We start from the raw sequence: 211,936 nt of genomic DNA, 5'->3' as shown, positions 1-211,936 counted from the left end.
TGTGAAAATATGCATGCATCTTGTTCCAATGTCCCATCTCATTCCTTTGGAACCCAGGAAGGGTGAAGATGGGAATTTAAGGTCTAGCCTAAGTCTTATTTCTCAATCCCTTACCTCTGTGACCTTAGGTATTCTAATTATTATTCCAGCATAGCAAATTACTGTAAATAAAACCTAGTGGCTTAAAGCAATCATTTTACTTTCCTCAAATTTTGTGGGACAGGAATAGGAGAAAATCTTGTGCTGGACAGATCTCACTTGTACTCCCTTCTACCAATGAACTCCCATGTTGACTAGGGGTAGAATCATCTGATGGCTCAGCTGAGCTGGACAACCAAGATACCTCACTTGGCAGTTAATGCTGGTTGTTGGCTGGGAGCTCAGTTGGGACAATCATCTAAAACACCTAGAACACCTACACATGGCCCCGCCAGCTGGCACTGTCAGGGCAATAGAGTTCTTAATGGCAGCTGGCTTCCTCTAGGGTGAATGCGCCAAGAGAACCAGGCAGAAACTGCATGGACATGACATTTTGTTGGAAGTCTTATAACATCACTTCTCCCACACTCCTAAACCAAGTAGTTGCAAGTCAATGAAATTCAAAGCAAGGAGACATGGCCTCAGACCTCTCAATGGGAGAAGTGATGAAGAATTTTAGGCAATGCTTAAAAGTTACCATGGGTACTTTACAGTAGGTGGGGCTCAGCCTCTCATTTGTAAAATGGAACTACATTGTAAGACTCCTCTAATACTTAGAGCCAACGAAGTACTTTCTTTTCATTATCTCAATTACTCACATTAATATTTATATGTCCTTTCCTTTTTTCTATTACAAAATAACCATTTTACAGGAAATGAAGGAAAAAAAGAAAGAAAACTTTCCATTTCTATAGACTCCCTAGACTTTTATGTATCTTAGAATTGTTTTCTATGTGTATATTTTTGTGTTTGTGTGTGAGTGTGATAAACTCACCAGTTCCCCATTCTGGAAACTTTTTCTCAGAATTAAGCCAGAAGGACATTCTAGAATCTTATTTTTAAGAGGCACGAGTTACCATTATAGCTAAACATGGTATGTAGCAGTAAAATTTGATATCCTAATTCATTTGTAGTGGTTATTAACCTCCGATTACAAACTCAGATGTGTAAGAAATGTCACATATCTTATTTTTCTATAAATCTACTTAATTTTGATTCTGAATCCCTATCCTGCTGGACTAGTGGGAAATTCAGCCCTTATTTTGGGGGCTTCTTTCCCCACTAACTCTTGAGGTTTTACCATTGTTTCAGGTTTCCTGCAGTAAGAACAAGGAAGAAGGTGTTGGGTAGTTCTGGTTTCCAGTTATCAGTGGAGCCTGATTTTTCTCCTGGGCTGGGGAAAATAACACATAGCACATAGGAATATTAAAAATATATATTATATTAAAATATATTACTTAATAAATATTATTAATAATATTAATAAGAAAATTATTTCTGGGTTTGTTCAGCTCTGTCTCTCTTCTGGTCTCTTGCCTTGCTAGGGAGCTGGTATTTTTCTTGGGAAAACTTGAGCATCACAGATCCAGATTTGCTTCCCTTAAAACTCACCGTATCCTCAAGTCCCTGCCTAAGAGCAATACTTGTAGTCACAGTCTATGAAATGTGACATTTAATTATATATGAATTAACTATCCCTGGAATATTTATTAAGATCGGAGCAGCTATCTATCTGAGGAATGTATATTAAAGTTACTTTATATAACATATGCATCTCAAATGTATGTGCTGAAGTATTTGAAAGTAAAATGCAGACTACAATTCACTATCTGAGGTTCTTTGTGGATAATCCCCTTTCAATTTCCCAGGGCACTGAGAAGCCCTTCGAGTTAGAGCGTGGAGCACTGGGTACGCAGAAAGATAAAGGTGGTGGTATTTAGCTGAAACCCTCCTAGCTTCTCAACCTCCACACTTGAACTTGTTTGGGACTGAATGGAATCAGCTGAAAATCTTCTGAAACCAGGAAGTATTATATTTTCTTCAGCTTTTCCTGGTTGGGGTAGTAGACCCTACCTCTGGAACAGAGCCAGTTTTGTTGGAACGCCTCCTCACTATAGCTCCCTATGGACTGTGCTGAGTCATGATTACTAGAAGGGATGTCTCTGCTATTGGCACAAACAGGGCAGGAGAAAGCTGTTAATATAGGCAATACCTTGTGGTTTTGTTTTATGAGACAAGAATTTTGTTAACAATAAAGATACTTGTTAGGAAATTCAATCATTCATACAGTAGCACTGTGTAAAGACATTAAATCATCCACAAGTTATAAATCATCAGTAATTGATACTAAATGTGATTTCTTAAAATGCTAATACTAAGTTTAAATTCACTGAACATTCAAAAACTTAACAGTCAATATTATAGAAGTGATTGAGTAAATTACAGTCAGAGGATAATCATGTAGACGAGTTATGTAGACTGCTATGCATAACCTAATACGGAGTTGAGAAGAATCATGGAAAACAAACAATCTTGTATCCTGTTCTAATTTTTTTTTTTGTCTTTCACATGTATCTATGCTTATTAATTTATCATTCTTGCATTGGTATCTGTTACATTGTTTCCCGCTTTCCATTTTCCAGCATTATGAATATTGGCAGGATGAGCATCTTTACATATGTTAACATTTATATATTTTTCATTTCCTTAAGATAGATTACAAGAAGTGATGAATATTTTCATGGTTCTTGTCATCTATGACCAAATTATTTGCCAGAATAATTGTGTCTATTTTTATTGCCACCAACAATGCATGAGAACACCAGCACGTTCACCAGCTCTACATCTCTACATAGTATCCCTTTTTCGTTAATTTAATATTCCATGATTATACATCATTGTTGATACTATTTGCATTTCTTCCATAGAAGGTTGAACTTTTTCCATATGTGTTTAGAGATTGTAGTTTTATCACTGAGAATTATCTGTCATGTCTTTTACATATTTATCTTTTATACTTAAATAATTTTATAAATTATAATAGTTGACACACTTTCCCAGGTTTATCTCCCTTTTCATTTTGCTAATGTGCATTTAATCTATCCAAATTTTAAAATATGTATGGAGCTAAATCACTTACTCTATTTCCTTATGAATTCTCCTGCATTCAGATTTAGAAAATAACTGTCTTCCAAAAATCTAATAAATAACCAATGCTATTTTCTTAAAGATTTTCTGTGACACTCTCTTTTAATAATTATTTATTTTCTCTAGAATGTATTTAGGTGTATGGTGTGGGCTTGAGGGAAGATCATTTATATTTTTATAATTGCCAATCAGATACCCCAACATCATGTAACATAGGGATGATGGTAAGAAACTAATTTATGATTGATTTGTGTGATTTCCTTCAGGACACAGTAGATTTGTCCTTATAATAAAAACTACTTCTGGACCATTTTGCTCCATTTTCCAAATTTCAGTGCAAGGCTGCTATAGATTATGTAATTTCTAATTAATGTTTATACTTTTCAATTCCCAGAATTTTCTTCAATACTATGGCTTGTTATTTGTTGTGGTTGTTTGCCGTGGTTGTTCATGCTTTTTTTGTTCTCATTCATTTTTTTATTAGAAAAAATGAAAAATTCAGCACATACCCAGGCCTATACCATATATCCAGACTTCATAAATGTGCTTTTTCATATTTGATTCGGCATTTACTCTTCCATTTAAAAAGAAACAAAATATTATAAATATACCACCACCATCTCGGTAGCTATTCTTAGTTCCTAATTCCTGTTCCTGTTGAGCTTCCCAGAGCCCACCCCTATTATATATTAAATGTGGATCCTTCCCATCAATGCATGTACCTACAGTCTGGAATGTTATCTTCCATGTAGGATTTTTCTAAATTTCTGAGTGTAACTCTATATGTATTGTTCTACCACCTTTTTTCTTAAGGTCATGTTTTTGAAATCCATCTATGTTGATACATATCTTATTCATTTTAACTGCCATGTTGTGTTTAATCACATGTTAATGTAATCAAACAAGAATGCCATTAGATTGAAGTGGCTCAAATGCCTTGGTAGCCTAGTAAGCAAACTAAAACTTAACCCAGAGTTAAATCCTATAAATGCCTCAAGGTTAAGAACAACCAATCACAAAGAGCAAACTAGTCTATTCCAAATAATGCAATCACTTAAGCTATAGCAAATCAAATAACTTCCTTACTCTGCTTCTGTGTCTTCTCTATCTCTAGTCCCTGTCAGTGGAATACTCTTAACAACTTTTCATTTGGTGCTGCCCAGTCAAAATGATAGTTGTTCAAATAAACTTCAAAATTTTAATATCCTTCAGTTTATCTTTTCATACACATAGATACACTACAATCTTTTCATTTACTCTGCTCGAAGATACTGGGGTTGTTCCCATTTTTCTTTTTTTATAATTAGAAAGTGCTAAGTAGACAGTATGGATCTATTTTATTAGAAAATAAAATGATATCGAATTTAGTTAAAAGAAGTAAAATAATTTAGATTATAAAATTCATCAGTAAATATACAGACTGAGCATAACTAGTAAAGAGATAGAATAAGGAGAAATTACAAAATTATGACTTTCCCAAAGTGAGGAAAGTTCTGCTAGTTTAAATGCTAACAAAATACATGCAAAATATGTATGCTAAAAACTGTAATAAACTGATTACAAGGGATATAAAGGACTATTGAGGAGGAAAACATTTTACTCTGTCCTTCAAGTTTCTTTTAGCTGGTCTAAGAATCAAATGGACATGAGACAGATTAACAGGTGAAAAGCAAACAAAAGTTTAATAGTATATATATCTCCTATATGTATATGGGAAAGACCCAGGAAAACTGAGTAACACCCCAAAATGGCTGATACGATCACCTTAAATACCATCTCCAGCTAAAGTCAAAAGCTGATATTGTGGATGGGAAGTCAGTTATGGGAAGTCACCAAGAAAAGCAGGATAAACACAGGTAAATTTGTTCTGCAGTCATTACCTTCTCCATAGATGAAGATTTTTAGATTTAGAGTCATCCCTCTCTTCCTGGTACAAAGGGAGACATGTTTACAAATGGAGATTTCCTTATACCTATAAATGTCTATTACAAAAGTACAACTTCTACTTGGTTTTCAGAGCTTTGCTTGTGTCTACAGTTTCTTAAAAATAACTAGCTTAGGGGCCCTTGGGTGGCTCAGTCAGTTCAGCATTGCCTTCAGCTCAGGCCATGATGTCAGGGCCTGGAATCGGCTCCCCACTCAGCAAGGAGTCTGCTTCTCCCTCTCCCTTTGCTCCTTCCCCACCCCATAGTCTCACTTGTGCTCTCTCTCTCTCAAATAAATAAATGAAATTTCAAAAAACAAATAGCCAACTTAAAATAATCAATGTCAAAGAGGCATACCTTGAACTGGCAAAATTTGCTCCCCACAAGAACAAAATAATTGGAGCACTACACTGGACCATTAATTGGAAGACTCGAAATTGTTAAGACATCATTATTCCCCAATTGGAACTGTAGAGTCAACACAATCCAACAAAAATCCTAGCCCCCACTTTTTTTGTAAACATCAGCAAGAAGATTCCAAAATTTATATAGAAATACAAAGGAGCTAGGACAACTCAAACAACTCTGAGAACAAAGTAACTTGAAGGGCAGACTATCCAGTTTGAAAACATAATATAAAGCTATAATCATCAGAATAAACAGCCCAGAAATAAACTATATAAATATAGGTAACCAATTATTGATAATTGAAGAGAAATCTTGTTATATAAATAAAATCTCTTGCCAACCCATAAAAAATTATCCACAAAAGTAGAAAAGAAAAAAAATAGCTTTATTATTGAATAAACATTAAATCAGAATGTGAGATACATCTAAGGAGATTATAAAGACAGAAAGAAATAACGTTATTTTATATAGCAAAGCAGATACAATCCATTACATACATGTTAATTGTCTTTATCAAAAAGGAAAAATAAAACTTCTCATATCTCTATAACAAACAGAAAGAGAGTCAAACACCGAAGTTAAAACTCCCCCAGAGGCAGAGAGACAAGGTCATGCTTCTTGATCTTTGCATTTCAAAGAGATAGTCCATTATTCCCAAAAAAGAAAACTTTGGAAGGCAAAACTGGCAAGAGGCTCATTTAGCTTTTAAAAGGACTAAACTGCATTAAAAAAAAAAAACAAAGAGAGCATTTACATTTTCATATTTTCCAAAGGAAATGCTAAAGAGAAAGGAGAGCAGTAAGTTCTCTTCCTCTTTTGGTATGAGGGAGAATTGATTTATTTATATTTGTATTTGCCCTAGCACAGGGTACAAAGGCAATTCAAAGGAGACAGGATAGTTCTTTCAACATATGGTATTAGAGAAACCAGGAGTAATTATGCAACATAGATGAACCTCAATATATAACACACATTTTTATATAAAAGCGAATGCAACATGGATCATAGATATATATGTAAAGTTATAAAACTTCTAGAAGAAAACAGGAGAAAAATCTGGCTGACTTTGAGTTTGACAACGAGTTTCTTTGAATGTGACACCAAAAGCATGACCCATAAAAGAAAAATTGACAAGCTGCAGTTGGTCAGAATTTAAACTTCTGTTTTGTGAAAAAAATTGGTAAGAGAATGAAAAGATAAATCAAGGGTTGGAATAAAATATGTTTTTTAAAGATTTTGTTTATTTATTTATTTATGAGAGAGAGAGAGAGAGAGAGAGAGCATGAGCACAAGGATGAGAGAGAGAGAAGGAGAGGGAGGGGGAAAGAATCTCAGGCCAACTCTTCCTTCAGTGTGGAACCTGATATTGGGCTCAATCTCAGGACCCTGAGATTATGATCTGAGCTGAAACCAAGTCAGATGCTTAACCAACTGGGCCACCCAAGCACCCTGGAAGAAAATATTTTTAAATTATATTTATGAGAGAGTACTTGTATTCAGAATCTAAAAAATGGGCAAAATACTGAACATGAAATTCACCAAATAAAATATATGGATGACAATAGATATATACAAAAGCTCAACATTATCAGTCGTTAGGGAAATGCAAATTAAAACCACAAAGACACATCACTGTACAGGCACTGGAAATGCTCATTGAAGGGATCAGAATATGCCACCTTAAAATATGCCACTTTGGCATAAGAGTAATTTTGAGCTGAAGGTAAGTGAGAAATAGCAAACACAGGAGGAACTCTCTTCCTTTTTCCTTTCTGCCAGAAGCAAGGCAAATTTTCTCTTTTACAAAGGAAGTATATCACCTGAAATGATTTGAGTCTGTATAACAAACCTTACTGAACAATCCTTATTTACTATTTATTTCTTAGTCCCCTTCTCACCACTTACTTTCCTCCCCTAAAAGCTGAAATACTCTTTTCCTTTGTCTAATATCTTCCCCACATTTTATGACCCTTTGATAAAATGGTGTATAGGTCTCTGGGTCTAACATGCATGCAAAATAAATCTTTGTCCTATTAATTTGTCTTTTTTCAATTAATTCACAGGTTCCAGTACTGAACACAAGAGGGTAGGGGGAAACATTTTTACCCCTCTTTTATATCCACAAAAACACTGATATCACTAAGTGCTTGTAAGAATATTGAGCAACAAAAAGTTGCATAGACTGCTAGTGGGATATGAACTGGTATAGTCATTTTAGACAATCATTTCGGAGTTTCTTGTAAAGTTGATGATATATTTTCCATATTACTTAAAAATTCCCTCCTAAGCATTTAGTCAAACGTTGAAAATTTATGTTCACACAAAATCCTGTATACAAACATTTATAGAAACTTTATTTATAATTGCCCCAGGCTGGAATATCCAAGAAATCTTTCTTTCTTTTCTTTTTAAAGATTTTATTTATTTATTCATGAGAGACACAGAGAGAGAGAGGCAGAGACACAGGCAGAGGGAGAAGCAGGCTCCATGCAGGGAGCCCAATGCGGGACTCCATCCTGGTACTCCAGGTTCACACCCTGAGCAGAAGGCAGACACTCAACCACTGAGCCACCCAGACGTCCCTCCAAGAAATCTTTCAACAGATAAATAGATCAAGAAACTATGGTATATGCATTTGAAGGATTACTACTCAGCCAAGAAAAATGCATGAACTATTTGTTAACATTACAACATGGGTGAATCTGAAGGGCATTTTACCAAATAAAAGTTGCTAGACTCTACATGCAACATTTATATGATTCCATATACACGACACTATAGAAAAAGGAATAATATGAGATTATTGGTTGCCAAGACTTAAAGGTAGAGTAACTGATAACAAAGGGACCACACAAGGAAATTTTTAGGTTGATGTAACTCTTCTATTCTGCAGTTTCAGATATCTGACTATATCCCTTTTTCAAAAACCCCCATAAAAATAAACCACAAAGGGCTAATTTTACTATATGCAAATTTTAAAAACTCAAGTAGGATGGCAGGGCAATATTAAAGAAAAAATTATTTTGACACTGGTTAAAACGTCAAGAAAGACGTTATTCAAAACTATGACTATAAAAATACCTCAAAAAGGGAGAGATTAGGTTCAACTTTGAATTCAAAGACGGCTATGGATTGGTAGCCAATGAACAGAGTGAGGGGGGTCAGTGAATAGAAAATTATTAAGAAGAGCCATGAAGTTTTGGCAGGGCTCTTGCCTAGCTGACCTGACAAAATTCTTGCTAGTGGCATGTCAAGACAGACATCAAAGGTGGGGGATGAAGAACTTGGTCAGAAACCAAATCAGGGATTTTTTGTAAACCTACTTAGTGGGCTTCTTACTGAAACTAGATTCTCAGTAAAGATAAACGTAGAAGTCCAAAGTCAAAGCCTAGTTGAGAAGAGAGCTCAGAAGGGCCCATCAAAGTTTGGGTGAAGATAAACTCTTTGCCAACAACCAGAAGAGGATATAGTCTAAGACAAATAAATCTAATTGAGTAGCAATATGTGATACAATGTCACTGAAGGGGATGGGGGAAAATGTACTAAGCTGAGAGACTTTGGGGAATAAATTTTTGGCTCAATACTGTAAACCTAAGGAAAAAAAGAAATATTCATAAATACCATACCTTAGTTGGTAAATTTGTTTATCTCAGGGGCACAATAATGCAGGTTAGCAATTCCAAAATTAATTTATGTGTATAGTACAATTGAACAAATAAGTAAATATATTATAACTAAGAAAAGTCAGATTTTGTATTGTCAGAGAATGAACTTATAAAAAAGCAGTGCAGAGAATGCTAGAAAGAACCCTGTAGTGTTGGATTAGTATTGATGACATCTGTGTGAATTAATGTTCATATACATACTTACACACACATATGATGCATTCACATTAAATATGTGTGTGTGTAATATATATAAATCGTATGTGTGTGTGTGTGAGTGTAAGTGTATTAGGCTATGATACATGGATATGTTTCCTATTCTGAGATGCTCTAGATGCAGTAATACCCCAGTTATAACCAGCACCCTTAAGGGTCTACATATTGGCTTCTACAATTCTGTAATGATAAGAGCCAAGGCTTCATGGAGAAAGGCTAACTCTAGAGCTGAGTAATGAAAGATGAGCCTAGAGTGTCTGGTTGTACGAAAGGGTAGGGAGTACTTTAAAAAAAAAGAGATAGGAACATGTCAAAACAGCACAGAAACCAACCTGTACAAGCTCCCAGTGGTCAAAGCTGGGACAATTTGAGCAGCAAGATAAATAACAATGGTACAAGGTTACGACTCAGAGAACAAAATGAGTATCTATGAGTCCATACAGACATACATAAATGACAAGTTAAATAAATAGGAGGAAAAGAGACAAGCCTTCTTACAAAATAATTCCATTTAATGAATATGAAGGCAAGAGGGGGATAGAAAATCACTATTAGAACATCCAAGTAATAATTCTGTAAGGCAGCATACACTGATAAATGATAAAATCAGTGGGTAAAACTTTAAGGAGAAATAGGATATGTGCATAGCCTTAACATAGCTCCCCCAAAATATTTAGTAATCACTGCTGGTGCTTTTAACATATGTCTGCAAATTCTTTGACAATCTCTTCTCCAGAAGACAGTATTTAATTCTCTTCCATTTGAGTGTGGCCTGGACTAGGTAACTTAATTTTAAGGACTAGTATACGAAAAGGAAGAAAAGAGTCACTTCGCAGTGGAGAAGCCTGGTAGCCACCACTATAACCAAATAATTGAGGTTAATATCACTAGGAAGAAATCAGTAAACAACTCACATGTCTGAGGCTAAGACTCATTTTTATCCCATTGTTGAGATAAGGCCCTTTTGAGTATTCTACTCAGTGTCCTGTGAATCATAAGGTTTTCCACTCATGATGGGAGGAAGCAGACCAGGTAGTGGCACTGGGTACTGTTTCCTCTAACCAATTCTTCAAGACAGTTCTTTCTCCAGCCACAGGCAGTTTCTTTACATGCACATGCCAATCAGGACTGTCAAAATACTCAGGGGAGAAGATCTGTTTTTGGATCTCCAGAATTTTCTGGAGCTTCCTCCTATCCAATGTATTTGACCCTTGAATGACACAGGAGTTAAGGCTGCTGAACCCTGCACAGTTGAAAATCCCCCTATTACTTCTGATTTCCCAAAAATCTTACTAATAGCCTACTGTTGACCAGAAGCTTTACCCATAACCCAGTCACTTAACATACTTTGTATATGTATTATAGACTGGATTCTTACAATAAAGTAAGCTGGAGAAAAGAAAATGTTAAGAAAATCATAAGGAAGAGAAAATACGTTTACAGTACTGTACCATAAAAAAATCTGTATATGGGCAGTGTGCCCAGTAGCCTCATGGATCTGCCTGTTGCTTCAATGGTGTTTGGAGAATCAACTGATGAATGGATAAAGAAGATGTAATACATATATAAAAACACACACACAATGGAATATTAATAAGCCATCAAAAAAATGAAATCTTGCCATTTGCAACGATATGGATGGAGCTTGAGTGTATTATGCTAAGTGAAATAAGTCAGAGAAAGACAAATACCATATGCTTTCATTCATAAGTGGGACTTAAGAAAGAAAACAGATAAACTCACAGGAAGGGGGAAAAAAGAGAAAGAAGGAAACAAACCTTAAGAGACTCTTAATAATAGAGAACAAACTGAGAGTTGATGCAAGGAAGTGGACGGGGGATGGGCTGATAGTTGGTGGGGATTAAGGAGGGTACTTGTGATGAACGCAGGGTGTTGTATGTAACTGATGAATCACTGAATTGTACTCCAGAAACCAATATTGCACTGTATGTTAGCGAAAATTTAAATTGAAAAAAGAAAAAATCCCTTCTGTATCCTGAAAACAAATATCCTAATATTTTCTTCTAAAAAACTCAATTTGGACAGAAGAGACCCCCTTCTTTTAGCGTCCCCCCACTCTCCAACCTCTTTTCCTGCTACCACGTCTGGAGACCATCTTCTGAGCCATTCTCTACCTTCCAAACCAGCCAACACAATTTTTTAGCTTCGCTCCTTATTGCCAAATGAGTTCCCAGATTGCTCAGAATTAATGCATTGAAGTGGAGGCTGTCCCTATCTGCTTCTTGGTCAACCTCCATCTGCAGGCCTCCTACACCTACTTCTCTCTGGGCTTTTATCTCACCTGCCATGATGTGGCTCAGGACAGTGTGGGCTATTTTTCCTTGAGTTTGGTGAAAAGAAGATGAAGATATGGGGTTTTAAAGATGCAAACCCAGCACAGCTGCTGTGCCCTCTCTTCCAGGACATGCAGAAGCTGCCTCAGAGTAAGTGGGGTAAAACCTTGGTTGCCATGGGAGTCGCCATGGTCCTGGAAGAGAATCTGAACCCTTTTGGATCTGCATGCCCTGGATTCTGCCCACAAAGACCCCCATCTCCTGGACTTCTTGGAGAATAACTTCCTAGATAAGAAGGTGAAACTCAAAAAAAAAAAAAAAAAAAGTGAAACTCATCAAGAAAATGGCGACCACAGGATGAACTTCTGTAGGCTGGCTGGCCCCCAGGCCGAGCTGGACAAGTATCTCTTCAAAAAGCTCACTCTCATGCAAGACTAGGAGCTTCTGAAGCCCAGTGGCCCTGGAGGGGTCCCTCTGGCATCCCCCTAGTATCAGAGCTTTTGTTGAGCCTCTCCCTGAAGCCACTAGGCAACTATCTAACCACCCAGGAGACTTCTGCCAAACCATGGGCCAAACAGAAGCAATTTAGCTCTTTCAGAAAATACCCTTATAAGTGGACCCATATAATTCAAACCCACATCGACCAAGAGTCAACCGTAGTCTGTCCCATACCTTCTAGCTCCCCATCCTTCTATTCTCCCAAACTGGCCTCCTTAAATAAGGAGTTAGCTTGGCTAACTGAGCTCCACCTGGGATTCCCTTACCTGGGCCACACTAAAAACGTTTCAGTAATATGAAGCAGTCTGTGGGTTCACCTCACTGGCTCCCTATTTCACAGAAATCACTATCCTTCATTGCCTGATATCCAATGTCTTCAAAACTGCTATTTCATATATTTTGTTCAGTTGTTTGGTTTTTCCATACAGAAGGGTAAATCTGGTTCCTTGAACCAGGTGAGACTGTTTCTCCTCCATTTCACCACTGAAACTCACTGGGATCAACTTTCTACCAAGCAGGGAACTGATACGTAATCTAACTAGATCTAGAATATGTTTGACTCCTGTCATCCAGAGTAACAGTTGCTGAGTATTTGTTTTATTTCCAGGATTTAATGGTTATTTTAGATGGAAAAGACAAGAAGGGATTTCAGAGAAAATTACTCTTCAAATTAAGAAAAGTCATCAGCGCTCAATCCAGCTCACAATGGGGTCCAAAGTCATCCAAACATACAGCTCCTGTTCTGAATTCAGCAAAAGCTTTGATGAATATTCATTGGATCTTTTCTTATTTTGAAAATAAGAACCAAAGGCAATCCATTTAGATAGGATGAGGCCCAAGACTGGAAGCCATTCAATTATCATTACAGCTGGGAGCATCACACAACACTCAGCATGGAATTTGAGATTGGCCACAGCAGCAAAAATGCCAGTCCTTGGTTTCTAATTGCCAGGCAGTTTTTTGGGACATAAGTTGGCATCTTCCTGAAGTTATCTTTCAGTTTTCATAAATAATGGCAATTTATGATTGTTAGCTTCTTTCAGTTTCTTCATTGTATCACATCCCTCTTATTGCAGGCTACTTGCTTATACAAATCAGATTCAACCACTTGTCTGTCAAACTAGCTCCCCTTCAAATTTCTCTGGGAATAGCAACTAATTTTTCATTTTTTAAAAAAATATTTTATTTATTTATTCATGAGAGACACAGAGAGCGAGGCAAAGCCATATGCAGAGGGAGAAGCAGGCTCTCCACAAGAAGCATGATGTGGGACTCGATCCCAGAACCTGAGGATCATGACCTGAACCAAAGGCAGATGCTCAACCACTGAGCCACCTAGGTACCCCAACAACCATTTTTTCATTTACTCAGAATTGAAGACTTGCATCAGTCTCCCACAAATGCCTTCATTAATAATAGTGCAGCTGACTTTGGCCCTTTAGGAGAGTGTGATCCACATTCACATCACACACATTAAACTGCTGACTTGAAAAGGTGAAATTCAAACATCAGCTAGTATTCAGTTAGGAACGTTGGTACCAATTTGATCTCATTTAGAAGTCAAGCTTTCACAGCTCTGTCAGACCCTGTTAACTCTACCTTATTCCTCATCATTGGTATCTGGATTTTGTTATTGAAGCTTGACCTCTCCAGCATTCAATCCATGCTTTTCCCAAGGTGAAGAGTGTGTTGATGCTACTAAATCACTGCATTCCAGTTAAAATCTTGCATTCCCTTCCTGGTTTCATAGGAAGCCAGCCCCAGTCCTATAACCTTATGCCTTCAACCTATACCTGAGCCCCAGTCTATAACCACACACACACACACACACACACACACACACACACACACGGGGTGGGGGGGAGGGAGAGAGAGAGAAAGAGGAGAGAAACTAGGAGTAGAGCCTTTGCCTTACACTATTGAGATCTCATTTCCATGTTTTTATAACACCAACCAAAGCAGGTAGAGGACACTATTGCTACAGCATAAATATGCAGAATTAGGCGAATGATTTTTTTTCCAGTGGTTTAGCTAGCCACAGAAAGGATGGAACAGATCCACATACTACATAATCTTCTTATGTGTAATTCCCAGGATCTGCTCTTCACCCGTGATTTTTCCCATGAGGTGTGATGCAGAAATTCCCACCTAGACTTTAGTATGTGGCTGCAACTATAACGGGTGCCCAGAGCTTGCAGATGGTGGAGAATGCAGAACATATTTTTACAATTTGCAGACTAGATTAAGAGAAACGTTTGTGCTTTTGCCTGGCAGGCCAGCAAGTCTCTATAATATGAATGTGAAACCTCCCTGGAAGACATGCAAGTTGGGTTGTGTAGTTCTTCCCTAAGGATGTGAGAAATACCAGAATTGATCCACATACTCCAGGGGAATAGCCAGTAAACACTAAGTTGAGGCTGTTGGTCTCAGGATAAGAAAATTCCTCTCTAGTAGACCCAAGTCTGGGAGGCCTTAGGGAAACATGTGTTTGGGTTTTTGAACACTTGACCTAATCAATCAACTAAAAGTCCAACTCATATGTTGATTTTCATATAATATGAAAGACATTTTTTTTATATGCTTAGCATTCTGCAATGGGCATTAAGGTCCTGTTCTAAGAGCAGGGATAGGCAGAGGTCATGAAGTGCCCCCAAAACATGCATTGTTCATCTCCTTCCTCACCCAGCCCACTAGGAGTAGGGGACTCCACCTATGCATTTCCATAATGGTGTAAGAACCTTCTCACCCCTTGGTCTCCAGCAGAATACGAGCTAGCCCAAGAAAACCTAAAGCTTCCAAATACCAGAATAAAAATTGTTTAGGACTCACCATTCACTTGAGGGACAATCTGTGACCTTTTGTGTTCTACGTCGTTATCAGCCACCAGGAAGAATTGCAGAATTTTGCCAGCGTGAGCTGGTATTAGGCAGTGCTAGTGAAATGTTAACCAGACCATAACTTGTGATGCCATAAGGTAGGTGTGGCTTTAGTCCCACACTCTTGTGAGAAAATATTTAGAAATCAAAATTATAAATTATACTTATTCCACTAAGAACATTTTTCTGAGATAAGTCAAGTCTAAATTCATTAATTCATTTTTAAGAGGAAACTGTTCTTTCTCTGCAGGAGCACATATACTAACACTTGGCATTTCAGTTTGTAGCATGCTTTTTAAGATTAACAGTGACTTAAGAGTTTTCTCTCAGGCAGAAGTTAGTTACTTTATGTTTATGTATCCAAATGTTCCCTAAATAAAAATGCTCTCTCTCAAGGCACATTAAAGCCCTTACCTGCCAACCTTCCTTACTGCAACAATTACTTATTGAGCAATTACTATGTCCTAAGCCCTCGATATATATCATAGTCTTATTTTCAAAGCATATAGAGATATATAATTACAAATACATACAGTCAAAGAAAATTATAGGGAGTTTATTTATATTGATGCAGATCCGCTTTGGGCAAGCAGAGAAGGTATCCCTAAGAAACTGAGACTCAAGCTGAGATTTGAATTACATGCAGAAATTTAGTTAGGAGAAGGGGGGAAATAGCATTCTAGGAAGAGAAAGTACCACATCCAAAAGTTTTGACATGTGGAGTAGCATTCTAGGAAAAGAAACTACTACATCCAAGAGTTCTGACATGCAGCATTTGGAAAAATACTGGCTTTTCTGGCTCGCAGCAGGAGGGAAGTAACGCAACATGAAGTTGAAACTGTATGGGAGTTGAAAGTAGGCAGAGCCTTGGCAGCCACTGGCAGAATTTGATCTTTATCCTGAGAATTGAAGTCTCTTACCTCCCTGTAGCTTAACTACGAGGGCCCAGAACCAAGATGGCTATCGTCACCATGATTTAAATGTTCATTTCAGGAGATTCTCGCTCAGAAAGTTAAGGTTGTAAATCAGCAAAACTTTGCTGTTTGCTTTAGGAAATTCCTGCCAACTAATTTATCCAAACATTTGACTCATCTCTCCCATCAGGACAAAGGAATGCTCACCTGCAAAAGCAGCTTGCTTATCACACAACAGTTTATTTATCAAGCCTTCCATCAAGACTCTCACCTTCCTGCACCCACAAATCCTAAACTATCCCATGATGAACTGTGTCCCAATCAGTTGGAAGAACCACCTTCAGCCACCAGCACAGAAGGAAAGCTTGTAAATATCCTCCTCTATTTCCCCTCTTCTGAGACATCATTAAAACTCTTTCAAGGCAGGGTTCCCTGTGCTCGGTAGAGCCAAGAAACTTAGCTTTGCTTGACCAACAGGTATTCTGAAGGGTTTTTTGCAAAGTTGGCAGTTGTCAATCCTGTGGGCAAACGAAGTGAGAGATCAGTTTCGTGGTCTAATCTGGTTGCAATTTGGTTAAGTAGATTAGACAAAGCTCAGAGCCAATATGTGGATGCAGCAAGAGGTTATTGCTATAGTCCAGAGGAAAGGTGAAAGAAGTTTGGAATTTGGACAAAACAATGGACGTGGGATAAATGATTGGATCAGAGACATGTCTTGGAGGCAAATCCAACAAGGCTTGCTCATAGAACAAACAGTGGAGGGAGAAAGGGAGACAAGGTATCAGGCATGAATTACACATTTTGGTTTGCTACACTAAATAGAACATGATGTCATTCACTGAGATGAAAACAGAGACAAAGAAATGGGTTTGAAGAGGGATGTAGGATTAGAGTAGGAAATCATGAGTCAGTTGTGGGCGTACTGAATTTGAGTGAGACACCCGAGGGGAGATGTCAAGTAAGCATTAGCACAGTGGTCCTGGAACCCAAAAAAGTCTGAAAACAAAGGAAGGACCAAATGCTCAGAAAATACTTATTTTCACCTCCATTGTGGTCTCTGTAAAAATTTCTTACACTATTTCAAGTCCAAAGGCTTTCTCTACAGCCCTCCAACTTCAAAAAAAAAAAAAATTCATGTCAGAAAATTCCTATATTCTGATTTGAGAAAGGCGCCAAGTCAGTATGATATAATTATTGCCCTCTGAGACCAAGCTGGTTCTTGATGCTTTTGCTTGCCAAGTAAACTGTGGGATGCCGGGCACAGTCAGATGGTTAGTATCAGCCCATGATGACTCTTTTCTCTCCATGTAGCTAGAGCAGCGTGAAGAAGTTTATAGCCTGGGCTCTGGAGTGAGGTGAATTTATATTTGACTGTTGGATCTGCTACTCACTAGTTCAGTAATCTTGGAGAATTTTCTTACACTATTTGAGTCCCAGGTTCTTCAAGTAAAAATGAGACTAACAATCATTTCCACTATGATGGCATTTCATGAGGATGGTGAAGGTAATGGCAGGCATAGCACTTGGCTGTAGTATGGGTTCAGCAAACGTTAGATATTGGTGCAATCATCCTTGGTTCTCCACATTACAAGTTTCTCAAACATGTAAAATCTAGCCATGAGAAACACCACACCTGTAGGACTAAGAGGTTAAAGAAACAGGATGCCTACATTATTTTTCTAATTTTTGGCTACTGCCTTCCACATACATCCCTCCCTCCAGAGACCTCTATTTTCAGTGTCTGAATATTCAATGCTTCATTTAACTAGTCTCATCTCGGTAAAGAAGGGAGTGCAAAACAGAATGCAGGTGGAGAGTGCTCATTTTTCCTCATATGTGACCCCAATTGAACCTGGGGTTGTCTTTTGTGCTGTGAGGTGATTATTCTCTGGAGAACTGGGCAAGTGTTCCTTTACTGTAATCCTGCTATTTGAACAGGCTCCCTAAAGCCAGGAGCTTTCTGAAAGGGGGCTTTTTTATGCATCCAGTTGGATTAGGCAAGTGTAACCTGACTTTTCTTGAACTAAACCACATAAAATATTTCTTGAACAAATTTGAAAAAAAAATCAAACAATTTCTAATTTTTTGGAATGAATTCCCACAAGATCAAGCTAGCTCAAATGGAATGTGATTGAGGTAGGGAGACATAAAATTGGTTCAAACTGGAATCGGGCCAGTTCTAATTATTTTAGGTGAGTCCAGATCAATTTAGATTAAGAGAAATAAAGCTGGTCCAGAGAAGGTTAAATGGAATCTGAAAACGTTTTTTTTTTTTTTCCCCCAGCTCAAAATTGGCTCTAATTGAGTAAAGGGGATTAAGACATTTCAAGTTGTATCAATCCATTTGAAGTTGGATTAGATAAATGTGAATGGGGCAAAGCTAACTTGCTCAGCTTGAACCAACCAGACCAGATTCCAGTTCGAATGGAATCAAACTTTATTAACTGAGGTTAATTTCTGAGCTGTCTAAAAATAATGCTTTCAGAACTGGTGCCACTCAATGCACATGTCATGGTAGCAAAAACTACAGGTTGTCTCTCAGCATCCATTTCTGCTATTTTTCTTTACCACCAAGAAAACTACTTATATGGTTGCGGACAGTAGCACATCTTAGCTTTAAACACACACACACACACACACACACGCACACACACACAAACCAACAAAAAATATTAAATTTCCCATTCTTCCCTGAATAGAAGTTGTGGTAAATTAAGGGGTGGTGGGTAGCTTCTGGGAAAGTTCCTTTCTATCACTTGCTGCCTGAAATGTGGAGATGGCTAGAGACACGGTGCTCAGATTACACCCAGGAGTAACACTTGATTGAATACATCTCTAAGGATTGCAGAGTGAAAATAGGGAAGGATCTGGGGTTCCTGACAATAGGATTGAGATACCATCTAGCTGTTACAAAAGCCATCAGCACCCCTCCTAAATCTCCCCGATATTCACCAATCCTGGTCAAGGCTTTGGTTGTAAACACCTGTATTCTCTGCTTGAAGACCAGAAAAGGCCATGGAAGCATGATTAGGATGGTCAAGGAGCTAACGCTCCTGGGATCAGCTCCCATCCAATTAATTCACCAATATGCTAAATACCCCATTTTTCTTATCCCTCAGATGGGACATCTCTGAAGTACATTTTACTCTCTTCCCCAGAGGTCATGGGCAGCATTAGTCCTCAGTTGTCACAGTATTAATTTTCTCACTCATGTTCACTATCCAGGTGTCCTTTCCTTCTATCTAACACTGTTCTCACTATCTCCTGAACAGTGTTTCCTGGAATTGCCAAGTGAACAGGCTGCTTGCTCTCAAATCCTTGTCCATGTCTGCTCACAGGGTAACCAAATGTAGGATACTATCTCCTGATTATCTATGTTGGGACCTCTTTTGAACTGAGAAAAATAAACCCTTCCAAAGAAACTAGAATTAATTGGGTTTTCTATTATAGGCTTCTACATCTCATCTTCTTTGATCCAGTTAGCAATGAAATACTTCTTTCAGTTCAAACCCCTTTATGTTACTAGATATTTTTCTAATAAAGAACCATTGTTAAAAATCAAAAGCCCAAAGTGGAATTTGAAAGCCTTTTGATTGAATAGAATCTGAATTGAATATTAAATCTTATTGAATATTGAATATTTTAAATGCTTATATTTAGCAAATAAAATTTCAGCAAATAAATGGCCTCTACATGGACAACTCTAAAGGAAATCTCAGTTTTCGCTTGACCTGTCCCCAACATTTGATATGGCTGGTCACTCTGTCCTTCCCCAAAAATGTTTCTTTACTTGGCCTGTGAGTGACCACTCTCTTGGTTCTTTCTCTGCCTCATTGACTGATCTTTTTAAGTCTTCCTTGCTGGTCCTCTCCATCTTGACTGAAGTCCCAAGGGCTCAGTCCTTGCTCTAATTCTCCTTTATATCCATGGGCACTGTCCAGATGAACTCAATTCCATAATGGGAAATAACATCCCTATGCTGATGGATCTTAAATTAGTAACTTTAGCCCCAACTTCCCCCTGAAATTGAGACTCCAAAGTAATTCCTCACATCAGATCTGATTGGCTGGCATAGGAAACTCAAATTTTACATGACTAAACCAGGTAAAACTACTTTTTGCAGTCCTTATCTCAGTGATGGAATTCCTTTCTTATAGTGCCCAAGATGAAAGTATATGAAACTCTTCAGAATTCCTCATTTCTCCTGGAGCACTCTGCTCCATCAGCCAACGCTATTAGCTCTGCATTTATTTATTTTAATTAATTTATTTTTGTCTTTGAGAGAGGGAGAGATAGAACAAGTCCTGGGTGGGTGGGGAGAGGGAGATAGAGAGAATCTCAAGCAGGCTCCATGCTCAGGACAGAGTCCAACATAGGACTCAGTCCCACAACTCTGGGATCATGACTTGAGCTGAAATCAAGAGTTGGACACCTAACTTACTGAGCCACACAGGGACCCCTCAACTCTACATCTAAATGCCTCGAGAATTGGACCCCTTTACATCACTTCCCTCACTGCAACTCTAGTATAAACTATTATCATTTCTTGTTTGAACTGTTGTAATTATTTCCCATTTTGGTCTCCCTGAATTCACACTGCCCATGGGCACCTTATTCTCCAAACAGTAATCAAAGTGATCCTTCTGAAATCTAAATTGAATCACATTAATACCCTGTTTAGATTCTCTAGTGTGTTTCTGTCTTAACCTAAGTCCCCACCCACAGGGCCCAGGGTACTGACTTTCAGATACTTCTGTGACTTCGTCATCTGCCACTCACCCCATGATTCCATCTGCTCCAGGCTTGCATATCTCCACATTGGTCCTTGAACATACCACAAACGCAGCTACTCAGGCCTTTCACTTACCATACCCTCCACTGGGAATGCCCTTCCCCAGATACCCAGATGGTTACCCACTTTGTTTCCTTAGTTTCCCCTCAAATGTCATCTTATTAGAGAGATGGTACCCCAACAAACTTCTCTCCAGTGGCATACCTCTCTCTCCTTTCCATTTTTTCCCTCTTATTCTCCTTAATTTTTCTTCAAAATCCTTATTATCACATGACTTGTTACATATTTACTTGTGGATTGTCTGCCTCAACTAGACTGAAAGCCTCTAAAGAGCAGGGACTTTGTCTCATTCACTGCATATCTCTGGCACCTGGATCACTGCCTAGGACACCATAGGGACACTATCAATGTGTTCAATATGTGAATGGATTATTAACTTTTATTGAAAAATTATTCTTGACCATTCATTCAAATACCTGATTGGGTGTGGCATATTTGAACACCTGAAGGAAAAAGGAATGGAATCTTCAAAGTGTCTATTAATATTGTTCATACTTTCATTCATCAAGGAACTATCATCTCTCAAGAAGAGGCCCAACAGGATCTGAGCTGTGGCTATTTGGTTCCCGAGGCTTGCCATGTAGAGGGTGGAAGACTAAACAAAAGGCAAATCCCTACTTTGCTAGAACTGCTTTTTCCATTTCATTCAAGGTGTTAACTCAGAAACAGACAGCTTCCAACCTGCTCCCTCAATTCTTTAGCTAAAGTGCCAAAGGAAATCAATTTCCTTCTAAAATGTATTGAGACAACCCAGTAAGGAGGAGATGACAGGAAAAAAAAAAGTCACTAACACTAAATGTGTGCTAATGTTGCTTTTTATTTCATTAAACCAGAATTATTGCAAACATCAATTTCAGGAACATTTTATGTAGACATCACAACAAAAAGAGCAACAAGGTAGGTAAAACACACTCGCTCACAAATAGTTATCGCCAGAGAATAAAGTAATTCAGAGAAAGATTAAAATATTCTTTGACCAATGGAGCTATTGAGAAACCACATATCCTAAAGTGAAAATATGGAATAAAAACAAATAGTACACATTTGCTTTTTACTCTTCAAATTTAATCAACAAAAGCTAATAATATTGTAATATTGTATGAGGTTATTGAATACACTAAGTCTAATTCTTAAATGCTCTTCCATCTTTTGCCTTCCAAACCAGAGTTCTAATTAGATTCACAATCTTACCTGGTTTAACTCTGCACCCACACCTCTGAATTCTGTTTATTTCTTAGCCAAGTAGAATTCTCCTAGAAATCCAGGACCAGGATCAGAGATAGAATTATAATCATCCACTCCCAGGAGAAATGGAGGAGGTGTTTTTACTGTAAGGCCTCTAATTCCCAGATTCTCTGCCTAATATAAACCACTTAATAGTCTACACTGACGATTCAAAGCTTGAGAAAGGGAATGTTGTATAACCCTGGACTTCATTCTGGTTATTTTTTCTAAGCAGAGAACAAGATAAGAAATGGGCCCCTCACACTGAAACAGGTACACAGTTAGAGATATCTGTGCCTAATGTCTACTCCAAGCTAATGACACAAGTGCTTTGGGAAGTGAATTGAAATTATTGCTTTGATTGAAAGGGCCATGCTACAACACGTTTGTCTTTACCCTTACCTCTAAGTTAAGTAATTTAGAATAGATAATGGTTAATTTTAGCTTTTGATAATAAGCATTCAGCTGCATAAAAGATATATCTTCATAAAGCAAACATCTTAAATAGTTTCTCCTTTTAAAAATAGTTTTGATATACTTCTGATGTCCCTAATGATTAGTGCTACAGATGCTCAGCCATATTTTCAGACACTGGTTCAGGGGCCACTGAAATGTTAGGTAATTCTTTGCTGGAAAAATATCAGTTATTATTCAGTCTTTATAAGGTTTCACTAAACTACTGGTTCTCAAATTTTACCTTGCCTCAGAATCACCTGGAAGGCTACTTAAAATATGCCAAGTTGCATACCCAGAGTGTCTGATTCAGTAGGTCTGGGGCGGGGCTGATAATCTGCATTTTTAATGAGTTCCCAGGCAGTGTTGATGGTGCTAGTCTAGGGACCACCATTTTGAGAACCACTGCTTTCAACTATGAATTTATATGTTCTTGAAAGAACAATGGAAGCTTAGAATCCAGGCCCTATGCAGTACTTACTAAACTGTCTTCAAGGTGGTATCCTAAAGACAGTCCTTGAGACTATCAATTTTTTACTTTCTCCTTTATAGTAACAGTAGTGCCCAGGCAGCTAAAGAGTCCTTAACACTATTTCCTTAGCATTTTTGTTTTACCAGGCCATGCCAGGGAGTTTTTCCTACTTCTCACCAGAAGGGCTGCCATCTCTTCTGTGTCCCCAGATGCCCTGGTTCTCTAAGTCTCCCCAGAACAGGACCCGTGTCTCTGGGGAACCAAAAGCCATAGCTACATGTCTCTCCCCAGGAGGTCTATCTCATCCAGGAGGAAGTCCATGTCCTCCCTGCTCACTTGAGGGCTGATCACCACTTGGCGGAAGAAATTGACCTTCCCCCGGTGGGGCTGGTAGCCCAGCATCAGGCTTCCCTTCTTCATCATCCGCTCCTTAATGGCTGGGGCCACCTGCATGGGGTGAGAAGAGGGAGGAGGTGAAAGACCTGAGCACATTCCAGCTGCATTCCAACCAGTCACGTGATACCCACTGGCATCCACTGTGGATCCCACTCCCTCACACACATCAAGGCCAATATTAATAACAATCTACTGAGAACTTACAGCATATGAACACTGATCCAAGGCCCTTAGATAAATTAATTCATCTAATCTTCACAGTAAATTCACAAGGGAGATACAAATATCCCCTTTATGGATGAAGAAATTGAGGTTCAAGGAGATTAGACAATCTGAGGTCCCATGCTCGGTAAAAGTAAGTGAAAGAACAGGCAGCCTCACGCAAGCACAGACTCTGAAACCTAAATCATCATGCAATGTTGTCTCCTTCAAAACAAATCGGGTGTCCTCAGGAAGCACAGGTTTAAAAGTGTCCAATGGTACATTCCCAACTTCGTCTGAACTAAAAAAATGCTTCAGTTCAGGCATCTTAAATAAAGAAAATTAGTCTTGGATGGGAAAGAAACACATACACAAAATAACAGCCTTGCATTGATAGTCTACCAAGGAAAACACGAATACGGATATTATTCACAGTCCTCTTTTGAAGATTAATAGTTTATTAGTTTATTAATAGGATATGTGAAACACAAACACTCTTTTATTAAGAGGTGTAAAGGTAGGAATAAAATAGGAAAACCACACTTTCAAGATTTACAGAAAACACGGTGAGAATGAGACCTGATAATCCAAATGCACAAATTTTTCTAAAAGTTTAATGTTTGAAAAAATTGATCTAATTTAAGAACCATCTGGAAAAATCAGTCTGTTTTCATATCGGTAGTGTGACCACCCAAAAACTAGGTTATAAACTTTTAAAGTAGTGAAGTTGATCTTTGAAACACTAAGTTAACAAAATTAAGCGTGCACTCTTCCTGGCTTGGAAAGGCAAGCAAAAATTTTCCATTTTCCTTTTATTTTAATTCTTTCAAAATTTCTGGGCATTCCTACTTGAATGTATAATGAGAATATAATGAGTTTCTGTCCTTATCTTCTCAGAAAGATGAGACTTAGTTAATCTGGAAGGGAAGAACGCATACGTAAATAACACCAAGCATGATGTGCTTTGAAATTCCTTAGTTGAGGGGGCATAAATCTCAGTTCCCAGGGCCTGTCTCAGAGTGTGAAGATCCCACACCTCTCTAGTTTTTAAACACACTGATGTTTTGCCAGATATACTCCTGAAAACAGGCCTTCACCTGATATTCAACATAATCTTGATCTATTGCAAAGTTTATGGAAAACATGGGTGTTTTAGACCTCTAGAGGTATGATATGTTGGACTCAGCCACAGAGTCTTCTCAAGGGATGTGAGGATAATTTCAACTAAGTACTTTTTTTCTCTTCTCTTATGCGCTAATTTTAGAGCCTAAATCTTGCATAACATGGACTACACTATGCCTCAACAGCAAAAACAAACATCCATTAAGCACAACCACATTGCCATTCTAGCAAAGTATTGGAGTTCTCTCACTGTATAATGAGACATAGAAAAGAAAATCTATGAGCATAAAAGGGAAAAAATGTAGACAAAGAAGATGAATTCAAAGGTCAAATTAATGAAAAAATATAGACCATCAAGTTCTGTAGGTTTCTGGAAATGTGTCACCGATTTTATTCTGAGCTCTTTAGAGATTAGAAAAATAGGGTTAAATAAAAATCATCTCCAATCTCTGCAAAATTTAGTGACAAATGTTCAGTGGATGCAGAAAGGAAGCAAGGAGGTAAGTCTCTACCTACTCAAGCTCCATGCATATCTGTCTGAAACCCTGACATTTGAACATTTCAAGCAGCCGCTAAGTTTTCTTCCAAAGCTCTTTATTCAGGTATCATTTGTTATTGGAATTTAAAAAGTTTGGTGAAATGAGACCTGAGCAAATGAAAGGTGAGTGCAAAAAGAAAGTGTTCTCCATAAAAACTAAGTTGAATTCTTTGAAAAGGCTGGGTAAGGAGGGACTGCAAAGCATCGCTGCAAGCTAGATGTGGGAAGAGAACTAGAAAAGCCTGCAAGCAGAATCTAAGAGTCCAGACTAATTCTGCACACACATGGCCATACGGGTGCCAACCCCTCACTCTGTTTACAGAAACCCGGGCTGGACGGGACAGATGATTTCTGAAGAGTATAGTTAATGTAAGAACAGTAGAGTCCCTTTGATCATCAGACCTGTACTCAAGAAAAGCCTCGCTTTAGAAAAGCCTTGCTTACTTTTGGAAAGCTTTTAGAAGTCTTCACTTGCTGGGGAAAGAAAATAATCAAACAAACAACAACTTGCCACTGAAAGGTGGGGACATAAACACACATAGATACATTGTAAGTTAAAATATTTTAAGTCATGTGTGCATCACTTTTTTTTTCTTTATTTGCTTTAACGGACCTCCTCACCTTGGGTAGGAGGGCTTCTGGTGCAAATGTGGCTGTGAAGGGCACATGCACACATGTGTATGTGTGTGTGCACAAGTGTACACACAATCACATGTAACTTAAGCTTTTAACCCACCATCCATCATTAACTGCTCTTAAAGTCTTCCTAGTTTGCCACAGGGCAACATGAAACCATGGTTTGACTTAAGCTCATGACAAAAAGTATTTAATTTTAATTCAAAGAACAAGTAGGCTCTTGAAAGTGAACTGAACTATGAGAGAAAAACCAAGAGTGACCTGGTTCACATAAGACAAATGGCTGGCCAAGGGAGTCACAAACTGTCAATTTTAGACCTTACAAGTTGTGGTTTGGCAAAAATTTTTTTAAGATAAAAAGTCCTTTCTTATTCATCACCATCTTCCTCTAGATGCCCAGGGTATAGCCAGCGCTGGATTATAGTCAAATTTAAATTTAAAACAAGCATGTGGTTGGCTCAAGCCTAATTTGCATTGTCTATTTCTGTTTATTTTTCAATGGCCCTATTTTCCCCTCCCCGAATGATATTTTATGCCTTACCTTTGGAGACCATGAGATGTTGATTCCAGCTCATAGTGTCAGAGGCTTGCATGAGGCAATTATCAAAATGAATTTGTCAGGTTTGCATTTCCCATAAGCCAACCAAAAATATTTTCTAATGTGAGCAGGGAAGATAAAAGAGGACCCCTCAGATATTTTAACACGGAGATATTTCTGATTCTTTAAAATTCTTGCTCTTGTAGAATATGCTTCCATGGTGAAACTCATGGCAGGGGATCCAAAATTCTAAGCCAAATTTTGCCACTGACTTTCAAAAATCATAAATAAATGACTGTATATCTATGTGACCCAGAGAACAAACTAAGCAAGAGTTTAGTAGGACAACCTATATTTTATTTATGTATCCATGAATATATGATTCATTCCTAGAGGTAATTACTCCTAGGCAAGAGGGGAAGACCTCTTTTATCTATGAATACTTCATGGGAAAAGCAAGTCAAAAGCAACACCAAGGCTGATACTCATTAAACCTCCAACACAAATTACAATTGTAGTGGTAGCACTGGTTAGTGTTGTTGTTAAATATTTTAGCAACTCTTTACAATTTGTAATACACTTTCACATATCCCGATTCCCGTGAACTCAGATTAAAGCTTATTTGAAAGCAACCCATGTTTGCAATTTAGAGACCAAGAACGTTCCCATTAACAGCCAGCTTATAACATTTGCACCTAAAAAATCAACCATGTTCGATTTCTAAAACTCCAGGCACAATCCAGTGCTGGGTACTGGATATTCTCTTTTGCTGATCCAAGCAGAGAAACAGTCCTAATCCGACAGGATGGAATATTCACAGGGGAAAGAAAATATGCACAAACTAAATGTAAGTATCTGAATATCACTCCTAAATGGAGCATGCATGGAGGAAAGCAATTTGGCAGGAGTGAGATTGCTTTCCAGCTCTCAATTATTTTACTGCTGGTTTTTCTTCAAATTGTAAATCAAATTCTTTTCGCATGCCTCAATGCTCTGGTCCCTGCATTTTAAGCGAAGGAAGATCCTGACATTTCTATTTGGTTGCACACAAACTTAATCGACACGTTTCTGTAGGATTGTTGTCCTCCCCCCCCCCACCTTAAATTATGTTTCAGCAATGATTTAGTCATTTAAACAGAATTTTGTTGTCATCCTCCTGCAGCATAAAATAGCATTTGATACTTAAAAGTTGCTTAAGCCCAAGGAAAACAAAACAAAACAAAATTCTCTCATTCTTGCCAAGTACAATAATTTGATAAACAGTAACTGACCAGACACCAGCACAGCCTTTTATGAAAATAAAATTTTAATGTCCATAAAATGGTATTTCTTCTTAAATATGTGTAACATATTTAAGGTTGACAACAACACATTTGTTTTCAATATACAAAGTGTTTCTCAAACTCTCTGTGAGGAAGTTTATTTTTTCCAACGCATTACAGAAATAATTTTGTGAACTATAAAAGTTAACTATTGATTGAAAATGAATTACTAAATAAAAATGAAATTAAAAAGAATAATTATAAGCCCATTTTTAAGATATTTTAAATTCAACAATAAAGTTAATCTGTTAAATTGTCATAAGTTTCTAAACAGCAGCTCTTGGCTTCCATATTTTTCTCATTGCAGACTGGTAATATTCAGTTTATGGATCTGCATAGGGCTGGAGACTACATTTTTTTTAAAGATTTCATTTATTTATTTGAGAGAGAGAGAGAAAGAGCACAAACTGGGGGGCAGCGGGAGAGGGAGAAGCAGTCTCCCTGTTTAGTAGGGGCTAAGATCCCAGGACCCCGAGATCATGACCTGAGCCAAAGGCAAACACTTAACTGACTGAGCCACCCAGGCGCCCCTGGAGACCACATTTTGAGGACTGCTCCTCTGTTTTAACTCCCTTGACTACTTGTGGGTGTATATTATTTTAATTATGAATCTTGATGTTATTTTGCATATTTATTTATAGGTATTGCCATGGTCTCCATAACACTCTGAATGGTGTCTTGTATTCCATCCTACCATGATGCCTTAGTTTACCTAAATCATTTCCCCATTGTTAAATCTTGGACCTGCTTCAGCTACAATGGTGTTTCAGTGAAACCATGGACCCAATCATAAAACCTCTTAATCAGCCCTTCAAAAGAGATGATAATAGTAAATGGTTCAAAATGGTTTAGATACAACTTCTAGGATCTATATACAACTTTCCCCATTACTTTCTGTGCAGGTGAAATCAAGTCACATTTTTTTCACTTGTTGAATATGGAGCACCACAACACCTAGAATAGCTGTAAAGACAAACCCATAATTAAAAGAGGGTATCTGTTTGAAGCAAATATGAGGGACAAACATCATATAAGCTTCTACTCTTGACTCTAGCCAGCAATACCATTCAGAACTTCTAATTAGTCCAGAAAGACTTGAATTTTGCTGAATTCTCCCATAAACCATGAACCAATCAATGTTCCTCAAACTCCAGGTTTTAGAGTTAACTTCTCAATTTCAATTTAATTAATCTACATTTCATTTTCTTCAAGGAAGTAAAGATTCTGTGGGGGTAGGAGGCTATACTCATAATAATATGCAGATATTGTGGATAGAGCATAGAGTGGGTAGGCAGGCTACTAAGCTGAAGAGTAAATTATGAAAGTTGTATTGTAATTAACATCTTGTTGCAAGATTGTCTTGCCTAAAAGGAACTTATACCAAATGCAGAAAATTACCTATGATATTTTCTCTCTACAAAAAGTCACTTGAAAGAGTTTTCAATTTCCCTGTGTCTACACTGTATACCACTTTGGCCTCCTCTGTATTCCCCAGAACAGTTTATGGCCATACCAAGGTTACACATTTCTATGCATGGTTAAGCAAATAAACACCAAGAAAGGAATAAAATGGGGGCTCAATTCAGCTGCGACACTTTAATGTTATTTTAGATCTGAGGGGCAAACTTTTCTTCTTTAAAGGTCAGATAGTGACTATTTCAGCTTTTGTAAGCCATACAATCTCTGTTGCAAATACTCAACTCTGCCATTGGAGCATGAAAGAAGCCCTAGACAATAGGTAAACAAATGAGCCAGCAAGGCTGTGTTCTAATAAAACTTCATTTAAGGACAATGAAATCTAATATATGATTTTCACATATCAAGAAATATTAAGCTGCTCTTGATTATTTTCCAACCACTTAAAAATGTTAAAGCCATTTGTAGCTTCTATGCTAAAAGCTAGATTTGGTCTGGGGCATACATATCAACTCTCTGGTCAAAGCAAAAGGATACATTACAATATGTAAAATCTATTTCCTTCAGAGAAAAAAGCACATAGAAAGTTAGGTACATTGGGTTTTTTTAGAAATTCTACATTGAGTCAGGAAATGCTAACGGACCTTCCTTCTCCAGCAGAGCATGAAACCAGTACACAGATGGGCAGATAGTCACTCTGACTTTCTTCCAGCAGTTATTTTTGAGCAATCACAAAAAAGTAATTTGCTTTATGCTTTCTTCCTAAATATAAAGCCTTGCCGGGATCCCTGGGTGGCGCAGTGGTTTGGCACTTGCCTTTGGTCCAGGGCGCGATCCTGGAGACCCGGGATCGAATCCCACGTCGGGCTCCCGGTGCATGGAGCCTGCTTCTCCCTCTGCCTGTGTCTCTGCCTCTCTCTCTGTCTCTCTGTGACTATCATAAATAAATAAAAATTTAAAAAAAAAAAAAAAAAAAAAAAAAAGCCTTGCCAGTACTAATGACAGGCACTGATCAAAACTCACAAAACTATACACCTTAAGAGGTGAATTTTACCTGTGTGTGAATTTAAAAATGAATAAGTAAATCGTTTAAAAAATAAAAGAGGGCCTAAGAGGATATGTAAGCTACATGTATGACTACATGAAATCATATTTATACTTTAGTTTCTAGAACCCCAGTCTCCTCATCTCGAGGTAGGAGATGACAGTGGTATGGTACCCCTTCACACATTTGATAAAACACGGAATGTGGTATTACAGATGCAGCCTGTAATGCTGGGAACAGATAGTACATGATGGAGATTAATATTATTATTCAAGAAAAGTCTAGAGTACAAACTCCAGAAAGGAAATGGAGCTCTAAATTGGGATGTTTCCTTCCAATTCTACCACTCACTTCATGTTCTTAAGCAAATCACTTAATTTCTCTATAGGCTTGAAATGAGAAAGGTCATGGTAACCACATTTAGGTGTAAAAAAAAGATAAAGCTATTTTGGACATAGTGGCACTTGAAGCTTTTCTTCACAGTGAGGCTTTTTTTTTGGAGGCTCTACAGCACATTAGATCAAACATTTAAATGTACCCACCATGCTGGGGGCACCTGGATGGTGCAGTCAGTGATGCATCTGACTCTTGGCTTCAGCTCAGGTCATGATCTCAGGGTCCCGAGATCCAGCCCCTAGTCAGCTCCTCCAGGTTCTACCAGGAGCCTGCTTGTGGATTCTCTCTGCCTCTGCCCCTCCCCCTGCTGGTGCTCTCTCTCCCAAATAAATAAATGAATCTTTAAAAAAATGTATCCCCCATGCTTATTGAATGTAATTCACATATGATTATCGATGATTTCACGTGAGTTGTAGATGACTAAACTAACATAAGGTCTTGACTTTGTACTTTTGTATTTTGAGGTCATTTATATATGGCTACGGATTCAATTCCTCTGCCCTCAAGCTAACTTTGCCTGATGGCTAAATAAACTAACTCTGTTTAGTAGAGTAACCAATTACCCAGTTTCCTCACAACAGATCAATTTATACCTGTAATTTTCAATAGCATCCCTTTCATTGTTACAAGTGAGTCTAGATAGATGCTGAATTACAGATTTAGAATAACCATACAGAGACTAACAGACTAGTTTAGGCTGACCTGGGCCCAATTCCTGAAATTCTATGTGACTTTGGGCAGATATTTAACTTCTCTGGGACTCACATTTTTCTATCAAGACCTGATAATCCCTTGTAGAATTGTTATGTGGACTAAATGAAATAATATATATGAACACACCAAGCATAGAACTTGGCATCTACTAGGCCCTCGACAATATGAACTAGGCTTATTAATATCTTAAAACGAATTTGTTTTTAACCAACTTATATTCATACCTGGTCTTTTATTACACTATTTCATTACTATCTCTTGAGAGATGAGCATTTGAAAGTTCTGTGAAAACATGATTTGTAATTTATTCTTTCTCTCCAAAGCCTGCAAACTGTATTTAAATAATTCTGAGAGGTTGTGAGTTAGCAGTTTTAGAAATTAAATCTTATACCACATGTATGCCACTTCTATATTAATTTTCTATTTAAGTTCCAAGTTTTTTCCTACGTGGGCAAAGTAAATTTTTTTTTCCTTTAAGAAATAAGACAGTAGTTGATCATCTTGGTGGGATGGTGGGAGGCAGGGAAAGAAGCTTTCCATTGAAATGTATGGTGGAAAATGGTGAGTTTCTATTGTATACTAGAAATTTCTATGTGTGGTGTAAGTATTTTGCAAAAACAGAGATATTTTCTAAGTAAAAATTCACTCCTCCTTTGGACACATGGGAAGGTCATATACTGAAAAGGCCATTTGTCCCCATATTCATGAGCTTTTGTCCAAAATTGTACGGTCTCCTTTGCTGTCCCTCCACTTACATTTTTATCAAAGGAAGACTGAAGAGTAGTATTAGGAGCCCCGCAAATATGCCTAAAGATACAAATGACCTGGATTGGGCAGGGGGAGGCAGGAATGCCAATCCAGAGCAACTGAATTTGAAGCTCAATGGGTTAGATTTCATGGTCTTTATATTTACCAGGAACTTCAAATGCTTGTTATTGCTATGCAAGTTTGGGAATAGGGCAAATGACAGACAGTCCTTTAAGCGGGACCTCAGGGAGGTAGAGGTAGAGGTGAGAGATGCTTTGGGCCTGAAAGACAATTTTGAGTAAGGAGGGGAGAAGAGATTGGGAATCTCCTCTTTTTGAATTTCTAATGTCAATTTTGTAGTAACGTAAGACTTAGTTGGCAGGAGATATCCTGCTCATGATAAATAAAAAGTAAAACAAAACAGAACAAAACAAAACTAGTGACCTTCAAAGAAATTGCTAGCCAACTTTTCTATTAATCATAAAACCTAATAAAGTGTTGAAAACACTTAACCATGGCCCAGGAAACAATAAAGCTTTTTGTTCTGATTGCTTGGAGAATCAATTTGCCTCTTTCCATATATTTTCTGCCATTCCTTACCTGTCCAATTCTCTTCTTACTTCTGTGCACAACAGTCACTCATTCCCCTGGCATCTGCCCCCCTATCATTTAGAGCTGAGCTTCATTGGTATAAGTCTCATGAGCTTATTGGTGGTCTATAGCCCATGAAATCAGATGCATCTAAAAGATCATTTCAGCTTGGCAGAACATGAAGAAATAGGCCACACTTAGGCTGGACATACCTCTTTTCAAATATGGATTTTTACCCTTATTTTCCTCCAGAGTATCTCTCAAAATCAGACATGCACAAAATAAAAAAACGTCTCAACTTAAAAGAACTGTCCGGTTTATGCCCTTTCTGATACAGAGGAGCCAAGCCACTAAAACAGGTTAGCATCCCAGAAAGACTGAAAAACACAGTCAGCTTCACATTTGGTGTTTACAACGTGGAAATGACAATGACAGCAATTCCAGTAAACCTAATGTCAGTCATATATTCAAGGCAGCTGAAATGAACAGTCATAAAAATAAACCAAACTGAACTGAAAGCATTAGCTGAAGAATGGACACAATAAACGTTTTACACACTCTATAAAGCAAAAACTTAATCCTCGATGTGTCACAGCGGCCATCTGAGCTAATAGCTGCCCAGTAACTGCTGTGGGCCAACTCCAAAGTTCTCGCCCATTTGGGGACATCCCCATATTGTTCCTTAATTTGACAAGATATTCGCTAATTCTTTCCTTAAAGTGACAACCGCTCTGGGGTGGTACCACCTTGCTAGGGGCATCCGTGTCTCACGTTTTGGATTGCTGCAAAGGCTACCTGCATTGACGTCTGGAGGTCGAGGGCGCTGAACTAAACCCACCTAAGGAAGAGTCACGGTGGCCGAAATGCCAATGATGCCTCTGCTGAGAAACACAGATCCCGAGCCCCCTGTCTCCGGGGAAACCGTCCACCCTCTGTCTTGACACCTCTGGATCCTTTCAGTTTCCCTCAAGAGCTATGAACTTTGCTTCCATCCAGAACAGAAGACTTCAGTAGACGGATCAGCAAAGTGAGTGGGATCTTCAGAAGCCAACAGTCTCTTCTGTTGTCGCCCTTAGATTCTTTTCTTTCTGTTTTATTTTTTTCTGGCTTGATTGAGGTATGATTGACAACTAAAAAATGTGTATAATTACAGTGTACTGTGTGGTGCGCTGGTACACATATACATTGTGAAGTGCAGGCTCACAGATTCTTAACGTATTCTGAGTATCCCTCCACGTGAGAGGAGAGGGGGAGTACAGGCCAGGTTTCTCCCTAGGTCCTCTGGGCAGTGGTCCCTATTTCTAAATGCTGCATCTGGCTGTTTGAGCAGGGACACAGCTTGGGGATCTCCAGTTAGTTCTACTACTACTGCCTTCTGCGGTAGGTGGCTCAGACTCCCCAGGTTGTAGGCACACGGAAGGGCATTCACATCTCTTCCACACACTTAAGTGAGTAAGAAGCACCAGGTAAACATCTAAAGCCAATGAGAGACTGATTCTTTTTCCCATGGGTTTTCTCTGAGAATCCTTTTCCCTATAGATATTTGGCAACAGGCAATTAGCAGCTGAAATCTTGTCTTTTGATTCAGCCATGCCAACAAGCTTCGAACGGCCAATGGAGCTTTCTGGGGCCTAACGCCAAACCCCTACCTGGCAGTACAGGCACAGGTCTTGTGTTGGTACAGCAGTAATTTTAAGGTTGCAGAACCTGCATTTAGGCAAGGGAGGCTTAGCTTCCTGAGTAGCAGAATTATTGATTTTTTTTTTTTAATAGATTCTGGGCCTGACAGACAAGGAGTAAAACGGAAAGTGAGCCCATGAGATTACGCTGCTCTGAACCTAGAGACATCTTACTCTGCCCAGCCTGCCAGCACATCTGGAGTATGCCTCAGTGAGGTGCACACTGGCCTGAATCACCTACCTGCAGCCACTCATCTGCATCCTTATCTTATTTATAGATTTTGGGTTTTGTTTTTGTTTTGTTTTTGCACTGGTATTTGTGTCCTGAGTAAACTGAAGTCCAGCTTGTCTTTTTTATCATTTTTTTTTTTTGGCCTGGTGGATTACAGATGCGCATTGTCCACCTCGAAGCTGCACACACAAGATACTCCCACCTCTTCTTATGGCTTTTCTTTGCATGCCTATTTACAAGCGATTTTCACATCATTTCACTGAACTTTATTAATTGAGCTCTAGTGCATCCTAAAATGCCTGCTGTTTCAAACTCAGAGACAACCTGAACTTTTAAAGACAGATGTTTTATGTACCTTACTTTTCTTTCTCTCTTTTCTTCTTTCTTTCTTTTCTTCTTTTTCTTTCTTCTTGTTTTTTTTTTAATTAAATCAAAGAGAGATACCATGAGAATTTTTTTTTTTTTAAAGATTCCGTTTATCCATTCATGAGAGACAGAGAGAGAGGCAGAGACATAGGCAGATAGAGAAGCAGGCTTCCTGTGGGGAGCCCAATGCGGGACTCCATCCCAGGACCCCGGGATCACAACCTAAGCCAAAGGCAGATGCCCATGAGGATATTTAAAAATAATTATTATTCCTGTATCACTCATAAAAATATTGAGAAAATAGGTGTTAGGTGTTCTTCACTAAAATCTTTATCAACGCCCGTAAAGGATTTTTTTTTTTTTTTTTTTTTTTTACAATTAGTGCTATAAATATTAAGCAACAGCTTTTAAGGGCAACCCATACAGTTTACTTAAGTAACAAAATGCTCTAGGTTTGCACATTTTGTGCAGATTAACAAAAGTGATTATACATTCTTCCATATGGAGCTCGCTCAACACTCTTTAACTAGTGCTGAAAATTGGAAGTTGCCTTTTCCTCAAAAATCATGGTGGCCCAGTGGTTCCAGGGGGCTACAGGCTACAGTGCTGCAGAGGGGGAGCAGGGCTGCCTCGGGGGCAAGGAGACAGAGCAGACAGGACCCTTCTTGGCCTAAACCAACTTTCACTTTACATGTCTTATATATTGGAGTTTTATGCAAGAATTTGACTAAAAAGGCTCTGCCATTTAAAAAGACCAAGTCCGAATTTGATTTGCAATGTATTTATTATTATTATTCAAGATTGATCATTTTGAGATACCGGAAAATACCCCTAGGGATTTTGGCGAAGGGGATGCTTCCTACATGCTGAATCTTAAGGGGAGAGGGAAGTTCTTGACCAGATATTCTTGACCAAGTTGGGGAATCTGAGAGAAGTCACAGAGAAACATGTTGCTTTGCTAAAACCAAGCTTCCTTTGCTTGAGGGTTAAGGATAAGTCAGACATTGCCAAACTGTGTTCCAATAGAGCAACAATGATAATGATGGCCATTTCACATAACTGAACCTCAAGTATGTCCTAGTACAGCTGCATAGCAAAGCTGTATCACCTTCCCATCCAACAGCCATTTTGTGTCTCACAAGTGATCCTTATTTCATTCCTGTGCTTTTATTCTCCCATAATCACCCCAGAGTTTCAACTTACCCACTTGCCATTTGAGTGGCCTTATTTTGTAAACTGCTTATTCATGTTCCTTGACCATTTTAGGTGACCATCTTTATCTTACTGATTTAAAAGGATACTTTATTGCTAAGAACATTAAATATCTGATTGCTTTACAGGTTGCAAGTTATTTATCTGCTTTTAATTTTGTTTTTAGTTATTTCATGTACGGTATTATTATTTATATAATCAGATCTATCAACTATACACATGTTTTTTTTTTCCAACATTGGTTTTATACTTAGAAAGCCTTTTACACCAGTTAAGTGAATATTTTTTTTTCTGATTTGATTTTGATGCCTAAAACCTTTAATCCATTCGAACATTCCATTTGTACCTTGTATAAATTAGAGATATACTCCCTGTGTTTAACCAAGAGTCTCCACACCATTGATGGAATAAGTTTGCCTTTCTCCAGCACGTATTGGGAATGCATATGATGAATATTCCTATGAATACTTGGGTCTGAGTTTTCTATTCTGTAGGATTTATATGTCTATTCTTAGAATAATCAAGCTGTTTTATTTATTGCAGTCTATAAAATATTGAGTTCCCCTTTCAGTATTCATCCTTCCCAAGATGTTCTTAGCTATTACTACCCATTTGGTCTCTTAGATGACATTGACAAACACTGTGACAAGTTAAAAAAAAATCTTTCCATTAATATGATTAGAATTATATTTATCCTGCATATTAATTAGGGAAAAATAATCTCATTTAGAATTTCAGTGTTTTTCAGTTTCTAAATGAAGTGGTTTTTAAAAATATGGCTGCATATTCATTGGCATTCTTCTCAAAGAGATTTCCTGAATTAGAAAGTATTTGTGGCAGTCTAGTTACCATAGGATGCAGTAGATGTTGCATGGCCTCCAACGTGAGTTTAGGGGAGGTAGAGCAGTGTCCAGCTGGTTCTCAGGGACATTCACTTCTTGAAGTCCAACTATCCTGAGCTTACCACCCTATGATGAATCCCAAGCCATCTGGGGAGGCCTCAGGTAGGGCTCTGGTTCATAGGCCCAAATGAGTCCCAGCCAAGGGCCAGCATTAACCATCAAATATGTGAGTAAAGATGCTTCCAGAATATTCCTTCTCCAGCCATTGAATCACCCTCAGGTATTTTAGTCTTCCCAAATGAGGCTCCAGACATCCCACTCCTGTGCTCTGTCTGAATTCTTAACCCACAAAAGCCATGAGCATAATAAAATGGCTGTTTAAAGCTGCTACATTTGGAATAATTTGTAAAACAGAGATTGTTACTGGAACATGGAGGATTTTAGGAGGGGGTCCTTAAAGTTTTATAGTTTTGCAATTTTCTTCTATAGGTACTATAATTTATTTAACTCTTATTTAATGTATATTTTTTTTTCGCTATCATGGTTGATAAAATTATTCTGACTAAAATGCTGCCTTTTGGGGCACCTGAGTAGCTCAATCGGTTAAGCGTCTGCCTTGGGCTCAGGTCATGATCCCGGGGTCCTGGAATTGAGCCCCACATTGGACTTTCTGCTCAGAGGGAAGCCTGTCTCTCCCTCTCCTCTGCGCCCCTCCGTCCCCACTCCTGCTCTCTCTTGCGCTCTGTCTCAAATTAATAAAGATTTCTAAAAAAAATAATAATAAAATAAAATGCTGCCTTTGATACAAATTTCAAATTTCCAGCTCCTAGATTCTTACTCTTTGCATAAGAAAAAGCTTTTGTTAGATATTCAACTTTGTATATCTACTATAGGCAATTTTTAAAAGTTTTTTAGTTGGTGCCCTTGGGTTTTTTAGATACATAATCATGCAATCAAAAATGAACACATTTGAGTCTTGTCTTCTTTTCTGGTCATCGCAACTGGTTAGCACTCTCAGAATGACATAAACACGCAACAGTGAGGGCACATGCTCCTAATTCGTTACCGAGTTTAATGAGAAGGCTTTTCACATTGAATATATATTAATCTAATACGTCACATAAGCAAACAAAGGATATAACCACGAGATAACCTGTAAGTGTCCATATTAATTTTGGTCATTCAACCTATACGTATTTCTCCCCTCCACCCCCAAATTTCTAAGGGATTTTTTTTTATTGCTTCATTTTAAAGTGGGAGAAATAATTTTGGAATACTTTCTTGATTTACTAGTTCAGACATAGGTAGAAGATGATGAAATTCCATTTTTTAAAGGCTGCTTTTGCTTAGCTTTTGAAATAATGGAGTTCTGCTGCATGGAGCAGGGAAGATGGGAGGCGTGCAGCAACACCATGTGCTCCGCTGGCTGGCTAATCCATCTCCTCGGACAGTTCTTGGGAATCCAAAAAACACGACATAAATTACAGTTTTTCAACTGTGTGAGTGGATTATTGTGTCGCTCCCTGAAATAATCCTCTCGTCTTTTAACACTGTTCTGACCCAGTTTGGGGGAAGTATCTTTAATATCTTGTTCTACTTCACTGACCTCTGGGCAGAAGAGCCAGAGATATCTGCATTTAACAGGAACTTTCATCTTCGGGCTCACAAAAAGGGTCAGCTTTCCTTAAAAAGGAAATTGAAACTCATACCACAAGGCCGCTTTTTAGGTGATTTTACTTTCTATTTTATAACCCTGACAAATAGAAGGCAAGGCTGCGGAATAACTGAAGTGCCTCAGTATAGTGCGTACCTATTGATGGAAGTAAATCAAAATCTGTTGACTGCACCTGTTTTTACCTCACCATTGATTATTTGTCAAGTCACAGGCACTCGCTCCAGAAAGCAAAGCAGAAACACATGTGGAGAAGATGAGATAAGGCTGGATTGCTAGAACAAAGGACAGAATAACCCACCCAGACGAGAGTGGGGTAGAGAAGTGCTCACAGGAAGCAATAACTCTGAGATTTCGCAGCAACTCAGGTTACCTAAGTGATGGCTAAGAGGATGGATGTGTTCTAGTTGGCAAATGGGGGACTGATTGCCGGGGCCTGCAGATTTTATTATCGTTGTTGATTATTCACACGTCCTTCCTGCCCTGAGAGTAGGCATCTTTGCCTCTGCCTGGAAACCTGTAGTGTCTCCCTAGAGCTGGGGTATACGTAGCCATTCCATTATGATGTGGTCAGGTCTGAGCTGAAACTTTAAGAGCCTGTTGTGTGTTTTTACCAGCCCTTGCCTCCTTTCCCTTTGCTGTGAGGATGATATGTCCCAGAAGGGAGGTCCTCTTTCAGCGTGGGTGCTGGGATCAAGACCATGGGGGCAGAATGGAACTGCCACTGACCCACAGTAGACATGAAATGTGATCAAGAAATGAATCTTAGTTACTATGAACCACTGCATTTGGGGGAGGTGGGGCTCATTTGTTGCTGTAGCGTAACTAAGGAAACCTAATTAATACAGATCAAACTAAGGTGTTTGGATCGAACTAGATCCGGGATGAATCTCACTTCAGAGGAACCTAGCTAACTTTTGTTTAGCTCTAATTTTCCCTGCATCAGACATAGCTGACTTAAAGCCCTCAAACCCTGAGGATACCACACACTTCGATTTCCATAGGTGAATTCAAGGCAAAAACTGGATGATTGTAAGCTACTATTCAATGAGTGACTGCCACCATAAAAGTGGCTTAGACATATATAGAGACAGTATCAATCTATAGCACAGAGTTGGCAAATTTTTTCTGTAAAAAGCCAGATAGTAAATATTGTAGGTTTTGCAGGTCATACAGTTTCTGTTGCCAACTATTCAGGTTGTAGGTGAAAGCAACCACAGATAATAGAAAACACATGAGCGTGGTTGTGTTCCAGTGAAACTTAATTTACAAAAACAGGTAATGGTCTGGATCTGGTCTGTAGGCTGACCCCTGCTATAGCATAAGAAAACTTAAAAAGCAATGCAAACAAACAAAAACATCTTAATACAAGCCTAATGTTTTATGATCATGTTCGTATTGTTTTAACATTAAAGCTACCTGGTGGTCACTGAAGGACATAGATAAATTCTTGCCTTTCCCATATTTAAAATAAAGATAAGAGAATCCACTTCACAAGGTTTTTGTAGGAATTATTTAAGATGACATATAAAGTGCCAGTGACTAGGTATTCAATGAATTTGTTTCTTTCATCTTTCATTTCTTTTTTTCATCTTTGTCCACTCAGAGTGGATTCTCACTGAAGGCCAATTAAATGCCTGCCAAGTTAATGAATGAGGTCAAATAGTAATGAGGTGAAGCAGAGAATCTTTAAGTCAACATCTGCCAAGGATTTGGCTTGCTAAGATAAACTTATGATAACTAAGAATAACTATTAATATATGTCATGATTTACATGTCCATTAATTAGGCTCCTAATTATATTAACCTGACATGGAAATGCTTTCTTCTCGGGACGCCTAGGTGGCTCAGTGGTTGAACATCTGCCTTTGGCTCAGGGCGTGATCCTGGAGTCCCAGGTTCGAGTCCCACATCAGCCTTCCTGGATGGAGCCTGCTTCTTTCTCTGCCTGTGTCTTTGCATCTCTCTCTGTGTCTCTCATGAATAAATAAATAAAATCTTAAAAAAAAATGCTTTCTTCTCAATGCAGGGATATAACAAATCTGTATTTTATACAAAAGTCATACAATTCCTAAAGTCTTGCATTAGAACTCTACCTGAGTTGACTCTACCATGCATTGACCTGCATGGACAAGGGTAGAAAACGAAATCTCAGTGCTATCTGCTCAATTAAACACATGTGAATTTTGTGATTTCTTGAACTCAGATGAAGAGGCCAAGTTTTGTTTTAAAAAGCAATGAATCAGGACGCCTAGGTGGCTCAATGAGCATCTGCCTTTAGTTCAGGTCTTGATCCTGGGGTCCTGGGATTGAGTCCTGCATCAGGTTCCCCGCAGGGAGCCTGCTTCTTCCTCTACCTATGTCTCTGACTTTCGGTGTCTCTCATGAATAAATAAGAAAATCTTAAAGAAAAAAAAACCCTGAGGTCTAATTTGGGGATGCAAGACAGAAAAACTGTCATCCAAATAATTGTCAATAAAAACCACCATTAGAGTATTTGAAAAAAATGAGCCGGCTCTATCAAGGGTACAAAAATCATTGTCTACACATTCAGTGTTGTGTTTCAGTGTGTCTGTGGGAGTTAAACTACTGTGAGTTTGAGCATTTGAAGGCAGAAATGTCCTGAAAATTTCCTTCAGTGAAAGAAGGCAATTTAGGTCAGGAATCCTCTCCATCCATCATCCTCACCTTGTAACATTTTAGCAGCTACATAGGGATGTCTCTACAACATGGCAACTTTCAGGTTCTGGCCCTGTTCACTTTGCCCCTCAGGTGATTCCCATGACCATCGGCCCGAGCCAAGACTTCCACATGAAGCATATCATCAGACTAGACAGTTAGCATCCGGCTCCGCTCTGTTTATGTTGACAGCCAAATGAGCACAAGTGGAGCTCAGTCATCGTTCTTTCCTAGGGATTTCAGCATCCAATCCACTGGCTTGTCTAAAAGTTCTTCTTTTCCACTGATCCAGCTCCAGACCTCAAAACGTAGCATGAAAAAATTCAGTCTCCTTGACGACTGACAATAATGAATCAACTGCCTATCTAGCTGTCAAAATGATGGTGTGTTTAGCTATCTAAATAATCGAGCAGGAAGAGGAGGGGGAGGGAGAGAAGTGTGTCTGAACTGAGTCTGAAACTAAACCCACTTGATAATTCTGGAAAAGGATGGATTCATATCTTGAATACAGCTCATTGGACAGTTTTTACTCAAATCCAGTTTATTTTTGAAAGACAGTCCCACTCTTTTTTTGTGAGTCAAATGAATGTTTCAGTATTTTAAAAAACAAATTACTGTTTTAAAAAAAACAGTAATTTGTCATTTCCTTTGAAGTGGAGATCCTAGATATGGCACATCCGAGGGGACATAGACTGAAGATTTACATATGAGGGCGCAGGGATTATACATTTCCACTGGCCTATCACAGTATTCTCTCTTCATTGCCCATCTGTCCGCCTACTCACCAAACTTGGATTTCAGCTCCTGTCAGGGCTGTGGCCTGTGGTTTGAACTGTCTTCACCACGGAGTTAAAATTAGTCTCTTCCTGATTCATAACACCAGCTAGATCCCTGGGACCACTAGTAATGGAGAAGCAAAGCTTCCTGCCAATCACACAGAAAATGCTTCCTGTCGGAACCACCCCCCAAATATTGACAGGTATGGCCAGCAAAAGGACTGAGACCCAGGGGTGGGGAAAGGGCCAGTCATTCTTGAAGCCAGAGGAAGGCAGTTAGGTCAGTTGCAGAAGGCTCTGTGTTCCTCCCCTTCTTCCCAGACCAACGCAATGGTGTGGAGACTATGGATTGATTTGGGACTCCATCTAGTGAAGGATTTGAGGAAGTGCATGAACACAGAAAGAAACGCCATGCCAAATTATGTTTCAACTGATAATTTCTTTCAGACTCTTTTGAATGGTTCCAAACTAAACAGTGGTGTGATTTTTTTTTCAAGTTAGGGCAAAAGCACAACAGAATGACCAGAGACTGGCATTAGACCAGTATCGGCTGATTATCCCATCTGCCTCTTGAGAAAAAGTGGATGGTATCCTCTCTTAGCACTTTCCCATTGTCCACAGAAGGAACATAAGAAATCCCCCACAGAGTCAGTTCAAGAAATAGTCTACTTCTGCCAGAAAGTCAGCATCTGGGAGTGGCACCAAAGGGTTTGGGAAGAATGATGCCCGGGTACCAGATTTTCAAACATGCATTTGTCAGCTGCAGTGCTTTTCAGTTAAACAATATATGTGTCAGAGGCCTTAGCTATCAAGAAATTAATTTTTTTCTAGAACTCAATAGTTTTTATCACCAGAAAATCAGTACCAACAGTACCTATTTCACAGTGCACTGCACACAAAAAGCACTCGATAAATATAGCATTGTTCAATAACTAACATTGGCAGCTAGAATTTTTAACTGGGGAAGAAAGCTGACTATAATTCAACTATTACATTCTGAATTCTTCTATATAAAACTGTGCTCTTGGAATTGGATAAATGTTATGTGATTGCCTTTAAACTTCCCATAGGGATGGGAGGGGAGAAATAAAGCCAAACAATAACAAACCTCCCGAGCTCAATGTTGTGGTACTTCTACTATCACTAACAATAGTGTCTAATGAATTTTCATTCATCTTTCCATGCTTTTCAGAAAACCTCACTTTACCATTTTTTTTAAAGATTTTTGTATCTATTGGGACACCTGGGTGGCTCAACAGTTGGGTGGCTGCCTTCGGCTCAGGTCGTGGTCCCGGGATATCGGGCTCCTTCGAGGAGCCTTCTCTGCCTCTCTGTCTGTGTCTCTCGTGAATAAATGGATTTATCTAGAATCAGTTACTCATAGAAATGGTGATGTCCCAGTGGCAATCTGAGCATGTAAGTTCAGAGCAACAGCTTAAAAAAATGACAGAGCAAGCTTCCAATGAAGAATGGTAATGTGAGGGGCAGCTGGTTGCGCTTCTGCCTTTGGCTCAGGTCATGGACCCAGGGTCCTGGGATCAAGCCCCACATCAGGCTCCCTATGGGGTGCCTGCTTCCCCCTCTGCCTATGTCTCTGCCTCTCCCTGTGTGCCTCTCATGAATAAATAAATAAAATCTTTAAAAAAAAAAAAGAATAAGGCTTTGGGTAGGAGATTCCATCCTTTTAACAAGGGTGCAGAGGTATTGCTGGCACTCAATCAGCTGGGTGGTGTGTGGGCAATTTAATATTAATCAGAATAAAGCACAGGAATCCTCCTCCTCCTTCAAAGTAAGTTAAGAGGGGATCCCTGGGTGGCGCAGCGGTTTGGCGCCTGCCTTTGGCCCAGGGCGCGATCCTGGAGACCCGGGATCGAATCCCACGTGGGGCTCCCGGTGCATGGAGCCTGCTTCTCCCTCTGCCTGTGTCTCTGCCTCTCTCTCTCTCTCTCTGTGACTATCATAAATAAAAATAAAAAAATAAAAAACATTAAAAAAAAGTAAGTTAAGAGCATTTCAGATTATCCCCATACAACATCCCTCTCAGTCCTGCTCTGATATGCTTTCATGAATGAGAAAGAAGCGAAAATTACAATCAAAAGGGCATATAACTAGGGATGCTGGTTTGCTCAGAGGAGTCTTGATTTATGTATGGTTTTTTTTCCTGGTATAATTATTAATAGTATCCACTTCAGTTTCAAAAGTGTCCTGAGTTGGGCAGTGCATTCTCTGGTCACCAGACACATACCAACCGTCTATCTCATAAATGCTGCATAAGTGGATGGTGGGGCCCACGCAGGCAAGATGCGTTATCAGCATGCCCTGGCTCCAGGAGCACTGCCAGTCTCCCTCTGCTTAGCCTTCCAAAATGCCATGTCTCCTGAGACACCCGAATGCCATTCCAAAGGTGAGGCTGCAAGAAATGTCATAGTGCCAATGGAAGGTTCCCAATTTGTTTCAAATGACAGAAAAGCTTACTGGATAAAAATTTCCATCTCCCCCCCCCTTTTGCCCCTGGTGCCAATTGTTGGTCACAATTGCTACAACCAGCAGCCAATATTAGTGACACACACATGCACACACACGCACACACACACGCACAATATACACAAGCATGTCTGTAACTCATTCTGTGCTTTCCTATTGCTTAAATTAGTATCTTCTTCAAACTCATTCATTTTCAGCTGACTCAAAATAAGTGCTAATTCATTCGCCTGACTTAGAAGCTCATTTTTTTTTTAAATTTACAATGAGCATCAGAACCTGGTAGAGCCTATGATAAACAGGACATTATACATTTTACATATTTTTGGAAGACACAGGATATTATCCCCAGTACAAGGTGCAGACGTAAAGGGACATGTATCTGGTAGAGAAAGAAGTAAAAAGAAGCTGTTAGGCAAACTGAATGTACCAAGCAGAACAGGAAAAACAAATCCTTCCAGAATTTGAACAGATGCATCTATGAAAAATAGGCTAATAGGAAAATGTAAAAGGAAATGACATGAAGGATTACCTTCCGCCCCTCCCCAGTCCATTTTACTCCAGTTGTGTCCCAAAGATACTGAGAGACGGACTGAGAGACTCAATTAGGTTTCTGTTGCACTGGCGGCCCGTGGTGGTCTTAGCATTTCACAGGTCAGGGTTTTGGAGGACACCCCGGGGAGACTTTACACAGGTCTTTTTTGGTCAGAGGCTGGAGTAGGATTAAGTGGCAGGGCTAAATCCAGCTTTCCTCTTTATCCCCATTTTTGTTCCCCTCTTTCCACCAAGTGAATGGCAAAGGGTAATGAGGCCAAGGATTAAAAGGGGGGGAAAAGGAGGCCGTCGGAATAAGAGAGGCCGAGATTCTGAAATTAAACCCAGCAGGCCGAACGCTTTGCAAAGGCCGCCCGGCCCTGCTGCTGACACCCGGTTCATTAAAGCGCTGTTGTGGTTTCTCACTCAACCCACAGAGGCCTGACCGAGGGCTTCACTGAGAAGCTTGAGCAGAGCTGCAGCGCTCAGGTGGCGCTGCTCACCAGGCTTCCTCGGGCAATTTCCAGGTTATTCCCGATGGCTTTTTTCCTCTCTTCCATTGAATGCAGGCAGATCCACACACCGAGTACTAGCCCAGGCTGCCATGAGACAAAGCTTCACTTTCTTTCATTTCAGACACTGTGGGGCCCAGCTCTCTGCCTTGCTGACAGGCGTGAGCTGCAGCTGAAGCACAAAATCCATACAGGTGGAGCACTCTGCATGGAGGTGGAGAAATTTATGGTAAAAGATGAGGGGAATAACAGTGGGATCTGTGTCACAGCCAACCTCAGCTTTTAGATAACGCCCTGCATCTAGTAGCTACAAGAGCTGCCATAAATTTACCATCGCCCTGGAGATGAAGATGACACTGGACACTATATGCTTCCTTAAATCACCAGAACCACTCAGAAACCCAGTCTCAAGGAGTCATAAGTGATTCTTTCCCTGCCCTTTTTCTCTCAACCTCTTCCCCTGGAACATCTGACACCTGCAGGGAAGTGATCCCTGGAGCATACCCCACAGCAGGACGACAGAAGTGAAAGGGCAGCATGGATTGTTCTAGAAGAAACTTCTCCCATCTCGGTTCATTTGTGGGCATCTAGAGAGTACTATAGTTCAAATAAGGGTTTGTTAATGCTTAAAAGATGTTAATGATGAAGGGGAGCAGAGTTTATTACCCCAAAACAAGCCTCTTTGGTATAGGAAATAGTTTAGGCTGATTATTAAACAGAACAAAACAAAACAAAACAAAAAAAACAGCAGACCTAGGAAAAGCTCTGGGAACAGTTGGCAATTAGAAGTTACATTTTACAAAAGATGTTTATGCTTAAAGGTAAATCTCCATTTGTTAAGATGTCTCCCTCTCTGTAGCAGGAAAATAAAGGTGACTCTAAATTTCTAGAACTCTTATCAATAGAGAAGCAAGGACTTAAATCTGTGTAACAACTTTACCCTTGTTTACTGTGCTTTTTCCTGGTAATCTCCCATAACTGGCCTCCCCGCCCACCCCCGCCCCAAACTACTTTAGTCTTTAGCCAAAGATGGTATTTAAGATGATGGTTTGGGCCATTTCAGGGAGTTACTTGGTTTTCCTGGGCCTCTCTCATATATACGGGAGGCATACATGTTATTACAGTTCTGCTTGCTTCTGTCCTATTAATGTCGTGATGCCAAGAGCGTCTCAGCCAAGAATCTAGAAAGGTGGAGGGAAAATTCTTTTTCCTCCTCCAAAATGATATGTTACAACGATCCAACTATTTGGAGATTAGTCTTTGTTCTATTTAACTTTTAATAGGATAATTATTTATTGAAGTATCAAAACAAATAGCTGCTAAAATAAGGTAGATGGAAGTCAAACCAGTGTAAGTGGATAATGAAGAACTGGGAGGAACTTCTAGTTTGAACTGAACTTGAACTCCGTTGAGAACTAGGAATCTTTATTCTCACCAACTTCAGTCAGTTAAGAATGCTCCATTGTTGGTACATATTAATTAAGTATTAAATTTTAGGTAAATTCAGATTTCAAAAGGATAGCATAACAGGCATCTTCCAAAACCAACCTCCCTTTAAAAACAACTATCACTGCCAACAGACAAATGCAGTGTTTTCTCTTATTGGTGAGACGGCGATTTACTGTCTCTGTGATATCAATCTGCTAAGTTGCCTTGTGAAATATTAATCACATCCCAAAGACCCCACCCATGACTGCATGCAAGCCGAAGAAAATTGCCTTTAGGCTGTGTGAGTGGACACGGTCCAATTTACATTACATGCTCTATACACAGCAGCATTTCTTTCTCTGACTTTTCTTCCTTTGATTCAAAAGTCCTTCCTCAAATACAGCCTTCCTAGTTCCAAATCCATCTTTAAAAACACCAGTAACAGGTTTGCATATAGTATTTGCATATTTATCTCAGTTACTTGGGGAGGTTTGCTTATTGTTTATTTTCCAATGTTCTTAATTTTAATTTTTAGGGAAAAAAGAATATAATACTCTCTCAGGTAGTCATTTTTGCAAAGAAACCAAACAACCTCTATTAAGGAAAGATGGTTTCTTACAGAAGGGTGATTAATGGGAGACTCTTTTGCCCACCTACCACCACTGACCTTGTCCAACCAAATAATCAAAGACCAACAGACCTTAAAGGACAACATGTTAGCCCTTTTCCTTGGCAATGCTTAAATGCATCCTGTCAACCCTATATGTACCTGTGGGATGAGGCTTACAAAAGGTCCCAGTTGACATGTGGGTAATAGTATGAGAAAACCAATGTGAATCTAGTAGCGCAAATACTCATTTGCTTCTTAACAATCAAACTTGTAAGGGCTTCAGCTAATTCATCAATTGGAAGAAAACAGGTTTGTTTCCTTAGACATTTTAATCCACTTATGAGGTTCCTCAATCGGCACCTAATTTTAGTGGGTCCCATGCAAAATGTAGCTAGAATCTTGACTAATTAGAGAAGAGGGAGCAATTGTTTAAAATGATATTATTATTCTATTAAGAACACACTGAAAATCATGGCCACCCATAGACATGGCCTTTCAGGGGAACTGAGGGACACTTGGATCACCAAATTTATTCCATACTTTCTTCTTTCATGTAATATACCCAATTATTGAAACAGAGGTTCCTACGAACAGCTATCAGGTTGATATATGGACTTCAGAAGAGTAAAGATCCTTTTAATAATTGGGATGCCTGAGTGGCTCAGTGGTTGAGCATCTGACTTTGGCTCAGGGCATGGTCCCAGAGTTCCAGGATCAAGTCCCAGGATCAAGTCCCAGGATCAAGTCCCACATCGGGCTCCCTGTATGGAGCCTGCTTCTCCCTCTGCCTATGTCTCTGCTTCTCTCTCTGTGTGTCTCTCATGAATAAATAAATAAAATCTTTTAAAAAAGGATCTTTTAATAAAAAGAAAAAATAAGGTAAAATGGTGTATATACCTGCTAAATGATGGTAATGTCATGGTTACTTATATGTTTATCTGTATACTTTTATGTATTTATAGGTACATATTGTATATATAAATGAGGAAATGAAATGACTCCATCTTTTTTTGCTTTCTCCATAGGTGGCAATTTCAGTATAGGGTAATGGGCAGGAAGTCCACCATTTGTCTTCATCAAGAGAGTTAAAGAGGGGCCTACATGCAAGCCTCTTGGGGAACCAATGATAAGTTTCTCCAGCTGATGAAATAGAAGAAATCAAGTAATATTATCTGACAAATTCCTTAAGGAAAGAAAAATGGAGTAAGTTGTGACTATATTTTGAGAGCAGATTCAGCCATAAGGAGAAGCATAGTAAAGCCTGAATCCTAGAGGGATATGGAAAAGAATAGCTCCATAGGAATGCCAATGACAAACTTTTGATTCTACAGGAGCCTGTGAGCATCAAGAATATGAAGTCCAGACCCTACAGTTAAGCTGATACATGATAAAGGGTGTATTACCTCAATGACTAAATATTTAAGCTTCATGGAGTGGAAGATATTTGACTGTAAATGAGCCAAGAATACAAAATTGGGGGGGGGGGGGCCTGCCTGTGATATTATACTGCAGACATAAAATCTCAACTGCCTGAGAGCTCCAGTTTTTTAAAAGCCGTGGTTGACAGAGCACATTAAGCAGCGAGATGTTTACTATGTTTAACAGAGATAAACTGGCAAATGTAGAAGATGTAATTACCAGCATGTTTTTCTAAAAATGAATCTTAACTCTGTGCTGTGTGGGGGCAATAGTGCAGGGCACTGGGATCTTTTTTTTCTATTCTTTTCTTTTCTTCCTAAAGGGAAGTCTCTCCCACACTTGGGAAGAATTTTAAAAATGTTTTCAGTAGCTAATAAGATGGTCAAATATCAAAAAGCCCAGAGACAGCAGACAAAAGGGGAACCACTTCAACATTCCAGCATCCCTGAAGAGGATTTTCTGCAGGAAGAATACTGTTTGATCTAGCAAGATAGCTCAATGGTTCACATTGATACCATGAATGAATCCTCATCTTACTATAATTGTGTTCCGACTAGATTTGTCTTATATAGATTAGGTGATAATAATTATTTATTGACTTGAAAGCAGTAGACAGAGATGTTCCCATGCTGAAGCCACCAGCCTGATTTATTAAAGAATCTGGATTTTTCTTCTTGTTATTAAATAGTAACAATAACAGAGGGATAGTCCCAACCAGCTCTTGGAAGAAGATAACCACTATAAATAATTGTACAGAGTAAAACTTTTCATAAGTCAAAAAATTTATCTAAGCCATCACTGGAATAAACACAAAGATCAATATTAACACATTAAAAGCTAAACAGGTTAAGCCAAATAGGTTAAAATTCTTCTCCTCAGGGCAACTCCTAGGTCTGTCCTAGGAGGACTATCTCCTTAGCAATACTGTTTGGCTGGACATTCTCAGGGATTTTGTTTTGGTTAGGGTGTGGCAGTCACAGAGAATATATACCTGCTGAATGAGGGTAATGTTATGGTTACTTATATGTTTGTTTTTTTTTTACTTATATGTTTTATCTGTATACTTATATGTGTTTATAGGTACATATTGTATATATAAATGAGGAAATGAAATAAAAGCTGAATACCCAGATATAGATGTTGTGATAGAAAATTCTTTAAAGGTGGGCCAAAATACTCTCTCTTTTCCCACTAAAGGACAGAGGTATTCATCTGAAAACCCAACATTCATACACATAATCCCAGGTCAACCTTAAATAGTTGTTGCTTTGTATGAGTAAGTGCTATGTCGCTGATAGACTTCCACAAGCATTCTACTATCTGTATTGAAGACTTCAGCTTCAGAATCAACCAGAGTCACCTTACCCAGGCCTGCCAGAAGAGACTTAGAACTGTTTAGGAGGCCCTCATGCCTACCGCTCCCCCCACCCCAACTCATTGAGTGAGGGAGCTCTACCAAATGCCTTGGCAGCAGGGAACCAGCAGCAGCAGTGACTCACCACTTTTCTTTTTTAAGATTTTATTTATTTATTCATGAGAAACACAGAGAAAGAGGCAGAGACCTAGGCAGAGCCACAGGGAGCCTACTGAGGGACTCGATCCCAGGACTCTGGGATCACGACCTGAGCCAAACACAGACACTCAGCCACTTAGCCACTTAGGTGTCCACCTACCAGTCTTTGTAATGTGACTTTGAAGTTCCTTCCCTCCAGAGTCTATTCCTCCAGCATGCCGCCTCTCCAATCTGGCTGGTCTTGCACTTTGCTCTTGTCTATAAAAAAAACAGCAGAAGGGGGATGCCTACGTGGCTCAGCGGTTGAGTGTCTGCCTTTGGCAGGACATGATTCTAGTTTGGGGATTGAGATTGCATCAAATTCCCTGCAATGAGCCTGCTTCTCTTTCTGCCTATGTCTCTGCCTCTCTCTGTGTCTCTCATGAATGAATAAATAAAATCTTTAGGGAAAAAAAAGAAAGAAACAACAGAAGGAAGGGTGTGCTAGTTCTGAGCCTAGGCCTCAAGCAGTCTTGCAAACTTCCTACTTCTGCCAGGAGAATGAGGCCAGAAGAGCCTGAGGTAGGATTAAAGACCATGTAGAACCTTGCTCAGTTGTCCCACCCGGGCTATCCCAGTCTAGCCTATGGCAGCAAACACAACCATGACCAGCAAAGTTGCCTACCTGACTTCAAGCTGACTGTAGGTGTAAGACTAAGCTCAGCAGGGTCAGCAGAGCAACCCAGATAATCTGTAGATTCATGAAGAGTGATGAAAAATTAATATTTTAAACCATTGGTTTTGGGGAGTAGTTTAGGGGGGTGGTTTGTTATGTAGCAATAGCTAACTGACACAGCATTATAGCCTCCAATTGGAGCCATTGGAGAAATGTCCAGAAAGAAGAGCTAACATAGCCAGACAATATGAGATCTTACAAATCAATGACAATTTTATCTTTCAGCTTTCCCCTTCAGCTTCCTTCAGCATTTCCAGGGTAGTTTTGACCACAATTCCTAACTGACCTCAGGGCTAAGGCTGAAAGCTTCTGCTCTCAGAAAGAAAAAAAAAAAAACTGCCCTTAATTCACAGAACACTATGTGAACAGCTGTGCTTCTGCTTCCAAGATGAGATCTTAAAAGAAAGTAAGAAATGGCTTCTTGACTCCTATCAAATCCCTCTTTGAGTATGCTGTTCCAATAAAGAGCCAAATACTCAGGCAGGTCTCTTTTTAAATATAGCTTCTGAAATCAACCTACTCAACCTGACATTTAAAAATCAGCTGATACAGGAAAGCAGGAAGGGATTAGTTAGCAAAAGTGGAAAAGGGAGTAGATCAGAGGCTAAATCACCAAAAGTCTATAAACATCATAAATGCTCAGGAAAAACTGTGTGGAAAGTAGAAGGATAATTTACAAAGAAATGAAAAGGTAACACATCAAAGTCTTCTTTGTGGCCAAGGGGTCCTTGCTCACAGAGCTCTAGCCACATACAGCTAAGACTATGTTACATCACTACTGAATATTCTGAGGATAATTAAACAGCCCATGCATTAATGTTTCCCTTTATTTCTGCTTTCTTGTTTGCATTTTGTATATTTCTCAGGGCATAACCCCCTCCCCCTTCTCCCCCGCAACAGAGTATGCATAAGCACAGGATGATGCCCTAGAACTCCAATCATCCAAATATTTCTCATGATTAGTAGATCATATTCACAACATTATGAGAACTTGGAGGAATCCTCCACTCCTACAAATATATTCCCACCTTTGCTTAAAGAGTTCTCGTTTATAGCATTCCTTCTCAATGCCCAGCCTTTCTTCTTCCTTCCTATTAACAGAATACACCAGCAGCAAAGCTGCCCAAACTATCAGCAGATGAGCAGAAACCAAGAAGAAACATCTGAGCTTAAGATGGGAAGACCAAAGACCCATCTACAATGACTGAAATAACATTTATAGACCATACTGTGCACCCTGGTGTTCATTCATTATCTCAAATTTGTCATCTCCATAAGCCAGGTATTATTGAACCCACTCTACACTCGAGGTTGGGCAGCATTCAATAATTTTTCCCAAAAGCTAGTCATAGCTAGCTCTTGGCAGAGCCAAGAGCAAAACCAAGTCAGGATAATACCAAAGAACTTCCATCTCCACAATCTAAGCTTTGGCTCTACCTCCACATTTTTTACTTTTGAAGCAAATGCTTGTACAACATGTCACCATCTGCCAAGTGTTGTCACATGTACAGTTGCATGAATAAAATGTCTTACCATCTAAGTCCCTTTCCTTGGCAGGGCTTGGTCTGCCTCTCTGTGGCGCCTCTCGTAGGCTGATGGTGTTTCTCTTAGCCACTCTCTGCATCCTCTCCCAGCTCTGCCTCGTGTCAGCTCTCCATGACCTACACTCTTCCTTTCATCCTTTCTCCTTCCTTCCCCTTGTGGAGAATCACCATGCCTGGGCTTAAGAACTTTAGGATCAGACTGGCTCTGCTACTAGCTGACTAGCTAATTAACATGAGGTGTTGGGCAACTCACTTACCCTCTCTGAGATAATAGAATCTGCTTCATAGAACGAAATAAGATTATGTACATATTGGGCTTAAGGTAATATAGTAAGTGTTCAAGACATTTTACAAAAAAAATAAATACAGACCCTTCCCTGAACATACAGATTTGGTGAAGGAAGAAAATTGAAACTATTCAGACTCTCATTACTGAGGAAAAGGTCTCCACGATGACCCCAGTCAGGAGGACTGTACCGAGCATCCATAAAGCAAGTCAACTTTATATTTGTTTTCTGCTTTACAATATATAGAGTACTTTCATAAACAAAATCCTATGCCAACCTTGCCCTAAGGCAGCACTTTCTTTCTTTCTTTCTTTTTTTTTTTTTTACAAGATTGATTTATTTATTTTGAGAGAGAGAGAGAGAGAGAGAGAGAGAGAGAGAATGCAGGGAAAGGGGCATAAGGAAAGAATCTCAAGCAGACTCCCCACTGAGGGTGGAGCCTAAAGCAGGGGTCCATCTCATTACCCTGAGTTCATGACCTGAGGCGAAATCAGGAGTCAGATGCTCAACCGACTGAGCCACCCAGGTGCCCCTAAGGCAGCACTTTCTAAGCCCTGGTGTAAATGCCTGCCTCTTGTTGGAAGTCTTCCCTGAGCTTCCTGTAGAAGACAGTAGGGATCGATCCAGTGTCTATCCAACCCTTCTAAATAAAGTCCCTTCCTCTCCCTCAGAGGCTGATGCATTTCCAAGGCTCCCTTGCAGCTAAGGTGTACAGGGTTAGCCAATAAGATGCACCTGCATGAGTTATGATTTCAGAGCTGAGTTCAATGGGAGAAGAGGTATAGTGACAGGAATCCTTTTTTTTTTTTTTTTTTTTTTTTTTTTTTTGCCAGGTAGATTGTGGTAGAGATAGCCAGTTCTAGTGAGAGCATCTCTTATAGCAGATTCACAATAAAACAGGCTACTTCAGATGGGGACAGGAGCAGCAGCACCTTGGGTAGGCCAGTTCTAGGGCATGGCTTTGAAACATCTGTCTTTTTAGTCCTCTAGTGACCATGTAATTTTCTATAAATTCCTTTCTTCTTAAATTAGCCACAGTATTATTCTATGTCCTCCACTTGACCCCTAAACGATCACTTAGAAGATTTCTTCCTGCTTTTCTTTCTGTACCCAACATACTTTACCCTGCCCATAATTCTTGTTACACTTGACTTTTCATTAGAGTAACTTTTAGATGTTTCTCTTCTTCAAATTGAAAGCTGCTTGATAGAAGATGTGATGTCATTTTCATCTTTGATTTTTCCCACAGTGCTTTGCAAAATATGTGCTGAATTGAACGGATGCAGGTTCCCATAGTAACACTGTGGTAGGTGACAACTGATTTTGAATTATCACTGTACTTTATTATTCCATATTCTCTCTCTTGTTACATTATATCTCAGTTGCTAGATTCAAAGTAACCATCAGGGGTTGTGATAGATTATGTAACTCTTCAGAATTATTTCTTCTTACATCCTCACTTCCATAGGAGTAATATATTTCCCTGCTTCACTGATACTGATTTTGGCCATATGGCTTGATTTGGATTTACAATGGGAAAGAGGATAATCTCCACCACTTTTGACACTGGGTTCAGTTATGTGATTTGCTTTGGCCAATCTTATGTTAGCGAACATGGTGTGACAGAGATTCCTGAAATGTTCTTATGCACTTTTGTGCTCTTGAGTCTCTGTCATTGCCATAAAAACATGCCCCAGATAATCTACCAGTTCAAGGAAGAGAATAAGAGACTCCTGGAGGAGAGCCAACCCTCACTGAGCACAGCCTAAATTAGCCCCCCAACATCTTCCCTCCCCTGCTGATTTGCAGATGCATGAGCAGTAAATGCCTACTGTTTTATATTACTAAGGTTTGGGATTATTTGTTACATGGTATTCTTGTAGCAATAAATCACGTCCCTGGAAAGGCAAAAAGGAAATTCTCCCTTTCAAAGAAGATTGGATACATGTGAAAAAGAAGGTGTATCTTGCATGAAGTTTTAATATCTCCTTGGAACACATCTCCTTCCCCTTCCCCTTCCCTTTCTCCTTCCCCTCACACCTCTCCTTGGGGCTCCTCTTCTTCGTTTATATACCAATATACATCGCCAGGGCTGTAACTACTTTCTGACTGTACCTTGCCACCCCCACTCTCCTTGTGTCTTATCAATAGATGTTACTCAAAATGGTGCTTCTCTTCATGAGGTCCTCTTCTTTCCTTTAATTGTCATTTTCAGGGACTTGTATCACTCTCCGTGGAAGACTCCCACACTCTATCCCCAGCCCTAAAGTTTTCCTTGGATCATAGCCACTGAGTTCTAGCTGCCCACAGACTGTGTCCACTGGGCATTCCCCAAGTACCTCTCACACAGGACTCCCAAAAGCATAGCCAGCAATGTCTTTAAATGTACTATGCTATTTCTTCTTTATTTTCTTGACCATTTTCTGGGCCATCTGTACTCAAAAATCTCAGGCTTAAGTAATTATTTTTTCTCTCATCAAAGCATGCTCCAAATTTAATAATGCCAAATCCTTGCAGGTGAAATAGACATGGCTTGGAGAAGCACTCAGAGTTACTTAGGTTCATGGAGCTTCTAAGTTAAAAAGATACTATTCAAAATAATTTTGTAAAATAATAATAATAATAATAATAATAATAATAATAATAATAATTTTGTAAAGCAAAGAGTGACTCTGGTAATGTGACTTTCCCTGAATGTGTTTCCTACTTTCAGAATTTTTGAAATGACTTTATTTATTTATTTATTTATTTATTTATTTATTGGAGAGAGAGTGACTGCAAGTGGGGGTGGGGCAGAGAGGGAAAGGGAGAGTATCTCAAGCAGATTCCCCACTAAGTATGGAGTCCCATGTGGGACCTGATCTCACAACCCTGAGATCATGGCCTGAGCCAAAATCAAGAGTCAGATGCTTGAGTGACCGAGCCACCCAGGCGTCCCTCTAATTTCAGAATTTTTATTAAGCATATTTATCCTGAATTGGAAGCAGGGTGGTGATGGACAGAAGGTGGAGCTCATCTATTCAAAGGTTGAGGGAATCAGTGAGGGTTTTGGTGAGGGAGAAAGCATACAAAAAAACTGTAGCCATTCTTACTTTGATTATCAAAATTAAAGTCTGTCTGCTATCCTGTGCCACCATTCAAAAATCAATGACTAATAAAAAATGTAAGCAGTGTCAACTCAGACTGGCAAAAGAAGGATTAAAATTTACCATGCAGAACACATCCCATAAAATCTTTGCAACTAGATTTTTCTATTTAAAAGGGCATCACACTACCAGTTTTCATACAGGCATTTAACAAAGGACCTCCGAAGAGACCCTGGGTGTCAGTCTTGTGCACTTTATTTGCTCATTTAATAAAATTCCAGGTTTCCTTCAAATCTGGATGAATTTCTATCACATTCTACATTATTGAGAAATGTTCTATCATGGATAGCAATGAGAATTCTGAGCATAACCTCCAGGGAGAAGGCAGCTAGAGCCTATCAGAGCCCCTTACCAAGTTTCTGAGTTAAAGTTGACTCAGAGAATATTTATTTGGTAAATTCTAGGAATGAGTGATGGCTATGTTTACAGACTATATGTGGGGTTTATTGACAAAACAAGTGGCTCAGGCTTCTTCCAGGCATTCTGTGTCAGCAGCACACACACATTTCCACATTTCATTAACTGTAGAATCTGGGGTTTTATATGTTTATTTTTACTGCATGGTATATTTTAGCTCCTATGCTAGCCAAGTCTTTTGTGCAAATGGAAATTGGTTAAGCTTTCTTCCTGATGTTCTTCCCAACTAGTTGCTCCTAGTTCTTCACCCAAAAACATCTTTGGGTCTAGACCAAACTTTATTTGAACATAACAATATTTAGCTGACTACAATGATAGAAATTGGGAGGAGATTTTCAGAAATCTGTGGGGTGAGGGGGAATGTTCAGAGAGAAAATTAACTTGATTGGACTAGCATTAAGTTGAAAAATCATATTGGAACAGTTACTCTTATACTATAGTCGCAATAGAGCACCCTCCCTCAGATACCAATTGGGGTCAGATCTAAGGTTAATATTTGTAAGACAGTATTAATACTGGACAGCACACCAATATTTTGTATTTTACATTATATATAATATGTAATTGATATATGTGGATATACACACACATATATAAACGTAAACCTATGTAATATTGGGGAAGGCAGAGCCATGGGAAGAGTGAGAGCCTAAGAAAAGAGAGCATCTGGAACAAAGGTACAAAAGAAAGAGATGAGACTGAGAAAAGCGTTCCTGGGGACCTGAAGCTCCTGTGCCTGGACACTTGATGGGTGTGGGTGCAAAAGGAGGCACAGCCCATGTGGGTGCAAAAGGAGGCACAGCCCATGTAGCCGTGGAATGTCCTGCTTAGGAACCTGTATTTTGTAGAGAATGTAGTGGGAAACTCTTTACACAGTGGAACAAAATGATTCAAGGGCTGTATATATGTGGCCCTCAAACATGTGAAGAGAAAGGCTCGATGTATAGGAATGATGGAAGCAAGTGCATCAGTCTGAGATGTCTGTGGCAGTTTTCTTGGTAAGAAAAGAGCAGTGAGGACATACACTTAAAGTAGATTCCTTTTATAAGAAATAAATAAGCACTGGCAAGGATGTAGTAAAAAAGAAACTCTCATGCACTGTTGGTGGGAGGGCAAACTGGTGTAGCCACCAAAGAAGACAGTATGGAGGTTCCTCAAAAGTTAAAAATGGAATTACCGTACAATCTAGGAATTCCACTATGGTTGTTTACCCAAAGACTATGAAAATACTCATTGGAAAAGATATATGCACCCCTTTGTTTACTGCATATTTATAATAGTCAAGTTATGGAAGCAGCCTAAGTTGCCCATCAACAGATAAATGGATAAAGAAGATGTGGTATATGCATACAATGGACTAATACTCAGCAATGAAAAGAATGAGATCTTGCCATTTGTGACAACGTGGATGGGAATTATGTAATGTAAGTGAAATAAGTCAGAAAAAGACAAATACCATATGACTTGACTTGTATGTGAAATCTAAAAATAAAACAAACAAACAAAAATCAGAAAGGGACCAATAAATACCAATAAATACAAAGAACAAACTAATAGTTGCCAGAGAGTAGGGGGTAGAGGTGGTCAAAATGGGTGATGGGGAGAGGAACATACAGGGAGGAAAGAAAGGTAAGGAATGGGGAATTTAGTCAATGGTATTGTAATAGTGTTGTATGGTGACAGATGGGTGGCTACATTTGTGGTGAGCATAACATATAGAGTTGTGGAATCACTAAATGTATACCTAATATTAAAGTAATGTCGTATGCCAGCTATAGTTCAGTTTAAAAAAATGGATCTGTTGATTGTTTAGATAGAGGAGAAAAAAATACAGTGTATCAATTCCAGTTGAGTTTTTTTACTGTGATTTAAATATATTTAAGATAAAAAAAATAGTTTCTTTTTCTATCCAGTACTTCAATACAAGTTTCCTTTGGAAAGCTGTATTCAAAGTTTTCATGTGATTTTTGTGAATTGCCATTACATGAAAAAACAATACATGAAGCATACCTAAGTCCTCTCCGTCCTCTGACTTACATTAAAAATCTCCCTCTATGTGTATGTATATATACATGTGTGTACATACATTCAAATTATATATGTATGTGTGCATATATGTCTATGTGTGTTTAAACATGTATATACATATAAAATATTTCATCAGTTTTGACCCCAAATTTTTAATTTATGTGATAAAAGTTAATACACCTATGAAATGAAGAAAAGTACAGGTATCAGAAAATATCTTTTTCAAAATGATGTGAAATGTGGCTATATATATTTGGAAAATATTATTTTATAAATAAATTCAATAATATGAAAGAAAGTGTCTTTCCATTGGTATTTATTTTGGTTGTAAAAAGAACCAAAATTTTATAGGGTATTCGTATTAAATTAACTTTAAGCTCCTGAATGAGGATCTTAGGCAATAAAATATTTTATTCAATATTCTTTTTATGATAGTAGCATAGACAATTTTAATATAAGAAATATTTTACAAAGATGGAAATTTCTATTTAACATATGAATTTACATTTTATATTACTATTTAATATATTCATCTTTATCTTTAATAAAATAATTGGTAAAGCCATCTTATCTTTAAACTTCCTACCAAAAAATAAATAAAAAATAAGCTGCTTAAAGAAAGTCTTAAAATTTAGTTCTCTTACATAATAACTGAGGCTATGAAGGGGAAGAAATCTCTTAATAGAGTTATAGATGAGATTTGAGATCTAAAGCATTTTCTCTGTTCAAACCGGAAGAAGATACACAGCAGAAACTAGTTTCCAAGACATGGTCTGATAGATTCTGGTGTTTAAAGTACAGCAGAAATCATAACTCAGTTTTGCCGCATTTCTGTTAGATTACACTTACAATATGAGTGTAAGAAAAATAATACAGCAGGACCACAGCATTGCAAACGAAGGACCAAACAGAGCTTTCTTCTGCGCCAATGGAGGAGCATTTGTTTTAATCACTGTTTAATCTTTCCTGTTCTCTTTCATAAAAACTGCAGTCTCTAATTGTAATTTTCCTAAGGCCTTTGATCAACATGGTAATTAGGGAAATGGCTCAACAAAAGGGACACACTCTAAGCACTCAGATGAGTGTTGGGCACATAGCAGGTGCTCCATTTCCTTTTTTTTTCCATATACATTTTTGAATGAATGAGCAGACTCAAATGAGAATTCTGACTCCCTGATTGTTGCTTTACACTCCAGTCTTGTTAACCTGTGTGGAAGAAATGACTAGGACCCAATTCTCTAACTACGAGAATCTGGTCTACCTTAGTACCACTTGGCAATCGGCTCCCCTTGGGTTGCAGACTGAAAGACAGTCTCTATTATGAGTTAGGCAGGTAATATTACAATTCACCGAAGCAAGCTCTGCTATTGTACTTCCAGCATTTGAATTATCCCTGCCCCCCCCACAAACAGTGGGGTGCTATAATTTCTGTGACAGCCTAGATAGGGAGACACTGTCATAAGAAGCAGAGCATGAGTTAAAGATAAAGAGTAGGAAAAGTCGAAATGAAAACCAAGAGAAGTTTAGCCATCTGAAGTGAGACCTGCAAATGTTGACTTTAAAATGATTTTTCTGCATTCTGAACTGATGGTGATCTGGCCAACAGAACACAGCTATAAGAAAGCAACTTACAACACCAGCTCTGCTAGACTTACAGAGACAGAGGAGCTGGCCTCCAAGACAAAATTAAAAGAGCAATTAAAATGTTCATCTTTACTAAAATGTCTTCCTTATTAAGCTGCCCTCTCCTGAGAAAACCCTACACAGATCACCACTCGGGCTGTGATGGCTCTCTGTCCCTCCTGCACATTGGAAGTCAGATCAGAAAGATGATCCCAGGATATCACTCCAGACAAGCTCAATCACATTCTTAGAAAAAAAAACAGTATTTAAAAAAGTCTTCCATGGGCACACTGATGGGCAAAGAAGGTTAGAACAACTATGTGTCTAGGAAACCACCCTAGGCATAGAAGTAAGTCACCCCAAAGGGTGACACTTGGTTCATGCCTGTATTCATTGATCCATTCATTCAATAAATATTTGTTGTGCATCTACCATGTGGTAGCATGCAATGTGAGAGGATGCAAAGAAGTAAGAATATTAACAATCACTCCTTCCTCCCTTATCAACACTCAGTAAAGTACCAGGGCTGGCTTAATGGGTGTGCAACCTGTGCAGCTGCACGGGGCCCCGTGCTTGGCTTTATATTTTGCCATCATCACCTTGGAATTCTTGATAATTTTTGAACAAGGGGCTTATCATTTTTATTTTGTGCTGGGCTCTCTACCAGCCAGGCCTGGGATATTGAAGCTCAAATATAGCTGATCCCAGTGGGGCATGTTGCCCCAGTTTATTCTTCTCCCTGACCATCAACAGTATCAGTGACAAAGTGAGGGAATCCTAGTTGATAACGGGGGGTTTCAATGCATCATCCCTGTGCTAAAATTCATCAGTTATCTTTCCTCCTAGGGGAAACATCTCATCGCCTTCTCCTCTCCTCTCAAGCTTGCCACCATGTTTTCCACCCTCAAAAAAAGTTGCTATCTTATAGTAACAGCCAAGACAGGGTAGCAAAGGTGTCATAGGAGTATCTGGGAAGAAAACTGATACTCAAATGTCAGGAAATGCTTCCAGAGCAAGGGGCTGACAGCCTAATTCTAAAATGGGATCATACACAAAAATTCTTTATATCCTAGGCCAAAAGCTATAAGTGGCCTATAGAAGACCAAATCATAGCCATACTCTTTCAAAGTAGGAAACAAGTGCATACCTCTGGGGCTTCCAGGAGGAGACTGCACATGAGATAAGCCATAGAGGGGAGAAGGACATAGGAGCAAGACACCAGAGACAGAGGAAGCAGTGTGAGAAAATACAAGGAGATCAGAATACTAACATTCATCTCCATTATCAAACACCGAGTACCAGGGCTGGCCTCAAGGCTGTGTGACTATGTAATCACACAGGGCCCCCAAGTTGAGAAGGGCCTCATACTTAGTTTAATGCTCTACTGTCATGGTCTTGAAATTCTTAATAATTTCTAAAAATGGGGTGCCATATTTCCATTTTGCCCTGGGCTCTGCAAATGATGTAGCCAGCCCTACTCAGCACTGTGCAAAGTGGCTAGCACTCACTCTCGCACTTAACCCATGCAAATCCATGAGGTATCATTTTAGTGTAATTTTATAGACGAAGAAAAACTGAGGCATGGAGTAGTAATGTCCTTTGCCAAAAGATACATACAAAGAAGTGATGAAGCCAAGCACATGTGTTTAAAGACAGTGATAGGCAAGTTTTCCAAGTAAACACAGGAATACAGTTCAATTGGCTAGAAAGCAGGGTACATGGGGAAGATAAGCAGGAGACAGAGCAAGAAGGTTGAAATAAATTGGACCACCACAGTCCCTGGAGGATTATGGACTTTTTCCCTTTGGGACAAAAAAAACATGAAGGAGTGACAGGATGACCAGGGTTGTATTTTAGAAAGTTTATGATTGTAACAGCGTATAAGGTAATTTGGAGAGAAGCAAACAGAAATGCACCAAGAAGACATTTGAGACCAATACTTCAAACATGGGGTAACAGGATTAATAATGAAAATTAATGTTTAATGGGCATTTAGTCTGTGCCAGACATTATACCTGGATTATACCATCCAGTCCCTATCAAAACACTTTAAGGATTTTTATTATCCCCATGCGATTGACAAAAAAGAAGAGGCCAGGGGACGAGGGTAACTTGTCCATGGTCACACAGCCAGTGAGCAGCAAAGGCGTTATTTATTTAGCTTCATATCTAGTGATTTAAGAGCCAATAAGAATCCTAATGAGCTGTCTTTTTAACCAAAAAAAAAAAAAAAAGTTCCGGAAAATATGAGAAAAAGTTAAAATATAGTATTACCAAATGCTGTTTTAAACAAGAATCAAAAGGGTAAAATTTGGGGTGCCTGGGTGGCTCAGCTGGTTAAGTGTCTGCCTTTGGCTTGGGTCATGATTTCTGGGTCCTGGGATTGAGCCCATGTCGGGCTCCCTGCTCAGTGAGGAGTCTGAATCTCCCTTTCCTTCTGCTCCTCTCCCCCAACTCGTGTTCTGCTCCAGTGCTTGCTCTGCTCTCTCTCTCTCAAATAAATAAGTAAATAAGTAAATAAATAAATAAATAAATAAATAAATAAATATCAATCTTATTTAAAAAAAGAAAACACCAAAAGGGTGGAATTTTAGCAACTTTGGGAGCCCGTTATGAAGCGATGCCCCTTAAAACCTTTGTTCCTGGCTCGAGACCAGAAACACAGATCAGTACAACAGATTAGAAAATTCAGAAGTAGAAGAAAGTTTTTTTAAAAATGTAACATATGACAATAAGCCTTCCAACATCAAAACGATAAGAAGAATCACTTAGTAAATCCAACTGGAGTAACTGGGTAATAATTTGGGGAACTGTCCAGGTTACAGCGATAGTTTACATTGTATACAAAAATAACCTCCACCCGGATTAAGGAGTTAAATACAAAAAAAAAAAAAAAAAAAAAAGAATGACAGAAAACCAGCAGGAGTTGGAATAGAATATTTATCAGATTTGTGAAAGACAGCAACTTCAGCTTTGAAGCAATAGAATATATCATGAAGGAAAAGACTGACAGATTTGAATACATAAAAAATTTAAAACTTCTGTACAATGAAAAAACAGCAAGACTAAAATAAAAAGGACATTATACCGAAGACAATATTTGCATTCTATCTGACAAAAAGGGCCTGAAAACTCAAACTATACATACCTTCATTCAAATGTGTAAGGAAAACATCAGACCTCAAAATATTAATATGGAAAATATGGGGGGGGGGAAACAATGAATACCCAGAGAAGCATAATCGGCAAGGGAAAAACCAGAACATTGTTTAGCCCACCAGCAATTAACATAATAAAAGGCAAAGTAAACGTAGATACAATTTTTCACTTTCTCTTCTCTTCTCTTTTGCCCCCACACTGGCAACACTAGGTTGGATTGAAGCTTGTGAACCCATTCCTTGCTGGTGGCACTGTAAATGGATGGTTACAACCTTCTTAAAAGTCAGTATCACAATACGCAGCTAGAGTCAGGCTCAAAACTACATTGATTTTCATAATCAGCAATTATATACTGAGCACTTTGTCTTCTGGACATAATAAAAGCAGGAGTGAGTGTGAGCATGGACACATTCATCCATCATCATTCACAATGGCGAAGCACTGTAACCAACCTCAATGCCCAAAATTGTGGAAATGGTTTTAAAAACTATGACACAGGTCATTACACAGGTTGTTAAGCTTAAGAAAAGCTTAAGACCCTTTAAGCTTTTCTTCTCAGGTTAGTCCAGAGGGAAGGAGAAAGAGACTGGAAGTTGTCTGAAGGGACACAATGCTAAAAGAAAATCATAAAATTATTTCCTTCAAGATTGTCAGAACCTGGATGTGTTTATTGATTGAGGGCAGCAATATATCTGAGGAAAAAGAAAGAATGCAAACGTGAGAAGGAGGGAGAGCAAGAAGGGATGGGGAGGTGGTGGGGTAGAGAGGTCGCCCAAGGGATGAAGTCCTGGATGCGAGATCCAAAGGTAAATATAGAGTTGACTGTGGAAATAGGAACTCGTTATTTAAAGTGAAGACAAGGATCAATTTGATCCTTTGAGAATTTCGTACTCAGGTGAGCCTTTCTAGTTTTGGCAGAATCCAGTAGCTGGGAAAACACCCAGGCTGAAATTCTATCCCATGTTGCAAGAGCATTTCTCTGGTCAACGTTCTCTGTGGCATTTCCCAGCTAGGAATGGAAAAATGAGCAAAAGTGCCACCAGGGGGCAGGTTTGGTTCTGGCAAAAGGACTTCAAAAGATATCTTGCAAAAAAAAAAAAAAAAAAAATTTCTTTCAGCTCCAGGTCCACTCTTTGTTTTGCAACAATAAATACTACATTAAGTCCAGGGCAATTTCCTTAATGCTTGTGTTGTGGGTATGAATTTTGCTCCCTAAACTCAGGTGTGCACAAAATGTCACAGTACTTTATATCCTTTGAATAAAATTAAATCCAACCTTAAGCCATGGTCCTACTAGGCCAGATTGAAAGCCAACTGCTGTCATTAATACAGCTCCCACAGCTCCCAGGGGTCCTGCAGAGGTTCAGTGCTAGTATTTAGGTGACTGGTCCAATACTCGAAATGCTTACAATCTGAACCAATGTGATCCCTTGATACGTGGTAGCGGGGCCATGTCCTTACCTATTAGGAATGAGCAGACATTCCAACGTCTGGAACACACACACAGAGACACACACTCACACACACACACACACACACACACCTCCTTAGGGTGCTCACAGAGAGGAGCAGGGAGTCATCCCTCGTTGTAGAACTCTTGCCCTCAGCACCCTTCTTTCAGCCTCTCACTCCCCTGGGCCTGCCTCTCCTCTTCCAAACTCCGTGCCTTCCTCTGGGTCTCTTCCCTGGCCAGCCATGGCTTTCAGGAAACCTAAGACGACAGATGCCCTCGGGGCTACACAAGTCTCAAGAGAAGCATGGAACCCAGAGGCCTCATCTAGTTCTCAGGATGGGGAAAGGTGAAAACCCAAGGGCAGAAATCACCTGAATATCCTAAGTGTGCTGCCACATTTGCCTCAACATCACTGTACATAAAAAAAAAAAAACCCCAAGTTTGCAAATCTGACAGCATGTGACCATGAGATTTCTTTTTATGGTGGATGCCACAGATCCTGGACATCCCTCATAGTTCATGGTGGGCTGAAGACCAGCCATCGCACCAGCTGCCATTGAGGAACAAAGGCAAGGAAGGGACATGCCCTCATCCCAAGGAGCTTCCAGTGATACCTGCACAGAAACAGGTAGTTAAGGCCTGACAAATTTAGGTTAGAGTTGCAAATTAAGAGCCAGAAGGCCTGATCCCACTGATGGATATAAGTTGCAAATTTTTAAATCATTTGCCAACATGTAAAACTTCAAAAGCAAAGGATAGTTCATGTAAGTACCTGTATATCGACATCTCTTGAACGGTAAGGTGTGTGACCCAGCTCTGCATTCCTGTAGGGGAGTCATCAGTAGGTGCTGAGTAGAGGCTGCTCTCTTTGGCCGAGGCCACTGATCTCTGCTTTATCACACCAGTCCCTATTGTATTATGGCCAGTCTACCTCCCTTACTTACGCTACTTGCCTAGCTTCTATGGGTGCTTGAGCTTGCAATCACTCACCAAGTAAACTAAATAAAATTATATTCAGGACACAGTAATGTGTTCTAGACAGATTAAGACTAAGCTTCTGTCTTGCGTCAATGCTCCTCCTGATGTATTTGGAAACCCACCATTATTTCAGATGGCCTTAAGATTTTTGCAGAGACTAAAGAAATTGGCATATTCCGGTTACTGACTTGGTTCATATGCAGGCAAGGCCCGTGCTCCTCCCAGTATACAGATTATATCCACGCTTGTGTGCCGAACAGTAAACCCAAGGTACAAAAAAGATGTTTGTGAAATGCAGCTTGAACTCCTTTGTTTGGCTTCGATTTCCATCGTGTTATCAGGAGTGCCCAGGGGAGGACGCCTGGGTGGCTCAGTTGGTTAAGTGTCCGCCTTCAGCTCAGGTCATGATTCCAGAGTCTTGGGATGGAGCCCTGAGTCAGGTGTCCTGCTCAGCGGGAAGTCTGCTTCCCCTCTGGCTCTCCCTCTGTTTGTGCTCTCTCTCTGTCAAATAAATAAATTAAACCTTAAAAAAAAAAAGTGCCCAGTGGATCAGCCAGTCCCAAGGAGCAAGTGTATGCCACAAGGGGCCACACACAGGCATATTCTTCTTTCAGAACCCATCTTGTCCTGACCCCAGGCCCATGAGCTCAGCCTCAGCCTGCAGAGACACTTTGTTTTGCTCAATTTTAATTTTCAATAGATAGGCGAAGCTGAGACCTTCTTCCATGGTAAATGAGAAGAGTCCACAAGAAGAATAATCAATGAGAAAAAACAAGAGAGGAGAGCCTTGTAGACAGGAGAAAAAAATAAAAGGAAAGAAAAAAATCATTTTTTAATGAGGACATCTGTACCTGTGTGGCTTTCCTGAGGAATTCAGGTTACTAGCCTTAAAAATTCCTCTGTATGCATCTGAAAATAATGTCTAAAGCCGCAAAGACCAAAAAGTATTATAAGTAAATTAGTAACAACAACAATCTAAAAACTGTTCTATGTGTTGAAAGGTGTTGAATACAAAGAAGAGCTCATTGGGCACTCCTCGATCGCACACACATATCCAACAGGAATGCTGTTAGAATCTTTTGCTGGTAGAAATTTTCTAAATACAATGGATACAATGGAGTATAGCTATCTAGAAAGATGATGACTTAAACTAGGGAAGAGAAATGCTCCTAAACCCATGAAACATTCAGAGTATCCCATACCTTTTAGAAGAAAGGACACCCCAACTTCCCCAGATGATTTCTAAAGGAGGCCATGTTTACAGGGCATGCACCTTAGTGGCTCCTTGACCCTGAATTACAGAATGATACAAGGGAGAAAAAACTGACTACCAACTAGTAAGATATCTAACAAATTGTAGATAAAACTCTACCTGAGAGAATATTTAAAAGAACAGCATTTTATCTCGGGTCTTAATTGTTAGGGAAAAGAAAATACAGTATCTACAAGACAGAGGAAATTCGTTAGTTAAGCATTTTCAAAATCTACATCCCAGCCACTATCAGAATGAGAGTCTCTCAAGTCACATTCAGAAATACTTCATTTAAAGGGCACGTCTATATTAGATTCTCCTTAAATATAAATTCTAAGGAAAGCACACAGCTTTAAGATGAGTTCTAGCCACTAGGAAACAGGAGCTTTGACGAATATGTTATAAATTCTGTGTCACATTGTTAAAAAAGAAACTCACCCTTTAAAATTAAAGACAAAACAAAACACTGTTGCATCTTTAAAGAAATGGGTGTTTTTAGTTCGTAATCCAAAAATGAGTGATTGGATATACCAATGTCACAGATGGTGACGAAAAGAAAATTAGAATCAGAATCCTCAAAAATATACAGAAGCTCTCAAAATGTGTATGAACTCTTATGCACAGACATGAACACACGCACAAGAAATAAATGGAACGCAGCAAAGGGCAGTGAAGTCCTGCCTGAACACCCAGGAAGTAAGTGGCCTTATGGATGTCTTCCTGATGATGCTTCCAAAGAAGCCCGTCACCCCACCCAGATTATAGAGTCTCATCTTCAAGTGCCGTTAATCAGAAACCTGCCAGGGAGAATAGTAAATTCTCTGTAAAGATATCTGGAATATCATATCAAGCTATATCACTGAATAAGCAATAAAACAATGCACCCATCAAATAGGTTCTAAAAGATTTATTTTTCTTCTACTGTTGAGGAGCAAGAAGCCTGTAATAAATGACTAACATTAGTCACAAATCTGCAGGTCAGCAAACAACAACAACAAAAGGTTGTAATGGCCACACATGAGTACAAAATGACAACTTGTTAATTACTTTTAAGAATGTAAATTTGGTTGGCACAATGCAGAATTATTTATGAAATGTTGACTGAAGAGGAAATCTGCATCAGAACACTGAGTAATGATGAGACAAAGCAAACTGATGGCATTTTCAAGTGCATTCTCTGGATCTTACCCTTCCAGGTTTATCCTTGCATAATCTCCCTAACTCCCTCCCCCCTCCATATCTAATCACTGGCCTGAGCCTTCTGAAGAAACACATGGACAGAAACTTTTTTGGGGCCGTGACTTTGAAGAGCAAAGCATAGCTCCATCACGATGCTGGAAGCTCCCAGGGAGCCCTGAAAATTCTGTTGAAGATCTCAACATAGACCACTAGTGGCAATGCCTCTGAACCTGAAATCAGTGCAGATAGTGTGGGTGTTTTCATAAGCATAGAGAGATTGGAAGGGAAGAAAAATTATACACTACATGTGGGAACAAGTCATGCGAGAAGATAGTTTGTGAACTAATTGATTGAAATATGGTATAATTATGATCTCCAAACAAGACAATCCCCTGTGGTGTAAGAAGAAAAGATTAGAACATCTCTAAATAATTAAAATTTGAAAATTCATCCTTAAAAGTGATTATGTGTACTTTTAAGTGCTCATCTTATATTTAAAAGTAATACATGCAGATAATTTCAAAACAATAAACATACTGGGGTGAGTGCCCAGTTCAATTTATCTTTTTCTTTTTTTTAACTGTTAGCAGATTGTGCTTAATACCTGGATAGTCTTTGTGTAAGCAGCTCAAGGAACCCAAAGGCTTGCTTCATAGGTCAATTACTCTATATATAGGTTTATTATTATTGTCATTGTTGTTATTGCTATTTTCATGAAAGCAATATATGTTAATGTAGAAAATGAAGACATTGTGGAAGAATACTAAAGAAAGGAAAAATCACTTATAATTATCTCTAAAATATTTTGGTGCCTGTTGTCTGCCCCTTATCTAGTCATATAAGCACTAGTTTATGTGTATTTAAGAATCCATGCATCAGCAAAAGAAACAGTCAACAAAGCTAAAAGACAACCTACAGAATGGGAGAAGATATTTGCAAATGAGCTATCAGATAAAGGGCTAATATCCAAGATCTATAAATAACTTATTAAACTCAACAGCAAAGAAACAAACAATCCAATCATGAAATGGGCAAAAGTCATGAACAGAAATCTCACAGAGGAAGACATAGACATGGCCAACACGCACATGAGACATTGCTCCACATCATTTGCCATCAGGGAAATACAAATCAAAACCACAATGAGATACCACCTCACACCAGTGGGAATGGGGAAAATTAACAAGGCAGGAAACCACAAATGTTGGAGAGGATGTGGGGAAAGGGGAACCCTCTTGCACTGTTGGTGGGAATGCGAACTGGTGCAGTCACTCTGGAAAACTGTGTGGAGGTTCCTCAAAGAGTTATAAATAGATCTGCCCTACGACCCAGCAATTGCACTGTTGGGGATTTACCCCAAAGATTCAGATGCAATGAAACACTGGGACACCTGCACCCCGATGTTTCTAGCAGCAATGTCCACAATAGCCACACTGTGGAAGGAGCCTCGGTGTCCATCGAAAGATGAATGGATAAAGAAGATGTGGTCTATGTATGCAATGGAATATTCCTCAGCCATTAGAAACGACAAATACCCACCATTTGCTTCCACGTGGATGGAACTGGAGGGTATTATGCTGAGTGAAGTAAGTCAATCAAAAAGGACAAACATTATATGGTCTCATTCATTTGGGGAATATAAGAAATAGTGAAAGGGAATAAAGGGGAAAGAAGAAAAAATGAGTGGGAAATATCAGAAAAGGAGACAGAACATGAGAGACTCCTAACTCTGGGAAACGAATAAGGGGTGGTGGAAAGGGAGGTGGGCGGGGGGTGGGGGTGACTGGGTGACTGGCACTGAGGGTGGCACTTGATGGGATGAGCACTGGGTGTTATGCTATATGTTGGCAAATTGAATTCCAATAAAAAAAAAAGAATCCATGCATATATAAACACAGGATTTTTCAAAATTGGTATTATACTATAGTGGCTGTTTGTATAACTCATTTTTTTCAATTAATAATAAATTATGAATATGTTATTTGGAACAGAATTTTAATTGTCTATGCGCCAGAAATTTGCATATAAATTATGTACTAAAATTTAACCAATTCCCTATAGTTGAATACTTAGATTCTTTTCAGTTTCTTGCTATTTTAATACTTGATGATCGGACATGAAGGCCCTTGGATGCCAAGCAGAATGAACTAGATTTTATCCTGTGGATGAGCCATTCTCCAGGGAATAGTACTACACCCCTAGGGAATATTTTGGAACTCTGGGCAGATGTTTTAGTTTTCAAGATGTGTGGGGATTGCTGTAGATGTTTAGCGGGGACAAGATATATCATCTGCCTCGCAATGTGTAGAACAGTCCTGAGCAATTAGGCCTTGTCCTGTGTCTTGCCCAACTTTCTTTTTTTTTTCTTTTTTAATATTTAATTTATTTATTCATGATAGACACACAGAGAGAGGCAGAGACATAGGCAGAGGGAGAATCAGGCTCTCGCATCATGCAGGGAGCCTGATGCGGATTCGATCCCAGGACTCTGGGATCATGCCCTGAGCCAAAGGCAGAGGTTCAACCACTGAGCCAGCCAGGCATCCCCTTGCCCAATTTTCACATGTCCTACTGGAAATATATGAGGTGAGGAGGCTGATTACCATTATCCAAACAAGCTCATACTCTAACTCTGTTTTACATACACATGCATAATATTCTGTACCCATTTTTAACAAACACCAAGTTTTCTACTACTGTGTAAATCAAGAGAAAAAAATGTATTCTTTTCACAAACTTTACAAGAGTTGTGCACCATTTTTAAAAATTATATTGCTAATATCAATCCATGCCTGTCATTTGCATCATCAACATCACTTACTTACAAAAGTCTGCGTTTGTATGTGGCTTACATTCACTGTGATTCTAAGAGTATGTGTAAGAATCTTACCGCTCACTTCCTCACATATTCCAATACTGTCATGCCCACTCATGCTGTGGAGAAATACATATCTGTATTTCAAAGATCAGTTCTCCTTTGTGTTATATGCAAGGTCTTGTATTGCCCTTTATGAAATTAGGTGGAGGTAGGTCACATTTATTACTGCTCTCATTTTAGGAGAGTAAAGGAACATCAACAATATGTAGTATAAAAATTGGTCATTGGCGATACCGGGTTGAAAACTGCTACTATAAAGAACCGGGAACCATCAGAGGCTTCCAGCAGGAGAGCAACGTGATGAAGCAGAGCTGGAGGCATGGATATGCAGAGAGCAAAGAAAATAAATGGGAAAAAAGAGATGACATGAGGCAAAGAGACCAGAGAGGAAGTAAACGCAATCTGGGCAGGGAAGGAACACAAACCTAGAATATTGCGTTGCCTGCAAGCATCAGAAAGAAGAGCATTCTACAGAGGACGTCTTTAAAAAGAGATGACTGGAATTCAGTGATTGAATGTAGTGTCATGGAGTGACTACACGGTGTTTGCGTTCTCAAACGTAGTCTCATGCATGTGCACACACATTTGCCAGCACACACAGTCCCTCTGCCCTCCTGCTGCCAAAAGGAAGACTTGTCACGTCACTGATTCTCCATCCGACCCCCCAACCCGATGCTACCCCAAGTTAGAGGGGGATAGCCTTATTGGTTTATTTATTTGTTTGTGATTCTCCATCCAAGATAAACCCCGAAATAAATTTTAAGCGTGTTTCAAGTACATTCCAGGTTATAAATCATATACTTGCACTGCCATACTACAGTAAGCAGAAAACCACAAGGATTACACCTTCCTTCCTTTCATGCACACACACCCACACAAAGAGAGACAATAAAAGGAAACTAACACTCTATGAACCAATGATTATATGTCAGCCGCATACATGTTTATTGTTAGGAGTGGCCCTAACAATTAAAATAGTATGACATTGGATGGGTCAAGAAAACCATGGTTCTAAATGGCAGCAAAACATTCCAAAATGAAGTAATAGAGAATCATGGATATAAACTATCAGAGACTCAATGCTGGAAAATATTAGAGATAGAAGAGAATGTCCTGATTAATATTCAATTTCCAATTAAGATTAAAAGTGCATTATTTGCTTAATTATCTGATTTTAGCACAAATATCTGTCCTCAATTTCAAATTTTTTGAGAATAGATAATATAACTATTTCTTTAAATAAAGGAAGAGTGAGTCAAAAAGATCCCCAAATATAATGGGACTCTTTGGACTTCCTGATCCATGTCCACGCAACAGTACTGAGTCAGTAAAACACAAATAACACATTCTTGGTTGCTTTTCTTAACAATGGAAAAGTGAGAAGAATGGCAACCAGATCTTTCTCAATCCTGAGCAATTATTCCCCCACACCACCCAAAAAAAAAGTCAGTTGTATTCCATCAAAGTACATAATGTCCCTAGAAACCTCACCAGTAAATTCTCACATTGTCTGTCTTTTTTTTTTTTTTATGGGTTACTTACATGTGAAATGCATTCCTTAGCCCTGTTCTATTTGCTCTGAGTGGGTAAAATGCAAGACAGAGCCCCAGGACTGAGTTTATTGCCTGAAATGGGTAATGAAGGGAATTAACTTTTCTAGGCAAAGGAACAGATACCAGCATCCCTCTCTCTCCAACTCTGCTTCCAGACCTCTCTTTCGACAAGGGGTAGAATATGTATATATTGTGTATATGTTATGCTACAGTGTAGGAGGTTTAATGAACCATGAAGAAAAAGAAAATGACTTGAAGCTAAGAGAAGATGCTGTAGGTGAGGTTATAGGTGGTTATGGCTTAAAGGCCATAGTCTTTCCTCTTTCTCTTAATTAGCCACAAATTCCAAGCTCCTTGTCATGAAAGACAAGGACCCCATGACTTTCTCTTTGCAATCCTGTGATCTTTGAATCACACGCTCTTCTCTTACGTCTCTAGGTCATCATGCTGTGATTCTTCCTAGAATATACTTCTCTATGATTGTCCTCTGTCTCCTGATTGTTCAAGACTTAGCTCTACTGTGTCACACAGCAATGTAGATAATCTTTCCCTCTGCAATCTGTGCAAACAGGGCCCATCTCCATCTGGGCTCTTACTAGCTGCCTTGTATCATCCCTTTACTCATTTGTCTCCTCACTCACGAGTTCTCAAGGCTGGGGGCCAAGTCTTTTTGATGTCTGTACCTCCAGTGCACAGTAGAGTGAGCACTCAGTGAAGGTTTGTCATTTACCTGACTGGGAATTAGAAGTGCTATTGCCTATAATAGCTATTAACTGTATCACTGATTTTCCCACAGAGGATAGAGAGAGATTTGCAAGTCGGTTTTTACTAACCAGGGCGATAGAGGTCGCTGAGCTTGAGAGGGAAGACACAAGGGGTAGAGCATTACCCAACTTTGATGGTTCTAACCCATTGTGTATTCTCACTCTACGTGTCATGGCCACAGAATCCTCAGGGCAAACTCCCACTGGTTCACTTCAAAATACACAATGTCCATGCAGCAGGGGACGGGGAACAAGTAGTGTCGGTCGTGAGACTTCACGGTTCTTGGAAATCTGGTTTAGAGGCAGAAATCTAGCTGGCAGGACCATGCTAGGAGAGGTGCAGGTGATACACAAGGAGTCCCTAGAGCCTGGGCCTGCTCCTTGTGTGGGATTGTCAGCCCTCACCAGCTGTGTGTGGAGAGACTTTCAAGCACATTTTGTTCTATCATCGTCGAAACCCACTGCTGGAATCACTTTTCTTTTTTATCACATAAGCCCTTTGGGCATAAGATGCTTTTGTTGGTGGAAAGAACAGAAGGTCTCACACTCACAAAGGGTACCAGATGTAGACTTTTGACATTATCTCCATGCAAGGTATACAAGCAGTCATAGACACGCAGAGGCAGAGTTGAAAAAGGAGCCATTCATCATGGAACTTCAGCTTTGTGTCCTGTTACCAGATCATACTTTCTGAAGTACACCGTGAATTAGAACTTCTAATACATCCTATAACTATCTTGCAAACAGCGCTATTATTTTGAAATCATGTGTGGATCAAGTAAGTCACATTGTTTAAGCACAGTGTTGACAACTGTTTGGCATGTCATAAATTACCTTTCAGTATCCTAGGAGCCACTTCTCTAGATCTTCAGGCAGTCTTTCAAGTACAGAATTATTCATAGGATCAATAGACAATGGGAACCGAATCATTTCATCAAAAGGAAAAATGCAATTTACTTGTTACTTACCAAATTAAGTTTTGCCCAGAATTCAGGTCCTTCTTTCATCTCTCTGAGGCTTGGTGGAATGTACCAAAAGCAAATATTGGCATATTCAGGCTGAGGATTAAAAAAAAAAATGGAAGTTGTTTTGTTAGCCTAAGATTAATCTTAGAATGTTATTAAGCTCTTAGCTACTTTCTTTAAGAATTGTCATGTGTGTATTACACTGATAACACATCAGAATCTTATAGAGCTAGATGTTCATTTTGCTTTACTTCGGGTAACAGCCTACTGGGAAATTTTCTTCTCGGTTGGATGAACCCAGAAGGAGCTGTTTCCTCCAGGTAAGGGATGAGCACAAAATTGGGAATAAACATAATCAAGTTTGAAGCTGCCTCAACCAAGCTCTGACGATTAGTTAGCACCAATACACACATGCCCAGAGATGCCTTGGATCCCCCCTCTTCAACCTTGAGCCTTAACTTATTTCTTTCACTTCCATCTCCTTCCAATAACCCCTTCTCTATCTAAGGTAGCCAAAGCTGTCAGGTGTAGCAGGTAATGGAAGACACATGGAAAATTCCCGGTTATCTATGAGTTGATAACATACAACATGCTTGGACTTTACTTACGAGCCCTGTTGTGACCCTAGTCTATACTGCTTTGGGAAAAAGAACATCACCTTGACTCTTGGCTCTCAAGTCTCAGTGTCAGCCTCAAGTATCAGTAAGGTGTGAATCGGCTAGGGAGCTTGTTCAAAACAGATTCTCACACCCTGTGCTTAGAATGCCCAGAAACTGATGTAGTTCATCATTGAAAAGGCTGGAGAATTGGCATTTTATGAAGCGTCTCAGGTGATTCTGAAATAAGTAGTGCATGGTATATGCTTGAGAAACTCAGATCTAAAGTGGCCATAGCCCAATCATCATTTCTGGTAATCTGTTTTGGGTTAAACATGGGATAATCTTCCAGAACAAGCTTTAGTCTAACTATTGTCACATTGACAAAATTTTCTCCACTCTATCTCCTTTTGTCCATCCTCACTGGACAAAAACATAGGAATGTCACAGGCAATCACAAGACTTGTTTTCAGTGACCAGCTGACTTGGGAAATTATGGTGAGAGCTTACAAATTAGACACATAGGAAGAGATTAGATATTTAGGAAACATTCTAGGTCATCCCTACCCACTCAACAGCTTCCTCATTTGATTCTTAGCAGCGAGAGTATTTGAAATAACTTCCATTTTCCTACACAAACACAGTTTGCAGGTAATAACCAATGTTATAATAGTTCTCAGTAACCATCAGAGTTATGCTCCAGTATCACTATAAAGTTTCCAAGTATTTCAGAAAGAGGAAACAGCTATCATCTTATATCTTAAAATCAAGACCAGTACTATGTAGAGTCCTGATTCTAGTGGATTTTAAATCACAAGTGAATGCTCAGAAATATTCCCAGCTCAAAAGATAAGTCCTTTAACCTTTGAAAACTGTAACATTCTTACTGGATTTTATAAAAAAAAAAAGAAAAAAGAAAAAGAGCCAAAAATCTTCAAAATATGAAGTAGTTCAAGATGGAGTACTATTTAATTCAACTCAATTTCTGCAAACATTTATCATGAGACTACAAGAGTCTGTACAAATCCACACAATTTATACTTGGATTTCTGATATAATTGATTTGGTTTCTCTATGAAAGAAATGTACTGGACTTCAAAATTCTTTACTCATTTAATGTGAATAAATCTTTTCAAATAAAGTAACTATGGTTGATTAGAAAGTAGAAGAAAAATATAGTTATTATCTGCCATCAGGTCCTAGGAATTCATGTCTTTATATCAATAATGATTTTTTCCAGATATCATTTATGTTAGTTATCAATTTACTGCTGCTCAGCTCAAATCCATACTTTGTATCTTATGAAAATGGAAGTGGACGCTATAAATATTTCTCCTTGACATCTGCTCCAATCTTAGACTTTATCAGCAGAGGGTGCTGGAGGGACACTGAGAAGGAAGAGGTGTCTCTTCTGGGTTCTGGTGTGCTAACCTCATGGATCTCTTCCAATATGTGTGGGGTTTTCAGCAGTACTGGTGCCCAGCCACAAGCGGACCCCTGATAGATTCCTCCAGCACCACCCCCCTCAGATGGCTTCACAACAGATTGGTCAGTGCCCTAAATTGTTTTTTCTGGCACACTCCCTGCAAGTGGTTTTACAGGGGAGTGCTGCCAGCAAGGTGCCTTGCTTCAGATGTCTTCTCTGGCACCTGTGTGTAGACGAGTGAGTTTCAAGGCACAGCTCTGAAAATGGCTTCCTCTAGCACTTCAGAAGGTGGATCCCTAGCAAATTCTAGTAGTGGGATATCTCAGTGAATTTCTTTGCGATCCAGTGTACTACACTGTGCCCTCTTCAACTACGACTGGATCTCAGCCCTGGAAGGGAGTGGCCTCTTGATGGGGTGCTCTATCCCAATTTTAGGAGTGGTGGTTATTTTCTACATCTTCTATTTCTGTGGGTTTTTTAGGGTTCTCTTTTTCCCTTATGAGGAAATCCCCTATTAATAATTCTTCTTCTTTTCTTAATATGAAATGCCTCACAAATTTGTGTGTTATCCATGCACAGGGGCCATGCTAATTGTCTCCGTATCATTCCAACTTCAGTATATATGCTGCTGAAGCAAGCACAATAATTTTTCATTCTGCACTTTCCCCACTTCAAATTGCTGTGCAGTTTTTGTGTTCTTATTGGACCCTGACTAATACATCATTAACTCATTACTTTTCGTTTGCATGGCAACATCATAAATCATTTTGTAGTAGTTTTTACCTGCTACCATAGCTGCTCTATATTTTAGAAGTTGGGACCTAGGCCTTTTAAATCACCTTTTACATTTGTTTTACTTAGTTTCTGTTTTGATATATTTGAATTGACATATCTGTGATCCCTTTTTCCCAGTATCTTTTAGAATGGTGTGGCTTCAGTGCCGTGGCCTTTGAAAATTGATGAAGTCCTTTTGACACTTCATTTGATTGGAGAAAATTTGATTCCATTTAGTGGAATATTTCTACTTCATCATTTCCAAAATTATTAAGATTTGGGAAAAATATCCCTTTGAATATTCACAAGGAACATATTTGAGTTTTCCTTGTCTCTTTGCCTGTGTAGCTTGAATTTGATACAGTGACTCTGTTCAAGAGGCTTCAAACCACTAATGAATATTTTCAGAGTAGAGCCATTCACATGCCATTTTATTCCCTGTGTATAGGAAAGCCTGACCTCTCAAGTGTCTTAGGAATGCTTTAGTCTATGTACTCTAACACCATAAAATTGAAAAGGCATAAAAAAGAATCCAAGTGTCGACAGAAGACAAATGATAGTGAAGGGTACAAAAACACCTGTAGTGGGGAAAACATTGTCATAATCTTTAAAAATTCATGGAGAAACACAGAAGTACCACTAAAGAAAGGATGGCTGCATTCTAGCCTGAATTTCAGAGAGAAAAGAAATAGATATAGTCTAAGAAATAAAGCAGGTAACTTTGATGTCAATTTCAGCAAGGATTATTGAGCGAACGATATGAGACCCCTTTGGGGAAATATGTCAAGGGTCACCAAGATGTCATAGCTGGCATTCTCTAAAACCAAGTCACATCAAAAGAAATTCATCTCCTTTGCTTATGACATCATTATATCACAATAATAAAAAAGACAAAGCTAGCACTGGGCATTTTAATAAGTAGAAATGCAGAATCTAGCAGACAGAGTGAAATAATCATGCAAGTATAAAATGGAGAAAGGGGGCATGATGGATCTTAACTGACTTCAAGGTATTCGATCTGAAATATCTGATTAGACTACTGAAACATTTCAAAGGCAGCACTGAGTAGCACAAAAAAACCTGGGTTTTAGAGTCACATGGATGTGGCTCGAATCCCAACTTTACCAGGTCTTTGCTTGGACAAGTGTTGAACACTTTAATCTTCAGCTTCCTAATCTATGAAATGGAGATCATACTGTCTATCCCACAGAGTTGGTTTGATGAGCACAGAGATTATTTACAAAATTTATTTCTGTATCTGGCATACAGCAGGCACTCTATTAGCCTAGTGACTATTGCTTGGAGCTATATTGGTAGAAAGAGATGTCTTTTTCAAGTGGATGAATAACCCCCATTAAAATCTGTAGTAGGTGAGACGCATCACTATTTTTGCATACACTATTTGAAGGAGAATGGTAAAGAATTATAGCCTGCCCAAAGATGAGTAACTGAAATATTCAATTCAATAAGCAGAATTTTCTGTGTTCTAGATACTGGACCAGACATTAAGATGAGAAAAATGACTTACACTGGATGCTTATCTCTTGGAACTCAGCGACTAGTAATGGAGCTAGGTAGAGGCAATTAAACTTTAATGGAATGAGAATTGCAAAAGAAGAAACTTCTCATAATACAAGAAGCATCTCTGGCAATAGACATAGCGCACATGTGGAAGCCCATGTACTCGGGTGGATGGCAAGAACTTGGAATGAATAGAGGACAAGGCGTACTGAAGAGAGGTGAAGATGGGGATCCCTGGGTGGCTCAGCAGTTTAGCGCCTGCCTTTGGCCCAGGGCGTGATCCTGGAGTCCTGGGATCGAGTCCTGCATCGGGCTCCATGTGTAGAGCCTGCTTCTCTGCCTGCTTCTCCCTCTACCTCTGTCTCTGCTCTCTCTCTCTCTCTCTCTCTCTCTGACTCTCATGAAAAAATAAATAAAATCTTTTTTAAAAAAAAAAGAGAGATGAAGATGGACATGGAAATGAAAGTCATTTCACGAAGGGCTTCTTCATCTGCCATGCTTGGAAGTTTGGGCTTGATCCTAAAGGCAATGTGGAATCCTGGAGAGTTTCAATCTTGGAAGCAGACTGCACTTTAGAAAGGCCACAGTATGGGTACCATGTGGAGATGGGCTGGAGGGGCATCCAAGATGAGCAGAGGATGAGTTATGAGGCAGGCCAATCTGAAGAGTGATGGAAGCCTGAACTGAAGCAGTGGCTTCAGGAGTGGAGAAAACTGCCCAAGATACCTTTAAGAGAAGGGCAAGGGAGATAGGGAAGACAACATCAAGATTTTTGTTTGGATGGATCATACTTGTAATAACTGAAAGAAGAATGTAGAATTTGGGAAAAGAGAATGGCTACACTTCAGTTTCAAAATGTTGAATTTGAGGGGTTTCTGTAGAGCACAGTCGGATGAGCGTCTGACTCTTGGTTTCAGCTCAGGTCACAATGTCAGGGTCATTAGATCAAGCCTCATGTCAGGCTGTGCTCAGCGTGGAGGTTGCTTGAGATTCTCTCCCTCCCTCTGATTCCCCTCCCTGAAATAAATGAGTACATCTTAAAAATTTTTTTAAAATAAGAAAAAAAGAGATACTGAATTTGAAGTGCCTGTGGTAGTCTAACTGAAAATTTCAGGACATGCCTATGTATAAAGGACTAGAATTTAGGAGACAAATCACGGATAGAGGCATTAGTGAAGCCAATGATAACAACGTTCTAGAAATGGATTAAACATTTCAGGAGGAGTATGTAGAAACAAAAAGAACTAAAGACAGAAGAGTAGGGGCGGCTGGGTGGCACAATGGTTGTGTGTTTGCCTTTGGCTTAGTTCCCGATCCTGGGCATCCTGGGATCAAGTCTTGCATCGGGCTCCCAGTGGGGAACCTGCTTTTCCCTCTGCCTATGTCTCTGCCTCTATATCATGACTAAATAAATTTTAAAAAAGACAGAGGAGTGGAAAATAATATTTAATGGGGTACCCAGATGAAGAGACCACCTTCTCATTGAAACTGAGAAGAAAAAGCCACATGGAAAGGAGAAAAACTGGGAGAGAAATTCAAAGAAACCATAACAGAAGAGCATTTCAAAAGGGAGGCAATGACTGGATAAGGTGTAAAATGCTAAAGAAATTCAACAGAATGAAGATCTAAGACTGTACATTGGATTTTGCAGGTAGAAGGGTGCTGTGATCTAATAAAACTAGATTAAAAGATAACTACAAATTGCAGTGTGCTTGATACATATTAATAGTACAGGTCAATAAGTAATAGAATATAAATAATTCGAGTTTGAGGAAGAGAACTGAGCTGTGAATTATCTGACACAGGAAGTGTTCAGGAAAAGGTTAACTTCCTGTTACCATTACTGTCAAGAAAGGTGTTTCCCACCTTGAACAGGAAATTGACTCAATGTCCTTGAAGATCCTTGATAACCTGGCAAGTCTATGAAATCTAAATAACTCTTCCTAATGTGGAACTCAGGAAGAGAAAAACAAAAAGTTGAATAATTAGGACTCTCCCAAGAGAGCAAAAGGAAATATGTGAATGATAGTATACGAATGAATGAACCTCTAGGAAAACATCTATTAGATCTTAGATCCCACACAGAAAAACAGAAATGATTTTCAGGGGGCCATGAATAATGCAGAATCCATTTGAAATGATAACTTTCAATCATCTTCAAAAAGAGATGCCTTATTTTTGCTGTTTTCAGGAAAAGATATTCAAGTACTGGATACTCTGTTTTGTTGTATTCATTTCCTATTTTCAATGTTCCACTTAACATTCTATCTGCTAAAAAGTGCATGAATATATACATTCATTATATAATATAAATCAAAATATAGACAAGAAAATATAAAAAATATATGTATGTGTGTGTGTGTGTGTATATATATTTAGAGACTTTCATTTTTCCTAAATTGAAAGACTCCATTTCACACACTATACTCTAATCAAATCTCTCTTAAGTATGCATTAGAGTTATATTTCATCAATCCAAAGTAAGCATTTGTTAACAAAAAGGATAATTGCCTTGACACTTAGATGTGAGATTCAAGGTCTAAATGTACATTATTCCTCCAAACAGAACACAGAGAAGAGACGCAAATGCAGATCACATATAAAAACCCTTAGAAGTAGGAATTCTGGAGTGCTATTGAGAAAGCCACCTTCCCTGCTTTGGGGCCATCTGGCTCCCATAGATAAAATATCCAGGACAGAAGGCTGCCTAAGGATGAAAACCCACCTTAACTTGCATTAGAAGGATGTGAATGTTTGCAATTCCATAAAGATGATGGTGTGCGTTTCCTCCCATCACTTTTAAGCCTCTAGGAAGAATATATAAATAACTTCTAAAACAGTTCACCTTCTTTTCATCACTTTTTCTTTCAGCTCTATCAAAAGATTGCAGTTCCAAAGGTGTAAAGCACTTTCCATAAGCACCATGGCTCCCACAGCCAGAGAAATAAAGAAGGTGATTCAAACTTGTAGAATTCCCTCTTTATTTCAACCTCAGGGAAATAAAGAAGGCAACTTAAACTCAAGAAAACTTAAAAAGTCACTCAGATTTGAACTCCAGGCAATCCTAGAGCTGTTGATTTACCCTCACGTGCTTACGTGTGTATCTCTTACAAATATACACACTTTCTTACGTAGTGATAATGCCATTATCATACCTGATAACCGAATTATCAGTAATTCCTCGGTATTATCCAATAGCCAGTTTCACACATTTGAAACTTCCCAACTGTTTCAAAATCGACTTTTTTTACGACTGTTCAAACTAGGATCCCAACAACTCTGTGTGTTGCATATGGTGAGGGGGCCTCTTCTGTCTCTTTGAACCCAGAGTGATCATCACTCCCTCCTCCTTAATTTTTCTTCATGCCACCAACCTGTTGAAGGAACCAGGTCAGGTGTCCTGTAGACTGTCCCATACTCTAAATTCACCTTTTTGCTTCTTTGAGGTGTTACCAGAAAGTTATTTAAATATGGATTCTCTTGCTGTCTATTCAAGTTCCCTCATGTCCCTATTTTTTCAGGAACTTTGGATTCTTTTGTGGATAGTGGTGGAAGGCATGGTCAGGAGTCTCTGGAGCAGTGTTTCCCAAACTTGTGATTTTCCCCAAACTCTGATGGTTTTCCCAAACCATCATCACCATATCTCCCCTGGGCCACTGCAACAGCATCTCAGTTTGTCTGATTTACCCTTTCCTTGGCCTCCCTTCATCTCCTCCCACCTCATTCCTCTCTTCCTAGGACATCCAGCATGATATTTTAAAGTGGAATTTGGGGGGTAAGTGGGTGACTCAGTCAGTTGAACATCCAACTCTTGACTTTGGCTCAGGTCATAATCTCAGGTCCTGAGACCAAGCCCTGTATCTGGCTCCACACTGGGCTTGGAGCCTGCTTAAGAGTCTCTCTTGTACCACACCCCACTCTTCGTGCACTCTCTACCTCTCAAGAAAATAAAATAAAGTTTAAAAAAAAGTTTAAAAAATAAATAAATAAAATAAAATGGAATTCAGACTCCTGTCTGCATAAAACTTCTCCAATGATTACACTTGGAATAAAAGCCAATACTAGAACCTACCTGACTCCACCTGATCTGGTCTCTGCCCCTCCCTCCACTTGCATCACCTCCTGCACACTCCCCACTTGCTTAATATAACTCCTGATTACTCAAATACATAGAATTCTTTTCAGCTGGAAGCCTTTGTAGTTGTTTACTGATTCTATCTAGAACATCTTTCCCTCGGATATCTGCATGGCACACTACTTACCATCAATCAGGTCTCACCTCAAAGATGACCTCAGAAGGCCCTACCTGCATGACCCAAGTGAAACAGGCCACCACACTGCCATCCACATCATCATTCCAGCATTCCACCCTTATTTCTACTATAGAACACACATCTGTAACTCTCCATTTATTTGTAACTCTCTCATGAAACTCCTTTATTATTTTCTTGAGACATCTGCCTCCCTGATGTTTGCTAGGTATTAATTTGCTTGCCTGTTACTTGCCATTTGAATATAAGCACCACCAGGGCAGGGAATTTCCCTGTCTTATACCTATAGTACCTAGAACTGTGCCTGGTGCATAGTAATTGCTCAGTAAATCTTGCTGAATAAATGAATGCTAAAGGTTAGCCAGATTGCTTACATATGAAAAGGTTCCCAGATTATAATCTCCAGGTGATTTTTGCCTCAGGTTAAAGATTGCTATATAATATATGCTATCAGAAGATCTAAGAGAACCTCCTACACTTCATATTTCTTTTTTAATAAAGATTTTATCTATTCATTCATGAGAGACACACAGAGAGAGGCAGAAACATAGGCAGAGGGAGAAGCATGCTCCCCCCAGGAGCCCGATGCAGGACTTGATCCTCGAGCTCTGGGATCACACCTTGAGCCAAAGGCAGACGCTCAACCACTGAGCCACCCAAGCATCCCACACTTCATATTTCTTAAAAATCAGAATTAAATAAGATCCTTCATATTTTCTAACCATATATTTTAGGGGGAAAAATCCAATATTCTCTATCCTTGCAACTATTCTATTTCTTGTATATAGCAAACAGTCCAACCACAAAATGACTTATTTTCCCACTGCTTCAAAGCTAATATGTTCCTATTATTTTATAAAAAGAGAAAACTATATGCATTATTGTACATTCACTTAATTGATTTTTCATGTGCAGGCACCACTACACCACAGTGGAATATTCGCAGTACAATCATCATGCAATTTATATATTTATTCAGTATTATCCTTGGTAATTATTACTGAGCACTTTAATTTTCAATACTTAAGGCACATGTGTTCTTTGCGAATCCAACAAAGGCAAAATACTCACTAATAGAGTAAATTAACATAATGGACTCCATGAATTAAGCTAATGACTTGTTTCTAAGTCTGCAACACAAAAACCAATGAAATATAACAGATTAGAAAATTGCCACCTTCATCACTGTTGACTGACAAAATCAAGAGCACAATTCCATAATCACTTACTTCCAGCAATAACTTGAATCCTTCTCTTTTCTTGATTTCTTCTACAAGGTACCTGAAAATGAGAGTCACAGTAATATTTATAATCTGGCCTCTAACAATTCCATGAACATGACTGGCACACAAAAACACTGTTATTTCGGAATGCAGAGACAAGGCTTAGAAATACAGGCTTAGAAATAAGGAAGGGCAGAGGGATGGGGATAAGCAAGGATTTTGACACATATCCCTGAACGTACTACAGACTCCTGGGGCCCAAGTAAAAAGATGTATCTTTTGGATGAGGTGATATCTATCTCACATGTTAGCATCAGACTTTAACCCCAGTATGAAAACCACCTAAAATAGATTAGAGATAGACCTCTGACCATGTGGGTTTTACATCCATGTTCTAGATGGGGATTTAGCATAGGTACTTAAATGACCTAGCTGGCTTTCGGTGTGTACCTCTACCTGTAAGCTCATTTAAGATCAAGGAAGTTTGACATTGTGTTTTCTAAGGCCAAAACAGAGAGAAAAAGGACTGATCATTAGTATCATGTTAAAAGTAAGTGGGCTGTAGCCACTACTAAAATATCTATGAAGTCATCTCCAGTATCAGAGAAAAGAGAACTATCTTGCCATAAGCAAAGGGCACAGATACACAAGATGTGAAATATGATCAAGAAAAGACCAAAATGACTGAGAACATAGAGTAAATCAACATGGACACCTCTCCCTTGGGCTTGGTTATTATTTATATAAAAAGAGGAGCCATTTGAAATAATTGGCCTTAAAAACTAGTGATTTGATCATGAGCCTTCAGAAGTTCATACCCCTTGACCCAGTATTTCAAATTTGGGGGTAAAATGTAAGGAAATGATCAGGGGCATTGACAAAAATGTACTTGCCAGAATACTTATTGTGATTTTATATATAAAGAAAGAAAAATAAAGAAAGAAAGAAAGAAAGAAAGAGAGAGAGAGAGAGAGAGAGAAAGAAAGAAAGAAAGAAAGAAAGAAAGAAAGAAAGAAAGAAAGAAAGAAAGAAAGAAAGAAAGAAAGAAAGAAAACATGACACTCATTCATGAGGACTGGCTTTGAAAATTCTGGTCCATTCATCATATGAAATTATGGTACAATTATCTGGAAGGGGCACCTGGGTGACTCATTTGGTTGAGCATCTGACTCTTGATTATAGCTCAGGTCATGATCTCAGGATTGTAAGATAGAGCCCTGAGTCAGGCTCAGTGCTCAGCAAAAACTGGAGATCCTCTCTCTCTCTCTCTCTCTCTCTCTCTCTCTCTGAGAGCCTCAGAGAGAGGCTTCTTCTGCCCCTCCCTCCTTCTAAAAAAATAAATATAAATCTCTTAAAAAATAATTATATGGAGTATGATTATGTCACTAACTACATATATTCAATTCATACTTAAGGACAATAAAAATGTTTCTCTTGAGCCTCAATTCCAAGAAAACTGAAATAACACAATCTGCTTTTATAATCTCAAAGATTGTTTCAAAAGAATTAAATAAAGTCATTCATATATGTAATTTTACCTAAATCTATGTGTACATAGATGTGCATGTATTTCATGCAAAATAACTAGAAACAAGATTAAAGTCCAGAAATTGGCAAATGGTAAAATAAAATGTATTATAGCAATGCAGTGTAATATGACACAGCTATTAAAAAGAATGAATTATATATACTTCAATTAAATCACAGGGATGCTCATGATGTATTAGCACGAGATAAAAACAAGGTATTGAGAAATGTTGATAATATGACTCTGCTCTTTAAGAAATTATCAAAAAGAATGCAAAAGTAATACCTATCCCTATATCTATATCTATCTAAAGTTTTTTTCACAGAGTAAAGAATAGAAGGTACACAATAAGTTGTTTGCGTTTACCTGGGGGAGGAACAAACAGGATGCAATGAGGTAGACAGAGTTTACTAACTCTCTTTTTAAATTTTTTTGCGAAGTTTCAGAGATGTGGTTATTCATGTAATTTTTGAAAGAGAACTTAATAAAAGAAAAAAGGAAAGCAAAAAACATAATAGATAGGCATATATAATCTCTGTCGTTACAAGGAAAGATTGTGAACCATACTTTTTTAGCTTCTCAGACACAAACATATATAGGCTATCCGTGAACTCCAAAGCAATACCACACCTCATGCTGAGGAAGCCTACACTAATCCTGGACACCCTGAGGCCATGGAAAAACTTCGCATTGCCAGAAATCCTGGAACTGTCTCTAGAAGATTCTAATTGTACAGCTCATCAACTTTGTGACTCTAGGATAATTCCTAGCCTCCTGAGCCTGCCTCAGTTTCCTTCTGTATGTAACGGAGATGTGGGACTAGGTGGGTAAAATCCTTCCCTAACAGATGATGACTGTAGGAAACTTGCTCAGAAGTCTCAATTTAAGCTATTTCTGTCAAACTGGCTAAAGCTACTCCCTAGAGAAAGGCATCCTAAAACAGAGCTGGATCATTTCAGTTAAAACTCTGCTATTTGGTAATGATGGGGACCTGGGCTTTGTGTCTGGGCCACTGTCCCCATTGTAGCCACTCTCAGAGCCCAAAGTGTAACACTCAACTGAGTTGAGAGCAGAGGTGATTTGGGTGAAGAGTTGCTATTATATACATAATAAAAGGCTTATGCTGGAGTCACCTGACTATGCCCCATGCCAACCCATGTTAATAGGTTTCCCACATAAAAAAGTTCAGTTGCCAAATAAATGTGAGCAATGCTGGGCATGCCAGTTAGATTACTTTTGTCTACAATTAGAAGGGTACTTGGCTTAATTCATAAAGACATTTATTGAGCTGGTTGGATGGTTCAATACTGTCATCAAGAGCCAGGCATTTTCTATCATTTCAGCCTGCCTTGCTCAGAGTGCTAATGATTGTCTCACGTTCTCAAATGTGTGCTACACTCCACACTTCACATCCTTATATGAGTGTCCAAGAAGGAAAAGAGGGGGCCAGAGCAAAATCATTCCCTCTCTCTTTCTCTCTATTTAGGTAAGAATATTTTCCCCAGAAGCCTTGGAAGAATTCTCCCTCTTCGGAGTGAGCCCTTGACTGAGGCCGAGTCATATATTTACCCCTAAACTCATTACAGTCAGCAGAGATTGGCTTAGACCAATGTTCCCAGCTACACCATTGCTACCTAAATAAAATCAAGGTTCTTTAGCAAGAAAAAGAGGGAAGAATGGTTGTTAGGTGAACGATAAACAATGTCTGCATATTAAAAATGTTAAAAGCAAAGTTAAAAGTGTTTCTATATTACAGGCCCCCTCAGGAGCACTGAATCTCTGAGAGAGAAGTAATATAATATAGTTAGCACTTCCCAAACATATTTGACCATGGAAACATTTTTTGGAAGAACATTCATTAAGATCTTCTGGAAGTCTATTATCCCACAGAGAGCAGTTTTGGAGATGCTAGTTGAAAAGTGCATCTTCAGTAGGGTACCTTCCCCAATTAAAGCTTAAATGAAAAGAGTTTGGGGAGGGAATCCAAGTAAGGTTTGAGTCATTTCTGCCTACATTCATAGGAATGATTTGTTCCTCACAATTTTTCTTTTCAATACATGGAAATAGACCAAAGATAAAATAGAAAAAATAAAATAATTAGAAAGAAAGAAAATAAGTTTGCATCTTATCTGATGCAAACTAGAAAAAGATGTACTTTTAGTTTGGGGACATAATGTAGGAACCAGAAACTACTTCAACCAAAAGGCATCCAGGTAAATGGGTTCAAAAAACAACAATACGGGCACCTGGGTGGCTCAGTGGTTGAGCTTGAGCATCTGCCCTTTGGCTCAGGGTGTAATACTGGGGTCTTGGGATCAAGTCCTGCATCAGGCTCCCCACAGGGAGTCTGCTTCTCCCTCTGCCTATGTCTCTGCCTCTCTCTGTGTCTCTCATGAATAAATAAAATCTTTAAAAAAGAAGAAGAAGAAGAAACAATAGCTTATAAAACTCATCACTGTGCTTCTCACTAAGCTTAGCAAAAAGAGAGAAGGGAGGAAAAAAATACACATTAACAAGAATTTTCACCAGTCCTACTAGCTAAAAAAACTCCTTGTTGTAAGATTCCAGCTTGATTTTGAAGCAGACACGAATGATAATTTTGCTTCCAAACACATCCTCTTCCTTTGCTTACAAATATGCTTCCAACACTGAAGACCCTCAATTCCCCAATTAGTTAAACGATGATGTCTGATGTTTTTGCATTTAACTTGTCCTTTGGCAGGACATTGTTTCCCTTTTGGAAGCAGCCTTCCCAGTCCTTTTCTCAGCTACTCACAGTCTCCCTGGAACACTCTGACCAACTTTCTCTCCCAGTCTCACCTCCTCATTTGAAATTTTTTTTCTGATGTGCAGAGCCTCCCAGAACTCCTGAGAGGCTTCTCCATCTGCTTTCTGTATGCTCTGCATATATTAGAACATATTGCATGACTTGTGTGATTCATCACAGACACCTACATGATACGTTCTACTGCAATTGTGATTTTTGAAAAATTACCAATATAAAGAAGAAATGAAAACACTGGCCCTCTCGTACCCCCACAGACTCCCCTCCTCTTCCCACCTACAGAAATACACTAGCACAGAGGGGCCATTGTGTAACTGCTCACCTTTGCCACACTGAAAACAATAAATCCCTCAGTATTCATGTAAGTCTGTGAAATGAATGCCATCTGAGAGATTACAGAGATTGTGTGTCAAGGGACTAGATAGATGATACACTGGAGATCTAACAAAGTAGCCGAATGGGAATTCTTAAGCTGTTTGTTGTTGTTGAAAAGATTTACACACATGACTTTTCTCGGCTGGCTTTAAAAATTACCTCTTACTGAATATCCATTTAACCTGAGGGCCATGGCAGAGGCCTAGAAGGAGCCGCTGGCAACAGGTAGCCCTGGGTATTGGGAAACATTTTCAACTTTCCTAGGCAGATATCAGGGATACTCAATCACCTGCCTGGTATAGGAGGTGGTGGTTTTAAATCCCTCCTCTGGGTTTGGATCATGCTTAATAATTGCATATTGTTGTAAATTCCCAATGTCACTGGTTTTCAAACAACCCAAGGGGCAATCAAGCTTTTAGTCATCAATATTTCTCCAGATAAGAGTTATCTTGCAGATTGTAATGACAAGGGTCAGATGGAAATTAGTAAAGGCCTTAGAGATCTTCCAGGCACTAATTTCCCCTTTTTCCTAGATTCTGACAACTCATTAAATAGGAATCTTTGTCCTCTAATGTCTGCTTTTGCTTTCCCAAGGGAAGAGAGAGTAAGCTATCTGATGAAGGTGGTGGCAATCCATTTCATCATTCCATCACACTCTGATCCTTAAATCTTAAGTAAATATACAAATTTCAAAACTAAGCTCCATTTCGATTCAGGAACATGGAATATTGTTTTTAGGGAGTCAGGGCAATCTTTCTTGCAATATTTCAGGGGGAAAGAGTTGCCCGGCCCTTCTAGTATTTGAGAGACCTGACCGAGGGTCTAGGGAAATGGGTGTCTTTTCTACATCAGGCTATTTGGTGGGTATCCCAAATAGTAATGCAATCCTCATTTGCAGCTTTACTTTGCTAATTCTTATCTCCTGAAGGAAATAATATGTCTTGGAAATAAAACAACATTAATTATGAAATTATAGATATTATGCCAGGCAGAGCCTTCTGAGCACAAATGAGAATTGTTTTTATTAGGTAAACTCTAAAGCCAGTAGCCTAGGGTCAGCGAGCTTGATGAGAAATGGTGTTTTAACTCTCAAGAGTCAGTGGTTTGAACTGATTACACTGGCTCACTTAATCAATGGTGTTCTACAGTTAGTATGGACTAGCTAGAGAGTGCCAAGTGTTAAATATTCAGGAATTTTGCAAATCTCAACTGTTGGCAACTTGAAATTTTACACAATGGGAATATTTACACCGTGGAGGTTGGCAGACGTTACAAACTGGAGTTTTTGTTTCTCCCTCCAGAGAGCCAGTTAACCAGGACACCACTGTACCTGGGCTCAAACACAATAGATCCTAGAACAGAAAAAAAGCTTTTCCTTTCCTGAAGAGCAGAACCAAAAACCAATTAGCCAATTTGAAAATAAATAAAACCATAAGAATAAATACTTATGTTTCAAACTTGATATAATTCTTAATTCTAGAGAAATTTTCTCTGAGTTTAGAATCTTGTATTCATTACAAGTGATATGTCTTAAAGGGCTTAGCCAAAAATAAAATAAAAATAGAGGTACCTGGGTGGCTTAGTCAGTTAATTGTCTGACTCAAGATTTTGGCTCAGGTCAAGATCTTGGGGTGGTGAGATTGAGCCCCGTGTCAGGTTGCACACTGGACATGGAGTCTGCTTAAGATTCTCTCTCTCCCTTTCCCTCTGCCCCTCCCTTCCAGTTCTCTGTCTCTCTGTTTCTTTTTCTCAAACAAAAAAAAAAAAAGGAAAGAAAGAAAGAAAGAAAGAAAGAAAGAGAAAGAAAGAAAGAAAGAAAGAAAGAAAGAAAGAAAGAAAGAAAGAAAGAAAAAGAAAGAAAAAGAAGAGAAGAGAAAAGAAAAAGAAAATGACTCAATATTTGCTTGGCCTTGGGGGTAGGAGAAGAGGATGACTTCTGCTCATCCCAGGAATAGAGGGTTGGATGTATGAAAACTGGAAAGTTAAGGCAAAAAAAAAAAAAAAAAAGAAGAGGGATTATTTTTCAAATATTTAGATATAGGTCACAGAGTCTGCAGTGATGCTCGCTGAAATGTTAATTCAATTCAATTCAACTTGACAAACATTTACAAACAATAAGTGTTTGTTGAATTGAATTGAAGTGTTAACATTTATCCTCCTGTGATATCTCGCTGCAAAAATTAGAGAGTATCCTTAGACTATAAATTAAATCCTACCCTGAGATGAATTTTAACTTTATAACAAATATGATCATCAAATATTTATATCTAGCCTTCTTTCAAGACACCTGTCAATGAATTACTTAGCAGCTTAAATCAAATAATGTGGAGAGTCTACCTCACTTAAGTAGTATGAGAAAATGCCAGAAAAAAGGAAATAGAGCTTTTTGAACTTTTATTCTAATTGAACAGAAACTATGAATATTTATGGTAGACAGTTTCATTATTTTCAACATTGAGTAGTTATCTACCTTAATTCTGCTGGAAGTACACTAACCCTGCTCCTAATAAAGGCATATTTTCACCTGTTCAGCATATATTCTATAAGAGGAATTGATGTTGTCCTAGTGCCAAGGGAGGGTATGTGACTCAGTATGACTAGTGAGAAGATCACATTTCCCTGGCAACAGTGACTGATGACAGTTAGACCTTTGCCTCATTCAAATATGAAAACTTCCTTTGGGATTGCTGAGAGAGGAGCACATTCTCATTTTGACCTTGAACTTGAATCTGGGACAAGAGAGGATAGAGAGCGGACACTTCTGGCAGCCTTTTTCCTACATAGGAATAAAGCCACATAAAAGATGACAAACCTGAAAGATGGAGGAAAATCGAGGCCTGTGATGTTGTTTAAGCCCTTAGATAAAGTCATTCCAGATGTCATCATTACACTAGCTTAGAAGGAACATGGAATAATAAGTTACCTTTCTTTGTTTATAGTATCTTGAATTATGGTTTCTTTTGCTTGCCACCTAACCCATCTTAAACAGTACAGTGTTTATAGATTTTTAAAACTACTTCTTAAATCATAATCACTAGAATTGTTGACTTCTAACAATCTTCTAAAAGTGCCAAAGCCATCTCTTTACCTGTCCTTTTATCCAAACCATTATGAAAAAGAATAAAGGAAACCTCATTTGAAATGGAGTCAGGAAGCCATGAAGATGGAGCTTTCCTGCTCTACAAACTCGCCATCAACTGCAGACCTCAACAGGAGGAGGCATGCCTTGTATTTTCCAACAGAAAGAAGCCTGTTTTACTACCACAGCAAATAGGAAGATTTTCTCTTTGTCTAGCAAAAGCTCTAGGCAATGAGAAGCCATACTACCAGCCAGTGAGAAACCATCATTCTCTGTCTCTTCCAATGGAATCATGTTGAAAACATCCCCTCTCAACTTCCCCTTTTCCTCTATACAAGTGAACTCTTCTTTGTTCTCCAGACTCGCCTATGGCTTGCCATAGTTTGCGTGTCGTGAATTTCAATTCCTCTGCCATTCCCAAATATGTCCATTTTGCTGGTAAAAATCTGGCTGTTTCATTTTCAAGGTCAATACTATGTAAATATGCAGTTCTTCCTGCTAAAAGGCAGGTTGTATTCCCTCCCTCTTGACATTGAGCTTGGCCATGTGATTTGCTTTGGCCATTGGAATGCCAGTAGATATGACATAATCAGGACTTCAAAATCAGCTTGCAGGGACGCCTGGGTGGCTCAGCAGTTGAGTGTCTGTCTTCGGCTCAGGGCATGATCCTGGGATCCAGGATCGAGTCCTGCGTTGGGCTCCCTGCATGGAGCCTGCTTCTCCCTCTGCCTATGTCTCTGCCTCTCTCTCTGTGTCTGTCTCTCATGAATAAATGAATAAATCTTAAAAAATAAAACACAAAGTTGGCTTGCATAATGGGGCTTGCCTTCTTGGCCTTCTGTCATCTTCAACACAAGAACATACTCTGGCTCACTTGTTAATCCAAGGAAGATGCAAAGCATGTGGGGAATAGACAGAGACCCTCCACCAATCCTCACAGCCACCACAGAATGAGATAAAGCCACTCCAGCCCACAAGCAGATGTCCGAGAATAAATAATTGCTGTTTTAAGACACTGAATTTTCAGACTGCTGTTAGACAAAGCACCCATACGGCTTCCAGTATAGAAAGAGAAAAATTGTTTTAAATCTCTAAGAAGAGACCTCAGGATTTTGCAAGTGAAATGTGAATAGGAGAGAGAATCCAAAACAGAGTTCACAAACGCTGATGCCTATAGTGGTTAAGCAAGTAAGAATCACCAAAAAATCATATAGCATGTAGCATACATCAGGCACCGTTCTAAGTGTTTGACATATGTCAATTCATTTAATCCTCATAATGATTACTTGAACGACGTACTATTGTTATCTCCGTTTTGTTATCTCCGTTTTATTGGGACAAAACTGTAGTACAGAAAAGTTAAGAAACTTGCTCAAGTCACCTAGGTTGTAAATAATGGAGCTAAGTTTTGAGTCCAGGTTGTCTTCAAAAAACAGGAGGAAGCAGGGGGAGTGTGGTTCTCTAGACAGGCATCAACATGTTCAGTGGTTTGTCACCATGTGGGATCGAGAGCATTCTGATCCTTTGAGAGGAGCCAAAAATCCAGATTTTTGACAATCTCCCTATTTTTAAATATTTTACATCTTCAAATGTTTGATTTTTTTTAACACCAAGAAGATTAAGCCTATGTAGTTCAGGCTCAACAAATCAGATTTAAAACTAAATTCGGCTATGATCTGCCCATTTGCACCCACTGATCCACGCTTAGCAGAAGAGTCTTCTTTGGGTGGCAAATGTCCACCACCTATATCTCAAGAGTTTTTCTAATGTCTTGGAAAATGGCTTCAAAAGTTTTGTCTCCACTGCTATGATGAAGCAAGCAACTATAGCACTTTCACATTACCCTTACCTTTGTGTCTTTATTCCAGCCCCACATTCTCCCAGACATTTCAGGTCTTTAAAATCACCATGATTTGGGCTCTGCCTACACCCATTTTCTTCCATTTCTAGGGCTTCTATCAGTATCCCTCAAGGATATTAAAGAAGCCTCCTGAGTGCTCCTGGAGCAACATATACCCACCCTTACCAAAAAGTAAGTTCACTTGCATTTTATCAGCTTTGTCACCTAGATGTATCTCTTACTGGGCTGGGATCCCAGAGGGTAGGGTAGGACTGCTTTGTCCACAATTCCTAACACATAGTAGGTACTGAGAAAATGGTCATTCGATGAAAGAAGAAATGCACAAACAAAAGAACAGATATACAGACATTGCAAATGTTGTTTCCATTGATTCTGTTACAGACATACACACACACATAGGCAAGTACCTAGATAAAGCGAGTGCACGATTAACTCTTTCTTCAAGGCCTAATGTGCCCAGGGCCTTCCAAGTCATCCAGAACTTGAATGCATCTGGTCTCCTGCTGCATTGGATAGACTTGTCTCCAGTGTCGTAGCTGACATCATAGAATTTATCCTGCTGGAAGAGGTAAGATGCCTTGGCAGAATAGCATTTCTTAAGAAGGTCCTTTTAAAAAGAAAGAAAAAAGAAAGGAAGGAAGGAAGGAAAAAAGGAAGAAAGAAAGAAAGAAAGAAAGAAAGAAAGAAAGAAAGAAAGAAAGAAAGACTGTAAGACTGTCCATTTTTAGAATGATTTCAAAAACACACCCACAAACAAAACCTGTAGGATGTTCTACTACCTTGTGCCAAAGCACCTGTTCTCACTCTATGACTGCCCTGCATAGGAAGCAATATGTGTTAACTTTCAGACACAGGTTACCATTTTTGTTTGAAAAGGAAACAACAACAACAAAAAAAAACCTCCGAGTTGAGAATGCCAAGTGTATCTTCACAATCTTATTGATGAGTATTTGGAAGCTTGGAGGTGACCTTGGCAACACCTGTACAATACCAAGGTGGATCAGTTTCTCAAGATGAAAGAAATCTATCTATAACTCACTCAAACCTCTATATTGGAAAAAAAATACCTAATGTATTGAACACACTTAATATAATTTCATAGGCAAGAAACTATGCATTTATATCTCCTTCCTTTTAAGTTATATCCATGTTGACAAGCCCAGAAGTGAAAACAACCCAGGGATTAAAAAAAAAAAAAAAACTGAAGAAAGAACTGTGGAAGAGTTCAGCAAGAGCCAGCAAGTTATGATCCCCACAAATATCAGCTGCAATTCCAAAGCAGTTTGGGGGTTGGTTTTGCAACCAAATTCAATTCTCATTTACTGACTGGTTACCTCTCTCTAAGCAGTGGGTAACAATTTACTCTGTTTACTACCATTCTAGATTCTTCACCTTGACCTCTAAATTTTTAGAATTTAAACCCTGTTGCCTTCAAAGTTACCTGGTATCTACAGAATCCCAGATTTCCTAACCCATCCTTCATAGTCCTCCAATTGTCTGAGCATCTTCATTGCTACAGAATACCTAGTAAAACCCTCTGCTTCCCCAACATAACCAGACTACTCAATGTCCCTTAACCACTAGCTCATGCCCCATCTGCATCTTTGCTCACACCATTTGCTTGACCTCACTTTTATTTTAATATAATATTTAACACATTCAAAAAATACACATGGAGTACTTACAAGTTCTGAAGTTTACTAAAAGTTTAATAAAGTCTTTCCTCTTTATCTAGGTCTTCCCTTCCTTTGGGAATCTCAAGTTATGCTTTCCCTTCAGCATCTTCCCTGCCCATCTCATTGGACTCACTTCTCCCTTTTATATTTGGATGCCTCTGCTGGCTTTGCTCCTGTGCTGCTGGTACTCAACATGCAGTCTGTGTAGATTCTTTCTTTATGTGGCCAAGCAAGTTCTTGAGGGCAGGAATCATTTCCTATTCATGTCCATACCAATAGAGCTTAACACTGTATTGGGCATAGAGGACCCTCCCTAAGCAATTAGGGTGATGATACCACTCCCCGTATTCCACACTTCCCTAACATTCTCCTGACATGTAGTATGAACAGAATAAACACAGATATATGAGCTTCTCATTTGGCACATCTCCTAAGTCTTAATGATATGAAAGGATCAGTGCCGTACAGGAAGCTATCAGAGAAACTCCCCAGTGGTCACAGAGGTCCTAGAAAATGATCTCCTCTAAACAGAGAGGGTATTCAGTTGACTAATCAATGTGGTACATTCCAAATGAAAGCAGGCACTTGCTGTCTTGATAGTAACATTATCTTGTGTGGACACTAATATGTATATAATGTGTTCCACTAGCAGAATGCATGATTTTATGCTATGTAAAAAATTATAGACCAATTATAATCAAGAACTCCAAAATTCCACTCAACCAGTATCCAAAATAAATAGTATAAAATAATAGCTAAAGGAATACTTGTAAGTCCTTAGTTTTGCTCTGATATATATTGTTGGTAGACACAGGGGAAGAAGAGATGGCTCTGATTTCCACATTAAGGTATAAAGAGCCCCTTACTCTTTAACCTTTTTTTAAATTTTATTTTATTCATGAAAGACACAGAGAGAGGCGCAGAGACACAGGCAGAGGGAGAAGCAGGCTCCACACAGAGAGCCCGATATGGGACTCGATCCCAGGTCTCCAGGATCACACCCTGCGCCGAAGGCAGCGCTAAACCGCTGGGCCACACAGGGATTCCCTACTCTTTAATCTTAACTCTATCAGCAATCCTCAGCTGTGATCACAGCTGCCACCATTCCATCTCCCTACCCTCAAAGGTCAGAAAATTTGGTTATTATTTCCATAGCAACTGCAGCCTGACCATATATTATAACATTAAAAGGCCACTGCAGGAATCCTTGGGTGGCTCAGTGGTTTGCCACCTGCCTTTGGCCCAGGGGGTGATCCTGGAGTCCTAGGATCGAGTCCCACACTCCCTACATGGAGCCTGCTTCTCCCTCTGCTTGTGTCTTTGCCTCTTCTCTCTCTCCCTTTCTCTCTGTGTGTCTCTCATGAATAAATAAATAAAATCTTTTAAAAAAAGGCCACTGCATACATTTTAGGGACAAAGCATGCACATACACTCTTATACTTGCATCATGACTATAAATTTACTTCCATCAACCATGAAAGACTCAAAAAAAAAAAAAAATCTCCCAAACAGATGAACTTTGGACACATCTTGGGAAAGTTTCAGTGCCTCAGGCTAGTGATTGAAAAGGAGAGGAAGCCTATCCATTATCAGGAGATGAATTGCATCATCATAGGCAAATGGAGAAGAGAAGAGCCAAAAAAGCATAGAGCAGAATGAGTGATTGTCCTGTAGTCGCGACACCATTAATTTCGTTACACTGAAAAAAATTCTCCTGCCTTGGGAAGCTTTCATAAAGAACAACTGGAGGCTTGGGATTCACTTTATTGAAAATAAATGAAAACTTTCACCACAAAGTTCCTGTTTTGCATTTTAGTTTACATCCTTGTGTTAAAATGGATGAGATGTCTTTAGTTTTAAGATACACATCTAGTATGAGAAGATGCTCAGATCTCCAGAGAAAAGAGCATTTTGGAATACGTAGAATAAAAGTTAATGTTTTTGAAAACAATTAGTCATTATTGTATCATCAAAGAGAAACACCCTGTTTATCTTGCCCATCTTTACAATCTTAATGCTAGCAGGACTATAAATACTAGTTATGTGATTTCCAGGGACATGGATGCAATGAGAATACCAATTGGTTTATATTGTGATGCCATCTCAAACAGTTCTCAGGAATTAGTAGCTATTGTATTATCGCACTCACACAGTGGCAAGTGAAAGAAATGCAATCAAAGTAGCTTAAGTGAAAAGGGGAATTTTTTGGTAGGCTTATATATTTAAAAGTCTAGTCATAGACAATATTCAGGCATTGGTGAATCTAGTATCATATCTGGAATTTGTCTTTTTCCTCTTGTTCTCTTTTGTATTGGCCTCTTCCCCAAGGCAGAAAGCTGATAAGAAGCATCCAAAGAAGCTCTGTTTGGAGAGAGAAGGGGAATGGAGAAGAGACAGCCTCTGCCCGTGATGCCACTGAAGCAGAGAGGGCCTGTTGGCCTCCCAATCTCACTCTCTTGTCTAAACGTCCTGTTGCCAAACTGAACAGGGAGCCAATTGGCAAGGGAGTCTGGGAAATGTGGTTTGTAGGAGTTGGGCCCCTTTCAGAGCCAAGCAGAGGAAGGCTGAAGAATGAATTACACAGCAAAGAGAAACAAGCAAATGGCAAGCATGCTGCATGAGTACAGAAACCACAACTTCCCTTTTCACTGTTCGGCTCACAGCACTTAATGTAGCACATGAGAGTAATCACCAGAGCTAGAATTAATGGAGTTTTTGCTGTGTGTCAGGTACTGGATATGCATGAACTCATTAAATCTCCAAACAGCCCAATGAGGTAAGTTCTGTTATTTTTGTCAATGCTGTTGTCCATGTGACAAAACTCCAACATGGTGAGGTTCAGTTAATTACCCAAGATCACGTAGCCACTAGGTGGTGGAGCTGGATTTCAAACCAGGGCGTTGGGATCAAGAACCTGAACTCTATCCATGACACTCCAGTCTTTCTACAGTGGGCCCTTAAGTACATGTGGAAGAGTGCTCCAGCAATGCTCATTAAGAGACTTCAGAGAGTCAGGTAAAATGGGAGATGGCCTATCAAGAACACATTGAAATAGAGATCGAAGTAACTATAGTCCTGTTGCAGATCCTTACTCTGTTCCCGTAAGTATGACCTCTGTTTTACTAGCAGTGGCATCTTGTTTATAAAACATTTTTATAGGTTTCTAAATACTTGCAATTGTTGTGATATTTAAGGTCATCACTACTACAAGTACATAATGAACCCGGTAGGTTGCATGTTTTCCTTGTTGATGAGTCAAGCCATTTTTTTAAATTTTCATAGGCTAGATCAAATGCTACCTCCTTTTGCCCAGGAGTCAGTGACTACCTGGGCCTACTTAAGTCCTCACTCCTTGCAATCACGTTTTTCAGCTTAGCAAAAGAAAGCTACCCCAAATGCTTCCCATATGGCTCTTTCCATATTCTGTCCCATATAATTATTTATATGTAAGACATTGTCTAAATGCCTTAGGAAAGTGGTATACTCATCATCTCTGTACTAATTAATTCATTACAAAATTATGTACTGAGGACCTGTTATATAACAAGCACTATAAGAAGCCTGGGCATACAACCCGTAGAGGTACTAAGCATCTCAGCTAACATTTGTTGATTGCATGCGCAAAACTAAATTTAGCCTATAAATAGCAGAAAGGCTTGGTTGTCATCAAAATGCAAAAGTGAATTTTAAAAATGATCATATCTTCTGATCTTGGCTTTATTGATGAATTGCACAAACACTGAGAGGCTTAGTATATGCCAAAAGCTGTGCTTGGCACTGGACATGTAACAGTAAAAAAGAAAATCGCTATCCCTAAGAGTTTAAGATGGAGAGAGTGATAGGAAAACAGACAGTTACAGGATAGGGGTAGGAACATGGGAATGTGAAGGCAGGTCAACTTTCATTAACTTGGAGACATTAGAATAGGGCTGCTCGGGAGATGAAATGTGTTACTAAGAGCTGAAAGATGGGGAGCAGCTGGGTAGAAGAGAAGGTAGAATTAATTCAGTATGACTTGGGCTAATTAACCAGGAAGGGCAGAGCTGGGAAGGCTGGAAAGGTAAAGAGTAGCCAGGTCACCATGCTCTTAAGTGCCACAATAAGAATGACTGGCCATGGAATTTTCCCAGGCTTGTACAGATATTTCAACTTAAACTTCATTACTGAACTGGTGGAATAAAGTGAGAATCAGCAGATGAGGGAGTCTGCTTTTGATTTAGTCACCTGGTGTCAGAGCTCAAAGCAAGTTCACTCAACATCTTGGCCTTCATTTTTCTCATCAACGTAAAGGAGACAGTGATACTTGTTCTACCTGCCATTACAGGAGTACTGTGAAAATCTAATGAAGAAATGTCAACCAGGAACACCTCTCAGTCTTTGGCCAAAATCCTGCTCCTCACTTCCTTTCTCTGACATATTCCCATACCGGTGATTACTTGTCTCCCCAAGCAAGCTGAAGAACAAGATGCCAGCTCCCGACGTCTTCATTGTGTATGAAATGAGCATATTATACCTCTCACCCTCCTCCCCTTTTAATGGTATGTGTCTGTAGCTATGGAAAACCAAGTTGATAGATTATGTTAAGGCTATTAAGAGAAATCTTAGAGCGATAGGAAGAACTGTCCATGGTCTTCATCCTCCAAGTGGAGATAAGCCTTAACCTTGCTTAAGCTCTTACACTTGATGGCTTTCGGAGATACTGTGGATCTTTACAAGTGAAAAACAGACAGTAAGGGATGGGGTAGGGGAGAAGGAAGGAAAGGAAAAAAGATGACATAAAGATATCTCTTCAAGGAGAGATTTCAAGTCTTAAAGTACAGGTCAATCCCAGTTATGCCCCAGTTATCTGTTTTTATGGGTGTGTTTGAAACCTGTGGAAAAAAAAATAATAATAAAAATAAAAAATAAAAAAATAAAAAATAAAAAAGAAACCTGTGGAAACCAGACTGCTCAGTTTCTCCTCCAACACACCAAGGTTCTCGTCCTAGCACACACCCTCAGGAATCATTGACATTTTTTTGTCTAAATAGCTTTCGATCTACAAAGTAGGAAGGTGAGAATATATCCTCATTTCCTTCAGTGGAATGTCCATCCACTACTTTTGACTCTCTCTGTTTTCCCTTCAGTCGCACAAATGTTTCCTTTCTGACTTTCGAGGGTATAGAGCATTTTATTAATCCTTGTGGCAGGACTTAGATCTGGTCATCAAAATCACTGGCAACAGGAAAATTTTTGCATTTGCCTTCATCAGAGTCCTGACTCCATCCCTCTGTGCTATGCACCTTCCACTGGACTCCCCTAGTCTCGGACAGTCACTGAATGACAGCAGGGTGTGTTTGTTTCATACACTCAACTCTGCTGTAAGCTCTGCTCATTGTTGGGAATTGAACTGTAATCAGTTAGATCTCAGCTTTCTGGGCTTCTACACACAGTGTTTCTGCATTTTGCCCTAATCACATTCATCTATAATCCAAAGCAGGTACCCTTTCATTTGCAGATTCTTTGGATAGACATCTTTCATTTTTCTCACGGTATGCCTTTGATCCTTTCTTTTTGGATTGATTTATTTAATTTATTTTCTTTCTGTTGCATGAAGCTTTTTCACTGGCTGTCAGAGCAGAAAATTGTTAAAAATCATCTGGTGTTGCATCCTGCTTGAGAGAAAGCTTATTATTTTTAATGAATGGCCACAGATTTTTTTCCCCAAACTCCCCAGTAGATCGGGGTTCTTATTTGCCTTTTCCTTTGTCATCTGAAGGCTAGTTTCAGACACGTTGTGCCTCACAGGCCACCTCAGTATGTGCAGAAGGTTCACACCCAGACCTAGAGGCTTCTGTTTGCAGCTCTGAATCATTTTTTGATCAATTGATTCAGCCCTTTCTTATTCCATTCAAGCATTTTCCAGACGTTAGTTATCACCCCTAGATCAACCTCTGCCTAGGTCTTCAATTAATTCTCCAATTCTCACTCCCCTCTGTCATGTGTATTTTCTGGAAGGTGTTAGGTATGGAAGTTTGCTTGTATTTAAGATGCTTGTGCTTGAATTCCTGAAGAATTGGGTGAACAATCTGCCCTCCTGTCTTCTACCACGTGGTGAATCATTTGAGCCTGTTGGCCTACCCACAAGGAGGTGGGAGGGGTGGTCCCCTTTCCCAGGGGTGGGGCCAGTGAGGCCAGAAACTCCCTAGTTTTCTTGATAAGGTTTCTACATTACTATCACTGTGAACCATTAAAAGATCAGCAGGGCCAAATCACCTGGACATCATCTGTCAAAACCACTAATTATCCTGGAATAGCTGGGCACTTAGTGTTAATAACAAAGCTCCACTTCTCCTTCCACAAAGCCTCCTGGAAGATTCCAGAAAGTTTTGTTAAGTGCTAGGCTTGCAGGCCTGATGGGGATTTTCAGAGAACTGAAAGAGTACTTTAGCGCCAGACTGGAGATCTGTGTTTGCTAACGAAGTGTGGCAAGTGTAAGTCTTCCATAAATATCTGTAAATATCTGTAAATATCTGTCAGAATGAGCTGATTTTAAAATGCGGAGCCTGAGCTAAAAAAAAAAATTTTAAAGAAATGCAACTTAATAATTTTTAAGCAGCAAGGGTGACTACAGAGAGCAGAAAGTTGGGCTCAGTATCTTAGAGAATGTGTAAGTGCTTCTATAAATAGGCAAGAAACATTTGATAGTGCAGAGATCACTTGGCGATACCTCTGCATGCCCTACAAGCATTTAAAAATAGTGCAATTGGGCTTCTCTCTTAGGACAGATGAAGATTTTCTGATTTTCCCTAGGTAGCTATCAACATAGTTTCTCTACTAAAGGTAATCTAAAGCAGTGTTTTTCAAACTTTGATTATAACCCACAGTAAGAAATTATTTGAAAATAGTAACAGTATTTACCCTAATATACATGAAACTGAAACAGGAGTTTCATGCCATTGTGCGTGTCATTACCACATGGACAGCATGCTGATATTTACTATCTATTCTGACTCTTCATTAAAAAGGAAAATAAAAAGCTGAGGTGACTTATAATCAACTATATAACTCAAAACCAATTAGTATGGCAGTTCTTCACCCTAGCTGATATTAGAATTATCTGAAGAGGGTTTTGTTGTTGTTGTTGTTTTTAAATACCAATGCAGAGTCCTGACTCCAGACCATAAAGTCAGAATCTGTGGTGTAGGATAAGAGCAATGGTATTTTATTTTTCAGCTTCTCAGATGATCCTAATGTGCAGCCAGGATTGAAAACCATTGTTCCAATGGGTCTTAATCTTATGTTGAAAATTCTCGATCCAGAAGTTTCAGTGAGCATTACATTTACACTGAGTCCAGAGAATTCTGAAGTGATTTTACAAGGGCATATACACACAGTTGATTATCTAACTACTTTGTGGGCTATTATTTCCTGTTATCAAAGTTTTATTTCTGTGTGAAGAATGACTTTATCCTATGCACCTAAATAAAGAAAATATAGGTTAATATTAATAATGCTGGACTCTTAAAGCTGGGGAGGAGGAAAGCTTCAAGCTATGAAATATAAGGCCAAGGACTGTGGCCTGACTGTGATGTGTAAAACCATTTCCCCACAACCCTAATCTATTCAACTTGTTGATTTGCTCTGCTTTTGTGACATAGAACAAAAAAATATTGGTTTGGAGAAGCTTAATCATATCAATACATAAATTTTATTCACTCAGCTCTGGCAGGAGGAATTATCATCCTTGGTCTTCTTTCCATGACTTCCAACTATGAGTTTCTGTGATTCTCTCTGCTATCTATTTATGTATGCCCTATTTTGTTGCAAAAGAGATTTAAGGCAGCTTGCAAAAACACAATATGGTAGGGTAAGGAGAGAAAAGGAAGAAGGTGAGAAAAGAGAGATAAGGGAGGTAAGGAAGGGAAAGGAGGAGGAGAGATGAGATCAAGGCTAAAGGAAACGCCATGGGGAAATGCAATGCAACTGGAGTCATATTTAGGCACAGAAGTCATCCTGGAAGGAGGGTGAAGAGCATAGACTATTTGCCAGTTTCTTGGAACACCTGATAATCTACACATGGCAAAAGTATCTAGTAGTCTTTTGCTCTTCTGAGCTCTAAGTATTTACTCTGTCAAGTACTCCACTTTGCCCCATTGTGTCACATTTTCATTCAAATGTAAATTGAGGATAACTATACTGCATGGCAGCCCACCTCCTGGGGATAAGCATTTGTGCCATAATATTTAAGAGCAATGTCTGGAAAAAATATTCATTAATACAAGACCTATTTCTTCAGTCTAGATGAGGTCTATTTGCATCTCTCCAAAATCAGTGGGCAGATGCCTCTAGAAATGGTGTCTTTTATCTCAAACAAAATGGACACAGAGCAAGTGTGCTTCCCTGGACTGAGGCTAGAAAAGTGATTTCACACTCGGAGCACAATATTTAACAAAATCAATCGAAGTCTCCAGCTGATTGTGATGCTGTTAACAAGGGCCTGGTTCCTTCTCAAATGGAATTTTACACATTCAGTAGCAAGGCCTACATTTCTTGGAGTTGGAGCATCCTCGAGAGGTCTGGCCTCTGAGGCCTGGAGTATAGGTAAGAGATTGATTTTATACAGGGGGAAAATGCTGTGCAGCAAGGCAATTTCTGAAACACAAGTTTCCTGCTCTTCATTGCATAAATCCCATTAAAGAGTTGCTGGAAATCATTGATAATTACATGACCATGGGCAAGCCTACTTAAAACTGGCTTTAAATAATAGTTTACAGGGATCCCTGGGTGGCGCAACGGTTTGGCGCCTGCCTTTGGCCCAGGGCGCGATCCTGGAGATCCGGGATCGAATCCCACATCAGGCTCCCGGTGCATGGAGCCTGCTTCTCCCTCTGCCTGTGTCTCTGCCTCTCTCTCTCTCACTGTGTTTCTATCATAAATAAATAAAAATTAAAAAAAAATAATAGTTTACAATAAATCAGGAGGTACTCGGTTAAATCTTTGAATAGGACTGGAGATGTAGTGGACAAAGATATTTTTTTCCCAAAGACTCATAATTAAATATAGAAATGTTCTAAAATGACAAAGATTTTTTCCATTACACAAATGGACATTTGTCCAGACTGAAGAATCTGTGCATTCACATGTAGCAACTCCTCAATTTGGACATAACAAGGAAAAAAATGTATTTACTAAGTGTCCACTATGTGGCTGGCAGCATAGTGCACACTTTGAACATTATCCCATTGATTGCATAGTAGTTCTTCACAACAAAAAGTGTCTCCATTTTACAGATAAAGTAATTGAGTTTTGGAAGAATCCAGCAACTTGTCAAGTTACATGCAAAGTAGTCCCAAACAAAGATGGAATTTGAACACAGGTCTTACTGAGCTTTGAGGTCCAAAAGTGAATTTTTCCCACTGAGAAATCATATTTAATCCCAGAATTTCCTAGTTCAAACTGTGGTCTCGGACACTAAGGAAGGCAAAGCCCTCTTCTTTGGATGTTCTAAAGCAGAGATGAGCAAACAGTTTCTTTAAAGAACCAGAGAGTAGGGCAGCCCCAGTGGCCCAGCGGTTTAGCACCGTCTTCGGCCTCGGGTATGATCCTGGAGACCGAGGATCAAGTCCTAGGTCAGGCTCCCTGAAGAGAGCCTGCTTCCCCCTCTGCCTGTGTCTCTGCCTCTTTCTCTCTTTCTGTGCATCTCTCATGAATAAATAAGTAAAATCTTAAGAAAAAAAAAAAGAACCAGAGAGTAAATATTCTCAGCTTCATAAGCCATACAGTCTCTGTCACAATTACTCAACTCTGCTCTGTATGAAAGCGCCATATGGGATACTAAGACAAATAGGTATGGTTGTGTTCCAATAAGACCTTATTTATAAAAACGAATATCTAGCAGGATTTAGCCCAGGGGCCGTAATTTGCAGACCCTTGTTTTAAGATACATCCAATGAGGAGATACACTCAATAAGACAACCATTTCCAAATTTGTAGAGGTAAGAAGAGTTAAACATTTATATGAAGGCTCCAATCCATTGTCTTTCATTTTCACTGAGGCAAGTTCTTAATCCCTTTTATAATAATCAGTAAATACATTGCTTCTAAAAAAGAATATTTAATTTAAAACAAATCAGAATAAAATTGTCACAGTTTATTTTTCTTTTTGGTTTGGAAATTTTGTTTTTATGCAACTTCCATAGGAAATGGCATTTGACTATCCAGACACATAGATTTGGACAATGGTTTATAATTTCTAATTTCCTTTGTTTCTGTAACACCCCAAGAAGAGAAAAAAGTACTCTGTTATAAAACTGGTTAAGTCTGGGTTTGTTTTCTGTTTTAAGATTGTATTTTGACATTTATGGTAGGTCTTTGCTGAAATAATGCAGCAGGACGAGCTATGAATATCAGACTGGAAGCTCATATGCAAACACCAAGTAGAAGCTACAATTGATCATAGAGCAAGAAAGGAGGGCAGGATGGAGGGCAGAGAGAAGGTCTCTCTGGTAGGTCAAAGCAGAGATGAGATGACTTCTAGGATCAGTTGGTCTCTAGGTATGAGAATTGTATTTTCTAAACCAAACCCTTGTTTGATGAACTGCAAGTGTCTCAAAGGGGACTATTGGACCAAAGTATTTAGAATAGCCCTGACTACAAATCCTGGGAGAGAGTGACTATATTTAAAACAAATGAGAAAAACGTACATGCCAGGTCTGGGCACCAAAGAATTCAAAAGAAATTTACAGGTGAGCTTAACCAGCCTGGCTGGGTGTGTGAAAAGTGTTAGAATAAGCAAAATCATTAGCAACAGTATTTCATTTTGTCTTGGTTCTAAGAGGATTAAACACTCAAATCTTATCTTCCCAAATCAATATTTTCTATTTCTGTACACCCTCATGGCTTTAGAATTCACAGTTTCAGGTAGGAAATGAGGTTGATCTATTACCTGTCACCTCGATTTAGGAACACAAAAGCTGTGTGATTAAAACCATGGATTGTGGAGTGAAGCCTCACCGGTCCTGAGTTCCAGGGCCATCCCTTACCAGCTTGGGAGCCTTGGGGCATGTTATTTATGCTTTCTGTACTGTTTCTTCATCTGACCAGTGGTCAGAGTGATAGTCCCTATCACGTTGGATTGATATGGGGATCAAATGGGTTAGTAAATTCCTCCACTCAGCTCTGGGTCCAACACACTTGTCCAAGACTGTATTGACCATGAAAACAGCAATGGAAAAGCCTGAAATGCAGTATTGGTAACAGGCTAACATAATGGTTAGATCACAGAGGACTTTGTAATACATGTTGCAATAGATCTTAGATAGAGAAGAGACCTGTAAAGCAGCCAGGAGAGCAAGAAGCCTCTGTGGTAAGTCAATGCTTGAGCAGAATACCATGAGAGAAAAAAAAAAAAAAAACAGGATTCGGGGTTGCAAAGAAGAGACTGTCTGGTATCCACACAGAGGGAACTACTTATCTGCGAGAAAAATGAATGTATTCTTAATGTGAAGTCTAAAGCTCTCAACACCCAAGATCCTTCCCTAGCCCCATCTCTCAACACGGCTCTCCCTAGTCCCAGACACCTGGCACATGTCACTGCCTGGACATTGCCTTACTCTACCCCACACCACACATTCTCAATTTCTGACTGTTCAGGGAATAACTGTGCTATACAGCATTTGGGATGAAGGCTTCACCTCTACCCCTGCCCCATATCCTATCATGCCCCTCAAACCTAACACTGCTTAGTATACCCTCTAGAAAGGCATTGTGGGCTGGCAGGGACAGTACCCCAGATCCACAATGACCTAAAATGAACCACAGCTACGTTCCTTCTCCCCTGCTTCTCGAAATCCATAAAATTGGCACAATGATGAGAGACAAAATGTCTTCCCTGTGATCTCATCTAGCTTGGCACTGATGAATGTCATTTTTGATTCTCAACAATTATGATAAATGTCTTGAATATAAGTGATGACCTTTCTGAAGAATGCCTAACACAATAGAAGCATTGGGAGGCGATCCCATATAGGGAAAGACAAACCCCATGGGTTCACATTAATTCAATGTGAAACTGTAAAACTAATATCAGGCTCCGGAGTACACTTACAACTCATGGTTCCATGAAATTAACCTCCCCACCAGTCATGAGTGAGTCATTTCCCCAATCACAGTCTTGTGAAATTAAAGAGACAGATAACGAACTCCACTCCCTTGGAGATATTCCTCTTGGATTTCAACCGAACCCTTTAAGTGCAGGGGCCCCTATAACTTTCATAATTGGGAAATAAAACATCTTAGAGAGACTATGCTTCTAATGCTTGCTGTGGCTACCTCAGAGGCAGAAAACAATCTTTTCCTTATTATATATAAATTCCCGGTTCTCACTAGTTCTGAAAAAAAGCTATGTATTTCATTGCATTTCACTACATCTCTGGCAAGTTGGATATTGAAAGGGCACAGAGCTTCTGACAGTACTCTAAATGAATGCATCGGTATTTCTGTAACTGGATGTCGAGGGTTTAATCTGCACTATGGTGCTGTCTAAAACTGGTAATAAAACAGAGGAATAATATGTCAAGATAAGATCCAAAGGACATATAATAGTGACATGTGCTACTCCATGACAAGGGCATAATGAAATGTACTGGAAAGAGAGTAGCCTTATAAAAAAGAAGCCATGAACTTTTTTCTGACAACTGGTATAGAGCCAGAAATGGGGAAGATAACAATCCATCTTCCTCGTTTCTTTTCAGTTTCTGGACCAAGTTTAAAGCTCAACAATCCATTAGGAAGTTGTCACAGCAGGAGATGGAAGATGTTTATAGTACACACAATTTAGGCTCTTTGCTTCGTCCATAATGACCACTAACTTCCTTTCTCACCCATTGAGATGGTCGCATTACACTACTCCCAGCCTGGTCATGGCTGATTGGACCAGAGATGGAGGAGACTAGGAATATGGAATTAACACTGAGAGATTCTAACTTAGCTCGACAGAGATATAAACATCATACTGTGTAATACCATATTTTACCTGCCACGTGAACTTACGAACAAATAACATTGTTATGCATTTCAAAATTGCATCACTGTGGATGTGCAAAAATGACAATTTGTTTTTCCTTATCTGAAAATGTTTCTGATTCAGAGCTACATTTATTTCTAATGCCAAATATTTAATCTGGTCCCTTCCAGAAAACCTCAAAACTCTGAGTGATATGTTAGACTATTCAGACATAAAACATGGACAATCAAGATTTTTCCTCTGAGAGTTTTCTTCTTCTTGCTCTTTTTTAAAAACATTGTTGGGATATTCACAAATGTCATGCTGACCACCGACCACTTGTCCCATCATTAGATCATCCCTAGATGATCTTTCTATCATCCTGCTTACACCTAAGGACCTGCCATAGCCTCTGGTTGTCAGGTCACAGCCATGCTCTTTGCTTCTTCCCTTACTTCCAGACTCTCTTGTGTCTTCTTATTCATTTTTAGTCACTTTTAGATGAGCTGGTTCTCTGTCAGCCACTCTGAAATTTACAGGGATATCTCAGTATCTCAGGCACTTTATACCTTAATATATCCCCCAGTATGTCTACTTAATTTTTACTTTCCACATTGACATGAGGGGTAAGAGAAAGAAGAGGCTTCCCAGCTCTCTGACCCTCACCTAGAACTTGACCCAAGGCAGGAAAGGACATATATACCGTTTATAAGAAAGTTCTATTCTTCCTGGGTCCTTTTAGGCTGGCATATTCATATTTAATATTTGGTTCCTCTTCAAACACTCTTCTCCCCACCCCCAAACCTTTAGGACTGTATATCTATTTGGAAAAGAAAGTACAAACTAAAAATGGATTCTGAATGATGAGGTATCCTTTCAAGAGTAACTTCTGAGGGCAGTTCTGGTGGCGCAGCGGTTTGGCACTGCCTGCAGCCCAGGGCGTGATCCTAGAGACCCTGGATCGAGTCCCACATCAGGCTCTTTGTATGATGCCTGCTTCTCCCTCTGCCTGTGTCTCTGCCTCTCTCTATATCTCTCTGTGTCTCTCATGAATGAATAAATAAAATCTTTAAAAAAAGAGAGTAACTTTTGAGTTGAAAAGATAAAAATTTGTCACTCTTGATTTCTGCTTTCATTTAGGTCATTATCTGACTATAATAAAACATATCAGAATTTCATAACATATCTGAAGCACTTGGGAGGTTAATATTTCTTTTATAAACCATTCTTGGTTAGAAGAGTAAATCAACACTATTATTATGGATTAATTGGAAAATAATTTAAATGAGAACACTCCAAAACAAAATTTACAGAACTGAGCCCAGACTGCACTCAAATATAAAACAACATTCTTACAGAACAAAAATGTAAAGAAGCAGGAGAAAATGAATAACATATAAATAAACCTAATAAATATGTGAAATGAAAAATAAATACAATTAGTCATTCCTTATGGAGGGAAGATAAACTAAATCAGGAAAAAATATCTTAAAAATTAAGATTTTAGGCAAGCATATAAGGCAAAGCTTAAATGAAAATGATAAAGGGATAGCATATATTCTACTAACATATTTGAAAGTCTTAGTAACATGTATTAAATATTTAAGAAAATGTAAGTTCTTGAAATTGATCAGTAGAGAATGAAATTCGTAATAGTTCCATAAAAATGGGGAAAATAAACACTAGAGCAAAGGATTATCTCCCTCAAAATTTCTGGGCACTTTTATGATTGGCTTTCCCAAACATTCCTAAAAACTGATGATCTCTGTGTTACTGTAATTATCCTAAAATTAAGACAGTTTAAAAATGTACTCAAAAATACAATTCAACCAAGATCACACACACACACACACACACACACACACACACACAGCAGATCAATCATGTGAGGACAGAAGCAAAAATCTAAACATACAAATCTATCAATACATTAAGGCAAATTACTGCAATAAAGTGAGGTAAATCAGAGATGTAAAAATCTATTAAGTCACATTTAACTCTGTTCAAGGAATAATATGATAGAACGACCTTATTAGATAACAAAAAGGAATATGGTAAAATTCAATATTAATTTCTAGATTATTTCTCAAGATAATTTATAAAGAATGTGTACTTTGGGGATCCCTGGGTGGCTCAGCAGTTTAGCGCCTGCCTTCAGCCCAGGGTGTGATCCTGGAGTCCCGGGATCAAGTCCCACATCAGGATCCCTGCATGGAGCCTGCTTCTCCCTCTGCCTGTCTCTCTCTCTCTCTCTCTCTCTCTCTCTCTCTCTCTCTGTATCTCTCATGAATAAATAAATAAAATCTTAAAAACAAATAAAGAATGTGTATTTTAAGGCACCTTTAATGAAATCACAAAGAAGACAAGAATGCTTTCTATTTACTGTTATTACTGAATACATTTTTGGAAATTCTATCAGTACATTATAGTTGCTGATAACTGACAAAATTTGCATATTAGAAAGAAAGCAAAATTACAGTGGTATATTGATCGAATTATCTATTTAGAAAATATAAGAGAATAACCTTAAATCTCTCAGAAGTAATAAGAAATTGGTAAAGTAGTTAAATATAAATAAACACTTAAAATTTTTCCTTTATAGAAGCATTTACAATTAGAAGATTTTTAAAAGAGTTTATAAGAATAACCAATACAAATATTTATAAATAATAGTAGAGCATATTCCAGTCCTCTGTGAGAAAAACCATCAAAACTCTGTGACCTAAAATCTGATTTTTTTTTCTAATCATACAGGAGAGTATGAAGGGGTGGGTATGAAACTAGATTAGCCATGAATTCATCCTTATTAAAATCATGCAATCAGCATATAGGCATTCGTCTCTGCTCTTGTATATGTTTGAAATTTACTGTAATAAAAATTTTTAAAAGAATCATTGTGTGAAACGGAGAGATATACCATGTTCCTAGATAGAAAGGCTAAAATTTTGCAAAGATGTTGAATCTCAAATTAACCCATAAGTTTAATATAATCCTAAATAAACTCTCAGGACAAAGTATGTATATATATATATATATATATATATATATATATATATATATATACATACATATATACATATGTATACTCAGTGGCTCAGTGGTTCAGCATATGCCTTTGTCTAAGGGTGTGATCCCGGGGTGCTGGGATTGAATCCCACACCGGGCTCCCTGTGGGGATCCTGCTTCGCCCTCTGCCTATATCTCTGCTTCTCTCTCTGTGTATCTCTCATTAATAATAAATAAAATCTTAAAAAACATATATAGAACTTCATAAATGCACATTTCTGAGCTGGATGCAAAATGCTGAGTTAGCAGCTTCCATGATGACGGTAACCAACATTAAAGAAGTAAGTATTCTTAAGACTCTACAAGCCTGGGGATCCCGGGGTGGCTCAGCAGTTTAGCACTTGCCTTTGGCCTAGAGTGTGATCCTGGAAACCCGGGATCAAGTCCCACATCGGGCTTCCAGCATGAAGCCTGCTTCTCCTTCTGCCTGTGTCTCTGCCTGCCTCTCTCTCTCTCTCTCTCTCTCTCTCTCGAATGAATGAATGAATAAATAAATAAATATTTTTTAAAAATACTCTACAAGACTAACTACCTGTTTCTTATATAAAGAAGGGGTAGGAATAGACAAAGAAAGGAAGATGCTGATTATGGAAGCAAAATATATTAATCTACATCAGCATAGATATAGTAATACATAATATTCACCTATCAGAAGATTTTAAAGGATTTAACATTGGCTAATGAGTTAAAGTAGTTTTTATGCTTGACTGTGCTATCATGTTCATATATTTCTTTAAAAACAGACAGAAAATATGAATAACTGTTATTTTAAGTCACCTCTGCAGCACCTAATTGTTCTGGACCAACCTTTCCAGCAGAGTTGTTCTCTTACCTGTTCTGCAGTCCCTAAACACCTGCTTTTTACTCCATCACATAACTCTATTACAAACATTACATATCATATTTTAGTTATTTGCTTGAAATCTGTTTCCCCTACTAGCCGTTGAGTTCACTGAGGGCAGGGATCATGTCTTACTCATTTAACACACAGGAAGCTATACATATTTGCAGGTTAAATGAAAGGAGGAGTAAACTAACAAATGCTTAACCCTGCTGGCAGTACTGAATAGCAGCTGATTATTAAAAAGCTAAAGACTAGGGGCACCTGCATGGCTCAGTTGGATGCTAATCATCCAACTCTTGATTTTGGCTCAGGTCATGGTATTGGGGTTGTAGGATAGAATCTCATATGGGGCCCCATGCTCAGCACAGAGTCGATTTGTCCCTCTCCCTCAGCTCCTCCCCACCCCCACTTGCACACACTCTCTCTCTAAAAAACAAATAAATAAAAATTTTAATAAAAATAAAAAGCTAAAGCCTAGTACATATCGATTCTAGTAATAAAGGACTAGATAAATTGGAAATGCTCCTGCTGTAGAAAACAAAATATGCTTGAAACAGAACATAGAAACTGCATCTAATGAAAAGCATCACAGACCTACACAAGACAGGCATAAACTCCTGGGAGGTCCAAGGAGAGGAATTCAGCTCCAGAAGGTCAGCCAGAAATACCTCTACTCCAGGGACATTTTCAGCCTGAGAGAGGACAGCTAAGGCAAGAGCCAGAAGGGTGAGAAGTGAGGGAACAGAGACTGTGATAGCCACGTGTGGAGACCTGTTATATCACCATCCCGTATCACCAGCAGGTTCTCCAAGTACTTCAGGAAACAGTTCAAAGGTGTTCAGTGTCACTAAGGGCAGTGAAGGAATCCTTTCTCTTGTTCAGGATGCAAAAGTCTCCACCCTGAAATAAATGGTGGTACAGGGTATAATCTGGAGATCAGAAAAATGTCAAGCCTTCATCCTAGACTGCTAATTGTCCCAGATACCCAGGAAAATGAAAATAAAGTCCTCTCAAGGACGATAACTCTACTCTGTGTTTTAAATCATTCCTAAAGATAATTTCTCAAACAGAATATTCAGTAAACCATCAAAAATTTTAAGATGACTCTCTAGACAATATGAGAGCCAGGAAGAATCAATAGGAATAACACTCAAGGGAATTTAGATATTAGAGTTAACAGAGGTAGATTGTAAATTTATGTTTACAATGTTCATGGAGATAAAGGATGATCTTACAAACATCAACAAGAACCTAGAGGCACTATATACATGAAAAAAAGGTTCAATTAAAATAATAGAACTAGAAAGACAATAACAAAGTAAAAACTCAAGGGATGGCTTCAATAGCAGATTAGATATAGCTAAAGGCAGAATTCATGAATTTCAAGATAGGTCATCAAAATTATTCATAACAAAACATGAAAAGACAAAATTAGGGAATATACAAAATGCAATAAGAAACAGAAGAAACAGGAGCTTCTGGCTGGCTCAGTTGGTAGAGCCTGTAACTCTTAATCTCAGAGTTGTTGTTTGAACCCCCACATTGTGTGTGAGGTTACTTAAAATAAAATCTTTAAAAATTAAATGAAACAAAAGAAACAATGAGAAGATCTAACATACATTTAATTGGAGTGTCAGAAAAAAAAGAGAGAAATGACTTAATAATAAATGGATACTTTTTAAAGCTTAGGAAATAATCTACAGATTCAACAAGCCCAATAAAGTCAAAGCAAGATAAACCCAACAAAATACATATTTGCAACACCATAGATAAGCAGCAGAAACTTAAAGAAAGCTTGAAATTCTTAAAGGAAGCCAAAATAAAAAGTAATTTTGTCATTAAAAAAATAATAGGGGCACCTGGCTGGCTCAGTCGGAAGAGATTGTGACTCTTGATCCCAGGGGCCATGAGTTCAAGCTCCATGTGGGGTATAGCGATTACTTAATAAATATCCTGGGAAAAAATGACAGTTAGCTTTCTAACACACAAAAAGAAAAAGGAAAAAGTCATTGCAGTGTAAAAGAAAATTACTGACAGAGTTCTATTTCCAGAAAAAAGGAATAAAGACATTTTCAAAGAAGCAAAGTCTGACAAAATATGCCACCTTTTGATCCACTAAGAAATTCCTAAATATAGTCTTCAAGAAAGAGGAAAATTAGACCAGATGGAAACTCAGAGACATAGCAAGCAATGAAAATATGTGCAGAAAAAGGTTTATAGCCAGTTTTTGTAAAAGCCCTACATGGGAATAACCCAAATGTCCATCACCCATAAAAGGAATAAACAAATTGTGCCATAATCAGATGGAATAGTATAAAACAGAGAAAAATAATCATATTGTGCCAAAACATAGATAAATCTTACAGATGTAAGGTAAATCTGAGCAACAACAGCAATAATATCAAACCAAAAAAATAGATATATGCTGCAAAATTCCTTCAGAAGGGTAAAAGTAAACTATATTATTTGAGGATCCACACTGCAGAGCAAAACTAAAAAGAAAAGCAAGAAAGTCAATAAAAGGAAAGAGACCATAGAGGATTTCTGGGTTTCTGGTTAGGTTCTTTGTTTTAATCTGTTTGAGAACTACCTGATTATTCTCTTTATAACAATCAACCAGGCTGTTTATTTACATTTTATACATATTTTTATATTTGTCTTATATTTCACAACAATTCATTGGAAAAAAGACCAACATCTTCCAGACTCCCAAAAGCCCTCAGAATGAACTACCAGAGAAGATACTGACTTCTTTTTGCAATTAACAAAACTCCCTAAGTTGTGATTTTCTATCAGTATCATAATGGCTTAAGGGCAGGTATATTTGCTGTGTGAATGTTCATGCACAAGTGCTTGCACACATGAGTTGTGCATACCTTGAATTTAAAGATATGGTGACTCTTTTACAGAGTTTCCATTTTTCTATAGAGCCTACAATTTATTTCTTTATTATATGCCATTAACAATTTTCCTATAACTTAGGGTTTAGGTACAATTATTGAGAGCCTATGTAAAATAAATCTATATTTACCACCTCTGAGTTTCTTCAAAATCAGAATAATTCTTTTCATGTGTACTCATATTGATACTTTGAATTATCATGGAAGAAAAACCCAGAAAAAAATTAACTCCCTGAAAGCTTTTGTCCTTGAAACAACAAAGCTGGAAAGCCTAATTAGGAATGTCAGGTATGTTTTTAGATATCTTCCTTGGAAAACAATATATATGACAACTAGAATTGTACAAAGGAAAACAAACAGCACGATTTATTCCAAGAAGTCAAAAGGGCCTCCAGCATCATACCAGAGAGTAGAAATAGAAATCTTGTTGCAATGAGTTCATGGTAAAATAAAGGGCAAAAAATGGCAGATGCTTGGAATCCTTTAAAAACTCGAAAACCAACTTTTATCCACCTGAGGCAGGTGTAGCATGTTAATTATGGCAAGAATTTTTCCATTAGCTTCATTCCAGGTTTCCTTTTATGCCCTTACCCTACGTTTCTCGTTTTTCTTAGATTTAAGCTTATATAATTCTCCCATATTATGAGACCCTAATCAGTTTTGTTTTAAGGTAAGACAGGAAAGAAAGTTACAATCTGTAAATAGAACCCTCCTTCTGGGGTATTTTCAACTGCTAGGACACAAAAGTAGAATTTCATTCCCCCCCCCCCTTTAAATCATCTATTAGCAAATCTGTCATCTTTTGTGATGATTGGCAGAGAAGCAAAGGTTGGGGTCCCCTACTGACATGGGATGGCTGCCATGAAGAATGAATTCTTTACCTGGAAGGATATCAGAGAGATTCCCACACTCTTCGGGTTCTCCAAAAATAGACAAGCAGAAGATATTAAATCCCATAGTGGGCAACACCCCAACTCATCTAAGTCAAACTGACAAAATTAATGTAGCTTAATCAGTAGGACCAGGTGGCGGTCACGTAAAGGTTTGAAGGAACTCAAGGATGAAATTGGGAAGCTGTTGGCCAAGATACTGGATCCAACATTACAAACAGCCACGACCAGCAAACTGGCAGATTGTGAATGTCATTCTGTCCATTAGAAAGGGTCAAGAGAGGACCCAGGGAACCTTAGAAAAGCAAGTATCTCTTCCGCTTGTCCAGTTGCCAATAAAGAACAGCATCATTAGACACTAAAACGAAAATAAGTCCTAGGGGAAAGACAATATGGTTTCTGAAAAAGGAAAGCATGAGTCACTGATTTATTATTGGTCTCTGAGGCATGTAGATAAAAGGCCAAATGCTGGCACAGTTTAGAGAAGACTTTTTTTTAGAGCCAACATGAAATGGGATGTGAGGAGGTAATGGGTATGTCAAACCATATGGATAAGACAAACAATTTCTGCACTCTGTCAAAATTCCAACAAACTGGCAGGAAGGGACAGTTTTTTAGACCTGAAAGGGATAAGGTTGTCATGATAAAGGACATACTACTTCATAATGCAGGTAACAGATTTAGAATATATTACCATTTGATGGTATTGGAAAAAGACACAAATAAGTTCACTTTGGGAAACATTTCACTGAGCGTTGAATGTCAGGTTTTGTACTAAGTAGCAGGACTACAGCAATGAATAAGACCCTTATGCCCTCCAGTAGCTCAGTCTGTTAGATACATGATCCCAAGGACCATGGAATGGGTTCTGCATTGGGACTAGTGCCCATTTATGGCAAGTTGGTAACTATTGATTGAAATACGGTAGTATAATCAATTATGCAATAACCCATCCCTTGGATCCACAGTTCACAAAGGAATTAACATATTAGGCTACATAGAGCATAGACCTAAAACAAAATGCAAATCCTTTTTTAAAATTAATGTCAATTTCAGTACCAATACAGAAACCCTAAAACCCAATATTACTGGTCTGTTTGGTGGAGAAAGACATAATGGATTTTGAATATGTGCAACTCTAACATTAATTATTATATCCCTTTACCTTATGGAGAAGGAAAGCATACATGATAATGGTGTTTGTCATGACCATTAACACCATGTGAGGTTTTTGTTTGGTTTTGATGTCATGCACACATATATACGTGCATGTGCACAAATTTCCAAAAGACTCCTGCAAAGAAAATCAACTTTTGTTTTTTACAATTTAAAAAACCCTAATAATTTAAAAAGGAAAGGGCTATTTACTAACCATGAATTTGATGAATTCTAACAGTTTCATGCAATCTCAAACTTGCTAAAAAGTCCAAAACTTTTCTCTGTTCACTCAAGAACATCCAGGACACAGAGAATAATTTTGGCAGCATCAAGCACAGGAGATTGATGTCTCTCTTACAAGTGAAATGCTTCTTTTTTTCCTAATCAGTTTTAAACACCTACCTTCCTTTTTTTTTCTGCCACATTACCTAGAAGGCTGTCATTCCACAGAAACTTATAATATGTGTGCATAGAGGAAGTGTGAGTGTTCTCTGGCATGAAAAAAAGAATTTCTTTGATGATAAGATTGTTCAGTATTTTCAAACCACCTGATGGCACTTCCATAGGAACTCCATGAAGAAAAACAAGAGCTAAAAAAGAAATTCTCACAAAAGCAGGCACAGTGTGTTCTACTTTCTCTGATAAATCTACTTTCCCTTCTTTCTTTTTCTTGCATATTTTTTTTAAAAAAATGGCATAACATAATTGTTATTTGCAGTATCAGTTACCACTCAGAATAAAAATATAAACGGGGCTGAAAGGTAATGTATTTCTCAGGTATAGAATCCCAGTGAAAACTCTCTGCCTTCTCCTGGGGGACCACATTGAGAGGATGATATTAAGCTCCTTTTTCTAGTTTTCTCTTTGCATCACAGGACCTGGTCCATCATATATACCTTCTGTGAGTGCATTAAATGAATTTCCTACCCTCTTCTTCCTGCCACTCCTTCTCCTAAAGAATACCTGGGACTATATTCTGATCCTCCTCTAGAATGAAGAAAAGAACTGCAAGTTTATTGACCTCACCCTTGAAACCTAGTCCAGAGTTGCATGTCAATACCTTTGTTAAAGAAGATCCCTCAGGGGGCACCTGGGTAGCTCAGTGGGCTAAGAGTCTGCCTTCAGCTCAGGTCATGATCTCAGGATCCTGTGATCGAGCCCTACATAGGGCTCCCTGCTTGGCAGGGTATCTACTTCTCCCTCTTCCTCTGTTCTGCCCCACTTGTACTCTCTCATTCTCTCAAATAAATATATTTTAATTAAAAAAGTAAAAAGAGCTGTTAGAAGGGGCTATGTCAATAGATAGAAGGAAATGTTTATGTCTATGTCTGTAAGTGTGGGTATACAAATGTCTTGCCTACAAATTGACAAAGCAAAAAACTACTGTGATGTCAAATGTTAACACACACACATACACATACTCATACTCATACTCTGCTAGTGAGAAGGTAGATGGTATTTTAAGATTGATTGATTTATTTAAGAGAGAGGGAGAAGGTGAGCAGGGAGAGGGGCAGAGGGAGAGGGAGAGAAGAATCCCAAGTCGACTTCCCACTGAACACGGAGCCCGACATGGGGCTCAATCTCATGACCCTGAGATCCTGACCTGAGCAGAAATCAAGAGTCAGATGCTTAGCCAACTGAGCAACCCATGCACCCCTATGTAAGAGGTATTTTAGAAGGAAAATTAGGAAACAAGTATAAAAAAGCATCATGAATGATGATAATGGTTCTTCAATGCATAGGAATTTATTATAAGGAAAGAATATAGGATATCCATGAAGATTTAGCCTCAAAGATGATAGCCAAATCTCTAACGGCCAAATATTAAAACGACCTAATTGAGTGCTTGCTTCAGCAGTACATATCCTGAAACAACCTAATTGGTCAGTGATAACAAGATGGTCAAGTTAATCATAATATGTCAAAATGATAGACTACTATGCAACTCTTACAATGTATAGAATGCATATTGGTTAAACAAAAGGTATTTGACTAAATGAAGATAGCGGGGCACCAGGGTGGCTCAGTGGTTGAGCGTCTGCCTTTGGCTCAGGTCATGATCCCGGGGTCCTGGGATTGAGTTCCACATCGGGCTCCCTGCAGGGAACCTGCTTCTCCTTCTGCCTATGTCTCTGCCTCTCTCTCTCGGTGTCTCTTATGAATAAGTAAATAAAATCTTAAAAAAAAACTAAAAAAATAAAAATAAATGAAGTTAGCATGAAAGCAAAATATGGTATAATATGGTATAATTTTTTTAGATTAGCTATGTGCAAATATGTATACATTTAATGTGTATATACAAAAGAAAGTATATAAAGGGCCTCTTCAAGTGTCTGTATTCTGTTGCTTTTTTCTTCATTTTTCTCCCTATCTGAATTTTCTGATTCATCTATGATACATTTGAATTACTTCTGAAATGAACATATAAAAATGGACATAATAAACAAAATCCACAGGATCAACATAGTCTTTCTAAAAAAAAACAACCAAAATTGTTCAAATTGTTCAGTGAAATTGTCTAGTGAAACTGGATGTCCCTGTGAGTTAATATCAGGTGATAATGGTCAGTAGAAATGGAAAGGAAAAATCTCTACTCAGAAAGTCATCTGATTAGCATGTTTCTCATTCTCATGTATCTGTTAGTTTTCTTTTTTCTTTTTTTTTTTTTGTTAGTTTTCTTTTAACTAAAAAGTCCTTCTAATAAACACTAAAAGTCAAAAAGCCAATATTGAGATTTTTTTCCCTCTCTATGCAACTGATTCTTAGAATATATTGCCTTTTCTTTTAGATCAAAGCATCAAAATTGTCTTTGATCTGTAACAGCCATGTAGTGCCAGCATTTACATCTAAAGTCAACCTATTTTTAATCACAGTTTATTTTTTATAATCTGAGTTTCCTTTTCCCTATGAAGCATAGACGGTTGGTGATAGTACAACTCTGAGAGCAGCAGCTCTGCTTTGTTTGGGAAGTAGTCTTCTTTGCTAATACAGGACATTAAAAATGCAAACACCACTGCTAGTCAATCAGGAAAACAGCATTGTGAATGTCAGGGTTGTGAGGGTACAAATTAGGGAATTAGTTTTTCCCTTAACAGAAGTATATCAACTAAGTAATTTGCTTTCTTTTAACTAGAGTTATCCCCTTCCATTAACTGGAGAAGTAAGTCCAAATTAAAAACCACTATTCATCAATTATTGCTTGGAGGCATGCTCAAGCCTTGTGTTAGGACCCAGGCAATAAAACTCATCAATTGCAGTTTTCATCATTGTTATCGCAGAGCTCTCAAAAGGAATAAATTGGGGTAGGGGGAAAATTGGGAACTCCTAGTTATTGCTGACATGATGGCAAATATTTCTGAGGTTTTTTCGTTCGCTTAAAGCATTAAATTTTTCAGTGAATTTTAATTTTGTCCCTGTTCACTGAATACTTGCTAAGCACTGCAAATACAGTGGCAAATATCATGCCATTATACCTATTCTTATACAGCTTATGTTCTAGAGGGAAGGAGATTTAATACACGAGAAATCATAATTACAGATGATGATGAGCACTTACTGGGATCTCTTCCTTAAGGAGATGACATTTAAGCTTCAACATAAAGGGTGACAGTCATGCATACTCCTCATAATACTCATCCCTCAAGGAGTATTTCATTAGCGACACTGTTTCCTAATCCTCCTCCTCCCTCCCTGGCCATTCTGACCTCAACTTTCACAGATTCACAAGCTCCTCAAAACTAAGTTTACGCACTTTTCTCATCTCACTCCCAAGTTCCTCTTCTAGGACAATCCGTTCCACTTCTAGGACCTCGGAAGACATCTACATTTCACCACCTCCCAACATACTTTTCCAGCCCAGACCCCTTTTCCTAGCTCTGGGTCTACATGTCAACTGCCTATATGAAACTTCACTTGAAGACTTCCTAGGAATCCCAAATTTAACGTAGCGGATGCTAAAATAAAGATATTTCACTCCCAAATATTCTCCTCCTCCAGCAGTCTTCATCTATCTACACACAAACATACATGCAGTAGCTGTATCACTAAGCAAGGAGTCAACTCTGACACTTGCTTCTTCCTCATCTCCCACATATAACTGGTAATTCAGCCCTGTCTAGTGAATAGTTAAGGTAGATCTTGAATTTCATCACATTTTCCCACCTCCCTTGCCATCAACTCTTGCTTGGAGACTATAAGCTTCTTACTCTTGCATCCATTCCTGCCCTCCTCCAATTCTTTGTCTTAAATGAAAAGCTTTTCAGATTACTCCCTGGTTTTAAAATTTAAATTCTTTCTTTGTTCTGAAGATCAAGTCTAAAATGGTTGAAATGGTTGAAGACTCTGCATGTTCCATACACTGCCTCATCTCATGTCTGTCTTAGCACTATTCTCTATGCTTCCGTTACAGTGGACTTTTTTCAGTTTTTAAAATGAAAAGGACCTTCCTTAGGTGCCTGGGTAGCTCAGTCATTTAAGCATCTGACTTTGGCTCAGGTTGTGATCTCAGGGATTGGGATTGAGGCCTGAGTCGAGCCGTGTTGGGCTCTGTACTCAGTGGAGAGTCTGCTTGTCCCTCTGCCCCTCCTCCCCACTTGTGAACACGTGCTCTCTCTCAAATAAATACGGTCTTTTAAAAAAATAAAGAATAAAAAATGAAATGAAATGAAAAGAACCTTCCTTTCTTAAAAATTGCACCTGTGCTGTTTCTTCCATGAAACATCTCAGGACTCGCTGCTATGTATTCTCTGAGTATTATACTCTTCTCTGTATCTGATAGGAGTGCATTTGGCTCCAAGAGACAGATTACCCAATGGAAGCAGTTTCAGCAAGAAGGACATTTAATGACCTCATATCACAAAATGTTTGTAAGTAACCACTTCTAGGATTTGTGCAACGTTTCAAAATCATTACTCAAGACCAAGACTTTTCCCCGTTCTGCTCTGCAATTCTGTGCATGTTCACTTTTTGATTTAGGTCATTGTCGTATGGTGACTAGGTGGCTATCAGAGTTCCACGCATCATGCTCTGACACAACTGCATTCAAGGTAGAAATAAGGGAAAAGATGCTCTCCTTTCATATGTATTATCCCTAATTGCAAGTAAAACCTTGCTCAAGACCCTCATCATACTTCCTTTATACTATACTGACCATGTCATGTGGTGGCTCTTAGTGCAAGGGAGCCTAGTTAGATGGGTATCAGGAGAGAGAAGGGAAGGAGGTTGTAATGGCTGGAGAATATATGATCAACAGCAACTGACACATTCTTCGGACCACTTATCAAATTAATAATTAAAGAATTAAATAGGAACATTTTGTTCATCGTCTCCTCTGTAAGATGATGAGCTCTTTGACTACAGGGAATGCGTCTGCTTCATGAGTCCAGAATTAGCACAGCACCTGGCCTACACAGGAAGTCAGTTAGTGTTGGTTAGTGATGAATGAATGAGTATGAAAGAGAACAGGGGCAGAAAATAGGTACAAAAGAGAGAGAAAATTACCAACGCAAAACTGCTTAAGCTTATTGTCACATCTCATCTCTCATGGCTCAGCTCTCCATTCCGTTTAATTTTAAAACAATCTTTTATTTTAAAAAAATGGCAACTTTTAAAAGTGTTCAATCCTTTGCACAATGCATGCCATTTTCCTAACTTCTTAATTCCTGCCATATGAATCGACATGGGTATTATTTTTATTAAGATCCGGAGCTGAATTCTTTTAAAAAAATAAAATAAAATTGTCACCCCTGTAATAGAGTTAGATGATCCAGAAAATTTTGAATTGCCTCAAGTACATAAATGCAAATCAATTCTTGGCTGAATCACTCAAATATCATTCAACAAGAGAAACATATAAAAGCTAGAAAGTTATTTAAAAGAGTAGTCATAAAATTTTGGTCTGAATTTTCCACTCCTAAGAGCATCACACCAATAGATAAGGATGTCATTCAGATTGGCTTACTGGGAAGAAGGCAGATGTAGAATGCCTGGCACATAAAGGATGCTTGACATATTTTTGTTCTTATATCTAGAGCAAGGGAAAACCTGGGTTTATTCCTAACTCTGTCTTGTCCTAAATATGTAACTACGGGTAAGCTGAGGATGTTCCTTGGTTCACAAATGATATAGTAATCTTAAACTACCTTTCCATTATAAAATGAAGTCACAACCTAAAAAGTTAAATGCAAAAAAAAAAAAAAAAAGTGGGGTTGAATATAAGCCAACCTGATAAAATATTAAGGAATATATTTGTATTTCCGAAAGTGTCTCTACTTCTAAATGCAGAATCTGTTCATAGTTTCTGATGGATACCAAAGGGGAGGAAGAAATTTCTCTTTGTCCTAGGTTCTTCTAGCTGGACAAAGAATTAAATTTACATGAAGACAGATTAACAGGAAAAAAGACACCAAAGTTTTATGATATGCACATAGAGGCCAAATAATGAAATTGAGACCTAAACAAATGACCAAAGCTGTTTTTACACATTTTAGACAATGAGACAATACATTTGTGAGGAATGGATAGGATAAAGAAAACAGATGCGTGAGTTTTAATTAGTAAGGAATTCTAAGTGTAGTTTGGGCTGAGGTAGTGGATTAATGAAAAAGTAACAGGTTTGTTTCTAGAGCTTTCCTGGCTTTAACGTTTCTGTCTCTGGTGGTAGGATGCCTTCTTACTTCTTAGTACAGGGAGGGTATTTTTCATGCAGGAGATTTGTGTCCTGCTTTCAGGAGGACAGAGCGGGCTTGAGTGTCCTTGCACTGGCTGATTCCCAAGTACCTTCAATTCAAAATAATCAGTATGCCATTGGGGTACATTTTGGGCGGTCTGCCCTTAGTCCTTATAGTATTCCATTTGGACATCTCAAAACACAAAGGGCTCTGACATACAAATGTCACAATTCATTTTTAAAGAGAGTTGTAACTATCTGCACATGCAAGACTAGGTTTTAATTTTAAATATGGTTTTCATTTGAAATAAAATTCCTTAAAAAGAGAAAATGACTTTAGCATTGGCAAAGGGAGTCCCCTAAGAAAAAAATGTAAACAGATGGCTGAGAAAGATCACCCACATGCTGCACACATATCTTGAGGAGGCATTTCTAAGAATGAAGTGGCACTTCCCAGCCTGGGCCACTTCCCACAAGAATCCTTATTTTACCCAGAAAAAAACACAAGGTTTATACCTGTGGCCAGGAGGAAACTCAGCAACTCTTTACAATTGCCCCACCATGATCCAGACTAGTTTCCAACTCCCCGCAATGCTCCAAAAGAAGCTAATAAATCAGTGTTCAGTGATCAGTCTTGAACTAACATCTTCCTGTATAAATGTGCTGTTAAACCCGAGCTAAGCATATTAGGCATTCAATTTAATGTATGACACACATCTGTTCCACTTTCTCAGCAAGCAGAAGTTTCATGCTAACTTAAATCCCAGACTTAATCAAGGAGAACAAAATCTTGGCAATGTTTAAAACTGAGGTTTAAAATATAATCCAAATGAGGGCAAGAGAGACCATTTTTCTGTAACTAATGAGATTATTGAATACCTAAATCTAATCTGAAAAATGACCTAAGCAGAAACACTAGAATGTTTTCTAGTGTTTAGAAACACTAGATAATGTTTTTTTATCTGAGCCTATTTATTTTTCCTTTCTAGGCCACCAACATTCACCGAAGACCTTCATCTATATCTGTACCGAAGCACCAAAATGTAAGCAAAAAATGAACCCTCTGCAAACACAGTGGTTTAACCCCCATCCAAGCCCAAAGGCCAGAAGAGAACTCACAGATTTGTCTTTTACAAGGAGAGCACAGCACTGAATCCCAGCCATCAGCATCTTGTGGGGGTTCCAGGCCACAGAGTCAGCTCTGTTATGTAAAACAAAAAGGGCATGGGAAGGAGGGAATTTAATTAGCTTCTACTGGCCAGAGGAATACTTTCCTTTAGGAGCATAAGCATTCAACACTCATAGCCAAGTCCTCAACAGGATTACTTGTTTGAGTTGTTTGGGAAGCTTGGAGTTTTAAAGTAAAACAATTACTTCGTCTCTTTGTCCGTTTCACATGTCACTTAAGTGTGCAAAATCCAGAGAGACTCCCTTGCCTAAACAAGAGGTGCTGGGCCCCAGAAAATGAATTTACCTGTGGATGCCATGCAGAAGCTTGCGGTGTTTTCTGGACATCAAAGCTGAGCCACCCCAAGAGGCCTGTTGAGATATTTATATAATCACAACAATGTTATTTCAATATTATTTGTTGGCCAGTCCGTTGTCATAGAAAACTCTGAGCGACAACCTTGAGGTGCCTTACTTGATACTTTGCTTTAAATCGAGATTAAGCAATGTATATTCCAAAAGCTTTTGCTTACTGGCTCTCACTCCAGCAGGAGAGCAGAGCCTCATCACAATAGATGGCCTCCCGCAGGATTTAAATTCACACATCATAAGGAAATTAGTATATTAACCTGTTGAGTTGTGTGTGGATAAAAAGTGATTCAGAAGACACAGTCCAACCCTTCTCTAATCTAGAATCTAAAATAGACAATATCTTTTGTTTTTTTTTTTTTAGGCTCATTATTGAAGTATAGCTGTCATGCAATGTTAAATTAGTTTCAAGTGTACAACACAGTAATTTGACACTTCTATACAGTACTCCACACTCACCATGATAAGTGGAGTCCCCATCTGTCACCATACATTGTTATTACAATATTATTGAGTATATTCCTTATGCTGTACTTTTGATCTGTGTGGTTAATTTATTTTATAACTGGAATTTTGTGCCTCTTGATCCCTGTCACCTATTTCAACCACCCTCTCCCCACCCACCGATATGGCAACCACCAGTTTGTTTTTTATATTTAAGAGTAAAATAGACCATATCCTTTGCAATGCTGGCATTGTCTCAGACACAACGGGCAAATGCTGGTAATGAAGCATGAGCTGAGGGCTGGCATTCCGAATAATAAATGTGGCTTATGCTTGACAGGGTGGTTAGAGAGGTACACAGGAACTCATGGCCAACTAGGAAGGGCTAGGTGGATCCTATTAATTAGATCTTTTTGGCCAAATAGCTTTCAGAAATAAGTGCAAATAAAAAATGCAAGAGTGGGAGAAAGGAAGCCTGGGACTTAGGAAAGATGTCCCCTGGAGACTTATGCATTATGAACAAAGGACAAGATGGCTGAGAATAGGAAATGGAAGGAAACCTCACAGTCAGGAAGTCTGGAGGGAAGGGAGGGAGAATTACCATGAGTAATAAGGAAGTCCATCTGGTCCCTGCAACTGAGCAGACTTCTAAGTGTTAATCTGTAGGACGAGAAAGGGTCATGGCTGTGAGGGAATATGAGGGGACCAGCTTGGGCCGTGTTGAAAGCCTCCATGGTTATCAAATTTTATTTTATTTTATTTTATTTATTTATGATAGTCACAGAGAGAGAGAGAGAGAGAGGCAGAGACACAGGCAGAGGGAGAAGCAGGCTCCATGCACCGGGAGCCCGATGTGGGATTCGATCCGGGGTCTCCAGGATCGTGCCCTGGGCCAAAGGCAGGCGCCAAACCACTGCGCCACCCAGGGATCCCCCTCCATGGTTATCAAAACCACACAACATTGCATTGGGAATGAAGACATTATTACCTCAAACTTTTAATGGAAAATCTAAGGCTCAGAGGTGGGAAGTGAATTGTACAAGGTCTCACAGGCTCTAAGTATTAGATCTGGGAACCAAAGCCCATTCTTGCTTCAGGATAGCATCAAAGCTTAGGGTCAAATGGTAGAATACAGTGTGGGGAGCGGAGGGTGATGGAAGGAGGTGAGTCCAGGAGCTCACACACCATACTCCCGCACCTTCCCATCTGCTGTAGCACCTTGGTCTCCTTTTCCTTCCTCAAAAGTAAACAAATGCTCCCTATCCTAATGAGCAGCATGGAAGTTTTAAAATCATGTGAACTCTTTTGAGGCATTAGCTTCCCAGTTTAGAGGAACTTGTCAGAAACAGCTCCTCCACAGACTTAGTCCTCAAAAGAGCTGACAGGAGAAGAACCTCACAGCCCTGAGGGCAGTGCCCTACTTCTATTTGCCTCACTTTCTGAATTCCTAACCCTCAACTTGCAAAAACAGCAAAACAATTACCTAAATGTTGAAGAAGTGTGGTTTTTCACCTCAGTGAGGGCCGTCATTTATCAAGCTAAGACTACCTGTTAGGTACCACACTTACCATCTTACTTAACATTGTCCTCTTTAGTTCATTAGTTAAGAAATTAATAGTAAGACCAAACCACACAGGGAAGTAGAGGCAAGCCCCTGACTTTAAATACAGTGTTTACTACCTCCCCGAGACTTGGAACTAAGAGTGGGTGAGACATTTCAAGACGCTCTACTGGGAGCAGGAAGCTTTGCAGCAGCCACACAACTTCTGCTTTGGAGAAGTGTCAGACCAGCTGGGACTTCCTAGTCTAGCTGGTCCGGCTCCTCTAGTCTGAGGCAGAGGCTGAGGTAACATTTGCCCTCCTGAAGAAATAGAAAACTAAGGTTTTCCTTATGCAGTTGCATAAAGATGCATTGTAATTAACCAAATATAAGCCTATCAAAAGTAAGAGTCACCATTTTTTTGTGTACCACAAAGAAAGGAAGAAAAATGACCAACATACCAACTTCAGCTACCTTAATATGTAACAAAATCAGTGTATCTTAGAATTAATGAAATATGTTACATATGCAGGGCAACTCAATTTTATGAAACACCCAGGAGGATCAGCAACCATAATTACGTTAAAAAATAAAGTAGATGACAGTTTTTTATATTTTAAAGTATGTTATAGAAAATTTCCAACAGGCCAAGATAACTACTGCAATTTTGTTAATTTTTATCTTTAAAATTAATAAACTATACATCATGTATGAAATTTCTTCAAGATAAGCTATGTGCCCCTTTATCAAATTGTATCAACAGATTTAATATTATTATTATGACAATATAATGTAATATTACATTATATCCAGCCTGCAATATTAAAACATGAGCGAATATTATCTCAATGTGAGAGCTAATTTCTTTACCAGGTGAGACATACTGTTGTCCAATTTTGTCTAATACAACTAGATGCCTACTATGTGCAAATTGAATAATTTGTGTGGCTTAAACATTTCCTTATAAAAGTGTTTCCCTAAAAAATTCAACCTCTGTTTTTTTCTTTTTTTTTTTAGAAAGGAGGTTCTCATTCATACATACAAGTCGCAATTCTCTCTGAGCCTCTCTTAAGTCTCTTAATCTCACTCCCAATTTAGAAACTGCTGTATTTGCTCTGCTTTATATAAACTATATAATCCATATTTGATGTTTCTTTTATGAGAATAGAATTTTTAAGTATAACCGCTGACATATTTGATTTTTCCCCCTTATTTCCATAGTCACAAAGTACTCATTTTATATTATCTTTTAGGACATAATGTATTATTATGCTCCGAAGTCTATAAAAATCAATAAGATAAAAGTTGAAATGTGAACAGATACAAATGCTACAATCCCATTTAAAGTCACAAATAATCTACCTGAAGAATTGCCACTGGCATACTAATAGAGCCTGTAACTCTAGTGAGCTTTATATCACAGCTGCTTTTACCAAGTATTAGCATATGCTTAATGAAGGCCTTGAGCTGCTGAAAAATTCTCTCTGTTATACAGACACTTTACTTTGAACGCATAAGATCATACAAACCATAAAACTATGTGTAGGTATATCCCCCAAATGCTGTTACCTTCCATTCAGAAAGTCAAAAAGAGCATTTTTGTTTTTTGTTTTTTGTTTTTGTTTTTTTAATGCTAAGGAGAATATGAATCACTCACTTACCAGAAGAAAGTTCCCTACAGTGTCATCAGTAAGTTCAATAGTCTCCTCTATTTATTTGGTTGAATCAAACTAATTAACTCTCAGCTTTACAAAAAAAAAAAAGAAAGAAAGAAAAGAAAAGAAAGAAAGAAAGAAAAAAGAAAAGAAAAGAAAAGAAAAGAAAAGAAAAAAAAAGAAAAGAAAAGAAAAGAAAAGAAAAGAAAAAAGAGAAAAGAAAAAGGGGAAAGCTCAATAGGCATTCATAACTGTCTGAATTCAGATTTTTAACCCTGGATTAGTAGAATTTGAAGAGTTACCTTTAATTAAGGAAAATTTTATTATGAACAACTCCAGGACTTACAAAATTAATTAGAAAAAAAAAAAGCCAATTCTTTAAGTCAGAAAATAATGAAGAATGTAAGTTATCCCAATTCTTCTCAAATAATTATCTATGATGGATCCAGATAAAATCTACTTTAATTATAGCATGAAATTATGTAATGCAGCTTTTTGCATTTTCCAGCTGATTGGAATCATGTAATGTCAGAGCTAGAAGATGTTTTACAGACCACATCAGCCACTTCCCTCTTTGTAAATGAAACCAAAGCCCAAATGGCGTGGGTTGCAATGAAGAAGAGGCTGACTGGAACCCAAAGGCAAAGCCTCTTGATTTTGTAGTTCAGTGTGTCCCTCACACCATACTGCCTCAATGACCGTAGAAGCAAGGGACCAAAGAGAATAATTCATGAGAGAAGAGGAAATAAAATGGAATCTGAAAAACAAAACCAAACTTCACATCAAATCTGGCATCGTCTTCTTTATTACCTTATGGAAAATGACAGATTTATTTCTCCTAATTAGAAACACTACACTTAAATAAGAGGAGCTGGGGACCTCACGTCTAGTTTCTGAGAACACAAAACACTTCCTACCAAAGCTGCAAACAGACTGGAAAGTTAAACCGATTGTACATTCAAATGCACTTACGTCCACATGAAGCCAGAGGCCATGCTTCTCACAGATGTCTGCTATTTCATCCAGAGGATCAAAGGCCCCCAACACAGTTGTACCAGACGTAGCACAGACCAGAAATGGAGCTGCTCCCTGTGAGGAGGACGCACATACAAGAACCATCACCATCACCACTAAGTTGGTCCTATAGTAGGTTGGTAAACATAATGCTTACACATCCAGTAATTTATCTGGTTGCCTTTGGAAGTAACCATTCAGAGTGTTGTTCAGCTTCTCCAGAATATGACCTCTAGCCATTTCCAAGAAGTCAAGGAAACTGAGACAGTGTTAGGACAAGTCCTTTGTCTCAGCTCCATATGCATTGTTAACTGTTTTTACTCTCATTTTCTTTCCGAAGGGTTTTCTGTTCTTTAGATTTCCCACATAGAAAGTGAATAACCTCCACTGCAATGGCCAACTGGCCTTCTTTGTGATTCCTACATCCTTTTGGGGGTGATTCACTGGCGCCCGTGTGCCAGCATTGCTAAGCCTCTGCGAAAGAAAAACAAGGACGATGGGAAAATAAACAGTTCCAGGTGCAAACCACGGAGGCCTGTCTGCCTGTCTCCTTATCAAGTAAGTGCAATTACAAAACAGTGTGATTAGGCACAAATTGGCATTAGAGAGGACAGAGTAACCTCGTTGGGATACACTCTCCAAACTGGGTGCCCCCATAAGGAATCCTTTAGAATGTGCTAGAAAAGAGAACGTGCATGACTCCTACCATGATTCTGCCTCTTCATACAACTGATGGTCGCATCTTGTAAAGTAACGGGTGCCAGAGGGCACGGGGGATGGAGAAGGGAGACTGTGGAACACATGCAGCGCTGGATGGTAATTCTGGCCGAGCTAGCCTAGCACGTTGGCCCCATAAGGAACTTTATAGCAGCCAGATGCATTGCTCACCGTGGAAGCGCCTCAGAGGGTGAATTTGCAGACAAAGGTAGGGGTGGGGAGAGCAATGAGAATCCTAAGGCTTCAGAGCACTTGAGGAATAAGTGACAAGAACATTTCCCTGTCTATAAAGTCATTTTATCTCCATTTAGGATGGAGTCATTTTGTTTTCTTGGTTTTATCTTAAAGTGCAGTTGTTCTTGCAATATATTTTTATGTCCCATTTAATGTCAGGAGTTATGCCTTTTGAACCAGACTCCTTCCAATTTAGCTGACCTTTGACAGAAAGAAGTTATTTCTCAGTGGAAAATGGAGCAGAGCAAAGACACTTGCTCTACATTTTTAAATTGAGAGGCATAGGAAACAAAGCGATGGTACCCAATGAATTCATTTGCCATCTATGGAGATGGTTGTGACACATGGGATCTAGTCCACCTGAAGCTGTTAGAACAGGACCAGTGGGTGATAGAGCCCCTAAAGAACCATGGGCTTTGGGAATTTTTCCCTGTGCTCAACTACCAACAGATCGCATCTTTATCATGTCAGTGACCTAAACAAAATGAGACCAGATTCACATCAATCGTTAAAAGTAAGAGAAAAAAGTAATTTCCTAAAAACATTGAAGGTGTCTTTAATGTTTGGACTGTTCCTCATAAGCTATGTGACACCCTGACAGCTGTGAGAAGATACTTTTGCAAGCCATTACAGCCTATTAATGAGTTTTCCTCACCTTTTTAACAATCTAGCTATAAATATCAGGCCCAGAAATCAAACTTTTGCAATCCGGACTTAACCTTCCAATTTTTTTCTCCTTTCTCATATCTCCTGCTATTAATGAGAAAATTCAGTGTAAAGGGTATTGATTGTGTGCTGCTGATGAGCTGTATTCCCTAAGAAAGTTTGTCACTTGAAACACTCAACAAAAATACTTTCAAATATTCAGTGGTTATAGGAGTCTGATCTTTTCATGAGAACTGTAGAACCTCTGACACTTCTGTGGTTTTCACCATCTTTGTCATGGCATCAAGTAAAGGTCACTGCTCAACAGATTTTTAATGGGTTGTGGTGGGCCAGGGAACTGAATCCCAGAAAAAAAATTGATGTGCCGTCCCCAAATCTGTAACAATATGAGTTCAAAGTTTAAAACAATAAAGCTAGGTCTGAAGCTACTGAAAACAAACAAACTAATCACCAAGTATTATCTCAGAATGGATACAAGGTTTGTCCTTTGTGAATCCAGGCTCAAGTTTTAACTAACTTGAAAGAAAACTGAGGAGATATACCAACTCTCACCCCATGGCCCTACTTTTAAATATGCCTAAAGCAATTTTCACGTTTTCAAAACTTCTCTTCTCAAATTCTCAACTTTAGGATATGTCAGTTTCATGTACTTTCACAGTCAAAACAAACAAAAATTTGAACAATGAAAATAACAATGACTGCGGTGGAATAAAATCCATCAAATATCCTAGTTTATCCCTAATGATTCTAAAAAAGAAAAATTGTTTCGGCTATCTTTAGGGGATGCTAGGCAACTAACTCACTATTCTGAAAACTCATAAACGAGGGAGAAGAATCATACATTTATCCTGCCCTGGATGTGCAAATGGTTTCCTTAGGGAAACAAAATGGGAATGAGGAAAGGTTTTTCTTTACGGTAGTGAGCCTACCAATAAATAAAGGAGGAACAAGAGAACAGGTTAGAAGAACATCACCTGATGAAATAATGGGTCTAAACAATGATCACCAATGGCAGCAAAATTCATGAGGTGAGAGGCTGATGCAGAGCTCTGTAATAGATGGATCCGTAATACCAGAACCCATGGATCAACATTAGCACAAAAAGAGAGATGTGTTCTCATTGAAGGACAAAACGCCACCTCTAAAGCCTTCCTGGTAAAAGTTCAAATCTGAATTTCAGTACGTCTCAAGATCTCACTGCCAAATTACAGAAAATATAGAGAACAGATGGACTGTACTGGGGAGGGAGCACTTAGATCCTCCAATTCTTGATGTGATCTCCAAAATCCACAATGTGGAAAACTCTACAGGATAAAGGACTTGGTTTCTTCAACAGATCAATTGCTGGGAGAGAAAAAAGGAGGAGGGAGAAGCTACAGATTAGAAAAGATTGGTATGATGAATCAACCAAATGCAACATATGGACCTTGAATCCTTATTCAAACGAGCCAACTATTAAAAAAGTGCAATAGGAAAAATTTTAATATAGAATGAAAATTTGATGATACTAAGAAACTATTTCCTGTAATGGTGTGTGGGTTTTCTTTTTTTCTTAATAAAGAGAGAATACATACCTTTTGCAGATATACTGAACTATTTATAGATGAAATGGCATGATGTGTGAGATCTGCTTCAAACTAATCTAATGATGGTGGGAGGGGATAGGGTTTAGACAGAACAGAGCAGAAACAGAACAGAGCATAATAAGCTCACAGATGTTGAAGTTGCATGATGGGTATAAAGAGGCTCATTATATTAGTTCTTATATATTTGAAATTTCCCATAATGAAAAGTTTATGATTAAAGAAAGAAAGAGAGAAAAAGAGAGGGGGAAGGGAAGCAGGAAGGAATCATATGAACCATACAGAAAGCATAATCAATATTCTCCCCCCAACAAGCACTAATGACATAAACAAAGTTCTCTTTGATAGGAACTTCTGTAGAAGATACAACTAGGGGGGAGAAAAAAGATAAAATTAGAACACAATATCCGTGGTTCACAGCAGAACAAACAAGTTGTAATAAAGAATTTTACCCAAGAGTGAATGAAATCTGATAATCTGTCTCACCAGACAGCTTTCAAGTCCCCTTGTCATTGGAATTAAAAAAAAGAACAAAGATAAATATAGATCTAAGGACACACAGCTGAAGCAGGTACACCTGTAAAAAAGGCAGAATTTTTAAGTACAGAATTTCAAACCAAATATAGTGAACTAGCATGCCCTGGTGATAAGGTTATTTTCATGAAAATCTAAAAAAATATAAAGAGTAAAATAACAGAAATGTATTAGACAAAAAAATAAAAATTAAAGAGCCTATCGTTCTTAGAGTGTGAAATCCTGTAAAGAAGAAATGTACTTCTATCTCAGTTCAAACCTGGGCTTTTCAGTTTCCAGCAGTTTCACACTCAACTCTGCTGCTACCTACTGGAGACTCTTGGCTGAGGCTCCAACTACGGGGAGAGCTGTGGTGGGATGGGAGGGACGCGGTGAAGCAGGTGCACCTAATCCAACCGGCTTTTGGCCCAAGAAGCAAGATGACTGCCACCAAGGCACCGGTGCACCTACAAAGCAGGGGTCAGGGCCAGCCTCACCTGGAGCATAGCAGGTAAGCAGGACAAGGCCTCACCTTCTCCACCAATGAGCACATCAGCTTTACTATATTGTGGAAGCTAAGAAAGGACACCTGCCAGAGCTAAAATACCAGACCCAGACGTAATACAGTGTGATGGTCTCCGTGATGGGCTTTGGGTGGAAGCAACCTGGGCGGTGAGATTGATCAAGAAATCCAGATCATTCTGAATGCGACCCAGGCAGGATTGGTCTGGCCTCCAGAATCCTCAGTCACTAGTTAGGTAGGAGGGTGGATGCAGGGGCCCTGCTGGCGAGGCTGGGCTCATCTTTTAAGGCTAATTCTAGGCAAGAATCCGGGATATGGTGATGTCAGTGTTTTAACAGGCTCCAGCCACCTGGGAATGAGAACATCTGAGAAACTGCACAGAACATGGAGAGCCAAGCACCTGGAAATAGAACATCTGTAAATGAGTTTCCCTATTTTAATTCTAACAAGCTCTCTTCTCTCTCCCACACACAGAAACAGGTCTGGCTGCTTGTGTTCCCTCCCTCATACCCAGACACAGCCTACGTTTCCTTTGCCTTTTTTTCTCCCGCTCTCACCTCTTTGCTGGCTTGCCAGATTTGCTTCTCCAGTTCTGCAGGTATCATTTTACCTCTAGGAGACACAGATTGGAGACGTTCAGTTATGTTTAGTCGTGAGCAGACATTGGGACTGCTTTTTAAAAAGTATGCATTCCCCCTCCGCCCACCAGGCTTCCGGATCCTGTCCCCATTACCTTCCATCTGTTTCCACAAAGCAAACATTCTCTGTACCGATCCCAAGAAAGGAGGCTGCTTTCTTCATAGAGTAATGACACTAAATTAAAAGGGTTGAGGGGGAAAAGGAAAACATGAATGCATAACATGAAAAAACTGCTTGTTAATCTAAAGTCATATGAAAAAAAAATAAAGTCGTATGATTGAGCCCAATCTTTGCAACATTATCACATAAGAGAAAAAGAAAGTAATGATTCACACGAGCTCCGTGAGAGAGTGGTTAAAAACCCTGACTTTGGTTGGGATGAGGGAAATCAGGATTTAATTCCAAGCTCTCCCAGTTACAGCTATGGAATCTTGAGGAAACAGCGTATGCTTTCCAAGCCTCAATTTGCTCACTTAAAGGGGATGTGTCAGTGCCTAATTCATCTGCTTTTTGTAGAATTAAATGAGCTAATATATGTAAAGGACTTAGCACAGAGCCTATCCTAGGAAGCAAGTTTGGTCACTGGAGGCTTTCGTTTTTCCAAAAGGTTGAGAGAAATTGCTCTTGATGCTGCCAATAAGATGCAGCCAATAAGACTCAATATTAACGGAAGCAATCTAGTCCACTGCCAACTCAAAACCTTCTGAAGAGTGAGCAAGACTGCTTCAAAAATTGCAATCGCAAACCACAGAAGAATTGAAAGATTTTCAAGAGCCAACGGGAGCCAACGGTGAGTTATAAATGCTGATCAAACACTTGACCAATCTTGTTTAAAATTGAATGTAAGATTCAAATTAGACACATAGGGCGGCCCAGGTGGCTCAGCGGTTTAGCGCCACCTTCAGCCCAGGGCCTGATCCTGGAGCCCCAGGATCGAGTCCCACGTCGGGCTCCCTGCATGGAGCCTGCTTCTCCCTCTGCTTGTGTCTCTGCCTCTCTCTCTCTCTCTGTGGCCCTTGTGAATAAATAAATAAAATCTTTAAAACAAACAAACAAAAAGAAATGAGACACATAGGAATGTGGCTAAAATCATAATAACAAAAAGTAATAATAATTTATGGACACCTCACTTTATGCAGCCTTGGCATGCATGAAGCTAATAGGAGGATCTAGAATTAGGTCTGGTCTATTTCTTATTGGAAATGGTAGTATATGCTTTAGATTGTTGGGTCTTTTTTCCCCCTGCTACATAAAGCCTATAAAATAATTAGCATTCAAACATTGGAGATGTCACTCTTTATACATTAGTGTGGACAGGTGGTCAATTAATTCTTTTTCGTGCCAGAAAAATGAAGGTGCTAAAGGACATTATTGTACCAAAACCCTTAGTAATTTAATTTGTAGGTATGAATACATTAAAAGAGTAGTCATGCCTTCACACTTAACTTGATATATTACCCCAAATGTGGTAATTTTTTTCTTCTTTTGTCAAGAGAGTTTTATTGGAAGCTCTTTTTTTTTTAACTCTGTAAAAATAAATGCAGAAGTAACACCATCAGGAGAAATGAAACCATCCTAAATAATTAATTTCCAATATCAAATAGGACACGGCCAAATGCCTGTAGGATGCATTTATTTCAAATTGTTACAGGAACGTATGCATATTGAAGAGTAATAATGTACACGAAAATGTAATTAATTCTCTACTTGCGACATCAGCCCACCATAGCTAGGGTGACATAACCAAGGTGAATTATTTCTCACCAGAGATTTGGGCTCTGGCAACCAACTATTGATCTCATAATGAATAAATAGTAGCCTACCCCCTTGGCATCTGCCAATAAGGAAAATCACATTGCTTTGCCCTGAAAAACAGCCAAGTGTCCCCATCCAATGTGTCTATTGAATTAAAAAACTGGTAATCTGAAGAAAAGCTTCAGTGGAGCTATCTTTGGCTACCTCAGGACAAAGTAGAGTCCAATGTCAATCTCCAATGGATAGGGACAGATAAAATAAAAGTCTGCAAAACCAAAGTATAAACATCTGAAGGCATCAGAGGAGGCAAAGAGCCCTGGAAGTGCAAAAGAAGAAGAAGAAGAAGAAGAAGAAGAAGAAGAAGAAGAAGAAGAAGAAGAAGAAGAAGAAGAAAACGACAACGGAGGCAATGCTTCAGACATGCTGAGTACTTTCAAAGAAGGGAAAACCCTAGAAGGCCAGAGTTCAGAAGTAACCACTGCCTTTAAAAACAAAAATATTTGCTCCCATCTCTGGTGAAAGGTAAGTCAGTCATTCGTTCTAATATCCCATCTCCCTCCCCCCCGAAGCCCCACCCAGGTTTCATTCATCTACAGAAGACACAAAAATCCCAGTGGGCATTTATTTCTATAATGATACAACAGCAAGTGCTCTCTGAAAGACAGAAGTGCCCTGGCATTTGCCTTTCTGATTCCAACAAGCATTTTTTTTTCTCTGACCTTGGGTTTCTCAAGGAACTGCTGCTTTCCCTTCCACAGGTTGTATGCTGGACACTCAGGATCCTTCTAGTGCTGACTAGTCTGGTGGTCAAATGAGCTCCAGGTGGTGGGGAAACCGGGGGTCTGTGAATGTCATATATTGGGGAATGGAGAAAAGCAATGCAGTATAGGGACCTCTCCAAGAGCACATAGCTGGTTCAATTCCTAAAGCAGAGTCGCAATTCAGATGGGCTTCCCTTATGCTCAGCCCGACCTCCTAAGAAGCACCTGCTGGCCTGTGGAGAATGCTTGCAATAGCATCCAAACTCCTGTCAGACTCACCTAGACAGAATAGAGTGAGTGAATGAGGTACGTGAGGAACCATGACCAGGAGAAGTGTACCCTGGTCTCTCTCACCTCACCCAAGCCTCCATCCTGCTAGACAGGAAGTAGGCTGATTGCTGGCTGGCTGGGAGGTAAGGGTTTCTCTTCTCCCCTCACTTGTTAGTAACAGGCAATCATTACTTATGCCAATTCCTCGAATGACTTGAATTATAAACCTATGATTTCCATAAATTCAAGGAAGTCATATCTAACTGCTAATCAAGCCACAGATTTATTACTTTTATTGCTTTTCTCCAAAAGTCCCTTCACTTTGGTTCCTACTCAGTCTGGGGGCATCTACTGTGGGTACACTTGACAGAGCAGGGGTTCTATCATGATGTTCCAGGTCTTGGCCAAGAGTGAACTTACAATCAAAACCTCAAATATGCAAATATACCTCCAGTGGTAAGTGCATATACCCTGCATTCGATGATACAAGACAGGGATGGAATGGTTACCCTCACGCCTAAAAGCAAACAAGGGAGGTAGAGCAAAAAGAGTGACATAGGGTTTAAACCCTTTGAGGAAACACAACCTTCTTTAATACTTTTTTTTTTAACTGATGAAATGGTTTGTTGTAATAAGTGGTGAAGGTGATCACCAAAATAGGAGCTAAAATGATGCAAATGCTATGACTTTAGTCTCTTTGGCAGAGTAGGGAAAGGAAGGAGCAACAAGGTAGAGTCTGGATGAATGGGGTGAAAATCTGTATTTGGAACTATAGTGTGTTCAGAGCTATGGAGTTTTACTGTGGAATTCGCATTGTTATGAGCCCAGTGCTTAACAAAAAAAAATTACCTTCAAAATTCCTGTGTTTACTCCCTAACCCCCAATACAATTGGATTAGGTTGGGATAAGGTCATGAGGGCAAGACTCTCATGATTCTTGGCCTTATAGGGAGAGAAGGCAGGGACCTCTCCTTCTGTCCACCAGCACAAGCCAAGGAAAGATCACATGAGCACACGGTGGTCCACAAACCAGGAAGCGGGCTCTCACCAGACACCACATCTACCATCACCTTGACCTTGGACTTCCCAGCCTCCAGAACTGTGAGGAATAAATGTTGTTTGTTTATGCCAGCTGGTCTATGATATTTTGTTATAGCAGCCTGAATAAACTAAGATGTCTATCTAGTTCTTGGTTTTTCTGGCTTCATCTTCAGCTGGCATGTTAGCCACAGCACATTTTACCTCTTTTTGCTAAAATATCTCCACTGGAGATTTTAAAAAAAACAATAGTTCTGTTTTCCAACTGCATGAGGTTTCAATTTCTTTTCACTCCCAATCTGGCCAGCTACACCTGTGTCACTGATCTGTCCCATGCATAATCTTTATTCTAGGCTTCCATAGAATTCCTTCCCCTTTTCTGGAGCAAGTGTTCCAGAAAAGAGCTCTAGTATGTTTTAAACCAGAGAATGAAGAAGGCAAAAGTGAAAGCACTGAGCTGATAGCAGAGGCCTTACCAAATCAGCTTTCACAGGCATGGAAATAGCAATTCAAAAGAAGGAACTTTGCATTTCTGATATGCTGGCTTCCACCAATGGGAATGCTCAAGTTTGGAACCCAGGGAAGGAAACTCAACTCTATAATAATTTCAAAGAACCAAGTGTTTTTCCCTAGATGTCTACATTACCAAACATTCTGCTTGCTACAGAAGAAGCTTTCATGAAGAAGGGCCTTGAGTGGCTGAGTTAAGAATCTCAGATTAGATGATTCCTTCTAGACGCCTCCCACAGCCAGCGCCCACTTTGCACTTGGCACTGAACTAACCAGGGCAAAGGGAAGCCAGGGCAGGTAGAAGACATGGGAGGTGGCCAGGTTTTCTCCCACTGCCTACCACTTACTCCACAATATAGGTTTCTGCAATAACAAAGTAACTCCTGCTCTTCTAGGGAAATAACAGATACAGAAAGGCCCAACTGGAAATAACAGAGAACTTTTAGATGCTGCCTGTGTTTCACAGGAGTTCCTGGATTATCACAGAAGGTACAGAAGCTCAACTCTTACTGCCAGGAGGCCAGGAAGAAGCAATGGTGGCTTGGACAGAGCCACCCACTGGAATCGCACAAGAAGAGAAAAGGAAAAAAAAAAAAAAATCTCTTTTAGTTAAGACTGCCCTTCAGCTGTGCTCATCTATTCTACCCATATTACTATAGCTAGGTAATTCTCCTCCTAGTAGTAAAACTAGCTAACATTTTTCTGTATCTATAATGTGCCAGATGCTGCTTTACATGCATTAACTCATTCAGTCTCTGCAACAACCCACTTAGCCGTGACTACTAAGCATGTGGCTGCTGGGTTGCTATGATGGCCCCAAATTGTTCACTTCTCCCTGTATCCATGCCCTTTGCAAGGTGACTTTGCAGCAAGTCTCCTCAAGAGATAGAGTCTGGGGGGATCCCTGGGTGGCTCAGTGGTTGAGCGCCTGTCTTCGGCCCAGGGCGTGATCCTGGAGACCCGGGATCGAGTCCCACATCGGGTTCCCTGTATGGAGCCTGCTTCTCCCTCTGCCTGTGTCTCTGCCATTCTCTCTTTCTCTGTGTGTCCTTCGTGAATAAATAAATAAAATCTTAAAAAGAGAGAGAGAGAGAGAGAGAGAGAGAGAGAGAGATAAAGTCTGTTTCCAACTTCTTAGATCTGGGCTCCTTGACATTACTTACTTCACTAAGAAAATGAGGTAGAAATGACAATGAGCCAGTTCTAAGCCTAGACTCAAGAGGCCTGGTAGGTTTCCATGCTGTTTGTCCCCTGGATCCCTGTCATCACTACATACCTGGACTGGCCTGTTGGTGGATGAGACACACACGGAGCAGAGAGAACTCCCAGAAATCATCTCTGAAAACCTAGTCCCAGATCAGCCAGCGGATGGCAATCCCCAGATACATAATGGAGCCCAGCCAAGAGCTACAGAAGGGTCCTGGCTGTCCCAAGACTCGTAAGCAATGATATCTAGCTATAGTTCTACACCACCGGGCTTTGGGACAATTCGTTAGATACACCAGTTAACTGATGATTATTTTAACAAATTAGGAAATGGAGGCACAGAGGATATCATCAACTTACCCAAGGTCACTCAGATAGTAGTGGAGTAGTAGTGGAGACAAGAATTGAAGGCAAGCAGCCTAGCTCGAAGCCACAATCAGACCGCCTACTTTGGTGGAGGGTAAAAGGACGTAAGGCATTGTGGCATGGAACCATGTGTGGGTGGGGGGAGGGGTAATATTCACTGTTTCTGAATATCTCCCTTTCCTCTTGAAAAGCCTTTGTGTTAGCAATTCAAAGTAATCAGTTATACAAGGCAATGTGAGTCTTCTGACAGCGCTGAGTGATCATCTATGTTCTAATAAATAAGACACTCAGAGAAGAGATTCACAGAAAGAGATAACGCTTTCAAATTGAATGTTCTCTTTTCTCAAAGAAAAATGTCATAGACTCTAAATTTTAAATAAAGGTGATGTACAAAATTGAGTGGCCAGAGGTTACAGTATCAAACCCATCAGAATTTCCTTGGAAATGAAATATGGTGTTATACTCAGGCATATTAGTCACACATGGATAGGACCAAAGTGTATCAGAAGGCCCCCCACACACACACACACACACAAACCCCCTTAAATAATGCATTATCTAGATCTGATATCAAAAATAATTTTTTACCTCTGCGGATGTGAAAAGGATTAATCTTGGCAACCCAGACAGCCCCTTTTCCTTAATATCAGGACAATATTTGTATCTAGCTAAATTCATTGCATACATATTGGACACCGAACCACCTGCAAAAAACAAAATTGAAATGACATATTTAGAGTGTGAAATTATAGCTCCCTAAAGGCTGACCACGGGGGAAGACATGAAAGGCTACAGCTGCTCTAGTCTAATGACATATCCCCCCCAGGAGCCATCTGAGCACCATGCCCCACCCATGACTCTTGCACACTTCCTGATCCTCAACTGCAGCAATTTCCAATCTCAGTGAAGACCGAAGTTTGGGTCTATTCTCTCATTCCAGAGCTTTTCCAAACTAAAAGTTTCAATCTATGGGCAAGGGCCAGTACCCAAGTCTTCATAGTTAACAATGTCTGTCCCCTGACCAATAAAATGACAATACATGCTCATCTCTGTCCCAAGAAAGGACTGTAGGATGAACAACATGTGATTCAGAAACCTTCTCAAGTAAAATTGATTAAAAACCTTGTAGCCCTTCCCAATTTCCAGCAATAGATAATTTCATTTGTTAGGTATAAGTCCTAAATTGTAGACATCTCATTGGCTTAACATTTATGTCGGTTGTTGAGCATGTATGCAAAATGTTGTCTCTCCAGAGAAAGGAACAAGCTAGATTTTCAACAAATAGCATTATTTTTATCTGACTTTTTTGGAATGTGCAAATCTTCAAGGAGTTGTTCCTCATATAACACATGAATAAATGTTTAGGTGTTTGCAGTGGAAGGGAGATGGCAATAACTAGCTGTACTTACCTGGGTTAAATATTCCATCCCCTTCTTTCCAGCCAATAAATTCAATCATTTTCTTCAGAACCGCTTCTTCCACTAACAGAAACACTGGGGACACCTCATACGTATAACTAGATAGATATAAAAAACACTTCACTTCTATGACTAGAGTCAAACCATCCCTTTGGGGTCCCAAGAAATGTACATAGAGTTTTATTCAACCAAGTGGCTATGGAAGTACAGGTAGAGTTTTTGGAAATTTATCCAATTGGAAATAGAGAAATGTGCAGTCAGTGATGGTGCTGGTCATGGTTTGATAAATGCAATTAGCTAGCATGATGGCCAATAGCTGGCTGGTGGCCTTAGGGATACGCAAGCTACTTCAGCAATCATAATTTACAGGAACCCTTCAGTTCCCCTGAGAGAGATAAAAGCAGTGCATCTAGATTTCTTAATATTAGTCATGAGCAGTGACCATTTCATTCTTTGGATACTGCTTTGGATGCTATTAAAGAAAAACCATTATTGGGTGTCTCGGTGTCTCAGCTAGTTAAGTGTCTGCCTTTGGCTCAGGTCATGATCTCGGGATCCTGAGATTGAGCCCTGTGTCAGGCTCCCTGCTCAGTGGGGAGTCTGCTTCTTTCTCTCTCCCTCTACCCCTCTCCCCAGCTTGTGCTCTCTCTCTCTCTCTCTCTCTGTCAAATAAATAAATAAATAAATAAATAAATAATTTTAAAAAAACTATTGTCATGGTAACTAGGTTTTCTTAGGTTACTACCATGAGTACTCTAGCAATCAGCTCTAGTTATTCTACAGGGAAACTACTCATCCTGAGCTAGGGTTTTCTCCACTACATGACTGTGTTTCCACAAATGGGAAGTGCTCTGTGGGATTTCTCTTATCATGTGATGATTTTATTGCAAAGGACTACCCAAATCCCCTGTCACTGAAGGCTTTGTTTCTCCAGGCTGGACTGCTGTTGTCAGAGAACACTAATTTAGCCCTTTTGGGAATTGCCTCAGGGGCATGGAGCCATCTTTCCCAAGGTCACAACCTTTCCTCTTATAATTGGTCTAGCTGGAGGTATAAAGGCCTGGCCATATAGCCCCAACTCCAGACTGCTCTTAAGGGCCACTGTAACTCCAGAGACCACCATGAAGTCAGCCAATCTGTCTGTCTCTGCCCACTCCTGCTGCCTTCCCCCCATCACTCATGCTGATCCCAAGGGCATTCTTAATAAACACCCTGCTCACTAAACTCCATTTAGAGAAGATTCCCAGGGAACCCCACCTGGGAGGGTTACCATGCCTTGTTTCATAATATTTGAGCCTCTTCTTTCTCCAGATAACTTGAGGGTGACTAAATTATCTATAATTTCCTTCTCTAACAATTAGGCCATTACATTAAAGTATATCTAAACAAATGTGTATTCCAAATATGTAAGCTATCCAGATACACTTAAATTTACAGTCACAGAATTTAATGCAAATATTTTAACACCCTGAAGGGAAAACTTTGGAAACAAGGGGAAACATAAGCACAAAATTATATAAAACAAAACAACAGAACACCTACTATGTGTCACCTCCCTCCTTCCCTACATGTCAAGCACTCTACAGACATCATGTCATTTTGCAAACAATCCAGGTTCTATTTTCAACCAGGCTAGGAAGCCAGTTCACACATATCAAAAGTGGGGGGGAAAAGTATATATGTTTATGTGCACCTGCAACTATAAATGAAATAATCATTCACCTTTTAAAAAAATTAATATTAAGCCTGCCTTAAAAACTGTAGGCTCAACTGTAAACCTGGGGATAGCCATGGAGGTGGAGAAGGGGACAATATGGAATGCTCTCGCGGCTTGCTCACATTTTCAGCAGATTGTTCAGCTTAGCAACAATTTAATACTTTGCAAACCACTGCATGTTTTAACTAAAAGAACCCAAACAGGAAGTTAGAAAACCCAGGGCATAGAAGGAAAGGTTCATAGAGTTGGGTAATTTTACGGTTTCTTCTGTCCCACCTACCATGTAACCCTTCTACTCAGTGTAAACTAATATCATTTCATATTACCCCACCAAAACTAGGGGTGACTTGGGGTGACTCTAACTGAAGTGACCAGTGATATCTGTGTTGCCAATTCAAGGGGAAATTTTTAGTCTCTGACTTAGTTAAATACTCAACATATATGCTTCTAGACACACTCTCCCCCACCGCTTCCATGCCTTCCTGCTTGATTTTCTCCCTCTTTTCTCTCTCTTCGTTGTAGGCTGGTCTTGCTCCTCCTAACCTTGAGGTATTAGATGTCCTCAAGGCTCATCCTATGTTTTGGTCCTCACTCTATATTCTTCCCTGCAGACCCTGCTTCTCCATCTCTTGGTTTGTTTTTATTCAAAGTGTTTTCATCCTGCTCATCAAAATCATATGTTTAGCTTTGAAAATGTATCAGTGTTTGGAACACAGCCATAGGAATTTAGAGTTAATTGGTCTGGGTTAGGACCCAGGCCTCAACATAATTTTTTGGAAATGTCCCAGGTTGGTTCTAATGGACAGGAATAGTTGAGCTTCACTGACTTAAGGCATCCCATCCATGCCCACCATTTCAATGACTATCATTCCCCTATAAGTCCTAAATTGATACCTTTCATAGAGATATCAGAATTCCAGGCCCAGGTATCCTTCAGTTTGGCTGATACATGCTCTTGAGTAGCCCAAAGTCACTGCAAACCCAGATGCTCACAACTGAAAATTAAATTCTTGCTCTTGCCTTTTTCACCAAATCCCTGAAAACTAGTCCCCTCTTCCAATGCTTCTTATGTCAATAAATGACGTGACCATCAACCCAGCTACAAAAGTCAGAAACTGAGGCATCATTGTATAAACCACCTTTTTTGTCCTCATTCCCATGGTCTAATATATCATCCAGATCTTTCTGTTTTATCTTCTAAACACACTTTTCTTTCTCTCTCTTCCTACCATTTCTGTCTAAGTTCAAGCTACTTCCATCTCTCACCTAAGATAATGCCCTCTTGATCAGTCCCCTTCAAATCCACTCTCCATATTTTGAGGGATCTTTTCAACAAGCTAATGGCATATAATGAGTTAGAAACCTTTAAAGGTTTTCCTTTGTACTTAGAATAACTCACAAACGTGGCTCACTGGGTCTTGCACATCTGGTTCTTATCCATTTCTCAAACCACATCCTCTTTTAGATTCCTATAGCTTTCTCAGCTATACCTTCACTGACCTTTCAGTTCATAAGATACACTATGCTGTCTTCTGCCACAGGGCCTTTGTGCATACAGCTCCCTCTGTTTGAAACTCATCTCTCCTCTTTTTGCCTACTTAGCTTTTACTCATTCTTCAGCTATTAGTTATTACTCCCTCAGAGAAGACTTTCTTGAGCTCCCAGCCAGGAAAAATTGTCCCATTTATATTTATAGCATCATGCACTTCTTCATATGCAAATTAAAATTTTACATTAATTTGTGTGGAGAATTTTGATTAATTTGCATGGAGCATCTCTATCTCATGAGACGTTTTGCCTCATGGGGGCCAAGTCAAGGTTTGTTTTTATTCAGAGTGTCTCTCCAGCACTTAGCAGAGACATGGCTTTTCATGTGGGAATGAATGACAAGCCGCTTAACCAATTTTCTCATCTGTTAAGTGGAGATAACCATGCGTGCATTAACCATCTCACAATACCACTATCAAATCAAACATCTCTTTAAAATACTGCTAAGTGTCATTCCATTATTTATGATGACACTAGACAAATGAAACCATGCAATAGAAATTTATGGAATAAAATTTCACCTAAGAGATCCCTAATGCATGCTCTGTGTAAGAGTCCAGTAAAGTGATACTTACACACTTGGGTTTAATGCTTCTGTCATAAATCGGGCCACCAAGGAGTAATAATCAAGTCCAGCATACAACTGGTTGAAAAATCTTGGATGGTCTGTAAATTTAAGCAGAGCATTCATCTACACAGCAATAAAAAAAAAAAGACTCTCTATACAACAGTAACATAAATCAATCTTTCAGACAGTGACTGCAGCCAGATACAAAGGAGGATATACTGTATGAGTTCACTTATATGACATTCAATATCAGGCAAAGCTGATCTATGGAAACTGAGGTTAGAATTGGGAAGGTGATATTCACTAGGATGAGGCTTGAGGAAGGCTCTGGAGTGCTGGGAAGGGTCTATATCTTGATATGGGTGATGGTTACTCACTCATGGATATGTATACATTCATTGAGCTGAGCAGTGAAGATTTGTCCACTTTACTGAATGCAAATTATGCCTCTATCTTAAAAAGAATTTAAAATCTAATCATGCACAAGGGAAATAAATGTTGAAGACCCACCTCATAACCTTTTCTACTAAACAATAGCTTGCTTCTAAGTAACACTTGGGCATTCTCTTAAGAACTCTGGTTTATCTGTTCCCTTTTTTCTACAACCCAGATCCAAATCAGAACCCTTGAGAACTGGATTATTCAAACTACTTGTCTGGTATCAAAGCCTGCTACCTTTCTCTTCAGAAGCTATCAATATCAATTTCCCTATCTTTAAATGCATTTCACCCACCAACAAGGTTCACTTCGGGCTACCAGCAGTGAGTGGCCTTTTCATTTTTCAGATTGGACCATTTTTCATAGTGCAACTGGCATTATGTAGATGGAGTAAGATGTGACTCATCATGCAGCTTACATAAACTTTCTAATTCAACTTACTTCAAAGGCAGTAGCCTTTAAGACTCAACTTCAGTTCCAACTTTCTATTTTTTTCCCCCTCCTATAAAAGGTCTCATAAAGGTTCTTGGCTTTACACAGTGTGAATATTCACACCAAACACCAGGCTAACTGACTTGACATTCTCAATCATAGGAGGCCCAGCATGACAAAGAACAAAGAGGCAGGAGGTCTGTTTCTAAATTTGAGTATTTGAGAACCTTTTTAGTTAGTGACTTCTCATTGCAACGTACAACATTTGGTTTTAGCGTTTTTTTCTCTTTAAACTAGAGGTCCCATAAAAAAACAGAAATCCAAGAGAATGTTTTTTTAAATGAAATATGGAAAACTTCCCCTAATCTGGCAAAGGAAACCAGACATTGCTACAAGTAATTTTAATAAGATTTTTTTTTTAGTTCCGTGTTAATTTATGATTGATTTCCATGGTAACATTATGGAAAATATCCAGTAAACTGAAAAATCTACTGCATTAAATGTCATTCTACACTTCTGACATGCACCATAATAATAAGATATGTATCTCTGCTTTTGAAATGCTAACTGGGTTTTTGATACATACACCAGACTTTCCCAAGGGAATATAAACCAATTATTTTTAGCCAGGATTTTATTATGCTTTTTCCACTAAATTTAGTTCAGTGTCAGAATTCACAAAGCATAATGCCTGCATGGTCTTAAGCACTAGATTACCTTTACAGCACACTGTGAAATGCATATTTTGGAAAGTTACTTCCTTAGTTCTGGAACTTGTTCACTGGGTGCATAGATATTAATGGTTGGAATAGTATGTCAGCACAAGACTAATACCACGCTACCATGCTACTGCATTTACAAATGATCATAGTGGTTAAGCAGTATTGTGAAGCTATCACAGCAAAAACTCCCTATGTGTTCATTTTTTTTACACTTTCCTAGTTTTTCATTTCTGATCCTGCTAGATTTGATCAAATAATTCAGCAATTACCAACTGCCAAGACTTCATTAGTATCTTTCCCATCTATTCCTGTTTATAGTAAAGACACCCTCCAGCACATATTTTGCATGTTCTGAGCCATCAAAATTTAAAGTCCCTTAACAAATTCTATAATCAAACTATCCTTTGCCAGTGTGCACCAACATAAGCAAAGATAAGTAGCAGCCATATTATATGGTCTTGATTATAAATGGAGGATAGAGGATTGCCAAGGAGTAGATAATATTTCTGTATGATGACTAATACCAACAGTTTTTCTATCCATTTATCTTTGGCCTTGACAAAAATCTGTATTAAGGATTAAGTAGCCCATTGTAAAAATATCAGAACCACTATTTTTTTATTCCAGAACACTGGGATCCACTTTCTTATCCCAGAAACACTGCCATACTAAGCTTTACTATGAGGTAAATACGTGCTTAAGAAAATATAAGAACTTGTTAGGGGCACAGATCAAGGAGGCAAATGAAAGGTCTTACTAGTTTTGACGCTGTAGCGTATGACATCCTGGCAGAGCTCCAACAGCCTGTGGTGTGGCTCTCCTGTGTCCCTCATCTCCAAATCAAGAAGTTGTTTCAGCTGTTCAGGGGGCCGCCACTCACAAACCTGGACATTCAGCAATGGTAGTTAATTGAGCTCCCACTGGAGCCAGGCATCAAGAGGATGTTAGCATCACGGACCCTACCCTCATGAAGCTTCCAGAGAAGTGGGAGAGACCGAGATTTAAATATACAACCATAGTCCAGTGTGAAAAAGCTGTGATGGTGACCCAGATGTCATTAGAACAAATGAGGGGCCCCATCTTCAATTTGGAAGGTCAAAGATTTCCTGGAGAAACTGATTTCTAACCAAGGCAAGATTAGGGGATGGAGGAAGGTAAGGGGCACTCTAGGTGGAATTAATAGAAGTCGTAAAGGCTGAAATATAAGGGCACATCTGAAGAATGGATTTAGTTTGGTGTAGTTAGAACATGGGATTGGTGGAAGGAGAGGCAAGAAGGGAAGCTGGAATGCCAAAATAACTTTCTAGCTAGTCTCTCTGCTTATACCTTTACCCTTGTCCCATACAGTCTGTCAACCTGGCACCCAGAATCCAGAATGATACCCTAAGCCATGGCTGTACCTCTGCTAAGATATTTCAGTGGCTCATTTCCTTCAAAGTAAAGCCAAAGTCCTCACAATGACTTCAGATGATTCTGTATAATTTGCTTCCCTTCATGGTGTTTCCTCCTGAGTCTAGCACTGCTTTCCTCCTGGCTGACTCTGCCCCGCCACCCTGACCTCTTTGTTGTTCCTTAAACACATCAGGTACACTCTCCTTTAGAGTCTTCAAACTGGCTGTGCCTTCTGCCTGGATGCTCCTACCCCAAATGTCCTCATGGCTAATCTCCTCAGTTTTTTCAAAGCTTTGCTCAAAAATCACGTTCTCAATGACAGCAATCTGATTCCCTTACTTAAAATCACAAGCTTCACATTACCCCACCCTTATCAGCTCCCTTAACTTTTCCTGCTCTCTCTTTTTCCATAGCACTTATCATCTTTCAACATACCATGTAACTCATTTACTGTGTCCCACATAGTCTCCATGAGAGCAGAGCTGTCCATCTGTTTGCTCACTGCTCCCAAGTAACTAACACAGTGCCTACCACACAAGAGGTGCTCCACAAAGATGTGATGAATGAAAGGATGAATGAATGATTGAGATAAATGAGACCTGGATCATGACGAATTTTCCGTGGCATGTTACAGAATTTGAACTTGGCTCTAAGGCAGCCATTGAAATGTTTTGGACAGGGGAGTGATATGAACATCTTTGTGCTTTGGACAATAGCTTTAGTTGCTATATGGAGATTCCAAGTAAAACTGAGAATAAGAGGTGACTAATAAACCAAGCAGAGGGTAGTATTCTGGATAAGGTAGATACAATTGGAATGAAGTACTTCCAGAGATATTTCAAATGCACAAATCAAAAATCAATTACACAGTAAAGATGAGGGAGAGGTACGAGCCAAGGACAACTCTGAGGTCTGTAGCTTACACATGTAGGCTGATGGTGGCAATGAGGAAACGAATCTTGTTGGGGTGGGGCAGGGATGATGAGTTTGGGGCAAAAATAGTCTGAGGCCTCTCAGGACATCAAAAAGGGGTTCAGATGTTGGTAGGAAGCTCTTGTGAAAAACCAAGAACAGAGTTCCAGACACACACCATGATAATACAATTTGAGTGACATAGAGAGAATCTACTCCCTAACATAAAAGGCACAGGATCTCACCTGGGTACCATCAACACTTAAGAAAGATATAGGAAAGGGGAGAGGAGCTCACTTGTGAGGTAGAGGACATGCCGGAGAAGGATGGACAATCTGTGAAGAGTTCAGTGCAACCAAAACAAGGGAGAAAGAAGGTTTTAAGGAGAAGATGGTCATCACTCTCAAATCCTACTGAGAAGCCAAGTTGGATAAAGACTGAGAAGTGCTCATGAGATTTATCAACAAGGAGGTGTTCTTGGCAAGAGCAATTTGACTTAGAGAGGTGGGAGTGGAGGCCAGATTGCCACGGAGTGAGGGTGTGGGAGGTGAGGAAAGAGAGGGAGGGAGGGAGCATAGACAATCTTTAAAAAGTTCGACTGTGGAGGGGAGGAGAGAGACAGGGGAGTAGCCAGGAAGTCAGGAGACTAAGGAGGTGGGAGGTTGGGGAAAGCAGGAAGAAATACTGAGTTGTACAAGAGAGATGAAATTAAACTCTGAAGTGGGAACCATAATAGGCAGAGGGGAATCAAAAGTGACTGAGACCATTGAAAAGAATGGCTCCTGATGCAAGCATATCTCAGAGATACTGCAAGTGTGGTTCAGACCATCTCAATAGAGCAAACATTGAAATCAAGTGGGTCAAACCAAGATTTTGGTTTCCCAGTGCATATAAAAGTTACGTTGACACTGTACCATATAGTCTAGTAAGTGTGCAATAGCGTTAGGTCTAAGAAATGTACACACCTGAATTAAAAAATACTTGTTGAGGGAGGTCATCGAGAAGAGGTGACCACCAGATGACCCACGAGCTGGACCCGAGTACTTGGAGGCTCCTCACCCCTTCCCCAGTCTTTGGAATGTGGGTTCTGATTGCCTTTCCTGCTGCTAGAGGTGTCTCCAAGGACTCGGCCTTGACTTAATGAGGTGGTATTCAAAACTGTTGTATAGTATATTTGATTAAGCTCAGTTAAGGCCTCTATCTATATCTAACTATCCATCCATCTAACTACCTATCTATTTATCTATCAAAACTTTTAAGGTTTGGCAGGCAGGTGTAAGGGTCCACTCATCTTGCTGCCATCCAACACATGTCTCCTTTGTATGTTCCCTTTGCTTATTAAAACTGCCACCTGCCAACCTGGAGCAGCCTATTTATTTCTTTGGTCTCTCTCTGCTCTCTGCCAGGAGCCAGTTTCAGATTTCACCCAGGAAACTCCTGAGGAGATTATGAACCTACACTAAGTTATTGCTTTAAAAAAATTAAAAATTAAAAAATAAAAAAAGCAAACCATCATCTGAGATTTCAGTGAGTTGTAATATTTTTGCTGGTGGAGGGTCTTGCCTCCATGTTGATGGCTGTGGACTGATAGACAATGTGGTGGTTGCTGAAGGCTGGGTTGGCTGGGACAATTTCTTAAAATAAATAAAGTTGGCTGCTTTAATCGACTCTTCCTTTCATGAGCAATTTCTCTGTAACATGTGAAGCTATTTGATAGCATTTCACCCACAGTAGGACTTCTTTCAAAATCAGTCAATCTTCTCAAACCCTGCTGCCTTTTTGCCAACTAAGTTTATGTGCTATTCTAAATCCTCTGCTGTCATTTCAACAGTCTTAAGGGTATCTGTATCAGGAGTAGATTCCATCTCAAGAAACCTCTTTCTTTGCTTATCCATCAGAAGCAACTCCTCATCCATTCAAGTTATATCATGAAATTGCAGAAATGTACTCCCATCTTCAGGCCCCACTTCTAAGTCTAGTTTTCTTGCTATTTCCACCACATCCACAGTGACTTCATCCACCAAAATCTTGAACCCTCAAAGTCATCCATAATAGTTGGAATCAACTTCTTCCAGACTCCTATTAATGTTGATATTTTGACTTCTTCCTATGTATCACAAATGTTATTTATGGCATCTAGAATGGCAAATCCTTTCCAAAATGGTTTCAATTTACTTTGCCTAGATCCATCAGAAAAATGACTATCTATGGCAGCTATAACCTTACAAAATATATTTCTTAAATGATAAGACCTGAGAGTTGAAATTACTCCTTGATCCATGGGCTGCAGAATAGATGCTGTTAGCAGCCATGGAATCCTTAATCTTGTGCATCTCTACAGAGAGAGCTCTTGAGTGACAATGTGCATTGTCAATAAGCAGTAATATTTTGCAAAGAATCTTTTTTTCTGAGTAGTAGGTCTCAACTGTGGGCTTAAAATATTCAGTAAACCATGTTTTAAACAGATGTTCTGTCATCCAGGATTTATTTTTCCATCTACAGAGCATAGGTAGAGTAGATTTAGCATCATACTTAAGGGCCTTTGGGTTTTTGGAGTGGTCTGAGCACTGGCCTCAGCTTCAGGTTAGCAGCTGCATTAGCCCCTAACAAGAGAGTCAGCCTGTCAAAGCTTTGAAGCCAGGCATTGGCCTCACCTCTCTAGTTTTAAAAGTCCTAGGTAGCATCTTCTTCCAATAGAAGGATATTCCACCTACATTGAGACATCCATTGTTTAGAGCAGGTCTTCTGGATAACTTGCTGGAACTTCCACATCAGCTCTTGCTGTTTCACCCTGAACTTTTATGTTATAGAGATAGTTTTTTCCCTACACCTCATGAACCCACCTTTGCTAGATTCAAACTTTTCTTCTGTAGCTTCCTCACCTCTCTCAGCCTTCCTAGAGTAGAGGAAAGAGAGGAGGGCCTAGCTCTGGATGAGGCTCTGGCTTAAGGGAATGTTGTGGCTGGTTTGACTTTCTATCCAGACCAATAAACCTCTCTCCAGATCAGCAATAAGGCTGTTTGACTTTCTCATCATTCATGTGTTGACTGGAGTAGCACTTTTAATTTCCTTCCAGAACTTTTCTTTTTGTAGTCAAAATATGGCTGACTCTTTGGGACAAAAGGCCTACCTTTTGGCCTCTCTTGGCTTTCAAAATGTCTTCCTCACTCCTAGCTTTCGATTTAAGTTGAAATTAATCCTTTCAGATGAACACTTAGAGGGCATTTCAAGGTTCTTCCCTGGCCTTATTTCAACGTTGTCATGTCTCTAAATAGAGAGACCCGAGGAGAGGGGGAGAGATAGGAGAACTGCCAGTGGATAGAAATAGTCAGGACATAAACAACATTATCAGTAAGTTCACTGTCTTCTATGAATGTGGTTCGTGGTCCCTCAGAACAATTACAATAGTAACATCAGAGATCCCTGATTATAACAAGCCATAAAATATTGTTATGTTTTATAATATGATGTTATAATATATATACTATGTTATATAATATGTTATAGAACAAGTACAGTAATAATGAAAAAGTTTGAAATATTGTGAGAATTAACCATATGTGACACAGAAACATGAAGTGACCAAATGCTATTGAAAAAAAGGAACTGATAAACTTGCTGGATGCAGGGGGTATACAAACCTCCAAATTGTAAAAAACATAATATTTGCAAAGTGTGATGAAGTAAAATGCAATTAAAAAAAAAATCCCTATCTACACAATGACATAATCAAATCTCAGATGCATTTTGCTGAGAGAAAACTGCAAGACTCAAAAAGACAATTGTGATAGAATTCCACCTGTCTGGCATTCTGGAAAAGGCAAAAAATACAGGCACAGAAGACAGATCAGTGGCTGTCAGGGGCTAAGGCAAGGGGCAGGGTTGACTATAGAGGGACAGAGGGACATCTGAGGGGTGATGGAACTGCTCTATATCTTGATTGTGGTGGAGTTGTTACATGACTTATCAAACTCGTATAACTACATGCCAAAAAAGGGAACAAATTTTACTAAATGCAAATTATAACTCAGGTTTTTGAAAAAAGGTGGCTGAGAAAGAATGTCTACAAGAGAAGGAACTAGAAGAAATCAACTCACAAAGTGTGGGAATGGATCTATCTGAAGGTCACCTTTGAAAGGTGCCCTGTTGGATCTCTAACAAAGTCAGACTAAGTGACATAAAAACTCCCACCTCCTTCCCCCAACCCTAACAGAGTTTTCAACCCACCTTCACTTGGAGAGCCTGCATGGCTATACCATTGCAATCAACATGTGCTTCTTTAATTGATAACTTAGGATCCTAAGCTTCCCCTTCTTGTCTTACCTTCCATTAGTCACCTATATAACCCCTTTTTTTGAGGGAGAAAGTTCTCTTCTGCAATGATCTTTCTATTCCTTACCTTCCTGCTTTCTTCAACATACATGGGTTGACTTCTCACTGCCCATCAAAATCTTACTTGACCTTCACATCCCACATCAAAGCTCAGAGAGCCCATTCCTCTATGAAATCCCCCAAATCTGCCCCAATCACACACATTTATCACATGCCTGGGGACCCCCCATCTCTTTTCCAATGAAAACTTATCCTTCCAATTAGACTATAAATTCTGTTCAAAGCTGAGCCTTTATCTTACTTGTCTTTATATCCCCCAGGGCCAAATATAGTTGTTTACCCATAGCTAACACTCAGTTAATATTTAATGACTGAATAAAGGCCAATTACAAAAGAAAAAAAGCTTACCAGAAAAGCAGTGTGCTCCAAAGTAAAGCAGGTCCAAAATATTTCACAAGTACAGATAAGACCAGAAAATATGCAATTATAAATATATGATCAAGAAATACCATCAGTGATTTTTGCCTTGAATACGGCTATGCTAAGTTCACAGAACACTTCGATCTGTTTTCTAATAGGTTTTCCCAAATGCATGCGATCAAAAATTCAGAATAAATACCACTTCAGATTCAAAATCTTTTTGTTAAATGACATTTATTTTTGACCAACAGAATTGGAATCAAAATCCCTCCTATACATCTACTTGTTGATCGTTCAATTTCAATATGAAAGATAATCAATCTGATAAAGGATAAAGAGATATACAGAGGAGAAGTAAAAGGCCCAGACTGAAGCCAGACTGCTTGGATTTTAGTGCCAGCTCTGATATTTACTAACATGGGATATTGGGTAAAGTACTTGAACTGCTTGTGCCTCACTTCTTTCCTCCTCCCTAAAATCAAGTAAACATATAACCCTTGGTTTTGTGCCTCACTTCTTTCCTCCTCTCTAAAATCGAGTAAACATATAGCCCTTGGTTTTGTAAGAATTAAATACATGAATTCATAGGGAGTAGTCCTGAGAACATCACCTGGCACATAGAGAGTACTTTTAGGAGTAGAAGTCATTAGTAATAATTGCAATATCAGTTTGAATCTGAACTTGAGCCTGAATTTGAAACCTAGAAGCAATAATTGGTGCCAGTCAGAAGTCAGACTTTACAATCCAAGATTTCCAGTCTAAACTCAAACCAGCTCCTGGGAAGGACCCTCAGATAAATTTGAAAACTTTTCATGGTCTTTTCCACATTCTGCTAGTTGTTTTACTAGTGATAGAAAGAATGTGCCCAAGAAAATGGAAAGCAGAGTATGTTTTAGAGAGTGTATATATTAGATCATCAGATTATTGATCACCTACACTGTTATAGGGCAGAAGGTTTCATCACTGTGCTTCATGTCCAGAAGGCCTGGGGTCTCAGCCAGTTTCCCATCAAATGATGGCTTGTGAGGTTATAAGCCAAACCTTCTAGGAAAGCAGATACTGGGTGAGGGGTAGGGGGGCATACACTTTGGTAGCTGGGATCCCCTTGAAACAAAGGTATAGAGGCAATAATAACATGAGCTTCCTATCTCCCTTACATCTAACCATCAGATTGGAAAGAATTTATCTTTTCCATTCCAAGGATTTCTAATAGATATCTTTTTTTTTTTTTTTTACCTTCTCACTGACATCTGTAGCCTTCAAAACCACCTCTTCCATTATTAGCCTACAGGCATCTTCAACAAATTTTTCTCCTGCTCTTGCATCTGTTGTGGGGCCATTCAGTATAACCCCATCCACAAGAACAGCACTCCTCTTACTTGGAACCATCTCGCGTTGATGAGTATCTCCTGGAAGCACACAAACAAATCATGTTTGAGATATAATCTAATTAGATCACGACAAAACACAAGGGGAAAAAATGGATCACTATCACAGCTTCAAATGGCATATCTTCTATTAATACTTCTTTGGGGCGTTGAAGCTGACAGGTTTTTTTTTTATGGTTTCCAATGGCATAATAGAGTTAAGGACAGAAATTCTATTCTCCATTCCTACAGCATCTTGTTCAGCATCAGGGAGTGTGGAGAAGCTCAAGAAAAGTAAACTCAACTCATTTTGTTCACTCTTGCAAACACCTTTGAAACACATGTACATAAAGATTGCTGTAGACACAAACCCATGTCTATTTTGTGCACACACGCTCTTTCGTAATTTGTTAAGGATTGCCATGTATCCTCTTTGTGGGAATAAGTCATTCCTAAGGAAGAAAATATTATTGACATATCACCTCTCCTAATTTTGCATTTGAAGCCCATGTTTAAATAACCCTCTATATTAAAGACACTGCTTTGTCCCTGAGAGCCCCTCCTTCCACGTACTCAGCCACTTCCTTATAAAGGGAGAATATAAGAAAGTGAGTCGCATAATGGTTGGTGTAAATCCACACTTGATGCCCTTAAACTTTTCAAACTTGCAGTTTGGGCACAGACAGAAAGATGGAATAGAACATTTTCAGGACTGTACAATTGCCAGGCAATGACTAAAGGTTAAAAGTCAACATGGAAATCTATATCTGAGAATAAAGGTTACTGCCTACCCAAAATAGCCCACCCCAAAAATAATTCTGGCAACTTAATCGAAATATTCCACCAATATCTGCCACAAGCTTTGATTGGATTTTATTCTTTCTCTAATCAGTCTCTCTCTCTCCTCCCTGTGAGGCGCATGTTCACTGAGTTGTGGAAATTTACAGAAACAGTTTTTAAAAACAATCCTTCAGCACCACACCCAGCACAATGCTTTATTTATACTTTTAAATCTACCTTAAATATGTTGATGGTAAATATACATTTCAAATATTTTTATACTTACCCAGGGCTCCAACACTATAGACATTTATTATGCCCTAAAGTCCTCCTTTTCCTCAAAGTACTATGTTTTGATAAAATTCTGTGCCTTTATAAACCCTTTACTTCTATTACTGGCAAACTCAAATGGTGTCCATGGAGGCAGATAAAAATGGCACAGATTCCCCAATTTGGGAAAGATGGGGTCTGCAGTGAAGGATCAATCTTTTATCCTCACCCTGAAGGCTGAACCATCCAGTGCTCCAATGATGAATTTTAGTTCCAGCTTTCACTTTTACTTATTTTTCACTTGAAAGGATGTATTCAACATGCTTTAGGGACAAATGGTGAAGCCCTGGAATTGAGCTGTACACCTAAAGGCACATTCCTCCCCCAAATTTTAGGTCCTAAAAATAAACTGGAAAAGAGGGCGATTATTCAGGGAACCCTGGTTATGTCAGTAGGCAGTGCTATTATTAGGCACACAGAAAAAGTTAGGTTTTTTTAACCTCATTAGTAGGATTTCAGGTTTTTATTGTTCAGGGAATTGCAGCCACTCTATAGCTCTCTCAGAATCTCTCTCTCTCTCTCTCTCTCTCTCACACACACACACACACACACACACACACACACACACACTAAAAAATGTCAAACACCCACTTGCAACCAGAAAAGCAGTGAAATTGAAATTTAAGTCATCTTTGTCCCCACAGCAATCAATTTAAGAAATCCTATATTTCATGCAATTATCTATGAGAAAATACAATTTAAAAACTATAAAGAATTGGATATAGATTATGCCTTTTATCTTGATAGATACATTCTATTTCTATTGCCAGAGGCGAAAATATGCCTCTTCCTCCACCTGCCTTTTCCCAGGTTGGAAAAGACCCCTGGAGTTTGTATAGGAGGTCAAACTGATCTTTTGAGATGCATACTCAGAACTTCCAACCTAACTCACAGAGTATATATGGTAGTTAATAATGAAGTCTTTCAATGGGAAGAATCTTTTATGAAGGATATATCCAGAATCTGACTGTTTTTCATTACCCCCTCTCCTGCCACCTTAGCGTAAACCACCATAAATGCTTGGATCAGTGCAGTGGCCTCCCAATTAACATCCCCCCCTTCCCCCAAATGACTCTCACCCTTGTTCTGCAGGGTGTGTGGGCTATGCTCAACATAGTAGCTCCTACGTACCTTTGAAGAGAAAAGTCAGTTCACAAGATGACTTAAACCTTCCAATGGATCTTTATCTCATCAAACAAAAAGTCAAAGTCATAATGAGCTCTAAGACTAAATGATCTCCTGTCTCCATCATCTATTGGACTTCAAACCTCACCTCTTCTTATTGTGCTCCAAGCTCACCGAATTCCACCAGATTTGGCCTCTTCACTATTCTTCACTCTTTCCTTAAAAGTGAGCTTCTCAAAGAGGCCTTCCTTGATAACCATATTACAAACTGTAGCACCTTCTCACCCCATCTTCTTTCTCTGCTTTATTTGACTCAAAATCAGTGACCACCAGGTGACAGATAACATATACTCATTCATTTACTTGTCTAAGTATCTATATCTCCAATAGAGGCTTGGCTCTCTAAGAGTGTAAGCTTGCATCCGTTGGTTCCACTTTTGTTTCTGTAGCACCCAGAAAGTGCCTGGCAGTTTATAGGAGCTTGATAAACATTTGCTGACCACCAAATACAAGTAGTCCTGCCTAGTCCTTCAACCAACTAGTAATAATGTCCTCCTTCTCTGATATGTCATTGCCTGTTGCCTGACCTAACCTAGCAAGAGACACCTTTGGCTAGGGATGGGGTAGATGTAGAATACACTTTATACAACTCCTGGCCTAGAGAAGACACAGTAGGGACCAGAAGAAGAACCAGGGAGCAGGGTCAACAGGCAAAACTGAGTTGTGATCTATGGACTGTGAAAGGATACCACTAATAGAGACCTCCCCTGTTCTCTTTTCTCCATACTTTGTGCTGCAGCCACTCTCTTTCCATGCTCTGTCCTCTTTCTTGTAGGATTTTGACTTCTGAAAGTCAGTCCATCAAGTCTCACCCTATGAACCATGCTTCTAAACGTGAAAAGCAGTCAACCTCTAAACTCTCTAACTTCTGGATTTCCACCAGCTCCTCAATCCCAGGCCTTCTGATGCTCTATATAAGATCAACTTTTGCTTTGTTTAAAGAGATGTACAGATTTCCCTTTTGAACAAACAATAAATTCAACTTCAAATAGTGTTTTGGATATTGAACAGGGGCCCTTCCTTTGACACAGGATTAAGTGAATTAACAGAGACAAAGACAGCAGTGCCTGCTACATAGTGAGCACTCAATAAATGTCATTAATATTAGCCAACTCAATAAATTTTAGTTGCCAGTAATAGGCAATCAGTAACACTTATTGAATACACAAGTGTGGAATGCCTGGATGGTTCAGTGACTGAGGATCTCCCTTCAGCTCAGGGCGTGATCCCAGAGTCCTAGGATCAAGCCCTGCATCAGGCTCCCTGCAGGGAGCTTGCTTCTGTCTCTGCTTATGTCTCTGCCTCTCTGTGTCTCTCATGAATAAATAATAAATATTTTTAAAAATGCATAAGTGCATAGAACATAAGTGAATCTCCATGTGAAAGTAAGCTACCAGAGTAGAAAGTGGTCAAATGGCCAAGATAATGAACTCTAGACAAGGGGCCAGTGAGTTACCCCTTGTGGAAGAGTAGAAAGAGGGGCCACAGTGTAGGGGATTGCCTCTGTGATGAGAGCAGAACTTCCCGCCATGATGTTCCTGCCCCAAGATGGCAGTCAATAGTCAGCCCCTACTGCATGGGCAGCTTTCCAGAGCTCAACATTTACATCAACACAAGACACATACACGCCATGTGGCAGGCTCTGTTCTTGAAGTTTTATAGATTTAACAAATTTGTTTGTCACAAAAACTCCAGTGACTCAGTGTTATAGCTGAGGAAACTAAGACAGACAGGGTTGAACTGGCTTGCCCAATGTCACGAAGCTAGTAGGTAGTGAAACCAGAGTAAATAACATTGAAGTTCTATGAAAGAGCAGTAAGATGCTGCTTTGCAAGCATCTACAGTTTGTAAGGCTATATTAGGGAGGTAATAATGAAAGCAAGATGAAGCAGAGTCAGTTCCTGTCCTTGTAATGGACAGCCTCAGAGTACTGAATAACCACACACTACAAGATAGTAGGTGCCAAGTGCTATGAGAAGGACACTAAAGAGAAGTTTTTTTTGTTGTTTGTTTGTTTGTTTTTTTAAAGAGAAGTTTTGTTTTGAACATAAACAGTGCAAACATTTGAGGTTAAGGTTTAGGGTTATAGGAGAAATTAAGGTATAAGAGGAAACTTTTCAACTAGAGGATTTGTCTTCTCTTTGAATATCTGCAGTAATTAATAATAATTTTAAAACTTTGTCACTTAAAGTACCAGTCCACTGACAGCTGGAATGGTCACAAACATTTTTCTTATAGTGACTTCAAATATGCATCCCGTGTCATTTCCACAGGCTTTTGCAGTGAGTAGGTAGACAGAGTCTCATTTATCTTCCATAGAACTCTAAGCCAAATATAGAATGACTTCTATCACTCTCCTGTCTCTCTCTCTCTCTCTCTCTCTCTCTCTCTCTCTCTCTCTGCTAGTTAACTGCTCCAGTTTGTTCATTTGTGTCTGAGTAACCCATGGTCACTAGTCTGGGTCAGTTTATTTCTATCTTATAAAATGAGGCCTAGTACAAAACTCCAAGTGTGGTATCCCTAGCACTAAATAGAATGAATTCATATCTCCCATGCTCTGGTCACCATGATTCCGTTAACAAGGTTTCCATTAGCACCCCAGTTTGTCACAAAGCTTAAGCTTTGAAATCAGGTAGATCCTGGCCCAAATTCTAATTGTGCTTCTGTGACTTCATCCATGTTATTTAATTTCCATTTGATTTGGATTTCTTACCTGACAAAGGGGGAAAATAGCCATGTCCATTTTATTGAGTCATTGGAAGGGTTAAATGTGGCAAAGCATGCAAGCTGCTGAGCAAAGTGCCAGGAAGGGAGTAAAGTGAACAATAAGTAGTAACTATTAATGTGACTGAGTCTACATGAACTCTCTTTTGGCACCCACATTACATTGTTGGCTCACGTAAAGGCTAGAATTAATAGCGTTAGGTCTTTGTCAGAAAGTTTGCCAGGTAGAGGCACGTGTCCCATCCAAGACTTTAATTGTTAAGAAAAAAATTAGCCATAGGAAAATAATCCTTGCTGCAAACGATAGGAAGGAGGAACAATAAAAAAAAAAAAAATGAATCCAGGCATCTAGGTGGGAACCAAGGAACTCTTCAGAAAACTTGTCAAAGGACATTGAGGACCAAGGGAGTTCTGAGGGTCAGGACCTGGTAAGCCCAGCAAGTCAGTCCAAGATAGGCATGAGAATCAAAGCCTGAAAAAGAGGATAGCATTAATTAATAAATTAAAAAAAGGACTACTATGTGCCAATCACCCAACCTGATGCCTGGGGATATAGACATAAACAACACAGAGTCTCTGTTCTCAATTTGCTAAACATCCAGAAAGAGAATAATTAGGGAAATAGAGTGAAAGAAAATACAATTGAAAGTTGAGGAGACACTCCTCTGTTCTCAAGTTTTCTATGTCAGATGTCTCATCTAACCTCAAAAGAGTGTATACCTAATTTAGATTATATACCTAGCTAGTACTCCAGGCTCTTAAATTGTTTGCATCCCTTTCAAATTTCATACCATTTTTAAGCCATTTTGCTACTCAAAACAACATATCAATGAGAGGGTAACTTTGTTACCCTTTGTTGTCTATAGGACAACCTACAAGGAAGAAGACTATAAGAAATAAACAAAGAGTAAGAAATAATAACAATACATAGCAGTGGCAGAAAAACCTCTGAAGATTTGAATAATAGTAACAAATGCAGGGATTTAGATTCTGAATCTACCTCTGTGATTCTGTAGAATCAAAAAGGTTACTTAGAGATTGAATAATTCCCATGGTGCAACCCACTTGTAGGAGTAAAAGGCAAATCTATGCTTCAATTTTAGTCAGCTAAAGATGGCTATCCATTGGCAAAAGGAAAATGAAGAAAGGAAGGAAGGAAGGAAGGAAGGAAGGAAGGAAGGAAGGAAGGAAGGAAGGAGGGAGGGAGGGAGGGAAGGAAGGAAGGAAGGAAGGAAGGAAGGAAGGAAGGAAGGAAGGAAAGGAAAGGAAAGGAAGAGGGAAAGAAAGGAAGAGAGGGAGAAAGAAATAGAAAGGAAGAAAGGAAAAAAAGGAAAAGAACATTTATATCATTGGTTAAGTCATATTTGAGGAATAAGTTCTCCTTAGTTGAAATCCACAGTGAGTTGCTACTTCTTCTATTTATACTTTCTGAAATATTTATTGAATACGGTGTGCAAAACATTGGGATGGGCACTGTGGAGACTCAAAGATGAATCAGACACATAGCTGGTGACCTCAAAATCTAATAAGGAAAATTATAGATGTTTATGAATACCTGGAATCCCACCCATCCCGTGTTCTATAAAACATGATGCTTGTGGGCAGAGAAAACACACTGAAACTCCAGAGAAGAGCTTCTGCATGTGAGAAGCAGGAAGTCCTTTTTAAAAATGGACCTGATGGTAGTTAAGATGGCCTTTCATTCAACTATTCGGTAAATATAAATTTAGTGCCTGTCATGTTCTGGATGAACAAGAAGACACAAATTTACATTTACTTGGGGTAGATGGAAGATATAGTGAATAAAAAGGCAAATGGATAGCTATTAAAATAATTACAGACCTTAATAAATGCTCTAAAGGAAATTAACTGAATAACTCAATAGAATAAGAAGGAGCTATTTTAGATCCGGTCATGGGGAACTATTTCTGAGGAAGAGATGTTTGTATTGACATGTGAAAAAGGAAAAGGAGCCAGATGCAAAAAGAGGTGTAAAGAGAATAGCCTAGAAGGAAGGAACAGAAAATGCAAATAATCTATAAATCGGCCTCTGAAAGAAATAGAAAAAGATCCTACAGCCTAAGTGTGAGGAAAAAGGAAGGAATAAACTGAGCTTTGGAAAGACTGATAGGAGGCAGACCAGGTAAGGGATTTTATTCTAAAAGCAATCGGAATCCATTTAAAGGTTTTAAACAGAGGATCAGGGCCCTGGGTGACTCAGTCAATTAAGTATTTGCCTTTAGCTCAGGTCTTGATCCCAGGATCCTGGGATAGTTCTGCATTGTGCTCCCTGATCGACTGGGAGTCTGTTTTTCCCTCTGCCCCCTCCCCCCAGCTTGTGCTCCTTCTCTCTCTCTCTTTCTCTCTCTCTCTCTCAAAAATAAATAAAATATTTTTAAAAATTATAAACAGAGGAGCAACATGATCTAATTTACATTTATAAATGATTACTTTCGTTCTATGCAGAGGCACATATGGAAATAGAGAGATTAAGGAGGAAGCTCCTTGGAAGTCCAGGCAACAGATATGATGGCTTTGATGTGGAGGTAACAATGGTGATGTAGCAATGTTGTGCAATATGGGAGACATTTTGGTGGTAAAGCCAAGAGAACTTGCTAGTGGATTGGATGTAAGGGGTCAAGAAAACAAAGAATCTAGGGTGAGTCTTGGGTTTGGCATCTAGCCACCAGGTAAATGGTGGAAACCTACCATGATATGGGGACCACTGGAAAAACCACAGGTTAAGCAAGAGTATGGTGGGGTGACTGTGGATAATCAAGACTTCTGACTGATTAGTAGGAATTGGTTATCATGGGGTAGAAACAAAGGTCATGGTCAAAACATTCATAAAAAAAGCAGCATGAACTAGGCAAAGAAATGAAGGTGTATGTTGGTGCCCAGGAATTCTTGAGAATTTGTTTGTTCAAGTGGCACGGTGTGTAGAGGGGAGAAGTGAGTGTTAGGAGGGCACAACTGTATCAGCCCAGGCTACTCTGCTGCTCAGAAAAGCATTGTGAATGTCAAATGGCATAAGAAGAGAACTTTAGAAAGATTTAGGGGGTATAGATGTAGAGGTCAGATGGGAGATCAAAAGTTAGAGGTGGGGAGATATGATGGCAGTAATCCGGGTTAGGGAGAGGGAGGACATGAACTAGATAGTGAACAGGATGGTAGCTTTATATTTATTTAATATCTCCTCTACAAGTGTTTTGCTGCAAACTTGAAGTCAGGAATTCCATGTCTTTCTAATGAGCTCTAGAGCTGTCCAAAGATAGGATAGTTCCCCATTCTCCAGCAAGTCTATGTTCTAATGATCTTTGGATGAAAAGGTGACAGAATAAGACAGGAAAAAAATCATTTGTGCATCCATGCATCATCTCCTAACTGCACAGCATTGCGGAACATATAACATTTCTTGGAGGTGACATACTCCTATCACCCAGGATTTTGTTTTATGAGATCCCGTGTCTCAGAATCCAGGATGCTAGTCAAATGATACAATTTACAAATACTTTCTCTTATTCATTGCGTTACCCTTTCATTTTGTTGATGGTTTCCTTTGCTGTGCAGCTTTTCAGTATGATCCAGTCCCACCGATTTATATTTGGTTTTGTTGCTCTTGATTTTTGGTTTCAGATCATTTAAAAAATCATCTCCAAGACTTATGTCTAGGAACTTACTGCCTTTGTTTTCTTCTAGGAGTTTTATGGTTTCAGCCTTATGTTCAAATTTTTAATACATTGTGAGTTAATTTCTATGTATGGTATAAGATAGTTGAGTTTCATTCTTTTGCATGTGATTATTTAGTTTTAGTTTTCTCAACACCATTTATTAAAGAGACTATCTTTTCCCTCATTGCATATTCTTGGCTCCTTTGTCATAAACTAATTGACCATATAAGTGTGTTTTTTTTTCCTGGGCTGTATTCTGTTCCATTGATTTATATGTCTGTTTTAATGCCAATAGCATATTGTTTTGATTATTATAGTTTTGTATTATAGCTTGAAATTATGGAGCATGATGCCTCCAGCTTTGCTCCTTTTTCTCAAAATTGCTTTCACTTTTTGGACTTTGTGTGTGCATGTGTGTGTGCACACACTTGTGGTTCCATACAAATTTTGGGACTATTTGTTCTATTTGGAAATCTGCCATTGAAATTTTGATGGTGATTTCATCAAATCTGTACATTGTTTTGGGTAGTATGGACATTTTAATGATATTAATTCTTCCAATCCATGAACATGGAATATCTTTCCATTTATTTGTGTTTTCTTCCATTTTTTTTCCATAATGTCTTATAGTCTTCAATATACATGTTTTTCGCTTGCTTGGTTAAATTTATCCCTAGGTATTCTATTCTTTTTTGATGAAATTCTAAATGGAATTATTTTATTTCTCCTTCTGATAGTTCATTAGTGTACAGAAATACAACAAATTTTTGCATATGATTTTGTATCCTGCAACTTTACCAAATTCGTTATTAGTTCTAACAACTTTTTGATGGAGTCCTTAGGGTTTTATATTTATAATATTATATCATCTGTAAATAGTGACAGTTTTACTTCTTTTTCAATTTGGATGTCTTTAATTTCTTTTTCCTGTCTAATTGCTCTGGGTATGAATTCTAATACTGTTTAATAAAAGCAATGAGAGGGGGCCTCTTTGTCTGGTTCTTGATCTTAGAAGAAAGGCTTTCTACCACTAAAGATGATATTAACTATGGGCTTGTCATTTATGGCTTTTGTGATGTTGAGGTATATGACCTTTATACACACTTGATATTAGATATCTGATAATGGATATTGATATTTTTTTAATTTCAAAAATGTTTTCCTTTCACTGGACACTAGGCCAGGAATACGGTAACGTTGCGATATTTTCAAGAGAGTAGGTTTTCTAGAGTCATTTATTTCTATTGCCTGAGTAACTATTATGTGATAAGCTGCTATTGTATGCTTAGCTTGTCATATTGATAAGCAGCTCTTGAAACCCCACCCACCCACCATCCCACTTCTAAATATTATGAACTTTTCATATGGGTACAACTTCACATTGCAAGGACCTGAATGTAGTCAGGCTCTATAAGAAAACTGAATTTGTCTTACCCACATAGTAAATTTCAGCCCCATGGTTCAGTCCCAGGCTGGAGAACTTGGCTATGGAAGATTCACTTTCATTTGGCTCAGCAGGTGCTACTGCACCAAGGCACAATGTATTCCCCAGGAACTGTACTCACTGTGTGTCCCTTCATTAGTCATTTCCATGCTAGTCATCACAGTTTTTGTTATTATTTTTTTCCTGTGCCATCTTGGCTCCTTGTCCTGACTCTTCATCTTACTTCTTGTACACATTTATTTGTGAAACATCAGATTTAACTCATTGCTGCATCAATGACTTCTGTGTTTTTTGAGATAAGGCTGAATTAGGGAGAATACCCATTTTTAGTTAGTTTGTTTGCTTAGAGCATTTTGGGGCTAACCAACATCCCAAATGGAACCAGCCTTCCCCCACCAGACAGTCTTGTGATGATTGTCAATTAAAGTTATGCTCTTTTCTGGCTATCTCTAAGTACCAAGTATTTCAGATTTCCAGAGTTGCCTTGGCTCCTGTCTTTTCAAAGGCCTAATTATTTATCTCTCTCTCCAATTCTGTGAGTTCCCAGATCCTTTCAATAAACTCCCCCTAAAAATGAGCAAGAGTCATTCAATCTTCTGTGCAACCAGAGAGCCATAACTCATACTCTGAATAACTTAGCTTCTATAGCCAATTCCAAGTAAGGAAAGTTAAAACCAACCAGACAGACCATACTCAGTATACTCTCTGGACCTTCAGAATCCCCCATCTATTTGTATTGTTCTCTGAAACTTGGAGATCACCCAATTACTGTCAGAAAATAAATATGGTGTTTTTTTCTCTTTGAAAAAATATTATTCTTAAGTACAAATCGGGATGGTTGAGGTCAATGGGTAGAGTACTGTCTTAGCAAAAAGAGTTTAGTACAAAACTGCCAAAACGATATATATTGCAAGCCACTGATGAAGCTACTTGTGTGATTTTATCTTTTCTAGTAGCAGATGCCACAACAGACTTATAAAATAATAACAGGAGTTAACATTAATTGGATATTTATAATAGATCAGGTACTGAGCTAGGCACCTTGCACAAATTACTTCATTTAATCCTCATAATAACCCTCTGAGGAAAATATCTTTATTAACTCCATTTTACAGATAGAGTAACTGAGGACAGAGAAATTAAGAAAACTGCCTAAATTAGAGAGCTAGTAAGTGGTAGAGGCAGAATTCAAAGCCCGACACCCTGAGTTCAGACATCATGTTGCTAATTACCACATTGTAACTTTTTTCAGAAAAAGGCAAACAAGAAGATACTGCTTCTGTGTCTCATCAACCATACTAAACTATTTGGACATATATTTTGTACTCCTAAAGCAATAAGCAATTATCTTGGAACTATGCATTAAATTGCAATGTGCTGCAATTTAATATATAGTTTTAAAACCAATTTGCTCAAGTGTTGACTTCAGAATTTTAAATGTATTCCATTTAACCAGCAATTTAAATGAAAATTTAAATAAATGCTATAAATGGGTGCCTCATTTGCATGATCTGTTGATTAACTCTGATATGAAGCTCATCTGTGCCCAGAGTTCTGCCTCCTAGCCCAGGCCTTTGGCAGATCACCTTCTAGATGAGTAGAGGACAGCTATTCTCATCTCTTTAGCACCTCAACACACATGTTGTGACACTCACACGAGGCCAACCTCAAATGCAGAAAACTACACTTACCAAAACTCTTTTATTGAGTCTATTCCATGTGATTGTGAGGAATATACTGAGAAGCTGCTTAGAATGGCAGTAAGACCCTTTCAAGGAGCATCTTAAGGTAAAAATAGATGGTCTAAACTGCCTTCTATGAGGAAAGACTCTGTCATCTGCAGGACAAATGCATTGCTGAGTGAAGTATGCAAATTTAGGGACAGAGATGAACTATTCAGTGAAATATGAAAGAAGGTGAGTCTGCCACCAGCATCTTCCTTCTCATCCTTTATGCTACACAGAATCAGTCTTGCCCCCATATAAAATTAGAGCAAATATTATAAAAATTTTAACCTATCTAAGAGCCAACACAGTCACATAAGCTACTATAGATGGTACCCATGAAGTGCCAAATGTGGTTGATCTCGGGGATGCACATACATCTCATTGCTACTCTGATGTTGATAAATGAAGTACAGAACACAGCATAAGAGAACATAAAGGCATTGGTATGGGTTAATCTATAGCTGAGACCCACTGAGGCATGAGTTTCTATCCATCTAGAATATGGGCCAAGGTTGGTTTGCTGCCAGTTTTGTGTAGGAACATGGGATCTTGGAGCTTGACAGTCTCTTACAGATAACTTAGCAAATGTCCTAATTTTGAATTTAAGAAAAATGAGATGTTTGTGGCACACAGATTGTTTGATGGTCATGTGCTCTCTTCTAAAGAGCCTCTAAGAGCTGTCCATACATCACCTTTCATAAGCATCTGGAACTTATTTCATATAATAGTAGCTAGGATTTATTTAGGACTTACTACATGCCAGGTTTTTGGTGAGTCCTTTACAAATAGTAGCATATTTATCCCACACAGCAATCCTGTGAAGATACAAACAACTAAAACTCACTCTGGTTAAGTTAAATCTAAAAATGATTTATTGGGAGGATGGTATCAGTTAGCTATAGTTATGTAACAAATGACCCCAAAACAGAGTAGTTTAAAACAACAATGATACATCGTTTCTCATGATTCTGTGGCTTGGCTGAGTGACTCTGCTGGTCTTGCCTGGGCTCACTCACACAACTGCATTAGCTTGTGCATTGGCTGGGAGCTGAACTCATCTGGAAATATTGGGAAAGCTGGACCTTTCTCTCCACAAAGGCTTTCATTTCGAAAGAGATTAGACTGATCTTCCTCTCAAGGTGACAGCAGGTTTGAAGACAGTGAAGGCAAAAGCTGCAAAGTCTCTTGAGGCCTTGGACTGTATGCCACATAACATCACCTCTGCCATACTCTGTTGATTAAAGCAAGTCACAAAAACCGTTGGATTCAAAGAAAGAAAAAAAAGCCCACCTCTTAAGGACAGAAAACATTGTCATGTTGCAAAGTGGTATGCATACTAGGAAGGAATAAAGGAATTTGAAGCCATTTTTTCCCTAATCTACTAGGGTTCACCCTCTTACTAAAAATTATTCATATTTCTTCCACCTACAAGATATTCTTATTCCCATCTCCAAATTTTCCCAAATCTCATCCTGTTACAGAAACAGACTTGTAGTCCAGGATCTCATGATTTGTATCAGGTCTACAAGCATATAAGGCAGTTCAGTTGCAGCTGCTTTTGGTTCAGGGACCCATAAAAACTAAAAACACAAAGTATCAGACACCACACTCAACATAAAATAGTGAGGACAGGATTACTGCCATAGACATTCCCAGGAAAGAATGGAAGACACAGGGCCGGTCACTGGTCCACAGCAGTTCTGAAATCTAGCCAAGGACACATTGAACATATTAAATAGGGTCTGCTTCTGCCCTCTGGATGGTTCCTAATCCATTTTTCTTTGTGACTCTTGGGTCTACATTCAGAAGTGAAGCAGTGACCCAGCCTCTCTGACCGTCTTTGATGTCAGATACGGTGATGAGTACTTGCAGACATGCCAGCACATATCGGCTTGTCCTTGTCTCTTCTCTCAACTGAATTTGTGGTTCTTGATTCTCAAAGATGAAAGCTAATCAGAGAAAGAGGTTTCTTTCTCCAGCTCTGCTCTTGGTCACACTTTGGCAACTGTACCTGCCTGCATTCCCAGATTCCTCTATAAGCTCCAAATGTCCCATTCTTGCCGGTACTTCAGAAGACTAGTTAGTGACTTTTCTCTGATTTCCAATTCCTCTTTATGGAAGTTTCCTTCCTCAGCCTCTCCCATAATTATATAAGGCTTAATTTGTATGATAAATACCTTCTTCCAGAATACTCCTTACATTATAATATGTTATTGCATTTCATCTTTACCACAACTGTACAGGTTATAAACACATCCATTTTACAGATGAGAGCACTGAGGCCCACATAAGTTAGGTAACTTGCCCATAGCTACATAGCCAAAAGGTGTCAGAGCTCAAATTTGAACTCAGGTCTATCTGATTCCTGAGACTATGCATGCAACTCCTATTCTCCATCTACTGGGAGAAGAGGGATGAGGACAGTAGTGCACTAGTAAGCTGGTTTCTTATTGGTAGCACTTGTTGATTTTTATGGTGTAAAAGTTCCTAATGGCCTAATTTCAAGATACTAACAGTTTAATAATTGACTTACAACATTTCTGAATATGTAACACTCTCATGAGCTGGTATGAAGTGGTTTTGGTACACCCCAGGGTAGGGAGCTAGGGAAACAAAAGTCCTTCAGTAAGAAAATGTAATAATAGTTAACAAAAATGGAGTAGAGCAGTTTTTCACGTGTTTATCTGTACTCAAGCCATCTGATTCCCAAGTCAATCATTTGCATTTCTCTCCCTGAAGCCTTTCTATTTTGGCAAAACCTGCTCTGTCCATTTATGTGGCAAGCGTGAAGCTCCAAAAAATTAATAGTTGCCTCTCAGCATCCCTCAACCAATCACTGATAGAAATTAATGTATAAATATTCTGCTCTTTTGTCTTTTATATGGGATAACTCTGAGGTGTCTATTCTTCACTAATAACCTGAGTTCTCCAGCAGAATTAAGCTTCAATTACCCATAGTGATACCTTGCTTTATAATATATTCTACATTAGCTATCTCTGAAACCACCTTCCAAAATAACTAATTATGCTCTAATCCTTGACTTATGGTCTGCTTCTGGAAAACCCAAATCAAGACAAATATTTACCATTTTTGAATGCCTGTGGCCCAGACAGACACTGTATTAGACACTTACATGTTTTTACACAACTTTTTATGACACCTCATGCAATGAGTATCATTCCCATTTCCATAAATATGAAAATGAGGATCAGAGAAGTTAATTAACTTTGTGGAGGTCACATAGCTGGTATAATAAATAGCAGTGCTGATATTCAAACTATGATTGATTGCAATGTCTCTTCTTTTTTCACTAAACCATGCGGCCTCTCTCACCAGGGAGACTGGACGAACACACGTGAAACAATAAGAGAACAATTAACTGCTAAACTGACATATTGTATTGAACACTTCTGGGCAAAACTGTCATCATATGTATGTTCCACACTTACTTTCTGAAATTCTCTTTTGTTGTGCCATCAACTTGAAAAATAAGGCCACCGACAAATATTAGGAAATTCAATTTTTCATAGATTTTCTTTCTCCTCTATCAGTGCTTCACACAAATTAGGTACTGAAATAAAACTGAGCTGATGGCATAACAGAATATACCATGATGAAAATGCATATGAAGAAAATATGTTCCCTGGATGTATTTTTTGGCCTGCATAGCATTTGAAAGAACAGATAAGATATGTCATAAAATACCAATTAAGTCTCTATTGATTTTGAAAGTCGATGCAGAGCATTAGGAGATCAAACAACACAACATCCAGAGGTGCTGAATTGGGAATAGTCTTATCAGCAAGAAACTCAAACAAAAGGAGGACTTAGCAATATATTTAATAGGCAAAAATTGGAGTGTGGAAATTCAAAATTTGTCAGTGCTGCAGCGAAATCACCAAACCAGATTTTAATATTTAACAATGGCCTGCTGACATCCAGTAATTTAGATAGTTGCTCTGTAATATTTCCCATTAAGAAACTCCCAAATACTGAAATTCTTAGCACTACACCTCAGATGCTGGTGGAAACAAACGTAAAATTTAACTCTGATTTGACAGTATTTTACAGTGTTGATTTCTTAATTTTAATGATCTTCTCTGACAATATGCGCAGAAAGAACCTTTTGAAATTTGGGATGGGGGAGTTCTAGCCCTACATAATTCTGTGACTGCTGGTAGAACTTTACTCTGGTTAAATGATGCTCCACAAGATGTCTTGCCACTCCACCTGTCAATGATTCTATGGCTAGAACCATTTTTCAGTTAAAATCCTATTCATGTAATGAACACAAATCACATCCCAGCATTTCTTTTTTTTTTTAAGATTTTATTTATTTATTCATGAAAGACACACAGAGAGAGGCAGAGACATAGGCAGAGGGAAAAGCAGGCCCCTTGTAGGGAGCCTTATGTGGGACTCCATCCCAGGACCCCGGGATCACTACCTGAGCTGAAGGCAAATGCTCAACCACTGAGCCACCCAGGCGCCCCATATCCCAACAATTCTAAAAGAGGTCCTCATCAATGCTCTATACTACTGTGAATTCCTAAAATGTTTCTGGACTGCCATGGTGGTGGTTCCTGGGAGGAAATGATGAAGAAGGTGGTTGTTAGGGCCATGGAGATGATTTCAAACACAGCTAAGCTGTTTTATGGCAAAAGCCTCTCTATATTACGTTGCCTTTAAAAGTTTGTAGGCATGAATGAATGAAGTAATACTTTAGCTTCAAATTACAATGTGACTTGACTGACATTTGATACCCATTGCTTTTCCCTCTTTAAAAAATAAATAACTTTTCTGCTAAGTATCACTTACCATGGGAGCTTCATCAGAATACCTAAGGCCTAGCTTTGTGCATATTTACTTTTGTCAACTGCACTCCTCAAAGACAGTATCGGTGTCAAATGGTAATGGCTGAAGCAGCCAGTTTCATTTGTTTCAAGCTTATTTGTGGCATCATTACCTTTATGACACACGGTATACTAAGAAAATTTAAGTATTTTTATTCTTATTTCTAATATCTTGTCTTTCCCATGAGGCGCCATTGTTGGAAAGAGGTAAGAACATTTACCTTATATAGTCCAATCCTGTTAAAATTGGGTCAAATATAATAAATTAAACAGTCTCTTTAGACAATGCTCAGTTTTACTGTGTAAAAATGCTTGATTTCTAAGATTTCCACTTTCCCTTCCCTTCTCCTGATACTCTTCTTGATGACTTCTAGGTATATGGGTAGAAAAGCAAGTTACTCAATTTCAAGATGGTAGAAGAATGGTAAGGTCCTTGGTTCTAGCATAGTGTCCCCTGGCACCTTTGTCTCTGGACAGTCTCACTTTCTACATCTTTTACCACCTAGCCATCACAGCTGAGGCATATTCATGGTCTCTTCTCCCTCACCTTGGTCAGATACTGGGGTGCTCCATGACTGAGGTGACCTTTCCTTGGCTGTTGATAATGGTATAGACTCTCTGGGCTTATGCCACATCCTTCATCACCTCCCCCTTAGAGGAGATCCATCCCATGATTTCTGCCTTCATCTTCATCAGAGGGACCCTTGGAAAGATCAAGAGTACTTGATCCAACCCCCTTCCTCTGAAAGAGCCACCTCCACACCTTAAAAGACTAAATCCAGCTTCTCTCTCCTCATCCAACTTCAATGAGCCATCCTTTTGCTTTGAAGAGATTACAAGGTGGCTTCCTCCAAGAGAAGCTGGTAAAGATCTCTGTTGTTGCCTTCAATGTTTCTATAAACCTACTATATAAATGATTGATGCCTCTACCAGCCCATGGGCTTTGAACCCAAGTAGTGAGAAATAGATACCATGTCTTTCAACACTTGTCTCCCTTGATTCAATCTCTTTTTCCCTCCCTATTATCACCTCATGTTAGGAATGGAGATTTTTCATTGACTCTTCTTACATTAAATATTCCCTTTTACATCCTAGTTTTAAAGGTACATAAAGGTTATCTTCTCTATACTATGGAAAAACTCCACAGATTTGTCCTCTACGTCTAGTATGTCATGTTAAAGGGGGGAAATAAAAGAATTTAGAGAGTCCTATATCAAGGCAATAGCCTGACTTATGAAACTACTGTTTTCCGTTGAAATTCCTATTTTGACCACTGAAATCTAAATAGTAATTATCTTTCACTTTGTGTTCTACCTGTAAGGATCGTAATCTTTCTTAAGCAGACAGCTATTTGCAGAGAAGAGCAGGTACTCAGACACAGCAAAAAAAAAAAAAAAAAAAGAGCATGGTAATATTTTTTGAAATATCATATGCATAGAAGTGCTCTAAAATTGGATTGTGCTGAGAGTTGCACAATTCTGTAAATTTGCTAAAAATTGAATTGCACATTCAAACAGGTGAATTTTATGATATGTAAATCATACCTCAGTAAAGCTCTTAAAAAATCATGTGCAGTATAAAAAAGAGTGAGCACAGTTGCTCAGCCTCCGGTAGGTTGTGCTATGGATCTCTTAATGGCACTGCTGATGAGAGCAATAGAAACAGAGCAAGCAAGGTGAGCACATGCAGGCATTGTCCCTTCCACACGGGTTAGGGATCAATCATACTCCCAGTACAGTTCAGTGAGTAGAAAGCTATAATTTTCCTTTAAACTGGGACTTACTTGCCAAATCTGTTTACATGTATATCTCTCAAGCAATAAAATGTCATCAGTTTCTTCAAATCGTAAGCATGAACTGTAATTGTGCATGCATATGTTTACATAAAAATATTTTTTCACTGGCATACACTTTATATGGAAGCTTCTTTCCAGGCAACATCAAATATCCAAAATGTGCACAAAAATATAAAAGAATGCAAAATAAACAAATAGAACAATACTGATGTGATAGATACCTGTACACTCTTCTTAGATAAGCCTATTCACATTTCATTCAGAAGCAATCTACCTTCCATCAGGTACAATTCCAGCCTTTTGTGGGCTAGAAAAACCAAGAACATGAGACAATAACCAAGCTTGTTAAAAGCAATAAATTAGAGGAAGTGTGGCAAGTGGTGACCAAAGAGACTAGGATTTATGAGAAGAAAGAAATTATAGTTGACACTCATGGGAGATCATGATAAAGGAGGCAGAAACAGTATAAAAAAATGCTACAAGAATTCAAAAACTGTTATCTGCCCGTCATTCAATGAAGGAAAAAACATCTGGATACATCTCAAATCTTAGAAATGTTATATTATTCAGTGCTCATAGTGGCAAGCAAGATACACAAAAAAGAGTTAAACATGTTGACTGAAGCAAATAAGCTTTAAAATTATTTTACAAATTATTCTATTCTTATAAGCCTGTTTTGCTTTTAAATTAGGTGTCCTCTTTTAATGTGATAAAAAAATAAAATAAAATACACCATTTTAACTATTCTTAAGTGTGCAGTTCACTACGTTGAAGTATATTCACATTGTTGTGAAATAGATCTCCAGAACTTTTCATCTTGTAAATCTGAAACTCTATAACTATTAAATACTCCCTGTTCTCCCTTATTCCCCCATGCCCTGGTAATGATCATTCTACTTTATGCTTCTATGAATTTTATTACTTTAATTACTTCATTCAAGTGGGATTGTACAATATTTGTTTGATCACACAATTTTATGTCTGGCTTATTTCATTTAACACAATGTCCTCAAGGTTCATCCATGTGGTAGCATGTGACAAGATTTCTATCCTTTTTAAGACTGAATAATGTTCCATTGTATGTATAAACCACATTTTGTTTATCTACTCGGCCGCTGATGGACATTTGGGTTGCTTCCACCTCTTGACTATTGTGAATAGTGCTACTGTGAACGTGGGTGTACAAATACCTTTTCAAGATCTTGTTTTCAATTCTTTTGTACATTTAGCCAGAAGTGGGATTTCTGGATAATATGGTATGTCTACTTTTAATTTCTTTTAAGTAAGCTTCACCCTGGGCTTTGAACTCATTACCCTGAGATCAAGACCTGAACTGAGATTAAGAGTCAGATATTTAAACAACTGGGCCACCCAGGAACCCCTTCTTTTTTTATTTTTTGAGGAACTTCTGTACTGTTTTTCATAGCAGTTGCATCACTTCATAATCCCACCAATCATCTACAAGAGTTTCAATTTCTCCATGTCCTCCTCAAAACCTGTTATTTTGTCTGTTTTTTTTTCCAATAGTAGTCATCCTAGTGAATGTGAGGATTAGTGATATTGAGCATTTTTTCATATGCTCTCTCGTCATTTGTATATCATCTTTAAAGAAATATTTGTTCAAGTCTTTTGCCTAATTTTTAACTGGGTTATTTGAATTTTTGTAATTGAGTTGTAACAGTTCTTTATATAGTCTGGATATTAACTCCTTATCAGGTATATGATTCATAAATATTTTCTCCAATTTCATAGGTTATTTTTTCATTGTTGGTTGTGTCCTTTGATGCACAAAAGCTTTTTAGATTGATGAAGTCTCACTTGTCTATTTTTGGTTTTGTTTCCTATGTTTTTGTGTCATATCCAAGGAACCATTGCCAAATCAAATGTCATGAAGATTTCCCCTGTGTTTTCTCCTAGGAATTTTGTAGTTTGGAGTCTTAAGTTTAGGTCTTTAATCCATTTTTCAGTTATTTTGCATATTGTGTGAAATAAGGGTCCAACTTTATTCTTTTGCATGTGGATATCTAGTTTTCTCAACACTGTTCACTAAAGAGACTGTCCTTTCCCCATTGAGTGGTCTTGTGTTGTAAATCATTTGACCACATATATGAGGGTTTATCTCTTGATTCTCTCTTCTAGTCCATTTTGGTTTACTTATCTGTCTTTATGCCAATAGTACCACATGGTTTCTATTACCATAGCTTTGCAATATGTTTTGAGATCAAGAAGTAGGAGTCCTTCAAATTTCTTATTTTTCAAAATTGTTTTGGCTAGAGTCCCTTAAGTTTCCATATGAATTTTAGGATTAATTTTTCTATTTCTACAGAAAATTATCTTGCAATTTTGATAAGGATTATACTGAATCTGTGGTTCACTTTGGGTAGTATAGCCATCTTAACCATATTTAGTCTTCCAATCAATGAACATGGGATGTCTTTTCATTTAATTGTGTCTTATTTAATTTCTTTCAGTAATGTTCGCAGTTTTCAGTGTCAAAATGTTCATCTCCCTGGTTAGGTTTATCTGTAGGTATTCTTTTTGAGCTACTATAAATCTTAAAAGGTTTTTTTTTAATATTTTATTTATTTATTCATGAAAGACACAGAAAGAGAGAGAGAGAGGCAGAGACACAGGCAGAGAGAGAAGCAGGCTCCATGCAGGGAGCCCGATGTGGGCCTGGATCCCAGGACTCCAGGATCACACCCTGGGCCAAAGGCAGGTGCTAAACCACTGAGCCACCCAAGGATCCCTCTTAAAAGGTTTTTTATTCAAAATTTAAGTGTATACCTTTTAAAGAGATTATCAGTAAGACAGCCAGCTATGAACAGATAGCTGGCATCCCATTGGTCTAAATCCTTCAATTCTAAATCCACATGCTTTCCTGTTTTAGTCTAAAGTTAGACATTCCACCGCCAATACGAAGCAGGAAAAGAACAGCAAAGATGCATTCCATGGTGTCCTCTTAAGTCTGGGACCAACATTTATTGGGACTCATCCCTAGCTGAAAGGGGCCCTACCACAGAAGCCACAGACAAGACAACTTTAAGTATTTAAACCACATCTGGGAACTTGCAATGAAGCTTCACTAAGTCAGGAAAATCCCTGCTCTATAATAACTCCATTTCATGAGAATTTTATGCTGTATTATTCATGAAAGGAGTATCAGGTGAAAACCCACATTGGAGGTCTCTGTGATTCATTTTGTGTTCAAACCTGCATCATCTATTGAAGGGATGGTCCTTAAAATAGTGCTGGCAATGGAAGCCAACCAGCTTCAGTTCCCTACATTCTCCAGAGGAAGACTGTCCTTGCAGAGATCCAAGAAAATGTTGACCTCAACCATCATAACTTAATCAGCAGCAAAAACAAAAACAAAAACAAAAAACCCTGTGTCCTGTGCTATAATATTCTATTGTATTCTCTGTCTGTGCTGTTTCAGTTCTGAGTAGGAAGACTAGTAGAAATCTCTGTCTCTCAAAAAAAAAATCACTGTCATATTTTCAATTACTCTATTAGGCATGATACAGGTCAAAGGTCTCCTTCCTCATGTTACAATGCATTTATTACAATGCATTTGTTTACTTGCTTTGAAGGTTCTATTTAAACTAAATCTTACTTTAAAGCATATTCCTCATAGAGTTCTATGCATATTTATCCATATAATTCAATGTGGTAATATTTATTGAGGGAAGAAGGTAGGACATACTAATTTTCAATGTGCCAGGTATTTTACATACAGTCTCACAGAACTGATGCTTAGAAAGGGGCCTTACTGTTTTATGAGTCAGAAACTGAGCTTTGGTCTATAAAAAAACAAAGTTCAAACTCTGTCCTTTCCCGTCACTGCCGTGAGTAAGTGCAAATTGGTCAGGATGACCATTGGTCGAAAAAATACATATTTCTGATCAGTGGATTTTCAGGAATTGGCAATCCTAATGTACTCCTATGCTAATTTTCATCTCTATATTATGCCTTAAAACATTGTTAATTCTTTTCTAGATTTCTAGAGTTCTCTCTTCTTTTGCTTCTGTATTTTAAATTAATTTTTAGCCAATTATTTATCTTCTATCTTATTTGTGATAAAAAAAAACTGTTGAAACAACAACTTGAGTGTTCAGCAATCGGGGATTAATAAGAACACATTTAGATTCCAATACCAGGATTTGTTTGAACAATAGAAATGACATTCATGCTTAAGTAAGAAAAAAAAAAAAAAAACCTAAATGAAAGCCTAGCCTAAAATAAGTGAGAAAAACATTTAAGCAAAGCAAAAACCCCATCCCCAAACTCTTCCTTAACAAATTAATTTTTTTCTTTTTTTCTGTCAAAGGCATTGCAAGTACACTACAGAAAATACAGATAAGCAGAAGAACCTAAGAAAAAAATCCATTATCCATCCAATAGTATACAACCACTTTTAATCCTCAAGTGTAAATTTTTTCAGTTCCAGTTCAATATGTATAAATGAATTATTATTTTTCAATAAAACATACTCTTATTGTACAAACTATCCTGCAGCCTACTACAATTTCAGTAACTCAACATATGCATTTTTCAAACTAATTCCTACATTTAAAGCACTCTAACATTTTAGTCTTACTAATGATAGAAAGAAGAAATAATTGCCTGAATATTAATTATGAGACCAAAAATAGCATAGAAGAAAAGGTGAAAAATTCTGAAAATAGATCATAATAGGGCTTAAAATATAAAAGTTTACAAAATTCCCATAGTGCTCCCAAATTACTAGTATTTAAAATAATTAGTAAATGAGAGCATCAATTTTCAATCAACTTATTATAATGCTTAATGAAAATAATGTAAGAATTGAAGGCAGAATATGAGAAGGTCAATAAAATCCTTTATTGCCTAATAATAAAAAGCCTAATAGATAAAATTAAATCATGGTTGTTTCTAAAAGTCAAGGATTAAACTGAGAAATGTAACTTAACCATGAGAATGTAGGAGGAAGGGCTAGGGTGATATAAACAAGCTCAAAAGAAGATGATCTTTGAGGAAAATATTGAATTGTGAGCACAAAAGCAGAAAAATCCAGATTGTGGAGAGTTCTAAAGGCCAAATAACATAGAGTCTTTAACAGATAAATTATAAGAATAGAAAAGGACAGGAGGATAAATCCATAAATTAAAAGACCTATCACAGGTTTTTCTTAATGGGTAATGCTAAAATGCTATGTCTAGGAATGCATAATTAGATGGTTAAACTATAAAAAAATGCAAGAAAGTAATTGCTATCCCAAGTCAGTCAGGGTAGTGGTCACTTATGGAAGAGGGAAGGGGCTATGGTTGGAAGGGGCCGCATAGGATATGTGCCCCCAAGATGATAGCAAAATTATATTTCTTCACATATGTGGTGCTTGCAAGGGTATTAAATAATAGCTAGATGTTTTACATAATCAATCCCTCATAATCCAAAAAGAAGTTTAGTGAGCACAGAACCAACCACCATGGAGATCCATCTGGTCTCTCAGTGATCATCAAAAGCTCAAGGTAAGGGATGCCTGGGTGGCTCAGTGGTTGAGTGTCTGCCTTTGGCTCAGGTCATGATCCCAGAATCTTGGGTTCAAGTACCTCATTGGGCTCCCCTCGGGGAGCCTGCTTCTTCTTCTGCCTGTGTCTCTGCCTCTTTCTGTGTGTCTCTCATGAATAAATAAATAAAATCTTAGAAGAAAAAAAAGAAGAAGAAGCTCAAGGTGAAAGGAGAGTGGGGAGGGAAGAGACAAAGACTGTGCCAGAATCCATGAGTATTAGGAACAAATTTAATGGGGAGGGATTCTACTTTTGTGATATTGTTTTCTTTGAGATATTATCCTATTTCCATCTCCATTCTACCACAGTGCCATGGAACAGAGGTACCACCCTCAAATCCAGAGATTCAGACTTCTAGAGAAGTATGGTAGGGCTGACTAAGGCAGGGATGGGGTCGCAGGGACACTCAGCGAGGTTACCAGAGTGGGGCCTATGAGGGAACATCTCAGAAAAAGAGATCAGGATCTCCTTCAGAACCAAGTTCTCCACTTGGAAGAGAAAGGTGGTGCTGTTGGTAGACCCTAGAAAAAGAGGCCCAGGATCCCACTTCTCAGTTAGAAAACTGAAGAAGCAGTGAGAAATTGAAAAGAACAGTATCATGATGTTCCCAGGGATGGTGTTGAAGCAATATGATAATTTCTGCAAAGTGTGTAAATATATCCGATTAAAGATTACTCATCCACCCTTCCATTCAAAAGAATGGTGATTTTTAAAAAGGGCAGAGGAGGTGGGGGGTGGGGAGAAGAGGGCTACCCCACTTTACAAAAGTTCACAACAGTTGTGTTCCAGAGCCAACTCTACAAACAAAATATCAGCAAAAGATGCTCAACTTCCAAGCACCTGAAAGCACCTCAAGTACATTTGCAAAACAGGTAGGGAACACTTACAAATTAGTTATTCATGAACTGTCACAGCATCTTTATATAACAAACCAGGGAAAGCCAAGGGCAGAGGGGAGATCAAAAGTTAGCTTAACTATGATTTTCAACAAAGCAGTGTATTCAACATGACAACATGTTGGAAAATTAGTATCTTTTGTCATTGTCTTTGAGTCATAAAGGGAGCACTAAACAAATTACCGAAAAAATTTATTCCTGGATGTCATAGTTCTGATTTCATTACAATATACCAGACTTATAACAGTATTTTAAGGTCAGCTTTTTAAGAGAAAAAAATTATCTATACCCACCCCCGCCATTGAAGCTTGAAATTCGCTTCCATTTTAAAAGTGTTTTAACAAGAATCTAAGCTAAATAAAGTAAAAAGAATGAATTTGGAGGCTGATTTATGTGGAAGGTTTGTGTTATTATTTCAAAACACAGGGGGAAATATTATTTGAATCCAACGAACTCATAATTTTGAATGGCATTAAAATTTCAATCTGATATAATTAATTGCCTGAACTTCTCTCGGATGTACTATGGCAAGATCATAAACTGTTTTCAAGCATGAAGAATTCTGTATCTGCAACAGGATTCCCTATGATGTTCTTCCATAATGTATAGGGTTGTAACAGATAGTCAACAGGAGTTTAACACAGGCATATCATTTAACATACTCATCAAATGTCACCTTGCAGGATCTGATCATACATCCTTAGAGATTTACAAAGTCTCACAGATAGATACACTGTGCTCTTTTAAGAGTCATAGCTAACATTTGGCACAATTAGTTGTTATCAGACATGTTATCGCCTTATCACCTGCTCAAGGATGGCCAGACACACAGCCTAAGCCTTCTGGTATCCCCTGGAATTCAAATTTAAGGTTAAACTTTGCACTCACTATTCAAACATGGCAACTATTGAAATCATCACAAGACATGTCCAGTTATAGGGATGCATGTTTAATTTTGGAAGAATAGATGCTTTTTTTTTTTTTAGGTTCCTATCAGAGTTCTAAAGGGTATATAGCTTTGAAACAAGAATTAAGATTACAAACAAAAACAAACAAACACCACAGTGCAGGGTTCAGATAGTCAGATCAACTACCCTGCTCCTCCTTGCCTCACATAAAGAAGCCTGCCATATTATTAGGATTGTTTTTTTTAAATCAATAGTCTACTTTATACTTCTCAATCAGTTGTCAAATAGCCAGATGTCTTAAATTACAGTGTGCTGACCCTAGAAACGCAAAAGTAATAGCTTTAGGAAAAGCTCCAGCAGTTTAAAGCGCTAGTTTTGGGTACCAGATAATGAAACACAATAACATTGCAACTTGCAAAAACATTTTGAATAGGATCCGGGGCAGTTATGCTGGGAACTTTTGGGGTGACACTAAAAGGAACAAACGAAAAAATATTTCTTGTAGTACAAGGATTCCGGTCTTGCCAACTACCATGCAAACTTCCCCGCCCTCAAAATGATCCGCAGGGAACGCAAGCCAGGGTACCTGACGTACCTGTTGAGCCCAAACCCCCAGAGAGCCTCAACCTAGCACAGCTTCATTAAGTCGTGTTCAGTACAATCCGAAAGGGTATTGATGCAAAGAGGAGTTATTCCTGGAGGAACGCTCCTCCTAAAAGGTCAACAACTAACTAGTTAGTGGAAATGCCTGAGTAGCAACAGTAATGACCTTTCCAAGCAGGGGCTCTTCACCAGCGGGGGTCGCCGGGGGGGGGGGGTGCAGGTAAGGGGCCCAGCTTGAAATCTTCAGCAAACATTCAAACGTTTGTACATGGGGGCACTTCCAAGGCAAAAGGGTTCGCAGTATTTCATCACACGTTCAGAGCAATCTAAGCCCCTTGGCTCGCTGAAGCTGGCCACCAGGACATCCCGGTAGAACGGATGACCTCCGCCTTACAGCATCCGTTTGCGGAATTCGGCTGCACCACACTTTCCTTCAGGCACTAACGTCCAGGGCAGTCCCCCACCCGCAGGCTCCCAGGGCATCGCCCTCTCTGCAAGATCAAGGTAGCCTCTTGGGAGGTGGGAGCGGTGATGCTGTGCTGGACCCAAAGTAGAAGCAAAATCAGCTTTCTTCCCGGGAAGACGCTTCCACGGGGTCTAAGGATGCCCACGCGCCGCGCCGCGCAGGGAGACCCCGACGTGCATCTCGTTCCATTTAGCAAACCCGCCCAGTGCCCAGGGCCGCGCAAGCGCCGCTCCCCGCGCTTTATGAAAGTTAACTTGTTTAAATTCTAAAAAAAAAAAAAAAAAAGAAAAGAAAAAAAAAGAAAAAAACACCCCAAAGCTGCAGAAAGGGCTGCAAAAACTCCACGAGGAAGCGGACGCCCTCCCCACCCAGCCTCCGTACAAACAGCCCTCCTCCCCGGCCCCCGGGCCAACCAGCATCCACGAGCTAAAAGCCCGCGTGGGGAGCGCCTCGGGGGCTAGCACCGCGTTTGCGCGGAGGCGGAGGCCAGTCGTTACCGTCCAGCGGGCCGTCGCGGTCCGGGTGGCCGCTCATCGCTGCTCCGCGGCTCCGGGCTGTCCCCCCGCGCGGCTCCCGCGGCCTCGGCGGCCTCGGCGGCGGCTGCAGTTGCTGAGGCAGCGCCCCCCTGGGGGCCCCGCAGGTGCACGGGCAGCAGCTGGGCGCGCGCCACTGCAGAGGGAGAGCCGAGGACACACGCCGGGCGCTCCTCTCACTTTGCAACCCGAGGCTCCAGGGCCAGCCTCCTGCAGCCCAAGGCTCTCTATTAATACTTGGCGTGCAGCTGGCTGCATGCCATCGACTCGACCCGCGGCCAGGGGCCCTCTGCCCTCGCTGGGGAGCGCTGGGGAACAGGCTTTAGGAGCGTGGGTGATTCGATGGGTGGAATTAGGCAGACAACTGCCCCAGCGCCTCTCCCGAGCCAGGCAGGTGAGCGAGCCTCGGCCTGTGACTTTCCCAGACTCCAGCGTTTTGGAGTAACTGTCCCGCAGCGTCCGATCTGGCCCCAGAAGCCCTCGGCTAAATCTGATGCCTGCTGCAGGCCACCAGCTCCGGGAACCTATTTTAAGGGCCGCCGCGGCGGTGAGCAGGCTCCGCACCCCATTCATTCAGTACCGCCTTGACATTTCGGAGTTCTACAAGTGAATCCCTTTTCCCCTCTCCGATTTCAGCCTCTCCTGCCTCTGCAAAATTCCAAGTTGGAGAAGGGAAAGGCAGCGGGCCGGTGAGCAAAAGGAGGTGGTGAATTAGAAAGACCCAATATCTATTTGGTTTTCAGACTGAAATTTTCTCCACGTTGTATTTCTTCCCGCAAGCCCGTGGAACTTGGGCTGTAGCCATGTTCCTGTTGTAAATTTAAATTTAATCAGTGAATGCTGCTTTTTTGTCACTCCTCTAACAAGCTTTATGTTTAAAGTGAAATTCCCTTGGGAGCTTTTAACTTAGGCTGTTGATATGAGAGGAGCAATCAGTTAATGCCATTCCAAAGCACATTTATGACAACTACATCAGGGAACTGCATTTGTAATCTTGATCTTTCAACCGGCTTTAAAAAAAAAAAAAAAAATCCTGGTTTATTTTTGCACAGAGCCTAGTATGGTTCCTTAGCAGGTGAATTCTTTCCTCTGCTTCCCAACATAGTTTAACTTCTCCTGTTCTCTTAACATAGTTTAAGTCCCTATCAGTGAAGACAGGGCAGACCTTTGCTCTCAAGTAAGAATTATTATTATTCCTAATATACAGACAATTAGAGTTATTAAAGATAGTAAAGTGAAGATCCTGAAGACAAATTTTATGAAATTTCTGTGACCTCTTCCCCCCATCTAATTTCTTGTATACAGTTTCAGCAGATGAAGGACTGAGATTAAATGATGAAAACATAAATAGGAACTCCAGGAGTTAACCTTTGGTAACTCAATTTAAAAGATACTGAAGGAAGTATACACTCATCAAGTTTTTCTTTTGGCTTTTAGCATTATTGTAAGTGAACCCTTTCTACTTTAGCTCGGAAGAGTGACTGGTATCAACCACTGCTAAATTATATATCTCTCTGTGGGAGACAAACCAGGACCAGCTAGGCCACAGTGGATTGCAGAAATGTCCATTTACACACCTGAACAAGGGAGCCCTCCTACACTCTCTTCTTCCCTTCTTCCATCAGTGAATATACAATTCAGAATTTCTTTTTTAAAAACAGATTTTATTTATTTATCTGACAAAGAAAGTAAGAGAGCACTATCCTTCTGGTCCGCTGACCAGAAAGCCAGTCATGGGGCTCGATCCCATGATCCTGAGAACATGACCTGAGCTGAAGGCAGGTGCTCAACCGACTGAGCCACCCAGGTACCCTCCATTCAGAATTTCTTAGATTGAAAACCAGGAACTGCTCTATGTGCTTACCTCTAACTAGCTCATCTTAACTTTCATATTTATTCTTATAACAAAGGCATTGTGTTATATTCTTTCATGTTTTTAGTCTTCGATTATTGAGCACTTACTTCTCCCTGTGTCAGTTACTAGTAATTTCAGGAAAAATTCTGCCCTCAGAATACTTTAGTGTAGGTAAAACAGGCTTAGAATCAGAACCTTTCTTAGAGGTCTTACGTTTTCTGAAAGATATGGGGCACCAAGGAGCTTAATTCTCTTTGAAGGATTAAGAAATGTTTCCAACCAGCAGTGGCTATTTTCACGAATGATAGCTGCTATCATTTAAACAGCCACTGTGAACGAGGCACTCCACTAAATACATTCCTTCCTATAATCCTTATAAGAACAGGAATTATTATTGTGCACTTTTTACAGATGGACAAGTAGAGGTTCAGCTTCAGTAGCTTGCCTACAAACACAGAGGTAAGGAGTTTCAGAACCATAATTGGAATGTAGCTTCTATGATTACAGGGCCTCTGCCCAGTTTCTACACTGGATTGCATTGGTTAGCAAAAACACTTTCCGTAGTCTCTAATAAGAGCTTTTCACCAGAACCTTTCAGAAAAAAAAAAAAAAAAAAGCATCCTTAAAGCGTACAAAAATGGGGTAGTTGGTGTTGTAGAAACCAGACTGTGCCCAGGCAGTCAGGATTCTTTCACAAAGAAGCTTCTACTTTTCATAACAAGGCAGGACACAAAAATGGCTTTTCAAAAAGAGCCTGGGAATCAGTATTCCAGGGAGAATTGCTGTGACAACAGCATTCATTAATTCATAAATCCATTCAACTTTTATTGAGCACTTACTGTGTTACACACACTTTACTGGAAGCTGAGGAATGCTCTGAGGAATTATAAATTGGCATTCAGAGAAAAGAAAAGGAAATCTCCCTTCCATGCAAAGTTGGCCATTAGGCCAATTTAGTCAAAAGTGGACTGGACTGGACATGAAAGAGAAAAATAGCCTGAGGACCTAGTCCAATAACCAAATTTCCAGCAATCATACCTATCCAAGCAGGTCCACAAATAGCTTTGGTCTAAAATTCTACTCTCATGCTCAACTCAGAGATAGTAAAATGTAATGATTAGGTACCCAGTCTTTGTTGTCAAACCAATACTGAGCTCAAATGCTGACTTGTGTGATACTGGGTCAGTGGTGACCCAATACTGGGTCAATCCAATACTGTCCAATGAATAACTCAGGCAAGTTACATAACTAGCTAGCCTAAAACTTCATATCTGTAAAGTGTATGAAAAGAACAAGCCCTGTAGGAATTTTGCATGACCATCTATGTATTAGTAAAGGAGTACTTTCATTTGCTAATAGCGGAGACCCAAATTAGCAGTAATTTAAATAAATTGATGTTTTTTCATACTTACTATTAAGATAGTTGAAGTAGATGGTCTGTAGCTGGTACTGCAGTTCCATGTTTTCAGCAGTGACCTAAGAGGCTTCTAATTTTTTGCTCCAGCATCCTTAATACAGGCTTTCTGCTTCGGGACTTCCTTATGTCACAAAATGGCTGCCAGAACTCTGGACTGATTCATGTTTAAACAAGGAGAAAGAAGAGAGAAAGGGCAAAAGTAGCCCCTCGAAGCTGAGTCAGGTCCCTCTAAATAACTTTATTGGAAGTCTTATCCAATAATTTCCATGTAAAATTCAGTAGATACTCCCTCTTCAAGTGAAGCTGAGAAATGTGTGTGCGCGCACACGTGTGTGTGTGTGTGTGTGTGTGTTAACATGGGCACTTTAGAGGTTCTGTTATTGAGGAAAAGGAAGAGAATGGATATTGGGTAGGTAGTCAGCAATCTCTGTCACAGTTAGAAAAACATCTGACATGGTGCATGGCACAAAGTAAATACCCACTCATCCCCCAAAATAGAGAAAGTAGAGAGTCAAAAAAAGCACAAATAAATAGATAATAATAGGGCCGGTCTAATTGTACATTCATTTTGGGCAGGGAGGGAAAGGAAAGAATTTGAATCAAGTGGATATTGTTCATAAAGGAACATTCATTCATATTATAAGTTCCAAGCAGAACTCAGGAAACATCATGTAGATTATAATCAGTACACGTTAGTGCAAAAAACTTGAGAAGGAACCCAATTTAGATACTTCACAGAAGAATTCTAGGCCAAGAGAAACAAAGTTTACAGCAATTCATAGAAATAAAAATGGAGAGGTAAAATAGAAAAAAATAACAAAGAGATCTAAGATTTATTGTTTTCAAGTAAACCAAATGGCATCTGGCTATCTTAAAAAAATATTTATAAGCACTTATTTAGGAGGATACCAAGGGTACACAGACTTGAGTTGGAGGGTGGAAAATCAGATTTAGAAGTCAAACAAGAACAAAGCCAGTTTGGGAAATTCAATAAATGGCAAGCACAGCAAGCATACTTTTGCAGGGACAAGTCTGTCCAAGGATATCCTCTCTTCCTGAAAACCCCATTGCCACCATCAGAGCCTACCTCAGGTACCTCGAGAGAATACAGTTTCTTAGTTTCATATCACTTAATCCTATTAATCACCTATTAATCAGGTGTGTGCACCAACGGCGGAGATGGGCTGATCTCCTTTCTCTGGCTTCCCCAGGTGCTAAAGTGCCCCCACCACTACCATAGTCAACTAGAGGACTCACACACACACATAGGAAGGAGGAATAGATGCAGGACGGCCACAAAAAAGACAAATACCAACTACCTATCCCAATGAGCCAAATTTGCTAAACACTTGGCATGTCATCTTCACAGCAGTCCTACTACTTTCATTTTATAAATTTAAAATCAGTTATTTGCCTAAGACTACAATAGTAAGCAACAGAGCTGAGATTCAAACTCATAGATTCCAAAGGTCCTTACATAGGGTCCTCCTTTTTGCAATATGTGACACAACTTCCATGTTTTATTTTATCTAGATTTGGTATTGTAAGAAATATCTGCCTCACTGGGTCTACAGAGTGTCTTGGAGGATGACATGGAGAAATTAAAAGCCATTTGAAATTGAACATGATTCTTGCAGCCAGCAAACAATGAAGACACTCGATAGTGATTTGACCATGAATCATTCACTTAAATAACTCTTTTCAAGGGATTTTTTCATGTTTTATTTTTAGTTTTTAAAATTCAAGAAAGTTAAGGATACCATCGCATTTCTCCCCATGAACATAGGATTTAAATAAGAAAGGTTCAGATACACCTGACACAATAGTGTCTAAAAAGACAGAGACTTTTCCTCAGTTGTGCCTCTGCCCCCAGATAGGATGAAATGTTATCTGGATGTACCATAATGGAAGTTGATGAATTTACAATCTTAGATTTATTTTTAACTGCCTGCTATTAGGACCCCTAGATAATAAGCTAAGTTTTCTGGGAATCCCACTATTGGCTTATGCTTTGGGATTGGCCAGAAAGGTGTTGGCAAAACCTCTGGAATGCTACTTTTTGGAGTGTGATCTATAGACCAGTGCCAGTTGGGGAAGCACTCATAACTAGTCCACAAAAAAATAAAGACAGAAAACGAGGGAGTAATTTAAAAACTATAATAGAAACAACCTTGGAACTATTGACATTTTTTATTTTTAAAGTAGGCTTCGTGCCCAGCTTGGAGCCCAACATGGAGCTCGAACTCACCACCCTGAGAGCAAGACCTATGATCAAGAGTCAGACACTCAACAGGTCCAGCTACAGGCACCCCTGCACTATTGACTTTTTAGGCCTGGTGACTGTTGTTGGGCTGTTCTGGGCATTCTAGGATGTTTAGCAGCATCCCTGACATCTACCTATTGGATGCCAGTAACACCCTCCTCCTACTTACGTCAGCCAAAATGTCTCTAGACATTGACAAAAATCCCGATGAGATAAATGTTTCTGGTTGAGAACCACTGCTCTATCACAATTTGGCAGACTGATTTTATGTCTGTTGTATCTAATAATATAAAAATAAAATTGGAGCTTTGTACTATGTATATCTTTTTATCTCACCTTTTCTAATAATTTGCTATTACCATATTTTACTATTAATTCATGACAGATTTTTAAAAATGGTCCTTCCCCACAGATAGCTTGAAACACACTGATACAGGTCATTATTAAAATACAGAAGTGAAAAAACAAAAATAAAAAAAAAATAAAATACAGAAGTGTTCCTTAGAAGAAAGGCTACAACCCTGGCCTATCCTTCATCTCTCTGCCATAATAACTAAATATTACAAGATAACTTATCAAGATACTAGCCAGTCTTTATTTTTTATGCACTTGCTCCTAGAACCCACCATGGAGAAGTCTACAGAGCTCCCATCATTGCCCCAAAGAGAGAAGCAGCCAGTATTAGGTTCTACAACTTCCAGTCAGAGTAAGCAGTTGTCTTGTGTTTCCCAGAGCAGAAGAAAATTTGCTAGGAGAGGAGGGCCACCATAGACAAACCCTCAAATTCTTATGAAAGAGAGGCCTGGTTCACAGGTCACAAACTGCCCAGCCACCAGCTGAATATGTCCTACAAACAGGTTTTATTGGGGTCCCACAACAATGATGTTTATAAAAATCAACTACCAAAATATTTCTTACAAAAATTCTACTCCCAACTTCTCTCAGAAAATTAGAAAGAACCCTTTGGCCACAGTGGGCTGCGCTCCCTCCTGTGGTCAATCAGCTGCAACTAAAAGCAGCCATCATCCTTACCCCCTCTCTTCTTCCCAGATAGAACAAAGAAGACAGAGAATTTGATACTTGAAGGTGGAAGGAGATGAGGCCATGGACTCCCCAGGAGGTCTGGGTGAGGACAGGTCAGGGGTTCAAATGGTTATAGTAATTAGGTCCTGGCCTAGGTCCTGGGCCTTGGAGATAGGCAGGCTTCAGCAGGAGCTGGCAGTGTAGGCACCTCTACAGACAGGTACGGATATAATGGACCTAAACTTCCTGATTGTTCCATTGCAAGAGCAGCCATGACTCTAGTCTGCCAGGGCAATGCTGACCCTCACAAGCCAGTGTGTGGGACCCTGGCCCATCATCAATTACTTGGTCTTATAAGACTCAAAATTCCTCTGCACAAGATATCCACTGGCAAGTGAGTGCTCGAGCCAAACTTAATGGAGCTTAGGAAGATAAGTAACTGTGACATTGATTGCACTCTGAGTGCCGGGGAGCAATTGCCATCTGTTAGAATAACACTTAGTGAGTATCCACTGTGTGCAGGCTCTGAGGCTACGGAGACAGATCCAACAAATCAGAGGTCTTTCCCTGCGATGCTCTCAGCTGAGGGATGAGGACAGATGTGTAAGAAGGTAATTCAGATGCATTGGGTAGAATCAAATCCTGGAGCAGTCAGAGCATGAGTAACTTGGTCTCTGCTTGGAGGAATGGGGACTTCCCAGACAAGATGGCATTCAACTGGGTTTAGAAAATAAGTCAGAGTTTAACCAAATGAAGAAATCAAAAAAGGCATCAGAGGGGTCCGCTTGTGCAAATCAAGATCCTGGAGGCTCAATGCGGTGAGCAGCCGTGGAGGGTGGCAGGGGCAGAGTGCAAGTGGAGGGGTGGTATGGGTCTGAGAAGGGGCTGGCATAAACTCGGATCTTCAAGTCAAGCAGTTCAGACTTGAGCTGTAGGTTGAATGTCCATGCAACAGAGATACATTACCAACTTTGTTTTGTTGTTGTTGTTGTTGTTGTTGTTGTTGTTGTTTTTGGCAGTCAGGCCTGGTGAGTAGGCAGGAAGAACTGGAGATAGACCAGTTCTGGGGTCATTTGTCAAGCTGAACTAAAGCAGTAGGGACATACTTTCTAGAAAGTTCAAGACTTGCATTAAATGTAGGGTGGGGAGTTGAGGATGAATCAACTTTCTGACTTGGGAAACTAGGTAGATGATGAAACTAGTCACAGATTTTTTTTAAGGATTTTATTTATTGACAGAGAAAGAGAAAGAGAGAGTACACAAGCAAGGGTAGCGGCAGGCAGAAGAAGAGGGAGAAGCAGGCTCCCCACTGAGCAGGGACCCCAATGCGGGGCTGGATCCCAGGACCCTGAGATCATGACCTGAGCCAAAGGCAGATGCTTAACTGACTAAGCCACGCAGGCACCTTATTCACAGAAATTTTTCAAAAATAAATAGCTAAAAAATGTGTTTGGGGGAAGATACACATCTAATGAGCTGTTTGGGATAAGACTGAAACACCGTGGGGCCTTCAAATAAGTTTATCCAAAAGATGCTTAAAAAGAAAGAATAAGACTTCCAAAGAGCAAGAGAATGAGAAAGAAATGTCAGGACAGGGATTTTATAGATAATTACTGAAGCCACATGAAAGGCTAACATTGCCAGAAGAAAGAGAAAAGAAAGTCCCAGAGCTGAACTTCAGGGAGCCCCTGAAAGTAAAGAGCAGAAGAAAGATCCAGGAATAGCAGAAAGACAATTGAGGAATAGGGCAACGGGAGCCCAGAAGGAAGGGGGTGTCAGGAAGGGGTGAGCCCTGATGCTCTGTGCAGAGATGGGGCAGGGAAATGTCCCTAGGGGGCCAGGGTGGTGGGGAGAGGCCACCTGAGACCTTAGTTAGAGCCCCATCCAGGGCATCGTAGTAGAAGCCACCCACAGGTGGTGTGGGCTGGGGAGGGAATGGAGGGTGGACACGGAAAGGTGGGCTGTTAATTCCAAAGGTTTGATGTTAAAACCAAGGAGGGGGACACCTGTGTGGTTCAGTGGTTGATCGTCTGCCTTTGGCTCAGGTCCTGATCCCGGAGACCTGGAATTGACGCCCGCATCGGAATCCCCCGCAGGGAGCCTGCTTCACCCCGCTGCTGGTGTCTCTGCCTCTCTGTGTGTCTCTCATGAATAAATAAATAAAATTAAAAAAAAAAAAAAAAAGCAAGGAGGGCAGCTAGAGGTGTGAGGTAGCCTGTGGTTGGGTTTCAGCTCTACCACATGTTTCCAACTACAGACATCTTGAGCATATTTGCCAGGAGAGGGAAGCACCTAGTGAGAAGCCGGCCTGACAGTGCAGCAGGAAGGGGTTCTGGGTCATGCTCCACGTAAGGCCTTTATCTACGAGGGAAAATGCCTTGATGACCGTCTTGTGACAAATCTGGTATGTGAAAGTGTGACCACAGGGAGCAAGGGGGTGCTCCCCAGGATACTCACCAAACCCCAGCAGGCTGATGGGCCTTTCCCAGGACCCACCAAATCAGAATCTTTGGCACATGGGCCCCAGAGTCTGCATTTTAAACCAGCACCCTGGGGGACCCCTATGGGTGAAAGACTCCAAAATCATAGCAAAAGAGTGGCCTCCGAAGCCAAACTGCCTGAGTTCGGCTCTCATATCTGCCACTAATCAGGCATATAGATGATCTTGGGAAATTTATTAAAATTTCTCTGTGCCTTGTTTCCTCTTCTGAAATATAAGATGGATAGTACCTCGTCAGAGGGGTTATTTTGTGGTTCCCAACACACTTGGGAGCTTCCCAGGTAGAATCTGAAACTGGATCCATACTTGGATCCAGGTAATAAAAAGAGGCTGGCCACTCTGATTGGTAAGTTAAGGTGACTTTGCATAGAAAGAGACACTCTGGGTGTTGAAAGATGAACTGACCTTTGCCAGGCTTAAGAAGCAAAGGGAACTTAGACATGCTGTTTTGCTTGGGCAGCAGCAAGATCCCTACACCCACCCACCAAATCTTAAAACTTTATATAGAGGTCTTTATTGGGTTCAGTCACATACACCGCAGCGCAGGATATATCGCAACCCCACATCACCATCTCAAGGCTGTGTCCTCTATCCTTGCTTCTGGGAGCAGGATATGCAAGCCAAACCCACATTACCAGGACAGGGGAGGGGGTGAGGAGTTCCAAGAGCCTGAGTCCAGCTCGTGAGTGGGTCAACTGGCAGTCACGTCTTCCTGATGTCCTGCAACAGTACAAGTGAGGCACGAATGAGCTGGCATATGGAGGGCAAGGCCAAGAGTGTCAAGCACAGAGGAAACGTACATGGAATGTCAGCTTTTATTGTTTTTATGCCACGCCTCTGTCATAACGGCTCTCAGTTTATAGCTTGCCCACGAATCACCTAGGGAAGCTTGTTAAAATGCCAATTTCCACTGCTCAAACTCCAGAGATTCTGATGGAGCTGGTCTGGGGTAGGGGTGGGGGTGAGGGGGCCCACACTCTGCGTTTTAGATGAGCGCCTCCTCTTCTCAGGTAATTCTGGTGCAGGTGGGCACCAGGACAACACTTCCAGAATCACTGTTCTGTAGGATTAAGCCCACCAGGCTGGCTGTGCCTTATTCCGCGCTCTGCCCACACATGGGAGGATCACGATGGCCAAGAGGTCTCTTGAAACCCTCACAATAATGCAAAATAAGAAGAAACAGCGCTGCCAATTAGAGCTGATTGTGAAGATTTTTCAAAAATAACTTTTGCTTTTAAACACCCTTGACTCGAAAACTGCTTTCACCCAAATGAGTCATTTGTCTGCTTTAATTGCTGCTGGTATTTTCTTTGTGGGGGAAAGCACTTTGAAAAGAGTTACAAGTAGACACCCAGGAACTAACTTTCGGAAACGCGTAGCAACTTTTTGGTGTATTTATGACTCAGTCATTAGTGTGTATGGGGGTTTCAAACCTGACATTATGAAAAACAGGAACCGCGAGAAACGTAAATGGGCTCGGCAAACCAAACATTTTCCTCCAATTGGGTAGCAGTTCTACAATTTCATCTGGAGTACTCAGCACAAGGGATGGCTATTTATTTTCCTAAGTAAAAGTAATGGAAAAAATGATTGGAGGTGAAATTAGATTCCTCTGGGCAACTCTCTGTAAGAGAAGGTAATTGAAAGGGAGAAGCGAAGTGTCTGGCCTCCTGGGAGCAATGCAAATGAAACTCACTTGTTTGTTTGTTTGCTTGTTTGTTTGTTTGTTTGATCCTGGACAGCTTCTAGTTCACTTAGTGCGAAGGCTGTCTTTCCAGTTGTTTCTGGATGGCTGGGGCCTGGTGGTGGGGGTGCGTCCTGTGCTGGCGCCTCCTGCTGAGGAAAAGCAGGGACCTATAGGGGCAACTTCTAATTTTATAATGGTTCTCTCTATTTTTGATTTAAAATATTTGAGCTTCGCTGCTTAAAAGGCTTCTAGAACCGTTGACTTGAGATTGTAAATGATCTTTCCGAAGCCATCGCTGACCCACAGAGTTACTTTCTTTGGCCTGCATAGCATTTTAAAAATTTCTAAAATGTTGCCATTTTTTTCTTCCTTAATTAAGAGAATTCCCATGAAATTCAGATTTCAAGCTCTTAAAAGAATACAGGGTCAAGACTCGGCTCTCTGCCTGATTACAAGGAGGAGCCAAGTACCTGCTGCTCCCTTTATACAGGAAATGTATTCCATGTCTCAATTTCCTCTGAAAAACAGGTAATAATTATGCCTATATCATAGAATTGTGATGAGCGAAGAAGCTGATAAATGTAAAACACTTAGTGCCTGGCATATAGTAAGCATCAGAGTTTCCACTCAGCTCAATTTATTTAAATTCCTAATCAGGCCCTTATATTCATTTGCATTTGTGACCCTTGGTAGAAGCCACAGAAAAGATAATAGACCTAGAACTTTCTGGTAAACAAAGGAAATTGGAGGGAGCTAGCACTTTCCTGCCAAAAATTGCTGGCCCTGGTGAATTTAAGATCTCGAGTGGACCAAGACTAATCCACTGAGAAGAAATAGAGGCCAAATCTGTAATGCATCATAGACTTCAGAGCACTTTCTTTGCTCAGTTTTGCAGTATAAGTTTGAAGCTTTGAGATTTTCCCTTCTGTTTATTCTCTCTCTCTTCTGTGGCTGGAAATGGTAAAAACCCTTAGGGAACTTCAAACTATTTTGGATGTGTTTAAGAAGCAAATAAAAGGTTCAAGGCAAGATTGTGCTCCTGAAAAGTCCGTTGTAAGACCTGGTAACACCATTAGTCATGGGAAAGTAGCTTGGGCTTGAGCAACCTGCCAGGGGAATAAGGTGGTAGAAGAGATGTATGCCAACAGGGGTGTACTCATTGTCCCCAAGGACTGACCCGGCTTACTCTGCTGCAATTTTTCCATTTTCTTCCCAGAGCTCCCGTCCACCTAGCTCTGCAACCTCGAAGGCTGACCCATTTGGACCTATATTGGGCTTTCTTGCCCTTCTGTGCCCAGTGGGATTCAGCCAATGAGGGGCTTTGGCAGGAGGTCAGAGAGAGGGGACATGTGAGGTCCTATGTTCCTTCTCTGCTGGTTGCTGCAACTCGTTGTGTCTCCATGGATGACCCCTGGTGGCTCCTGACACATAGCCCTCTCCAAACAGCTATTCTCTTTAAGTTCCAGGAACTGTTCTCCCTTTGCCTCTTCACACAGGTCAAGGGATGATGACAAAGAGCCCCCATGTTGCCAGCCCAAGCATAGTACATCCTTCTTCTTTGGTTTCCCTAACGCCTGGGGCACCATTGAGATAATCCCTTTGTTAAACTCTTAATTGTTCCACTGTGAATGTGGGATTGGTTTCTTGCCAGAACCCTGACTGATAGACTTGTCTACTTTAGAATACCCTTTACCCGTTTTATCTTGCTTGTGTTTAGAAACAGTTCTTTCAAATTTTTCTGAACTTCAAATCTTTATGGGTAAGATATTGGGTTTGATTACATCATTGTCTGATAGGCAATGCTTAGTCATTTGTAAGGGATAAAGCCTAATGTTTACATATGGGCAGGTCTGATATTCTTTATATAGTCTCAGTAAGGAAGTTTATGCCCATAACCTCAGCCCTGGAATAAACCACTGTAAGTAGCAGAGTTTCATTCATTTATTCATTCTGCAAGTTTCATTCATTTATTCATTCATTCATTCTTCCACCATGTATTCATTTATTCATTTGTCATTCATCAGTCAATAAACATTTATCGTGGCCCTACTATGTGCCAGGAACTGTGCTAGTAATTGAGTAAAGTATGTTACCTGCCCTGGAGAGGATTAGGATGGCGGGTGGTAGGAGGAGAGGGCCAGGGAAGTAAGCCAGAGAAATAATATGCTGCTACATATCATAGCAGCATCTGTTGCTGCTACAACAGAGGTATGACCGGCAGTGGGAAGTGTTGTCTGTCCTCTTTGAAGAAGGGTGGTCTGAAGTTAAGGTGGCTTTGCATAGGAAGAGACACTCTGGGTGTTGAAAGATGAACTGAGTTTTGCCAAGCAAAATGGGTGGCAAAAGCAAAAGGCAGCAATATGGAATGTCCTGGTGTTTTTGGTGAAATAAATGCAAACTGTTCTCGATAACTGAGCAGTGTTTATATTATTTGACTTCTGTGGGATTAAGAGAATTATAAAATACAGATAGTTCAATTCTATCCCAGATACTGTGATTTCATTGGTCTAAGCTATTGCTGAACCGTCAGTTTTTAAATCTCCCCAGATGATTATAAAGTAAGCCAGGTTTAAGAACCACTGACCAAAAGCACAGTGACAAGTAAATAAGGGATAAGGTGGGGAAATGGATGTTAGGCAGGAGTCATCACAGAGAATGATCTGTGCTCTCCTCAGGATGAGTCAGTGGAAATAATTTTGTTTTCTGGTGGTAATTTCCAACATCTTCCTTTCTTACCCTGCCTTTAGCGCATCTGCCTCAAGGTTCTCTTGTCTTCTCCTAAAGAAGCAAAGAAACAAAAGCATTAGAAATGATTAGAATTTAACACAGTTACATAGATGACTAGAAATCAGAATGGCTCTGCCATGGACAGCGCAGGGGCCTGCCCCTGACTAACCACATGATCTTAAATAAGTTATTTTCTTCACTGTTTCACCTTCTGCAAAATGGAGATAAATATGTAGTAATTCAAGGGATACTGAGAGAGATAAAGCAGTAGGGCAGTCAGCACCTGGCACACCGCAAGCCCCCAGGAATAGTTGCTTTGTTATTATTATCTGAAACTGCTACTTAAAGGGAACCTTTAAGAAAAGGAAACAGGATTTGGAAGTTCCGGGGAGGCGGCGCATGCGCGAGTGTACGCGTTGCCGGCGAAGAGGGGAGCCTGACGACTCGGAAATTTGAATACCACAGTAGCATGGAGTGTGACCTCATGGAGACTGACATCTTGGAGTCGTTGGAAGATCTAGGTTACAAGGGTCCATTGTTGGAAGATGGTGCTCTGTCTCAGGCAGTCTCTGCTGGAGCCAGTTCCCCCGAGTTTACCAAACTCTGTGCTTGGCTGGTGTCTGAATTAAGAGTGTTCTGTAAACTAGAGGAAAATGTGCAAGCAACTAACAGCCCGAGTGAAGCCGAAGAATTCCAGCTTGAGGTGAGTGGGCTACTAGGGGAGATGAACTGTCCATATCTGTCACTGACATCTGGGGATGTGACCAAGCGCCTTCTCGTTCAGAAGAACTGCCTCCTTTTGCTCACATACCTCATCTCAGAACTAGAAGCTGCCAGAATGCTCTGTGTGAATGCTCCTCCAAAAAAAGCTCAAGAAGGAGGCGGTAGTGAGGTCTTTCAAGAGTTGAAAGGCATATGTATTGCTCTAGGAATGTCCAAACCTCCAGCCAATATAACTATGTTCCAATTCTTCAGCGGGATTGAAAAAAAATTAAAGGAGACATTAGCAAAAGTTCCACCTAACCATGTGGGAAAGCCGTTATTGAAGAAGCCAATGGGACCAGCTCACTGGGAAAAAATAGAAGCAATTAACCAAGCCATAGCCAATGAATATGAAGTTCGGAGAAAGCTGCTAATAAAACGTTTGGATGTCACTGTCCAGTCTTTTGGCTGGTCTGACAGAGCTAAGAGTCAGACAGAAAAATTAGCAAAGGTTTACCAGCCGAAACGCTCAGTCTTATCTCCTAAAAGTACTATTTCTGTTGCCCACCTTTTGGCTGCCAGACAAGACTTGTCGAAGATTTTAAGGACAAGCAGTGGCTCTATAAGAGAAAAGACTGCCTGTGCCATCAATAAGGTGTTGATGGGCAGGGTGCCTGACAGAGGAGGTAGACCCAATGAAATTGAACCTCCACCTCCAGAGATGCCACCGTGGCAGAAAAGGCAGGATGGCCCCCAGCAGCAAGCAGGAGGCCGAGGAGGAGGGAGAGGTGGTTATGAACATTCCTCATACGGAGGACGAGGAGGTCATGAACAAGGAGGAGGGAGAGGTGGACGTGGTGGCTACGACCATGGTAGCCGAGGGGGAGGAAGAGGAAATAAACATCAAGGAGGCTGGACAGATGGAGGGAGTGGAGGAGGAGGTGGCTACCAAGATGGTGGTTATCGAGATTCGGGTTTCCAGCCAGGTGGCTATCATGGTGGTGGCCACAGTGGTAGCTATCAAGGTGGTGGTTATGGTGGTTTCCAAACATCTACTTATACAGGAAGTGGATACCAGGGTGGTGGATACCAGCAGGACAATAGATACCAAGATGGTGGGCACCATAATGATCGAGGTGGTGGTCGTGGAGGGAGAGGTGGTCGAGGAGGCCGAGGTGGACGTGGAGGCCAGGGAGGAGGTTGGGGAGGAAGGGGGAGCCAGAATTATCACCAAGGGGGACAATTTGAACAGCACTTCCAGCATGGAGGTTATCAGTATAATCATTCTGGATTTGGACAGGGAAGACATTATACTAGTTGAGGCTACAGAACCTTACATTTTGCTAGAGCTCAAGTAATAGAAACTTAGTTTCAGAATCCTGAGTCCAGCATCAGTTTTGAATTAATGTGAGACCACAGGTGGCAGGCAGATTCCTGCTTGGCATAAGTATTCGTAGGTCTTCATTCAATTCTGTTGGGGTTGTTGTTGTGTTTTTTTTTTTTTTTAAAGGACTTACATAACTCAGTTTGTTTGAGAAACATCTCTCCTTTATATGAAGAATTTTCTAAAAGGTAATTAAAATTGCCTTTAATTGACCAGTAGACTAATTCCACAGTCAGAACACGCATACTTTTTGGGGAAGAAATTACTTGAATAAGTAGTTTTCAATAAGCAGTTTTGAAAATGAGGATTCTCCTAGATTTTTTTAGATTTACAACTAGGAAACCTTCCTCATATTAACAATCCATTTATATGTGTTTTCCTTAAAAGTATTCTAATGCCTATTTTCCAAGCACAGTTCTGCCCTGATTGGCTTTTTATTCCGAGAGATTATGCCACATTTGCTTCATTATAGAACTTTTAGGTCCGTTCCTATTAAATGAGCTCTTCTGCAGATAGCACATTCAGTAGCCTTATCCTTTCGGTGGAATACTGTACCATATGCTCAACTCTGAAAACCTTGAACACGGCCAAAATCCGTAAAGATTATAAAAGCAAACTAAGTTGTGAACCTATAGTACATGTAGGCATTTATATAGTATAGCAATTCAAACTGACCTGCATCCATTCAAAACAAGTTCCTCCTTAAACCTTATTTTTACTTGAAATCTGTTAGAAGAAACAGCAAACTGAAATTTGTTTTATGCACGAGTTAATACCACTGGCTCAGCAAATACAAGTTAGTTTGCTTTGGGCAGGAGACTTTTTTTGTAATGGAAGAAATGCACTACCAAGTAAGAGGACAGATTTTTGCTTAGTGCAGGAGGCCCTTTATTATTGCTGCAGAAAACAAAAGCCTGGCAGAGTTGATGTTTGACATTCTCCTTGACTGAAATCTACATGAAGCTTCTTGCTGGGTTTTTGTATAAGTAAACATTGTCAAGCTGTGAAAGAAAATGGCTGGAGGTGTGCTTTGTGTGAAAGGTGAGCAATAAAGTATCTGTATGTTCAAAAAAAAAAAAAAAAGAAAAGGAAACAACCACACACACACACACACACACACACACACACACACACACAAAACACTTCTACAGAAGAACAGAGGCACTCAAATCTATTTGCTCTTGTAAGCCACTAGTCTCCAAAGATGACCCCTTCTGACTACCAAGTGTGGCAGAAGCGGTACTACAGGACTCCTGAGGCTCCGTCAAAAGAAGTCTTGCAGCTTTTACATACAGTCCAGTTCAGCTCTCCCCAAATGTCCATGCTGTGAAGATGCCCACACTAGCCACCAAAAAGGCAGCATGTGGAGAAAGAGATGCCTGGGGCAGCCTCTAGCTTTTCCAGCTACCTGGGAAGGTGATAGACATGTGCTTGAAGATGCCATCTTGGATGTGTGGTGCAGTTGAGCTTACAGATGACCCCAGACTTAACTTTGATATTTTTAAAAAAGATTTTATTTATGTATTCATGAGAGACACACAGAGAGAGGCAGAGACATAGGCAGAGGGAGAAGCAGGCTGCCTGTCCAGAGCCTGATATGGGACTTGATCCCAGGACCCCATGATCATGACCTGAGCCCAACGCAGATGCTCAACCATTGACCCACCTATGTGCTCCTTAACTCCCATATTTGACTGTACCCATATGAGAGTCCCCAGACAACAACTGCCCAGCTGAGACTGGCCGACAAACTGATCCATAAAAAAACATTGTTTTAAATCACTAAGTTTTGGAGCAGTTTATTCTGCAACAATAGATAATCAGAACGTTACAAACACAGCTCTCTTCACTCAGTATTTGGTACAAAGGTCATCGTACTCTGAAGTATATTGCTAAGGAGAACTTGAGATAGATTCAGGAGAGTTGAACTTTTTAGATGGCGACTGGCTTCCCTCAGAATATTTCAAGAGTTCTATGTGGAAGCTGCAAAACTTTTGACCTGCTACACTTTTTAATTTTTTCTTTTCATATTTTTATTTAAATTCTAGTTATCACACAGTGCAAAATTGGCTTCATGAAGGAGTAGAATTCAGTGATTCATCGCTTACAGACAACCCCCAGTGTTCATGGTGGTAATAAGTGCCCTCCCTAATATCTGTCACCCTACTTATATTCTATGGTCAAAAGTGAATCACAGGGCCAGCTCACATAAGTGGGAGGGGATGAGTTGCATTTGGAGGCTTGGTTCATTGGGTGCCATCTTTGGAGACTAGAGCAGATAAAAAACAAACTGTCACTGCCCCTTTGTGTATGGCTAGCTTTTTGACTGGCCATCAAATTGTTACATCTTGCAGTCAAATTATTTTATCCATTCTGCTCATTAAGTTCTATTCATAGAAAGACACTGAGAGCTGCCAACACAGAGGACCAAAGAACAAACTGAATAATCTATTGGCAACTTGCCAGGGCTGAAGGACCCCGAATCACTGATATTCCTTAGTTTGTCTGCTCTGTAGCCAATTATGATCCTGCCTTAGATTCTAACTGATATTAAGGACAACTAGATATTCATCACTACAGAAAACTATTATTATTTCTTCTATCATTATTTTTAAAGCAAAAGTGAGGTCTCGAAAGAAAATAAACATTTGCCTCTGTTTTTACGTTTTGTCTTGTGTAACTGGGAGACAGTGTATTTTGTAACTGCATTAAGCAAGCTATACAAATGTAATGAAATCCATGCTTATCAAAACAGGAATGCAGAGACACTCATGTTCTGATTAACTTTGCCTATTTGCCTGAGTTAAGGTTATTCTCACCATGCTCATGATACTCTGACAAGTAGAAAGTGTTTTAAGATTGGTGTATTAACTGTATTTCCTTTAGTCTAACACACATTTTTAAAAAAAATTAACTTTATTTCTTAGAGCAGTTTAAGTTTGTAGTAATGCAGAACATATTTGAGCAGAGGGAGTTCCCCTATATCTCTTTTCCATACCTCTACACACACACACACACACACACACACACACACACACACACAGCGGTCCCTGTTATTAGCATTTGTGTTGATGTGGTACGTTTGTTACAATTGATGAGCCAATATTGATACCCTATTATTAACTAAAGTGCATAGTTTACATTAGGTTCTCTCTTCCTGATGTGCACTCTTTGGGTTTTGACAACCATATCATTATTTGATTATTTGATAACTATATTATTAAGTATCCATCATTATAGTATCATACAGAGTAGTTTCACTGCCCTAGAAATCTATACTCAGTCCGATGTATTACTTTTCCATTTTTTTCAAATATTTTATTTATTTACTCATGAGAGACACAGAGAGGCAGAGACATAGGCAGAGAGAGAAGCAGGCTGCCTGCCCAGAGCCTGATGTGGGACTCGATCACTGGACCCAGGGATCATGACCTGAGCCAAAGGCAGACGTTCAACCACTGAGCCACCCAGGTGTCCCTACTTTTTCATTTTAATGTCTCAGTAGTGGCAATATCCAAGTACCACTGATGGCTATAATTAATGCAATATGTGTTTTTCTTCCATCCTTCCTTCCTTTTTCCTTCTTCCTTCCCGTTTCCCTTCCCCATATGTCCTTCCTTCTCCTTTGTTGCATGTTGCTGAGGATAATGAACAGGACCCATTCCATTCTCCTTTCCAGCTGGAGAACTGGTTGAGGTTTCCTGAGACAGCAGAAACTTTGTCTCCCTGCAGCTCTTGCATGCATCACCACACTCTTCCTTGCAAACAGAGCTCAGTTTTGTGTTCTGAGGCATGGTGAGTTTCCTGTTTTCTTCTGTAGATCTACCTCCTCCATCTTTCCTCACTCTGGTCTCTGCCTCCAGAGGCTGACCGGTTTGGGCTGTATCAACAATTCCCTCTTGCTCCCTTTGTCTTCCCCTTTGTTGTATCAGTGAGGAGTCCAACAGGAGAGTGGGCGGGGAGGGGTGGTCTTGAATGGATCTTGATATGAATGAACCAATTTTGAAAAGAAACATTTGAGGGACACCTGAGTGGCTCAGTGGTTGGGTGTCTGCCTTTGGCTCAGATCGTGATCGAGGGGTCCTGGAATCGAGTCCCACATCAGGCTCCCTGCTCAGTGGGGAGTCTGCTTCTCTCTCTGTCTGTGTCTGCCTCCTCTGTGTCTCTCATGAATAAATATAATCTTTAAAAAAAAGAAACATTTGATCCAATTTGGGAAAATTGAATATGGTCTCAGTTTAGATGATATTAATAAACTATTATTAATTTTTTTGGTATGATAACGACCTCTGCTCTAGCAATACATAAATATTTACAGGTGAAATTTATAACTATGGGATTTAGTTTAAAATGGTCCAGGAAAAAAATGGGATGTGGATAAATGAAATCCATAAAATGGCAATGCTGAAGCGTGGGGTCAGGGACAAGGGAGAGACAAAGTTCTGCTCGGGGGAGCTGATTGTTACCTACACCTCTGATTAAATTTGATAGATAAGCTTCTGGTTGTTAAAACAGAAAGTCTTGCTTTTTCCCTAGTCAGCAAGGAAATACTCACTGAGTGGGTGGTATCCACCCAGAAGAGTGGTTTGTATTTAGAAGGCCCTCAGGTGAATAGGCTGCTGGGGTCTCCAGGGGTGCAGCCAACATTCTGTCTAGTGTACCCTGTACAAGCCAATGGTTAATGGTTTCCAGTTCTAATGTGCATGTGTGTCTATGTGTCTGTGTATCTGTGTGTATGTGTATGTGTGTGTGTGTTGAGGGAGGGGAAGGATTAGACCTGAGAGACACCACCTTCTCATGGTCCTTCTAGAAAGTTCACTAAGTCAGCCATCATCTATTTGGTGTCCCTATAGGTGGCTCATTTCTTCAGCTGAGCCATGCAGGCTTTCATATCAGGGTCTGCTGTTCAATTGAGAAAATTGTAGAACAGCTCCTCCTGCCCAGTATTCTCATCATGGGGTGATCCTCGTTGCAAGCTGCAAGCGCTTGGAGACTACCTTTCAGAAGAACATAAGCTTAACCCAGGTGGCCACTTGTCAAGGAGCTGATCCATCTGGGTGAATCTCTCTTCTATCCCTAATAGTTCATGGTCTATGGTAAGTTCTTTTGAAAGTGTTTAGGTCAAAGGAAGTATGTTCTCTCCTTAATGTTTTCAAATAATGAGGTAGCTAAGTTTATAAATGGATGGCTCTGCCTCAGAATAATCAGCTGTAGCTTGTTTCCTGAAAAATCATTAATGAAAGAAGGATAAGCACAGTCACAGTATGAAACGAAGAGGCAGAAATGCGGGGGAGGCCAGTGCAAATGACCTGCTCAGGTAAGAAAGTAAATAAAACAAGAGTACAGGAACGTAATGGGAGGGTAGAGAATTCTGAAAATGATGACTGAGAAACAAGTTTAGTAATTAAATCAACACTTAGTCAACCTACCTAATTATTGTGACATATAGGAGGTGCCTCATACCCAGAATTGTTCAGAAAGCAGATTGTACATTTAAAAATTCCTCTTCAAATTAATAGGTAGGATCAGACAACTGGAAGCTCATCTCATCCAATGAAGGGGAAACATAAAATTAGGGAGGTGAAGTGAAGTGACAAAGTCACACAGTTAATTAGAGTCAGGACACAAATTAATATCCAGATATTTGAACTCTTGATTAGTTTTTCTTTTTTCTCCCCTCAAACAAATTAAGACAGAAAAAGAGCCAGGAGCACACAACCTACAGAACCCCAAAGCTCTACAAAGAACTCAAAGTTCCAGAAAGCTCATCCCTTAGCTAGAGTTTTGAGTTCCATTCTAATTTCACTGTTATCTTTAAGTACCTTATAAATAAATGAGATTAGAAGAAACATATTCTCTATCAGGTAAGAGTTTGTTCGCAGAGTAAGCAGCAGTCAGAGCCAGTTCCCCTTGGGAAAGGCAGTGGGCGTGGAGGGGTATGGGAAGAGCAGCAAGCTGAATTCTCACCTGGGGGGTTAGACACGCAGTCTAGTATCAGAGCAATGACTGTCTCAGGCTTAGTTTCACCTGGGCAGACTCAGGCACCAGGAGGAATTTTCTCATGTTCCCTAACCTATGAAAAGTTTTTGCCCAGAGTCAGGTGCTCAAACTCTTCCTTTTGGATTCTCCCCTTGGCTTTCCTCTGGGCTTCTTCCTGATTCCTGAGTTTACAATCACACAAAAATCACAAAACCATGCAGATCAATATAACTCTTGCTAATCACAGTGTTGCTGTATTTTTATAATTTGGGATGTGATCCTTTGCTCAAGAACCATGTCCCTGCTATCCTCTAAGCTCCTCATGAGCCAGACCCATGTCAGTCTCTGCTCACCACTGCATGCAGGACCCAGCAGAATATGGGCACAGAGTAGACTCTCAGTAAGCACTTACCAAAGGAATGAGTGACCTCACCTTTCTAGAGCAGAAATAAGTCACCACAGAGAGCTTTTTTACCCTCCCACCCACTGTCAGCCTCCAAATGTGCCTAAAACTCTCTTCCCAGCCTTTTTGCCTTTCCTCCCATTATCGTAGAAGAGGTATTAGTCCTAGCTCTGGCTAATCTCTCTACTCATATTCCAGGTTACAGCCTTTTCTACCTTCTCACAAGTCTTACTCTTGACTATTCCTAATTCTATCTGCATCTTTAAACTTTCCCAACCTACTGGCTCCTTCCCATTAGAATGTAAAGACACTCAAGGTCCTACCACTTTTTAAAGAAACACTTTCTTACTACCATACCTCCCCACTCACCTTTTTGCTAGTAAACTTGTCAAGACTTGTCCACACTCACAGTCTCCTCTTCTTCACCTCTTACCACCACCAGTCTTCAGGCCTTCAGCATTTCACTAGACATCATGTTTGCCAAGGTTACCAATGATGCCCTTATCACCAAACCCAATGGCTACTGTCAAGTACTTCTATTACTTTATCTCTCCATAATATTTGGCAATATTGACTATACTTATCAAAACTTGTTTCCTTTACCTTATAGGACATCATACCTCCTAGTGTCCCCCTCTCCCTATCTCTTACTTACTTCTTGGTCTGTTTTGTAGGTTCATTCATTTAATAGTTATTTACTGACCACTTAAACTATGTGCTGGGTAATGCCTTAGGTGCTGAGGATGGAGTGATGAATAAAACATGGAGCTTATATTATAATTGGGGAGTAAGGGCAAATAAGTAAATAAACTAACAAGATGGTATGAAAAAAGAAAAGGCAGAGTTGGCCAATAGCTTCTCCCTAGGTTTAACTTCTGCTTTTGCAGGGAAATTGACCATCTTCCTTGCGCCTTCCTACTTCTTTATTTGGGAAAAATAATTAGAAAAAAAGTTGACAAGGGTGAAAATGGAGAGGCAGCTACCATCCTGCATTTTCACTGTTTAGAATAGCGAGTAATGGTAAGCGTCAATTAAGGGAATGCCAGTCACTATGGCCATGCTTGAACAATCTTGACAAAACTCCCTTCAAGGTGGCACTGTCACCAGGCATGAGCAACTCAATAGCATGAAGATGAAGGTTTACTTCCAGAGGCTGAAGTTGAGGACGGGTGTGCCCAGGAGAGGTTGAACTGGGTTAGATCTTCTGCATCAGAAAACTTCCCTGGGGATGTCATCCCTCCCCTGAGAGGATCCCACAAAAATATTGCATTGTGGTTATTTAATAATGACTCAGTCTCCTCAAACACGTCTCCCACCTACAAGATTGTAATAGGTGAGAATAAAACAATTCTTTTTTTAAAAAAAGATTGTATTTATTTATTTGAGATAGAGTGAATGTGAGAAAGAGCATGAGCAGAACAAGGAGCAGAGGGAGAGAGAGAGAAGCAGACTCCCCATTGAGCAGGGAGCCTGACATGGGGCTCAATTCTAGGACCCTGGGATCATGATCCTAGGAAATCAGGATGCTTAACTGCCTGAGCCACCCAGGTGCCCTGGAAAAAAGCAATTCTTTTTTGTTTGTTTATTTGTTTAAAGATTTTATTTATTTATTCATGAGAGACACAGAGACAAAGGGAGAGGCAGAGACACAGGAAGAGGGAGAAGCAGGCTCCATGCAGGGAGCCTGACGTGGGGATTCAATCCTGGGTCTCCAGGATCAGGCCTGGGCTGAAGGTGGCGTTAAACCACTGAGCCACCCAGGCTGCCCTGAAAAAAGCAATTCTTAACCCAGATCGGGACACTCACCAGAGCCAGGCCAGGACTGGCCACAGACCACATCCCTCAATTACTCCTAACATAACAAACTTGGCCATCAACAGGGCAGCTGGAGCCACCCAGGCAGTCTCCTTGTGCCTGGAAGTCACCTAGCATGTGTAAGAAAGACTTGACAACAAGATGTGCCATACCAGTCATTTGCCTTTTACCCTGATATTCACTCTCTCCCATTCCTTTCTTTTGCTTTAAATCACAGAAGACCAACTCTTTAAAATTATGTTTCCCAGGTGCCTCTGCCTCTTGGTTTTCATTTTGCTTTATCAGGGGAGGCCCTAACAGGAGACTGCAATATGGTTGGAAGAAACCAAAAAATTTTGCTTGCTTGCTTTCCTTCTTCCTTCTTTTCTTTCTTTGTTTTGGGTTGTGTGTCCAGTTCCTTTCACATAGACTCCAAGGTGGATATGGCTCCCACCAGGCGGCCACAACTCCTGGAATCTGGTGACAATGGCCTTTCCCTTTGTCTTACTGCCCCCAAAGATAGAGGCAGCTTTTGCAGTTAATATTCTTTGAGATTCCTTACCTTCTATTTCTTGAGTTCTTCTAAGACTTTAGTTACCAGGTCATTATAGTCATTTCCTTCCATCAAACTACCCAGAGTAGGTTCTCTTTTCTGGCTGAACCCTGACTGGTACTCAGACCTGGGCAAGTTCCCAAAAAATGTAAAGAAATTGATCTGCCTCGTGACCAACCTCAACAGAGTTACATGAACAAGAAAGACAAATCCAATTATTCAACAAAACAAAAAAAGCAAAAAAAACACACACAAAAAAAAAACACAAAAAAACCTGACTAAAATCTTGAGGAGGTTTACAAAGAGGTGAGAACACCTTGCCCAGCGTGTAGCAATCTCTCCCTCAAATATCCTTATTTGTAACATTCACCCCTGCTGCTTCTTTCACCAAATCTATGTTGATCTCCTGCCATCTTAAAAACAAACTAAAACTAGTAAAAATGTTTCCAAATACAAAGACAAAACAAAAATCTATTATTTTTATTGAGATTCATTGATGTTAGATATTAAGTGCGTTTTTAATTGAAAAATAGTTGTCATTTGCAGTTAATATCTAAAAATCTCCAATTTAAACAATTAGTCCCCAAATAAGTAGTGATACCATGAAATCATTTACAATTTGTATTAATCTTAAAATAAAGCAAGAAAGAAGAAGAAACATTAGGTCAAAATAAATAATTAAAGATAGTATATTTAAACCCCAATATATCAGTAATTATGTTACATATAAAAAAGACTAAGTACTCTAAATAATGATTTGGATTGTACAACTGGATAAATAAACAAAACCTAACAGTATACTGCTTGTTAAAAGAACACAACCACCAGAATAAAATATATCTAATATAAGAGATGCAATAGGTGTGCACCTCTATACTGAAATTTCCAAACCTCATTGAGGTCAATTACTAAATATCTATATTAATGGATAGAAATACCATATACAAGGATTGAAAATAATCAATATTATACAAATACTAATGCCCTCTAACCTGGAGAATGTTTCAAGTTTCTAATGCTGGTAGATAAGAAAGGAGCTCACTCTAAGGTCACTTCTGGCCTGGTGCAACAGACAACTAGCTCTGGAATAATCTGAGGTACAGTCTTGGAATGCATAGCACTAGAAGTGGCAGTCTGTCTGCATAAACCACTTTTTCTAGGGAAAAGGTAGGCAACATGGAATAGGAACGTGTCCTAGGAGAAGGAATGAAACAGGGTCCCCTGGGTGGCTCAGTCGGTTTCAGATCTGCCTTCAGCTCAGATTATGATCCTGGGCTCCTAGGATGGAGGCTCGCATTGGGGTCCCTGCTTAATAGGGAATCTGCTTCTCCTTCTACCTCTCCTATAGCTTGCGCTCTCTCTCACTGGCTCTCTGTCCCTCTAATAGATAAATAAAATAAGATAGATAAATAAAAATCTCATAAAATAAAAGAATGAAACAAATGGTAGTAATTAAGATTCTTATGGAACAAATGAACATAACAGAATCAGAATACATATCAGTCCTCCTCCTCCAAAGACACCACATAATGAAGAACACACACTTCAGTACCCTGGCAGAAGAGGGAACTCTTAAAGTAAGAAGCCTGTGGACCACCCAAACCCTTCTATTGCTGGTACAATTTTTTAAAATATTTTATTTACTTTTTTTTTTTTGAGAGAGAGAGAGAGACAGCACATGAATTGGGGGGGGGGGGGCAAAGAGAGAGAGGAAGAAGCAGACTCCCCATTGAGCAGGGAGTCCACTGGGGGGTTTGATCCCAGGGCCCCAGGATTATGACCTGAGCTGAAGGCAGACCTTAACCAACTGACCCAGCCAGGCACCCCTGATTGCTACAATTTCTATTGATCATCCAGTTAAATTCAAGACATTTAAAAACAGAACCTATAAATCTATTATAAGATGATGAAAATGAGAATCAGTGAAAAATTCTAAGAGAAAAGCAGGATCAAACTACACACACTCTAACATGAATTACATGCCATTAATAAGTATTTGGAGATATAGGAGAACATTTCAAGTAAGAAATATAGAAGAGGGGGAGCCTGGGTGGCTTAGTCAGTTAAGCGTCTGCCTTCTGCTCAGGTCATGATCCCAGAGTCCTGGGATGAGGCCCCTGCCATCTATATAGAGGGAGACAGAAACAAAGATAGCAGTAAGGGTAGAAGAATAGCTTATAAATGTTAAATGTTTTGATAAAGTTGAAACAGCAAAACTAAAAAAAATGGGTGAAAAGGGAGGGAGACAGGGGAAAGCAAAATGAGCTCATTATTGTCACATGGGTAATAGGTGAGATTCTAAGTCATCATTGAAAGATGGCATGACAAATAGAAGTCTAAGTAAGGAAAAGAAAAAATTAAGAACATGTAAAAGGTATTAATTTATGGGTAAATACTAAAACAAAAATACAAACTCTTTCTAAATGTCAAAAAAGGAATTTTTAAAATAAACCAGACTACCCAGAGAAAAAAAACAACCTCACAAAAACATATAACAAAATACACACAGCACCAAGTGGTAAGAGTGACCTTAAAACATGTTACACTAATGTATGTCTTATGCAGATTTACTAGGTTTTACAGCCTTGTCATTGACATATGTGGAAAAACTGATATGCTAGTGTGCACATAAGCCACAATAAATTCTGTAAAGTCAAAGAATATGAACAACATGCTCTGATCTTATTGGAATAAAACTGCAAATAAATTATAAGAATGAAAAAGTAAAACAAAGTAGATACTTCAATCTAAAAATGGAAAGTCTCTATGAACAACTCTTGTCTACAAATCAAAATTAGGAATTTCTAAACAAAACAATAGTAATGAAAAACACCAGCTGCGTATGGTGGGGTGAAATCAATAGCAATAGTAATAATAACAACAATGATAATAGTTGGTGTTTAGTGAGCATTTGATACTTTATATGGGAAGCAAGCATTTTTCCATATATTTAATTTATTATATACATTAAGAGGGCTACGTAGAAATGTTTAAGTGTGATAATAATGTATTGGTTGGGTAGGGCTTCCATAACAAAGTAGCACAGGCTGGATGGCTGAAACAACAGAAATTAATTCCCTCACAGTTCTGGAAGCTGGAGTCCAAGATCAAGGTATTAGCAGGATTGACCTCTACTGATGCCTCTCTCCTTGGCTTGTAAAGATGGCTGCCTCCTTCCACCATCTCCCTGGTCTTCCCTCTGTGTGTGTTCCCTTTCTCTGCATCTTCACCAACATCTGTTGTTTCTTGTGTTGTTAATTTTAGTCATCCTAACCAGTGTGAGGTGATACCTCATTTTGTTTTTGATTTGTATTTCCCTGGTGATGGGTGATGTTGATCATCGTTTCGTTGTGTCTGTTAGACCTCTAGATGTCCTTTTTTGGGAAAAGTGTCTATTCATGTCTTCTGCCCATTTCTTAACTGGGTTATTTATTTTTTGAATGTTGAGCTTGATAAGTTCTTTGTAGATTTTGGATACTAACCCTTTAACAGCTATGTCATTTGCAAATATCTTCTCTCATTCTGTAGGTTGCCTTTAAGATTTATTGACTTTTATTCCTTATAAATCAGGAAGGAATATCCAGTGGAAAAAAGATAGTCTCTTCAACAAATGGGAAAATTGGACAGCAACATGCAGAGGAATGAAACTGGACCATTTTCTAATACCATACATAAAAATTAATTCAAAATGGATGACAGACCTGAATATGAGAGAGAAAACCATCAGAATCCTAGAGAACACAGGCAGCAACCTCTGGGGTTTTGTTTTGTTTTGTTTTTGTTTTTGTTTTTGTTTTTGTTTTTTTCCAGAAACCTCTTTGACCTCAGTCATAGCGACTT

General features: G+C 39.3%; 2 protein-coding genes and 1 non-coding gene across 8 annotated transcripts; 1 reads left to right on the top strand and 2 right to left on the bottom strand.

The window, feature by feature from the left end:
* Positions 1-21,582: 21,582 nt before the first annotated feature.
* Positions 21,583-184,198, bottom strand: GADL1 (glutamate decarboxylase like 1). 6 transcript variants are annotated; one of them, XM_041733644.1, is made up of 17 exons: positions 183,774-184,196; positions 161,353-161,835; positions 157,624-157,803; positions 156,214-156,386; positions 148,679-148,805; positions 146,337-146,427; positions 142,488-142,594; positions 141,667-141,782; positions 135,268-135,347; positions 135,092-135,146; positions 130,257-130,373; positions 125,584-125,648; positions 125,229-125,310; positions 94,328-94,527; positions 84,299-84,350; positions 74,485-74,574; positions 21,583-23,370 (listed from the first exon to the last, which is right to left on the bottom strand). In XM_041733644.1, exons 4-17 carry the CDS (start codon positions 156,364-156,366, stop codon positions 23,197-23,199), a joined length of 1,509 nt encoding a protein of 502 aa, XP_041589578.1. In that variant the 5' UTR covers positions 156,367-156,386; positions 157,624-157,803; positions 161,353-161,835; positions 183,774-184,196; the 3' UTR covers positions 21,583-23,196. The 6 variants fall into 6 exon arrangements, with proteins under 6 accessions (XP_041589578.1, XP_041589579.1, XP_041589577.1 ...); XM_041733645.1 differs by having other exon boundaries at positions 161,789-161,835; XM_041733643.1 differs by lacking the exon at positions 161,353-161,835.
* On the bottom strand, positions 77,038-77,144 carry LOC121479191. Its single transcript, XR_005984692.1, has one exon. It is a non-coding gene; the product is annotated as a U6 spliceosomal RNA (small nuclear RNA).
* Positions 184,199-197,673: 13,475 nt separating the features above from the next.
* On the top strand, positions 197,674-200,432 carry LOC121479127 (protein FAM98A). The gene has a single exon (XM_041734647.1). It carries the CDS (start codon positions 197,751-197,753, stop codon positions 199,302-199,304), a length of 1,554 nt encoding a protein of 517 aa, XP_041590581.1. The 5' UTR covers positions 197,674-197,750; the 3' UTR covers positions 199,305-200,432.
* Positions 200,433-211,936: the final 11,504 nt, after the last annotated feature.

Source organism: Vulpes lagopus, chromosome 19 (genome assembly GCF_018345385.1).
Source record: "Vulpes lagopus strain Blue_001 chromosome 19, ASM1834538v1, whole genome shotgun sequence".
NCBI lineage: Eukaryota > Metazoa > Chordata > Mammalia > Carnivora > Canidae > Vulpes > Vulpes lagopus.
This window is presented reverse-complemented; position numbering and strand designations above follow the sequence as displayed.

Excerpts from the sequence above, each read along its gene's own strand:
- GADL1 (XM_041733642.1), bottom strand. The coding sequence starts at position 183,810 with ATGAGCGGCCACCCGGACCGCGACGGCCCGCTGGACG. Across the intron at positions 84,351-94,327 it reads CGTGCACTCGCTTTATCTAG|GTACCTTGTAGAAGAAATCA; the intron begins GTACTTGCCTAT and ends TCTCATTTTCAG. Across the intron at positions 23,371-74,484 it reads TCTGGGCAAAACTTAATTTG|GTGGCCCCAGCCATTAAGGA; the intron begins GTAAGTAACAAG and ends CACCCCATGCAG.
- LOC121479127 (XM_041734647.1), top strand. The coding sequence starts at position 197,751 with ATGGAGTGTGACCTCATGGAGACTGACATCTTGGAGTCGTTGGAAGAT.